Source organism: Jaculus jaculus, chromosome 2 (genome assembly GCF_020740685.1).
Source record: "Jaculus jaculus isolate mJacJac1 chromosome 2, mJacJac1.mat.Y.cur, whole genome shotgun sequence".
NCBI classification, from domain to species: domain Eukaryota; kingdom Metazoa; phylum Chordata; class Mammalia; order Rodentia; family Dipodidae; genus Jaculus; species Jaculus jaculus.
In genome coordinates this window covers 33547474-33813952 of record NC_059103.1, presented here as the reverse complement: position 1 = coordinate 33813952, position 266479 = coordinate 33547474, and the positions used below count along the sequence as shown (strand labels likewise).

The window sequence follows — 266479 nt, the reverse complement described above, 5'->3', positions numbered from 1 at the left end:
AAAAGAGAAACTTCTCTAGCCAAAAATGAGAGTAGCATTAGTATATGGGTGTAAACATTTTTAAAAGTGCTTATAGGATGTGGTTGGAGATTATAGAAAATAAAAATTAAAAAAGTTAAATATAGCTCTGCCCCTCCTGTGCCTTGTGGGCCGGGCAGCCATTTTGGGAAGAGCTTTGTTATGGTTGTGGGCTAGTCACCTCTGCGGTCGAAGAAGCTGTGGACACGTCCTCCTTGGTCGTAGCCCTTCCGCTTCTGGATTGGTAGATTCAAGCGAGTGGCTTTCTTGATTAATGATGGCTATGGGTCCAAATTAAAAAGTGATTTCTCTACCAAAGCAATAGAAGATTCTTCATACGATCTCTGGAAGCTCATTTCGGTTTTCGGGAAGAACAAGTTGAATACAGAAAACTAAGAAGAACACCTCATTTTGAAATTCTTTGTCTCCTTGACTCCTATATTTGCTACTTGCTATAATATTGCTCTGAATTTACAAATAGTAAAGACCAAAGAAATAGAGTATATGTTTAGGAGCATTATACCAAGAAATTTGCCTCGAAAGCTGCTATTCTTTGGCGGGAAAAATTTATTGGTTTCCTGTCAGACTTTTTTTAAAAAAGAGATTTCTTATGTCCTTAGAATTTGAGCATTAAATACATGTAACCATACACTGCTTTCAGCAGGTGTGTGAAGAACAGGATTTTTGTTTTAAGGGCTTTGTCATGTGGAGGTTTTACCGTCGGAGTTGACTACTCAGATCTTCTGTAGTGCTATACTACTACGTATTTGATCTATTGCCTTTATGACATTTTTGCCCATACCTGAGACCATCTGTCTCTCTAGCTATGACCTTGTTATGATCAGTGTTTGCGCTCACAGTGCAAATGTCATACATCACCTATTTAAGCAAAATCATAGTGCTATTACTCAAGGAAGTTGGATGAGGTGAACTTAGATACAGCTTTTTACCCTTTCCCCCCTTTTTAAATGTAACAAATACTTTTTATGTTCCCCTTCCCCCTCCCCCCCTCCCCTTCCCCCTTTCGGAAACATGTCAGGAACTAGGTAGTTTAGAGTGAGCAATTGAAAGGATCAAGAGAGTGAGCCACACAGAGCTGGCTGTTTTGTGATTCATCTAAAGGCGTGTTGCTGGTCTGGCTGCTATTTTCGTAAGAAAACCACGTGGAAGATCCAGCTGGCCTATTCAAGGAGTTTGGGAAACAGGACCACAGAGGTGACATTCTGGGATCCTGGCCATGAGGTTGGATGCCTCATCTTGCTGAAAAGAGACACTGGACCTAAATGGCGCAGCATGCCTTTGTTCCTGCTTGGCTACATTTCTCAACACCACAGTCAGCTAAGTCTCCTACAACCACCTTTGAAAAACACGGAGAGCACCTATCCCATGGAGAAGGTAGATTTGGAATAAGCCGTCGTCGACATAATTCCTCTGATGGCTTTTTTTTTTTTTTAATTTTTATTAACATTTTCCATGATTATAAAATATATCCCATGGTAATTCCCTCCCTCCCCACCCCCACACTTTCCAGTTTGAAATTCCATTCTCAATCATATTACCTCCCCATTACAAACATTGTAATTACATATATACAATATCAACCTATTAAGTATCCTCCTCCCTTCCTTTCTCCACCCTTTATGTCTCCTTTTCAACTTACTGGCCTCTGCTACTAAGTATTTTCATTCTCACGCAGAAGCCCAGTCATCTGTAGCTAGGATCCCCATATGAGAGAGAACACGTGGCGCTTGGCTTTCTGGGCCTGGGTTACCTGACTTAGTATAATACTTTCCAGGTCCATCCATTTTTCTGCAAATTTCATAACTTCATTTTTCTTTACCGCTGAGTAGAACTCCATTGTATAAATGTACCACATCTGATGGCCTTTTTAACAATGGACCTCTACGGACTACAGGAGATTCTTGGCACCAACCCTCCCTGTTCCGCCATGATTTTTAAAGTACACACAGAACATGTGGGCGATGCACACGTGGGAGCTGGCAGCGCAGAGACACAGGGAGGAGACACTGGTCTGCCTGACAGCTTCTGTACCAGCCCTCGGGACACACCCCGTGCTCAAGCAGTCATTGTCAGTGACAACGTGGCCATTGAAGTTATAATTGTATTAAGTAAGGCTACTAATTTGGATGTTTTATTTTTGGCTGCTCAGGTAACGTTAGCCCTTAACCAAGCATATGTGGTTTTTTTTTGTTTTTGTTTTTGTTTTTCTTTTTTTGGGTACAGCTGTAAAATATTTAGATATAGGAAATGTTGTTATTCTTGCAGCCTTGATATTCAGGGTGGATTGTAAAATATAAATTTTTGTGAGATTTCAAAGATTAAGATTATTTTGATAACATTATTTACAGATTTAAAAGATGTGGCTATCACAAGTCTGTTGAGGGCAAAAACTACTGCATAAAATAACTAACTTGGAATAAATATTTTGCATCAGTTTGAAAAAATAAGTTAAATATACACACATACACACACACACACACACACACACACACACACACACACTTGCACTTGCTTACAGGGCAGTTTGGTGGGCATAATATACATATTTAGCCAAACAACAGCAGGTGTTGCTTTGCAATGGCTCATGACCTCCCCAGCCATAGACTTTTGACTAGGTTTTCATTACCAGGTATGTATTCCCTCCCATGGAGTGGACCTCCAGTCCAATTAGAGAGTGGTTGGCTTCCCCCATCACAGACATGCCACGATTGCACCAGTTTAGTCTGGCTTGCTGTTTATCACTGCGGATGTCTTCTCTCTCCCATAGGTCTACATGCAGCATAGCGGTCCTTCTGACAACTTGTCCACAGGGAGGAGGCGTCCAGCTCAGCTCCAGCTTGATTTCTCATTAACCTGCAGCCCAAACACGTGGAGTCTTTAGCAGTAGAGTCTTAGAGCCTTGTCAATGGGCTGTATTGTTTTGACCTCCCCAGATTATTTATTTATTTGGAGATAGAGAGAAAGAAGAGAGAGAAAGGGAGAGAATGTGTGTGTCAGGGCCTCTAGCCACTGCAAACAAACTTCAGATACATATGCCACTTTGTGCATCTGGCTTTACATGGGTACTGGGGGAAATTGAACCCAGGTCCTTAGGTTTTTCAAGCAAATGCCTTAACTGCTGAGTCATCTCTCCCATCCCTCCCCTGGTTTTTTTTTTTTTCTTTCTTCAAGGTAAGGTCTTGCTCTAACCCATGCTGACCTAGAATTCACTATATAGTCTCAGGCTTGCTTACAACACACAGTGATCCTTCTACCTAGGCCTCCTGAATGTTGAGGTTAAAGGCATGCACCACCACACCTGGCCCTTCCCAGATTTTTTTTTTTGTTTTGAGAGAGATAAGGGAGAGAGAGAGAGAGAGAGAGAGAGAGAGAGAGAGAGGGAGAGAGAATGGGTGTCCAGGGCCTCTAGCCACTGCAAATGAACTCCAGAAGTGTGTGCACCCCCTTATGCATCTCACTTACGTGGCTTAGCACTTTAACTGCTAAGCCACCTTGCCAGCCCTATTTTTGTTTTTGTTTTTAATATTTTTTATTTTTATTTATTTGAAAGAGAGAAAGAAGGAGGCAGATAGAGAGAATGGGCATACCAGGGCCTCTAACTGCTGCAGATGAACTCCAGATGTGTGCGCCATCTTATACATCTGGCTTACATAGGTCCTGGGGAATTGAACCTGGGCCCTTTGGCTTTGCAGGTAAGAGCCTTAACCACTAAGTCATTTCTCCAGCCCCAGCCCTGTTTTTTTTAAAAAATATTTTATTTATGGGCTGGAGAGATGGCTTAGCGGATAAGCGCTCGCCTGTGAAGCCTAAGGACCCCGGTTCGAGGCTCGGTTCCCCAGGTCCCACGTTAGCCAGATGCACAAGGGGGTGCACGCGTCTGGAGTTCGTTTGCAGTGGCTGGAAGCCCTGGCGCGCCCATTCTCTCTCTCTCCCTCTATCTGTCTTTCTCTCTGTGTCTGTTGCTCTCAAATAAATAAATAAATAAATAAATAATGAACAAAAAATATTTAAAAAAATATTTTATTTATTAGAGAGAGAAAGAAAGAAAGAAGCAGATGGAGATAGTCCTGCCAGGACCTCTAGCTGCTGCAAACAAACTTCAGATGCATGTGCCATGCATGTATCTGGCTTTATGTGGGTACTGGGGAACTGAACCTAGGTCCTTTGATTCTGCAGACAAGTGCCTTAACTGCTAAGCCATCACTCCATCCCTGTTTTGTTTTGTTTGGTTCTTGTAATTTTTTTATGAGAGGGAGCAGGAGAATTGGCATGCCAGACCTCCAGCCACTACAATTGAACTCCAGACATGTACACCACCTTGAGCTTGCACCACCTTGTACTTCTGGCTTACATGGGACCTGGAGACCTGAACCTGGGTCCTTAGGCTTTGCAGGAAAGCACTTTAACTGCTAAGCCATCTCTCCAGCTCTGTTGTGGTTTTATGAAGCAAGATCTCACCCTAGTTCAGGCTGAACTGGAACTCACTTTGTAGTCCCAGGCTGGCCTCAAACTGATCCTTCTACCTCAGCCTCCTAGGAGCTGGGATTAAAGATGTGTACCACAATGCCAGGCTCCATAATTTTTAAAAAATATTTTATATGTTTGTTTATTTGAGAGGGTTAGAGAAAGAGTATGGGTGCACCAGGGCCTCCAGCCACTGCAAACAAACTCCACACATATGTACCACCTTGTGCATCTGACTTATGTGGGTCCTGGGGAACTGAACCTGGGTCCTTTGGCTTAATAGGAAAATGCCTTAACCACTAAGCCATCTCCCCAGCCCTCCCATAACTTAAATTTTTTTGTTATTTTTGTTTATTTATTTGAGAGTGACAGAGAGAGGAAGAGGCAGAGAGAGAGAGAGAGAGAGAGAGAGAGAGAGAGAGAATGGGCGTGCCAGGGCCTCCAGCCACTGCAAATGAACTCCAGACATGTACGCCCCCTTGTGCATCTGGCTAACGTGTGTCCTGGGGAACTGAGCCTCGAACCAGGGTCCTTAGGCTTCACAGGCAAGTGCTTAACCGCTAAGCCATCTCTCCAGCCCATCCCATAACTTTTTGATGTTTGTGTGTGTGTGGCTTCTAGAGTGTGTCGTATGCCCCTAGTGCACACATGGGCAAAGGCCAAAAGAGGACACTGAGTGTCCTATAGCTCTTCAGCCATATTTTCCTGAGACCAAATCTCTCACCAAACCTGAAGCTCAGGCCATTTTGCAGGTCCTCCCTGAAAGTACCTCTCTGCCCCTGACCACAGTCATCAGTGGAAGTGCAGTCTGGTGCCACAAGCCTGTGCACTTGTGGGCATCCCGTCAGCCACTGAGATCCTGATGTCTTCTCCTTTCCAGACACCCTACCATTGGCCAGTGAGTGTAAAGAGAGGAAATGAAGTGGAGACATTCTCCTCCATCCCATTGCAGGTCCACTCCTCCATACCGATGACAAGAAACGGGTGTAGGCATATGGTGAATCTGGCAAAAAAGCATGCAGAAATCCAGCACAACATATCATTAAAATTTATAGCTTCTAAGCTGGGCATGGTGGCGCACGCCTTTAATCCCAGCACTCAGGAGGCAGAAGTAGGAGGCTCTCCAAGAGTTCAAGGCCACCCTGAGACTACATAGTGAATTTCAGGACATCCTGAGCTAGAGTGAGACCCTACCTCAACTCCCCCCACCAAATTAAAGCCACTAGGGCTGAAGAGACAACTTAGCACTTAAGGTGGTTGTCTGTAAAGCCCAAGGACCCATGTTCGATCTCTCCAGGTCCCACATAAGCCAGACACACAAAAGTGAGGCAAGCACAAGGTCACACATGCCCACTAGGTGGCATAAGTGTCTGCATCTGGAGTTTGATTGCAGTGCTAAGGCCCTGGCATTCCAATTCTCTCTCCCTCTCTTTAAAAAATGAAAAAAAAAAAAAACTTCTAGAAAACAGACCCCTTAAAATAGCATTTCAAAAATCTATTAGGGCCTAGAGAGATGACTTGGAGGTTAAGGTACTTGCCAGCAAAGACAAAGGAACCAGGTTTGGTTCCCCAGGATCCACATAAGCCAGATGCACAAGGTAGCACATGTGTCTGGAGTTTGTTTGCAACTTTTAAAGGCCCTGGTGCACCCATTCTTTCTTTCTGTGTCTGACTTTTTCAAATAAATAAAGAAAACTTTTAAAAAATTAGAAGAGCCACTCCAGGATACCTTTTTGTTTTGTTTTGTTTTGTTTGCGAGGTCAGATTTCACTCTAGTCCAGGCTGGCCTGGAATTCACTGTGTAGTCTCAGAGTGGTCTTGAACTCAAAGTGATCCTCCTACCTCTGCCTCCTGAGTGCTGGGATCAGAGGCATGCACCACCATGCCTGGCTCAGGATACCTTTAAGAGCAGAATAAACTAAGGGTAGTTGTAATCCAGGCACTTGGAAATCTGAGGCAGAAGGATTGCCAGGAGTTCTAGGCCAGTCTGGTTTACATAGAGAGACTGTCCCAGAACAAAACTAAAACACAAGGAAACGCAGCCAACACAGCTTTCTCCAGGCTGAGTTGTGTGTGTGAAAGGTGTGCACATGTGTGAAGATGCATGTCAGGTGGGCTCCTTAGTTCTCTGAGAATAGGACTCTCACTGAACTTGAAGCTCATGACAGTTTTAGGTTAGAGTGGCCGACAATGACCTCAGTGACCCTCCAGTCTGCCCTGCTCCCCTCATGGAAATGGCCATAGGCATGTGGCCCTGCCTGGTATCTATCTATCTATCTTTCTTTCTTTCTTTCTTTCTTTCTTTCTTTCTTTCTTTCTTTCTTTCTTTCTTTCTTCCTTTCTTTCTTCCTTCCTTTCTTTTTTTTTTCTTCTGAGGCAGAGTCTGGCTCTGTAGCCACAGGCCAGCTTTGAACTCAAGATGATCATACCACCTCAGCCTCCCACTGCTGGAACTAAAGGGGCTTTTAACTGGTGTTGTTTTTCCAAGACAAGGGCTCAGTATGTAGCCCAGGCTACCCTCAGCAAGCTCTCTTACCCGCTAGGCCTTCTCCTCAATCCCTCATTTTTAGTTTTAATCTGTGTGTGTACATATAGTGTGTTGTGTTTGTGTGAGAGTATGTGTTAGTGTGGTGCATGCAAAAGTGTACACAAATGTGCACATCCCATGCACACACACGGAGCTCCTTCCCCATCCTCAGAGTTGGCCTTACACGTGTACGTGGACTTGACCGGTCTTGTATGTGGATGCGAGGCCTGAAATCTCCTCCTCATGCTTGCACTCTTACCCACTGAGCCACACCTCCAGCCTCGGGGTTTTTTGTTTGTTTGCTTTTGTTCTTTTGAGGCAAGGTCAATAGACTGGCCTTTCTTTTGTTGTTGTTAATGCTACAGAGTGAGAGCAAGAGAGAGAGAGAGAGGGAGAGGGAGAGGGAGAGAGAATTGGTGTACCAGAGGCTCCAGCCACTGTAATCAAACTCCAGATGCATCTGTGCGCATGTGCACGACCTTGCCCTTGCAGCACCTTGTGCATCTGGCTTCTGTGGGATCTGGAGAGTTAAATATGGGTCCTTAGGCTTCACAGGCAAGTGTCTTCACTGCTAAGCCATCTTTCCAGCCTTTGTTTGGTTTTGGTTTTGGTTTTTCAAGGTGGTGTCTCACGCTAGCCCAGGCTGACCTGGAATTCACTATGTAGTCTCAGGGTGGCCTCGAACTCACTGCGATCCTCCTGCCTCTGCCTCTGCCTCCTGAGTGCTGGGATTAGGGGCGTGCGCCAAGGATCTCTGATAGCTGGGTGTGGTGTCTTTAGTCGTCCCAGCACTCGGGAGGCAGAGCTAGAGCAAAACCCTACCTCAAAAAACAAAAGAAAAGAAAAAAGAAAAAGAAAGAGATTCTTGGGGGGGGGGTGGTACCCACGGGGTTCCAGGCAGCATAAGTGACTGCTGGGTGACAGTGACACGTAGAGGGGCTTCTGCTCTTGTTGGCACACGGACCTTTTGTGAGCAAAGAGGTACACATCTACCATTTCAGCACTTAGGAGCTGTGGGGAGGAGTTTCAGGCCAGCCTGACCAACGAGACTCTGTCTCAAAACAAAAAGGGGGCTGGAGTGATGGCTCAGTGATTATGGTACTTGACTACAATGCCTAACAAGCCAGGTTCAGTTCTCCAGTACACACGTAAAGCCAGATGCACAAAGTGGCACATACGTCTAGAGTTCATTTGCAGTGGCTAGAGGCCCTGATGCACCCATTCTCTCTCCTTGCAAATAAATAAACATTAAAAACTAAAATAAAAAGGGTGGCTCAGAGGCAAAAGAAGCTAGTACAAAAAGCAACATCTGGGCCGGTGAGATGACTGAGTGATTAAGGCATTTGCCAACAAAGTCAAAGGACTCAGGTTTGAGTCCCCAGTACCCACATAAAACCAGATGCACAAGGTGGTGCATTTATCTGGAGTTCATTTTCAGTGACTAGAGTCCCTGGCACACTCATTCTCTATCTGCCTGTCACTCGCCTCTCTCTCTCTCTCTCTCTCTCTCAAATAAATAAGTAAATAAAAAGTTTTAATATTTTATTTGAGAGAGAGAGAATGGACATGATAGGGCCTCTAGCCACTGTAAGCGAACTCCAGATGCATATGCTGTCTTGCTATCTGGCTTTTCATGGCTACTAGGGAAGCGAATTCTGGTCCTTAGTCTTTGCAGGCAATGGTCTAACTGCTGAGTCATCTCTCCAGCCCAAATAAAATTTATTTTTATTTTTGTTTTTTTAATTTCAAATTTTTATTAACAACTTACATGATTATAAAAAATATCCCATATTCCCTCCCCCCACTTATTTTTGTTTTTATTTATTTATTATTTGAGAGTGGGGCAGATAGTGAGAAATTTGGTGCACCAGGGCCTCTAGCCACTGCAAACCAAATCCAGGCGCATGCACCACCTTGTTCATGGGGCTTACGTGGGTACTGGGAATTGAACTTGGGTCCTTTGGCTTTGCAGGCAAGCACCTTAACCACTAAGCAATCTTTCCAGCCCAAATAAAATATTTTTTTTTTGTTTTTGGTTTTTCAAGGTAGGGTCTCACTCTAGCCCAGGCTGACCTGGAATTCACTATGGAGTCTCAGGCTGGCCTCGAACAACACCAGTTAAAAGCCCCTTTAGTTCCAGCAGTGGGAGGCTGAGGTGGTATGATCATCTTGAGTTCAAAGCTGGCCTGTGGCTACAGAGCCAGACTCTGCCTCAGAAGAAAAAAAAAAAAAGGAAGAAAGAAAGAAAGGAAGAAACAAAGAAACAAAGATAGATAGATGCCAGGCAGGGCCACATGCCTATGGCCATTTCCATGAGGGGAGCAGGGCAGACTGGAGGGTCACTGAGGTCATTGTCGGCCACTCTAACCTAAAACTGTCATGAGCTTCAAGTTCAGTGAGAGTCCTATTCTCAGAGAACTAAGGAGCCCATTTCTTCCCATGATTCAAGTGGGGAGGTGCACTTTTGAGTTCTGTGCAGGGTGCATATGAAGGTAGATGATTATGTGGAGGAGGAAAGAGTGACTAACAGAGATTATTGCTTTTCATAGCGAGTCTAATTAAACGACAAGGTTGTCATCATGGAAAAAAAATTATAAGGGGGGATGGAGAGATGGTTTAGTGGTTAAGCGCTTGCCTGTAAAGCCTAAGGACCCCGTTCGAGGCTCAATTTTCCCAGGTCTCACGTAAGCCAGATACACAAGGTGGAACGAACATGCATCTGGAGTTTGTTTGCAGTGGTTGGAGACCCTGGCATACCTGTTCTCTCTCTATATCCATCTCTTTCTCTCTTTGTCACACTCAAATAAATAAATTAATTAATTTAAAAAATTACAAGAGGGGGCTGGAGAAGTGGCTTAGTGGCTAAGTCTCTTGCCTGTGAGGCCTAAGGACCCAGGTTCAATTCCCTAGTACCCACATAAGCCAGACACATGTGGTAATGCATGCATCTGGAGTTCATTTGCAGTGGCTAGATGTCCTGGTGTACCCACTGTGTCTCTATCTGCCTCTCTCTCTCTCTCTCTCTCTCTCTCTCAAATAAATAAATAAAAATAAACACTGGGCATAGTGGCACACACCTTTAGTCTCAGCACTTGGGAAACAGAGGTAGGAGGATTGCCATAAGTTTGAGGCCATCATGAGACTACATAGTGAATTCCAAGTCAGCTTGGCCTAGAGCGAGACCTACCTCAAAAAAACAAAAAAAAAAAAAAAAAAAGGACTGGAGATGGGTTAATGGTTAAGGTGTTTGCAAAGCCAAAGGATCCAGTATGGATTCCCCAAGACCCACATAAGCCAGATGCACAAGATGGCACATGTGCCTGGAGTTCATTTGCAGCTACTGAAGGCCCCACACGCCCATTCTCTTTCTCTCTCTCTCTCTCTCTCCTCTTGTCTCTCACACACATAAATAAAAACAATAAAATAAAACAATATGAGTTAGGCATGATGGTGCAACCTTTCATTCCAGTACTTGGGAGGCAGAGGTAGGAGGATTGCCCATTCTCATTCTCTCTCTCTCTCCTTGGAAATAAATATTTTTTTTCACAATTTTTATTAACATTTTCCATGATTATAAAAAATATCCCATGGTAATACCCTCCCTTCCCCCTGCACTTTCGCCTTTGAAATTCCATTCTCCATCATATCACCTCCCCATCTCAATCATTCTACTTACATATATATAATACCAACCTATTAAGTACCCTCCTCCCTTCCTTTCTCTTCCCTTTATATCTCCTTTTTAACTTACTGGCCTCTGCTACTAAGTATTTTCCTTCTCACGCAGAAGCCCAATCATCTGTAGCTAGGATCCACATATGAGGGAGAACATGTGGCAATTGGCTTTCTGGGCCTGGGTTACCTCACTTAGTATAATCCTTTCCAGATCCATCCATTTTTCTGCAAATTTCATAACTTCATTTTTCTTTACCACTGAGTAGAACTCCATTGTATAAATGTGCCACATCTTCATTATCCACTCATCAGTTGAGGGACATCTAGGCTGGTTCCATTTCCAGCTATTATAAATTGAGCAGCAATAAACATGGTTGAGCACGTATTTCTAAGGAAATGAGATGAGTCCTTAGGATATATGCCTAGGAGTGCTATAGCTGGGTCATATGGTAGATCAATCTTTAGCTGTTTTAGGAACCTCCACACTGATTTCCACAATGGCTGGACCAGATTGCATTCCCACCAGCAGTGTAGAAGGGTTCCTCTTTTTCCACATCCCTGCCAACATTTATGATCACTTGTTTTTATAATGGTAGCTGTGATAGTTAAGGTGTTGTCAACTTGATCTGTTTAGTAATCCACAGGCTGCTTCTAGGAAGGATCAACTAAAGGAGGAGGTCTTTCCCCCAGGTTGAGCCCTTCCCCCAGAGTGGGTGGCCCGCTCAGAGAGGGACTTGATATAAGGAAGCTCTGGGTAGAAGAGTTCCCTTTTTCCTTCCTTCCTTCCACTTGGCTGCGGGAGCTGCTCCCTACCTTCTAGCGTGGATTGAAGACCAGTGTGGACTAAAGACCAACATCAACTGAAGACCCACGTGGATCGAAACCCAGCGGCTCCTCAGGAAGCCTCCAGGCTTTCGGGCTCCTCAGGAGGCCTCCAGGTTTTCCGGCACCATCTGCAGTGCCGGTCGGGACTGCTGAGGCATCTGGCCACGTGGACTGAGCAGCTACCAGGTTCGGTGATTCTCAGGCCTGCAACTGCTATTGGACTACTGTAAGCTAATCCAATAAATTCCCTTTATAAAATAATTCATTCTAGTAATTCTGTTCCTCTAGAGAACCCTGACTAATACAGATTTTGGTACCAGGAGTGGTTCTAGAGAAACAGAATTGTAAGGATGGATTTCTTTAATGGGCTTAGTGCTATCTGGGGTTGGTTCTCCAATTTCAGTGCTACCAAAGGCCCTACTGGTGATAAGGAGAGTGCCTGTACTGGAAATAAAGAGGGCACTAATAATCCATGGTGTGAACTTTTTAAAGAACTCCATGAGATAGATGTATTTGGTGACCCTGACTCATGTCTTGTGAGGAGCAAGGAATTTAGTGACTCTGTATTTAAAACATTTGAATATTTGTGGAAAAGTAAGACCAATGATGAGGCTGGTTGGTTGCTTTTAGCATCTCTAGACAAAGTACTGAGGGAACAGCAGAAGCTCAAAAAGGAAAATTCCAAGCTTAAGACCCACGTACATGATCTCAAGGTTTCTAAAGGTGCCCTGGAGGAGAGTCTCCTCTCTAGCCAGAACAGGGCTCAAATTGCAGAAAACCAAACCCAAGCTCTCATTGTGAGATTAGCTAACTTGCAACATAAGCTTAAATCCCAGCCTCACCAACTATCAGAAGTTAAAGTGAGGGCACTGATTGGAAAAGAGTGGGATCCTGTGACTTGGGATGGTGATGTGTGGGAAGACCCTGAAGAACCTGGGGACATTGAAGTGTTAGATTCTGAAGAAGATGTTTTGGATGAAAATATGACCTGCCCTCCCTTAGCACCAGTTGTATCCCCACCCCCACATCCTGAAGGATTATCCTCCCCACCCTTGCCTGGGGGAATTCATCCCTCTTTGTCTGAGGAATCAGCAGAAAATGCTGGTGATTCTCAGTTCCCACCCATCTTTGCCTCTAGGCCTATAACCAGAGGAAAGGCTAGGCAGGCTCCTAAAGGTGAGATAGAAAGTGTGACACAGGAGGAGGTGAGGTACACTCCTAAAGAACTTCAGGAGTTTTCTAACTTGTACAGGCAGAAGCATGGGGAATATGTGTGGGAATGGATTTTAAGGGTGTGGGATGATGGGGGAAGGAACATAAGATTAGATCAGGCTGAATTTACTGAAATGGGCCCATTGAGCAGAGATTTTAGATTTAATAATGCAGCTCGTGCAGTTGGAAGGGGTGCCAAGAGTTTATTTGATTGGTTGACTGAAGTATGGCTCCAAAGATGGCCTACTGTGAATGAGCTTGAGCTGCCTGATATCCCTTGGCTTAATGTCGATGAAGGGATTAAAAAGCTCAGAGAACTTGGAATGCTGGAGTGGATTTGCCATGTAAACTCATCTTTGCCCCCACAATGGGAGCGACCAGAAGATGTGCCCTTCACTAAGACCATAAGAAACAGATTTGTGAGGGGAGCGCCAGCATACTTAAAGTCCTCTATCATTGCTCTTTTATGTAAAGAAGACCTCACAGTGGGAGCTGCAGTTGCTGCATTAGGTGATTTAGATGCAATGGGCATAACTGGATCTCGGGGTAACAAGGGCCAAGTGGCAGCGCTGAATCGCCAAAGGCGGGGTGAACGTGTTTTTCATAATAGACAGCATAGGCAAAATTATGCACATAAAGGTATGACTCGTATGGACCTTTGGCGTTGGCTGATTAATCATGGTGTTCCCAGAAGTCAAATAGATAAGAAGCCTACTGAGTTTCTTCTTGATCTGTATAAGCAGAAAAGTTCCACAGCAAGGGGACATAAAGCCACTTTGAATTATAGCAACAGAGAATCAAGGCCTCTTAATCAGTTTCCAGACTTGAGCCAGTTTACAGATCCTGAGCCCCTTGATTGAAGGGTTGGCCGGGTTCCCTCGGGGAAGGACCCCCCTACAATTGCCAAAAGTTTCAATATTAAACTTACACCTATCCTTCCTCAGAGGGACCTGAGGCCTTTTGCTAGGGTAACTGTACACTGGGGGAAAGGAAATAATCAGACCTTTCGGGGCCTACTGGACACTGGCTCTGAATTGACATTGATTCCAGGAGACCCCAAAAAGCACCATGGCCCTTCAGTTAAAGTAGGTGCTTACGGAGGTCAGGTGATCAATGGAGTTTTGGCGAATGTTAGACTGACAGTGGGTCCACTGGGTCCCTGAACGCATCCTGTGGTTATTTCCCCAGTCCCAGAATGCATAATTGGGATAGACATACTTAGCAGTTGGCAGAACCCCCACATTGGTTCCCTGACTTGTGGAGTAAGGGCTATTATGGTTGGAAAGGCCAAATGGAAGCCATTGAGGCTCCCACCACCAGGGAAAATAGTGAATCAAAAACAATATCGCATCCCTGGAGGGATTTCGGAAATTAGTGCCACTATAAAGGACTTGAAGGATGCAGGGGTGGTGGTTCCCACCACATCTCCCTTTAACTCTCCTATTTGGCCTGTTCAGAAGACAGATGGATCCTGGAGAATGACAGTGGATTATCGGAAACTTAATCAGGTGGTGACTCCAATTGCAGCTGCTGTACCAGATGTGGTTTCTTTACTTGAGCAGATTAACACATCTCCTGGTACCTGGTATGCAGCTATTGATCTTGCAAATGCTTTCTTCTCCATACCTGTCCATAAGGACCACCAGAAGCAATTTGCCTTCAGCTGGCAAGGTCAGCAGTACACCTTTACTGTTTTACCTCAAGGTTATATTAACTCTCCAGCCCTGTGTCATAGCTTAGTTCGCAGGGACCTTGATCGCCTGTCCCTTCCACAGGGTGTCACATTGGTCCATTATATTGATGACATAATGCTAATTGGATCAAATGAGCAGGAGGTGGCAACCACTCTGGAGTTGCTGGTACAGCATATGCGCATCAGGGGATGGGAAATAAATCCATCCAAAATTCAAGGACCTTCCACCTCAGTGAAATTTCTAGGAGTTCAGTGGTGTGGGGCATGCAGGGATATTCCTTCTAAGGTGAAGGACAAGTTGTTGCATTTGGCCCCTCCTACCACTAAGAAAGAAGCACAACGTCTAGTGGGCCTATTTGGATTTTGGAGACAGCACATTCCTCACTTGGGTGTCTTACTCCGTCCCATATACCAAGTGACTCGGAAAGCTTCTAGTTTTCATTGGGGCCCAGAACAAGAGAAGGCTCTTCAACAGGTGCAGGCTGCTGTGCAGGCTGCTCTACCCCTTGGGCCATATGATCCAGCAGACCCGATGGTACTTGAGGTTTCAGTGGCAGACAGGGACGCTGTTTGGAGCCTTTGGCAGGCCCCCATAGGTGAATCACAGCGGAGGCCCTTGGGATTTTGGAGCAAGGCCCTGCCATCATCTGCAGACAATTATTCTCCCTTTGAGAGACAGCTCTTGGCCTGCTATTGGGCCTTAGTGGAAACTGAACGTTTGACAATGGGCCATCAAGTTACTATGCGACCCGAGCTGCCCATTATGAGCTGGGTGTTGTCTGACCCACCAGGCCATAAAGTTGGACGTGCACAGCAGCAGTCCATCATCAAGTGGAAGTGGTATATACGTGATCGGGCTCGAGCAGGCCCTGAAGGTACGAGTAAGTTACATGAGGAAGTTGCCCAAATGCCTATGGTTGCTACTCCTGTTGCAATGCCTTCTGTCCCCAAGCATGCACCTATGGCATCATGGGGCGTGCCCTATGATCAACTGACTGAGGAGGAGAGATCTAGGGCATGGTTTACAGATGGTTCAGCACGTTATGTCGGCACTGCCCAGAAGTGGACAGCTGCAGCATTACAGCCCCTTTCTGGGACAACTCTGAAGGACTGTGGTGAAGGGAAGTCTTCACAATGGGCAGAACTTCGGGCAGTGCATATGGTTGTGCATTTTGCTTGGAAGAAAAAATGGCCAGATGTGCGGTTATACACTGACTCATGGGCTGTGGCCAATGGTTTGGCTGGATGGTCTGGGACTTGGAAGGAGCACAGTTGGAAAATTGGTGAAAAGGACATTTGGGGAAGGTGTATGTGGATAGACCTCTCTGAATGGGCAAAGGATATAAGGATACTTGTGTCCCATGTCAGTGCTCATCAGAAGGTGACCTCGCTGGAGGATGACTTTAATAATCAAGTGGACAAGCTGACCCGTTCTGTGGATAGTGGTCAACCTCCTTCCTCAGCCACCCCTGTCATTGCCCAATGGGCCCATGAACAAAGTGGCCATGGTGGCAGAGATGCAGGCTATGCATGGGCCCAACAACATGGACTTCCACTAACTAAGGCTGACCTGGCTACGGCTACTGCTGAGTGCCAAATTTGCCAACAGCAGAGGCCAACTCTGAGCCCCCGATATGGTAGTATTCCTCGGGGTGACCAGCCAGCAACCTGGTGGCAGGTTGACTACATTGGACCTCTTCCATCATGGAAAGGGCAGCGTTTCGTCCTTACTGGAATAGACACTTATTCTGGGTATGCATTTGCCTTTCCTGCACGTAGCGCTTCTGCCAAAACTACCATCCGTGGGCTTACAGAATGCCTTATCCACCATCATGGCATTCCACACAGCATTGCTTCTGACCAAGGAACTCACTTCACCGCCAAGGAAGTACGGCAGTGGGCTCATGATCATGGAATTCACTGGTCTTACCATGTGCCCCACCATCCTGAAGCAGCTGGCTTGATAGAACGGTGGAACGGCCTTTTGAAGAAACAGCTACAGCGCCAACTGGGTGGCAACAGCTTGGAGGGCTGGGGGAGTGTCCTCCAGCAGGCTGTATATGCTCAGAATCAGCGTCCTATATATGGTACTGTTTCTCCTATAGCCCGGATTCACGGGTCCAGGAATCAAGGGGTGGAAATGGGAATGGTCCCACTTGCCATCACCCCAAGTGACCCATTAGCTAGATTTTTGCTTCCTGTTCCCGCAACCTTACGCTCTGCTGGACTACAAGTCTTGGTCCCAGAGGGGGGAGTGCTTTTGCCAGGAGACACAAAGAACATTCTATTGAACTGGAAGCTAAGACTTCCCCCTGGTCACTTTGGGCTCCTAGTGCCCTTCAGTGAACAGGCTGAGAAAGGAGTTACAGTGATTGCAGGGGTGATTGATCCAGATTACCAGGGGGAAATTGGGCTGCTCCTCCACAATGGCGGTAAGGAAGAGTATGCCTGAAGTGCAGGAGATCCTTTAGGGCGTCTGTTAGTGTTACCATGTCCTGTTGTCAAAGTCAATGGACGACTGCAACAACCCAATAGATCCTTCAGGAATGAAGGTATGGGTTACCCCTCCAGGTAAAGAACCAAGACCTGCTGAGGTGCTTGCTGAAGGTGGAGGGAATACAGAATGGGTAGTAGAAGAAGGCAGTTACAAATATCAGCTAAGGCCATGTGATCAGTTACAGAAACGAGGACTGTGATTGCAATGTTTCTGTCCTGCCTTGATAACAGAGTGTTATATCTACACCAATATTAAGATTGTATCATTAGCTAAACTGTTGAATTTATATTAGACCCATTGTATTAGAGACTAAGCTTGTGTTGGGGGGAAGATTTTGCGGTTCCGGTTGTACGTGTGATAGTTATGCGATGTTAGGCGGAATTATGAGCTTGTTACTGTTTTCATTTGGAAATTAAGTATGATGTAAGGAGACATGATTTGATGCCAAGTTGACAAGGGGTGGACTTGTGATAGTTAAGGTGTTGTCAACTTGATCTGTTTAGTAATCCACAGGCTGCTTCTAGGAAGGATCAACTAAAGGAGGAGGTCTTTCCCCCAGGTTGAGCCCTTCCCCCAGAGTGGGTGGCCCGCTCAGAGAGGGACTTGATATAAGGAAGCTCTGGGTAGAAGAGTTCCCTTTTTTCCTTCCTTCCTTCCACTTGGCTGCCGGAGCTGTTCCCTACCTTCTAGTGTGGATTGAAGACCAGTGCGGACTAAAGACCAACATCAACTGAAGACCCACGTGGATCGAAACCCAGCGGCTCCTCAGGAAGCCTCCAGGCTTTCCGGCACCATCTGCAGTGCCGGTCGGGACTGCTGAGGCATCTGGCCACGTGGACTGAGCAGCTACCAGGTTCGGTGATTCTCAGGCCTGCAACTGCTATTGGACTACTGTAAGCTAATCCAATAAATTCCCTTTATAAAATAATTCATTCTAGTAATTCTGTTCCTCTAGAGAACCCTGACTAATACAGTAGCCAATCTGATAGGAGTGAGATGGAATCTCAATGTAGTTTTAATCTGCATTTCCCTGATGACTAATGATGTAGGACACTTTTTTAGATGCTTATATGCCATTCGTATTTTTTCCTTTGAGAATGCTCTATTTAGCTCCATAGCCCATTTTTTGATTGGCTTGTTTGATTCCTTATTATTTAACTTTTTGAGTTCTTTGTATATCCTAGATATTAATCCTCTATCAGATATATAGTTGGTGAAGATATATTCCCATTCTGTAGGTTGCCTCTTTGCTTTATTCACAGTGTCCTTTGCAGTGCAAAAATCTTTGTAATTTCATGAGGTCCCAGTGATTATTCTGTGGTTTTATTGCCTGAGCAGTTGGGGTTGTATTCAGAAAGTCTTTGCCAAGACCAATATGTTGAAGGGTTTCCCCTACTTTTTCCTCTAGCAGTTTCAGAGTTTCAGGTCTAATGTTAAGGTCTTTAATCCATTTGGACTTAATTCTTGTGCATGGAGAGAGAGAAGAATCTATTTTCATCCTTCTGCAGATATTTATCCAGTTTTCAAACACCATTTGCTGAAGAGGCTGTCTTTTCTCCAATGAGTATTTTTGGCATTTTTATCGAATATCAGGTGGCTATAGCTACCTAGACTTACATCTGGGTCCTCTATTCTGTTCCACTGATCTACATGTCTGTTTTTGTGCTAGTAACACGCTGTTTTTGTTACTATGGCTCTGTAGTATCGGTTAAAGTCAGGTATGGTGATACCACCAGCCTTATTTTTGTTGCTCAGTATTATTAATATTAAATTAGTTCAATTTTCCTGAATTTGTTAAGATTTGCTTTGTGTCCTAATATATGGTCTATTTTAGAGAATGTTCCATGTGCTGCTGAAAAGAATGTATATTCTGCAGCTTTTGGATGAAATGTCCTGTATATATCTGTTAGGTCCATTCCTTCTATGACCTCATTTAGTTCAGATGCCTCTCTGTTTATTTTTTCCTGGGGTGATCTGTCAATTGATGAGAGTGGGGTGTTGAAGTCACCCACTACAACTGTGTTTGGTGTTATCTGTGACCTTAGTTCTAATAGTGTTTGATGAATTTGGGAGCCCCCATGTTAGTTGCATATATGTTTAGGATTGTAATGTCCTCCTGTTGGAGTGTGCCCTTAATACAGTGGCCTTCCGTATCTTTCTTGACTAACGTTGGACTGAAGTCTACCTTGTCAGATATTAAGATAGCAACCCCTGCTTGTTTTCTAGGCCCATTTGCTTGAAACACCGTTTTCCAACCTTTAACCCTAAGATGTCTCTCCTTTGTAGAAAGGTGAGTTTCTTGGAGACAACAAATTATAGGATCCTGCTTTTTTTTTTTTTTTTTTTTAAACAAGAAGTGCCGCGATGGTTAGGAAGCACGGCTTTTTTTTTTTAATTTTTTTTTTAAAATTTATTTATTTGAGAGTGACAGACACAGAGAGAAAGACAGATAGAGGGAGAGAGAGAGAGTGGGCGCGCCAGGGCTTCCAGCCACTGCAAACGAACTCCAGACGCGTGTGCCCCCTTGTGCATCTGGCTAACGTGGGACCTGGAGAACCAAGCCTCGAACCGGGGTCCTTAGGCTTCACAGGCAAGCGCTTAACCGCTAAGCCATCTCTCCAGCCCAGGATCCTGCTTTTTAACCCAGTCTGCAAACCTATGTCTTTTGGTTGGGGCATTGAGGCTATTGATATTAAGAGATATTATTGAAAGGTGTGTATTTATGTTGCCATTTTTTTGTGTGTGGTTCTGGTTCTACTTTTGCTCTCTTGTGTTAACTAGTATTTGAGTATTGCTTGTTTTTTCTAGTTTCCTTATATGTGTGCTTTTCCTTTTCTTCAGCATGGAGCATTCTATCAAGTATTTTCTGTAGGGCTAGTTTTGTCTTCAAATATTCCTTTAACCTGCTTTTGTCATAGAATGTCCTTATTTCTCCGTCTATTTGAATGGATAGCTTTGCAGGATAAAGTAACCTTGGTTGACAGTTGTTATCTTTCAGAGCTTGGAATATATCACTCCAAGCCCTTCTGGCTTTTAATGTTTGTGTTGAATAATCTGCTGTAATCCTGATGTGCTTGCCTTTGTAGGTAACTTGATTTTTCTCTCTAACTGCTTTCAATATTTTTTCTTTGGCTTGTGTGTTTGGAAGTTTGATTATAATATGGCGAGGAGAGGTTCTTTTGAGGTTTTGTCTGGCTGGGGTTCTAAAGGCTTCCTGTATCTGCATTGGCACCTCTTTCCCACTTTGGGGGAAGTTTTCTTCTATGATTTTGTTGAAGACGCCTACTATGCCTTTGGAGTGGAATTCTTCTCCTTCTACTATGCCCTGAATTCTTATATTTGATCTTTTCATAGGGTCTTGAATATCTTGAAATTCCCACTCATACTTTTCTATAAGTTTGTCTTTCTCTTTGTTGGACTGTATTAGACCTGCCACCTGGTCTTCTAGCTTAGATATTCTGTCCTCTCCTTCATCCATTCTACTGGTGAGATTTTCTACAGAGTTTTTTATTTCATTAACTGTGTTCTTCATTGCTAGTAATTCTGCCTGGTTTTTCTTTATTATTTCTATTTCCTTATTTATGTCTTGTATTGCCTTCTTTATTTCATTAAATTGGTATCCTGCATCTTCTTTGATTTCTTCTTTGATTCCTTTGATTTGTTCTTTGAACTCTTTGAACATATTTATAATCATTCTTTTGAAATCTTTCTCAGACATTTCCTCTAACACGTTCTCACTGGAGGTCATTTCTGATGCATTAATACTTTTTGGTGGATTTATATTGTCTTGGTTTTTAGTGTTTCTTGTGTTGTAATGTATATATTTTTTGCATCTTGGATTAAGTTAATGCTTGGATTTTCTAGCCAGCTGGGTATTCTTAGCTGTATCAATTGATTTGATGTTATATATTTTCAGGGTAGGAGCTTAAGGTGCTATGTGTGGCTCTTAAGACTCTCAGAGTATCTACAAAGGTGTTCTTAGGGGTTGAGTTTCCCTGCTATGGGAGTACTCAAGTAGGCTGAGTGGAATAAAATACAGGGAGATTCTAAAATTTAACTAAACACTGTACACATTCAATCAAAATCAGCCCCGAGTATGTATGCAAGAGTAGTTATTATAACGACCAGATCGTCTATCAACAAAGAGGTTAAGATTTCTGGTCTGTTGAGGGATCCAAGTCAGCTTGTGACCAAGTGAGACCCTTCCCTGGTGCAACCCCAGTTACCTTGGATGATTTTTGGTCTCAGTCAAATTGCTGCCTGGGTCGTCGGGCTGCTGTTCTGATTTCTGGAGCTGGGCACTGGCTTTTCCTGTGGGGCAAACCAAGCCTGGCAACTGTGGCCCTGCAGATCAGCACACCCACTGCTGGAACTGCTGCTGCTAAAGGTGCCACTGCTGGATCTGTTGCCGCTGCTGCTAAAAGTGCCGCTGCTGGGTCTGTCACCACTGCTGCTGAAGCTGCTGCTGCTGGGTCCACCACTGCTGCTGCTGCCACTGAAGCTGCTGCTGCTGGATCTGCCACTGCTGCCACTACTGGATCTGCTACTGCTGGGGCTGCTGTTACCTGTGCTGGAGCCGCTAATGTTGCTGTGGGACTCTGCTCCTGTTTGCGCCCCCTATCAGCCCAAGTTGGTGTGGCCGGGTCCTGGGACCCTGCTCTGTTCACAGGAGCTGGGCTCAGGTGGTGGGGGAGGGGAGGGAGCCGCAGCTGCTCTGGTTCTCTCGCTGCTCCACGCGTTCTTCTACCTCATGTTCTGCTCCTCCGTTGCTCACTGCCGCTCTCCCTTCACGTTTCCTGAGTTGCGGAGAGCGCGGTGTGAGGGGAAGCGCCCGCACCTGGCTTTTCCTGCGGCTGGAGCCGAGTCTGGCGGCTTTCTGGTGCGCCGTCGCCGTGGCGGTTGGCGGAGCTGCCGGGGCTGCTTTTGCCGGCCTGTGCAGGCTCTGGATGCTCTGGATCTCTTCTACTTCTCTGCTGCCGTTTCAATTTCCTATACACCTCACTTTTTAGTAAAAGTGTGTATTTTGCTGAGGTTTTTTGGGTCTTTTTCCCCCCTAGGCTGCTTTGGCATGGTACCTACACCGCCATCTTAACCGGAAGTCTCTGGAAATAAATATTTTTAAAGAGTTAATAAAGTGCTTGCTGCACAAGCATGAGACCTGGGTTTGGATCCTCAGCACTTAAAAAACAAAAAACGCAGGCACGGTGGTGCAAGCCTACCATCCTGCATGGGGAGGAAGTGGCAGGAGGGCCTGACTCAATGGTTAGCTAGTCTAGCTGAAGCGATGAGCTCCACATTCAATGTGAGACCCCACATCAAAAATAAGGTCAAGGTAGGAGGATCGCCATGAGTTCGAGGCCACCTGAGACTACATAGTGAATTCCAGGTCAGACTGAGCTAGAGTGAGACCCTACCTCGAAAAATCAAAAAAAAAAAAAAAAAAAAAGAAAGAAAGAAAGAAAAAAGAAAAGTGGAGCTGGGCGTTGTGGCACGTGCCTTTAATCCCAGAATTCAGGAGGTAAAGGTAGGAGAATTGTGAGTTCAAGGCCACCCTGAGACTGTGACAAGAGCCTAAGCTGGAGAAGGACATAAGTGACATCCTGTTGTGAACTTATACAAGAAGTTCAGCTTAACTGGTACCTTAGAATACGGCCTCCCCTCCACTTGAACTTGATGCTTGGCCTGCTTTAACACAATGGATCACCACAAGACAAAATAGCTTTCTCGCTGTTGCTAAATGCAATCTTTAGCTTCTGTATCACCTGCTGCTTGCTTGCACTTTCAGGAGAGGGAAAATGCAGGGAAGGGGGAGTCCTGGAAAAGCTTCTGTTTCTTCTAAAATCAACAGAAATTTACTCAGTTTTGACAGACTGTGATTACTGAACTTCTGCATGGTAAAACTGAGATGTGCAGTCGTATGGATCTCTCCTAGAAAAGGAGGCCTGAGGTACAGCCGGCCACCGCACTCATGCTCCTGAGTCCTGGAGGTGGTCACCGTCTGGCTAATGAAGATTCCTTTCCCAAGACTTGGTGTCCATGTGGTCTTCCCTGGGGTCCTCACCGTAACAAGACTACATAGTGAATTCCAGGTCAGCCTGGGCTAGGGTGAGACCCTACCTCAAAATAAATAATCAGATGGAGAAATACACCCAACATCAACTTCTGGCCTCCACAGGTATCTGAACATATACACACCACACACAGGCACACCAAACACATACACAAGGAAAAAATAAAAATAAATAAATAGTGTCTCTTACTTGCTCCTTCACTGCTCTGTTTTTCATTCTTTTTTTTTTCATTTTTTATCATGAGGTCTTATTCTAGCCCAGCCTTCTGCTATTTTTTTCACTTTCCTTTATTTTTATTTATTTATTTATAAGCTGTAAATGAATTCCAGATTCATGCATCACTTTGTGCATCTGGCTTCATGTGGGTACTGGATAATCAAATCCAGGCTCGCAGGCTTTGAAAGCAAGTGTCTTAACTGCTGAGCCATTTCTCTCCAGCTCTTTCTTTACTTCCTCCTTCCTTTCCTTCCTCTTTCTCTTCTCCATCCTTCCCTTCTTTCCTTTCTCTATCTCTCCTTTCTTTCTCTCTTTCTGTCCATGGCTGACCTGAAACTTACTCCAACACAGACCAGCCTCAAACTCACAGTGACCTTCCTACCAATTACTGCCATGCATCACCACTTCCAGTGATCCTCCTCTTCCTCCCCGGTGCTGGGATTAAGGGCCTGTGCCAACACATGGCTTAATTTTCTTTTTGACATTATTCTTTTTGTTTGTTTGCTTTTGTTTTTTTGAGGTAGGGTCTCACTCTGTAGCCCAGGCCGACCTGGAATTCACTATGTACTCTTGTTATGGTGAGGACCCCCAGGGGAGACCACAGGGACACCAAGTCCTACCATTTCATGCATCTGGCTTTACATGGGTACAGGGGAATTGAACCTGGGTCCTTAGGCTTTGCAGTTAAGAGCCTTAACTGCTGAGCCATCTCTCCAGCTCCTGATGACTTTTTTTTTTTTTAACTTTTTGGGAGAGACAGAGAGAATGGGTGCGCCAGGGCCTCTAGCCACTACAAGCGAACTCCAGATGCATGCACCACCATGTCCATCTGGCTTACACGGATTGTGGATTCTGGGGAATTGAGGCTAGGTCCTTTAGCTTTGCTGGCAAGTACAGCCATCTCCTCAGCCCCTTCCACCTGTTTTGAGGCAGGGCCTCTTGCTGAGATTCTCCTGTCTCCTCCTCCCATCCAGCAGTAGGAGTCCTGGGATTGTAGACGCTCGCTACGGCGTCCAGCTTTGTGGAGGTGCCGGAGACCCCAACGCAGGTGGTCAAACGTGCCCAGCAAGCACTTTTACAAACCACTGAGCCACCTCCCCAAGCCCAGTCACCCTCTTCATGTCAGCCTCTGAAACCCTGCAGAAACGTGCCTTCCGCCTGCGGCAGACGGAAGGATGTTTTTTCCCTCCTACAACCAACACTGAGTGATTAAAATAGCACAGCTGCGGAACTCGCGAGGCTTTGACAAGAAAGGACAATTTAACTGCAAAGTTGGGGCTGGATTGATTTAGTAGCTAAGAGATCGTTCTAGAACGCCCCTGAAAAACGCTAGGCGGCGCTACGCCCACAGAATAAAAGCGTAGAGTACCTGGCGCTTGTCCCGGCTGCTTTCTTCGGAGTAAAGCTCTCCTCTGAGCAGTCCTACCTCTGAGAAGGTGCCTGGTGGCGCACGCCTTGAACCCCAGCTCTCAGGAGGCAGAGGTAGGAGGATGGCTGTGAGTTCGAGTACACCCTGAGACTCTGTAGTGAATTCCAGGTCAGCCTAGAAGGTGTGGGAGTCAACATTATCTTCAATACACCTTTTGTGTGCTGTACTAGGGAGGTGGGGGCTAGGTGTGCACCCTGAGTGAGAGCTGCCCTGAGCTATGTCCTCAGCCCTGAAACAACTGTTGGCACCCACAGACTCTGTAGTAGCCCAGCTCTCCACTGAGGGGCATGGACAAGCAGTGACATCTCAGGAGAAACGAGCAGCAAGCACACCCGATGTACTTCCTTCCTTTTCTTTCCCTTAAAAAAAAAATATTGTTTTTACTTATTTGAGAGAGAGAGAGTGGAAAGAGAGAGAATGAGCACCAGAGCCTCCAGCCACTGAAAACAAACTCCAGATGCAAGCACCACCTTGTGCATCTGGTTCATACGGGTAGTGGGGAATCGAACCTGGGTCCTTTTGCTTTGCTGGCAAATGCCTTAATCACTAAACCATCACTCCAGTCCCCACTTTTTTTTTTGGAAAGGAAGAGATCAAATTATCATTATTTGCAGATATGATTCTATGCATAAGGGACCCTAAAGACTACCAGCAAACTATTAGAATTGATATAGCAGTGTAGCAGGATACAAAATAAACACACAGAAATCAGTAGCCTTCCTATATGCTAACTACAAACACAGAGGATGAAATCAGAGAATCACTCCCATTCACAAATGCATCAAAAAAGTAAAGTACCTCAGAATAAACCTAACCAAGCAAGTGAAGGATCTTGAAACTTGAAACACTTAAAACTTTAAAACACTCAAGACAGAAATTGCACAACACAATAAGAAATAGAAAGACATCCTTTGTTTTTGGATTGGAAGAATCAATATTGTGAAAATGTCAATCTTACCAACATCAATGAATGCATTTAATGCAATTCCCATCAAAATTTCAATGGCATTCTTCATGAAAATAGAAAAAAAAATCCAAAAATTCATTTGGAAGAACAAAAAAATCTTCAATATCTAAAACAATACTGAGCAACAAAAATAAGGATGGTGGTATCACCATACCTGATTTTAACCTATACTACAGAGCCATAGTAACAAAAACAGCATGGTACTGGCACAAAAGCAGACATGTAGATCAATGGAACAGGATAGAGGACCCAGATGTAAGTCCGGGTAGCTACAAACCTGATTTTCAACAAAAATGCCAAAAATACTCACTGGAGAAAAGACAGCCTCTTCAACAAATGGTCCTGGGAAAACTGGGTATGTATCTGTATAATGATGAATATAGATCCTTATCTCTCTCCCTGCACAAGAATTAAGTTGAAATGGATCAAAGACCTTAATATCAGACCTGAAGCTCTGAAATTGCTAGAGGAAAAGTGGGGGAAACCCGTCAACATATTGGTCTTGGCAAAGACTTTCTGAATATAACCCCAGTTGCTCAGGAAATAAAACCATGGATCAACTGCTGGGACCTCATGAAATTACAAAGCAAAAAGACACTGAATAGAACAAAGAGGCAACCTACAGAATGGGAGAAAATCTTTACTATCTGATAGAGGATTAATATCTATAATATATAAAGAACTCAAAAAATTAAATAAGAAAGCGAACAACCCAATTAAAAAATGGGCTATGGAACCAAATAGAGAGTTTTTAAGAGAAGAAATACAGCCAGGTGTGGTGGTGCATGCTTTTAATCACAGCACTTGGGACACAGAGGTAGGAGTATCGCCATGAGTTCAAGACCACCCTGAGACTACATAGTGAATTCCAGGTCAGCCTGACCTAGAGGGAAACCCTACCTCAAAAAAAAAAAAAAGAAAAAAAAAAAAGAAAAAAAGAAATACAGATGGCATATAAACATCTAAAAAAATGTTCTTCATCCCTAACCTTCAGGGAAACGCAAATTAAAACTACACTGAGATTCCATACCACTCCTGTCAGAATGGCTACCATTATGAAAAAAAATGGCCATAAATGCTGATGAGGATGCAGAAAAAGAGGAACCCTTTTACACTATTGGTGGAATGCAATCTGGTCCAGCCATTGTGGAAATCAGTGTGGAGGTTCCTAAGACAGCTAAAGATTGATCTACCATATGACCCAGCTATAGCACTCCTAGACATATATCCTAAGGACTCATCTCATTTCCTTAGAAGTACGTGCTCAACCATGTTTATTGCTGCTCAATTTATAATAGCTGGGAAATGGAACCAGCCTAGATGTCCCTCAACTGATGAGTGGATAATGAAGATGTGGCACATTTATACAATGGAGTTCTATTCAGAGGTAAAGAAAAATGAAATTATGAAATTTGCAGGAAAATGGGTGGATCTGGAAAGGATTATACTAAGTGAGGTGACCCAGGCCCAGAAAGCCAAGTGCCACATTTTCTCTCTCATATGTAATTCTCTGATTGGATTTCTCTGTGATTTGGAATAAAACTCAGTAACAGAGGCCAGTAAGCTAGAAAGAGGATATAATGGGAATAGAAAGGGAGGGAGGGGGGACTTAATAGGGTCGTATTGCATATATGTAAGTAGAAGAACAGATTAATGGGGGTGGAAAGGCCTAAGTGAGGTCAGGGGAAGAGATTGAGTACAGGATAGGTCGGGGGAGGGCTAATCAAAATCTAAGAGGGTATGAATAAGTCATATGGAAACCTACTGTTTTGAACAATGGAACACACAGGAGACATAGATTTTTACTAGAAAATTTTCAGTGCCAAGGATGGTGTTGCAGTCCGGTGCGCATTGCTGTTAGAAATCACCCAACCAAGAGCAGCTTCTGGGAAAAAGAGATTTATTTTGGCTTAAAGGCTCGAGGGGAAGCTCCACGATGGCAGGGGAAAAACAATGGCATGAGCAGAGGGTGGACATCACCCCCTGGCCAACATAAGGTGGGACACAGCAACAGGAGGGTGTGCCAAACACTGGCAAGGGGAAACTGGCTTTAATACCCATAAGCCCGCCCCCAACAATACACTCCCTCCAGGAGGCATTAATTCCCAAATATCCATCAGCTGGGAACCTAGCATTCAGAACACCTAAGTTTATGGGGGACACCTGAATCAAACCACCACAGATGGGATACCTTCCAGTGAGTTGTTGACCAGGGAAGTCCCTGATGCCCCCAAAACATTACAGGCCATTGCTGAGGCTCTTGGTGTCCCACCAGGAATAGATGGTAAGACCCTACTACTGAAGACTTCACATACTCTGGCTGCAAAATCATTGAGAAATCCTGCTGGAACTGAGCTGATAACCTCCTCCATGTAGACCAGCTGACAGAAAGCTGGAAAAAGCCACGCTGCATGCCCCGTTCAATGGGAGAGAGAGAAATCACCAGTGGAGATACTCAACAGTGGACACTGCAAGCCCAAAAATTGGACAGCCAGGCCAAATGAGCCAACTGGTGGAATAGTGGCATGTTTGTTATGGGGGAAACTACTCTCTAATTGGACTGGAGGCCTGATCCATAGGAGGGAATACATGCCTGATACTGAAAACCTACAACAGGGGTAGTCATGAGCCCTAGGAGTATAACATACTGCTGTCTGGATAAATGTATATACTATGCTCACCAAAGTGCCTGGAAAGCACTTCTTTTAATGTTTACACTCATATATTAATGCTACTCTCACTTTTGGCTAAAGAAGCTTCTCTTTTCACATGGTATTGACCTTAGGATGACCCAGAAGGCAGCTTGGTACTGAGAAGAAGTGACAGAGTGCTCAGCCCTGAAATATCTCTATTAGACCTTCTAAGGCTCAAGGTCCATTGCAGAAGAGGTGGCAGAAAGAATGTAAGAGCCAATGGAAGGATAGAGCTCCTTACAACATGCTCCTTCCAGACGTAAAAAGTCCTGGATATCCATGACCTCACAGTGCCTGACACGACCTACAAGAGACCATCATAATAGCAGTAAAAGATCGTGACATCAAAATTAAAGAGAGACTGGCCAGGTGTGATGGCGCACCCAGCAGGCAGAAGTAAGGGGATCCTAGTGAATTTGAGGTCAGCCTGAGAATATGGAGTGAATTCCAGGTCAGCCTGTGCTAGAGCAAGACAATACCACAAAAAAACAACAAAAAAAGAGAGAGAGGGCTGGAGAGATGGCTTAGCGGTTAAGCGCTTGCCTATGAAGCCTAAGGACCCCGGTTCAAGGCTCGGTTCCCCAGGTTCCACGTTAGCCAGATGCACAAGGGGGTGCACGTGTCTGGAGTTTGTTTGCAGAGGCTGGAATCCCTGGTGCGCCCATTCTCTCTCTCTCCCTCTATCTGTCTTTCTCTCTGTGTCTGTTGCTCTCAAATAAATAAATAAAAAATTAAAAAAAAAAAGAGAGAGAGAGACTGATTGAGAGGGGGAGGGGATATGATGGGGAGTGGAGTTTCAAAGGGGAAAGTGGGGGAAGGGAGGGAATTACCATGGGATATTGTTTATAATTATGAAAATTGTCAATAAAATAAAATAAAGCTCAGTGTTTAAAGGAACTTGCTTTCAAAGCCTGATGGCTTCGGTTCAGTTCCCTAGTGCAAACATAAACCAAGACACACAAAGTGGTACCTACATCCAGAGTTCCTTTGCAGCGGCAAGAGGCCTGGTGTGCCCATACTCATTCTCTCTCTCTCTCTCTCTCCCTCCTCTTTCTCTCTCCTCTTGCAAATAAATACGTTTTTAGATTCTAGTTTTTCAAAGTAAGGTCTCACTGTAGCCCAGGCTGAACTGGAATTCACTATGCAGTCTCAGGGTGGCCTTGAACTCACTGCTATCCTCCTACTTCTGCCTCCTGAGTGCTGTGATTCAAGGCTTGCACCACCACACCAGCAATAGAAAATATTTTTTAACAGGCTGGAAAGATGTCTTAACAGTTGCCGGCAAAATCTAAGGATGCAGATTAGATTCCCCAGTATCCACCTAAACCAGATGCACAAGGTGGTGCATGTGTCTGGAGTCTGTTTGCAGTGGCTGGAGGCCCTGGCACACCCATCATCTCTCTATATCTGCCTCTTTCTCTCTCTCTCAAGTAAATAAATAAATAATAAATAAATAAATACACGAAATATATTTTTAAAAAAGTTAATATGACCTGGCGTGGTGGCGCACGCCTTTAACCCCAGCACTCGTGAGGCAGAGGTTGGAGGATCATTGTGAGTTCAAGGCCACCCTGAGACTACATAGTGAATTCCAGATTAGCCTGGGCCAGAGTGAGACCCTACCTCAAGAAAACAAACAAACAAAAGTGGTAATACTAAAGCCAGGCATAGGTGGAATGCATGTTTAATCCCAGCATTTGGGAGACAGAGGTTGGAGTAATGCAGGATTTTGGAGTTCAGGAGGTGTCCCCCAGATTTATGAAACAAAATTCTGGGTCCTGTCCATTTTTTTTTTGTTTTTTTGTTTTGTTTTTTGAGGTAGGGTCTCACTCTAGCCCAGGCTGACCTGGAATTCCCTATGGAGTCTCAGGGTGGCCTCAAACTCACGGCAATCCTCCTACCTCTGCCTCCCAAGTGCTGGGATTAAAGGCGTGCGCCACCACACCCGGCTCTGTCCTATTTTTAAAAAAAAATATTTATTCATTTTTTAAAAATTATCTGAGGTAGAGAAAGAATCAGATAGAGATACAAAGGGAGAGAAAGAGAATGGACATACCAAGGCCTCAAGTCACTGCAAACAAACTGCAGATGCATGTGCCACCTTGTGCATGTGGCTTATGTGGGTACTGGGGAATCGAAACTAAGTCCTTTGGCTTTGCTGGCTAAGCCATCTCTCCAGCCCCCTCCTGTCCTATTTTTAACAAAGAGTTGATAAAAATGGACTTAAGGATAAATTGTGAATTATTAAGTTTATTTGGGGAGAAATCATAAATTGTGGGGTTTTTTTAAAGCAACTGGGATCTAGGAAGAAGGCTTCAGCAGTCGCAAGCACGTGGGTAGCAGGAGGCACGCCCTCTGGTGGAGGGCGCAGTATACTTCATGAGGCTCATTTAAGAGAAACGGTTTTGGGGAGACTGGAGGGGATGACAAGCACATGGGAGGCAGAACTAGGAGCTTGTTGGGGAGGGTTAGAAGGAGCACACATAGCATCGCCTTGTGCTTCCCCATGGAAGGAAGTTAAGAGGGCAGACAGAGGTTTAAGAAAGAATAGCAAGCCGGGCGTGGTGGCGCAGGCCTTTAATTAATCCCAGCCCTCGGGAGACAGAGGTAGGAGGATCGTCGTGAGTTCGAGGCCACCCTGAGACTACAGAGTTAATTCCAGGTCAGCCTGGGCTAGAGTGAGACCCTACCTCGAAAAAACAAAACAAAACAAAAAAAAAAGAATAGCAGAAAATATCAAAGCAGAGACCAAGAAATTCAGGCGAGCCGGGCGTGGTGGCACACACCTTTAATCCCAGCATTTGGGAGGCAGAGATAGGAGGATTGCCATGAGTTCTAGGCCACCCTGAGATTACATAGTGAATTCCAGGTCAGCCTGGACTAGAGCGAAACCCTACCTCAAAAAAAAAAAAAGAAAAAAGAAATTCGGACGAGAAATGAGTAGTAAAGACAGTTGTATCCATGGTTACCCCAAGTTTAGAGAAATTACACAGCTAACAGGCCCAGTTAGAGAAGCACACATGTGGTAGATCTAGAGTGTAAGGAAAATAGGTGGTAGACTCAGAGATCAGAGGAAAATCGTGTAATTAAAGTGAGAAGTTACCCCGAAGTATAAAGCAGAGGCAAGCAGAAAATTACCTAAGCCAAGAAACAACTCTCTGCTCTCTGCGCCCCCCCCCCAGCCAGGCTGGGTGTGTCGGAGCAGAGAGCCCCGGAGCCCAGCAAGGGGATGGATGCAGAGAGAGCCAAGAAAGGTTGGGAACAGCCTTTATAGTTGACTGAAATGTATTCCTTTGTCATATTCAGGTATGCAAAGGGAAAGAGCTGACTGGTTTGTAGATTTGCAGGGACAGGCTGTGGGCCAGCCCACCTGGGGAGGGAAGGCCTTAGCACCTGCTGTGGTCAGCAAGGGGTGCTGCAGCTATTGTGGCTGAGTCTCCATCAGAGTATCTTTCATACCAAGGAGGGTTGGCATCTCCTGGTTCACTTAGCATTCTGTTCCTAACTGTCTTAAAAAAAACAACAACAACAACAAAAAAAAACCTAGCTTTCTTCTATTTCTCCTTCAGGAGGATGGCTGTGAGCTTGAGGGCAGCCTGAGAGTACAGAGTGAATTCCAGGTCAGCCTGGGCCAGAGCGAGACCCAACCTCAAAAACAAACCAATAAGCAAACAACCAAGTTCAATCCACAGCCTGTGGTCCTGCTTGCAGGTGGTTAAATCTTTAAGAGGTAGAGCCTAGTGGGAGGAGGCTAGGTCATTGGGATATTGGAACCTCGCCCCTTCTGGTCTCTTTCTTTGCTTCCTGGCTACCTTGACGTGAACAGCTGGGTGGCACCATGATCCTCCGCCTCCTCACAGGCCCAAGAGCAGCAGGACTGCCTGGATGGAAACTTCTGAAACCATGAACTAGAATTAATATCTCTCTCTCTCTCTCTCTCTCTCTCTCAAAGTATGGTCTCACTCTAGCCCAGGCTGACTTGGAACTCACTTTTAGCCCCAGGCTGGCCTCAAACTCACAGCAAACTAACCTCCTACCTCTGCCTCCTGAGTGCTGGGATTAAAGGTATGTGCCACTATACCCAGCTTCCACATCTCTCTCTCTTTTATTTTCATTCTCCCCACCTTCATTTCTCTTTTTGTTTTGTTTTGTTTTTCAAGGTAGGGTCTTACTCTTGCTCAGCCTGCCCTCCAATTCACTATGTAGTCTCAGGGTGGCCTTGAACTCTAAGATCCTCCGGCCTCTGCTTCCCAAGTGCTGGGATTAAAGGTGTGCACCACCATGCCCAGCTCCCGTTTCTCTTTTTAAGTGGATTGTCTCAGGTGTTTTGTCACAGTGAGCAAAAACTGGCTTACAGGAATTAAGAGCTCAAATTGTGCATCAGACACTGTCCTAAGTCCATTCTTATGTGTCAGTTTATTTACTCTCAAATGGGCACCATGAGCCAGGTGTGATGGTACATGCCTATCATACCAGCACTTGAGAGGTGGAGGCAGGAGGATCAGAAGTCCAAGGTCATCCTTGACGAGATAGGGAATTTGAAGCCAGCCTGGGCTACATGAGACCCTGTCTCAAAACAAGCAAAAAAAGGGGGGTACCATCATTACTATCATTATTCCCATTTAACGATAAAGAAGCTGAGTTCACCAATTAGGCTAAACTGGCTGACCAAAGAGCCCCAGAATCCTCCCGTCTCTGCTCCAGCACTGGGATTGCAGGCAACCTGCCACAGTCAGCATTTTAGGTGGACACTAGGTGTTGGAGTTACTTTCTCATTTCTGGGACAAAACAACTGACCAGAAGTGGCTGATGGGAGGAGAGGATTTATTCTGATTTACAGTCTCTATAGGAAGCTTTATGATGGCAGGGGGAAATGGTAGAGCAGAGGCGAGACATCACCTCTTCCATAGCACGTGGACCACAGAGCAGAAGAGTGAGCTGGACGAACACAGGCAAGCCTGCGGCTAATAAACTCAAAGTCCACTCCCAGTGACATACCTCCTCCAGCAAGACTTCACCTCCCAAATTGCTATCAGCAGGGAACCAAGCATTCAAAACCCATGAGTTTGCGGTGGGTGGGGGGGAACCCCGGTTCAAGATTCAAGCCAGCACGCTTGAATCCACCTCAAGCCTTCATGCTTGTGAGGTAAGCCTTTTAGGGACTGAGTCATCTCCCCTGCCCCAGGCATGCTTGGGAAGGTCTCTTTGCCCTCTCAGCTAAGTGCACCTGCTGAGCCTAGCAGGGAGGGTGACAGGAATCAGGATGACATCTTAGACCAAACAAGTGAGAGCTCATCTGAGAAAATAAACATAAAACCGAGTTCTGACCTAAAACTTGGCCACATCCTCAGGGGTCAAGGAGAACCATTCCGCCCAGCACAGGAATTTTCCATGGCCCTGTGTCATTTGGATTGTTTGCTGTGGTTCTCTTGAAGAGATGTGGGAAGGGTCGGAGCCCTTAGTACCATGCCAGCTGCCGAAACAACCTGGAATCCTCCCCCCACATCCGGGCTGATCCACGGGCACCACTGCTAGTATAAAGATGGGGTCAGATGGAGGCTGTAGCTCAGCTGGTAGAGCACTTGCCTACCATGCACAAAGCCCTGAGTGCAGCCGGGTGTGGTGGCACATGCCTTTAATCCTTAATCTCAGCACTAGAGAGGCAGAGGTAGGAGGATGACCGTAAATTTGAGGCCACCCTGAGACTACATAGTGAATTCCAGGTCAGCCTGGGCTAGAATGAGACTCTACCTCAAAAAAAAAAAGAAAAAGAAAGAAAGGAAGAGAGAAAGAAAGAGAGAGAGAAGGAAAGAAAGAAAGAAAGAAAGGAAGGAAGGAAGGAAGGAAGGAAGGAAGGAAGGAAGGAAGGAAGGAAGGAAGGAAGAAAGAAAGAAAGAGGGAAAAAAGCCCTGAGTTTGGGCCAAGGAGCTGACTCAGTGGTTAAAGACTCTTGCTTGGGCTACTCTGTCTCAAAATAAAAATAGAGCTGAGTGTGGTGGCGCACGCCTTTAATCCCAGCACTCAGGAGGCAGTGGTAGGACCACTGTGAGCTGAAGGCCAGCCTGGAACTACAAAGTGAGTTCTAGAACAGCCTGGGCTAGAGTGAGACCCTACCTCAAAAAATAAAATAAAATAAAGTGGAGTCACTGACTCATGCTTGCTATCTCAGCACTTTGGAGGTTAAGGCAGGAGGATCACTACCAGTTTGAAGCCAGCCCAGGTTACAGAGAGAGACTTTGTCTCAGAAAAACAAAATCAAGCTGGGCATGGTGGCGCACACCTTTAATCCCAGCACTCGGGAGGCAGAGGTAGGAGGATCTCCGAGAGTTCAAGGCCACCCTGAGACTACATAGAGAATTCCAGGTCAGCCTGAGCCAGAGTGAGACCCTACCTCGAAAAACCAAAAAAAAAAAAAAAAAAAAAAGAAGAAGAAAAAAGAAAAACAAAATCAGTGGTACACGTCTTTAGTGTAAGCACTTGGGAGGCTGAGGTAGGAGGATCGCTGTAAGTTCAAGGCCAGTTTGGGGCTACAGGGTGAGTTCCAGGTCAGTCTGGGCTAACATGAAATCTTGCCTTGAAAAAAGCAAAAGGAAAACAAAACCAGTACTGGGACTTGAATTCAATTCCTAGCACCCATGTAAAATGCCAGGCATGGTGGTTCACTTATAATCCAGCCTGGGAAGGTGGAGGCAGATCCCTGGGACTTGCTAGCCATTCAATTTAGCCTAATTGGTGTGCTCCGAGGCAATGAGAAACCCTGTCTCAAAAAAGATGGACAGCACCTGAGAAACACCACCAGAGGCTGCCCTCTGGTTTCCACACACTTATGTACTCACATGCATATGAACTCATACACACAAAAAATACTTGAAAAAAAATGGACTCACTTATGTCAAACCCTAACAAAAGGAAGCCAGGAGCTCATGAAGGAACCCTCATGAAGGAATGCCTATGTCATAGAGAACCTGTCTGATTATTCCTGGGCTGTGGGTGTGGCTCAGCAGTACAGCATCTGTCTAGAATCCACCAGTGACCTCAGCTCTGGAGAAAATGACTCTCCTTCCCCCAGCAACCACTAACTGCCAATCATTCCTCAGGAAGAGGTGGGGCTTCATGAGCCCCTGTGCCATCCAGAAGGGATGGTGCCTGGCCCCATCTTGTGCAGACCTTAAGCAGGTGCCCTCAGCCCCTGTGAGGCCATGAGAGCAACAGCTCAGTCATGTCTAGAGGGCAGTTCCATGGCTCTCCTCTGTATGCCCTGGCTCCCACATGCCTCCCGCCCCCTCTCCACAGTGTCCCCTGGGCCTAGGAGATATTCAATTTAGCACTGAACATTCAACAGTCACTTTTTCTCAGCATTTTAACTTTTGAGTCTCCTCAGTAATTGCCATCCACTGTAAAAAGAATCTTCTTTGACCAAAGCTAAGAGTACCAGTGATGTATGGGCATAAATATCAATTTGGGGGGGGGGGGTGAGGTAGGGTCTCGCTGTGGCCCTGGCCGAACTGGAATTCACTGTGTAGTCTCAGGCTGGCCTTGAACTCACAGCGATCCTCCCACCTCTGCCTCCTGAGTGCTGGGATTGGGTATGGTAGCACCTGTCATAAATGTAAGTATTTAGAAGGCGTTGTTTGGGTTTTGTGAGACAGGGTCTTACTCTGTAGCCCAGGCTGGACTTGAACTCTTAATCCTTCTGCCTCAGTTTCCTGAGATGACAGGCATGCACCACCACACCCACTGGAGCTGTCTCACCTGAGGTTGTTTTTATGGCTAAGCATTGGCTGACCTGACAACCATCCTATATGACATACAGCACCACACCAGGGTGACAGAAAGGCCAGGGCTCACATCCAGCCTCACAGCCAATTAGCTGCGTAGCAAAAGGTGTGCGGCTTGCCGTCTCCCTGCCTCAGTTTCTGCTTCTGCAGAGTAGAATGCTAACAGGACCTTCCTCGTGTTCTTGACCTCAGGTTATGTACCTCACAAAGACCTCCCTGCGGCCGTGGCATTTAGGGACTGCTGAGCAAACAATGACAATCATGATGATCAATGCCACTGAGGGCCAAGCCCTGGGCATGCAGGCCTCCCTGTGGTTGCCAGGGGGCACACCTGTGATGAACACCCTGATTGCTGGTCACTCTGATTCTAATCCAGCCCAGGCACAATTGTTTGCCCTGTGCCTCAAGCCTGCTCCTCAGCTCAGAGCTCTGGGCTCCTCCAGCCTTCCTGCCCCATGCCTTCTTTTGCCCAAGTCTGTACTCTCCTTGGCCTCTCTCTTTCCCTGGCTCCCACCCTCCTCTGAAGGTCCCTGGATCTGCCTAGATCTTCATCCAACCAAAGTTCAGGGCCCAGAGCCACCTCTACCTGCTTGCAACCGACAGGTAAGAACAATTCACTATGATGAGGACAGGCTTGGGTGTCAGGCAGATTAAAGTTTAATCTTGGTTCTGCTATGTGACCTCAGGCAGATTTCTTGCCCCTTCTGGGCCTAAGGTTCTTCACTCACTAGGGAAATAAAAGTGGCCAATGCCATCACCACCATCACCGTCACCACCATTTTCTTCACCACATATCCATCACCACCACCATCATCATCCCCATCATCCCCACCACCACCATCATTATTATTATATTTGTTTCTGGTTCTCCCTTTTTATTTATGTTTTCATGTGTATGTGGTATGTGTGCATGTGTGTGTGTTCACACATGGGTGTGTATATGCATATGTGTGTACAGGTGTGGGTGGAGGCCAGATTTGATGCCGAGTGTCTTCCTTGATCTATAGCACCTTATTAAGGCAAGATCTCTCACTTAAACCTGGAGCTCCCAGATTCAGATAATCTCACTAGGCAGCTTGCCTCTGGGGTCCCCACTCGCTGCCTCTGGGAGCACTGGGCTGACAAGTGGGCCACTGTGCTTCCACTACGTGGGTGCTAGGCGTCCAGACTCCAGTCTCTCTAGTCTTCACGTTTCATGGCAACAGTTTTATCTGCTGAGTCATCTCCCTAGTCTTGTTTCATTTTGTTATGTAATTTTTTAATGAAAGAAAATGAGAAAATTGGTGTTCCAGGGCCTCTAACCACTGCAATCAAACTCCAGATCTGTGTACCACCTTGCATGCATGTGCTACCTTGACCCCTGGCATCACCTTGTGCGTCTGGCTTACGTGGGACCTGGAAAGTTGAACATGGGTCTTTAGGCTTCTCAGGCAAGTGCCTTAACCACTAAGCCATCTCTCCAGCCATGATGTTCTTTTTGAGATACGGTCTCATGTAGTCCAGGTTGCCTTAAATTCATTATGTTGCTATATAGACTTGCATGCCTTTAAAAAAATTATTTATTTATTTATTTATTTATTTATTTATTTATTTATTTATTTGATACAGGGAGAGAGAATGAACGTTCCAGGGTCTCCAGCCTCTGTAAATGAACTCCAGACACATGCATCACCTTGTGCATCTGGCTTTTTGTAAGTACTGGGGAATCAAACCTGGGTCCTTTGGTGGCTTTGCTGGCAAAGACCTTAACCTCTAAGCCCTAGCCTTGCACTCTTTAAAAAAAATATTATTTCGAGAGAGAGTGAGGAAAAGGCAGAGAAGGAGAGAGAATTGGAAGGCCTTCAGCTGCTGGGAATGAACTCCAGACGCATGCGCCCACTGTGTGCATGTGTGACATTGCATGCTTGCATCACTGCGTCTGGCTTATATGAAATCTGGAGATTCAAACAGGAGTTCTTAGGCTTCACAGGCAAGGCCCTTAACCACTAAGCCATCTCTCCAGACCTGTCCCAGTGGAAAGGCATGCTCCTATCTGCATGTCCTGAACATTGTGATTATAGATGTGAGCCGCCATGACCAGTGTCACAGACCGGTTTGCATTGCTGGTAGAAATCACGCAACCAAGAGCAGCTTCTGGGCAAAAGAGATTTATTTTGGCTTACAGGCTCAAGAGGAAGATCCACTATGGCAAGGGAAAACGATGGCATGAGCAGAGGGTGGACATCACCCCCTGGCCAACAGAAGGTGGACCACAGCAACAGGAGGGTGTGCCAAACACTGGCATGAGGAAACTGGCTATAACACCCATAAGCCTGCCCCCAACAATACACTCCCTCCAGAAGTTGTTAATTCCCAAATCTCCATCAGCTGGGAACATAGCATTCAGAACACCTAAGTTTATGGGGGACACCTGAATCAAACCACCACAATCAGCTTGCCAGTGCTACTATTAAATATAATCACTGATACTAGTTAGATACAAGAATTTTTTTAGATGTGATAAAGATAAAGTGACCACAGGGTGGGCCTGAATTGAGACCTTTTACTGATTGACCAATATAGACAGAAATAGCTCTTTTTCCCTGTGTAGTAAAACTGATGTAAGAAAAAAATTAGGCTGGGCATGGTGGCACACACCTTTAATCCTGGCATTTGGGAGGGAGAGGTAGGGGGATAGATGTGAGTTTGAGGCCACCCTGAAATTACGTATGAATTTCAGGTCAGCCTGAGCTAGAGCTAGACCCTACCTCGAAAAACCAAAATAAAATAAAATAAAATAAAAAAGGGCTGGAGAGATGGCTTAGTGGTTAAGGTGCTTGCCTGTAAAGCCTAAGGACTCATGTTCAACTCTCCAGATCCCACATAAGCCAAATACACAAGGTGACATATATATTCACCACTGAGCTGGGCACGGTGCCCCATGCCTGTAATCCCAGAACTCTTGAAGTCGAGACAGGAAGATTGTGAGTTGGAAGTCAGCCTGGACTACAGTGTGAGGATCTGACTCAAAAATGGGGGGGGGGTGCTGGAGAGATGGCTTAACAGTTAAGCACTTGCCTGTGAAGCCTAAGGACCCCAGTTTGAAGCTTGATTCCCCAGGACCCATGTAAGCCAGATGCACAAGGTGATGCATGCATCTGGAGTTCATTTGCAGTGTCTGGAGGCCCTAGTGTGCCCATTCTCTCTCTCTCTCTCTACCTCTTTTTCTCTCTGTCTGTCCCTCTCAAATAAATAAATAAAAATAAACAAAAAAATTTTTTTAAAGACTAAAAAGAGATTGGCTCCTGGGGAGAATATTCTAGGAGCCTCTCTGGGGTTGAAGTTAGTGGAGGAAGGACTCTCTTTCAAGCCTCACAAGTGGGTTTGTGAGGAAGAAACCAGAGGCAAGCGTGCCCAGTTGGTGTGGAGTTGATTATCCATGGCCTTCTTTGTGCACCACAGGTGCTCAGGGGCAAAAACACACAGTTGTGTCCTGTGCCCAAAGAAGTAAGGGAAAAGAAGTTAAAGCCTGGGTTCTGCCTGCCCAGGGACAATGGCAGCCCCTGCACACACTCTGTTATGGACTGAATGTTTTTGTCTCCCAAGTCCCAGTGGGAAGGCATTTGGAGGAGGGCAGGTCCTTATGGTAGTTTGAATGTGTGCCCCCTTAGGCTCAGGTGCTTTATTAAAGCTTGTAACTGGGGTCTCCAGTTGCCGGGCTGGAGGAGGTGTTACTGGGGGAAGACCTGAATTCCAGCCCAAAAGTATGCGGAGAGATTTGAGCTCCGTGGGGTCCGGCTTGCTCCGGGTTTTGTGCGCTCGCTGCTTTTTGGTGTCGCTGGCTGCTGGTCTCTCTCTGTTTGGGTTCATAAATGGGAGCCAGCTTCTTCTGCCATTATTATTTTTTTTAACCTGAAAAAAATAAAAGAAGATGAATAAAAAACAGAACATTTTCAACTATTGCACAGTAGCATAAGGCCGTATGAGGTCACAGGAGGCTACCATTTGCAAGCCACAAGGCAAACCCTCACAAGGAGCCAAGTTAATACACTTTTATTTTTATTAGAGATAGAGAGAATGGGTGCACCAGAGTCTCCAGCCATGGCAAACAAACTCCAGATGCATGTACCACTTTGTGTATCTGGCTTTACATCAGAACTGGAAGATTGAACCTGGGCCATCCAGCTTTGCAAGCAAGTGCCTTAACCACTGATCCATCTCTCCATCTCCTTTTTGTTTATTTTTCCCCTTCCTCTTTCCTTCCTTCCTTTCTTTTTTTTTTTTTTTTTTTTTTTTTTTTTTTTTTTTTTTTTTTTGGTTTTTCAAGTTAGAGTCACACTCTAGCTCAGGCTGATCTTGAATTCACTGTGTAGTCTCAGGGTAGCCTTGAACTCATTTAGATCCTCCTACCTCTGCCTCCCAAGTCCTGGGGTTAAAGGTGTGTGTCACCATGCCCAGCTTTTTTTTTTTTTAATTTTATTTATTTATTTGAGAGTGACAGACACAGAGAGAAAGACAGATAGAGGGAGAGAGAGAGAATGGGCGCTTCCAGCCTCTGCAAACGAACTCCAGACGCGTGCGCCCCCTTGTACATCTCATGCCCAGTTTTTTGTTTGTTTGTTTGTTTGAGGTATGGTTTTACTCTAGCCCAAGTTAGCCTGGAATTCACTATGTAGTCTCAGGATACCTTGAACTCACAGCCATCCTCCTACCTCTGCCTCCCAAGTGTTGAGATTAAAGGTGTGCACCACCATGTCCAGCCCCTTTTTGTTTTTTGCAGAGGTAGGATCTCACTCTAGCCCAGACTAACCTGGAACTCACTATGTAGTCTTTGTTTGTTTGTTTGTTTTTTGGTTTATTTATTTATTTGAGAGCAACACAGAGAGAGAGAAAGAGGCAGAGAGAGAGAAAGGAATGGGCGTGCCAGGGCTTCCAGCCACTGCAAACGAACTCCAGATGCATGTGCCCCCTTGTGCATCTGGCTAACGTGGGTCCTGGGAAATCGAGCCTCGAACTGGGGTCCTTAGGCTTCACAGGCAAGCGCTTAACCACTAAGCCATCTCTCCAGCCCACTATGTAGTCTTAGGCTGGTCTTGAACTCACAACAATCCTCCTACCTCTGGCTCCCAAGTGCTGAGTGAAAGCCATGTGCCACCTTGCCTAGCTCCTTTTTTTTTTTTTCAAGATAGGGTCTCACTCTAGCTTGGGCTGACCTGGAATTCACTCTGTAATCTCAGGGTGGCCTTGAACTCATGGTGATCCTCCTACCTCTGCCTCCCAAGTGCTGAGATTAAAGGCATGCTCCTTTTTATTTTGATGCATGATCTCAATCAATTGCCCAAGTTGGCCTTGAACTTTTATCCTCCTGCCTCTACCTCCCAAGTAGATGGGATAACAGACATGAGGGTTGTACAGATTTCCACATATGTCCAGTTTCATGGCACCTTCAGTACCCTGAAGAAACCACAACAGCGTCATCACCCCCAAACTCCCCAGTTCTCACCTGGTGATCAGGCTGAGCATCAGTGATCAGTGTACCCTACCACACTATGTTTTTGGGGTTTTTTTTTGTTTTTTTGAGGCAGGATCTCACTCTGGCTCAGGCTGACCTGGAATTAACTATGTAGTCTCAGGGTGACCTCAAACTCACAGCAATTCTCCTACCTCTGCCTCCCGAGTGCTGAGATTAAAGGTGTGCACCACCACACCCAGCTACTATTTTTTTATATAGATAGATAGATGTCTACATCTATCTCTACATATTTTTTTGAAAGAGAGAGAGACAGTGAGTGAGAAAAAGAGAATGTATACACCAGGGTCTCTACACACTGCAAATGAACTCCAGATACATGCACAACTTTGTGCATCTGGCTTATATGGATCCTGGGGAATTGAACCTGGGTACTTAGGCTTTAAAGGCAAGTACCTTATAACTGCTAAGCCATCTCTCCAGTCCCATGGACAAGTTTATTTATTTTCTTTGGTTTATTGAGGTAGGGTCTCACTCTAGCCTAGGCTGACCTAAAAAGTTCACTATGTAGTCTCAAAGTAGCCTTGAACTCACTGCGATCCTTCTACCTCTGTCTCCCTAGTGCTGGGATTAAAGGTGTGCACCACCATGTCTGGCTCCCATGGACAGGTTTTTATGTGAATTCATTTTTAATGTTTTATTTATTTATTTATTTATTTGAAAAAGAGGCAAATAGAGAGGAAGAAATGGGCATGCCAGAGCATCTAGCCACTTTGTGCACATCTGACTTATGTGGGTCCTGGGGAATCAAACCGGGGTCCTTAGGCTTCATAGGGAAGTGCCTTAACCACTAAGCGATCGCTCCAGCCCTTTTCTGTGAAGTGTGTGTGTGTGTGTGGGGGGGGGACAGACTGATCTTCCTGCCTCCATCTCCTGAGTGTTGGGATTTCAAGCATGTGTCACCTCCACATCCCGCTTTGTGTGTGTGTAGATATGCACATGTGTGTGCAGATGTGAACGCCCTCTGCACAGATGCAAACACGAGAGACAGACAGTAGGTGTCCTTCTCTATCACTTTTTTGCCTTATTTCCCTGACACAGTCTCTCACTGAACCTGGAGCCTCTGCTCTTTTTTTCTGGTTAGACTAGTTAACCAGCAAGCCTGAGCGATTCTCCTGCCTCAGCACTGGGGTTACAGGAGAGAATGACCACATTCAGCTTTTTGTGCTGTGTTTTTCGAGGTAGGGACTCAATATAGCCCAGGCTGACCTGGAACGAGCTATGTAGCTCAGCTGGCCTGGCACTCACAGAGATCCTCCTGCCTCTGCCTCCTGAATGCTGGGGTAAAGGTGTATGCCACCACGCCTGGCTCATATCCAGCTTTTTTGTTTGTTTTGTTTTTTGAGGTAGGGTCTCATTCCAGCTCAGGCTGACCTGGAATTCACTGTGTAGTCTCAGGATGGCCTTGAACTCATGGTGACCCTCCTGCCTCTGCTTCCTGAGTGCTGGGATTAAAGGTGTGCGCCACCACGCCAGGCTTGTACCCAGATTTATGTGGGTTGTGGGGATTGAACTCAGGTCGTTACGCTTGTACGGTGAACACTCCTACCAACTGGCTCATCTCCCAGCTTCTCCTATTTCTTTTTTTTTTTTTTCCTTCAAGGTAGAGTTTCACTCTAGCCTAAGAAAGAAAAAAACAGGAAGAGAGAGGGAGAGACATAAAGAAAGAGTGTGAATAGGTGCACCAGGCACCAGGGCCTCCAACTGCCAAAAGGAACTCTAGACACATGTGCCACTTTGTGCACACAGCCCCATGTGGGTACTGGGAAATGGAACCCTGGGCATTACACTTTATAGGCAAGCACTTTAACCACTGAGCTATCTCTCCAGCCCCTTCTTCTTTTTTTGGGGGGGTGTATATTTTTTATTTATTTTTATTTTTTATTTTTTTTTAGTGGTGTATTTTTTGTTTGTTTGTTTAGGTTTGGTTTGGTTTTGGCTTTTCGATGTAAGGTCTCACTCTAGTTCAGGCTGACTTGGAATTCACTCTAGTCTCAGGCTGGCCTCGAACTCAGTGATCCACTTACTTCAGCCTCCCAAGTGCTTGGATTAAAAATGTGTGCTAACGGGCTGGAGAGATGGCTTGGCGGTTAAGTGCTTGCCTGTGAAGCCTAAGGACCCCGGTTCGAGGCTCGGTTCCCCAGGTCCCACGTTAGCCAGATGCACAAGGGGGCGCACACATCTGGAGTTCGTTTACAGAGGCTGGAAGCCCTTGCATGCCCATTCTCTCTCTCTCCCTCTATCTGTCTTTCTCTCTGTGTCTGTTGCTCTCAAATAAATAAATAAAATTAAAAAAAAAATGTGTGCTACCACACACAGCTCCTCTCTTTTTTTTTTTTTTGTTGTTGTTGTTCTTGTTTTTCAAGGTAGGGTCTCACTCTAGCTCAGGCTGACCTGGAATTCACTATGTAATCTCAGGGTGCCCTCAAACTCACAGCAATCCACCTACCTCTACCTCCCAAGTGCTGGGATTAAAGGCGTGTGCCACCATGCCGGGTCTCTCATTTTTTTTTTTTTAATGGAGGGTCTTACTCTAGCTCAGGCTGGCCTCAGACTTACAGTGATCTTCCTACATCAACTTCCCAAATGCTCATATCAAAGGTGTGAGCTGACTTCTGGTTAAGATGGCAGCATAGGAACCACGCCAAAGCAGCTTAGGGGAGAAAAAGCCAAAGAAAACCCAGCAAAATACACACTTTTACTAAAAAGTGAGGTGTACAAGAAATTAAAATGGCAACAGAGAAGTAGGAGAGATCCAGAGCCCGCACAAGCAGGCCAAAGAGGCTCCGGCAGCAGCGGCACCGGCTCCACCAGCAGAAGAGGTGGTGGAAGCCGCGGCTCCGGCAGCAACAGCAGCGGCTCTAGCACTGGCAACAGTGGCTCCAGCAGCAGCAGCAGATCTAGCAGCAGCAGCTTCAGCAGCAGCAGCAGCAGCGGTGGCTATAGAAGCAGTGGATCCAGCAGTGGCAGCTTCAACAGCAGCAGCGGCGGACCCAGCAGTGGTGGTGCCGATCTGCAGGGCCACAGTTGCCAGGCTGTTTGCCCCACAGGAAAAGCCAGTGCCCAGCTCCAGAAAACAGGACAGCAGTCCAGTGACCCAGCCAGCCTACTTGACTGAGACCAAAATCATCCAAAAAGGATTGCACCAGGGAAGGGTCTCACTTGGTCACAAGCTGACTTGGAACCCTCAACAGACCAGAAATCTTAACCTCTTTGTTGATAGGATGTTATAATACCTACCCTTGCATAAATACTCGGTGCTATTTTTGATTGAATATGTACAGTGTTTAGTTAAATTTTAGAATCTACCTGTATTTTGTTCCACTCCGCCTACTTTAATATTCCCATAGTAGGCAAACTCAACCCCTAGGAACACTAATCCAGATACTGTGAGAGTGTTAAAGAGACACACCTAACATCTTAATCTCCTACCTGGAAGATATATAACATCAGAACAATTGATACAGCTAAAAATACCCAGCTAACTAGAAAATCCAAACATTAACTTAAGCCAAGATGCAAAAAAAATATACATTATAATACAAGAAACACCAAAAATAAAGACAATATAAATCCACCAAAAAGTATTAATGCATCAAAAATGACCTCCAGTGAGAATGTGTTAGAGGAAATACATGAGAAAGATGTCCAAAAAATGATTGTAAATATGTTCAAAGAGGTCAAAGAACAAATCAAAGGAATCAAAGAAGAAATCAAAGAGGAAATGAAAGGAATCAAAGAGGAAATTAGACGCAGGACACCAACTTAATGAAATAAAGAAGGAAATACAAGACATAAATAAGGAAATAGAAATAAAGAAAAACCAGTCATAATCACTAGCAATGAAGAACACAGTTAATGAAATAACTCTGTAGAAAATCTCACCAGGAGAATGGATGAAGGAGAGGACTGAATATCTAAGCTAGAAGACCAGGTGGCAAATCTAATACAGTCCAACAAGAGAAAGACAAACTAATAGACAAGTATGAATGGGAATTTCAAGATATTCGAGACCCTATGAAAAGATCAAACATAAGAATTCAGGGCCTAGCAGAAGGAAAAGAATCTCACCCAAGGCATAGTAGGCATCCTCAACAAAATCATACAAGAAAACTTCCCCCAAATTGGGAAACAGGTGCCAATGCAGATACAGGAAGCCTTTAAAACACCAGCCAGACAAAACCTGGAAAGAACCTCTCCTTGCCATATTATAATCAAACTTCCAAACACACAAACCAAAGAAAAAATATTGAAAGCAGTTAGAGAGAAAAATCAAGTTACCTGCAAAGGCAAGCCCATCAGGATTATAGCAGATTACTCAACACAAACTTTAAAAGACAGAAGGGCTTGGAGTGATGTATTCCAAATTCTGAAAGATAACAACTATCAACCAAGGTTACTTTATCCTGCAAAGCTATCCATTCAAATAGATGGAGAAATAAGGACATTCCATGACAAAAGCAGGCTAAAGGCATATTTGAAGACAAACCAGCTCTACAGAAAATACTTGAAAAAAATCCTCCATGCCGAAAAGAAGGAAAAGCACACATATAAAGAACCTGGAAAAAACAAGCAATACTCAAATACTAGTTAACACAAGAAAGCAAAGGTAGAACTGGAACCACAAAAAAATGGCAAACATAAATACACACCTTTCAATAATATCTCTTAATATCAATGGCCTCAATGCCCAAACCAAAAGACATAGATTTGCAGACTGGGTTAAAAAGCAGGATCCTACGATTTGTTGTCTCCAAGAAACTCACCTTTCTAAAAAGGATGGACATTATCTTAGGGTGAAAGGTTGGAAAACGGTGTTTCAAGCAAATGGGCTTAGCAAACAAGCAGGGGTTGCTATCCTAATATCTGTCAAGGTAGACTTCAGTCCAACATTAGTTAAGAAAGATAAGGAAGGCCACTGTATATTGATTAAAGGAACACTCCAACAGGAGGACATTACAATCCTAAACATATATGCACCTAACATGGGGGCTCCTAACTTCATCAAATAAATACTATTAGAAGTAAGGTCACAGATAACACCAAACACAGTTGTAGTGGGTGACTTCAACAGCCCATTCTCATCAATTGACAGGTCATCCCAACAAAAAATAAACAGAGAGGCATCTGGACTAAATGAGGTCATAGAAGGAATGGACATAACAGATATATACAGGACATTTCATCCAAAAGCTGCAGAAGATACATTCTTTTTCAGCAGCACATGGAACATTCTCTAAAATAGACCATATATTAGGACACAAAGCAAATCTTAACAAATTCAGGAAAATTGAAATAATTCCTTGCATTCTATCTGACCATAATGGAATCAAGCTACAAATCAATAGCAAGAAAGGCTATCGGGCATACACAAAAATCATGGAAACTAAACAATACACTACTAAATGATGAATGGGTCAATGAAGAAATCAAGAAGGAGATCAAAAAATTTATAGAGTCAAACGATAATGAGAACACAACATACCCAAATCTCTGGGACACAATGAAGGCAGTTCTAAGTGGTAAATTTATACTTTTAAGTGCCTATATTAAGAAATTAGAAGCCAGGCGTGGTGGTGCATGCCTTTAATCCCAGCACTCGGGAGGCAGATTTAGGAGGATTGCCATGAGTTCAAAACCACCCTGAGGGCTGGAGAGATGGCTTAGCAGTTAAGCGCTTGCCTGTGAAGCCTAAGGACTCTGGTTCAAGGCTCGGTTCCCCAGGTCCCACGTTAGCCAGATGCATAAGGGGGCGCATGCGTCTGGAGTTCGTTTGCAGAGGCTGGAAGCCCTGGTGTGCCCATTCCCTCTCTCTCCCTCTATCTGTCTTTCTCTCTGTGTCTGTCACTCTCAAATAAATAAATAAATAAATAAATAATTTTTTAAAAAATGACAAAGCCACCCTGAGATGACAGAGTTAATTCCAGGTCAGCCTGGACCAGAGTGAGACCCTACCTTGAAAAGCCAAAAAAAAAAAATTAGAAAGGTCACAAGTAAATGACCTAATGGTTCAACTTAAAGCCTTAGGAAAAGAAGAACAAGGCAAACCAAAAATCAGAAGATGGGAAGAAATAATAAAGATTAGGGCAGAAATTAATGAAATAAAAACAAAAAAAATCTAAAAATTAATGAAACAAAGGGTTAGTTCTTTGAAAGGATAAACAAGATTGATAAACCTTTAGCAAATCTGACCAAAAGAAAGAGAGAAGAGACACAAATTAATAAAATTAGAGATGGAAAAGGTAACATCACAACAGATGCCAGAGAAATTTAAAAAATCATAGGCACATACTATAAAAACATATACTCCACAAAGTATGAAAATCTGAAAGAAATGGATGGTTTCCTTGATTTATATGACCTACCTAAATTAAATCAAGATTTGATTAATCACTTAAATAGACCTATAACAAGCATGGAGTTCTGAACAGTTATCAAAAATCTCCCAACTAAAAAAAGCCCAGGCCCAGATGGATTCACTGCTGAATTTTACCAGACCTTCAAGGTAGAGATAACACCACTGCTTCTTAAGCTTTTCCATAAAATAGAAAAAGAAGGGACTCTACCAAACTCCTTCTATGAAGCCAGTATCACCCTGATACTAAAACCAGGCAAAGATAGAACAAAAAAAGAAAATTATAGACCAATCTCCCTCATGAACATAGATGCAAAAATTCTCAACAAAATATTGGTAAACAGAATACAAGAATATATCAGAAAGATCATTCACCCTGACCAAGTAGGCTTTATCCCAGAGATATAGGGATGGTTCAACATATGCAAATCTATAAATGTAATACATTATAGAAATGGATTGAAGGACAAAAATCACATGATCGTCTCATTAGATGCAGAGAAAGCATTTGAAAAATCCAACATCCCTTCATGATAAACATCCTACAGAGACTGGGAATAGAAGAAACATATCTCAGTATAATAAAGGCTATTTATGACAAGCCTACAGCCAACATATTACTAAATGGGGAAAAACTGGAAGCTTTTCCACTAAAATCAGGAACAAGACAAGGGTGTCCACTGTCCCCACTTTTATTTAATATAGTTCTGGAAGTCTTAGCCACAGCAATAAGGCAAGAGACACACATAAAAGGGATACAAATTGGAAAGGAAGAGATCAAGTTATTATTTGCAGATGACATGATTCTATATATAAAGGACCCTAAAGACTCTACTAGGAAACTGTTAGAGCTGATAAAAACCTATAGCCAGGTAGCAAGATACAAAATAAATACACAGAATTCAGTAGCCTTCATATATGCTAACAACAAACACACAGAGGATGAAATCAGAGAATCACTCCCATTCACAATTGCATCAAAAAAAAAAATAAAGTACCTTGGAATAAACCTAAACAAGGAAGTAAAGGCTCTCTACAATGAGAACTTTAAAACACTCAAGAGAGAAATTGCAGAAGACACTAGGAAGTGCAAAAACATCCCTTGTTCCTGGATTGGAAGAATCAATATTGTGAAAATGGCAATCTTACCAAAAGCAATCTACACATTTAATGCAATCCCCATCGAAATTCCAAAGGCATTCTTCATGGAAATAGAAAAAACAATCCAAAAATTCATTTGGAATCACAAAAAACCTCGAATATCTAAAATAGTACTGAGCAACAAAAATAAGGCTGGTGGTATCACCATACCTGATTTTAACCTATACTATAGAGCCAGCCATAGTAACAAAAAGAGCGTGGTACTGGCACAAAAGCAGACATGTAGATCAATGGAACAGAATAGAGGACCCAGATGTAAGTCCAGGTAATCTATAGCTACCTGATATTTGATAAAAATGCCAAAAATACTTATGGAGAAAAGACAGCCTCTTCAGCAAATGGTGTTGGGAAAACTGGATATGTATCTGTAGAAGGATGAAAATAGATTCTTCTCTCTCTCCATGCACAAGAATTAAGTCCAAATGGATTAAAGACCTTAACATTAGACCTGAAACTCTGAAACTGCTAGAGGAAAAAGTAGGGGAAACCCTTCAACATATTGGTCTTGGCAAAGACTTTCTGAATACAACCCCAATTGCTCAGGCAATAAGACCACAGATTAACCACTGTGACCTCATGAAATTACAGAGATTTTGCACTGCAAAGGACACTGTGAATAAAGCAAAGAAGCAACCTACAGAATGTGAAAATAAATCTTCGCCAGCTGGTAGAGGATTAATATCTAGGATATACAAAGAGCTCAAAAAGTTAAATAATAAGGAATCAAACAAGCCAATCAAAAAATGGGCTATGGAGCTAAATAGAGAGTTCTCAAAGGGAGAAATACGAATGGCATATAAGCATCTAACAAAATGTTCTACGTCACTAGTCATCAGGGAAATGCAGATTAAAACTACATTGAGATTCCCTCTCACTCCTGTCAGATTGGCCACCATCATGAAAACAAATGATCATAAATGTTGGTGGGGTTGTGGAAAAAGGGGAACCCTTCTACACTGTTGGTGGGAATGCAAACTGGTCCAGCCATTGTGGAAATCAGTGTGGAGGTTCCTAAAACAGCTATATGACCCAGCTATAGCACTCCTAGGCATATATCCTAAGGACTCATCTCATTTCCTTAGAAGTACATGCTTAACTATGTTTATTTCTGCTCAATTTATAATAGCTGGGAAATGGAACCAGTCTAGATGTCCCTCAACTGATGAGCAGATAATGAAGATATGGCATATTTATGCAATGGATTTCTACTCAGCGGTAAAGAAAAATGAAGTTAAGAAATTTGAAGAAAAATGGATGGACCTGGAAAGTATTATACTAAGTGAGGTAACCCAGGCCCAGAAAGCCAAGCGCCACATGTTCTCTCTCATATGTGGATCCTAGCTACAGATGATTGGGCTTCTGCATGAGAAGGAAAAAACTCAGTAGCAGAGGCCAGTGATATAAAGGAGACATAAAGGGAAGGGAGGAGGGTACTTAATAGGTTGGTATTATATATATGTAAGTAGAATGATTGAGATGGGGAGGGGATATGATGGAGAATGGAATGTCATAGGGGAAAGTGGGGGGAATGGAGGGTGTTACCATGGTATTACCAGAAAGGTATGAGCCACCTTGCCTGGCTACATTTTTTGAGATTTTGCAATTTATTAAAATCATACAACTAGTTAATATCAGAGACCCAAGATTTCCTGACCCCTTTGCATTCCACTACCTCCTGTTTATTTGTTATGGAAAGAATAAGGGAGAGGTTTTTTGGCTACATTTTTTTTTTTTTTTTTTTTTTTACAAAAAGGAAAATCTCAATCTCAGTGGCTGGTGAAAAGATGCAATTTTTCTCTTCCAAGTTCATGGACACAGCAGATAATTAGAAAACCCAAGAATCATATCCCCAAGACCCATGTAAGCCAGATGCACAAGGTGGCACATGCATCTAGAGTTCATTTACAGTGGCTAAAAGCCCTGGCATACTCATTCTTTCTATCTACCACTTTTTCCTTCTCTCAAATAAATAAAAGAATAAATAAAGAAAGGAAGAAAGAAAAGAAAAAAAAAAAAAAGAAAACCCAAGAATCAAATCAACTCAAGATACAAAAATTTCTGTGTAATAATACAAGAAACACAAAAATTCAAGACAATACTGTCCCACCCAAAACTATAATTCATCAGAAATGACCCCCAGTTTTAGATGAAATGCCTGACAAAGATTTTTAAGAAATGATTATGTCTATACTCGAAGAAAACAAACTCCTGAAGGAGAACATAGGAAATCAACTTAATGAAATAAGGAGGTTATTACAAGACCTGAGTAAGGAAATAGAAATAATGAAAAAAATAGCAATTAAAAATATTAGAAATGAAAAACAGAGTAAGTCAAATAGAAAACTCTGTAGAAAGTCTCACCAATAGAATGGATGAAGGAAAGGACAGAATATCTAAACTAGAAGACTAAGTGGCAGATCTAATACAGTCCAACAAAGAGAAAGAAAAAATAATAGGAAGGCATGAATGGGAATTTCAAGATATTTAGGACACTATGAAGAGATCAAACATAAGAATTCAGGGCATGGTAGGAGAATTTCACTCCAAAGGCATAATTTCAACAAACTCATAGAAGAAAATTTCCCCCAAGTAGGGAAAGTAATGCCAATGCAGATACAGGAAGCCTATAGAATGCCAAACAGACAAAATCTGGAAAGAACCTCTCACCATCATATTATAAACTACAAGACACACAAAGCAAAGAAAATATAATGAAAACAGTAAGACAGAAAAACCAAGTCACATACTAAGGCATGCCTATCAAGATAACACAAGGGCTTGGAATGATGTATTCCAAGTTCTGAAAGATAACAACTGTCATCCAAGATTACTTTATCCTTCAAAGCTATCCATCTAAGTAGATGGAGAAATAAGGACATTCCACAACAAAAGAAGGCTAAAAGAATATATGAAGACAAAACCAGCTCTACAGAAAATAGTTGAAAGGATCCTCCATGAGAAAGAGAAAGAAAAGCACACACATAAGGAACATAGAAAAATCAAAATATAAGAGGGAAGCCAGTTGTGGTGTAGCACACCTTTAATCCCAGTGCTATGGAGGCAGAGGTAGGAGGATCTCTGTGAGTTCAAGGCCACCCTGAGACTCTGTAGTGAATTCCAGGTCAGCCTGGGCTAGAGTAAAATCCTACCTTGGAAAAACAAAAAAAGAAATCTAAGAAGGCATGAATAAGTCACATAGAAACAATTGTTTTAGACAATGGCACATCCAGAACACAAAGATTGTTACTGGAAATTTTTCAGTGCCAGGGATAGGATATCTTCGAGTGAGTTGTTGGTCTGGGAGGTCCCTGATGCTCCCAAAACATTATAGGCCATTGCCAAGGCCCTTGGTTTCCCACCAGGAATAGATGGTAAGACCCTATTGTCGAAGACCAGCTGACAGAAAGCTGGAAAATGCTACACTGCATTCAGCTCCATGGGAGAGAGAAAAATCACCATTGGAGCCAGGCATGGTAGCATATGCCTTTAAACCCAGCACTTGGGAGGCAGAGATAGGAGGATTGCCATGAGTTCGAGGCCACCCTGAGACTATACAGAAAATTCCAAGTCAGCCTGGGCTACAGTGAAACCCTACCTTAAACAAAAAAAAAAAAAAAGCAGTGACCTTGGGGAAAAAAATCACCAGTGGAGATAAGTGGATACTGCAAGCCTTAAATTTGGCCAGCCAGGTCAAATAAGCCAACAGATGCAATAATGTCATGTCTGTTATGGAGGAAACCAACCACCCTCTAACTGGACTGGAGGTCCACTCCACAGGAGGGGATACATGCCTGGTACTGAAAACCCATGATGGGGAAAGTCATGAGCCCTAGGGGTATAATATCTGATGGTATCTGGCTAAATGTATATACTATGCTCACCAAACTGCCCAGTAAACACTCCTCTTAATGTCCATACCCATATATTAATGCTACTCTCACTTTGATTAGAGAAGCTTCTCTTTTCAGATGGTGGTGACCTCTGGGATGACTTAAAAGGCATCATAGTGCTGAGCAGAAGTGATAGAGGAGTGCTCATCACTGAAACATCTCTATCACACCTTCCAAGGCTCAGCATCCATTGCAGAAGAGGTGGCAGATAAAATGTAAAAGCCAAGCTTGGCATGGTGATGCATACCTTTAATCCTGGCACTTGGGAGGCAGAGGTAGGTGGATTACCATGAGTTTGAGGCCACCCTAAGACTACATAGCAAATTCCAGGTCAGCCTGGGTAGAGCAAGATCCTACCTTGAAAAACCGAAGGAAAAAAAAAAAAAAAAGAAGAATGTAAAAGCTAAAAGAAGTACTGACTGCTTACCACACACTCTTCCAGACAAAATGCCCTGGATAGCCATGACCTCTCAGTGCCTGACGCTACCTAAAGACCATCATAATAGGAGGAAAAGATGATGACAACAAAATAAAAGAGAGACTGATTGAAAGGGGGAGGGGGTATGATAGAGAGTGGAGTTACAAAGGGGAAAGTGGGAGGGAGGGGATTATCATGGGTTATTGTCTACAATTATGGAAGTTAATAAAAATAATTTTAAAAAAAAGAAGAAGAAAGCTAAGCTGGGAGTGGTGGCACATGCCTTTAATCCCAGCACTCAGGAGGCAGAAGTAGGAAGATCACTGTGAGTTCAAGGCCATATTGAGAATGCATAGTGAATTCCAGGTCAGCTTGAGCTAGAGTGAGACCCTACCTCAAAAAAAAAAACAAAAAAAAGAAAGCTGGTTGTGGTGGTGCATGACGATAGGATATTGCCAAAGAGGCACTGGCATGAAGATTAGGAGTTTGAGGTCAGCCCGAGCTATACATTTAAAATAAATAAATAAATAAAAATCAATAAGAAGCGAGGCATACAGAGTGGTGCATGCTTTTAATCTCAGCACGTAGGAGGCAGAGGTAGGAGGACTGCTGTGAGTTTGAGGAAACCCTGAGACTCCATAGTGAATTCCAGGTCAACCTGGGCTAGAGTGAGAGCCTACCTAAAAAGGAAAGAAAAGAAGACAGCTTGGACTGGTGGCACAGGCTATAACCCCAGCTATTCCACAGGCTGGTGAAGAAGAATAGAAATGTTAAGGTCGTCCTGAGCTACCTGAGTGGGTCCAAAGCCATCTTGGGCAACTTAGTAATACCTTGTCTCAAAATAAAAATTAGGACTGAGAGATGGCTTAGCGGTTAAGCACTTGCTGTGAAGCCTAAGGACCCCGGTTCAAGGCTCGATTCCCCAGGACCCACGTTAGCCGGATGCACAAGGGGGGCACACGTGTCTGGAGTTCGTTTGCAGTGGCTGGAGGCCCTGGCGCGCCCATTCTCTCTCTCTCTCTCTCTCTCTCTCTCTGCCTCTTCCTCTCTCTGTCTGTCGCTCTCAAATAAATAAATAAATAAATAAAAAATGGAAAAAACATTTAAAGGAGGACTAGAGAGATGGCTTAGCAGTTATGGTTCTTACCTGCAAAGCCTAAGAACCCATGTTTGACTCTCCAGGTTCCAGGTACACCAGATGCACAAGGTAATGCAGGCTCACAAGGTCACACATGTGCACAGTGGCACATGCATCTGGAGTTCAATTGCAGTGGCTGGAGGCCCAAGAATGCCAATTCTCTCTCTGTCTCTGTCATTCTCATCTTGCTATCTCACATAAAAAAGAAAGAAAGAAAACTAGGTATGGGAGGAAGAGGTAGGAGAATCAAAGTGAATACCAGGCAACCCTGAGCTACATAGTGAATTCCAGGTCAGCCTGAGCTAGAGCAAGATGCTACATCAAAAAAAAAAAAAAAAAAAAGTGGGCTGGAGAGATGGCTTAGGGGTTAAGCCTAAGGACCCAGGTTCCATTCTCCAGGTCCCATGTAAGCCAGCTGCACATGATGGCACATGCATCTGGGGTTTGTTTCCAGTGTCTGGAAGCCCTGGCATGCCCATTTTCTTTCTCCTTCTCTCTCTCTCTAATAAATAAATAAATAAATAAAATAAATCTTTTTTAAAAAAAGCAAAAAAATTAAAAATAGAAAAAGTTAAATAAATAGAGGGCAAAGGTGTAGCTCAGAGGCAGAGCTCCTCTCTGGAATACAGCTTGAGGGCTGGGATGTTGCTCAGAGGTAGAACTCCTGCCTAGAATCCACAGTGAGGGCTGGGGGCTGGTTCAGGGGTAGACTCCTGCCTAGAATCCAGTGAGGACTTGGGGCATGACCCATTCATAGGGTGCTTGCCTAACTCGAGATTCTCCTAGTTTTCAGCCCTGGAGGAAGGGATGAGAGAAAAGAAAGGAAAAGGGTAGTAGTTTAGTGTTGCAGTCTGGTTTGCATTGCTGGTAAAAATCACCCAACCAAGAGCAGCTTCTGGGAAAAAGAGTTTTATTTTGGCTTACAGGCTCGAGGGGAAGCTCCACGATGGCAGGGGAAAATGATGACATGAGCAGAGGGTGGACATCACCCCCTGGCCAACATAAGGTGGACCATAGCAACAGGAGAGTGTACCAAACACTGGCAAGGGGAAACTGGCTATAAAGCCCATAAGCCCGCCCCAACAATACACTCCCTCCAGGAGGCATTAATTCCCAAATATCCATCAGCTGGGAACCTAGCATTCAGAACACCTAAGTTTATGGGGGACACCTGAATCAAACCACCACATTTAGTTTTGAACGTAAATAAATGATAACAGAACATGGTGGCACACACATGTAATCTACATACTCAGGAGGCTGAAGCAGGAGTATCGTGAATTCCAAGGTTAATCTAGTGTATAGAACCAGAACTATCCTGTACTTAAAAGGAGACTGGCGCAAGGCTGGAGAGATGGCCCAACAATGAAGGCACTTGCCTGCAAAGCCCAAGGACCTGAGTTTGATTCCTCTGTACCCATGTAAAGCCAGACGCACAAGGTGGTGCACAGATCTAGAGTTCATCTGCAGCGGCCAGAGGACCTGGTGTGCCCATTCTCTCTCTCTCTCTCACTCCATCTGCCTCTTTCTCTCACTCCCTCAAGTAAATAAGATATTTTAAAGATGAAAAGAAAGATGGGAAAGCTGGAGAGATGGCTCAGCAGTTAAGGTGCTTGCCTGCTAAGCCCAACTAGTGGGGTCTATTTTCCAGTACCCACAGAAAGCCAGGTGCACAAAGTAGCATATTCATCTGGAGTTTGTTTGCAGCAGCAAGAGGCTCTGACACACCCATATTCATTCTCTCTCTCTCTCTCTTTCTCTTTGCAAATAAATAAATAAATAAATTTTTAAAAAATAAAGAAAAGGGGGAGCCAGGCATAGTGGTGCATGCCTTTAATCCCAGCACTTGGGAGGCACAGATAGGTGGATCACTGTGAGTTCGAGGACATGCTGAGACTACATAGTGAATTCCAGGTCAGCCTAGGCCAGATAGTGAGACCCTACCTCAAAAAAAAAAAAAAAAGAAAAGAAAAGAAAAGAAAAGAAAAGAAACATAAATCTTTAAGGAGAGACAAAAGCTAGTATCCTCATCTGATCACTGCAAACTTTAAACATGTATCAAATTATCATGCCATTTAAGTATGTTCAATTATGATGTGGTACTAAACACATATAAACAACTTTTTCTGGCTTTGTGCCTATGTGTATGTGCATGTATGTGTATGTATGCATATTCATATGCATGTGGGCACATATGTATGAGGGTCTGTGTTTGGAGGCCATAGGTCAGTCTCAAGTGTCATCCTCAGGAATGCTGTCTACCTCCTTTCAGATAGGGTGTAGCAGTTACCTTCTCATTGCTGAGAAAACAACTGACCAGATTCAGTTTATGGGAGGAAAGGGTTTATTTCAGGCTTGCAGTTTCCAGAAGTTTCACCATGGTGGCAAAAGCGTGGCACAGTGGCAGCTGGGGCATTTTGTCATGTCTTCACTGGAAGCTGGAGGGAAATCCTCGGAGAGAGCCAGCTCTCCACATCCAGCGGGCTGCACTGGTCATCCTCAAGGCCAGCCCAGCAACACACCTTCTGCAGCAAGGCTCCACTCCCAAAGACTCCCTCAGCTGAGGCTCAAGTAGGAAGCTTAATCACAAGCCCCTGAGGCTGTGAGGGACATTGTACATTCAAACTACCACCCAGGACTTCTCATTAACCTGGAGCTCACCAATTAGTCTAGACTGGGAGGCCAGTGAGCCACAGGGAGCCTGTTGTCTCGCTTTCTCAGAACTGGGACTGCAGTCACAGGCAGCTGTGCATGGTTTTATGTGGGTGCTAGGGATCAAACGCGGGTCTTTATGCTTTCAAGGCTAGCACTTATGGACTGAGCCATCTCCCCAGCCCTGCTTTTATTTATTTATATGTTTTTGAGACCAAGTCTCAAAATTTGAGGCTGGTCTTAAATTTGTCATGTAGCTAAGAATGACCTTTGAACTCTTGTGTGTGCATGTTGTGTGTATGATGTGAGTGAATATGGATGGGAGCTACCTATGACATAGCACACAAGTAGAGGTGAGGTGGCTTGAAGGCAAAATGTCCCCCACAGCCTCATGTGTTTGGATTAAGCCTCATACTCCATCCCCAGCTGGTGGAGCTTTTGCATGTGGAACCTTGCTGAAGGGGATGTGTCGCTGGGGACAGGCCTTGTGATTTTATAATCCAGCCCTCTTGCCAGCAATAGGTAACTCATTCTTGTTGTTCATCCCTGCTAATGTGACAAGCTGTGACACCCCAGCTGCCTGCTCTGACAAGCTTATCTTGCTATGCTGAAACTTTCCCTTAAAACCGTGAACTGAAATAAACCCTTTCCTTCCATTAACTGCTTCTGTTTTACAGTTTTTGTTGTTGTGTTTTGTTTTGGCTTCTGTAGGTAGGGCCTCACTCTAGCCAAGGCTGACCTGGAATTCACTATGTAGTCTCAGGGTGGCCTCAAACTCATGGCGATCCTCCTACCTCTGCCTCCCAAATGCTGGATTAAAGGTGTGCCCACTTTTGTTTTAGGGGTTTTTTTTTTTGTTTGTTTGTTTTGTTTTGTTTTGTTTTTGTCTCAGCAATGAGAAGGTAACTACAACAAGAGGTTAGAAAACAACTTCAGGGTCGACCCTTGCTTTCCATATTTTCTGACACAAGGTCTCTCATGTTCACAGCTGCATTTGCCAGGCTAGCAGGCGCAGCTCATGAGCTTGCTATCTCTGCCTCCCTTCTCGTTGTAGTAGAGCTGGGGTTACAGCTACATGCCACTGTATCCAGCTTTTACAGGGGCTCTGGATCTGAACTCTAGTTGTCACAACGCTGTCACAGTGTATACATATGGCCTTTTTTTTTAACGTGAGACTCAGAGAGAGAGGAAGAGAACTGGCGCACCAGGGCCTCCCACCACTGCAACTGAACTCCAGACTCGTGCGCCTCCTCGCGCACATGTGTGACCGTGTGTGGTTGCTTCACCTTGTGCATCTGGCTTATGTGAGTTCTGGGAAGTCAAACCTGGGTCTTTGGGCTTTGCAGGCTTTAACTGCTAAGCTGTCTCTCCAACCCACATCCTTGAATTTTTTTTCCTAGTATTTTATTAAATTTCTTGAGTCACTCTAGCCTGGCCTCAAATTCACATCAATCCTCTTACCTCAACCTCCCAAGTGCTAGTATTAAAGGCAAGAGCCACCACACCTGGATAACCTTAACCATTTACCTATTATTTATTTATTTAAGAGAAGGAAGCTGGGCGTGGTGGTGCACGCCTTTAATCCCGGCACTTGGGTGGCAGAGGTAGAAGGGTCTCCATAAATTCAAGGCCACCCTGAAATTACATAGTGAATTCCAGGTCAGCCTGGGCTAGAGCGAGACCCTACCTCAAAAAAAAAAAAAAAAAAAGAGAGAGAGAGAGAGAGAGAGAGAGAGAATGAGAAAGAGGCAGAGAGAAAGAATGAGCACACCAGGGCCTCCAGCCACTGCAAACGCACTCCAGCTGTATGTGCCACCTTGTGCATCTGGCACATAGGTCCTGGGGAATCAAACCTAGGTTCATAGGCTTCCCAGGCAAGTGCTTAACCGCTAAGCCATCTCTCCAGCCCAACCTTAACCTTAAATTTTTTTTTTTTTTTAATTTATGAGGCTGGAGAGATGGCTTAGCGGTTAAGGCACTTGCCTGGGAAGCCTAAGGACCCCAGCTCAAGGCTCCATTCCCCATGACCCACGTAGGCAAGATGCACAAGGTGGCACATGCATCTGGAGTTCATTTGCAGTGTCTGGAGGTCCTGGCATGCCCATTCTCTTTCTCTATCTCTTTTTCTGTCTGTCTGTCACTCTCAAATAAATTAAAAAAATTATTTATGGGGCTGGAGAGATGGCTTAGCGGTTAAGCGCTTGCCTGTGAAGCCTAAGGACCCCGGTTCGAGGCTCGGTTCCCCAGGTCCCACGTTAGCCAGATGCACAAGGGGGTGCACACGTCTGGAGTTCGTTTGCAGAGGCTGGAAGCCCTGGCGCACCCATTCTCTCTCTCTCCCTCTAGCTGTCTTTCTCTCTGTGTCTGTCACTCTCAAATAAATAAATAAATAAATTTTAAAAAATTATTTATGTATTTATTTGATAGCAGAGAGACAAAAGTAGTATATGGGCACACCAGGGCCTTTTGCCACTGCAAACAAACTCTAGACTCATGGACCACCTGTGCATCTGGCTTTACATGTGTGCTGAGGAATTAAACTTGGGCTGTAAACTCAGGCTGGCAGGCTTTACAAGCAAGCACCTTTAACTGCTGGGCCATAGCCCCAGCCCTGTGTAGCTGCAGGCATCCTGTGCACACATGTATGGAGGCCCCTTAAGAAAGAGTCTCTCACTCACTCAGATCTCCCGTTATCACTGTCCTCCCCACCCCATCAGCAAGCAATGCTCTGGGTTCATGCCCTGTGTACTGGCGTTACAGACTGTGCATGGCCAGGCCCCAGGCCCAGCTGTTCACATGGGTTCTGCGGAATCAGACTCAAGTGGTATTAGGCCCTCTCAGAACTCCATTCTTGCATAGCAAGTACTTTTTTTTTTTTAATTTTTATTAGCATTTTCCATGATTATAAAAAAATATCCCATGCTAATTCCCTCCCTCCCCCCGCCCACACTTTCCCCTTTAAGATTCCATTCTCCATAAATAGCAAGTACTTTTATCTGCTGATCTATTTCCCCAGCCCCAACCTTGAACTTTTCATCCTCCTAAGAGCTGGGATCACAGGCATGTGCACCACACCTGACTAGCATTATATATATATATGTACATGCATTTTAACAAAAGCTGAATAGTGCGTGTAACTCAGAAACAGAGTTTGCTTAACCATTGCAAGGCCTTGGTTCCATACCCAACATTGAAAAATATAATTAAAAAATAGGCTGGGCATGGTGGTGCATACCTTTAAGCTCAGTACTCAGAAGGCTGATGTAGGGAAATCACTGTGAGTTTGAGACCAGCATGAGACTACATAATGAATTTCAAGTCAGCCTGGGCTAGAGCAAGACCCTACTTCAAAAAAGCAATAAATAAATAAATAAATAAATAACAATAGAATGAATTCCAGGGACACTGCACAAGTACTGAGACAGACAAGCATCTGTGGCTGGGTCATCTGTTCAAAGAAAAACAGGAAGCCTGTGATCTGCCCCTCTGGCCTCTCTTTGTGACTTCAACTCCCAAAGGCAAGTCTGGACACCCAAACCCACTTCAGCTTCCTTCCCATGCTCCAGAAGCAGCAGAAAAACAACCTCAAGAAGGCCCAGGTTCATGGGATTTTATGTTTTGCTGCAGGACCCTCGCTGGCCGCCCACAGCCCTGAAGGTCCAGCACTGGGGTTATCCTGAGCCCACTCACCAAGGAGTAAACTGAGGCCCAGAAAAGTCCCAGGTCATGTAGTTTGGCTTCAGTCAAGCTGGGAATACAAATTCAACAGCAACTGAAAGAATTCTCTGGTCTCGTGATTATTTCTACTCTGCAAGATACCCATTTATTCACTTACTCATTCGCTCATCCACCATTCATACATCCATTTAGTAATCGTGTGCAATTTTTCCCTTGGGAAGATGCAAAAATAGATGTCTAGGGCTGGGGAGATGGCTTAGCGGTTAAGCGCTTGCCTATGAAGCCTAAAGACCCTGGTTCGAGGCCTGATTCCCCAGGACCCACGTTAGCCAGATGCACAAGGGGGCGCACACGTCTGGAGTTCGTTTGCAGTGGCTGGAGGCCCTAGCGCACCTATTCTCTCTCTCTCTCTCTCTCTCTCTCTCTCTCTACATATATATCTGTCTCTCTCTGTCTGTCACTCTGAAATAAATAAATAAAAATAAACAAAAAATTTTTAAAAATAGATGTCTATTCACCCCAGATAGAATACCAATGGCAGGCCAAAGTAAATTACCCCCAAACCAGTTTTGGTGAACCAACGAGTTTAATGGGGTCACTTAGAGTGAGGGGTTCTTTACAGGAATGTGGCCCGCCCAAAGCAGCTTTACCACTAAGAACTTTCGTTCCAGCACATATAATGACCTCCCCATGGCTGCTCCAAGGAGCTCCCTGTGTCACACCAATGCTCTTCCCCAGCCTCGAGCTGAGGGCTTACTTACAGAGCAGCTGTACCACCAAGAAGCCTCCTTCCAGCACGGGCGACGACCTACCCATGGCTGCTTAGGTGCAGCTCCTTGTCCTTTGATCTTTTACCCTCTATATAGTCTATGTACAATGCCCTGGTGCCTCAAGATCTTGGTATCATTGCATACAGCTGGCACGGGGGGGGGGGTGCCTGAGCTCTCAGGTGAGGGTCTGATGACCTTTCTTTCTTTCTTTCTTTCTTTCTTTCTTTCTTTCTTTCTTTCTTTCTTTCTTTTTTGCTCTAGCCCAGGCTGACCGGGAATTCACTATGTAGTCTCACGGGGGCCTGAAACTCACAGCAATACTTCTACCTCTGCCTCCCAAATGCTGGGATTAAAGGCATAAGTCTCCACACCTGGCTAAAACTTTTTTTTTTTTTGAGACAGGGTCTTGCATAGCCCAGGCTCATCTCAAACTCCTGATCATCCTGCCTTTGATGACCTTTTTTATAGCCTTCCTTCTATGGAGAATGTCTCACCAGGCCCAATCTTGAGAATCTCTTGTGTTTGTTCCAGCTGTTTGTTTTTTGTTTTGTTGAGGTAGAATCTCACTCTAGCCCAGGCTGACCTGGAATTCACTATGTAGCCTCAGGGTGGGCCTGATCCCCCTACCTCTGTCTCCTGACTGCTGGGATTAAAGGTGTGCGCCACCATGCCCAGCCCAACTATTTTTGATAACACTGGCAATAGCTGTTTCCAACTGTCAATGAAGAGGAATTTGCCATACATCAAATTGCCGAACTGTATCTGAAAAGGACAAATGTTTGTATTTTATGAAGTGAGTCTGGTGTCTCTTCTCTCTCAACCACAGTCCCTTATACCTGTAACTTGATGACCTCACCTGCTCTGAACATGCTTGTTGAAGAAGTGTCGCTCCTGGGCCACACCCCATATCCAGTCTTACCAGCTTTCTCTCCCACTCACTTCCCCTGCCTGTAGGCTCAGGGAGCTGTGGGCACGTACATTTGACTCCTTAGTCCCAGGAAGCCTCCCTGCATAAAAAATTCTTACTTATTTACTTTTGGGTGTGTGTAGTGCTGGGTATGGCACACAGAGCTTCATGCATGCCAAGTGCTATGCCTCTGAGCCACACCACCAGCCTCACTGAGGATTCTAGACAGGAGCTCTACCCCTGAGCCACGCCCCCAGCACTCACTGTGGATTCTAGGCAGGAGCTCTACCCCTGAGCCACGCCCCCAGTCCTCACTGTGGATTCTAGACAGGAGCTCTATCCCTGAGCCACGCCCCCAGCCCTCACTGTGGTTCTAGACAGGAGCTCTACCCCCTGAGCCACGCCCCCAGTCCTCACTGTGGATTCTAGGCAGGAGCTCTATCCCTGAGCCACGCCCCCAGCCCTCACTGTGGATTCTAGGCAGGAGCTCTACCCCTGAGCCACGCCCCCAGCCCTCACTGTGGATTCTAGGCAGGAACTCTACCCCTGAGCCACGCCCCCAGCCCTCACTGTGGATTCTAGGCAGGAGCTCTAACCCTGAGCCACGCCCCCAGCCCTCACTGTGCGTTCTAGACAGGAGCTCTACCCCTGAGCCACACCCCCAGCCCTCACTGTGGGTTCTAGACAGGAGCTCTACCCCTGAGCCACGCCCCCAGCCCTCACTGTGGATTCTAGGCAAGAGCTCTAACCCTGAGCCACGCCCCCAGCCCTCACTGTGGATTCTAGACAGGAGCTCTACCCCTGAGCCACACCCCCAGCCCTCACTGTGGATTCTAGGCAGGAGCTCTAACCCTGAGCCATGGCCCCAGCCTCACTGTGGATTCTAGGCAGGAGCTCTACCCCTGAGCCACGCCCCCAGCCCTCACTGTTGATTCCAGGCAGGAGCTCTACCCCTGAGCCACGCCCCCAGCCCTCACTGTGGATTCCAGGCAGGAGCTCTGCCTCTGAGCCACATCCCCAGCCCTCACTGTGGATTCCAAGCAGGAGCTCTACTGCTGAGTCACACCCTTAGCCCTTTTTTGGATTTTATTTTTTGCGGTAGGGTCCCAGTCTAGCCTAGGTGGACCTGGAATTCACCGTGTTGTCTCAGGCTGGCCTCAAACTCATAGCAACTCTCCTACCTTGGCTTCCCAAGTGCTGAGATTAAAGGCATGCTCTGAACAAAAAAAAGAGAATTTTGGTAAAGATTGGGTGTCAAGGATGGTGGTGCACACCTTTAGTCCAGCACTCTTGAGGCTGGGATAGAAGGATCACCATGAGTTCAAGGCCAGCCTGAGTCTGCAGAATAAGTTCCAGGTTAGCCTGCGCTCAAGTAAGAACCTACCTTGAAGAAAACCAAAACACAGATAAATATAACAATATAAGAAGCCCAAGGTGTGTGTGGAGGTTGAGGAGATGGTTCAGTGGTTAAGAGAGTTTTCTAATGGGCTGGAGAGATAGAAGGCCTTTGCCTGTGAAGCCTAAGGACCCGGGTTTGATTCCCCAGTACCCATGTAAGCCAGATGCACAAAGCAGCACATACATCTAGAGTTTGTTCGCAGTGGCTAGAGATCCTGGTGCACTCATTCTCTCTCTCTCTCTCCCCGCCCCCCCTCTCTTCTCTGTGTGTCAAATAAATAAATAAATACTGCTTTTTGAGCAAGCATGAGAGCGTGAAAGGGCCTGGGACCACTTGAGTTTGATTTCCAGGCACTCACATCAACAGCTGCACGTGGCTATGCATACCTATAGCCCCCAGTCCTGTGGTAAGCAAAGACTGGAGAATCCCTGGGGTTCACAAAAGCCGCAGCTGCAGCTTCCAAGAGAGACATGTGGATGAGTAACAGAGGAGGACGACTGATGTTCTCTAATCTGTGTTGTTGGTAAAGTGGTGAGCATAGCTCCAACCTCCCTCGGCCTCCACATGCATGTGTTTGGGGCACACTCATCCACACACACACATGCCACACCACAGCACTACACATGCACTTGCCTAGCACATATATGCAAGGCTCCAGATTCCATCCCTAATAGTACAGAAACAACAACAACAAAAAAGTGGAAAACACACGACTCTGTGTGCAAAGATCCACAGGCAGCTGCACCAGAACAGAAAGATACAAAGATGCATTTTAATGCTGCAGTGACTCAAGTCACAGGCTGACACAGCACTGAGCAGCAAACCAGGAGCGTAGACAAGCCAGGCCAGAACGGGGCCCCAGAGAGAACGCCGTCCTGGGGACACAGTGGGTGGGAACAGTGTTCTAGCAGGAGGGCACCGCACAGGCTGCAGCATGGATGAAGGTGCGTGCATGTGTGTGTGTGTGTGTGCGTGTGTGTGTCCAATGAAATTGAAATGAATGCTTGGCTTTTTCGTGGGTGGCTGGGTAATTGAACCCAGGCCAGCAGAATTTGCAAGCAAGAAACTTCAACTGCTGAAACATCCCAGCCCCAAAAGGAAACTTTTTTTTTCCTAAGGTAGGGTCTCACTCTAGCCCAGGGTCACCTGGAATTCTCTATGTAGTGCTTTTTTTTTTTTTTTAATTATTTATTTATTTGGGAGAGGGAGAGAGACAATGAGCATGCTAGGGCTTCCAGCCGCTGCAAACAAACTCCAGATGCATGCCCCACCTTGTGCATCTGGCTTACGTGGGTCCTGGGAAATCCAGCCGAGGTCCTTTGGCTTTGCAGGCAAGCACTTTAACCGCTAAACCATCTCTGCAGCCTGGAAACTTTTTTTTTTAATCAGAGAGAGAGAGAGAGAATTGGCACACCAGGGCCTCCAGTCACTGATATCAAACTCCAGATGCCTGTGCCATCTTTCTTGGGCGCCACCGTCTTGTCTGCCATTGTCCCGTGCGCCATCATCTTGTGCGCATGTGTGCCCGTGCCCATTACATCACCTTGTGCATCTGGCTTACCTGAGACCTGGAGAGTTGAATATGACTCCCTAGGCTTCACAGGCAAGCACCTTAACCACTAAGCCATCTCTCCAGCCCAAATTTTTTGTTTTTGTTTTGATACAGCCCAGGCTGACTTGGAATGCTCTAGTAGGTAAGGCTAGCCAAGTGCTTATCTTTCTGCACCCACCTCCCCAGTGCTGCATTACAGGCCTAGGCCACCACACCCCACAGGAGATGGTCTTCAGTTTCACTCATCTTTCGGACAGACGTTGAACTTGCCTGGCCATCCCCTTGGCTAGATCCACACACGTCTCACCCTTCCCCCAGCCTTGCTAGCATTCAGCTGTCTCCCACCAGGGACTGAGGCATTGGTCTCTTTCCTGATCTACCAGCCTTATTTTCAACCCCACAATATGTTCATCTCACAACAGCCATTGGAGGCCAAAGTCCCCTCTGTTTGAGCAGCTGTGGGGTTACCCTCCAGTCCCGCCCGGCTGAGTCAGGCCTGGCAGTGCCCTGGAGAGGAACACCCTTGCCAATCAGGTCCGACAGGCACCACATTGATGCTGGGTTTCAAGCAACTTGGGGAAGCACCTTTGTTTGAAGAGATTTTTGAGTCCTAGGCTCTGTACCTATCACAGACTTCTCCAGGGAATCGGGTCTCTGGGTTTACTTCCCCTTACCAAGGAGACTTCAAGAAGAAAAACAGAAAATCAAAAGCAGGGGCTGGAGAAATGGCTTGGCAGTTAAAAGCACTTTCTTTCAAAGCCTGTTGGTCTGGGTTCGATTCCCCAGTACCCATATAAAGCCAGACGCCAAGGTGATGCATGGGTCTGGAGTTAGTTTGCAATAGCAGGGGCCCTGGTGTGCCCCACACATATTTTCTCTCCCCCCTGCCACATATCAAATAAATAAAAATTCGAAAGAAAAAGAAATAAATGAAAATCAAAATCAAGACTCAGAATTTGAGGAATTTACCTTGGGTCACACAGCCAGGTCTGAATTTGGGACCCAGATTATATTTAGAGACAAATGTGTTGGGGTTCAAGCTGCTTGGGTGCAAATCTATTTTTTTTTTTTTTTTGAAGTAGGGTCTTGCTGTAGCCCAGGCTGACCTGGAATTCACTATGGAGTCTCAGATTGGCCTTGAACTCACAGAGATCCTCCTACCTCTGCCTCCTGAGTGCTGGGATTAAAGGCATGTGCCACCACATCCAGCAAATCTATTTTTTTAAGATTTTTATTTCATTTATTTGTTATTCTTATTTGTTTATTTGTGTGTGTGTGTGTGTGTGCATGCCAGGGTCTCTTGCAGCTGTGTTTGTGTGTAGGGGGGAGGGGGCAAGTCAGGACCTCTTGTGTATGTGTGTGTGGGCATGCCAGGGCCTCTTGCAGCTGCAAATGAAACCAGATCCTTGTGCTACTATTTCTATCTGGCTTACATGGGAAGTGAACCCAGGCTGATAGGCTTTGCAAGCAAGTGCCTTTAACCACTGAGCCAGTTCCATAGGCTCTTGGGTACAATTCTTATGTCTGACATGGGTTCACTAGGCACATAAGCCACATCCTTTCTCTGAGTTTCTCTAAGGCTAAAGAAGGACCAATGTTAGCAGTGGCATATAGGAAAGGACAGGTACCAGCAGCGTGTGCAAAGGCCCTGAGGTGAGCCATGTCCTAGTGTTCAGAGAACAGGTAGATGGAGTGGAATGAATGAGAGGTGACAGAGAGAGTAGGTAAGAGCAGGGGGTGACAGAGCAGATCATGCAAGGTCACAGAGGCTATGGGAAAGACTTTGATTTTGACCCCCCCATGTGAGGTGGGAGTCAAAGAGCGTTCTACATTCAGGACTGATGTGACTCAGGTGTTCCCAAGAGCACATAGGATGGAGGCAACAGCCCAACATGCCTTTAATTCCAGTACTCAGGAAGCTGAGGTAGGAGGATCACTGTGAGTATGAGGTTAGCTTGGGGCCACAGAGTGACTTCCAGATCAGCCTGGGCTGGAGGGAGAACCTGCCTGAAAGAAAGAAAAGAACAGGGAGGGAGGGAAAGAGAGAGGAAGGAAGGAAGTGACAGGAACTAGACATGAAGCATGAGAAATTTGCCCATCTGTATGTTCCCTGCCCAGCCCAAGAGGCAAGGCAAGACAAGACAGAGACTTCAGTTCAGCAGATGTAGGGTGATACTGGGCAACTGGGCGGGCTCCAGTGTAGGGTGATGGATAGAGTTACACTTGGCATCTCCCAAGCTAAAGTGGCTGGACTGCTCTGGGCAGGTGCATGGACTACTGACACCTGTGCGTAGGTCATGTGGGGACCATGAGGCAGTCAAGTGGAATCCTAGAGGACTCACCCACCATTTAGACTACCTGTGGCTTCAAGATCTAATACAGATTCTCTAGGTAATGGGGACAAGTCACTCTGTCTCTCTGGGCCTCCGTTTATTTATCTGTAGATGGGAGATCATTCCAGCATCCATGAATGGAATAAAGAATAGCACACACAACGCCTCTGAGCCAGAGGGATGTTCTAGGCTTCATATTTTCCCTAGAGTGCTTGTGAGCACTGATGCCTGGAAGAAGGAAGGTACCTGTGCAAAGGTCTGGAGGTGGAAAGGTGTTGGTACATTCAGAGATAAACAGGGCTGGGAAAGTCTGGAAAACTGTTGGTGGGAGATGGGCAACCCCTGCCCTCAAAGCCGTTTCCTGCCCCTGTTCCAGGTTTGGCCCCGCCTCTGCTCTGCGCCCGCTCCCCCAGCCTTTTTTTTTTTTTTGGACAGGGTTTCACTCTAGTCCAGAATGAACTGGATCTGGATCTCACTCTATAGCCTAAGGTGACCACAATCTCATCTTTCTACTTCAGCCTCCCAAGTGCTGAGACTAAAGACTGATCCATCATACAAGGCAAGGGAAGTGATTAAAGACCACAAAATTAGCCAAGACATCCCAGCTTCTTCCTTCTGGTGGACAGATACTTCCCCACTGGGCCAATCATGTCACGTTGCCAGCTCCTGGCACCTCAGAGCCCAGCCAGACCCCTTCCACAGAGACCGAGGGACATAGAGCCTCTATACATACGAGCCTTTTAAAAGTCCTCCTGTCCTATAGCAGAAAACAGGGGTCCCTGGCAATATGTACACAACACAGGCCATACGCAATACATAAGTAATTTTGGTTATTAGATGTGTGAATATTGATGTTATTTTTCCAGCCAGGAGTTGGACTTTGGACAGGGCTGACCCAAATGGCGGAGGGGGCGGGGAGGGGGGGGGTAATCCCAGACTTGGGAACTGAGTGTAAGGATAACAGTCTCCATGTTTAGGGAGAGCATAAAGAGAACCCCAGACATTCGGAAGGGTCTGGCCCCCCCAGCAAGACTCCGCCCACCCATGCCCTATCTATTCTTGCCCAGCTCACCATTCATGCACCACTCCCAATATAGGCCCCGGCCCAGACCAGACCCCTCCTCCAGCCCTACCTCCTCCTGCTGCTTGCCAATCAGCGCCTGCTTCATTTAAACCCCTGCCCTCAAAGCCGGCCCCGCCCCCTAGCCCGGGCCTGCCCCCTGTTCCAGGTTTGGCCCCGCCTCTGCTCTGCGCCCGCTCCCCCAGCCAGCCCTGCCCCTGTTCTAGAATGGGGCCCTCCCCCAGAGCAATCCCCCTATAGGGTCGGTCCCTCCCCATTCCATGATTGCCCACGCCCCCATCGCCAGCCCCGACTCTGTTCTACGATTGCCCCGCCCCAGCGCCAGCCTCCGCCCCTGTTCCCGGTTTGCACACGCCCCCAGGAGCCGGCCCCGCCCCTGTGCCAGGTTTGGACACGCCCCACAGAGCCGGCCCCGCCCCTGTGCCAGGACTGGTCCCGCCCCCCAGAGCCGGCCCCGCCCCTGCTCCCGGTTTGGACACGCCCCCAGAGCTAGCCCCGCCCCTGTTTCGGGTTTTGATACGCCCCCAAGATACGGCCCCGCCCCTGCTCCCGGTTTGGACACGCCCCCAGAGCTAGCCCCGCCCCTGTTTCGGGTTTTGATACGCCCTCCAAGATACGGCCCCGCCCCTGCTCCCGGTTTGGGCACGCCCCCAGAGCCGGCCCCACCCCTGTTCCAGGTTTTGACACGCCCCCAGAGCCTGCCCCGCCCCTGTTCTAGAGTTGGCTCCGCCCCCAGACCCAGCCCCGCCCCTGGAGTAGGCCCCGCCCCATTCCATGTTTGGCCCCGCCCCTGCTCCGTGATTGACCTCGCCCCTCCGCGTCTCGGCGATAGCCCCGCCCCTATCCTGTAGTTCGCTCCGCCCATCGCCGGCCCTCCGCTGAGGCTCCGCCTCCGTCCCTGGGCTGGCGCCGCCCCGGCCGGCGGCGCAGACCGAGGAGGCGGCCTGGCTGCGGCGGCGGCGGCGGCGGCGGCGGTGGACTGGAGCCGCAGCGCGCGGGTGGCGGGACGCGGGGCGTCATGGCGGCCGCCGAGCGCCGCGCCTTTGCGCACAAGATCAACAGGTACCGCGGCCGCGGGGACCTCCGGTCGCCTCACGTGGCCCCGCCCCGGGGCGGCCCTTCCCTTCCGGCCGGTCGCCTCCCCATCCAACTCCTTGGGGTCTGCCTCCACCGGAGCTGGGGACTTGGGAGCGCGATGGCGGCCGGGGTCCTCGCTGCGCCCAGGCGCGGGGCGTGCCGGGGGGCTTCCCAGAGGAGGAGCTGGGGCCGCGCAACGTGCTCCCCAAGGACCGGGAGGGGGGCGTGTTGGGGGCCGCGGACTTTCTGTCCCTTCTTCGGGGACCCCCGAGCAAGTTTCCCATGCCCTTCTCCTCCCCCTCCAGGGTTCGGTACCCAGCTGTCTATGAAGGAGAGTGTAGCTGGGGACAGCTCCCCACCTCTCTTGGCACCAGCTGGACGCGCCTCGCGTGGATGATGGCTGGGTGAATGGACGGAGTGGGGGCTGGGGACAGAGCCAGCTGGTGGGCAGACGGGGGAGGGGAAACGCGCCAGGCGCTGGGGGATCCATTTCCGAGGCCTCTGGGAATTGTGAGAGAAAGTCTGGGAGGAGGCTGTGAGACTCCTACGCTGAACACTGCAGTCTTTGCCACTAGGCTGAGTTCATAATCTCTAGTGTCCATTCTGCTGGCGACCTGCCCTGGCCACCCTCTGGTGGAAGACACCCTGTGGGTCCCCGACCTGGTAAGAGGCCCAAGGAAAGACCCCACTCTTAGAGGTTGATAGGTGATGCAGGCAACTGAGAAGCATGATAAAGTTGATCACATGTTAGAGAAAGGTATGATGGGAACTTCTCAGACAAGGACAGGAATAGGGAGATTGAGGGCTAATTAGGTGTGTGTGAAAGGGGCGGGGGTCTGATGAACCGGGAGGTATAGTTATGCACAGGCCTGAAGGAGGTGAGGGAGAGAGACCTGTTGCCTGTAAGTAAGAGAAGAGAAGTCCAAAACCCATGGACGGAAGGAATATGAATATGGCTCAGTGGGTAAATCACTTGCTGTTTTAAGGATGAAGATCAGAGTTCAGATCCCCATCCCCTCTAAAAGCTGGGCATGGTGGCACAAGCCTGCATTCCCAGCACTGGGTGGCTAGACTTGCTGGCTAGCTAGTTTAGGTACATTAGTGAGCCCTAGATTCAGTGAGAGACCCTTTCTAAAAGAATAGGGTAGAGGGTGGCTGAGGAAGGCCTCCTTCCCGCCATGTTGATCTCTGGCCTCTTTTTAGAAAAAGTATTTATTTATTTAAAAAAATTATGAGAGAGAGAAGGGGGGAGAATGAGTGCACTGGGGCCTCTTACCATTGCAAATGAACTCCAGACATATAAGCCACTTCATGCGTCTGCCTTTGTATGGGTGCTGGGGAATTGAACCCAGGCAGGCAGGTTTCACAAGCAAGTGTCTTTAATATCTGAGCCATCTCTTAAGTCCCCAACACCTGGCCTCTGTGTTCATACGTGTACACAAATGTGCATGCATACATATCACAAGCAACAGGAAGGACGAGAGAAGACATTCTGTGGCCACAAGGGGGAAAATACAACTAAACGTTGCAGGACCCTGTGCACCACAGGAAGAACTTTGACCTCTTCTAAGGACCGTGGGAGCCATGCAGAGTTCTGAGCTGGGAGGGATGCGGCCTAGCGCCTGAGGCAGAGCAGTTGGCCAGCGTTTCTGTGTCTCTCCGTGTAGGCCTCCGTGTCTCTGAACCTGCGATATTATGTGTGCTTTGGTGCTTCAGGCGCGGCTTCTGCTCAAGTGAGAAGGATCCTAAAGCCCTAGGGTACCATGAGCAAGTGGCCAAGGCTTGCAGGGTAGCTGTCTTTCTGCATAGACCTGGACCTCAGTTCACCTGTTCATCCAGTTGTTCATTCACAAATACCAGAATTACCTGAGCATCAGGTAGCCCCCAGGCTCCTAGTCAATTAAACAGGTTCCGCTTTGTTTTGTTTTTGTTTTGTTTTTTGTTTATGTTGCGAAAAATGATCTTGGAACTCCTGATCCTCCAGAGTGCTGAGATTACAGGGGTGTGCCACCATGCCCTGTTTATGCTAGGGATGGAACCCCAGGCTTTGTGCTTGCTGCTAGGCTGCACAAACTGCCCCCAAACTCGCAATAATCCTGCTCAGTGCCTCAGCTGGAATTAAAGGAGTGTGCCACCACGCCTGCCCCATCTTTTCTTTTTCTTATGGTTTTTCGAGATAGGGTCTTGCTCTAGCTTGACCTGGAATTTACTATGTAGTCTCAGGGTGCCCTTGAACTCACAGTGATCCTCCTACCTCTGCCTCCTGAGTGCTGGGGTTAAAGACATGTGCCACCATGCCTGGCTTAATTTTAACCATTTTTGTTTAAAAAAAATTGTATTTATTTACAACAGAAACAGAGTGAGTGAGAATGCATGCACCAGAGCTTCCTGTCGCTGTAAATGAACTCCTGACACAAAATGAACTCCTGACACATGCATTACTTTGTGCATCTGGCTCTGAGTGGTCATGGCCAGCAGGCTTTCCAAGCAAACACCTTTCACTACTCATGCCATCTCCTTTACCATTTTTGTAAAATATATTTTTATTTATTTGCATGTGTGTATGGATGTGCACACCAGAGTCTCTTGCTGCTGTAAACAAGGTCAGATGCCTGTACCACTTCTTCTCTCTTTTTTTCTTTCTTTGTGTTGTGTGCACTATTTTTTATGTCTGGCTTCACGTGGGTACTGGTGAGTTGAACCCAGGCCAACAAGCGTTGCAAGCAAATGCCTTAAACCATGAGCCATCTCCCCAGCCCCATTAGTACCATTTATTACAGACAAAATGAAATTTGGACACATGAGAGGCATGTGCTTGATTATTTTTACATAAGGAACTAAATCATGGCTGAAACTTTTTTGGCTTTTTTGTGCGTGTATCTGTTTGTGTCTACATGGACACACGAACATGCTACTATGCACATGTGGAGGCCTGAGGACAACCTAAGGGGGGTGTTCTCTCACCTTCTTTGAGGCAGGGTATCTCTTGTTTTGTCACTGTGTACACCAGACCAGCTAGCCTGTGAGCTTGGGAATTCTTCTGGCTCTGCTGCTTGTTGCCAGCGTCACGATGGGATCACAGACATGTGCCACTTTGTCGTGAGTCCAGCTGTATGTGGGTGTTGGGGAAGAGTGAACTCTGGTTGACAAGCTTGCCAGCAAGCACCTTTAACGACTGAGCCACATCCCCAGCCCAGACGCAATTGAAAACCAGCTTGGGCTTCACAATGAGTTCCAGGTCAGCCTGTGCTTGAGTGAGATCCTCCTTCAAAATAACATAAAAAATAAAAATAATAAAATAAAACATTCCAGTACAATGCAGTCTATAAAGATATACCACCCTGAATGTGCCCGGTCTCATCTGAAAGATGGTGGTAGGAAGATACTAAGTCTTTGTTTTCTTTAATTAAATAATTATATTTCTACAAAACAGAAAATTCTCTATGCACAGTAGAAACATTGAAATAAATAAAACAGTAATCTTGAATCTGAGTCGAGGAGTCCAGGCGGCATTTGTTGGCATGGCATGGTGTAACAATGTGGGCAGGGCACAGTGCATGTGTGGCTAGAGCCAAGGCTACAGGGAGGTTTCATGATGTAGCATGGGTGAACTTTGCTAGAAACACCTCAAATTTGTGATACATTTCATTTTGAAATTTTTTGTTTGTTTGTTTTTTGTTTTTTTTGTTGTTGTTGTTGTTTTTCGATGTAGGGTCTCACTCTAGCCCAGGCTGACCTGGAATTCACTATGGAGTCTCAGGGTGGCCTCGAACTCATGGCAATCCTCCTACCTCTGCCTCCAGAGTGCTGGGAATAAAGGCGTGCACCACCACGCCCGGCACTTGAAATAATTTTTGTTCATGACATATTTAGAAACCTTTCTCTGTTGCCAAATTATTTGTGACCCCATGTGGTATGGAAACCCACAGCTTGGGGCTGGGAAGATGGTTCAGTGATTAAAGGTGCTTGCTACCAAAGCCTACTGTCCCACATTTGATTCCTTAGTGCCCACTTATGGCCAGATGCACAAAGTGGTGCATGTGTCTGCAGTTTGTTGCGGTGGAAGGAGGCCTTGGCATACCCATGTGCACTTGCTCGCTCGCTCCCTCCTCCCTCCTTCCTTCCCTCCTCCCTCCTTCCCCCTCTTGCAAATAAATAAATAAAAGTATTAAAATAAAAAGAAACACACATGGCTGGAGAGATGGCTTAGCGGTTAAGCGCTTGCCTGTGAAGCCTAAGGACCCCAGTGTGAGGCTCGGTTCCCCAGGTCCCACGTTAGCCAGATGCACAAGAGGGCGCACGCGTCTGGAGTTCATTTGCAATGGCTGGAGGCTCTGGCATGCCCATTCTCTCTCTGTCTGTCACTCTCAAATGAATAAATAAAAATTAAAAATTAAAAAAAAAGAAACACTCAGCTCAGGAGCTGGGAAGATGGCTCAGTGAGTAAAGTGTTTGCTGTGCAAGCCTGGGGACTTTAGTTAGAGTTCCAGAACCCATGTAAAATGCCTATAATCCCGTTTCTGAGGAGGCAAGACAGGAAGATCTCTTGGAACTAGTCTAGGAGAATCTGTGATCTCGAGATGTAGTGAGAGACCCTGTCTCAAACAATAAGGTGGTAGGTTGGAGAGATGGTTCATGGTTAAAGTGCTTGCCTGCAAGGCCAAAGGACCCAGCTTCGATTCCCCAATACCCATGTGAAGAAAGCCAGATGTGGGGCTGGAGAGATGGCTTAGTGATTATGGTGCTTGGATTGCTGTGAGTTCGAGGCCACCCTGAGACTCCATAGTGAATTCCAGGTCAGCCTGGGCTAGAGTGAGACCCTACCTCGAAAAAAAAAAGGACCCAGGTTTGATTCCCCAAGGTGTAAGCCAGATGCACAAGGGGGCACATGCATCTGGAATTTGTTTGCAGTGGCTGGAGGCCCTAGTGCACCTATTCTGTCTCCCCCTCCAAATAAATAAATAAGTAAATAAAAATATTTTTTAAAAAAAGAAAGCCAGATGTACAAGGTGGTACATGAGTCTGGAGTTTGTCTGCAGTGGCTAGAGGCCCAGGCATGCCTATTTTCCCTTTCTCTCTCTCAAATAAATAAATAAATAAATAAAATATTTTTAAAATAAGAGGAAAGGAAGCTAAGTGTGGTGGTGCACACCTTTAATGCCAACACTCAGGAGGCTGAGGTAGGAGAAATCCATTCTGGAGCTACAGAGTGAGTTCAAGGTCAGCCTGGGCTAGAATGAAACTGTCTCAGGAGAAAAAGAGTAAAAATGATTGTGAGATTGCTCAGTAGTTAAAGGTGTTTGCTTACAGAGCCTGTCAGCCTGGGTTCAATTCCTCAGTGCCCATGTAAAGCCAGATGCACAAAGTGGGGCATGTTCTGGAGTAGTTCATTTGCAATGGCAAAAGACTATGGCATACCTCCCCCTCTCTCATAAATAAATTTTTTATATATTTTTTTGAGTTAGGGATTCACTCTAGCTCAGACTGACCTGGAATTCAGTCACAGGGTGGCCTTGAACTCATGGTGATCCTCCTACCTCTACCTCCTGAGTGCTGGGATTAAAAACATGTGCCAAAATGCCCAGCTCAAAATACAGATGTTTAAAATTTTTCCTTCATTTTTATGGGGCTGGAGAAATGGCTTAGTGGCTAAGGCATTTATTTGCCTGCAAAGCCAAAGGATCCCAGTTCGATTCTCCAGGACCCATGTAAGCTAGATGCACAAGGGGCCGCATGCATCTGGAGTTCCTTCGCAGTGGCTGAAGGCCCTGGTGCACCCATTCTCTTTCTCTCTCTCTCTCTCTCTCTCTCTCTCTCTCTCTCTCTGCCTCATCCTCTCTCTCAAATAAATAAATAAAATGTTTTTAAAAAACAATTTTTTTTTTTATTTTTAGAGTGAGAGAGAGAGAGACAGAGGGAGAGAGAGAATTGGCACACCAGGGTCTCAGGCACTGCAATGGAACCTCAGACACTTGTTCCACCTAGTGGGCATGTGCGACCTTGTGCTTCCCTCACCTTTTTGCATTTGGCTTACATGGGATCTAGAGAGTCGAACATGGGTCCTTAGGCTTTGCAGGCAAGCACCTCAACCACTAAGCCATCTCTCCAGCCCTAAATAATGTATTTTTTTAATTAAAAAAAAAAAGGAAGAAAAAACTGGGCATGGTGATTAGTCTCAGCACTTAGCAGGCAGAGGTAGGGGGATTGCAGTGAGTTTGAGGCCATCCTAGGACTACAGAGTGAGTTCCAGGTCAGCCTTGACTAGAGGGAGACCCTACCTCAAAAAAAGAAAAAAAAAAAAGCTAAACAAGAAACAGAAAAAGAAACTCATAAAAAGCTGTTATCTAAGCTGGGTGTGGAGGCACACACCTTTAATCTCCCAGCATTCAGGAGGCAAAAGTAGGAAGATTGCTGTGAGTTCAAAGCTACCCTGAGACTATGTAGTGAATTGCAGGTCAGCCTAAGCTAGAGTGAAACCCTACCTAAAAAAGCAGCAGCAACAACAAAACCCCGCTCTGGTTCAAGGCTGGAGAGATGTCTTAGCAGTTAAGGCGCTTGCCCAAGGTGATGTATGCACACAAGGTGGCACATATGTCTAGAGTTTGACCGCAGTGGCTAGAGGCCCTGGCGCACCAATTCTCTTTCTCACACTCTCGCTCTCTTTCTCATAAAACTTTTTTTGTTTTGTTTTGTTTTGGTTTTGTTTTTCGAGGTAGAGTCTCACTCTAGCCCAGGCTGACCTGGAATTCACTCTGTAGTCTCAGGGTGGCCTCAAACTCACAGCAATCCTCCTACCTCTGCCTCCTAGTGCTGGGATTAAAGGCATGCGCCACCACGCTCAGCTCTCATAAAACAATTTTTTAAAAGCTGTTTTCTAGGGGTTGAGGAGATGGCTCAGTAAAGGTACTTGCTTGCAAGCCTGCTGACCTAGAGTCAGTTCCTCAGCCAACCCATAAAGCCAGATGCACAAAGTGGTGCGTGTGTCAGGAATACCATCTACTTCCTTTGAGATAGGGTCTCTCATTAGCTTGGCACACACTGATTAGACAAGGCTGCTGGCCAGTGACCCCCAGGGATCCTCTTGTCTCTACCTCACTGATAGTGGGATTACAGGCTCACACAACCAGTTTTTATTTATTTATTTGAGAGGAAGAGGCAGAAAGAGAGAGGGAGAGAATGGGCACACCAGGGCCTCCAGCCACTGCAAACGAACTCCAGATGCATGCTCCTCCCTTGTGCATCTGGCTTACATGGGTCCTGGAGAAATGGGATCCTTTGGCTTTGAGGCAAATGCCTTAACCTCTAAGCCATCTATCTATCCAGCTCCAACCAGCTTTTCTTTACATAGGTACTGGGAATCCGAGCTCAGGTCTCATGCTCACTTATCCTATTGAACAATCTCCCCAGGTGATTTGTGTTCTTGTGGTGTTGGGGTGGCACCCAAGGCATTGTCATCTTAGGCAAATGCTGCTCCTCTGAGCTATGCCCTGGCCTGTGGTAGGCAATTGTAGCAAAGGATGCTGTGTATCTACACATACAAAGGTATAATAAAAACACAAAGTAGTGCCTAACTTACACAGTCTTAGGTTCAATCAACAGCACTGCAAAATAATAATAATGATAATCGTTGCAGGTGACAGTGATATTTTAGCTCCAGTGTAATCATTTACATTTTTTAAAATATTTTATATGTGTATGTATTTTTTAAATTTTTGTTTTGTTTTGTTTTTACATCTTATTTATTTGAGAGAGAAAGAGAGAATGTGCATGCCAGGCCTCCAGCCACTGCAAACAAACTCCAGACACATGCACCACCTTGTGCATTTGGCTTTACATGCATACTGGGGAATTGAACCTGGGTCCTTAGGCTTTGCAGGCAAATGCGCTAACAGCTAAGCAATCTCTCCAGCCTTATGTATTTTATTCTTATTTATTTTTTTAATATTTTATTTATTTATTTGAGAGAGGGAGAGAGAGAGAGAGAGGAAGAGTCAGAGAGAGAGAGAATGGGTGCCATAGATACTCCAGCCACTGCAAACCACTCCAGATGCTTATACCACCTTGTGCATCTGGCTTACATGGATACTGAGAAATGGAACCTGGGTCCTTAGGCTTCACAGGCTAGTGCCTTAACTGCTAAGCAGTCTCTTCAGCACCTGCCCTTTTTCCGGGGGGGGGGGTTCAAAGTAGGGTCTCATTCTAGCCCAGGCTGACCTGGAATCCACTTTATAGTCTCAGGCTGTCCTTGAAGTCACAGTAATCCTCCTACCTCTGCCTCCTGAGTCCTGGTATTAAAGCCGTGCACCACTTTGCCCAGCCTGTTAAAAGTTTTTAAAAAATATTTCCAGGGCTGGAGAGATGATTTAGCAGTAAAGGCACTTGCTGTGTGAGTACTGGGATTAAAGGTGGTCACCACCACGCCTGCCTGGGTATGCTTTTTGGTTTTTTTTTTTTTTTTTGGTTTTTCGAGGTAGGGTCTCACTGTAGCCCAGGCTGACCTGGAATTCACTATGGAGTCTCAAGGTGGCCTCAAACTCATAGCAATCCTCCTACCTCTGCCTCTGGAGTGCTGTGATTAAAGGCATGCACCACCCACACCCGGCTTTGGGTATGCTTTTTATTGTGAAAATTTCCAAGTGTACTGGAGAATTAGAAGCAGGAGGGAATGGGCCAAACACTCAGGCACCTTGATTTTAAGAGACTGAGGTTGGGGGTGTTGCTCAATGGTAGAGTCCATGCCTAGCATGTACAAGATTCCACTACAAAAAATTATTAACAGAGAGAATGAGTATGGACATCCCAGGGCCTCTTGGTACTGCAAATGAACTCTAGACACGTGTTATTTTGTGCATCTGGTTTTATGTGAGTACTGGGGAATTGAACCAGAAGCCTTTGCAAGCAAGCACCTTTAACTTCAGCCATCTCCCCATTCCAGTGCCTGTCTTATGTAGGGCTTCAAGCATGCTAGGCAAGCACTCTGCCCTGGCAGCTTGTTTTGGTTCCTGTATTTTATATATCTTACTCTGTGTGGCTAGAGATGGAACCCAGACCTGGCACACTGCAGGCAGACATTCTGCCGCTGTCCTCAGCCCCTCGCCTCTGAACTTGTTTGCTTGCATTCTTCTGAATGTATTGCCCCAAACCGTGTATTTCACAACCTCACTGTCTTGAGTTTTCCATCTTTCCAATGTCCCCTTTCTTGTCCACCCAGGACAGTGGCTGCTGAGGTGCGGAAACAGGTGTCCCGGGAACGTAGTGGCTCGCCACATTCCAGCCGACGCTCTGGCAGCAACTTAGGAGTGAGTCTCTCCACCACAGCTAGCAGTGTGCCTCCCTCTGCTGCCCAGACCCTTTGTCTATCCCGTAGGAAAACACCGCAGATAGGCTGCTGCCATTGACAGGGAATAGGAGGGATCCTTGGCCAGATGCCAGGACATGTTCTGGGTGGCCTACTGAAGGTTCCTGCTCTCTGGACCACCCAGATGTGGCCAGAGCTGGCGGATTGGAGTGACTTCCTGTTGCCCAGGGGAAGAGGTGGGGCCATTCTTGCACTGGGGCCTCAGGAATTGTCTGTCCATTCCTCCCACCATTGGATTCTTTCCTCTGTGGACAGCAGGGTGTGATTTCCTTCCTGGAGCCCCTGGTGGGAGGGGTGTGGCCAGCCTAGTTGCTGTGGAAATTCTGAGGTCACCCTCCGCCTTCCACTGTTCCTCCTCTGCAGCTCCAGTCCCCTCCCTGGCTCCCACCGCCCTTCTATTCCAGTCTAAAGCCAACATGAGTCCACCTTACCTTACCTTACCTTGCCTTGCCATCCCACCCTGCCCTGCCCCAGCCTCCTCACCATTGGGTTCACGGCCACTTTGCTTCTATGCAGGTCCCCCTGACAGAGGTCATTGAGCCTCTGGACTTCGAGGATGTACTCCTGAGCCGGCCACCAGAGGTTGAGCCTGGTCCCCTCAGGGACTTGGTAGAATTTCCAGCTGATGATCTGGAGCTGCTGCGGCAGCCCCGAGAATGCCGGACCACAGAATCTGGGATCCCAGAGGATGGGTGGGTTCTACCCCCCACCTCCTCTCCCAAAATCCCATACTCCAAATTCAATGCCAGACTCCTGGATGCACTGTGTGACTTTGGACAAATTATTCTCCCTCTCTGAGTCTCCATATCTTTGATATTTTAAATTTTTTTTTTATTTATTTACTTGTGAGGGCAAAAAGAGAGAGAATGGGCTCCAGTCAGAGCTTCTTGCTGCTGCAAATGAACGCCAGATGCATGTACAACTTTGTGCCTCTGGTGCTTGTGGGTACTGGGAAGTCAAATCCACGTTGGCAGGCTCTGCAAGCAAGCACCTTTAACCACTAAGCCATCACCTCAGCCCTGTTTAGTTTTCTTTTTTTCTTTTTTTTTTTTTTTCCCAAAGTAAGGTCTCGCTGTAGCCCAGGCCAGCCTGGAATTCACTATGTAGTCTCCATGCCCAGCTAATAATAAAAAGAAAAATTAGTAAGAAGTAGTGATGCATACCTTTAATCTCAGCACTCAAGAGGCAGAGGTGGGAGGATCACTGTGAATTTGAGGCCAGCTTGAGACTACAGAGTGAGTTCCAGGTCAGCCTGGGCTACAGTGAGACCCTACCTTGAAAAGAAATATCACTTATTTATTATGTGTCTGTGGGTACGCCAGGGCTTCTTTCTGCTACAAAGGAACACCAGAAAATTGTGCCACCTTTTGCATCTGGCTTATGTGGGTACCTGGGGAGTTGAGCCCGGGCAGCAGGCGTGGCAAACACGTTTCTTTAATGGCTAAGACATCATGCCAGCCTCTTTTTTTTTTTGGAGATAGGGTCTCACACCAAAGCCCAACCTGGTCTTGAACTTGCAGCAATTTTTCTGCTTCAGCCTCTAAGTGCTAGGATTGGCAGTGCCATTCTCCTAGGCCATTGGGGATATTCACCTTGGGTCCTGCCTCTTTTAACCTGATTTTATTTTGCTGTAGAAAACTGGATGCCCAAGTGAGGGCTGCGGTAGAGATGTACACCGAGGATTGGGTCATCGTACAGAGAAGGTGAGGGCGGCCCAGGCCAGTCGTGGGAGGGGCCAGAGGCTGGAGAGGGCGGAGCTGCGGCTTGCAGCTGGTTCTTCTGTCTGCCCGATACCCATGCAAGGGTGGCTGGACGTCTTTCCTTAGAGCACAAGGATGGTTGACGGCCTTGCAGGTCTCACGTGGTCTCCCCTTACCGGGGAGTTCTCAGCCCTGTCACTTGCCCAGTTGCAGCCCACCATCTTCCTAGGTACCAGCACTTGAGTGCAGCATTCAGCCCCGTCACCACGGAGACTCAGCGAGAGCGACAAAAGGGCCTTGCTCGCCAGGTCTATGAGCAGGACGCTTCTGGAGATGAGAGGGCTGGCCCCGAGGACACGGTGAGGGAACCCCTGGCTGGAGTCACTGCAGGGTGGGACTCAGAAAAATGACCCAATGAATGAAGTATGTCTCATGAGTGAAAAGTTAAAGAGTAGTGTGGTGACGCACGCCTTTAATCCCAGCACTCAGGAGGCAGAGGTAGGAGGATTGCTGTGAGTTAGAGGCCACCCTGAGACTACACAATCCCAGATCAGCCTAGACTTGAGTGAGACCCAACTTCGAAAAACAAAACAAAAAAAAGTTGAGTAATAATTATGCACATTTATCGAGTGCTTAGTGTATGCTGCAGGCTTTATGCTTGTCTTCATTAATAATTGCCACCATTACATCCCACTTGACAGGTGGAGACACAAAAGTTATTACAGGGTGTTGAGCCTGTATGTTGCCATCAGCACTTATTGAACATCTACTGTGTAAAATAATCATTCTAAGCATCACTAGTGTCGCTTCCATTGTATTCTGAATAGATGGGAAACTGAGGCTTTTAGAGAGACTCGAGACCCACAGTCCCAGAGCTGAGCCAAAGCCACGTGTGTGTGACAGGAGCTGAGTGTGAGTGCTCAGGCAGGCTCCTGGACAAGCGGCGCCTCTGGTGGGAAGAACTCGCCCTCTCCTGGCAGCGCTGAGCGGAGTCCAGAGGCGGCTCTCATCGGCTCAGCCACGCATGCCCTTACCTTGGAACTAGTCCTGGGCTGGCATTTATGCTCCGTTTGGCTGGAAAGGGATACCTGTGGGATGGGATAACCTCCCCCAATGATGGTAAAAGGATGGGGGAGGTTCACTGGGACAGACTTTCCAGAATTTCTAGAGAAGTCAACTAAGCTCCCAGGTGGCCCCCCTGGGTGTAGTTGTGAAGTGGTGAGCCCCCACCCACTGCCCCTCAGGGTATCAGTCTGTAGATGAGATAGCCAAGAGCCTCAGCACAGCAGCTGTATCCAGTTGGCATTCAAATGCTGGCACCCCCCTCCGCCCCGCAGGATGACTCCCGGCGCTGCTCGGGCTCCTCGGAGGACACCCCTCGGAGCAGCGGTGCCTCGGGCATCTTCGACCTGAGGAACTTGGCTGCGGATTCGCTGCTGCCCTCGCTGCTGGAGCGGACGGCCCCGGAGGACATGGACCGGCGCAACGAGGCTCTCCGGCGGCAGAATCGAGCCCGTGCCCTGCTTGTCCTGTACCCAGCACCCGATGAGGTGGGCGCCCTGACTTACCCTCCCTGGAACTAGTGTTCAGCCACCTGTTGAAGGTCCCTGTGTGTTACCCAACGAACATTTACTGCCTGCCGCTCGCTACGCTGTGTCTTTAGCCAGTGATGTTATTGTTAGCATCATAGATCCTTACGTTTATCCCACCCGTGTTTATTGGGCACTAACTGCTTATCCTATATTTGTTTACTTGTTACTTGTCTTATGCCTATTGCAGACTTCTCTTACCATCCAAGCTTACCTATAGTTAGTCACTTTTTTATTTTATTTATTTGAGAGAGAGAGAGGCAGATAGAGAATGGGCATGCCATGGCCTCCAGCCACTGCAGGCAAACTCCAAACACGTGTGCCACCCTGTGCATCTGGCTTTATGTGGGTACTGGGGAATCAAACCCAGGTCCTTGGGCTTCACAGGCAAACCACATAACCGTTAAACCATCTCTCCAGTCCCCATTTATTCTTTTAAATTTTTTTAAAATTTATTTGAGAAAGAGAGCATTTATTGAATGCTTACATGCCAATGCTTAGTCAACCAACTTTTAGTTGGCACCTGTTGTATACTCCTGTCTTATTTTGGACCAGCATGCCTGGGTACCTGTTATATAATTGATACATGGGTATAGCCAGGTGAAGAGGAGGAAAAAAGTGTTCTGTCCTGCACTTACAAAGGCTCAGAAACAAGGAGTTTCATCAGGCTGGGGGTCAGGGTGAGCTGATCTTGGGACTAGGCATTCCGGGCCCTGGGGGACATATACTAGCTGCCTTTGTCTCGGCAGGATGAGGCTGTGGAACGCTGTAGCCGCCCAGAGCCACCCCGAGAGCATTTTGGACAGAGGATCCTAGTTAAATGCCTGTCACTCAAGTGAGTCAGCTGACCAACAGCCCCCCCACACACACAAGGTACAAGTTGTGAGAGAGTAGCCATGCCAACTGGGAGGCTACTGTGGGCTTTAGTGGGAAGGTTATGTAACTTCCCTTTTCATTTCTTCTCCTGTGTGTGTGTGTGTGTACATGTGTGTGTGCACGTGCGCATGCAGAGGCCAGAAGTTGCCTTCCATGTCTTACTTGATTGCCTTTCACCTCACTTTTTAAATTTTTTTGTTTATTTTTATTTATTTATTATAAAGTGACGAAGAAGAGAGAGAGAGAGAGAATGGGTGTGGCAGGGCCTCCAGCCACTGCAAACACCAGACACGTGCGCCCCTTGTGCATCTGGTTAATGTGGGTCCTGGGGAACCGAGCCTCGAACCAGGGTCCTTAAGCTTCACAGGCAAGCGCTTAACCGCTAAGCCATCTCCCCAGCCCTCACCTCACTTTTTGACACAAGGTCGCTCATCAAACCTGCAGCTCACTGATGCAGCTAGACTTGCTGGCCAGTGAACCCTGGAGATTCTCTCTGTCTCCACCTCCTCAGCTTGGGGATTACAGGCATTGGAGGATCCAAACTCAGGTCCACCTGCTTGTGCTGCAAGCGCTTTACGCACTGAGCATTTCCCCGCAGTCCTTTTCATACTCTGTGAGTGTACGCATGTGTGGTACATGTTTCTATGCTTGTGGGCATACGTGTAGAAGCCAGAGGTTGACATTGGGTGTCTTCCTTGATTGCTCTCTTTTTAATTAATTAATTTATTTTGAGAGAGCAAGAGGCAGAGATGGAGAAAGAGAATGGGTGCGCCAGGGCCTTCAGCCACTGCAAACAAACTCCAGACACATGCGCCCCCTATGTGACATTGCTTGTTTGTGTTACTGTGCATCTGCTATGTAGGACCTAGAGACTGGAACCTGAGTTCTTTTTTTTTTTTTTTTTTGAGGTAGGGTCTCACTCTAGTCCATGCTGACCTGGAATTCACTATGTAGTCTCAGGGTGGCCTCGAACTCACAGCGATCCTCCTACCTCTGCCTCCCAAGTGCTGGGATTAAAGGCGTGCGCCACCATGGCCAGCTAGGAACATGAGTTCTTACTTCGCAGGCAGGCTCCTTAACCACTGAGCCATCTCTCCATCCCTTGGCCACTCTCTTTATTTACTGAGGCAGGGTCTCTCATTTGAATCCAGAGCTTGCCAGTTCAGGTAACCTAGCTGGCCAGCTTGCCCCATGGTTCCCATGTCCATCTCCTGAGCCCCAGGATTACAGGTTCATGCCTCCAGCACCCACCTAGCGTTTATTTGAGTTTTCGGGATACAAGCTTGGGTCTCCACTTTACCCACTGAGCTGTCTCCTCAGCTGGGGGTCCTGAAGCATCACTTGTGCTTGTGCAGCACGCCGTGTCCACCACCATGCCCATGGTGACTCACCTAATCTTTCCCACAACTTTGTGCAGGTGGGGAAACCGAGGTACCCAATAGAAGAGGCACCATGCCTGAAATTATGGGACTTGTGAGGCCAGAATCTCTTGTCCTCCTGCTGGGACCCAGGGTGAATGGCTTGGGAAGCACAGATGTCAGCCACTGAAAGTCTCCATTGGCCAGCAGTGCCTGGGAATGGGACTGAACAGGAAGCAGATTTGGAGCCAGGCCCCTCCCTGCCCCTCCCTACCCCCTTTCCTGCCTGGACCAGAGCCGGAAAGGGAAGTTCCATTCTGGCCTGAGGCCCAGGCCCCAGAGAGTTTGGAATCTGATCTGTGGGTCATGTGGTCAGTCAGCAAACATCTGCTGAATTCCTACTGTATGTAGGGCATAGAACCATGCCTTGACCACAGAGACCTGTGTTGACAGATGCTTAGTAGGTCCTGGGCCCCAGAGGTGGCTCCTGGCTCTGCTTCAGAGGCCAGGAGATGGACATGACTGAGCCCGGCCAAGGTTATTCTTGTGACAGTTACAGGCGGGGAGGTGGCTCAGAGCACAAAGCACTGGCCGTGCCGTCCAAGTACTTGAGTTTGCGTCGCCAGACCCGCGTGAAGTCGGGACGCTGTGCTGGGTTTTGCAGTCGCAGCACACCTGCAGCGAGGAGGGAGGTGACGACAGGAGAATTTCCCAGACGCTCACAGAGCCGTGAGTGAAAAAGGCGAGGACAGCTCGGAACGTCGGCCTCTGGCACACTATGTCACTCACATCCGAACATGCACATGTCATATAAATTTAAAAAAGAATTGAGAACCTGTTTGAAGTTTTTAAGATGCTCACCTGGGCTGGGCATGGTGGCACACACCTGTAGTCTCAGCACTTGGGAAGTGGAGGCAGAGATAACAAGTTCAAAGTCATCCTTGACTTCAGTAAGAGACCAACATGAGCTACATGATACCCTGACTCACAAAAAACCAAACAGAAGGTTATAGATAGGAGGGGACTCTATACATTTCTTCCTGCTGAGGGGTGAGGACCAGGAAAAAAATACCCCTGTGTCTCAGTTTCCCTTTTTTTGTTAATTTTTTGTTTATTATTTATTTATTTATTTGAGAGCGATAGAGAGAGAGAGAGAGAGAGACAGATAGAGTCAGAGAATGGGCGCGCTAGGGCCTTCATCCACTGCAAATGAACTCTAGACGTATGCACCCTCTCGTGCATCTGGCTAATATGGGTCCTGGGGAATCGAGCCTCGATCCGGGGGCCTTGGGCTTCACAGGCAAGCGCTCAACCACCAAGCCATCTCTCCAGCCCTCAGTTTCCCTTTTTGCAAAATGGGATACATGCCTTTTCTGAAAACCCTTTAGAGGCAGTCTCATGTGACACAATCCAGGTTCCTTTCCCGTCCTCACCCCTCCTCGGGCCTCAGCAGATGGAGGGCTGGGGCTCAGTGGGTAGAGCACTTACCTATCATGCACAAAGCCTGGGTTCCGTCTGGGATGTATGAGACCCTGTCTCCAAAAAAATGTGAGGCATGTGAACTGTGACAAGTCAAGAAGCTCCTCCCCCATTTACCTGCAGATTTGAAATAGAAGTCGAGCCCATCTTTGGTATCTTGGCCTTGTATGATGTGCGTGAGAAAAAAAAGGTAGGAGTCCTTTTCTCCTCCTCCCTCTCCTCTCTTCCTCTTTGGTGGGCTGTGGGATTCCCAGAGGTGCCGGCCCCAACTGCCTCTCATATTCCCAGATTTCAGAAAACTTCTACTTCGACTTGAACTCAGACTCCATGAAGGGCCTGCTTCGGGCCCATGGCACCCACCCTGCCATCTCCACCTTGGCCCGCTCTGCCATCTTCTCCATCACCTACCCCTCTCCTGACATCTTCCTGGTTGTCAAGGTATCTGCTGGGGCCCAGCAAGGGGATGACTGCTTGTGGTCCATGGGGTCTCTGTCCCGTCATGAACTGACACACATGTCACTGTGGAAGGGAGCCCGGGAGCAAGGCCCTACCCAGCCGTGATGAGGGGGTCACGGGAGGCTTCCGTGGGAGGTGGGAACTGAGCCAAGAACAAGACCTGTGGGTGTGGTGGCTTAGGCACACACATGAGCCTGGTGTTCCAGGAGGCCAGAGAGACAATTGCGAGGTTACTAGATGTTGAAGGTTGGGGAGATTGGTGGGGTGCCTTTTTGCATGTGTGTGTGTATGTATGTATACTCGTATGCCTATGGGTGCACATGTGTGCAGGTATGCATGCCCCTGCAGCCACAGGTTGACATTGGGTGTCTTCCTTGATCACTCTCCACCTTAGTACCGAGGCAGGGCCCGTCCCCTGAACCCGGAGCTCAGCAGTTCGGTTAGTCTAGAGAGCCAGGCTGCTCTGAGGACCCCAGTCTGTCTCCATAGCACTGGGGTTATTAGTGGGCACCATGCTCACTTGGCATGTACCTGGGTGCTGGGGATTCAAATGCCAGTCCTCAGGCTTGTGTGGCGAGTGCTTTATCTACTGAGCATCTCCACAGCCACATGTTTTGTTTTGAAATGTCATCTCATGTGACCCAGACTGTCCTCAAACTCAGTGTGTAGCTGAAGATGAGTTTTAACTGTTGATTTTCCTGTCTCCACCTACAAAGTACTAGAATTACCAGTGTGCTGTGCTGGGGATGGAACCCAGGGTTTCTTGCGTGCTAGGCAAACACTACCCACTGAGTCACATCCTCAGCCCCTCCCCCCACTTTTTGAGATAGTGTCTTGCTGTGTAGCCCTGGCTGGCCTGAAGCTCCTTATGCAGACCACTTGGCTGGTCTTGTAGCACTCCTTCCTCAGTTGAAAATGTTTTTCTTTCTCTTGTTAAGTAGAAACTGTATGGACGCATCAAGTGATGGGACCATTATTTCCCTCCCCCCTGCTCCACTCCTCTGAGGGCCCTGCTCAGCGGGGAGTGAGTTGTGAGAGCAGCAGTCAGTAGTCATTGTGGAGGGGCAGTGTCTCGGATATCCCTGCACCCTGTGGCTCTTACATTCTTTCAAGCTCCTCTTCTGCAAAATTCCCTGAGCCTAGGTGGGTGAGCTTTAATGCTGCTTTCGTGTAAAACTATCGTCAGGTTCCGGATTGCTGCTTTGGTGCGTCTTGTGTGTCCTCAGTGCCGGCCTCCACCGCCCTGGCACAGGTGGTCGGGCTCCACGTGGAAGCAGCGCTCTTGCTCATCTCGCCAGCTCCTCTGCGGTTTCCCCTGGGCCCTGGCTGCTGTGCGAGATTCATCTGCTGACAGGGAGTCAGCTATCTATTCTTGTCTTGTGATAGGTTTCGGTTGTCTTTAGTTCTTGCATCTTTCTGAAACAGAAAAGATAGGTTCTCCAACAGAGAATGAAACCTGGATAGGCTAAAGGGCATAAGCATTGTTAATTTAGAGAGACTTTGATGGCCGTAGCCTCACTTTTGGCCAAACACTAATGGGAGCTTCTCATTGGAGTCCATCATATTGGTCTCCATAGGATGCTGACTTGATTCCTAGTTCTAGCTATGGGTTTCTTTCCACTGAGCAATCAGAGTGCCATGGGTTACCCACCTAGGCTGTTTGCTGCTACTACGCAGGCGTCTTGTCAGGCTGGCTGCTGTCAGATAGCAGGCCCCCTGCTTGCTCACAACGTTGCTGGCCCTTTCCCCCAGCAGCTCATGTAGCACTCACTGTCCAGCACTGTACGGGCAGACCATCTGGGAACAGGCTTCCTTCCAGATTCCAGCCAGATCTCTGGATGTCCTGTGTCAGAAGCATGTGATGTCTTCAGCAGTAGGGTCTTACCTTTTACTTCAGGCAGGTAATCAAGTGCTTTGAAAGAAGCCTGTCTTGTTTAAGGCACCTCATAGGTCTCTCCAGTGAACAGCTCAACTCAACATGGGTTACAACCAGTTTCTGGTACTGGAAGTTACAAGCCAGAGCCAAATGTTTTAGGGTTAGACTTCATCCCACCCTCGCCAGGGCCCCTTCTTACCAGACAATTCCTCCATGCTCTTATTGAGGGTTAAATCTTTTAGTCTGCTATCCAGGAGGAAGGTTTGTGTGGTACCAATTCAGTTTGGATTTGGATTTGTTTATATCTCCCCCACCGTCCTGTTCTCCTTCCCCAAACCCTTCCATTTCTCTTACCTGTCCCTCGAGTTGTCTATCAGGTATGCCTGCAACTCAAGCTATTCCAGTTTAGGAACCACAGATGAGGGAGAATATGTGGGCGTAAGCCTGGCTTGGTGGCGCACACCTTTAATCCCAGCACTTGGGGAGAGTTCCAGGCCAGCCTAGGCTAGAGGAAAATTCTATCTTGAAAAGTAAAAACTAAAAATAAAATTAAAAAAAGAATATGTGATGTCTCTCTTTCTGTACATGTGTGAATTTGCTTAGTATGATCTGTTACAAGTCCATCCATTGTCCTACGAATTTCATTATACCATATTTCCAATTTCATTGTATCATGTTTCCTTACTGCTGAGAATTCTGTTGTGTGAAGGTACCACATCTTCATTATCCATTTGTCAAACAATGGGCATCTGGATTGATTCCAGTTCTTAGCTATTATGGACTGAGCGGCTGTAAACATGGTTGAGTAAATATCTCTGCAGTGAAGAGTGGAGTTGGTAGCTCTATTTTCATTTTTTTCAGGAGTCTCCAAATTGATTTCCATGCTGGTTGTACAAGTTTGCACTCCCACCAGCAGTGAATGAAGGTTCCTCTTTCTCCACATCCTCACCAACATTTGTTGTCATTTGATTTTTTTTTTCTGGAGTAAGGTAGACTCTCATAGTGGTGTTAATTTGCATTTCCCTGATGGTTAAGGATGTTGAACATTTTCTTAGGTGAACATTAGCCATTTGTATTTCTTCCTTTGAAAATTCCCTATTCAGCTCTCTGTTCCATTTTTTGTTTGTTTGTTTGAGGTAGGGTTTCACTCTAGTCCAAGCCGACCTGGAATTCACTATGTAGTCTCAGGGTAGTCTTGAACTCACAGCAAGCTTCCTACCTCTATCTCCTGAGTGCTGGGATTATAGGTGTGCACCACCACGCCCGGCTTGATTGTTTGATTTTTTTTTTCTTTTAAAAAAAAATTTTTTTGGTTAGTTTTATTTATTTATTTGAGAGTGATAGAGAAAGAGGCAGAGAGAGAGAGAGAGAAAGAAAGAGAGAATGGGCGCGCCAGGGCCTCCAGCCACTGCAAACGAACTCCAGACCCATGCGCCCCCTTGTGCATCTGGCTAACATGGGTCCTGAAGAATCGAGCCTTGAACCGGGGTCCTTAGGCTTCACAGGCAAGCACTTAACCATCTCTCCAGCCCAGATTTTTTTTTTTTTTCGAGGTAGGGTCTCGCTCTAGCTCAGGCTGACCTGGAATTCACTGTGTAGTCTCAGCGTGGCCTCAAACTCACAGAAATCCTCATACCTCTGCCTCTCAAGTGCTGGGATTAAAGGCGTGCACCACCACACTTGGCCGATTTTTCTTTTAATTTTATTTATTTATTTATCTGAGAGAGAATGAGGCAGAGGGCATGCCAGGGCCTCCAGCCACTGCAAACAAACTCCAGGTGCATACACCCCCTTGTGCATCTGGCTTACATGGGTCCTGGAGAGTTGAACCGGGATCCTTTGGCTTTGCAGACAAGCACCTTAACTGCTAAGCCATCTTTCCAACTCTGATTTTTTTAAATATTTTTTATTTATTGAGAGAGAGAGAGAGAGAGAGAGTAAATGGGCATGCCAGGGCCTCCAGCTACTGCAAATGAACTCCAGGTGTATGTGCCACCATGTGCATCTGACTAACATGGGTTCTGGAGAGTCGAACCTGGGTCCTTAGGCTTTGCAGACAAGCACCTTAACCACTAAGCCATCTCTCCAGCCCTGATTTATTTTAATTTATTTATTTCCAAGGAGACAGAGGAAGAGACAGAGAGAATGGGTGTGCCAGGGCCTCCAGCTGCTGCAAATGATCTCCAAATGCTTGTGCCACTTTGTGCATCTAGTTTCACATGGGAACTGGGGAGTCAAACGTAGGTCATTAGGCTTTGCAGGCAAGTGCCTTAACTGCTGAGCTATCTCTCGAGCTCCATCAGCCCTGAGTTTTTTAATTACATAGGTTTTGTTTTTTTTTTTTTTTTGTTTTGTAGATTGTAGGTATTAGGCTTCTGTCAGTGGTACAGCTGGTGAAGATTTTTTTCCCATTCTATGGGTAGTCTGTTGACTCTACTTATGATGTGTTTGTCTCTACACAAACTTTTTAGTTTCATGAGATCCCACTGGTTGAGTGATTGCTTAATTTCCTGGGCTACTGGGGTATTGTTCAGGAAGTCTTTCCCCATTCCTATATTGTGGAGAGGTCCCTCTATTTTTTTTATCCAGTAGTTTAGGAGTTTCAGGTCTTACATTAAGGACTTTAATATATTTGGAGTTGATTTTTGTTTGTTTTTTGTTTTTAGAGGTAAGGTTTCACTCTAGTCCAGGCTAGCCTGAAATTCACTATGTAGTCTCAGGCTGGCCTCGAACTCATGGTGATCCTCCTACCTGTGCCTCCCAAGTGCTGGGATTAAAGGCATGTGCCACCACACCCAGCTTGAAGTTGATTTTTATGCATAATGAGAGGCGTGGGTATAGTTTCAGAATATTTTTATTTCAATTTTTTAAATTTTTATTTATTTTTGGTTTTTCAAGATAAAGTTTCACTCTAGCCCAGGCTGACCTGGAATTCACTGTGTAGTCACAGGGTGGCCTTGAACTCAGCAGTCCTCCTACCTCTGCCTCCCAAGTGCTGGGATTAAAGGCATGTGCCACCATGCCTGGCTCTAATTTTTATTTTATTTATTTATTTATTTATTTTTGGCTTTTCAAGGTCTTGCTCTAGCTCAGGCTGGCCTGGAATTCACTATGTAGTCTCAAGTTGGCCTCAAATTCTCGGCAATCCTCCTACCTCTGCGTCCCAAGTGCTGTGATTAAAGGCATGCTCCACCATGCCCAGCTAATTTTTATTTTTTAGAAATTTTTTAATTTAATTTAATTTATTTGCAAGCAGAGAGAGAGAGAGAAGGGGTACACTAGGGCCTCTACCCACTGCAAATGAGCTCCAGATGCATGTGCCACTTTATGTATCTGGCTTTATATGGGTACTAGGGAGTCACTCAGGTCCTTAGGTTTTTTTTGTTTGTTTTGGTGACTTTTTGTTTTTGTTTTAGAGGGAGAATTGGTGCACCAGGGCCTCAGCCACTGAAATTGAACTCCAGATGTTTGCGCCACCTAGTGGGCATGTGCAGCCTTGCACTTGCCCCACCTTTGTGCATCTGGCATATGTGGGATCTGGAGAGAAATTGACTAGGGGTCCTTAGGCTTCACAAGCAGGCACTTTAACCAAAGCCATCTCTTCAGCTCAGGTCATTGGGTTTTTCAGGCAAGTGCCTTAATGGCTGAGCCATCCCTCCAGCCCAAAAATGTTTCTTAAGTTGACAATCATGGGCATGTGCATGTAGCACACTCTTGTTACCCCAGTGCTCAGAAGACAGAGGTAGGAGAATTGTGAGTCTGAAGCCAGCCTTGGCCATACATTAATACTCTATATTAAAAATAAAGCCAGGTTGGGCTAGAGAGATGGCTTAGCAGTTAAGGCATTTGCTTGCAAAGCCAAAGGATCCTGATTCAATTCTCCAGGTCCCACGTAAGCCAGATGCACATACTTCTGGAGTTCATTTGCATTGGCTGGAGGCCCTGGTGTGCCGATTCTCTCTCCCTTTCTCTCTCTCTCTCTCTCTCTCTCTCTCTCTCTCTCTCTCTCTCTCTCTCTCCCTTTTCTCTCTCTCAAATAAATAAGTAAAATATATTTTAAAAATAAGTAAAGCCAGGTTAAAAAAAAAAAAGCCAGGCATGATGGTACATGCCTTTAATCCCAGCACTCAGGTGGCAGAGGTAGGAGGATCTCTGTAAGTTTGAGGCCACCCTGAGAATAGAGGGAATTCAAGGTCAGCCTGGGCCAGACTGAGACCCTACCTCAAAAACCAAAAAATAATAATAAACAAATAAATAAAATAAAGCCAGGCGTGGTGGTACATGCCTTTAATCCCAGGACTTGGGAGGCAGAGCTAGGGGGAATCACTGTGAGTTCAGGTTCAGCCTGAGAGTTCATAGTAAATTCTAGGTCATCCTGGGCTAGAGTGAGACCCTACCTCAAAAAAGCAAAAAACTAACAAAGAAACCTTCAGCTGTAGCTCAGTTGGAGAGTGTGCATGGGGTCTTAGATGTGATCCACAGCACTTGGGGAGGTAGACACAAGATGGTCAAGAGTTCAAATTCATCGTAGTGAGTTTGAATCCAACCTGGATTTCATGAGACCCTATCTCAGAAAGGGGGTGGGGCACTGGGGAGATAGCTAAGTGGTTGAAAGACCCTTACTTGCAAAGCCTGCAAGCCTAGATGCAATTCCCTTACACCCAAGTAAGTCAGAGCAAAATGTGGTAGGTACATCTGGTGATCATTTGCAAGAGATTCTGATGTACACACATAGACATGTGTAAATAAAAATTAACTTTTTGCAAGTTTGAGACTTCATTAATCAGGTCAGGAAAGATGAGCTGGCACGTTCATATGAGATTTTCTATTTCGAGAAGCCAGGTCAAATTTTCTCAAACTTTAAATTAGGTTACAATAATGAAATGATTTGAGCACTGACAAGCCCTGGTCATAATGGGGCTTCAGATGGTGGTTGTAATGGTCCTCATTTGACAGATGGAAACACTGAGAATAAAGGAGGTAAGGACCCAGGGTTGGAGTCTTAGCCTTGTGGACCAGAGTCATAGCCTCTATTTTATTTTATTTATTATTTTTTAATTACTATTATTTTTTATTATTATTTTGTTGTTGTTTTTCTAGGTAGGGTTTCACTGTAGTTCAGGCTGACGTGGGATTCACTATGTAGTCTCAGGGTGGCCTCCAACTCATGGTGAATCTCCTACCTCTGCCACCCAAGTACTGAGATTAAAGGCATGCCCCACTATGCCCGGCTCTTATTTTTTTTTAATATTTTTTATTTATGTATTTGCTTCAGAGAAGGAGAGAGTATGGGTGTACCACTGCATGCATCTGGCATTACATGGGTGCTGGTGAATGGAACCCCAGCCAGTAGGCTTTGTAAGCAAGTACCTTTAACTGCTGAGCCATCTTCCCAGCCCACAAAGCCTCTATTTAGACAAATAAAAAGAAAAAACAAGCTGGGCATAGTGGTGGACACCTTTAGTCCCAGCACTTGGGAGGCAGAGGTAGGTGGATCACCGTGAGTTTGAGGCCATCCTGAGATTACATAGTAAATTCCATGTCAGCCTGGAATAGTGTAGTGAGACCCTACCTTGAACAACCAAAAAAAAAAAAAAAAAATTCAAGCCAAGCATGTGGTGCATGCCTTTAATCCCAGTACTTTGGAGGCAAGGATAGGTGGAGTTTGAGGCCACCTGGAGGCTGCATAGTGAATTCCAGGTCAGCCTGGCCTACAGAAAGACCTAACCTCAAAAAAACAACAAAAATAAGAAAGGAAGGAAGGACGAAGGAAGGAAAAAGCAACCTGCTGTGGTGATACCTAGGAGTTTGAGGAAGGAGGATTGCCAGGTTAGAATAAATAGATGTCTCAATACTAGATAGGGCTTGGGGTGTGGTTCAGATAGAGGTAGAGCTCCTGTCTAGAATCCACAGTGAGGGCTGGGGGCGTGGCTCAGGGATAGAGCTCCTGCCTAGAATCCACAGTGAGGGCTGGGGGTGTGGCTCAGGGGTCGAGCTCCTGTCTAGAATCCACAGTGAGGCTGGGTGCATGGCTCAGGGGTAGAGCTCCTGCCTAGAATCCACAGTGAGGGCTGGGGGCGTGGCTCAGGGGTAGAGCTCCTGCCTAGAATCCACAGTGAGGGCTGGGGGCGTGGCTCAGGGGTATAATGTTTTCCTAGCCTAGTGAAGCCCTGTGTTCATCCCTAGCATAAGAGAGATTGAGATAAGGGGCAAGTGAGAGTGCGAGGGCTGCAGTGAAAATGAATATTAATATCAATAGGTACAGGTGGACTTGTAACTTGGGGTTTACGATTGTCTAAGGGCTGGAAGGAGGGAAATGTGGAGTGCTAGAACTCCATCCCAGAGACAGTGGAAGTCTTGTGAGCTGAGGTTTTGGAGCAAGAGTGCCTCAGTGGAATAGGTGTGTAGTTAGTGCCAGAGCAGTTCCTTGAATGTGTGAGGCCCTAGGTTCACCCCCAGAAATCATCGGAGTGTGTGAAGGTCAAGGAGGGTTCCCAGGATCCTCACTGGACCCTCCTGTGCCGCAGCTGGAAAAGGTGCTTCAGCAGGGAGACATCAGCGAGTGTTGTGAGCCCTACATGGTGATGAAGGAGGTGGACACGGCCAAGGTAGATACCGGGGAGCTGGGTAGGGTGGAGGGTTATGTGCTTAGCTGCACGAGGGAGGGCGCTGAGCTGGTGGGGCGCACGGGTGTCGCCCACAGAACAAAGAGAAGCTAGAGAAGCTGCGCCTGGCAGCAGAGCAGTTCTGCACCCGGCTGGGCCGCTACCGCATGCCCTTTGCCTGGACCGCGGTGCACTTGGCCAACATCGTGAGCAGCGTGGGTCAGGCCGACCGGGACTCAGACTCCGAAGGCGGTGAGGACGCGCGCCCCCTGTGGGCCAGTCGCAGTACTGCACCTGCACCTCGTTCCCTCCACCTTTCCTCAGGTCACATTCCTGTCCCCCCTGGTGTCTTTCCTAGAGCGAAGGCCCACCTGGACCGAGCGCCGCCGTCGGGTACCCCAGGATCGATCCAGTACCGGGGACGATGCCTGCAGCTTCTCTAGCTTCCGCCCAGCCACGTTAACTGTCACCAACTTTTTTAAGCAGGTGATGATGGTGTAGGAAGGAAGGGACTCTCCTCTTGCCTCTTCCCTGGGCACATTCAGGGCTTTAGCCTCCACTTAGGAGGAACCTGTCTCTTGTAGGAGGCTGAACGGCTAAGTGATGAAGACCTTTTCAAATTCCTGGCAGACATGAAGAGGCCATCTTCCCTGCTGAGGCGCCTAAGACCTGTGACAGGTTTGTGGTACACCCTCAAAACCAGGGGTGTTGATCATACAATTACTCAGCATACCCATGCTGATTGTCATCCTGAGCTGGGTATTAGGGACCCAAGCATAGAGCCATGGGGAGTAGAATGACTAGGATACTGGGCTTTTGTTCCTGAAAAATAAGAGCCACCGAAAGGAAAGGACGTGAGGGGAGAGGCAGAACCTTCGCTCTAGCCCCAAGGCGAACCTCTGACTGGCTGACTCAAAGAACAAAGCAAATCTTTTGTCCTCAGCTCAACTCAAGATTGACATCTCCCCGGCCCCAGAGAACCCACACTTCTGTCTGTCCCCTGAGCTGCTTCATATCAAGCCCTATCCGGACCCCAGGGGACGACCCACAAAGGAGATCTTAGAGTTCCCTGCCCGAGAGGTCTACACCCCTCACACCTGCTACAGGTACAGCATGTGGGGATGGCTGAGCCCAGCTGAGGTCCCCTGTTCTCTTTTTCAAATTATACACTGCCGCCCCCTCCACACATTTTTATTTATCTATGAGGAGAAAAAGAATGAGTGCTCTGGGGCCTCCTGCCACTGCAAATGAACTCCAGTTACATGTTCCACTTTGTGCATCTAGCTTTACATGGGCACTGGGGAATTGAACTCAGGCCAGCAAGCTTTGCAAGCAAGTACCTTTAACTACAAAGCCATCTTCCCAGCCCTTGGTTTTCCTTATTTTTTCTTTTATGAGAGAATTGGCATGCCAGGGCCTCCAGCCTCTGCAATTAAACTCCAGGCACATGTGCCACCTTGTACATGTGGCTTATGCAGGACCTGGAGAACTGAGCACGGGTCCCTAGGCTTCGAAGGCGAAGGCCTTAACCACTAAGCCATCTCTCTGGCCCCACCCTTGGTTTTCTTGTATGTATGTGTATGAGTCTTTGTATGTGTGTGCACATGTGTGTGTCCATGTGGAGACTTTAGGTGTCAGCATTGAGTATGGGATCCATCTTTCTTTGGGGGGGGATTTTGAGGGAAGATTGGCCTGGAATTCAATATGTAGTCTCAGGGTGGTCTTGAATTCATGGCTATCCTCCTAACTCAGCCTCCAGAGTGCTGGGATCAAAGGTGTGTACTACCACACCTGGCTTTTTTTTTTTTTTTTTTTTTTTTGGCAGTGCCTCTTGAACCCCAGGCTAGCCTAGAGGCTATGTAGTTGAGAAAGGCCTCCAACTCCTGATCCTCTTTCCAAATGCTGAGATTATTATGCTAGGGGTCAGACCTAGGACTTTCATTTTTTGAGGCAGGGTCTCACTCAAGTTCAGGCTGACCTGGAACTTACTTTGTAGTCTCAGGGTGGCCTCAAACTCGTGGCAGTCCTCCTACCTCTGCCTCGAGTACTGGGATTAAAGGCGTGCGCCACCATGCCTGGCTTGGAACTTTTATTTAGGGCTGACCTGGAACTCACTCTGTAGCCCCAGGCTGGCTTTGAACTCATAACCATCCTCCTACCTCGGCCTCCCTAGTGCTGGACCTAGGGGTGTGTGCCACCATACTCAGCAAAACCCAGGGCTTTGTGCATGCTAGGCAAGTACTCCAACTGAGCTACATTCCTAGCCCCCCTCCAATGCCTCTTTAAAACAGGGTCTCTCAGGCTGGGTGTGGTGGCACACACCTTTAATCCTAGCACTCAGGAGGCAGAGATAGGAGGATCGCCATGAGTTCAAGGCCACCCTGAGACTACATAGCGAATTCCAGGTCAGCCTAAGCTAGAGTGAGACCCTACCTTGGGAAAAAAAAAAGAAAGAAAGAAAGAAAAAAGAAACAAGGAGGAAAAAAAACAACAACAGGGTCTCTCATTGGTTTAGAGCTTACCAAATAGGCAGAGCCCCAGGGATCTGTCTGTGTCTCCCCAGCTCTGCAATTACAAGTACATGCCACCACTCCTGGCATTTTGTTGTTGTTGTTGGTTCTGGGGAGACAAACACTTTACCAACAGCCATCTCCCCAGCCCTTGTTTTGTGTTTGAGAGAGGATCTCATGTAGCCCAGGCTAGTCTCAAACTTGCTATATAGCCAAGGATGACCTTGAATATCTGATCTTCTGGTCTGTGCTTTGGGGAGCTAGGACAACAAGTTTGCGTCACCATGTCCAGTTTGTATGTTGCTGGGAATACAACGCAGAGTTTTCTGCATGCAAGGCAAGCATTGTACCCACTGAGCCATGTCCTCACCCTGAAGGTCCATGTTCTTGCAAACACACACAGACTACCAGCATAAAATGCCATTGTTGTGCTTTAATCTGGGCTGTTTGGGCATGAGGGGACATGCGATCTTCCTTCCACCCTCTGCCACAGTGCTTTGTTCTCTGCCTTCGACCTCATCTGCTTCTGCTTCTGCCTCTGCTGCATGGCCGGAAGCGGAAGGGGGGCACCTTGGCCGACCGACCCCAGTGGACAGGCAGCACTGCCCTGCGTGTGGGGACACCACGTTTGTGTAGCCATGTCCCTTGCGGTGTGACTGGTCCTTGGTGGCATCCTGGCAGCCTCAAGCCGGGAGAGCTGCTGTGTGGAGTCTGGGGAAGGAGCTTTAGCTTAGTCGAGGCTGTTTAGAGGGAAGCCCTGCCAGCACCCCAGGCACCCTCCCTCCTGCCACATCAGGCTCACCTCTCCTGGATCTGTCGCAGCCACCGTTGTTGCTCAGCCATCTCGCGCCTCTGCCTCTGCACATGGCCTGCGAGGGCCCATAGGAGGTGGCTCTGCTTGTCAGCGTGAGCCTGAGAGGTCAAAATGCAGACTTCAGCCTGGGAACTCTGGCTGACTTCCCATCCCCTTATCCCACCCAGGCCTCCCTGTTGTGTCTGTGTGACCTTCTTGGGCCTCAGTTTCCCCATTTGTAAAGCGTGTATAAGATAGGACTTACTTTATGTGGTTTGTCACACAGTTATCATTGAGCGCTGAAGATATGCCACAGAAAACTGTAAAAATCAGCATCTATTGAGCACCTACTGTGTGCACTGCTCCTGCACAGAGTGCTTAGCCTTGCTTTGCCCTTTGCAAATGGGGAAACAGAGGCATGGAAAGGGATGTGTGTTTGCTGCAGGTCATGCCAAGTAGCTGTGTAGCCAAGGGGTCACCATGGCTTAGCATTCAGAAATGGGCTGTGGCTGCCAGTCAGAGTCTCAGGGCTTGGCAATGGCTTACCTTTAATGTCTCAAATTCATGGCGGGCATGGCCTAGCCAGGTGTCTTTCAGCTGAGCTTCTAGGTGCCGCACATTGTCCTGCAGTGCCTGCTGTGCCCGGGCCACCTCCCCCAGCAGTTGGGCTGTGGCCTCTGTACTTTGCTGTAAATCATCCTCTTCCATCTGCTCAATAGACAGGAGAGTGTTAGTGAGGTCGCCGTCACCTTCAGCTGGGTTTACTGCTCCTCCTTGTTCTGGCCAACCAGGCAGTGCCACATCCTAGACATGAACTCTTCTTCATATTCCTGTGCACCCAGCACCACCCCATCTCCAGTGCCCACCTGCATCTCCGACAACCTTGTGCGAAGTTCTTGTGTTGCATCCCAGCCCTGGTTGACTTCCATTCTTAGGAGTTCCAGTGCACGGTCAAAGAGGCCCAGGTTGTTCCCAGCCTCTGTCAACCTCGCCTCTGTGGTCTTGTACACGCTGTTGAGCGTCTGACCCAACTGCAAAGCCCCATGGAAGAGCAGGGTCAGCTCCTCGTACTGTGCGGGCTCCGGGTCACCCGGGGAGGACACTGGGGCAGTGCGGGCTGCCGCTGTCAGGGCCCATAGGAGGCAGAGAGCAAGTGCAGCCATGCTGAAGGTCTGGGGTGTGGTACCAGCACTGCTGTGCTCTCCTTTTATGTCACCACACTGCTACGAGCCTCCCCCCAGTCAATGGTTAACCAGCCACCCAGCTCTCCCCTTATTGCACAAGGGTCTGGCAGGAGCTTGAAGTTGCATCAGGCAGATGTCTAAGCAGGCCACGCTGGGATCACACTGGCTGGGACTCAAGGCCAGCTGTGGGCAGCAATGGGGGAGGGGGTCACGGGGAGAAACCTGGGCCTGGGCCCTTACCATGGTGGGTGTGCGAGGATTGGAGCACCTCTCTGAGCCTCAGTTTCCCCACCTAAGCACAGGTGCTATAACAATGCCTTTTTTGAGTGCCAACAGTTTACATAGAGCTATCCCAAGCACCTTATGGGATTTGTCTTCCTCGTACCCTTCCCTAAAGCTGCCATGCAGGGGTCTCGCCTACCCTGGTTGGTAAGTGGCCTGAAACAAGTGGCAGTTGGCAGAGTCCTTACCAAGGCCACAGAGGCTAACTCCAGGATCTAGCGACCTGTGCCCCAGCTCAATGCTAACTGACTTTCCTGAATGACCTGTAAAATGAAGGTGCTGCCTGTCATCACAGGAACTTTTTGAGCACCTACTGTGTGTATTGCCCAGACCTGAGGCCCTTGGCTCTTCTCTGAAGTAGTAGTCATTGCTTTTCCCATTGTAAATGGGAACTCAGTAAGTCGTTCATGGGGTCCCATGCCTGTCACCCCAGCACTCAGGAAACTGAGGTAGGAGGATCACTGTGAATTCAAGCTCAACCTGAGTTATATAGCAAGACCCTGTCTCCAGAAAACAAGGGCTGGGTATCCCCCCGCACACCTTTTTGCTCTCACTCTCATTCTTTCATAAAAAAAAAAATTTCTTTCGAAAGAAAAGAAAAAAAGGGCTGGAGGGTAGCTCGGGTAGAGCTCTGGCCTAGCGTGTGTCAGGCCCTGGGTACCAACCTGGCACTGCAGAGGACAGTCACTGAATTACTGTGCATTGGGTACGTAAAGTGGGTCTGGGCACACGGACGGCGATACATAAGTGTTTGATGAGGTGACTGTCACCATGGTTATGGACTGTGGGTGCCATATTAAGAATGCTGAGCCGGGCAGGGCGGCTCACACCTTTAATCCCAGCACTGGAGAGGCAGAGGGAGGAGGATGATCACCGTGAGTTCAAGGCCACCCTGAAACCACATAGTGAATTCCAGGTCAGCCTGAGCTAGAGGGGGACCCTACCTCGAAAAACCAAAAAAAAAAAAAAAAAAAAAAAAAAAGCCTAATGCCCTCATGATGCAAGTGTGGAAACTGAGGCCCAGAGGGAGGTTGAGAAGGAGTTATCACTGAGAGAGGGAGGCAGCTCCAGCCTCTGACTGTCTCTATTTGAGAGACAGATCCATAACTCCAGTGGACCTAGGAGAGAAGGACCTTTTGGGCCTGGGTAAGGGCCAGGTCTAACCCTGCTACCTGGGACACAGTCGAACTCTGGCCCGCAGGGGCAGGGGATGTGGCCCAGTGGGTAGAGCGCTTCCTAGCATGCATGAAGCTCTGGATTCATCCCCAGCACTACATACACCAGACATGGTGGTGCATGCCTGTAATACCAGCACATGGAAGAGGGAGGCAAGAGGATCAGGAGTTCAAGGTCATCTTCAGAGCTACTTAGGGAATTTGAGGCCAGCCTGGGCTATAAGACCCAGTCTCAAAGAAAAGGAAAAAAAAAAGCGGTCATGTTAGTGCTCACCTTTAATCTTAGCACTCTGGAGACTGCGGTAGGAGGGTCACTGAGTTCAAGACCACCTTGAGACTACATAGTGAATTCCAGGTCAGCCTTGAAGACACAAAGGGAAAAAAAAGCTTGGGCCAAGTTTGGCCTAGCACTCCAGCTACTCATAGGCCGCCTGTACCTCTGACACCCCATTTCCCACCCTGCCCAGGAACCTGCTCTACGTGTACCCACACAGCCTCAATTTCAGCAGCCGCCAGGGCTCTGTACGGAACCTTGCCGTGAGAGTCCAGTATATGGCCGGCGAGGACCCCAGCCAGGCTCTGCCGGTCAGTGACTAAGTCCCAGGGTGGGGACAGCAGGGACGGGATAGCCTCAGGGGGTCCCTCATGTCTACTTCCCTCAGGTCATCTTTGGGAAGTCCAGCTGCAGCGAATTCACCCGTGAGGCCTTTACGCCAGTGGTCTACCATAACAAGTACATGGGGTTCAGGAGGACAATGGAAGTGTCCTGGGAGGGTCAGAGTGGCAAATGTGGGGGTGATAGAGTGGATATACAGGCCCTGGGAGGCTGAGGGCAAAGTTGAGGCCTAGAAACCAGTCTGGTGTCTGTCACATGGGATCCCAGCTCCCTAACTGATGCGTCCCCCACCTGGCCATGTCGCACCAGGTCCCCTGAATTCTATGAGGAATTCAAGCTGAGACTTCCAGCCTGTGTCACCGAGAATCATCACCTGCTTTTTACTTTCTACCATGTCAGCTGTCAGCCCCGGCCAGGCACGGCTCTGGAGACACCCGTGGGCTTTACCGTAAGCCATGTTACCCCCAAAGCCACCTCCTGTCCCCTTCCCCAGGGTCTGGGCTATTCCTGATCCACGTCTGTTCCCTCCTCAGTGGGTCCCCCTGCTGCAGCATGGTCGCCTGAGGACCGGCCCCTTCTGCCTGCCTGTGTGTGTGGACCAGCCCCCGCCCGGCTACTCTGTGCTCAGCCCCGACGTACGTACCACCCGCACTCCCACGCGCATCGTCTCCCCACCTCCGTGTGCTGGTCCTCGGCACCCTCAGGAAGGCACCCTCACTTCTGCCTGACTTCCCTCAGAACCCCTGGGGAGCCTTGTTATCTTCCATAGCTGCGTCTGTGACCCTATGCATCCTGTCACCCCACCCATGCCATGGGTTACCACACCTGTATATCCCTTTCTGTCTCCCAGTTATCCTCACCTCTCACTGCACGCCCCCCCCCCCCCAGCTCCTCCTCTCTCTCTGGTCTGTTAGAAGCCTTCCATCTGATTTTTGTCTCCCAGGATCCTCCATCACTCCCATTAAACTGCCACCAGTGACTTTCCCTTCTACCAGCTTATAAGCCCCCCAGGAGTCACAGGTGCCCCATGATGCTGTTTATGACCCATTGCTGTCTTCAAGTCATGTTCACCCCGTGAGCATGCACCCCATTTCTGATCCCCATGAGTGTGAGATTTACAGCCTTCCCGGGGCTCCCCCTTTGTCGACAGGCTTGAGCTAGGGGGCAGGATGGCCTGCTGCTCCCCCAGTCTGGGCCACACTCGGGCGACAGTGTCGCAATGACCAGGGCTATGGCCCAGTGGCCTGATCCATGGGGGAGGGTCAGCAGGCACCCACCCCAGCTCTCCCTCCCACAGGCGGCACTCCCAGGCATGCGCTGGGTGGATGGTCATAAGGGTGTGTTCAGTGTGGAGCTCACAGCTGCGTCCTCTGTACACCCCCAGGTACGAGGTGGGGTGGGAATCCAGGATTCCTGTCCTGTTCCCCTCCTGGTCACCCTGGGATTGGGCAACAGTTATGACTGGCCAAGGAGGGGTGGCCTCAGGCTCTTGGACGTGTCTTTGGTCAGCTGGGCCTGACTGAAAGGGAAATTGCTGACTAAGGTCAGGTAGCTTCAAGTCCCTTGCACTCTGCTCACGCTGTGTCTCCCCGCCCCAAGGACCCCCACTTGGATAAGTTCTTCACACTGGTGCATGTCTTGGAGGAGGGGCCCTTTCCATTCCGACTGAAGGACACGGTACTGAGCGAGGGCACTGTGGAGCAAGAGCTCCGCGCCAGCCTTGCAGCCCTGCGCCTCGCTAGCCCCGAGCCCCTCGTGGCCTTCTCTCACCATGTACTGGACACACTCATGCATCTGGTCGCACGGCCCCCCGTCATCGGTGGACAGATGGGTGAGCCGGCATAGCCATGAGCCTTGGTTTCCACAGGGAAAGGGGGTCCCTTTCACTTCCCTCACCCTGAGTTTTTTCCCATTGTTCATTTGTTTTTCTGGTCTCAGTTTGTCCTTCTTAGAAAAAGCTCCCCCTCCCCTGTGCCCTGCCCCCAGAGTAGATCCTGTAAAATTCCCTGATGATCACAGGAGACCTCAGACCCTAATCTTTGTTCCTCTGGAAGGTGAGTAGGGAGCTGAGAGGCCTTGGGCTGTGGAATTTGACCTCTGCTTTGCCCTACAGTAAACCTAGGCCGAGGGGCCTTTGAAGCAATGGCTCATATAGTCAGCCTTGTCCACCGGAACCTGGAGGCCGTCCAGGATGCCAGTGGTCACTGCCCCCTGCTGGCCTCCTACATCCACTATGCCTTTCGCCTCCCTGGTCCTGAACCTAGTCCCCCAGCTGGTGAGTGTTGGTGGAAAAATCCCTGGGAGATAGGAAAAACTGAAGAGGAAAGTGTATGCAACAAAGAGAATAGCATGTGCAAAAGTCCTGGGGTCATACACACTCATTTCACATGTTTGCCCCAGCTTCATGGTTATGGTCTCTGTCCCATGGACTGCCAGATGATTGAGCCAGTCAGCAAGTAGGTTGGAGCAGGGATTCAACTAGGCTGTCTGAATTTGAATCCCTGTGACCCTGTACAAGTGCCTTTACTTCTTTGAACCTGTTTTTCCATTTGTAAAACAGGTAATAACAGTACCCACCTTGTGGGAGTGTCAGTATTCCTAAGTGACAGTGAGCTTTGTACAATGCTTGGCATAGAGTAAGCATTCAATAAGATGGAGTTTGTGGGGCTGGGTGTATAGCTTAGTGGTAAAGCCATTACCTCCCATGCCTGAGGCTCTGGGTTTGATCCCTCCAACCAAAAAGAAAGGAAGAAAGGGAGGCAGGAAGGAAAGGAATGTAGGGGGTGAAGAAGGGAGAAAAGAAGAAAGAATAGGGAGGGAAGGAAGGAAGGAAGGAAGATGAGGAAGAAATGAAGGAAAAGGAGGGAGGGATGGAGAGAGGGAAGGTAGGTAGATTTGGGCTAGGAATGTAGCTCAGTGGTAGAGCATGTGCTTATTAACATGTGTAACACCTTGGGTTCCACCCACAACACCAGAGGAAAGGAAGGTTGGTTCCTTTTTCCCCCTTTGGTAAACATTTAAGAATGAGATGAACTGGGTGTGGTGGCTCATGCTTGTAACAGCACTCCAGAGGCTGAAGCAGGCAGATCACCATGAGCTCAAGGCCAGCCTGATCTATGGAGTAAGCTCCCCATTTCTGTGTCTTGCACACACAGAGAGAACTCTGTGTACTAGGCAGGATTCTCAGTGTTTTTCAAATCACTGTGAAGCAGTCTTCATGAGGACTGGGAACTTGGAGAAGGAAAGTGACTTCAGGGTTGCTGATTGGGAAGAGGCTGGCTATCTTCAGGTAGGTTGCAGCAGCTGGCACTGTCCCCTCTCCTCAGGGACCCCTCCAGTGAGCATACAGACTGCCACACAGGCCCATGGCTCTGGCCACCCCACCAACCTCTACCTGGCGCGCTCAAAGAGCATCAGCAGCAGCAACCCTGACCTGGCTGTGGCCCCCGGCTCTGTGGACGATGAGGTCGCCCGCATCCTAGCCAGCAAGGTAAGGCCAGGGCCCCTGAAACCGTCAGCCTCCACGGGCTTAGCTGCGAGCAGGCAGATGGAGATGGAGGATGGGAAACAAGAGGCTGCCCTCGGAAGAAGGCTTGTGTCCTCCAGGGGTTCAGGCTGTGACTGTCTCAGTCTGAGGGCTGGCTGGGCTGGACTGTGATGGATCACAGCACGGTGGGTGGGGACTGGGGCTGGTTTCATAAAGAGTGTGGTAGCAGTACATATATACAGGTTTATATACATATACTCAACGCACATATGTTCACGGGGACATACACCTATATAGCTTATGGACAAGTAAATATATATGGGTGGTTTCACATATATATCATATGTACATATATACATGACCTCATGTACCCTTTGCACATACATAGACAGGTGCATATATATGTGTGTGTGCATATATATATGTATATACATATGCTTCCTGTGTACAAACCATGTACCTTATTTACACACAGGCAAATATACACATGCCCTATGCACATATATACACAGTCATATACTTACATATTGCTTACACATGTGCACAAAGGTAAATATACACATACCCATTATACACAAATGAACATAGGCATATACCCTATACCATTCAAGCATAATGCATAAGTATATCTACCCTATGCATGTATGCATATATGAGTGCTATATACATACTCTGCATACATGTACATGGTGCATATATACACGGCCATGCCGTGTACACATATGTGCGTATACATGGCTCATGTGCACTTACATGCACAGGTGCATATAGATTATGCTCTCTGTACATGTGCTTCTTCGGGTTCATACATGCACACAGGTGTTTGAGTGAACGCACCCGAGCACACTCCCCACGCCTGTGTGGGTGCATGTGCGCAGTGCTGCTCCTGGTGTTCTGTTCCGCTCTCCTTCCCTCAGCCCAGGATGTTACTGCCTCTCTGTGTATCTCCAGGGCATCGATCGCTCACACTCCTGGGTGAATTCTGCTTACGCTCCGGGAGGCAGCAAGGCTGTGCTGAGACGGGCACTCCCTTACTGTGGGGCTGACCCCAGACAGGTGCCCTCCCTCCCTGCCCCCGCACGTGTGTGACACTCCCTCAGCATGAGCCCCTCCCACCTTCCTGGCTGTGGTGACCTAACTCAGGGGGCTGTGGGAACAATGCCAAGGCTCCAGTCAGTCTGCCTTTGTCTGGGGCTGTGGGTTCTAATAGTGGTATCCGTGGTCTTCCTCAGCAGCCTGGCCACTACCACCACATAGGCCACTGTCTGGGCTAGATGCATGGCTCCACAAAGGCCTTGGGTTCCATCCACAACACTGTCAGAAAGCAAAGTTAAAATAAAAAAGGAAATATAGAGCACAGCCTCAGCAGAGACAGAAAACATGAGAATGGAATGCAAATTATATGCAAATCCAACCACCTATTACTTCACTACCCTGCATGGCTGTTCCCCTCCTTTTAGTCCTTCTCTGCCCAGCCCTGTTCTGGGGACTTTCAGACAGCCCCGTTGGCATAAACAACCTGGTAGATGTCAAAGGCACAGCACTGGGCCTCTAGAATCCCCCATCAGAGGGATCCCTCACTTTGCCCTTTCCTGAGTATCAGGGGCTTTGCTGCAGACAGGTCTGGGCTCAAGTCTCTTTGGCTCTGGCCTTGTCTCCTGACCCAGCAATTGTCTGTCTCTCCAAGGCTCTAGGTCCTGTTTGTGGAATGAAAGGATCATTCCAAGTTTTCAGATGTAATAAAATCATCTTAAGTCGGGCATTGTGCTGCACACCTATAACCCCAGCACTGAGGAAGCAGAGGCAGGGGGATCTGAAATTCAAGGTCTACCTGCCCCAGTGCTGGGATTACAATGTGCACCCCTATGTTTGGTTTATGCAGTGGTGGGATGGAACCCAGGACTTCATGCATTCTAGGCAGACACTACTGCTGAGCTACATGCCCAGCCTCAACCTTGCACCTTTTTAACAGAGTCCTTATCAGTTTTCTGAGGAGTCGGCTGGTCTTGGACGGCTGAGAGGAGGGAGGAGGTAGTGGTAGAGTGGCCTAGAGGTTGGTCTTCATAGTACATGGACCCTCTTAAGCAAGCTGGGACCATGGAGGCTGGGGGCCACCCAGGTGCCAAGAGCTATGCCAGCTCTATCATGGGCCTTCTTTCCTGGCCAGCCTGAGCCCCACTCCCCACACCCTTTCACGATGTGGACACTGAAGTCAGTGAATTGCCAGGCAAGGCTGGAGTGAGGCCAGGCCTGGGACCCAGGGCTCTGTTCACTGTCTCCTCTCTGTGAGATCTTCCTTGTCCTCGTCTGTCAATACCTTCCCTCCTCCAACCTCACTCTCTCTACCTTGCAGTCCACTCCTCCTATTTCATTTCATGCCCTCATCCACATTTCACTTAACTCCTCTGCCACGCCAGCTTCTCTATCTGCAATGATTTCATTGCCTCATTGCCATGTCCCATCTATGCTCACCTTTCCATGGTTCCTTCATCGTGAACCTCATTCCATTATATCTCCTGAGACGGCCCACACCCATTTTTGCTTTGTGTGTTTGCATGCATGTGGGTGCACGTGAGGGCCAGAGTTCAACAGTGTCTTCCTCTCACTCTCTACCTTACTTTTATACATATATTTTATTTTCTTTTATTTTTATTTATTTATTAGAGACACAGCGAGAGAGTGAATGAATGAGAATGGGTGCTCCAGGGCCTCTAGCCACTGTAAACGAACTCCAGGTGCATGCACCACCATGTGCATCTGGCTTACGTGGGATCTGGAGAATCAAACCTTGGTCCTTAGGCAAGAGCCTTAACCACTAAGCAATCTCTGCAGCCCCTCTGCCTTACCTTTTGAGACAGGTTCTCTTGCTGAACCTAGAGTTCACAAATTTGGCTAGACAAGCTAGTTACTTAGCCTTAAAGATCGTCCTGTCCCTGCCTCTCCAGGGATATACTGCCGTGCCTGACGTTTTACATGAGTACTGGGAGTCCGAACTCAGATCCTCCCGTTTGCATGGCAAGCATTTTACCCACTGAGCCATCTCCTAGTCTGCCCTGTTTCTTTCCTTCATCTTTCTGATGCTGTGGATGGAACCCAGGGCCTTGTACATGCTGAGCCACTCCCCCAGCCCTCACTGTGGATTCTAGGCAGGAGCTCTACCCCTGAGCCACACCCCCAGCCCTCACTGTGGATTCTGAGCAGGAGCTCTACCCCTGAGCCAGGACCCCAGCCCTCGCTGTGGGTTCTAGACAGGAGCTCTACCCCTGAGCCAGGACCCCAGCCCTCACTGTGGATTCTAGGCAGGAGCTCTACTGTTCTATGAGCCCATACCCTCATATCCTTGGCCCTTATGTATATATATTTTTTAGCATTTGAGAGAGTGGGGAGGGATAATGGGCACACAAGGATCACTGCAAACAAACTCCAGATATATGTGCCACTTTGTGTATCTGGCTTTACATGGGTACTGGGTAATTGAACCCTGGTCTGGCAGGCTTTGCAAGCAAGCACCTTTAACCATTAAGCCATCTCCCCAGCCCCAGCCATTGTATTTTTAAAAATTTTTTTATTAAAAACTTCCATGATAGTAAACAATATCCCATGGTAATTCCCACCCCCCCCAACTTTCCCCTTTGAAACTCGAGTCTGCATCATATCCCCTCCCCTTCTCAATCAGTCTCTCTTTTTTAAAAAAAATTATTGACATTTTCCGTAGTTACAGATAATACCCATGGTAATTCCTTTCCACCCACTTACCCCTTTGCAACTCCATTCTTTAATTAATTTATTTTTTTATTGACAACTTCCATAATTGTAAACAATAGCCATGGTAATTCCCTCCTTCTCCCCCCACCCACTTTCCCCTTTGATATTCCACTCTCCATCATATTTCCTCCCCCTCTCAATCAGTTTCTCTTTTATTTTGATGTCATGATCTTTTCCTCCTATTATGATAGTCTTGTGTAGATAGTGTCAGGCACTGTGAGGTCATGGATACCCAGGCCATTTTGTGTCTGGAGGAGCAGGTTGTAAGGAGTCCTATCCTTCCTTTGGCTCTTATATTCCTTCTGCCACCTCTTCTGCAATGGACCCTGAGCCTTGGAAGGTGTGATAGAGATATTTCATTGATGAGCACTTCTCTGTCACTTCTTCTCAGCACCATGGTGCTTCTGAGTCATCCCAAGGTCACTGCCATCTGAAAAGTGAAGCTTCTCTAACCAAAAGTGAGAGTAGAATTAATATATGGGTATGAACATTAAAAGAAGTGCTTACTGGGCAGTTTGATGAGCATAGTATATACATTTAGCCAAGCAGCAGCAGACGTTACACACCTAGGGCTCATGACTACCCCTGTTGTAGGTTTTCAATGTCAGGGATGTATTCCCTCCCATGGAGTGGGCCTCCAGTCAAATTAGAGGGTGGTTGGTTTCCCCCATAACAGACATGCCACTATTCTACCCATTAGCTCATTTGGCCTGGCTGGCCAAATATAAGGCTTGCAGTGTCCACTGTTGGGTATCTTCACTGGTGATTTCTCTCTCTCCCATTTAACTGCATGCAGTGTTGCTTTTTCCAGCTTTCTGTCATCTGATATACATGGAAGAGGTTTTCAACTCAGTTCCAGCAGGATTTCTCAGTGACCTTGCAGCCCAAGTATGTGAAGTCTTCAGCAGTAGGGTCTTACCATCTATTCCTGGTGGGAAACCAAACAGCCTTGTATTTTTGAGATAGGGTCTTGCTATATAGCCTAGGCTGGCCTGGGATTCATCATCCTGCCTCCCCCACTCCTTCTAGTGCTGGGATAACAAATGTGTGTCATCATGCCCACCTTGCTCGTTAATTTTTTAAGTACCCTATCAGGTTGCGGCTGCCACTCCCTCTGCTCATGTTGACCCCCGCTGCTCTGCATCCTGCCACACCACCCTGACTATGTCAAGTGGTCTTACCCCATCCACATGGATCATGTGTCTTCTTCATCAGCCCTCACTGCCAACGTGGCCCAAATGAATTGCCCATTTTCTGCAGGTACAATAAAATAATTGAACTTGGTGTGGTAGTGCACACTTTTAGCTCCAGCACTCAGGAGGCTGAGGTGGGAAGATCATCATGAGTTCAAGGCCAGCCTGGACTAAGAATGATTTCCAGGTCAGCCTGGGCTAAAATGAAACCCTGCTTTAAAAGGACACCAAAAATAAGCAAAATACCAGAGACCAGGTCATTAATAAAGAAGTTTGAGCTGGACATGGTGATGCACATCTTTAATCCCAGCACTCGGGAGGCAGAGGTGGGAGGATTGCGTTGAGTTCCAGGGGCTAGAGTGAGACCCTACCTCAAAAAAAAAAAAAAAAAAAAAGTTAGTTTGATTATTGGTGTTTAAGGCTGAGCGCTCCAGAGTGTGGTACTGACATGTCAGAGACCTTTGTGCAGCACCAGTACTGGGGGTAGGGAGTCTTGTGACAGGAAGCAAGCTCGCTGAGGTCCCTCTTCCTTTCTCTTTTCTCCCTCTCCCCCTTTTCTTCCCTTCTTTTTAAAAAAAAATTTTATTTATTTGAGAGACGGGGGAGAATGGGCACACCAGGGCATCCAGCCACCGCAAATCAACTCCAGACACACACGCCCCCTTGTGCATCTGGCTCACGTGGGTCCTGGAGAATCGAACTGGGATCCTTTGGTTTTGCAGGCAAACACCTTAACCACTAAGCTATCTCTCCAGCCCTCTTCCCTTCTTTCTTTCCTTTTACACTTTCCTTCTATTCCTTTTCTTCTTCCTTTATTCTCCTTCCCTTTCTTTCCCTCCCCTCTTTCCCATTGTTTTCTTTCCTTCTCTTCCCATCTCTTTCCTTTGCTTGCCTGCCTTCCTTTCCTGCCCTCCCTTCCTCTCTCCCTCTTTCTCTTCTTCCCTTTACCCTTCCTTACCTTATTGTCAGGTCACCTTTGCCCTGAAACTGACATACATCCCCCTGCCTTGGCTCCCAGTTGTGTGCCTCTGTACTCAGCTTTCTCTGCCTTTTATAAAGCCACTAATGCCATCATAGGGCCCCACCCTCAAGACCTCACCTAGTCCCAATCACTCACAAAGGCCCCACCTCCAAATGCTATCAGTGTGACTTTGGGGGATTAAGTTTTCAACACAAGTGGGCCATAGTGAGGCACTTCTGTCATCCCCAGCACTTGGAAGGTAAAGGCAGGATCAGAAGTTCAAGGCCAGTCTCAGCTACATAGAGTTGGAGGGTAACCTAAGATAATGAGAGCCTGTCTCAGAAAAAGTTTCCACATGTGAATGAGCTTTCAGAGACGCATTCATAGCACAGCACGCATCCTTGTGCTCACGTCTTCTGTGCCGTGGTCATCCAGGTCCTTCCTGCATTCATGCCTGCTCATCTGCCTCCCGCCCTCGCCCTGCCCTGCTGCCATCACTAACTCTCCCACCATCCCACGCTTTCCACCCATCCCATCCTAGGCCATGGACAGCAACTGTGGCCGAGCCTCCTCCTACCTCGAGACCTCCTCCTCTGCCCTGCTGCCCCCCCAGCAGAGACCCACTGTACAGAAGGTAGTCAGGGGACAGGGTGGGTGACTTGATGTGTACCCTGACCCCTAACAAAGGGGTTCAAACTTCTCCCCATAGCCAGAGCTTAGCAGGGACTGGAGTCTGGGGTGTGGGCACATCACAGGGACTCCTCTGGGCTCCCGCATGCCTCCTGTTGCTATGGTCCTTAGTCCTCAGGCTGCATCCCTGCTGACAGGCTTTCCCCAGGGTGGGGGGGGTGCCTTCTTCCCCTCCATGACTGCCGGCCGTGCCCGTGCCCGTAGCTGCTTCACGAAGAGCTGGCTCTGCAGTGGGTGGTGAGCGGCAGCACCGTGCGCGAGGCAGTCCTACAGCACGCCTGGTTCTTCTTCAAGCTCATGGTGAGACCCCAAGGAAGCCCATGGCCACGCAGAGCGCAGGAGGGCGGGGCAGGAGGATCACTGTGAGATTGAGGCCAGCCTGAGCTAGGGTGAGAGACCCTGACCCAAAAAACAAACAGACAGACACCAACAACAAAAACTAAGCTGGGCATGGTGGTGCAAGCCCAGCACTGAGGAGGCAGAGGTAGGAGGATTGCTGAGTTCTGGGCCAGCCTGAGACTACATGATGAATACATTCCAGGTCAGCCTGGGCTACAGCGAGACCCTACCTTGAAAAGAGAAAAAAAAAAAGAGAGAGAGAGAGAGAGAGGTGTCTTCCCTCCCCTTCTGCAGCGCTTGCTGGCCACATTCCCAGCCCTCTTGATGAGTGCAAGAAATAACCTAGTCTCCTCAAACTGCCTCAGGCTCCACCCTGGTCTCGCCTACTGCTCAAGCTCCTCCCCTGGCTTCCACAAGGCCTGCTCACAACCCTCTGGCTCCGCTACTGGGGTCAGGACCTCTTACACCCAACCTTCCTGTTGCTAAAGTCCGACCCCTTCGAGCCCCCCTTACCCACAGCCCCTGAGGCTCTGTCCTGCCTGGGCTCAAGAAAGACCCCTTAGGTCCTCATAGGTGCAGTTAAAGCCTTGTTCTTCAGCTGCCACCACTAAGCTCAGTGCCTTGTGCCCTCTGTCTTTGCAGCCACTCGTCCCAAGTTCCTCCCCTTCAGCTCAGGACCCATATGTCCTTCCTTATTGCTAAATCCTCACCCCTCAAACCCCAGTCATGCATCAGGCTCTTCCTTCGAGCCTCACCCCCTTTGCTGCATATTAGGCTCAGGATAGTAAGTCCTCCTTCCTCCCTGCCAAATCCCCTGGTTCTTAGCACAGCTCCCTCAAGTCCCACCCATGGTTCTCAAACCTCCCTCCCACCTCCATCCCTGAAGCACCACCCTTGTCATTTGTCTTCCCCCCCCCCCCCCCAGGTAAAAAGCATGGCCTTGCACCTTCTCCTGGGCCAGCGCATGGACACTCCCCGCAAGCTGCGCTTCCCTGGGCGCTTCCTGGACGATATCGTAGCTCTGGTGGGCTCTGTGGGCCTGGAAGTCATCACCCGTGTCCACAAGGTGAGAGATTTGGGACCTCAGCGAAGGAGGTGGCCTGAAGGAGGTTATGGAACTGGCCAGATCTAAGTGACAAAGCCGCTCGGTGTCTCTTTGTTAGATTGGTTTGCTGGGTGGCTGTGTTCATTCACCATCTTTTTCTTGAACATCTGTGATATACAGTGCCCTGTTCTAAGTGTAGATACAACCATAGCAATAAATAAAGCCTTCAAATTCTTGCCCGTGTAGAGTAGTTTTAGATGGAGACCTGAAGGATGAGACAAGGAGCAATGCTTGGGGAATGTCTGAGGAAAGAAGAGAATTGCAGGCAGGAGGAATAGTGAATGCCAGGGTCCTGAGGCAGGTTGGTGCCTGGGCAGTGAAGTGAGTATGGTTAGAGTGGACCGAGGGAGGTGCTAAGGACAGGTTACAGGGCACATCCATTGACCCAGTATACAGTAAGTACGCAATGAATGGATGCTGCTCCTGAGGTCCCGATGATTATGCAGGCCCAGGATTGCCAGTTCCAATCCCCATGGGCATCAGACAAGCCACAGTAATGACAGTAGTCTTGTGAAAGCATTATTGAACACTTACTGTGTACTTCCTTTTATTTCCTACTCAGAATGGCCTCAAACTCACAACAGTCCTCCTGAGTAATAGGATTAAAGGCATGCATTCTCTCTCTTTATATATCTGCCTCTTTCTCTCTCTCTCTCAAATAAAAAATATGTTTTTAAATGGGCTGGAAAAATGGCTTAGCAGTTAAGGCACTTGCCTGCAAAGCCTAAGAACCCATGTTCAGCTCTCTAGGTCCCACGTAAGCTAGACGCACAAAGTGACACAAACACACAAGGTCACACATGCACACAAAGTGGCACACGCATCTGAAGTTCTGTCGCAATGGCTGGAGGCCCTGTCATGTCAATTCAATCTCTCTCTATCATAAAAAAAAAAAAAATATATATATATATATATATATATATATATATATATATATATATATATTGAGAAAGATGGGCTGAGGCTGGGTGTGGGAGGCAGAGGTAGGAGGATCGCCACCCTGAGACTACATAGTGAATTCCAGGTCAGTCTGAGGTAGAGTGAGACCCTACCTTGAAAAAATAAAGGGGGCGTCTGGAGAGATGGCTTAGAGATTAAGGTGCTTGCCTATGAAAGCTAAGGACCCAGGTTAAATCCCTAATACCTGTGTAAGCTATATGCACATGGTGGCACATGCATATGGAATTTGTTTGCAGTGGCTAGAGGCCCTGGCATGCCCATTCTCTCTCTCTTTTTTTTTTTTAATTTTTTTTGTTTATTTATTTATTTAAGAGTGACAGACAGAGAAAGAGGCAGATAGAGACAGACAGAGAATGGGCGCTCCAGGGCTTCCAGCCACTGCAAACGAACTCCAGATGCGTGCGCCCTCTTGTGCATCTGGCTAACGTGGGTCCTGGGGAATTGAGCCTTGAACCAGGGTCCTTAGGCTTCATAGGCAAGCGCTTAACCACTAAGCCATCTCTCCAGCCCCCATTCTCTCTCTTTATCTCTATCTGCCTTTTCTCTCTCTCTCTCAAATAAATATATAACGTTCTTTTAAAAGGTGTGCATCACCATGCCCAGCCTTACTGTGCACTGTAGATGGATTGTATTATTAAATCTTCCGAGTCACACGTGAAGTAGCATGGCTACCTCCATTTTATTGATGAGGAAACTGAGGTGGAGAATTACTGAGAAGCTTGATCTGGTGCCTGGGAAGCACTGGGAAGGAAGGAGTAGAATTAAGATTTGAGTCTAAGCCACCAGATTTGATGGGAAGTCAGAGCCTCCATTGTTCAGCTCCTGCCAAACTCAAGCTCTACAGGAATGTGTCTCCTGATTTTTAAAGGGAAGTGGCCCTTCAGGAGTTGTCTGGGAACTTTCTAGTTCTTAAAAGTGCTATACTGGCCAAGGCAGCCCTTGCATAGTCCACTGACCTCTGTGCTGGTCTGGCAGGGCTCCACCTTTGTTTCTCTGGAGCTTTCCAAGGACTGATATTCCCAGGGAAGTTCAGCTTCCCAGACTGGGAGGAAACCAACCCCAGAGCGAGGTGTAGGGAAGAATAGAGCCCTCAGTGAGACACTGGTGATGAGACACTGTCCTTTCATTCATTCACTCAACATGTGATAAGCACCAACAGTATCAGGCTCTGTGCTCAAGACTGACCCAGCTAGGCATAGTGGCACAAGTTTGTCAACCCAGCATTTGGGAGGCTGAGGCAGGAAGATCTGAGTTTCAGGCCATTCTGTGCTGGAAAGATGGCTTAGCTGTTAAAGCGCTTGCCTACAAAACCTAGTGACCCAGGTTCAAGTACCCATATAAGTCAAATGCACAAGGTGGCACGTGCATCTGGAGTTCGTTTGCAGCAGCCAGAGGCCCTGACGCACCCACTCTTTCTGTGCTGGGCAGGTTAGCGCACACCTTTAATCCCAGCACTCAGGAGGCGGAGGAAGAGGATTGCTGAGTGCTGTGCTACCCCGAGACTGCATAGTGAATTCCAGGTCAGCCTGGCCCACAGTGAGACCCTACCAACCTCCAAAAACAAATTTAAAAAGACACTAGAACAGGATATTTCAAGAGATTCCCAAATGCTGAAAAGGAACTAAAAGGAAAACCATTTTGAGTAGAGTCAATGCAAAGACCGGAGATAAGATTGGTATATCCCCAAGGCCTTGTTCTCCTGTCATTTTCTCTGCTGGCTTTTGGCTTTATGGCCTCCTAAGCTAGCTTAAGTGGCCCTGAGTTCCCTGTAGCACCAAAGAAACAAAGTACAAAATACCCCTGGATTTTTCTTTTTTAAAAAATTATTTAGTTATTTGCAAGGAGAGAGAGAAAGAGAGAGAATGGACATGCCAGGGCCTCTAGCCATGAACTCCAGACGCATGTGCCACTTAGTGAACCTGGATTTACCTAGGTAATGGGGAGTTGAATCCAGGTCGTTAGGCTCTGCAGGCAAGTGTCTTAACTGCTGAGCCACCTCTCCAGCCCACCCCAGGTTCTTGAGTCCACAAGGGGTAAAGAATGGATCTTCTTGGATTTTTTTTTAATTTTTTTTTTTAATTTTTTTACTTTATTTATTTGAGAGCAACAGACACAGAGAGAAAGACAGATAGAGGGAGAGAGAGAGAATGGGCGTGCCAGGGCTTCCAGCCTCTGCAAACGAACTCCAGATGCGTGCGCCCCCTTGTGCATCTGGCTAACGTGGGACCTGGGGAACCGAGCCTTGAACTGGGGTCCTTAGGCTTCACAGGCAAGCGCTTAACCGCTAAGCCATCTCTCCAGCCCTCTGCTTGGATTTTTATCGAAGTATTGATTTGTATTTTTGTGACTGCATGTCACAATGCACACGTGGAGGTCAGAGGATGTCAGGGTGTTTGAACCTTCTTTGAGGCAGGGTCTCTTGTTGCTGTGTACACACTGCCACACTGCAGAGAGGCTAGCCGATTCACTCTGCATTTTCCGGGCTCTGCCTACTAGGCAACAGGCATATTGGGAACGTAGATGTATATGATATCTTGCATCCAGTTTTACATGGGTGGTTGGGGAACTGAATGGACTGTCAGGCTTTGCAAGTAAACACTGAATCATCCCCCAACCCCTCTTTTATTATTTATTTATTATATATTATTGTTTTGCTTTGTTTTATTTTTTGAGGTAGGGTCTCACTCTAGCCCAGGCCGACCTGGAATTCACTATGTAGTCTCAGGATAGCCTCAAACTCATGGAGATCATGCTGTGATTAATGGAGTGCACTGAACTTGTTCTAGTGCCTTTGAACTAGCTATGAAGCTGAGGATGATCTTGAACTTCTGACCTTCTGAGTGCTGGTATTATATTTATTTATTTTTTTCTTTTTAAAAAAATATTTATTTAAGAAAGATAAAGATGGAGAGAGAGAGAGAGAATGGTTGCGCCAGGGCCTCTAGCCACTGCAAGTGAACACATATGCCACCTTGTGCATTTGGTTTTACTTGGGTCCTGGGAAATCAAATCTGGGTCCTTTGGCTTTGAAGACAAGTACCGTAATGGCTAGCCATCTCTCCAGTCCTGATTGCTTCTTGACAGGGAGAGAGTTGTCACAGCAACAAGGAAAGTCAATAATATAACAGGTATCATTGGAACTACCAGTCACTGTTCAAGCAGTCATAAAGATACTGGCTTGCATTTGATCCTATGCCCACACCTCCTTGACATCTTGCTCATCTATATGAGGTGTGGGAGGATTAGAGGGCTAAAGGGAATAATCAATTGAACCTAGTGCCCCTTTGGGGTGGGAAATGAAATCTATTCATCTCGCTTGGATTTTCAGTCCCAACCCTAACCCTCTTTTTTTAAAAAAAAATTAACAGGGCTGGAGAGATGGTTGAGTGGTTAAGCACTTGCCTGTGAAGCCCAAGGACCCCGGTTCAAGGCTCGGTTCCCCAGGTCCCACGTTAGCCAGATGCACAGGGGGCGCACGCGTCTGGAGTTCGTTTGCAGTGGCTGGCAGCCCTGGCGCGCCCATTCTCTCTATCTCTCTCTCTCTCTGCCTCTTTCTCTCTCTGTCACTCTCAAATAAATAAATAAAAATGAACAAAAAAAAATTAAAAAAAAAATTAACATTATCCCATTGTAATGCCCTCTCTCTCCCTACTTTCCCCTTTGAAACTCCATTCTCCATCGTATCCCCTCCCCCCTCAGTCAGTCTCTTTTATTTTGATGTCGTGGTCTTTTCCTCCTCTTACGATGGTCATGTGTAGGTGGTGTCGGGCACGGTGAGGTCTGGTGTTACACTGAGTTCACATGGTGCTGAGGACGGGCACTAGGGCTCTGGGCCAGGTACACTCTGACAAGCAACCGAGCGGCACCCTCCCCTTCTGTTGCTTTTAATCTTTTTTTAAATTTTATTTTATTTTATTTGGAGGAGGGGATGGGACAGACAGATAGCATGGGTATGCCAGGGACTTCAGCCACTACAAAGGAACTACAGGCGTAGGTACTACCTTGTGCATCTGGCCTGTGCCATTTTGTTGTTTTTGAAGCACATAGTATTACCTAGAACTTTTATGCTAGGGCTGTTACTGCCTCATTTACAGCTTAAGTGTTTATTAAATGATTATTGAGGATGCATCCACTAGGGTAGAGATAAATTTGCATGAATGCAACAAATGTTTTAAATATTGTATTTATTTGAGAGAGGCAAATAGAGAGAATGGGCACACCAGGTCCTCTAGCAGTGCAGATGAACTCCAGATGCATGCACCCCATTGTACATCTGTCTTATGTGGGTACTAGGCAATAGAACCTGGGTCCTTAGGCCTCACAGGCAAGCACCTTAACTGCCAAGCCATCTCGCTATTCCTCAAGTGTTTTAAACAGAACCAAAGCTTATTTCTGAGCCAAAGTGGGCTGTGGGGGCTTCTCAAGTTTGAACCTGCCCCTTGTTGACCACCATGGCGAGCACCATATGGGTTGCAAGGAATGGGAAGGTGAAAACCTGTCCTGTCCCCTTTAAGTGTTTTCCCTTATCTTATTGGCCAGGATTGAGTCACATGGCTTTACCCAGCTGCAGCGGATACTGGGAAATATAATGTGGGCCCAACTCTACAATTATTTGTTTGTTTGTTGTTATTATTTTTTGAGGCAGGATCTCGCCCTAGCCCAGGCTAACCTGGAATTCACTATGTAGTCTCAGGGTGGTCTCGAACTCACAGTGATCATCCTACCTCTGCCTCCCAAGTACTGGGATTAAAGGCATGCGCAATCATGCCTGGCTTCCAATTGTGAATTCTTGACCAAGGGAGATGGGATCGGGGTGGTGAGCTAGTCTCTACTTCAGGTAGAGAAGAAAGGTGAAGGTATTGTGAATGGAACTTGAAGAAGGTAGGGAAGATAGAGGTCAGTCAGAATGACCTGAGGTCTTCAGACCCTGTAGATGACAGTGACAAGAGCCAGGGCATTGGACAGTCATGAAGCTTGCAGAGGGGAACTTGATGAGTCTGGGGAGAGGGAGCTGTGTGGATGTGGATTGACAGGCCCCTGTACCCCCAGGATGCAGAACTGGCTGAGCGCCTCAACGCCAGCCTGGCTTTCTTCCTCAGCGACCTCCTGTCCCTAGCAGATCGGGGATTTGTTTTCAGCCTGGTGCGAGCTCACTACAAGCAGGTAGGGATGGGCATGGCCAGTGCTGGGTGGGCCTGGTGGACGACAAGGGGGGTGTGAATGTTGAGGGTAATGTGATGGGGCCTTGAGCTCTGTGCAAGGTTGATATTGGCAACTTTACCTTTTCTCTGCAGGTGGCCACTCGGCTGCAGTCGGCCCCCAACCCAGCTGCCCTGCTGACCCTGCGCATGGATTTCACCCGCATCCTGTGCAGCCATGAGCACTATGTGACCCTCAACCTCCCCTGCTGTCCCTTGTCACCCCCAGCCTCCCCATCCCCGTCCGTCTCCTCTACCACTTCCCAGGTAGGTGGCTTCCACTCCCCCTCCTCCGCTTCACACTAGCCCATCTTTTATGTGTCCCTCATTTCTGTGCGTTTCCTGGTGGGTCAGGCCTGAGCAGACTGCCCCTTCACCTCTGCGTTCTCACCTGAACCTTTGGCAGTGACCCATTCTTCTCAGCAGTATCTCTTCTTCCAACCCAAGTCTAACTCTTTTCTTACTTTTATTTATATTTATTTGTTTACTTGAGGAAGAGAGAGAGAATGGGCACACCAGGGCCTCCAGCACTGCAAACAAACTCCAGATGCATGTGCCCTCTTCTATATCTGGCTTACATGGGTCCTGGGGAATCGAACCTGGGTCCTTTGGCTTTGCAGGCAAACGCCTTAACCATTAAGCTATTTCTCTAGTCCCCCCCCCCAGTCTAATTCTTGGACTGCATTCCGTCAGCTATTGCCCAATGTTCTGGGTTTTGACCCTGTGCGCTGTCACCTCACAGATGAGCTAACTTCTCACCTCTGACCTTTCCTTAATCACATGCCCACTGTCAGCCTGCAGTGAGAGGTGTCATGATGGTATGTATTGCCTTCTGAGGGGATCTGAGAAGTGGGAAGCACCCTGATGACAGGAAGGTGGGCACCCTGTGCTGACACATTCATTAATTCATTTATTCATAACTGTAATCATTCCTGCACACCATTCACAAATAATAGTGGCCAGTAGTTGGAAGCACAGACTTGGGACTTGTGGGTCTATCCTTTTCCTTCCAGTCTTTCACCTCTGCCTCTTAATACTGTAACTTCAGTCACTTCTGAGAAGACTTTGATGGAGACCTTTCATCTCTGAACCTGGACCTCGACACCCTACTCTACCTTTGCAGAGTTCCACCTTCTCCAGCCAGGCCCCTGACCCCAAGGTGACCAGCATGTTTGAGCTGAGCGGTCTGTTCCGGCAACAGCACTTCCTGTCAGGACTCCTACTGACCGAGCTGGCTCTGGCCCTGGAACCTGAGGCTGAGGGGTGAGCACCGGTTCTCTGTGTATCCGAGGCAGGGAGGACAGGCCAGGGGCCATGTCTGCTCCAGCTGTGCACTCCGTCACCCGCAGGGCGTCCCTGTTGCACAAGAAAGCCATCAGCGCTGTTCATAGCCTGCTCTGCAGCCATGACGTGGACCCCCGCTATGCTGAGGCCACCGTGAAGGCCAGGGTGGCTGAGCTGTACCTGCCGCTGCTGTCCATCGCACGGGACACACTGCCACGGCTGCATGACTTTGCTGGTCAGAGGCTGGGAGAGGCGGGCTCAAACGACCCAGAGGCTGGACCACACAGGGTGTGGGCTAGGGACGAGGGGAGAAGAGTGCGACACCCAGTCAGCACCAAGATCAGCAGAGCATGTACCACAGGGCCTTTGTCAGGCCAGGAACATTGCTGGGACTTAGATTTCTCCCCTGTACGTCAGAACAATGAGATAGGTGAAAACGTGACATACTGTTGTGCTGACATTGTCAGCCCAAGTAAAGGAGAGGTGTCATGATCTTTATTACCTTCTGAGGGGACCTGAGGAAGGGAAGTGGGAAACACCCAGATGGGAGGAGGGTGGGCACCCTGTGTTCTTGCACTAATTCACTCATTTATTCATAACTGTAATCATTCCTGCACGCTGTGAGGAACACTATGAGACAGTGGTTGAAAGTACAGATTTGGACTGGTAGGTTGATCTCTCTCATCAGTACTGGGAAATGCTCAATTGTTCTTTGAAACTTTTTTTCTGCCTTTTTTTCCCTCTCTCTCTCCTGGGACTCCAATCACAAGTATGTTAGACCTTTCAACTGTGTAATATCTGTTTTGCTTATCTTCCCCTTTTTGTTCCCTGGGCTTCACTTGGGCAATAATCTGCTCTCTCAGTTGAGGTTTATACCATGCCTTTGGTTGACCCCATCCTTTGAGTTCTTCATTTAACATACTATATTTTTCAGTTGCAAAATGTTCATTCTTCAGCCAGGTGCAGTGGCACACCCCTTTAATCCCAGCACTCAGGAAGCTAAGGTAGGATTGCTGAGTTCGAGGCCAGCCTGGGACTATAGAGTGAGTTCTAGGTCAGCCTTGGCTAGAGTGAGTTCCTACCTGGAAAAAAAAAAAAATGGCAACAACAACAATAAAATAAGTACATGGTCCTGTCAGATTTGTCATAGATTCCAGTTTTATTTATTTTTGGTTTTTCGAGGTAGGGTCTCACTCTAGCCCAGGCTGACCTGGAATTCACTATGTAGTCCCAGGGTGACCTTGAACTCATGGTGATTCTCCTACCTCTGTCTCCTGAGTACTGGGATTAAAGGCATGTACTACCACACCCAGCTGTTATCAATTATATTTTTAAATTCTCCATCTTTGGCTCATTTTTGTCATTTTTCTCCGGTTTTGTTTTTATGTCCTCTTTGACATTGAGTCACCAATGTCTGTTTCTCTTTCTCACTTAAACATATTTTCCTGCCTTGTCACATGTCTTAAAATTTTGTTGTTGTTTTTAAGGCAGGGTTTCCTTCTAGCTCAGACTGACCTAGAATTCACTACGTAGTCTCAGGATGGCCTTGAACTCACGGTGATCCTCCTACCTTTGCTGGGATTAAAGGCGTGTGCCGCCATGCCTGGCCATCACGTAACTTTTTATTCTGCTGTAGACAGTGCATGTGAACGGACTGCAGGCTGAAGCTCCATCCCACGGCCCCAGTAAGGGTTGTCCTTTTAGCATCCAAGCAGATGCAGTGCTCACCTTACTCTAGCTGGAACTGAGCTAACTTGAGCTAGTCTAGAGCTTTTGATAAACTCAGTCTACCTCTTGCTTCAAAGTTTCTGGAGCAACTGAGTGTGGTGGCACACACCACTAAGGAGGCAGAGGCACAAGGATCTCAAGTGTGATGCCAGCCTGAGCCACATAGTGAGACTCTGCCTCAAAAAATGAATGGGCTGGGCGATGGAGAGGTGGCTTAGCAGTTAAGGCATTTGCTTGTAAAGCCAAAGGACCCAGGTTCGATTCCCCAGGACCCACATAAGCCAGATGCGTAAGGGGCACATGCATCCTGAGTTATTTGCAGTGGCTACAGACCCTGGCATGCCCATTCTCTCTCTGCCTGTATCTCTTCTCTTTCTCTCCCCTTGCAAATTAATTAATTAATTTTAAAAATGAATAGGCCAGGCATGGTGGCACATGCCTTAATCACAACACTCGGAAGGCAAAGGTAGGAAGATTTGGAGCTAGGGGCTTGAAGGCTCAATGGTAGAGAACTATCTTAGAATCCACAGTGAGGGTTGGGGGGCGTCATAGGATTGCCTTGAGTTGGAGGCTACCCTGAGACTACATAGTGAATTCCAGGTCAGCCTAGGCTAGTGGGACCCGACCTAAAACAAAACAAACAAACAAAAAAAAGAATGGGGGCTGGAGAGATGGCTTAGCAGTTAGCACTTACTTGTGAAGCCTAAATACCCCAGTTCCATGCTGGACTCCCCAGGACCCCGTTAGCCAGATGCACAAGGGGGTGCACACATCTGGAGTTCGTTTGCAGTGGCTGGAGGCCCTGGTGCGCCCATTCTCTATCTGCCTCTTTCTCTCTCTGTCTGTCACTCTCAAATAAATAAATAAATAATTTTTTAAATGCTTTTGAAAAAAAAGAACAGGCTAGGCATGGTGGCACACACCTTTGGTTCCAGAATTTGGGACACAAGAGGATCACCATGAGTTCTAGGACAGCCTGGGAGTGAGTTCCACATCAGCCTGGGCTAGAATGAGATCCTACCTCAAAAACAACCACCAAAAAAATAAATAAATAAAGATCTGGGTATGGTGAACATGCCTTGAATTCCATCACTAGGAAGACTGAGGTAGCAGGATTGCTGTGAGTTCAAGGCCAGACTGGAATACAGAATGAGTTCCAAGTCAGCCTGGGCTAGAATGAAACCCTGCCTCAGAAAACAAAAACAGGGGCCGGGTGTGGTGGCACAGGCCTGTAATCCCAGCACTTGGGAGGCAGAGGTAAGATCACCATGACTTCACCATGAGTTCCAGGCCGCCCTGAGACTACACAGTGAATTCAAGGTCATCCTGGACTAGAGTGAAACCCTACCTCGAAAAATGAAAAAAAAAATAAAGGTCTAGAGAGATGGCTTAGTGGTTAAGTAGCACATGCCTGCAAAGCCTAAGGACCCAGGTTCAATTCTCCAGGTCCCACATGGTGGTGCATGTGTCTGGAGTTCATTTGCAGTGGCTAGAAGCCTTTCTCACACACACTCTCTCCCCCTCTCTGTCTCAAATAACTATGATAAAAAAAAACAAAAAAAAAAAAAACTAACTCTACTTTTTACTCTTATCTGCTGGGAGACCCTGGACAGGTAATTTAGTCTGGTTCTGGACCGGGATGATCTGGAATTAACTCACAGCGATCCTCCTAACTCTGCCTCCCAAGGGCTGGGATTAAAGACGTGGGCCACCACGCCCAGCTGAGTTGATTTTTTAAAAAAATGTTCGCTGGGCTGGAGAGATGGCTTAGCGGTTAAGGCATTTGCCTGGAAAGCCAAAGGATCCTGGTTAGAGTTTCCAGGATAAACGTAAGCCAGATGCATAAGGGGACGCATACGTCTGGAGTCTGTTTGCAGTGGCTGGCGGCCCTGGTGTGCCCATTCTCTCTCTTGCCCTCTCTCTGCTTTTTTTTATTTCTCTTTCTCTCTCAAATAAAATAAAAATAAAGTTTAAAAAAATTGTTCTATTGGAGACGGAACCCAGGGTCTGATGAAAGTCAGGAAAGCTCTCTACCACTAGGCTACACCCCCCAGCGAGGGTAAGTACATAAGTACATTAGTACATAAGTACATTAGTACATAAGTGATGATAAGTACTAATGATACTGTAATAATGGCAGTAGTCTCACTATTACTGCTATTCTTGTCATCATCATCGCCTTGCTGCTAATGACCTTGTGGGCCAGGTCATGTTCTATCCCCAGAAGCCAAGGCCTCACAAATGCTGATAACCTCTACAACCGACCATGCCCCCAGTATTTCTTGTGGATTCTAGACAGGAGCTCTACCCCTGAGCCACGCCCCCGGCCCTCACTGTGGATTCTAGACAGGAGCTCTACCCTTGAGCCACGCCCCCAGCCCTCACTGTGGATTCTAGACAGGAGCTCTACCCCTGAGCCACGCCCCCAGCTCACTGTGGGTTCTAGACAGGAGTTCTACCCCTGAGCCACGCCCCCAGCCCTCACTGTGGATTCTAGGCAGGAGCTCTACCCCTGAGCCACGCCCCCAGCCCGCACTGTGGATTCTAGACAGGAGCTCTACCCCTGAGCCACGCCCCCAGCCCTCACTGTGGATTCTAGACGAGCTCTACCCCTGAGCCACGCCCCCAGCCCTCACTGTGGGTTCTAGACAGGAGCTCTACCCCTGAGCCACGCCCCCAGCCCTCACTGTGGATTCTAGACAGGAGCTCTACCCCTGAGCCACGCCCCCAGCCCTCACTGTGGATTCTAGACAGGAGCTCTACCCCTGAGCCACGCCCCCAGCCCTCACTGTGGATTCTAGACGAGCTCTACCCCTGAGCCATGCTTCCAGCTCCAAGTCATGTTCTAAGTGTTATAGTAATAGAATTGATTTAGCCTAGGTCTTTATTCATTTACAGGCTTTACAGTTGCATGATGAATATACCTTATTAAAATGCAAAGATATGGCTGGGCATGGTGGTGCACACCTTTAATCCCAGCACTTGGGAGGCAGAAGTGGGAGGATCACTGTGAGTTTGAGGCCATCCTGGGACTATGGAGTGAGTTCCAAGTCAACTTGGGCTAGATAGAGTGAGACTCTACCCCCACCCAAAAAAATTGCAAAGATATGAGTTCTGGGACTAGACAACCAGAGACCCCCAACATGAGCTGGGGTGATAATATCAGGAAACACTGGAAATTCAAGAAAAAGGGACACCACTTACAAAGACCTTATTCTTGTACCTTGTTGCTCCCCCAGAGGGTCCAGGTCAGCGGTCAAGATTGGCCTCCCTGCTGGACTCAGACACAGAAGGTGAAGGGGACATCGGAGGCACTATCAACCCATCTGTGGCCATGGCAATTGCTGGTGGGCCCCTGGCCCCTGGCTCCCGGAGCAGCATCTCTCAGGGACCATCAGCTGTAAGTGTGAGGTTTGTCCACTTTCCAAATGAGTAAGAGAAGTCGTCCTGAGATACGTGTTGGAGAGAATTCACCTAGTGTGGGGGAAATGATATAGATTCTGTTCCCTCTTTGGGTCCAGGCGTCTCGCTCAGGCTGTTCCCTCTCTGCTGAGTCCAGCCGGACCTTACTGGTGTGTGTGCTGTGGGTCTTGAAAAATGCAGAGCCAGCCCTCCTGCAGCGCTGGACTGCTGACCTGGCCCTGCCTCAGCTGGGACGCCTCTTGGACTTGCTCTACCTCTGCCTGGCAGCCTTTGAGTACAAGGTATGAGGGGTGATCCAGAGGCTGTGAAGGAGGCAGGCTTAATGGGTATCCAGGACCCTACAGCATCACGAGCTGGTGTGAAGGGGTGGACTGTGAGCAAGTTTCTGTGGGACTGAGAATGAAGAAATGCAGCATGCAGGCAAGTATTTAGGAATACATTATTGAGCTGAGGCTCAAGGCTGAGGCTGCCTAGAAGGCACAGTGAGGGGCTGGGCTGGGCTGTGGCTCAGCGGTAGAGCGCCTGCCTAGCCCGTGCAAGGCTCCAGCATGAAGGGAGGTAGGGGGAAAGGACAGAAGAGGAAGGCTAGACATGGTGATAGAGACTTGCAATCCCAGCACTTTCAGAGGCCAAGGTAGGAGGACTGCCATGAGTTCAAGGCCAGGCTGGACTATATGGTAAGTTCTAGGCCAGCCTGTACTATAAAGTAAGACCCTGTCTCAAAATAAAATGAAGGAAGGAAAGAAGAGGAAGAAGGGAAGGGAGGGAGAGGGAAAAAGGGGGAGGAAGGGAAGGAAGAGAAGAAAAGGAAGAAGGGAAAGAGGGAGGGAAGAAGAAAGGCCTGTGTCTTCCGGCTCAGGACGCTGGAGGTAAGAGTTGCCCAAAGCAGAGGTCTTACAGAAGAACACACTGGTCTTGAACACTAGTTCTCTGCCCTCCTAGGGAAAAAAGGCCTTTGAGCGTATCAACAGCCTCACATTCAAAAAGTCACTGGACATGAAGGCCCGGCTGGAGGAAGCCATTCTGGGCACCATTGGGGCCCGTCAAGAGATGGTGCGGCGCAGTCGGGGTGAGAAGACAGTGGGGAGCCAGCATGGTAGTGCACACCTGTCATCTCTACAACTGGAAGTAGAGGCAGGAGGATGTGGGGTTCAGGGCTAGCTTCTGCTACATACAAATTCAGGATAGCCTGAGTTATGTAAGACTCTGAGAAGCCTGGATAGCTCGGTGGGTAAAGTATTTGCCTCACAAGCATAACCACCCCTGAGTTTGTATCCCCAGAACCTATATAAGCTGCCAGGCATGGTGGCCTGTGCCTGTAACCCCAGCTCTGGGAAGGCAGAAACAAGATCCCTTGAGTCTTGCTAGGTAGCAACTTATTTAGCCAAAATTAGTGAGTTCATTTAGAGACCGAGTCTCAAAAGAGATGGAGAGCCACAGGGGAAAATAGCCAGTGTTAACCTCTGGCCTCTATGTGCACACCAGTGTGTGCACTCATGCACATAAAAATAAACTAAAAGTAAATCCCCTCCCCAAAAAGAGCCTGTCTGGAAAAACAGTCAGTGTTTCATTGCTACTCACGGGGCATCTGTTGTTCCCCACTTGTCCTCACATGCCAGCGTGTATGGCAGTGTTAGTGAGTTTACCCCATGCATGTACCGTGTAGGTGCCGCGTGCTCATGCACTACTGTATACCTATGAACGTACATTTATGTGTTGCAGAAAGGAGTCCATTTGGAAACCAGGAGAATGTTCGCTGGCGTAAAAGCGTCACACACTGGAGACAACCCTCAGAGCGTGTGGACAAGTAGGTGGTGGATGGGATTAGTCTATTTTGCTTTACCATCTGAATCAGGCCACTTTATTAAAAAAAGAGGTTTCTTGGTTTATGCCTGCTATTTCAGCACTTGGGACATGGAAGCAGCGGGCTCGGGAGTTCTGCATCATCCTTGCTTAGTGCAAGACCAGCATTAGCTACATGTAAATAATTTTGTGAAAGTAAAAGGAGGGCTGGGATATAGCTCAGTGGTAGAGTACTTGCCTTGAATGCATTAGGCCTAAGGTTCAATACTCATCACCACTAAAGAAACAAAAAACTCAAGAATTAAAGGGTCTTGAGAACTTCCTTAATCCCTTCCCTGGGTACAAAATCCCAAATCATTTAAAATGACCCAATGATGTAACACTAGACTGCACCACATTATTATTTTGTGGCGTTGGGGATCAAATCCAGAGCCTCACCAATGCTAGCAAGGTGTCGGCAGCTGAGTTATGCTGGAGCCCTGGCTGAGGATTCTAGGCAGGAGCGCTATTTCTCAACCATGCCCCAGCCCTCACTGTGGATTCTAGACAGGAGCTCTACCCCTGAGCCACGCCCCCAGCCCTCACTGTGGATTCTAGACAGGAGCTCTACCCCTGAGCCACGCCCCCAGCCCTCACTGTGGACTCTAGGCAGGAGCTCTACCCCTGAGCCACGCCCCCAGCCCTCACTGTGGACTCTAGGCAGGAGCTCTACCCCTGAGCCACGCCCCTAGCCCTCACTGTGGATTCTAGACAGGAGCTCTCCCCTGAGCCACGCCCCCAGCCCTCACTGTGGACTCTAGGCAGGAGCTCTACCCCTGAGCCACGCCCCCAGCCCTCACTGTGGATTCTAGACAGCTCTACCCCTGAGCCACACCCCCAGCCCTCACTGTGGATTCTAGACAGGAGCTCTACTGCTCAGCCATGCCTCATATCTTGTCTCCATCTCTTATTACTGTTACTGAGGACTAAGCCTCCAATCCATAAACTCTTGGGGACATAGAGACCATAGAGGTAGAAAGAAATTTTCTGGGTTCAAACCAATTTTCAGATTGCTACTTCCCCACTGACAAGCCAAGGCAGGAGAGACCAGCTGTGGCAAACCATCTGGCTCCAAGTGGCTTCACAAGAACCTGCCTCTCTTCCAGAACCAAGGATGAAATGGAACACGAAGCCCTGGTGGATGGGAACTTGGCAACAGAGGTCAGCCTGGTGGTTCTGGATACCCTGGAGATCATTGTGCAGGTAGGGTTTGACCCCATAATCACTGAGCTTCCCAACCCCATGAAAATCCAAGTTTCTAATACTTTATTCCTGACCCTTTCCCTGAAGACGGTGATGCTCTCAGAAGCTCGGGAGAGTGTCCTTGGCGCAGTGCTGAAGGTCGTATTGTACAGCCTGGGTAGTGCGCAGAGCGCCCTCTTCTTGCAGCACGGCCTGGCCACCCAGCGGGCACTGGTATCCAAGGTGAGCGCCCCTCACTCACCACAGTTCAGAGTTGTAATTATAGCAGTGTGCGTGTGTACGCATGTTCCTGTGTGTGAATGCCGGCAGGTGTGTGGCACAGCACATGCCGAGGTCAGGAGGTAACTTTGGAAGGTGGTACTTGTCCACCTTGTGTGAGGCCAAATCTCTTCTTGACCGCTGGCTGGCCTGCCGGCTTTTGGGCTATTCTGTCTACCTCCCGTCTTGCTGTCATGGACTGAGATTACAGGTGCTGGCTATGCTAGCGCACCCAGTGTATATGGGATCGGGAGTACACATTTAGGTACTCATGCTCGAGTGGCAAGTGCTCTAACTGCAGAGCCATCTTCCCAGCCCATAGCAATTTTTTTTTTTTTCCCAAGGTAGGGTCTCACTCTGGGCCAGGCTGACTTCAAACTCATAGGGATACTCCTACCTTTGCCTCCCAAGTGCTGGGATTAAAGGGGTGTACCACCATACATGGCAGCAGCTCATTTTTTGAGCATCCAGTGAGTACTGTGAAATTTCACAGCACAGAGACCTTATTTTAAAAAAAAAAAAAAGCCAGGCATGGTGGCGCACGCCTTTAATCCCAGCACTTGGGAGGCAGAGGTAGGAGGATCGCCATGAGTTCAAGGCCACCCTGAGATGACAGAGTTAATTCCAGGTTAGCCTGAACCAGAGTGAGATCCTACCTCGAAAAACAACAACAAAAAAACAAAAACATCTTTATTTATCAGAGAGAGAGAAGCAGGTAGAGAGTGAGCACGCCAAGTACTTTAGCCACTGCAAATGATTTCCAGACACATGTACCACCTTGTACATCTGGCTTTTACGTGGGTACTGGGGAATCGAACCTAGGTCCTTAGGCTTTGCAGGCAAGCACCTTAACAACTAAGCCATCTCTCCAAGCCCCCTTCAAAAAAAAAGAGTATTTTATTTTTACCTTCTTTATTTGAGAGAGAGAGAATGAGCATACCAGGGCCTTCAGCCACTTAAAACACTCCAGACACATGTACCATCTTGTACATTTGGCTTATGTGAGTCCTGGGGAATTGAACCTGGGTCTTTTGACTTTGCAGGCAAGTACCTTAACTGCTAAGCCATCTCTGCAGCCCTGAAGACTACTACTTTTTTTAAAAAAAGACACAATTGTAAAATATAATTTTATTTATTTATTTGAGACAGAGAGAAAGAGGCAGACAGAGAGTGAGTTTGGGCATGACAAGGTCTCCTGTCATTGTAAACAAATTCCAGATGCATTGGCCACTTTGTACATCTGGTTTTACATGGGTACCGAGGAATTGAACTCAGGCCATCAGGCTTTGCAAACAAGCACCTTTAATAGCTGATCCATCTTCCTGTCCCCCCCAAAAACTTCTTCGTTATCTTTTTAGAAAATTTTATTTTTAAGCCGGGCATAGTGGCGCACGCCTTTAATGCCAGCACTCAGGAAGCAGAGGTAGGAGGATTGCCGTGAGTTCAAGGCCGCCCTAAGACTCCATAGTGAATTCCAGGTCAGCCTGAGCTAGACTGAGACCCTACCTTGAAAAAACAACCAAAAATATTATTTTGGCTGGGCATGGTGGCACATGCTCTTAATCCCAGCACTCCAGAGGCAGAGGTAAGAGGATCACTGTGATTTCAAGGCCACCCTGAGAATACAGAGTAGATTCCAGGTCAGCTGGGGCTAGAGTGAGCCTCTACCTCAAAAACCCAAGTATGTATGTATGTATGTATGTATGTATGTATGTATGTATGTGTATATATATATATTTTTTATTCATTTACAAGCACAGAGAGAAGAAGGACAGACAGAATAGGCACACCAGGGCCTACAGCCACTGACCATGGACTCTGATGTGCCACCCTGTGCAACTGGTTCTATGTGGGCACTGGGGAATTGAACTCTGGCCATTAGTCTTTGCAGATACGTGCCTGAACTGCTGAGCCATCTCTCCAGCCTATTTATTGTCTTTTTGTTGCTGGGTTTTTTTTGTTTTGTATTTTGAAGTAGGGTCTCCCTCTAGTCCTAGTGTGTGGTACACATATTTAATCCCAGCACTTGGGAGGCAGAGGTAGGAGTATCGCTGTGAGTTCGAGGCCAGCCTGAGACTACACAGAGAATTCCAGATCAGCCTGGGCTAGAGGAAGACCCCACCTCATAAAAAAAATTAAGAAATAAATTAAGAAATAATGAAAATTTTAAGAAAGACAACATAGAACTGAGGTCAGAGTAGCCAAATGACCTGATGAGGGTCACACAGCAAGGACCCACGTATGTCACCGGGCAAAGGGGGGGACACAGGCAAGCCCCAGCCCACCCTCCACCTGGGAGGCTCTGGGCCTATGAGAGGAGTGGCTGAGTAGTGTTCACCTGTGTCCTGGGGGGTAGTTCCCAGAGCTGCTGTTCGAGGAGGACACAGAGCTGTGTGCTGACCTCTGCCTGAGACTTCTGCGACATTGTGGCAGCCGTGTTAGCACCATCCGCACTCACGCCAGCGCCTCGCTCTACCTCCTCATGCGCCAGAACTTCGAGATTGGCAACGTATGGGGGCATGGCAGGGGGCATGGCAATGTGTGGGGGCGTGTCAAGGGGTATGGTCTCCCTAAGGCTCAATCAGGGCTTCTGCCTGGAGATGGCATTGCCCTAAGGGAACAGAGGAGGGGAGAGGAAGAGTCAGAAGGCCTCAGGAGGCCTGGGGTGGACAGGTGGAGTGATGGGGAATGTTAATACAAGGTCCGGGAGGTAGATGATGAGGTAACACGTCAGCAGATTGAGCCGATTCCTAACGTGGAGGTTTAGAGTGACTCTGCCTCCCTTGTCCCCACAGAACTTTGCCCGTGTGAAAATGCTAGTGACCATGTCCCTGTCGTCTCTTGTGGGGACCACGCAGAACTTCAGTGAAGAGCACCTGAGACGCTCCCTGAAGACCATCCTCACCTATGCAGAGGAGGATGTGGGGCTAAGGGACAGTACCTTTGCTGAACAGGTAATGCCTTGACCCTCCCATTCATCCTGGGCCAGAGGCTCTTGTTTTTTGTTTTGCTTAGGGGATTTTTTTTTTTTTTTTTTTTTTTTTTGGTTTGGTTTTTCGAGGTAGGGTCTCACTCTAGCCCAGGTTGACCTGGAACTCACTCTATAGACCCAGCTGACTGCACAGCAAACCTCCCCTCCTGCCTCAGCCTCCCAAATGGGATTAAAGGTATGCGCCACCATGCCTAGATTTCTGTTTCTTTTTTATAAATTTGTTTGAGGGCTAGAGGATGGCTTAGAGGTTAAGACGTTTGCCTACAAAGCCAAAGGACCCCGGCCATGAACTCATAGCAATCCTCCTACCTCTGCCTCCAAAGTGCTGGGATTAAAGGTGTGTGCCACCACACCCAGCAAACAAAAAGATTTTTTTTGACACAGTATCATTCTTTGTTGTCCAGGTTTACCTCCAACTCATGGCCATCCTCCTGCCTCAAACTCCTGAGTGCTGCGACTACAGACATGCGCCACCAGGCCTGGCACATACACACCCCCTATTTTGAGACAGAGTCCTATGTTTGGCCTAGGTTGACCTGGAACTCAGTATGCAGCTCAGGCTACCCTTAAACTGGTCTTCTTTTCCCTGCTATCCAAGTTCTGGGGTTATAGTCCACCACTTCCAGCCTTCTGTTTTTCTTTTAAACTTTATTTTTATTATTTATTTGAGAGAGAGAAAGAGGCAGAGAAAGGGAGAGGATGGGCATACCAGGGCCTCCAGACGAGGCAAAGGAACTCCTAAACTAAGCCATCTCCCCCACCCCAGCCTTTTGTTTTTCTTTCCTCTTCTTCCTCCTTTGTTTTCTCACTTTTTATTTTAGACAGCATGGCCTAGAACTCACAAGTCATCCTGGATGGCCTCTAACTCATGGCAGTCATCTTGCCTGTGCCTCCCGAGTGCTGGGATTACAGGTGTGTCAACCACACCCAGCTCTTTTTGTTGCTCTTTGTTGTTGTCTTTTAAATTTATTTATTTATTTGCAAGGAGAAAGAAAGGGAGAGAGAAAATGGGTGGCCTCAAATTCATGGTGATCCTCCTATCTCTACCTCCCAAGTATTGGATTAAAAGCGTGTATCACCATGCATGGCTCTCTCTCTCTCTCTTTAATGTTTTTAAACAGTCTTACTCTCACTTAGCCTAGGATGGCTTGGAACTTTCTCTGTACCTGAGGATGACCTTGAGCTCCTGATCCTCCTGCCTCTGCCTCCTGGGTTCTGGGATGACAGAACTTTACCACCACACCCAGCTTACCTTCCTGTACTCAAGCCTTGACCCCACTACCTCACTGATCCCAGACCTCTGCTGGTTCAGGTTCAGGACCTCATGTTCAATCTGCACATGATCTTGACGGACACGGTGAAGATGAAGGAGCACCAGGAGGATCCAGAGATGCTCATCGACCTCATGTACAGGTAAGAGGAACCAGGTGGGATCTCCAGTCATGCCCTCTGAGACAGGCAGGTGAGCAGGGGTGAGAGGCCTAGAGCAGAAAGTGTACAATTAGAAAGAGGGACAGAATAGCTGGGCGTGGTAGTGCACGCCTTTAATCCTAGCACTTGGGAGGCAGATGTAGGAGGATTGCTGAGTCCAAGGCCACTATGAGACTACATAGTGAGTTCATGTTAGCCTGGGCTAGAGTGAGACCCTACTTCAAAAAACAAAAAATAATAATAATAAAAATGAAGGAAGGAAGGAAGAGGGACAGAATGGCTGTGAGATGGCTCAGTGAGTAATAATTTGCATAAACACAAGGACCTTAGTTTGATCCAGCATTCATGTAAAAAGCTAGGCCTGAGGACTGGAGAGATGGCTTAGCAGTTAAGTCATTTGTCTGCAAAGCCAAAGTACCCAGGTTCGATTCCCCAGGACCCATGTTAGCCAGATGCACAAAGGGGCACACGTGTCTGGAGTTCATTTGCAGTGGCTGGAGGCCCTGGCATGCCTATTCTCTCTCTCTCTCTTTCTCTTTCTCTCCCTCTCCCGCTCTTTCTCCCTCTTTCTGTCTGTCAAATAAATTAAAAAAAAAAAAGCTAGGCATGGCCACACATGCCTGTAACCCCATCGCTGAGAGATGTAGAGTCAGGATTCCTGAGGCTTTCTGGTCAACCTGTTAAACTGAAAAATGGAGAGTTCCAGATTCAGTGGGAGCCTCTGTCTCAAGGAAATATGGTGGAAGAGCAATAGAAGAGGACACTGGATACCTCCTTGGGCTTCCATATGTGAACACAGGGGCACGTGCATGTATATGTGCCACATATACACACACCAAAAAAAGGGAGAAAGAAAAAGGGGCACAGAGTCACATACCTAACCAGGCAGGTGAGAGTGATGGGAGCACAAAGTGAGGCAGATGAACAGGGAAGAATTGTTAGTGAAATGGACCGTTTAGAGTATGTCATCTTTCAGTTATTACAACACTCCCCAAGACAACTGACTTACAAAGAGAAAAGGCTTACTTTAGCTCCCAGTTTTGGAGATTGTAGTCCACAGTCAGTTGGCCTGATGGGTTGATTTGAGCCTGTGGTGAGGAGCCACATAAGGCAGGCACACAGCAGAGCCAAGACGCCCCTTGCCTGAGGTGTCAAAGACAGAGAAGAAGAGACCAGGAGCGCATCCTCCATGATCAGAAGACTGCTCCAGTAGTCCCAAGAAGGCCTTCACACATGGGCCTTTGGGGATACACTTAAGATCCATGCCAGGCTGGGGAGAGGGCTCCAATGGATAAAGTCCATGCTACACAGCTGTGACTGTCTCAGACCCCAGAACCTACAGAAAGCACATGCTGAAGCACTAGCATCTGTAATCTGGGGTCACCTAGAGCAAGATGGAAGGCGGAGACAGGAGAGTCCCGGAAGCTGATGGGCCAGTCACCCTGATGAACACAGCCATGAACAAGATTCTGCCTAAAACAAGGTAGAAGGCAAAGACAAAATAATAATAAAAATAATCTTTAAAAAGAGGACAAGGGCTGGGCATGGTGGTACACACCTTTAATTCCACCACTCAGGAGGCAGAGGTAGGAGGATCACAGTAAGTTAGGTCGGGGCCACCTTGAGACTGTAGTGAATTCCAGGTCAACCTTGGCTAGACAGAGACCCTACCTCGAGAAATGAAAGAAAAAAATGAGGACAGACACCCCAAAATTGTCCTCTGACCTCCATACACACTCCATGGCATAGGCACATACACATGTAACATACACCCAGATTTTTAAAAATATTTTATTTATATGAGAGAGAGAGATACAGAAATAGGCAGGTAGAAAGAGAAAATGGGCATGCCAGGGCCTCCAGCCACTGCAAACAAACTCCACATGCATGCATCCCTTTGTACATCTGGCTTATGTGGGTCCTGGGGAGTCAAACCTGGGTCCTTTGGATTTGCAGGCAAGCACCTTAACCACTAAACTATCTCTCCAGGCCCTACACTGAGATTTAAAAGATTATTCAAATTACACTGGAGCTGGAGCCACAGCTCAGGGGTAGAGCTCCTGTCTAGAATCTACAGTGAAGGCTGGGGGCGTGGCTCAGGGGTATAGCTCCTGTCTAGAATCCACAGTGAGGGCTGGGGGCGTGGCTCAGGGGTAGAGCTCCTGCCTAGAGTCCACAGTGAGGGCTGGGGAGCATAGCTTGGTGGTTCAGGTGCTTGCTCATAAAGCCTGACAGCCTGGGTTCAAGTCCTAAGTACCTATGTAAAGCTAAATGCACAATGTGACTTGTGTATCTGGAATTTCATGCCCATTCCCTCCCTCTCTTTCTTTCTCTCTGCTTGTAAATAATAAAAAAAAATATATTTTACAGTAGTTTAGGGGTGAAGGGATGGATTAGCAGTTAAGGCGCTTGCCTACAAAGCCTAACAACCAGAATTCTGTTCCCAGTACCAATGTAAAGCCAGATGAACAAAGTGATCTGGAGTTAGTTTGCACTGGAAGGAGGTCCTACCATGTCCATAATCTGTCTGCCTCTCTTTCTCTCTGTTGGCCAATAAATATATTTAAAAAAATTTTTAAATAGAATTTTTTAAAAATGTTTAAAGATAAAGGCAAAACAAGGAAAAAGTTGGGCCAAGAAAGATAAGGGTCATGGAAGGAAACAGCTACAAGTGCTGGACTGGCCAAGTGGGCAGTGAGTTGAAGGGACAGAGAAGGAGATCAGTGAGATACAGTTGAGGATGTAGGCCACTCCACCAGATGATCAGGGACAGTTAGGGAGAAGCAGGTGAGTCCCTTTGCTCACCAGATCCCATCTTTCCTGGATGCCAGAATTGCCCGGGGCTACCAGGGTTCCCCAGACCTGAGGCTGACATGGCTGCAGAACATGGCAGGAAAGCACGCGGAGCTGGGCAACCATGCAGAGGCTGCCCAGTGCATGGTGCACGCCGCCGCCCTGGTGGCTGAGTACCTCGCCCTGCTCGAGGACAGCCGCCACCTGCCTGTGGGTTGCGTGTCTTTTCAGGTAAGCAGTCACAGGGCGGCAGGCTGGGGAGGAGGAAGGCCCAAGTGGGGCCTGACACCACCTTCCACCCACCCCAGAACATCTCATCCAATGTGCTCGAAGAGTCTGCCATCTCTGATGACATCCTGTCGCCTGATGAAGAAGGCTTCTGCTCAGGGAAGCACTTCACGGAGCTGGGGTTGGTGGGATTGCTGGAACAGGCGGCAGCCTACTTCACCATGGTGAGACCTCGCCCTGCCAGGGGCTGGGAGAAGACATCACGCTGCTGACCAAACGCCTTTCTTACTAAGCTGTCGAGAAAGGAGGGTTAAGCCAGATGTGGTGGCACACATCTATGATCCTAGCACTCTCAAGGCTGAGGCAGGAGAATTGGGAGTTTGAGGCTAGGCTGGGCTTTATAGCAAGACCCTGTCCCAAGAGGAAACAGCAAGAAAAGAAAATTCACTGAGGGTGTGGGTCTGTTGGCCTAGCATGCACAAAGCTCTGGGTTTCATTCCAGTAATTCGTAAACCTGGTGTGGGTGATGCACACCTGCAATTCAAACACTGGGGAGGTAGAGGCAGGAGGATCAGGAGTTCTAGGTCATCCTTGACTACATGGCAAATTTGAGGTCAGTCTGGGATACATGAGCTTGTCAAGGAAAGGAGACAGGGAGAGAGAGAGAGAGAATATGGATGCGCCAGGGCCTCTAGCCAATGCAAACAAACTCCAAATGCATGTGTTCCCTTGTACATCTGGTTTACATGGATCTTGGGGACTGGAACCTGGGTCTTTTGGCTTTGCAGTCAAGCACCTTAACCACTAAGCCATTTCTCCAGCCCTCAATCTTTTTTTTTTTTTTTTAATTTTTTTTATTGATAACTTCTATACTTACAGACAACAAACCATGGTATTTCCCTCCCGTCCCCCACTTTCCCATTCATAATTCTGCTCTCCATCATATCCCCTCCCTTTCTCCATTAGTCTCTCTTTTAATTTGATGTCACCCTTTTCTCCTATTATGAGGGTCTTATGTGGGTATTGTTAGGCACTGCAAGGTCTTGGATATCAAGGCCAAATTCTGTCTAGACAGTTGTATGTAAGGAGTGGTACCCTTCCTTTGGCTCTTACATTCTTTCCACCATCTCTTCTGCAATGGACCCTGAGCCTTGGAGAGTGTGAGATGTTTCAGTGTTGGACACTCCTCTGTCCCTTCTTCTCAGCACTATGTTGCCTTTTGGGTAAATCCCAGTGGTCATTGCCATCTGAAAAGAGAAGCTTCTCTAACCAGAAGTGAGAGTAGCATAAGTGTGAACATTAAGTGTAGTGCTTTCAGGGAAATTTGGTGCATTTATCCAGACAAGAGCAGGCTTTATACCCCTAAGGTTCATGACCTCCCTTGCCATAAGCTTTTGATTAGGTTTTCAGTACCAGGCATGTATTCTCTCCCATAGAGTGGGCCTTCAGTCCAATTAGAGAGCAGTTGGTTTCCCCAGAGCAGACATGCCACTATTGCACGTGTTCAGTCCTTTGGCCTGTCTGGCCAAACTTGAGGTTTCCAGTGTTTTCACCACTGATGACTTTTGTCTCCCATAAGGCTGCATACAGTGCAGCTTTTTCCAGCTTTCAGTTGGCTGGGCTACAGGGAGGTTTTCTGCTTAGCACCAGCTTGATTTCTCAATGACTCTGCTGCTCAGGCATGTGAAGTCTTCAGCAATACCAAATTCTCAATCTTTTGACAAGAAAATAATATTTTTTTAAAAAAAAGCCAGGCGTGGTGATACATGCCTTTAATCATAGCACTTGGGAGGCTGAGATAGGATTGCTGTAAGTTCAAGGCCAGCCTGGAACCAGAGTGAGTTCCAGGTCAGCCTGGGCTAGAAAGAGACTCTGCCTAAAAAACAAGGCAAGTGTAGTGGCACAAGCCTTATAGTCACAGCACCTAGGAGGGATAGGTAGGAGGATCAGGAGTTTAAGGTCATTTTCTACTACATAGTTCTAGGCCAGTCTCAACTACAGGAGTCCCTGAACCACGCCCACACCACCCTCTCTTTTTCTCCCTTTTCTTTCTTTTTTTGAGGCAGGATCTCACTCTAGTCCTGGCTGACCTGAAACTCACAGCAGTCCTTTAACCTCAGCCTATGTGCTGGGATTATAGGTGTGAGCCCAACAGACCTGGCTTTTTTTCTTTTATTTATTTATTTATTACTAACAACGTCCATGATTATAAAAAAAAAAAAAAATCCCATGGTAATGCCCTCCCTCCCCCCACTTTCCCCTTTGAAACTCCTCTCTCCATCATGTCCCCTCCCCATCTCAGTCTCTCTTATACTTTGATGTCATGATCTTTTCCTCCTATTATGATGGTCTTGTGTAGGTAGTGTCAGGCATTGTGAGGTCATGAATATCCAGGCCATTTTGTGTCTGGAGGAGCACGTTGTAAGGAGTCCTACCCTTCCTTTGGCTCTTACATTCTTTTCGCCACCTCTTCCACAATAGACCCTGAGCCTTAGAAGGTATGATAAAGATATTGCAGTGCTGAGCACTCATGTCACTTCTTTCCAGCACCATGAGGCCTTCTGCATCATCTCAAGGTCACTTCCATCTGAAAAGAGAAGATTCTCTACCAAAAGTGAGAGTAGCATTAATATAAGGGTATGAATATTAAGAGAAGTGCTTCCTGAGCAGTTTGATAAGCATAGTATATTCACTTATCCAGACAGCAGCAGATGTTACATCCCTAGGGCTCATGACTACCCCTGTTTTAAGTTTTCAGTATCAGGGATGTATTCCCTCCCATGGAGCAGGCCTCCAGTCCAATTAGAGGGCAGTTGGTTTCACCATGACAGACGTGCCACTATTGTACCTGTTGGCTCATTTGGCCTGGCTGGCCAAGTATAAGGCTTGCAGTGTCCACTGTTGAGTATCTTCACTGGTGGTTTCTCTCTCTTCCATTGAACTGCATGCAGAATGTCTTCTTCCAGCTTTCTGTCAGCTGGTCTACATGGAGGTTTCAGCTCAGTTCCAGCAGGATTTCCCAGTGGTCTTGTGGCCTATTTAATTTTTTTTTAAATATGTGTGTATGTGTGCACACATGCACGTGCCACAGCACACATGTGGAGGTCAGGGGATAACTCTGGGCTTTGCTGGCAAGGGCCTTAACCACTAAGCCATCTCTCCAGTCCCTGAACGTTTCTTTGTATGATTATGTGTGTGTGTGTGTGTGCGCGCACACATGTGGATATAGGTACCTATGTGTGTGTGTGGAGATCAGGGGACAATCTTGGGGTGTCTATCCTCTCACCTTCAGACAGGGTCTGTCTTCATTTCACTGCTAGGAAGGCCGGACTAACTGGTCCATGACCTTCCAGATCCTCCTGGCTCTGGCTCTCATTGCACTATTAGATGTGTGCACTACTTGGCATGTGCCTCTGTGCGGGTCCTGGGGGTCAGAAAGTCAGCAAGTCATCTCCCAGCCCCGTGTAAGCACCGCACTCGCCACGCTATACAGGATGTTCCTGTTTGCTTCCTAGAGTGAAGGCTACTTTTGTATTTTGCTTGTTGCGATTCTTGGGCGTTTGCTTGAGGTCTCTCCTGTGCAGTGCCTGTTGTGTCCCTTCGATGTCATTCTTACCTTGTCCTTTCTTTGTTCCCCTTTGGAAGATGGCAGTTAAGTCTGGGGCCAGTTTTTCCATGGCAGTGTTACGTGTGTGCCTGCATGTGTGCCTATGCATGTGGAGGCCAGAGGAGAACTTTGGGTGCTATCCACCTTTTTTGAGTTCAGTGTCTCTAATTGTCCTGGAGCTTACCAGTTAGGCTGGACTGGCTGGCTAGCAAACCCCAGGAATCTGTTTGTCTCTACTTCCCCAGCACTGGGGTTTCAAGTGGTCAGGGTGGGCTCCCCAGGGATGATGGGTGATGAGCAAGCGCAGAGGGGAAGGTAGGGAGAGCGTGTTCTAGGCAGTATAGTGGGTCTGGGGAAACCTGAGCTCCACCCTCTTCCTACCAGGGTGGGCTCTATGAGGCAGTAAACGAGGTGTACAAGAACCTCATCCCCATCCTGGAAGCCCACAGGGACTACAAGAAACTGGCTGCGGTGCACGGCAAACTACAGGAGTCCTTCACGAAGATCATGCACCAGGTGGGTCCCGGATGCCACCTACCCCCAGCTTTAGGCCTCACTCAGACTCCTAGGTTCCTCCCAGATCCAATTCTAGGCCCTTCCAAGGCCCCACCCTAGACCCTCTCCAGGGCCCCATCCCTGTTAGACCCGCCACTATGCCTGAGCTCCTCCCAGACCCCACTCTAGGCCCCTCCCAAATCTCTCCCTAGTCTACATCTGAAGATACTTACTTAGACCCCTCCCAAACCCCTTTCTAGACCAGGCCCTTGGACCTCAGGGGTCCCCCTCCCTGATCCCAAGCTCTGTTAATCTTGCTTCCTCTTTTCCCACAGAGCTCTGGCTGGGAGGTGAGTCCAGCCACTCCTTGGACATCTGCCTTTGGGTCCTCCATGATCCCTGGTCAGCAGTGGTTGGGGACCACTAGGGGGCGCTAGAGCAGTAGTCACCCTTCTGCTTGGGCCCCAGACTCAGTGGTTGATGACGCACAACGACCCCCACACTTCCCTCCTTCCCCAGATGCCCCCCTCCCACGCCCCACATCCTAAGGGCAGCCATGAGTCACCCAGCTGGGAACTCTCCAGAGACACCCCTCCCGCAAGCAGGGCCAGCTCAAGTCACCACCACTGGGGTTACAGAAAGGGAAGGGGACGCTAATGCCTTCCCTTTTGCAGTCTGGCTTTTCCTCCATCTTTCTCATCACTGTGGCTGGCTGGCTAGCGCTCTCTCTTCTTCCCATCTCTGCATCTCCCTTAGTCACTTAGATTTTTTCTGTGTGCCCCCCCCATCCCCCTAGGATCTCTATTCATCTCTGGTTAAGGCGTTCCCCCCCCCCCCCAGTCCCGCCTCTTCCTTTCTATTTTTAGGCATCTTCTAGTTGAGGGAGAATTTTCTGGCCAAAGATGGCAGGAGCCCAGAGCCCTGGCAGGCTGGGTGGGGGCCAGTAGGGCAGGCACATCCCCGCCCTCCGGGAATGCTGGGTCTCCCTCCCCATGGGACAATCCTCAGAGGTGGCATGACCAGCAGGGGGAGGGAGGCTGGAATAGGGTCGCTCTGACCTCTCCCATGACTGTGTCTCTGCCCCACCCCAACACACCCGTCTCTGGTCCTGCCACATCTGCCCCACCCTGACCGGACCTGCCTCGGTGAGTGAATGCAGAGCTACCCTGCTTCCTTTCCCGTGTGTGGGTTCCTCCTTACAAACTTAGGGCTGGGGAGGGAGGGGAATATTCTAAAATAACAGAGCCAGAGGCACTGCCCCAGAGCACGAGGCAGCCCAGAGGGTTTCCCAGTCATTCCAGCATGGCGCCACCTGCCATGTGCCTGGTCCTTTTGAGGCACAGATGTGAGCAGTACAGAGATCAAGTGATAAGGAACAGAATAACCAAACAAGAAATGAACTCAGGAAGTGAGTTTAACCAGGAAGGTAGACAGGAGAGGAGCAGGCCAACCTGCCTGGGAGTGCATGCCTAGGGTCCCAGCTAGTCAGGAGGCCAAGGCAGGAGAATTACAAACTGGAGATGAACCTTGGGCTGGGGAGATGGCCCAGTGGTTAAAGGCACTTGCTTGTAAAGCCTGATTCTCCAGGTTCAATTCCCTAATACCCACATATAACCAGATGCACAAAATAGCACATGTGTCTGGAGTTTGTCCATTTTTCTCCCTCTTAAATAAATAAAAATAGTTTTTGAAAAAATGTGAGCCGGGCATGGTGGCGCACACTAAATTAATCCCAGCACTTGGGAGGCTAAGGTAGGAGGATTGCTGTGAGTCCGAGGCCACCCTGAGACTACGTAGTGAATTCCTGGTCAGCCTGGGCTAGAATGAGACCTTATCTTGAAAAACCAAACAACAAAAAATTATGGTGGTTGGTGCAGTGGCGCACACCTTTAATCGCAGCACTCAGGAGGCAGAGGTAGGAGGATTGCCATGAGTTCGAAGCCACCCTGAGACTACATAGCGAATTCCAAGTCAGCCTGGGCTAGACACTACCTTGAAGAAAAAAATGAGCCTTAACAACTTAGTGAGGCCATCTTAAGAAAGAAAGAAAGAAAGAAAGAAAGAAAGAGAGAGAGAGAGAGAGAGAGGTACCTACCTGTGTGGCTCAGTGGTAGAGCACCTGCCAGTCAGCCAGTGAGGGGCTGGCGGGCTGGCTTCCCGAAGAGTGCTTGCCTCGCCTGGGGGAAAGCCCTGAGTTCCACCCCTCCATACATGCACACACCCAAGCACGGCTGAGGTGTGGATCTGAACCCCAGGATTCCCAGTACCCATGGGCATGTGCACCTGACTCCATGTTCTTGAGGTCTTCACACCCCATTTGTGGGGTTCTCCTTGCCCTGTTAGCCAGGAAAACACCTGTGTCTGGGGTGAGGGCGCCTCCAGAGGCGTCTCTCAGGCGCAGTACCCCCCTCACAGCCCTAGCGTGTATTTGGGACATACTTCCGTGTGGGCTTCTACGGCCCTCGCTTCGGAGACCTGGATGAGCAGGAGTTTGTTTACAAGGAACCTTCCATCACGAAGCTAGCAGAAATATCACACCGACTAGAGGCAGGTTCTGGTGCTGGGTTTGAGAGGGTCTTGGGTACAACGGGCCACTGGACTTCCCAAGGGGCTGGAGTGGAGGATGCCTCTGCGCTGCCCTGAGTCAGCCCTCGATCCTCAGGAGTTCTACACAGAGCGCTTTGGAGACGATGTGGTGGAGATTATCAAAGACTCTAACCCTGTGGACAAGTCCAAGCTTGACCCACAGAAGGTAGGTTGGTTCCATGACCATCTCCCCACCAAGATCCTATATTCAAAAAGTTTCCAAGTACTATTCCCTAGAGACCTTCCTTAAAAGAGTATTCCTGTTTTTTGTTTACTGTGAGGCAAGCTCTCATTCTAACCCAACATGACCTGCACCCCATACTGGTACCCAGGCTGGCCACAAACTCACAGGATTGATCCTCACATTTCAACCTCCTGGTTCTTAAAGTCATAGTTCTTTGGGGGGGAAAGGGGGTTCGAGATGGGGTCTCACTCTAGCCCAGGCTGTCCTCAAACTTACAGCAATCTTCCTATCTCGGCCTCCTAAGTGCTGGGATTAAAAGGTATGTGCCACCACACCTGGCCACTTAAAATTCTACTTCTTATTTTGAGAGGTGGGTGGCCCATGCCTGTAATTCCAGCTCTCAGGAGGTAGAGGCAAGAGGATCAGGAGTTCTAGGCCATCCTCAGCTATATAACAAGTTTGAGGACCTACCTCAAAAAAAAAAAAAAAAACCTGTCTCTCTCTGCACAACAACTGCCTAGGGGGTTTCAAATCTTACTTCTCAGGTGAGTCCCTGACCCCTAGATATAGGAACCCTAGAGTCAGAGAGCCCTCCCTGCAGAGGGCCCCAAGTCCACTTTCACAAGAGATGGGGCTTCATGTATGTAAGTCAGGGCTGGGGAGTTTTCACACCTGACGCCATGCCCCAGGCCTACATCCAGATAACCTATGTGGAGCCACACTTCGACACCTACGAGCTCAAGGACCGAGTGACCTACTTCGACCGCAACTATGGCCTTCGAGCCTTCCTGTTCTGCACGCCCTTCACACCAGATGGGCGTGCACACGGGGAGCTGGCCGAGCAGCACAAGCGCAAGACGTTGCTCAGCACAGAGCACGCCTTCCCCTACATCAAGACGCGCATCCGAGTGTGCCACCGTGAGGAGGTGGAGTCCGGCCCTGAGAGGGGAGGTGGGGGACTCAGACCCAGGAAGGGAAGTGAGGGGACCTCATACCCGGGGAGATGCAACACCTCAGGGGACTACAGGTTTGAGAGGGGTGCTGGAGGTACTTAAGACCCAAGGAGGGAAATTAAGGGGACCTCAGGTGTGGGTAGGGGTGATAGGAGAACTTTGGATCCAGGGATGCGGAAGTAAGGGGAGGAGTGATGGGTGACTTCAGTCTTGGAGAAGTGGTATATGGGAATCCCACACCCAAAGAAGCCGAGGAACCCTAGATCCAGGGAGGAGTGGAATGACATTCCATAACTCAGGGAAGTGAAGGGACCAATAGCTCCAACCTCCAGATGCAAACTTCTGCCTCCATGTCTAAGGAGCCCAGGAGACCCCAACATAGAGCAGCTGAGCCAGGACCCTGCATGGTGGTAGCTAACCCAGACAGGGTAGAGCCCCTGGGGCCCTTCACATAGCTGAGGACCCTTCTGCCCTCAGTGGGCCCAAGCTCCCTTGGGCTGGCTTGGGACAGGATACCTGAAGGCCCCCCCAAAAGTCTGCTCACCCTGTAGACCGTGCTCATGCCAGTGGAGGTGGCCATTGAGGACATGCAGAAGAAGACACGGGAGCTGGCCTTTGCCACCGAGCAGGACCCTCCAGATGCCAAGATGCTACAGATGGTGCTCCAAGGCTCCGTGGGGCCCACTGTGAACCAGGCATGGTTGGCATGAGTGTGGGAGGTGCCAGCTACCACAGGTCTCCAGGTGCCATGCAGGCACCCTCATGAGTCTCTCTCATAGGGTCCCTTGGAGGTGGCGCAGGTCTTTTTGGCTGAGATCCCAGAAGATCCCAAGCTCTTCCGGCATCACAACAAACTTCGGCTCTGCTTCAAGGATTTTTGCAAGAAGTAGGCCCTTGGGCTGAGGGTGTGGTTCAGTGGGTAGGGGTGCCTACCTAGCATGCATGAGGTCCTGAGTTCAATCCTCAGTACTGCATAAACAGATATGGTGGTATAGGCCAGTAATCCCAGAATGGGGAGGCAGAGGCAGGAGGATCAGAAGTTCAAGATCCTCAGCTACATAATGAGTTGGAGGCCTACTTGGGCTGTATGAGATTCTGTCTCAAAATTTTAAAAGTGGGGCTGGAGAGATGGGCTCAGCTGTTGAAGTGCTTGCCTACAAAGCCTAAGGCACCAGGTTTGATTCCCCAGGACACACGTAAGCCAGATGCACACGGTGGTGCATGCATCTGGAGTTCATCTGCATTGGCTGGAGGCCCTATCATGTCCATCCTCTCTCTCTCTTGTAAATAAATAAAATATTTAAAACAAAATTTAAAAGTGATCTGGGCATGGTGGTACACGCCTTTAATCCCAGCACTTGGGCAGAGGTAGGATTGCCGTGAATTCGAGGCCACCCTGAGACTCCATAGTGAATTCCAGGTCAGCGTGGGCTAGAGTGCAACCCTACCTTGAAAAACCAAAAAAAAAAAAAATTAAAAAGTGGGTGCCCATCCCTTCAAAATTCCTATCAACTTGACTCCCTATTACAGCACCTCAGCTTGCTGCCCCACCTCAGAGACTCCCTCACCTCTCATCTTGCTTTTTCTACTGAGTACCAGCCCTGACAGCCTCCTTCTGAACCTCAGGTGTGAAGATGCACTTCGGAGGAATAAGGCCCTGATTGGACCTGACCAGAAGGAGTACCACCGTGAACTAGAACGCCACTACTGCCGCCTGCGAGAGGCTCTGCAGCCCTTGCTCACCCAGCGCCTGCCTCACCTGATGGCACCAAGCTCCACCAGCCTCAGGTGCCCACATTGAGCCTAGACAGGACAAGGAGACAGGCCAAGACAAACATCACATGAAGGCTGTGCTATACAGGCATAGCAATCTGGACAGACGCACTACTTTGTACAGATTTCTCAATATGTTGTCCACACAGGCAGGCCCTGGGCAGCCATGTGTCTGTCATGTTTCAACTTTTACCTTTTTTTCCCCTTAAATATATATATATATATTAATTTATTTGAAAGAGAAAGAGACAGACAGAATGAGAAAAAGAGAATAGGTGCACCAAGGCCTCCAGCCACTGCAAATCAACTCCAGACACATGTACCACCTTGTGCATCTGGCTTACATGGGTCCTGGGAAATCGAACCTGGGTCCTTGGGCTTTGCAAGCAAGCACCTTAGCCACTAAGTCATCTCTCGAACCCTTCTTTTACTTGTGTGTGTGTGCGCACACTGGGGATTGAATTCAGAGCTTCACACGCGTAAGGCAAGTGCCCTACTACCAAACCACATCCCCAACCTGCATCTATTTATCTGAGCTGTTCCCACATCTATAAAATGGGCATCATTCCCGTATCCTGTGGTATATTCTGAGAATCTGAAGCCTATGGTTAGATCATATGGATATGAAAAGAGAGATTGCAGAAGGATCCTTGGAGGAGGAGGAAGAGAAGGACAGGGGAACACCATGGACTTGAAGGCCTTTGTGTCCCTAGTAAATCACCCTCTTTTCTCCCCCAGGAACTCCTTGAACAGAGCAAGTTTCCGGAAGGCAGACTTCTGACCCCAGAAGCCACACCCCCAAGACCAGCACCCAGGCCTCACCTTCAGCTGTCTGGTCTTGTTGGGAGTCACTCCTCCTGCCCATCGCCCATGGAGTGATGCCAGTGTTCTCGGGCTGAGCTCTCCATTCCTCTGTGTGCACTGATGCTTCCTACCTTTGTAATTTAAAATGATTTTTATATGCAACCTGAGCAGCGTGGTCCCTGGGGGCTGGGTCATGTGTGTGCTAGGGCACATATCCTTCCTGCCACGTGTCAAGTACATCACAGACTTTACTGGGTACCAGGGACACTGTTGGTATAGACAATATCTGTCCTTTTTTTGGGGGGGTGGTGCGTGTGTGTGTGTGTGTGTGTGTGTGTGTGTGTGTGTACGCGCGCGCTCGTGCATACGCATAAGCCAGAGGGCAACCTTGGGTATCATCCCTAGGAACACCATCCATGGTTTTTTGTTTGTTTTTTGTTTGTTTGTTTTTAAGGTAGGGTCTCACACTAGTCCAGGCTGACCTGGGATTCACTATGTACTCTCAGGGTAGCCTCAAACACATGGCCATGCTCCTCCCTCTGCCTCCCAAATGCTGGGATTAAAGGTGTGCACCACCACACCCTGCTACTATCCATGTTTTTAAAAAGTTACTTATATACAGAGAGAGAATGAGCATGGGTGCACCAGGGCCTCCTGCCACTACAAATGAACCCCAGACACATGTACTACTTTGTGCATCCGGCTTTATGTGGGTACTGCGGAATCTAAGGCCACCAGGCTTTGTAAGCAAGCGCCTTCAACTGCTGAGCTATCTCTCCAGCTCCATCCACACTTATTTTATTTATTTATTTGAGAGAGAAAGAGGAAGATAGAGAATGGGCGCACCAGGGCCTTCAGCTGCTGCAAACAAACTACAAATGTACACACCACCTTCTGCATCTGGCTTACATGGGTCTTGGAGAATTGAACCTGGGTCCTTTGGCTTTGCAGGAAAGCACCTTAACTGCTAAGCCATCTCTCTAACCCATCACCCACGTTCATTTTTGAGCTAGGGCCTCTCCTTGAGCTAGAGTTCAAAAATGGGTTAGATTGGCTGGCCAGGGATCCCCAGGGATCTACCTGTCTCCACCTCCCAGATCTGGTGTAACAAGCATGGACCACCATGCATAATAGCGGATGTGGGTTCTGGAGATAGAACTAGGGTCATGCTTGGGAGGCAACAGCCAACTCCCCAGGCCAGAAGCTGACATTCTTTTAAGTGAAACAGACAAATAATACAAAGTGTCCACTGGGAATAGTAGTATCACTTGTGAAACCCAGGCTGCTAAGTGACTCCCAGATAGTTTGGATTTTTGAGACAGGATCTCATGTAGCCCAGGCTGGCCTCAAACTTGCTTTGTAGCTAAGTAACTTTGAACAGATCCTCCTGCTGCCAACTCCTGGATACTGGGGTGACAGAAATGTGCGCTTGGCTTCCACAAAGTTCTATACAAGCCAAAGTCCAGTTGTGGGATAGGGATGTAGCTCATAGCAGAGCGCTTACCTAGCATGCACAAGGCCCTGGGGACCATCCCATCACTTCAAGTAAGCTGTCCCATGTCTGGGACTCTATTTGGCCCATGCATAGTGTTTAGGAGTATTTTCTCAACACTACCCATTTTACTGATGGAGAAACTAAGGCGTAGCGCAGGATGAGTCTGAGGGCTGACTCCAGCCATGGCAATCTCGCGCCGCGGAAGCAGCTTCGCAGCGGTCACGCCACCGGGCACCAGGCCTGCGCTGGGCGGCTTCCAGCCCTGGGCGGTCAGGCTGGGGGAGGGGTGACCTCCCGCCGTCACCACCGCGCCCGCCCAGGCGCCCTCCCCGAGCTGGGCCCTGGCCAGCTCCGCCCGCTCCCTGGGCCCCGGCCAGCTCCGCCCGCTCCCTGGGCCCCGGCCAGCGCAGCTGCAGAGGGCGGGAGAGCGGCCGTGGTGGCGTTGGAAGGGTCCCTGCCCCGGGGATTGGTGACGGCCTGGGAGGGGGCCAGGCCCTGCCACACGCACACATACCTGCATACCAGGTGACAAGCGGGCGCCCCCCCGTTCTTCCCCCCTCCTCCGCACTAGAGGCGCCCTGGAGGCTCGGGGGGCGTGGCCGCGGTGGGCGTGGCCTGCGGGAGGCGTGGCCGTCGCCCTAGGCCGGGCAGCCGGCTGGCGGCGGCGAGGACGCACGGGCGGCGGGACGCTGGGACGGCGGCAGCCGGAGCGCGCCAGGCGAGTGGGACCCCCGAGTTGGGGCTGGGGGGGTCCAGTCCAGTTTTGGGTTCCAGTGGGAACCCCTCCTTCACTTCCAACTCCCGGGGACAATCTCGCCAGTGTCTGGGAACCGATGCGTCCAAGCTCACCTTCGGCGCCTAAACTTGGCAGACTTGGAGCGCCGCTGCCCTCATCCCCATCTTCGACCCCGGCTCTGTTCCCTCGTTCCCCGTCCACTTCACCCCTGCCTCCTGTCCCGAAGCTCTTCCTCCCCTCTGCCCTTCTCTCCGTTTCAGTCCTCATCCGTATCTCGATCCACCACCACCACCACCACCACCCCCCACCTCCCTGCTCGGTCCCTCATCGCCCTGCTCCGGGGCCGGCCAGGCTCCCCAGGCGGCGGGAAAGCGTCCGGCCGTCCGGTTGGTCTGGGCCTCGGCCTGCCCGCTGGGCTGGTGTAGGGAACAGCAGCTGTTAGCCATTAGCAGAAGACCCCGCAGGCCCCGCCCCCTTCATGCATGGGGCGGGGTCCTCCTGGTCCCCTAATTTGGGGCGGAGAAAGGAATTAGGGAAGCCTCAGAAATATTCTGACTGATGGGGAGGTACTTGGGATAAATCCTGTTCCCTTCTCTGAGGAGAGCCACCTGGAACTTCCCTAGTGACTTGGGGTACACTTCATTTTCTCCTCAGGACCCTGGAAGGATAGGATCTGAGCCCTTCCTATCTCATTCACCCCCACACACCTCTTTGCTCTAACCTCCACCTTGCCCAGGACCTCTACTATGAATGCAGGGCAGTACCCAAGTGGAGACAATTAGTCTTCAATCTCCATGTTTGGAAATGGGTAAAAGGATATGGATTCTGGGTGAAAGCTGCCGTGCACAGGTTTAACCCCATACCCAAGTGAACCTGGGGCAAGTTCCTACACCCAAAGGTAAACCAGAATGCTGACTTTCTAACTCTTGAGGTTGTCATGCTAATTTAAGAGATGGTATTTGCCAGGTATTGTGGCTCATGACTATAATCCCAGCACTCAGGAGATCTGAGGTAGGACGATCGCTGTGAGCTCAAGGCCAGCCTGGACTAGAGAATGAGTTCCAAATCAGTTTAGGCTAGAGTGAACCCCTACTTCTGAAAAGCAAGCAACTCCCCTCCCCCCAACGTACACAACTGCAGCCTGCAATCCCAGCACTCAGAGGCCAAGACAGGAGGATTGTGAGTTCAAGGTGAGCCTGGGCTATATAGCAAGATCTTGTCTCAGAAACACCACCACAGCGAGGGAATGTAGCTCAGCTGATAGGTATTCCCAGCACTCAGGAGAGACAGAGGCAGGAGGGTCACATCCAAGATTATCCTTGGCTACATAGGGAACCAGGCAGACCTAGGCTACATGAGATCATCTCCAAAACAACAACAACAAAAAAAAAAAATCACATACACAAAACTTTGTTGTTGTTGTTTTTATTTATTTATTCATTTATTTGTGAGACAGAATGGGCATGCCAGGGCCTCTTGCCATGCAAACACTTTAGGTGCATGCTCTACTTTGTTCATCTGGCTTTACATGTATACTAGGAAATCAAAGCAAGACTGGCAGGCTTTCCAAGCAAGCACCTTTAATTGCTGAGCCACCCGTCCAGCCCAAAAGTTATTATTAGTCTTATTTCCTCTATCTCCAACACCCTCTTGCCCAGGCTATCCCAGTACTGCTCACTGCGTCTGGCTGTCCTCAGAATACAGTCTGGATCGACTTTCTGTTATTCTGGGGAATGAGACTGCAGACAGATACAGAACCAAATGTCTTGTTTCCTATAGTTGGTCACTGCATTCCAGGTGTGGAAAAGATAGTGAAGCAAGGACAGAGACTGGGAGCAAGACATGGAGGGAGGCAGAGAGAAAAAAGAGAGAGGAGGAGAGAGGATATATGGAGAGATGTTCAGGGAGACATCAAGACCGAGGTCAAGTTCAGCAGCCTGGAGCCCCACCCCTGCCTGATCCCATCCTCCCAAGTACCCATTACCTTGACACGCACAGGCCGGAAAGGGTCCACTCTGCTGGTGACATGGACAGAGGTGTCTGCAGCAGGGTGGCTGGAGGCTAGATAACAGAAAGGACTGACCCTGGCCAGCTTTCAAAACTAAGGCCATGTTAGTGAGAGGCCTTGATTGTCCTTCCCTTTTACAGCCTGCAGGCAGCCCCCCTCTTACTTCCTCCCCTCCACCCCCATGACTTCCCGGACCTCCACCCCAGCTCTCTATCCCTGCTGCGCCCCTAGCCAGGACGCATCCTGGGGGGGCAGGAAGTTCTGTATAGCTGGCAGTGAAACTGTTTATTTTTAGAGAAAATTGTTTCCATAAAGGAGAAAGGCTACTGGTAACTAACTTGTTGCCTCCCCACTTTCCCTTCCTCTACCTACCTCCCACTTTCTGTCTCCTTCTGCCACCCTTTGTCTGTGTGGGTCCTTTGATCCCCACTGGAGGGATCCCCCTTAGCGCTCCAGCCCCTACCCATCTTCATTCTCCCTCTCCCTGTGGCCTGCTCTGGGCCTGAGCTGAGGGGAGGGGGTACAGGAAGGGTGGGACTGCCGGGTTGGGGCCCCCTGCCCCAGGGCCATGTGAAGGCAGGGCTCTGGGAACAGCTGGAGCCTGTCCAGAGGCTGGACAGATGTGTACGCAGGCGAGGAGCTTTGGTTTCTTTGTTCTAGGCCTTTCTGCAGCCAAGCTTCATGTGAGTGTGTAAGAGGGTCCCAAATCTGGGTGGGGGCGGCTGTGCGGGTGGGGTGGGGTGGAAACATCTTCTCCCCTTTCCCACTACAGCCTCTTGACCCCGGACTCCCTCAACCCCTCTGCGCAGATCAGGATCAGACAGTGCTGCAAGCAGTCTGGCTTACAGTCCGGAGCAACCCCTGAGGAGCAGTGTCTGCAGAGAAGAGGATGGCCCAGGTCCTGCATGTGCCCGCCCCGTTCCCAGGTTAGGGGCAAGACCACAGGATGGGAAGAGGGCTCTGCCCAAGAGGGTCTAAGGGGGGAGGACAGACCTACTCTGAGGGGGGAGGCCAGCCCTGCTGTGAGGGTCTACATGAGTAGGGCAGCTCTCCTGTGGTGTTCTGAGCTGAAGAGGACAGCCCTGCCCTTGGGTCAGTTAGTGACAGGGCCCTGCTCTGTGTTAAAGAACAGAGACTGTGGACCTACTTGTGCACTGGGTGGGCTCCACTCTTAGGGAGTAACCCCTACTGTTTCTGAGGACCAGCCTGCACATAGAAAATTGGACAGTATTTGGAGGTTCTGACTTTCTCCCACCCCAGGCACTCCAGGCCCAGCTTCTCCTCCAGCCTTCCCCTCCAAGGACCCTGACCCTCCATACTCAGTGGAGACACCGTATGGCTACCGCCTGGACTTGGACTTCCTCAAGTATGTGGATGACATTGAGAAAGGCCACACGCTGCGCAGGGTGGCTGTGCAGCGCCGGCCACGCCTGGGCTCATTGCCGCGGGGCGCAGGCTCCTGGTGGACATCTACCGAGTCACTGTGCTCCAATGCCAGTGGGGACAGTCGCCACTCGGCCTACTCCTACTGTGGCCGGGGCTTCTACCCACAATATGGCGCACTGGAGACCCGTGGTGGCTTCAACCCACGAGTGGAGCGCACATTGCTAGACGCCCGGAGACGACTGGAGGATCAGGCGGCCATGCCATCAGGCCTGGGCTCCCTGACACCCAGTGCCGCGGGCTCCACCAGCTCCCTGGCTGGTGTGGGCCTGCCACCCCCAACGCCACGCAGCTCAGGCCTGTCCACACCTGTGGCACCCAGCGCCGGGCACTTGGCCCACGTGCGGGAGCAGATGGCAGGTGCCCTGAGAAAGCTGCGTCAGCTGGAGGAACAGGTCAAGCTGATCCCCGTGCTCCAGGTGAAGTTGTCAGTGCTCCAGGAAGAAAAACGACAGCTCACTGTGCAGCTGAAGAGCCAGAAGTTCCTCGGTCACCCCGCGGGGGTCCGTGGCCGCAGCGAGCTCTGTCTGGACATCCCCGAGCCCCCCGAAGACCCAACGGCGCTGGAGACCCGCAGCGTGGGCACCTGGGTCCGCGAGCGGGACTTGGGCATCCCCGATGGCGAGGCGGCCCTTGCGGCTAAAGTCGCAGTGCTGGAGACGCAGCTCAAGAAGGCGCTGCAGGAGCTGCAGGCGGCACAGGCCCGCCAGGCTGAGCTCCAGCCTCAGGCCTGGCCACCTCCGGACACCCCGCTTCGCGTGGACACCGTAAGGGTGGTGGAGGGCCCGCGGGAAGTAGAGGTGGCCGCCAGCACTGTGGCCGGAGCCCCCGCGCAGCGAGCCCAGAACCTGGAGCCCTATGGAGCCGGTCTGAGGGCCCTGGCAGCCTCGGGGGCTCCAGAGAGCCCCACGGTGTTCCGCAGCCTCGAAGTGGTGGAGTCAATGTGCCCGCTGCCCACGGCCAGCACCGGCAACATCCACGTGGTCAAAAAGATTAGCATCACAGAGCGAAACTGTGAGGGGCCCACAGGTGAGTGAACCCAGCGGGAGAGAGTAAGAAGGGGTCTTCCTTTTCTCCTGGTCTTGCCCCGGACAGATCACCTAAGCTCTTGCTTTTTCTTTATCCCCTCTCCTCCAAAATGGGGGGAATTAAGCCGAGCTACAGGGATCATGCAGAGAAATTGGGTGTCCAGCATATTGCTTTACATATGGTATTGTATAAATACCAAAAAAGGGTTATTTTGAAAGAGGGTCCCCAAGATTGTTGGTTCACTAGCAAAATCCCTGCTAGATTGAAGAATTAGCAGGAATCAGTCCTCAGGTTAATGTAACCCATAGAAAGGGAATGTATTGTTTGTAGAACTGAGGGACATCTGTAGGTGTCACCAGGAAACTAATGAACTGTCTGTCCTGACTACTCTGGAGGCTTCTCTCTCAGCTGGGTGAAAGCATTTGGCTCTCTCTTCCTTAGAATCTGGAATTAAGGGGCCTCTGTGGACAGGGAGCACCACTAAAATTCCCAGGAGTGGCTCTTGTTGGAAGAGCAGTCACTGCCTTCCCTGTCTAACCCTGGGCCCTGAGGATAGAGGAGCCCCACCTAAGCCTTGTGGCTTTGAGGAGAGGAAGTACCGAGTCCTCATGCCAGGACGAGATACAGATTGTCAGCTGCCCGGGGAGAAGCTGCCTGACGAATGATAAGAACAGTGACAGCTGCTCTGAGCTGGGCATGGACCAGATGCTGCCAAATGCTGGGTTAAGTGTTTTATTAGCCTGAGGGGGTGCTGGATAAAGTGGACTGGGCAGCTGGGTGACCCAGGTTCCAATACCACTCCTTGTTGTAGGGCCCTGGGTGAACCACATCATATCTCTGGGCCTCAGCTTCCCTCTTGGTGAAGTAGTCTCATACTAGTGTGACCCTCTAGAACCCTTGCCAAGGAATACACACAGTAGACCTTGGGTTTTGATTTTTTTTAAGATGGGATCTCATTAGCCCAGGCTAGCTTCAAACTCACTATGTAGCTGAAGATGGCTTTGAACTCCTGATAGATATGTCAATATTCTTGTCTGTTTTTTTGTTGTTGTTGTTTAACCTTTATTTTTATTTTTTAAATATTTTATTTATTTGTATTTGTATTATTGTAAACAGCGAGAGATAGAAACAGACAGAATGGGTGTGCTAGGGCCTTCACCTGGGCAAATGAACTCCAGATACATACATCACTTTGTGCATCTGGCTTTACATGGGTACTGGGGAATCAAACCAGAGTTGTTAGGCTTTGCAGGCAAGCACCTTAACCACTGAGCCATCTCTTCAGCCTCTATTATTATTATTATTATTATTATTATTTTGGTGTGTGTGTGTGTAAGCACATGTATATGGGAATGGGTACACCTGTATGTGCACTTACAGAGACCAGATGTTGGGTGTCCGATATCGCTCTTCCTGTTTATTTACCTGAGACAGTCTCTTACTGAACCTGGAGCTCATGATCTATGATCCCCAGTGATCTTCCTGTCTGCACCACCCCTCCTCAGTGCTGGGGTCACAAGCATGCTTCTCTATGCTTGGTATTTTACTTGGGTGCTAGGATCAAACTCGGGTCCTCCTGCTTGCACAGCAAGCGTTATTACTCACGAGCCACCCCCCAGCTCCCTGTTGTTCTTTTATTTTCTCTTTCTCCCGCTCTCCCTCCCCTACTCTTTCTTTTCATGTGTGTGAGGGGGTGGTGGTTAAGATAGGGTCTCGCTATATAGTATAGACTAACTAGACACTCTGTCTTTGAGATAGGGTCTCATGTGGTCCAGGCTGGCCTTGACCTCCTGATCCTCCTGGCTCAGCCTCCTGAGAAGCAGGGATTTACAGGGATTTGCCATCACATGGGTTTCCACTCTGTTCATAACTAGGGAAGCTGAGGCTTGGTGAGGGAATTCACGTCACCAGAATGCACACCCAGCCCCAGTGTGACCTCAGTTCTCACTGTAGACTATAGTGTCAAGTTGGTCAGAGTCCTCCTGGCAGCCACTGGGCACAGGCTGTAGGGCAAGGACCCAGCTGTGTTTTCTTGCTTCCCTATTGTTCCTGGACCACTGTGGAAAGCACCCCTGTGTTCTGTGTCCTTCCAAACACCCAGCCCCGGGTTCTGGCCACCCCCTGCCAAAGGCGCGCCCAGCCCAGCTTTGGAATCTCTGAGAGGCACTCTCCATTCCAGACATGCCTCCCAGGGCAGTCGTGGGTCCTCCTGCCTGAAAGACGTACAGACAGAGCCACAAGCACCCCCTGGAGAAGCTGCTGTCCCTGACTTCTTCCTCATGTGACACGGCACTCTCTGCTGCCAGCTCCTGCCTCTCTCTCGCCTGAGTAGAACTGCAGTGTGTTCATTCCTTTCAGTATCATCCCATCCAACAGATGCGTACACTGTGCAGATGAGGTTAAGGTGCCTACTATGTGCTGGACTCCTGAAGGCACTGGGAACACAGGAGACAGTCAAACATAGACCTGCTGTAATAAATATATAGGAGAAGCAAACAGGACAAAAAAAAAAAAAAAACAAAAACAGTGCAGAAACATCAATACAGTGATCAAGTGTCCAAAGCAAATTGGTTAGGAACATAGGCGAGGGTTAAGACAATTGCATGGGGTGGTGGCCTGGGTTCAGATTCGAGTTTCCCTGTGCTCTGCCTTTGAATCCTTGACAATGCTGTTTAAATTAGGAATCCTGACAGCAAGCTGTCACTAGATTAACATAAGCCTATCCATCTCTCCAACCCTATATTTTTTTAAAATTTTTATTTATTTGAGAGATAGAATGGGCACTCCAGGTCTTTCAGCCACTGCAAACAAACTCCAAATGCTTGTGCCACCTTGTGCAGCTGGCTTATGTGGGTCCCAGGGAATCAAACCTTTGGCTTTGCAGGCAAGCGCTTTAACTGCTAAGCCATCTCTTCAGCCCAGCCAGCCCTGTATTTTAAAGAATGTATTTATTTATTTTTTGAGGTATGATCTTGCTCTAGGCAAGGCTTACCCAGAATTCTCTATGTAGTGTCAGGGTGGCTTTGAACTCACAGAGACTACTTCTTGCCTCCCAAGTTCTCAGATTAAAGGTGAGCACCACCACAGCTGGCTTTCATTTTATTTGTTTATTCTTTTTCAGGTAGGGTCTCACTCTAGCCCAGGCTGACCTGGAATTCACTAGATAGTCTCAGGCTGGCCTCAAACTCACAGGGATCCTCCTACCTCTGCCTCTCGAGTGCTGGGATTAAAGGCGTGCGCCATCACAGTTAGTTTATGTGGTGCTGGGGATCAAACTCAGGCCTTCATGCCTACTAAGCAGCAGGTATTCTACCCACTGAGCCGCATTTCCAGTCTCTCTTTTTGTTTTTGTTTTTGTTTTATAGGATAAGTTCTTGCTATATAGCTTTGGCTGGCCCTGAACTCACTATATAGCCAAGAATGAGTTTGAACATCTGATCCTTCTGTGTCTGTTTCCTAAGCGCCACCATGCCTGGCCAAAATGTTTGGCTTTATGAAAGTGGAGTCTCACTATGCTGCCTGGGCTGGCCTCTAAGCTGTCTTCCTGCCTCGCCCTCAGGCTAGCTAGGACCCTACAACTCCACACCCAGCATTCTCACCCCCGTTAATATCATCCCTTGTACTCCACCTTCCAGAGGCTTATTTAGATATTTGGTGTCCTGGAAAAATATGCCCGCTGAGGGTTTCGTTTCCTTAAATGGTATTGTGTTTCAGAAAAACAAAAATCCCTTTCTGTTTCTTACTTTTTCCACTTCACTTTTTTAAATTTTTTTGTGGTGCTGGGGATGGAACCTAGGACACCCTGCAGGCTAGACAAGCACCACATCACTGAGCCATAGCCTTTCTTTCTTTCTTTTTTTTTTTTTTCAATTTCTTTACTATGTTTTATTACTGAATAGCTTACTGGTTACCTTAGTCATCTACAAGAATGTAAGGATAGGTTCTTGTTTGTAAAGCTCATACAGCCCAGGTTCAATTCCTCAACACAGATAGTGGCACAAGCATGCGGTGTGTGTTTGTACCACTAAGAGGCCCTGGCTCTCTCATACACCACCCGCACACAAATAACTAAAGTGTGCATTTATCTGGAGGCACCAGGCCTTGCTGCACCCATTCTCATTCTCTCACTGCTGGCAAATAAATAAACGAAAACTAAGAAGCAGGGCTAGAGAGATGGCTTAGTGGTAAAGGCTCTTGCCTACAAAGCCAAAGGACCAGGTTTGACTCCCCAGGACCCACATAAGCCAGATGCACAAGGGAGACATGCATCTGGAGTTCGCTTGCAGTGGCTGAAGGCCTGACACACCCATTCTCTCTCTCTTTCTTTCTGCCTATTTCTGTATCTCTCACTCAAATAAATAAATAAAAATAAAATACTAAAAAAAAAAATTAAGAAGCAGAGGTAGCTGGGTGTGGTGGCACACGCCTTTGATCCCAACACTCGGGAGGCAGAGGTTGGAGGAATGCCATAAGTTCAAGGCCACCCTGAGATTACTTAGTGAGTTCCAGGTCAGCCTGAACTAGAGTAAGACCCTACCTTGAAAAAGCAGCAGCAGCAGCAGCAGCAGAGGTAGGAGGATCACTGAGTTTGAGGCCAGCCTGGGACTACAGTGTGAGTTCCTGGTGAGCCTGGGCTATGGTGAGACCCTGCCATGAAAAGAAGCAAAAGTAAGAAGCAGCCAGGCTTAGCGGTTCCTGCATCTAATTCCAAGAGGCTGAGGCAGGATGGTCCCATTGTGTTGGAGGCAAGCCTGGGCTGCAGAGTGAGCCTGTCAACCCTACACACCACAGCAGAGATAGAAAGTTCTCAGTGTGAGACTCACCGAAGATCTGTTCAAGTCTCAGGTCTGAATCTTGTGCCGTAGAACCGATATTTGCAACACGCTGCCTGTGGGTAAATGTCATTCTGCTGCCTCTTTGAGTGGCCAGTGGGAGTCAGAATGTGGCGGTGGCGAGCTGTGAGTAGTGGCGAATTCCTTCAGCCCCAGCACTTGGGAAGCCAAGATAGGGTGGCCGTGAGCTCGAGGCCACCCTAAGACGACAGAGGGAATTCCAGGTCAGCCTGGGCTACAGTGAGGCCTTGCCTTGAAAAAAAGAAAAAAGAGAGAGAGAGAGAGTAAGGTAGACACACAGCTTAGTGGTAACGTGCTTGCCTAGCCTGCACAAGGAATGCCTTGATCCTCTACATGACAAAAGAAAAGAGAGAGAGAAATCCAAGAAGAGGGAAGGGAGCACTTGGACTTTAGATTCTAAGCATTCTTCCCTAGCATTTGATTGAGTATCTTTTCTTCCCGTTTGATGTGAGGTAGCTTAATTAGGACCTTTGTGACAGTGGGACTGAGGACATTACAAGGTTAGACACGGCTCAGAGATCTGAGCTCCTGGTGGAGGCAGGATTCTGACGTAGGTGCACATCTGAAAACCAGTGTGATGCTGTGCACTTTCTTCATGTAGGTCAAGAGACCCTATGTTCAAGGCATCCTGGCCCTCAACCCCTGTGCGCCACTTGGGAGCTCCTCCAGACGCAGCAGGCCCACCAGAGGCTGCAGTGAAAGGGCAGCCCAGAGCCCATTTATTCAATTTTTGCTTTTCCTTCCTTTATTTGCTTTATTTATTTTTAGTTTTTTGACGTAGGCTTTCACTCTAGTCGCAGGGTGACTTCAAACTCATGGCACTCCTCCTACCTCTGCCTCCTAAGAGCTGGGATTAAAGGCATGTGCCACCATGCCTGGCTTTGTTTTTATTTTATTTTATTTTACTTTATTTTTGGTTTTTTAGAGGTAGGGTTTCACTCTAGCTCAGGATTACCTGAAATTCACTATGTAGTCAGGGTGGCCACAAACTCGTGGTGACCCTCTGCCTCCTGAGTGCTGGGATTAAAGGCGTGTGCCATCATGCCCAGCTGGGTTTTTATTTTACTTAATTGAGAAAGAGAAAGAAGGAAGTAGATACAGGGAGAGAATGGGTATGCCCGGGCCTCTGACCACCACAAATGAACTCCAATGCATGTGCTACCTTGTGCATCTGGCTTATTTGAGTCCTGGGGAATTGAACCTAGGTACTTTTTTTTTTTTTTTTTCTTCCAGGTAGGGTTTCACTCTACAAGCTAACCTGGAATTCACTATGTAGTCTCAAGGTGGCCTTGAACTCACAGCGATCCTCCTACCTCTGCCTCCTGAGTGATGGGATTAAAGGCGTGCGCCACCACACCTGGCTTGAACTAGGTTCTGTGGCTTTGCTGGCAAGCGCCTTAACTGCTAAGCCTTCTGTCCAGCCTCCCTTTTTTTATATTTTATTTTTATTTGTTTATGCAAGAGAGAATGGGCACACTAGGGCCTCTAGCCACTGCAAACAAAGTCCAGATGCATGTGCCACCATGTACATCTGGCTTATGTGGGTACTGGGGAATCGAACCTGGGTCCTTAGGCCTCACAGACAAGTGACTTACCCAATAAGCCATCCCTCCAACCCTTTTTTGTTGTTAATGGTTTCGAGGTCTCATTCTAACCCAAGCTGACCTGGAACTCACTCTGTAGTCCCAGGCTGGCCTTCAACTCACAATTTTCCTAACTCTGTCTCCTGAGGCCTGGGATTAAAGGCGTGGGCCACCATGCTTATCTTTTAGAAAAAAAAAAAATTTAAGTATTATTTATTTATTTGAGAGAAAGAATATGGGAACCCCAGGAACTTCAGACATTAGTGCCACTTCGTGTGTCTGCTTTACTCAGGTACTTGGAAATCAAACCCATGTTGGCAGGCTTTGCAAGCAAGTGCCCCCCCCCTTTTTTTTTTTCCAAGGTAGGGTTTCACTCTAGCTCAGGCTCTCCTGGAATTCACTATGTAGTCTCAGGGTGGCTTTGAACTCATGACAATCCTCCTACCTCTGCCTCCCAAGTGCTAGGATTAAAGGCATGCGCCACTACGCCTGGCTATAAATTGGTTTTTCAAGGTAGGGTCTCACTCTAGCCTAGGCTGAGCTGGAATTCACTCTGAATTCTCAGAGTGGCCTCAAACTCACAGCAGTCCTCCTACCTCTGCCTCCCGAGTGCTGGGATTAAAGGCGTGTGCCACCACGCCCAGCTCCGGCTATAAAAAATTTTTAATTTGCTTATTTGGTCTGGAGGGATGACTTAGTGGTTAAGATGCTTGCTGTGAAGCCTAAGGACCCATATTAGCCAGATGCACAAAGTGGCGCATACATCTGGAGTTTGTTTGCAGTGGCTGGATGCCCTGGTGTGCCCATTCTCTCTCTCTCTCTCTCTCTCTCTCTCTCTGCCTCTCTCTATATACATATTAAATAGATAAATAAGATTTGTTTAAAATATTTGTTTATTTAGGAAAGAGAGAAGGGAAAATGTGCACATCTGGGCCTCTTGCCACTGCAAATGAACTCCAAACACATGTACTTTGTGCATTTGGCTTTACATGGATACTAGGGAATCAAACCTGGACCAGCAGGCTGTGTAAACAGCACCTTTAACCACTGAGTCATCACCTCAGCCCTCCGTTTTCACTGTGCATTTTTGCTTTGCTGTTCTTTGCTGCACTCACTAGGCGCTCCTAGGAAATGCTCCTCCATCTCTGCCTCCCATCATCCTTATTGCCAGCAGACCGCTAGTGCTGGGATCGCAGAAGCCTGCTAAGGCCTCTGGCTTTAAAAAAAAAAAAAAGTTACTTATTTTTTTTATGAGTGAAAGAGGCAGAGAGAGAGAGAGAGAGAATGGGAACTCCAGGGCCACCAGCCACTGCAAATGAACGCCAGATGCATGTGCCTTGGCTTATGTGGGTCCTGGAGAATCGAACCAGGGTCCTTTGGCTTTGTAGGCAAACACCTTAACCACTAAACCATGTCTCCAGCCTGGGCCTCTGGCTTTTTACATGAGGTCTGTGATTCAACTCAGGTACTCGAGCCTGAGCAGCAAGTGCTTTATCCACTGAACCATCTCCCTATATACTTAAATCACCGTATCTTTCCTATTTGTAATGTGTTTGGAATACTTTGGGGGTGTTAGTGTATGTGGGCATCTCCACCACACCCATATCTGTGAGTGCAGGTGCCAGCATGGCGTGGCATACATGTGGAGGTCAGGTGCTAGTCCTCGCCTTCCGCCTTGTTTGAAGCACAGCCTTTTGTTGTTTACCATGATGATTGCCAGGTTAGCTGGCCCTTGAGCTTGTGGACCATGCTTCTGTCTCCACCGCCCTTCTGGCCACAGGCAGGTACCTGCTACAGCTTCCAGCTCTGTGTGACAGGCTTGTTTTATCCTTTTGCTTTAACTGCAAGTGCATTTATACACTGAGCCATCTCCCCAGCGCCCTGCTTTCTTTCTTTCTTTCTTTGATTGCTTGCTTGTTGATTTTTCGAGGTGGGGTCTCACTGTAGCCAAGGCTGACCTGGAATTCACTCTGTAGTCTCAAGGTGGCCTTGAACTCATGGTGATCCTCCTACCTCTGCTTCCCTAGTGCTGGGATTAAAGGCATGTGCCACCACATAAAGATAGTCTCCCTAGCTCAGCAGTAGAGTCCTTGCCTAGGACTCAAAAGACCCTGGGTTCCATTCCTAGTGCCTCAAAAAAAAGAGGGGCTGGAGAGATGGCTTAGTGGTTAAGGCATTTGCTGGCAAAGCCAAAGGACTCAGGTTCAATTCCCCAGGACCCACATAATCCAAGATGCACAAGGTGATGTAAGAATCTGGAGTTGGTTTGCAGTGGCTGGAGGCTCTGGGCACCCATTCTCATTCTCTGTCTTTCTGCCTCTTTCTCTCTCAAATAAATAAATAAATAAATACCCACAAAACAAGCATGAGACCTTATCTAAAAACAAAAAGAGGGTGGGGGGAGAACAGTCGTTAAGAGACGGGGTCATGCTGTGTTTGCTTAGGCTGGTCTTCAACTCCTGGCCTAGCATCATGGACTCCAGGTACATTCCTGATCTCTATCCAAGCTCATAATAAGCATTTTTTATTTTATTTAAGACACAGTTTCATTTAGCCCAGGCTGGCCTCAAACTCACTATGTATGTAGCTGGGGATGGCCTTCACTTCCAAGTGCTGGCATGACAGGTGTGGGCTACCGCCTCTGTTCCGTGCAGTACTGGGGATTGAACCTAGGGCTTTGTTAACGCTAGGCATGCACTCTACCCACTGAGCTATATCCTCAGCCCTTACAATAAACTTCGGTTCTTCCAAATAAGTTTGCTTTCAGTTTATCCCATTTTCCAATAAAGTGACAATTACAAATCCAGCCATATGTCTGCATCTGAAGGAATCCATTCCAGGACCCCTGAGAATGCTCAAGTCTTTCCATAAAATGTAGAGTTGAAAAAATAACATGAAACATATTGCTGGAAGTGGTGGTGCATACTGTAACCGCAGCACTGGGAAGGTGGAGGCAGGGAGGAGCAAGAGTTCAAATTCATTCTCAGCCTCAGAGCCAGTTTAAGGCCATCCTGGCAAACATGAGACCCTATCTCAAAACAATGTAGAGTCCTGTATAGTGATTCACACATATAATCCCAGCACTCAAGACTGAAGTGGGAGGATTGCCATGAGTTCAAAGCCTGCCTGGCTACAGATTAAGTTTCAGGTCAGCATGAACTATAAGCAAGACCCTGCCTCAAGCAAACAAATTACTGTGGTAATGTTTGCATAGAACCCACACACATAGTCCTATAGACTAAATCATCTCTTCTTTTTTAAAAAATTTTTTAACAGCTTTCATAATTGCAAACAATATCCCATAGTAATTCCCTCCCTCCCCCTGCTTTCCCCTTTGCAAATTTTTTTGTTCATTTTTATTTATTCATTTGAGAGTGACACAGAGAGAGGCAGAGAAAGAGAGAGAATGGGCACTCCAGGGCCTCCAGCCACTGCAATCGAACTCCAGACGCATGCGCCCCCTTGTCCATCTGGCTAACGTGGGTCCTGGGGAATCAAGCCTCGAACCGGGGTCCTTACACTTCACAGGGAAGCACTTAGCCGCTAAGCTGCTTTCCCCTTTAAAATTCCACTCTCCATCATATCCCCTCCCCCTCTCAATCAGTCTTTTTTATTTTGATGTTATGATCTTTTCCTCCTCTTATGATGGTCTTGTGTAGGTAGTGTCAGATACTGTGAGGTCATGGATATCCAGGCCATTTTGTGTCTGGAGGAGCACGTTGTAAGGAGTCCTACCCTTCCTTTGGCTCTTACATTCTTTCCGCCACCTCTTTCGCAATGGACTCTGAGCCTTGGGAGGTGTGATTGAGATATGTCAGTGCTGAGCACTCCTCTGTCACTTCTTTCCAGCACCATGGTGCCTTCTGAGTCATTCCAAGCTCACTGCCATCTGAAAAGAGAAAGTTCTCTAATGAAAAAGTGAAAGTAGCAGTAATATATGGGTATTAAGAGAAGTGCTTACTGGGAAGTTTGGTGAGCATAGTATATACATTTAGCCAGACATCAGCAGATGTTACACCCCAAGGGCTCATGACTACCCCTGTTGTAGGTTTTCAGTATCAGGGATGTATTCCCTCCCATGGAGTGGGCCTCCAGTCCAATTAGAGGGCAGTTGGTTTCCACCATGACAGATGTGCCACTGTTGCACCCGTTGTCTCATTTCACCTGGCTAGCCATCAGTGTAGTTTTAATCTGCATTTCCCTGATGACTAGGGATGCAAAACATCTTTTTTTATTTATGTTTATATGTCATCTGTATTTCTTTTGAGAATTCTCTATTTAATTCCATGGCCTATTTTTTAATTGGGTTGTTTGATTTCTTATTATCTAGTTTTTTGAGTTCTTTGTATGTCCTAGATATTAATCCTCTATCAGATGTATAGCTGGCAAAGATTTTCTCCCATTCTGTAGGTTGCCTCTTTGCCATACAGAAGCTTTGTAATTTCATGAAGTCCCAGCGGGTGATTCATGGTTTTATTTCCTAAGCAACTGGGGTTATATTCAGAAAGTCTTTGCCAAGACCAATATGTTGAAGGGTTTCCCCTACTTTTTCATCTAGCAATTTCAGAGTTTCAGGTCGGATATTAAGGTCTTTGATCCACTCAGACTTAACTCTTGCTTAAGGATTTTATTTTTATTCATTTATTTATTAGAGACAGAGGGGAGAGAGAATGAGTATGTCAGGGCCTCTAGCCACTGCAAACAGACTCCAGATGCATGTGCCACCATTGTGTATCTGGCTGACGTGGGACCTGGAGAATTGAACCTGGGTCCTTAGGTTTCACAGGTAAGCACCTTAACTGCTAAGCCATCTCTCCAGCCCTCATCTCTTGATGACATATGACACCTAATACAACGTGAGTGCTTTGGAAATAGTCACTGTAGCAAGGTGTGGTGACACACACCTTTAATCCTAGCACTCAGGAAGTTGAGGTAGGAGAATGGAAGTGAGTTCCAGGCCAGCCTGGGATAGAGTGAGACCCTACTTCAAAAACAGCAATAAGGACTGGGCATGGTGCATACCTTTAATATCAGCACTCAGGAGGCAGAGGTAGGAGGATCACAGTGAGTTCAAGGCCACCCTGAGATTACATAGTGAATTCTGGGTCAGCCTAGGCTACAGTGAGAACCTTCCTTGAAAAAAAAACAACAACAAAGGCTGTGGGGATGGCTTAGCAGTTAAGACGTTTGCTTGTAAAGTCAAAGGACCTAGTTTTGAATCCCCAGGACCCACGTAAACCAGATTTACAAGGTGGCACATGTGTGTGGAGTTCGTTTGCAGTGGCTGGAGGCCCTGATGTACTCATTCTCTCTCTGTCTCTCTCTCCTCTCCCTCTCTAATAAGTAAATAAAAATTAAAAAAAAAAAAAAAACAATTAAGCTGGGTTTGATGGCACACACCTTTAATCCTCGCACTAGGGAGACTGAGGAAGCAGGCCATGAGTTCAAGGCCACCCAGATACTACAGACCCTACCTTGAAAAACAACAAAAAGAAACAGTTTACATGTTTGATGCAGACACAGCTTTTTTTTTCCCCAGTACATTTTTTAAAAATATTTTAGTTATTTGCAAGCAGAGAGAAAGAGTATGTGTGTATATGTGGACGCACTAGGGCCTCTAAGCACTGTAAACAGACTCCAGAGGCATGTGCCGTTTTGTGCATCAGGCTTACATAGGTACTGGGGAATTGAACCCAGGTCGTTAGGCTTTGCATAGAGGCGCCTTAACTGTGGTGCAGCTCCAGCCGTACTATTTTTAACCTGAAATTGGTTGACTTTGTGAACTCAGAACCTTCAGAGCAGGGAGCCATCTGTGTTTGGTATCTGTTGTTATTTTAACATTTCAGTACTCCTCTAACTAGAAGAAGCCATTTAAACCTGATTTTGTGTTGTTCTTTCCCTCTCTTTTTCTTTCTCCTTTTGTTTCTCCCTCCTTCCTTTCTTCCTCTCAGCAGGATTTCATTTGTAATCAAGACTGTCCACTAACTCATGATCCGCTTGCCTCAGTTCCCAAGTGCTGGGGTTACAAGGCATGCACCATCTTGTTAGGCTTTGTCTCAGTGTGTTCTTTTTACAAGGAGACAGAGAGAATGAGAACAGCTGCACCAGGGCTTCCAGCTGCTGCAACCACACTCCAGGTGCACACATCACTCTGTCCATCTGGCTTTACATGGGTACTGGGAAATTGAACCTGAGTCATTAGGCTTTACAGGCAAGTGCCTTAACCACTGACCCATCTCTCCAGTCCCTTGTTTTTGTGAGTAGATTTCATGTAGCCCAGACTGACCTTAAACACCCTATATAGCTGAGGATAGCTTTGAACTTGTTTTTTTGTTTTTTTCTTTTCTTTGTTTATTTTTATTTATTTATTTGAGAGTGACAGGGAGAGAAAAAGGCAGAGAGAGAGAATGGGTGCACCAGGGCCTCGAGCCACTGCAAACAAAGGCCAGACACATGTGCCACCTCGTGTATCTGGCTTATGTGGGTCCTGGGAATGGAGCCTCGAACTGGGGTCCTTAGGCTTCACAAGCAAGCACTTAATTGCTAAGCCATCTCTCCAGCCCTAGCTTTGAACTCTTGATCCTACTGCCTCCACCTCCCAGGCTGAGATGACAGGCATGCGCCACCACATCCAGCTTTTGAAAGCTGGACTTGCTTTTCTTTTTACATTTTAGAAAAAATTGATTTACATAAGCAGGGGGTAGTGGTGCACTCCTTTAATCCCAGCACTCAGGAGGCAAAGGTTTGAGGATCACCTTGAGTTCAAGGCCAACCTGAGGCTACATAGTGAATTCCAGGTCAACCTGGGCTAGAGTGAGACCCTACCTCAAGAAAAAGGGGGGGTGGGTTGCTGGAGAGATGGCTTAGCAGTTAAGGCATTTGCTTGCAAAAACAAAGTACCCTGGCTCAATTTCCCAAGACCCACATAAGCCAGGTACACAACAGGGTGCATGCATCTGGAGTTCGTTTGAAGTAGCTGGAGGCCCTGGAGCACCCATTTTCTCTCTGTCTCTCTGTGTGTGTGTGTGTGTGTGTGTGTGTGTGTGTGTGTGTGTCTGTCTGTCTGTTTCTTTCCCTCACTCACTGTCTCAAATGAATAATATTTTTTAGATTTTTTGTTTATTTTTATTTATTTATTTGAGAGCAACAGACAGAGAGAAATAGGCAGATAGAGAGAGAATGGGCATGCCAGGGCCTCCAGCCACTGCAAACGAACTCCAGATGTGTGTGTCCCTTGTGCATCTGGCTAATGGGTCCTGGAGAATCGAGCCTTGAACCGAGGCCCTTAGGCTTCACAGGCAAGTGCTTAACTGCAAAGCCATCTCTCCAGCCCAATAAAAATATTTTTGACAAAAAAATTGCTTTATGTATGTGTGTACAACAGGGTCTCTTGCACTGTAAATAAGCACCAGGTGCACATGCCATTTTGTGTCTGGCTTTACATAGGCACTAGGGAATTAAGCTTTGCAAGCAAGTGACTTTAACTGCTGAGCTGTTTTCCCAGCCTGTTTTGTTTATTTTTTTACCCCAAGGTAGGATCTTACTCTAGCCCATGCTGACCTGGAATTCACAATGATCCTCCTACCTCTGCCTCCTGAGTGCTGGGATTAAAGGTGTGTGTCACCACTCTTGGCTTTGGTTTTTGAGAGTGTCTCTTGTAGCCCATGCAGGCCTTGAACTCACAATGTAGTCTAGAATGGCTTTAAACTCCTGACCCTCCTGGCTACCGAATCTCTGGAGTGCTGGGATTCAGAGATGTGGTTCCACGCCCAGGAATTTGTTCATGCTAGGCAAGCACTCTGCCAAGTGTGCCTCTGTCCCCAGCACCCATTACATTAAAGTCTTGTCCTGTCACCTGCTACTCCCTCCCCTTCTTGCTGGAGTTTGTGACTCTGGAGACCTCCCCTGAGTGAAATTACACAGCATCTGTCTCTGTGTGACTGCCTTCTTTCTCTAAACATTACATTTTCTTAGTTTTTCTGCAAAAAAAAATTCAATCAGGCACCCTAAGGCAGGCATGATAGCACATGTTTGTTATCCCAACATTCAGGAGCCTGAGACAGGAGGATCACAAGTCTGAGGCCAGCGTGGGTTACCCTATCCGAAAACTAAATCATCATCATCTTTTTTTTTTTTTTTTTGAGGTAGGTCTTACTCTAGCCCAGGCTGACCTGGAATTTACTCTGTAGTCTCAGACTAGTCTTGAACTCAGAACTATCCTTCTACCTCAGCCTCCAGAGTGCTGAGATTAAGATTTGCATCACATGCCTGGCAGCATAATCTTTTTCAGATCCATTCATTTTCCTGCAAATTCACAATTTCATTTTTCTTTACAGCTGAATAAAAGTCCATTGTGTAAATATACCACTCTTCATTATGCATTCATCAGTTCAAGGGTATCTAGGCTGGTTCCATTTCCAAGATGTTGTGTATAGAGCAGCAATAAACATGGATGTGAAGTATCTCTGTAGTAATGAGTGGATAAAAATTTTTTAAGTCTGAGGACTAGAGCTGCACTTGCTTGCATGGCCTGCCAGCCCAGGTTTGATTCCCCAGTACCCACAGAGCTAGATACACAAAGTGGTGAGTGCATCTGGAATTCGTTTGCAGTGGCAAAAGGACCTGGAGGGCTGGAGAGATGGCTTTGTGTGAAGGTACTTTTCTGTGAAGCCTAAGGACCCAGGTTCAATTCCCCAGGACCCATGTAAACCAGATGCACAAGGTGGCGCATGTGTCTGGAGGTCCTGGCACACCTATTCTCTCTCCCTGTGCCTCTTTCTCTCTCTCAAATAAATAAAAAAATATTTTTTTTAAAAAAGACCTTAGCGCATTCTCACTCTCTCTCTCTGTGCTTGCAAATAAAAATCTAAGGAGTTATTTTAGCATGCGTGAAGCCCTGGTTTTAATCCCACCCCAGCACACCACAAACTGTGCCTGGTGGTGCATACTTGTAATGCAGAGCTCAGTATGTGGAGCTAGGAAGATCAGGAGTTCAGGGTCATCCTCAGCTACATAGAAAGTTGGAGGCCAATCTGGACTACTTGAGACCCTGTCAAAAAAAGAGGGGGACCGGGTGTGGTGGCGCACGCCTTTAATCCCAGCACTCGGGAGGCAGAGGTAGGAGGATCACCGTGAGTTCAAGGCCCCCCTGAGACTACATAGTGAATTCCAGGTTAGCCTGAGCCAGAGTGAGACCCTACCTTGAAAAACCAAAAAAAAAAAAAAAAAAAAAGAGGGGGGACTGGGTGTGGTATGCACGCCTTTAATCCCAGTGTTCCAGAGGCAGATGTAGGAGTATTGCTGTGAGTTCGAGGCCACCCAGAGATTACATAGTGAATTCTTGCTCAGCCTGGGATAGAGCGAGACCTTACCTTGAAAAACAAAAAAAAAAAAAAAAAAAAAGAAAGGAATGGGCCAGGGAGATGGCTCAGCCCATTAAGAACACTTATTGCAGCCAGGCATGGTGGCGCATGCCTTTAATCCCAGCACTCGGGAGGCAGAGGTAGGAGGATTGCCATGAGTTCGAGAGACTCCATAGTGAATTTCAGGTCAGCCTGGGCTAGAGTGAGACCCTACCTCGAAAAACCAAAAAAAAAAAGAGCACTTTGCACAAACATGAGGGCCTGAGGTCAATTTCTAGCATGCATGTAAGAGAAAGCCACGCACGGCTGTGCACGCCACAACCCCAAGACTGAGTGGGGCAGGGACAGAAGGATTACTGGGGCTTGATGGTCAGCCAGTCCAAACAACAGGAAGTTCCAGGTTCAGAGAGGGAGTTCTGCAAGAAAATAAGGCAAAAGAGCGATAGAGGAAACTGCACAGCTTTGGCCTCTGTGTGCATACACATCTGCCACATTTGCGCACATATGTGCAAACCACACACACTAAAAAAGGAAGGAAGGGTCTGGGATGGCTGATGGTTAAAGGTGCTTGCTTGCAAAGCTGGCCCAGGTTCAATTCCCCAGTACCCACATAAAGCCAGAGGTACAAAGTGTGCATGTGTCTGGAGTCCATTTGCAGAGGCAAGAGGCCCTAGAGTCTCCATAGGCTCTCTATCTCCTCACAAGTAAATAAATAATATTAAAAATTAAAGGAAGGGATGCTGGGCATGGTGGCACACGCCTTTAATCCCAGCACTCGGGAGGCAGAGCTAGGAGGATCGCTGTGAGTTCAAGGCCACCCTGAGACTACAGAGTGAATTCCAGGTCAGCCTGGGCTAGAGCAAGACCCTATGCCAAAAAAAGCAAAATTAAGTAAGTAAGTAAAATAAGGGCCAGACATGGTGGTGCATGCCTCTAATCCCAGCACTCACGAGGCAGAGGTAGGAGGATCGCCATGAGTTGAAGGCTATCCTGAGTCAACATAGTGAATTCCAGGTCAGCCTGAGCTACAGTGAGACCTACCTTAAAAAAAAAAATAAAAACAAAAAAAAACCTGGGGGTCTGGAGAGATGGCTTAGTGGTTAAGCACTTGCCAGTGAAGTCTAAGGACCCCGGTTCGAGGCTCAGTTCCCCAGTACCCACGTAAGCCAGATGCACAAGATGGCACATGCATCTGGAGTTCGTTTGAATGTCTGGAAGCCCTGATGCACCCATTCTGTCTCTCTCTGTCACTCTGAAATAAATAAATAAATACAAAAAAAAAAAAAAAACTCGGCTGGAGAGATGGCTTAGCAGTTAAGGCACTTGGCCTGCAAAGTCAAAGGACCCAAGTTCAAGTCCCCAGGACTCAGGTAAGCCAGATGCACATGGTGGCACATGCATCTGAAGTTCATTTGCAGTGGCTAGAGGCCCTAGCATGCTCATTCTCTCTCTCTCTCTCCCTCAAACAAAATAAAGTTTAAAAAACACTGATTAGATAGCCAGGTGTGGTAGTGCACGCCTTTAATCCCAGCACTCAGTGGGGTAGAGGTAAGAGGATCTCTGACTTTGAGGCCAGCCTGAGACTATATGGTGAGTTCCAGGTCAGCCTGGGCTACAGTGAGACCCTTCCTTGAAAAATCAAAAAAGAAAAAGAAAAAGAAAAAGAAAAAGAAAGAAAGAAAGAAAGAAAGAAAGAAAGAAAGAAAGAAAGAAAGAAAAACTGTGATAAGGGCTGGAGAAGTGGCTGAGCACTTAAAGGCACTTGTTTGCAAAGCCTACTGCTCTGGGTTCTATGCCTCAGTACCCACATAAAGACAGATGCCCAAAATGGCACGTCTCTGCAGTTCATTTGCAGTGGCAAGAAGCCCTGGCATGCCTGTGTGCTCACATGTGTTCTCTTTCTCATTTGTTCTCGCTCTCCTCCCTCCTCCCGGGTCAAATAAATAAGTAGCCAGACATGGTGGTACACACCTTTAATCCCCACACTCGGGAAGCAGAAGTAGGAAGGTCACCATGAGTTCAAAGCCACTCTGACTATATAGTGAATTCCCGGTCAGCCTGGGTTAAAATGAAACCCTACCTCGAAAAACCAAAAAAATAAAATAAGTAAATAAGCGAATTAAAAAAAAATTTAAAACTGTGATAAAATATAAACAGGATAAAATTTCCATTTTTATCCATGTTTTTTTGTTTGTTGAGATAGGGTTTCACTCTAGCCCAGGCTGACCAGGAATTCACTATGTAGTCTCAAAGTGGCTTCAAACTCACGGCAATCCTCCTACCTCTGCCTCTTGAGTGCTGGAATTAAGGGCAGTAGAGTCATAATTTTTGTATATATATGGTGTTGGTGATAGAAACCACCCTAGGCTAGGCTAGGCTAGGCTAGGCTAAGCTAAGCCATGCCCATAGCCCTTCACTGTGAATTCTAGGCCAGTACTCTAGTACTGAGCTTTTCAAGCTAGGGTCTTGCTGTAGCCCAGGCTGACCTGGAATTATTTACCGTGTAGTGTCAGGAGGATCACCGTGATACTACAGAGTGAATTCCAGGTCAGCCTGGGCTACAGCAAGACCCTACCTCATAAAACAAAAGAAAACAAAAAATAATAATAATATTGCTAGGCATGGTGGTGCATGCTATTAATCCCAACAGCACTCAGGAGTCAGAGGTAGGAGGATCACTGTGAGTTCTCAAGCAGGCTGGAGCTACAAACTTCTGTGAGTCAAAGGTCAGCCTGGGCTAGAATGAGATCCTACCTCAAAAAAAGAGGGGGGGGGGCTGCAGGGATTGCTTAGAGGTTAAGCACTTGCCTACACAGCCAAAGGACCCAAGTTCAATTCACTAGGACCCATATAAGCCAGATGCACAAGATGGCACATGTGTCTGGAGTTTGTTTGCAGAGGCTGGAGGCCCTGGCATGTCCCATTCTCTCTCCTCTCTCTGTCTCAAATAAATAGATAAAAATAAAATATTTTTTAAAAAGATACTAGACACGGTGGCACACTCCTTTAATCCCAACACTTGGAAGGCAGAGGTAGGAGAATCACCATGAGTTTGAGGCCAGCCTAAGACTACATAGTGAATTCCAGATTAGCTGAGGCTAAAGCAGGACCCCACCTCGAAAAACTAAAAATAGATAAATAAATAAATAAATAAGAAAGAAAAATAATAAGCCAAGTGTGGTGACACATGCCTTTAATCCAAGCACTTGGGAGGCAGAGGTAGAAAAATCAAAGTAAGACTGCACAGTGAATTCCAAGTCATCCTGGGCTAGAGCAATTGAAAACCAATAATAATAATAAATAATAAGCCAAGCATGGTAGCTCACAACTTTAATCCTAACACTCAGGAGGCTAAAATAGGAGGGTCTTCGTGAGCTTGAGGATAGCTGAGGCAACAGAGTAATTTTCAGTTCAGCGTAGGCTAAAGGGAAACCTTGATTTAAAACAAGATGATTTGCTAGGCATGGTGGTGCACACCTTTAATCCCAGCACTTTAAGGCAGAGGTAGGAGGATTGCTATGAGTTCAAGGCAACCCTGAGACTATATAGTGAATTCCAGGTCAGCCTGGGCTAGAGTGAGATCCTGCCTCGAAAAACAAAACAACAAAAAATGAAGATCCTACCTCAGTGAGAGGAAGAAAGAGAGAATATGGGTGTTCTAGAGCCTCTTGCCATTACAAACAATACTTTGTGCATCTGGCTTGATGTGGGTACTGGGGAATCAAACCCCAGGCTGGGCGAGCTATGCAAGCTGTGTCTTTAACCACTAAGCCATTTCCCCATCTGCCTGCCCCTCCCATGAGTTTACTGGTCTCACTCAAGGAGAATGGACAAGGGGTTAGTTAGAGCAGCATGCAAGACCCCAAAGCAGCTGCATCACCAGAAAGTGTCCCCCAGCATAGATGGCGACCTCCCGCTGCATAGATGGGGTCCTCCTCCTCCTTCACTCTGTACACTCTTAACACCTCCCGAGACCAGGAGACCACAGCCAACTAGGAAGAATTCCGTGCAGGTAGCAGGAAGGCATGAGGGAGGGGCCAAGATCTCAGGTGAGGGTCTCTCGCAAGTCATCGTAGCTGTTTCTGGTGAAAATGGTTGTTAGAAGTTAGCACGCAATGCCCATTCCATGTCTCTGCAGGTCCCCCAGCTTCTCCAGAGCCATCCTCGTCCCTCTTAGGACCTACAGGAGCCTCTCTGACACACTCTGAGGACACTGGCCAGGTGGCCGCCCAAGATGCCACCCACAGAGAAGCCACCAAACCAGCAGCCTCGCAGGAGCTAGAGGAAGCCGGGGGGACAGGTGAGCAGTTACTGCCACCCAAGGGAATGGAACCCCAAGATCCTCGGTGTGTGTTATGGATTGAGGGACACTCATACCACATTCACCATTGTCCCTTCTAGGCAGAGCCCCCGTGGGTGTACGATCCATCATGAAGCGGAAAGATGAGCCCACGGACCCCACAGTCCACCGGAGGAGCCTCCAGTTTGTGGGAGTCAATGGCGGGTGAGAGAACTGAGCCCTCAGTTTCTATGTTCCCCATGTTGCAGTACAAGGGGCGGAACTCAGGGCTTCAGACTTGCTCTACTGCTGAGCTGCATCTCCGTCCAAGCCCTTCATTGCTAAGTCATTGAAGAAAGCACACTGGGGGGGGGGGGGGGGCTGGGGAGATGTCTTAAGGAATAAAACAAGTGCTTGCTATGTGAACCTGAGGACCTCAGTTCAGATTCCAAGCACCCACCTAAATGCTGGGTTGGTATGGCAGTCTGTAATACCTGTGCTTAGGAGGCAGAGACAGAGGGATCCCTGGGACAAGCTGGCTAGCTAGACAAGCTGAATTAATAAATTCTGGGTTTAAGTAAAAGACCCTGCCTCAGCTGGATGTGGTGGTGCACGCCTTTCATCCCAGCACTTGGGAGGCAGAGGTAGGAGGATCATTGTGAGTTCGAGGCCACCCTGAGACTACAGAGTGAATTCCAGGTCAGCCTGGGCTAGAGTGAGACCCTACCTTAGGGGGAAAAAAAAAAAAAAGGACTCTGCCTCAATAAATAAGGCAGAGAGCCATTGAAGAATACACCTGATGTCAACCTCTGGCCTCCAGCTGGGCATGGTGATTCACACCTATAATCCCAGGACTCAGGAGGCTGAGGTAGAGGGATGGCCTGTGAGTTTAAGGCCAGTCTGGGCTTCAGAGGGAGTTTCAGGTCAGACAGGTTGAAGCTACAGTACCTCAAAAAAAAAAAAATTTTTTTTTAAGCCCAGTCTGGAGAGATGTTGTAGCAGTTAAGGCACTGACCTGCAAAGTCTAAGGACCCAGGTTCAACTCCCCAGGACCCACATATGTGGGATGCACATGGTGACACATGTGTCTAGAGTTTATTCACACTGGCTGGAGGCCCTGGCGCTTGCTCGCTCTCTCTCTCTCTCAGTAAGTAAAAATACATAAAATAAATAAAAAACCCTCTGACCTCCACACGTATGCATACACACATGTACGCACACCTACACACACATGTGCCCTCTCACACAAGCATACACACACACACAGACAGACACACACACCACAGAAAGCACAATAGGCAGATGAGGAACCTTAGGCAATGCCTTGTGCCAGGGCTCACGCAGCAGCTCAGGATCCTGCTCTGAGCTTCAGACCATGTTATTCTCCTGAAAGTGACAGTCACCTCCCTGCCCTGACGGAGCTCTCAGTCCAGTGGACAGTAGGAGCCGAGGGAAAGTTCCAGCATGGTGCGGTTGCAGTGATGATGGGGCCTCTTGGGCACATAGCACAGAGGGGCCTCAGAGCTGGCACTGATGGTCCCCAACCAGTCCCAGGAGGAAGGGACACATGATGCAGGAGACATAAGGAAGTGGCGAGGTGAAGGGAGGGCTGCTGTGTGGCAGACAGAGGATGCAACCTGGGTAATGGCTGAGCGACCAGAAGGAGGAGAGGACAGAAGTGGGAAGCAGAGGAAACCGGCATTTTTTAGAGGTCCCCAATGCGGAACTCAAAAACTTCACCTTGTATGCTCTAAGCGAAGCTCTCCGGAAGCTGAGGCAGGAGGGTAGCCTGGTCTACAGAGTAGGCCTGTGTCTCAGAAAGAGAGGGGAGGCCTCGTTCAGAAAGCCTGTGAGGTGGGGACAGGCCCCCCCCCCGTCCTGTGTACCCCCAGTCGTAGCTGAAGTTTAACGGACACCAACTGTGTGCCAGGTGCCGTGAGCGGAATCCCTGTAGTCCTTTGGATAGCACATTTCGCTCATCCCTGCCGTCGGCATGTCTGTCCGCCACAGTTACGAGTCCTCTTCGGAAGACTCCAGCACAGCAGAGAACTTCTCAGACGACGACAGCACCGAGAACGAAGCCCCAGAACCAGCGGCCAGAGGGCAGCGTGTGGCCGTGGGCCCTCAGCTCCGGCCTCCGGGGCCAGCAGGGCCCCACACCAGCCAGCAAGACCGCCAGCTCCCAGCAGAGTCTCAGCAAGTGCCCACTTCCGAGGGGGCATCAGGAACCAACTCAGAGGAGGAAATCCGGTTAGTTTTCTGAGTGGTAGAGTCAGGCAGGTGGGCGAGACTCCTACCGTTCAAACCCTTCTTACCAGTCATTCCCACTATAGTCTGACTGGTGAGCACCTTCTCTTTCTGAGCATCTTACATTCTAGAGGTGTTCGTTTTCTTCTTGTGTGTGTGTTGTTTATGAGACAGGGTCTCATATAGCCCAGGCTGACCTTGAACTAACTATGTAGCCAAGGTTGACCCCCAACTTCTTTTTTTTTTGTTTTGTCTTTCTTTCTTTCTTTCTTTCTTTTCTTTTTTTTTTTTTTGTTGTTGTTTTCGAGGTAGGGTCTCACTCTAGCCCAGGCTGACGTGGAATTCACTCTGTAGTCTCAGAGTGGCCTCTCAGCAACCCTGCTACCTCTGCCTCCCAAGTGCTGGGATTAAAGGCGTGCACCACCACTCCTGGCTTCTTTTTACTTTTTATTTTGACTATCACTAAATTGCCTGGGTTGGCCTTGAATGCACTCTCTGTGCCAAGAAGGCCTTGAATTTGAGATCCTTCTCCTTCAGACTCCCAAGTAGCAGGAATTCCAGGTAAATGCCACGAGACTAGCGATAAATTTGCTTTTGTCTGTTCTTGGCAGGATGGAGCTGAGCCCTGACCTCATATCAGCTTGTTTGTCCCTGGAGAAGTACCTGGACAACCCCAACGCCCTCACAGAGCGTGAGCTGGTACAGTGGGGCCCTGTACCCCAGGGGTCCCTCCATTCCCTCCTCCTTGTACTTGCCCAGGGAAGATCTAGACACCCAAGGGTGGGCTTAGGAGTAGATGGACTTGAGTCATGAGACTTGAGACTTGGAGGGAGGTCCACAGTACCTGAGGGCCCAGCCTGGCCTTTGGTCCCTCTTAGTTTTAGGGGTCTAGGAGGCGTCCATACTACAATTTTATTTGTTTGGAGACAGTTTCATGTAGCCCAGGCTTACCTTGAACTTGCTATGTAGCTGAGGCTAACTTTGAACTCCTGATCCTTGGCCTCAGCCTCCCAAGGGCTGGGATCATAGTGTGCACCGCTACCAGCAGTGAGCATCAGTTGCTTGGGGAGGAATGTGCCCTTTTGGTCCTGGGTCTTTGTGCACAAGTGGAGGGAGTGCCCGTGCTCACTCCCCACTCCTGCCTGCTTGTCTCACGTGCAGAAAGTGGCCTACACCACCGTGCTTCAGGAGTGGCTGCGCCTGGCCTGCCGCAGCGACGCACACCCTGAGCTTGTGCGGCGCCACCTGGTCACGTTCCGGGCCATGTCCGCGCGGCTGCTGGACTATGTGGTCAACATCGCCGACAGCAATGGTAACACAGCACTACACTACTCCGTGTCACATGCCAACTTCCCTGTGGTGCAGCAGCTGCTGGACAGTGGTGAGTCTGGTGTGCAGAACAGCTAATGCACCCAGCTTGATGGTCTGAGAGGGAGGCACTGCCCTCCTTGTCTAATGGAAGATGTTCCCCTCATTGTCTGGAACTGTAGCTCTGTCTAATGGAGGACATAGGTAGCACCCTTCCAGTGTGGTGGGGTGACATTGTGCTCTCCTGGTCTGACGGAGGAGGTGCCACTCTCCTTGTCTCATGAATGAATGAATGCAACCCACTCAGCCTGATGGGGGATGTTTTGCCTTCCTAGTGTCATGAAGGAATGTAGTCCACCTAGACAGATGGAGGAGGTACTGCCCCACCTAATCTAATGGAGGAGACTCTTCCATCCTAGTCTGTGGGAGGAAGGTGTGTCCTTCCAGGGTAGTGGGGAGACCCAGCCCTCTCCTTCAGCAGTATAACAGAAACAAAACAGGCCAGGCTTGGTGGTGCACGCCTTTAATCCCAGCACTTGGGAGGTAAAGGTAGGAGGATCACAATGAGTTCAAGGCCACCCTGAGACTACAGAGTGAATTCCAGGTCAGCCTAGACTAGACCGAGATCCTATTTCCAAACAAACAAACAAACAAAAGTGTTACCGCTCTTTTAGAATTTGTCTAGCAGATTTTCTGGCATGTCCTGGAAAACCCTTAAAAAAAAAAGCAAAAAGGCAGATAGGATGTCATAGTGCTCCCTTGTTTCCTGAGCACGCCTGTGTGGTGGGTAGTTGGTATCATGTTTCTGAGGCACTTGGTAAGGGGAGGCCTGGGGCTTGGAGAGGGCGGAAGGGCCCTGCCCTGCCCTGGTATATGGAGAAGACACAGCTTCCTAGTCTGATTCAGGATGTAGGACACCTGGGCCAGTTGACAGGCTGAATTCCAGATTCACAGGGGGCTTCTCCCATTCTCAGCCCCACATGTGCATGCACTGTCAGTCAGAGGCCCCTCATCTAACACAGTGGGGGACACAATACTCAGCGCTCAGTGTGTGTGGAACAAAGCTTCCAGCCCAGCTGCAGAGGCATGCCTGGTCAAGGGCTCACAGTGCCTTGTTGGCGGCCCCTCCACGCCCCTATGCAGGTGTCTGCCGGGTGGACAAGCAGAACCGCGCTGGCTACAGCCCCGTCATGCTCACTGCCCTGGCTGCTCTGAAGACCCAAGATGACATCGAGACTGTGATACAGCTCTTCCGGCTTGGGGACGTCAATGCCAAAGCCAGCCAGGTACAGAACTTCTGGCTGCTGCAGACCTAGGGCATTCTCCCCCTTTATTAAGTCCATAGGGTAGGCCAGATTCCATTATGAATCCATTCCTTGCCCGTGGGGACAGTCGCCATAACATAGATGGGGAAAGTGAGGTTTGGAGAAGCAGCATCATTTCTTCAAGGTCAAAGTCAAGGAGCTGGAATTTAAAACACGTGGTCTAGGGCTGGAGAGATGGCTTAGCAGTTAAGCGCTTGCCTGTGAAGCCTAAGGACCCCGGTTCGAGGCTCAGTTCCCCAGGTCCCACGTTAGCCAGATGCACAAGGGGGCACACGCGTCTGGAGTTCGTTTGCAGAGGCTGGAAGCCCTGGCACGCCCATTCTCTCTCTCTCCCTCTATCTGTCTTTCTCTCTGTGTCTGTCACTCTCAAATAAAATAAATAAATAAATAATAAAAATAAAACACATGGTCTAGCTTCAGACTGCTGTGAGTGACCTGCCTCTGGCATGGGTCTTTAATTCATTTATCCCTCCATTCATTTATATTTGAGACAAGACTCATGAAGCCCAGACTGGCCTCCAGTTGACTGTGTAACCAAGAATGATCTTGAACTTCTGATCTTCCTGCCTGTACCTCCCAAATGCTGAGATTACAGCATGTACCAACATACCCAGTTTGTGGGATTCTGGGGATGGAACCCAAGATTCCATGCATGCCAGGCAAGTACTCTCCACTGAGCTACATACCTAGTCCTTTATTTCTATTATTATTATTATTATTTTGTTTGTTTGTTTTGTGAGGTAAGGACTCACTGTATCCCAGGCTGACCTGGAATTCACTATGGAGTCTCAGGGTGGCCTCGAACTCATGGCGATCCTCCTACCTCTGCCTCTCGAGTGCTGGGATTAAAGGCGTGCGGCACCATGCTCCGCCTAGTCCTTTATTTCTGAGAAAGGGTCTCATTGTGCATACCAGACTGGCCTGGAACATGCTGTGTAGCTTAGGCTGGTCTGGAACTCTCACTTATGAAATCTTGAAGCACTGGGAGTACAGAGATGAGCTAGCCTGGTGAGCTTTATGTTTTTAGTTTTTGGTGCTGGGCATTGAACCTGTAGTCTACACACGCTAGCCAAGCGCTCTACTGCAGAGCCATGCCCCTAGCCCTCTTTGTTGTTGTTGTTTTTTTTTAAGTTTTATTTATTTATTTGTATATATGTGTGAGGAGAGGGGTACACTAAGGCTTCTTGCCACTGCAGACAAACTTGAGATTGGGTTAGGGTTGCACCACTTTTTGTGTTAAGCTTACATGGGCGGTTTGGGAATTGAATGCAGGCTGGCAGGCTTCACAAGCAAATGCCTTTAGCCACTTAGCCATCTTCCCAGCCCAATTCTTTTATTTTCTGTTGAGACAGAGTGATTCACCTGCCTCAGCCTTCCAAGTAACTGTCATGATAGGCTCTTATCACTGGGCTGAATTTTTTCTTATGTGTGTCTGTATTTTTGTATCTCTGATGTGCACATGTATGTGTGCATGATCCTACGTGTGCGAGCATGCATTGCTCATGTTTGCATGTGGAGGCCAGCAGTCCTAGATCTTGAGTTGCTCTACAGTTTGTTTGTTTGATTCCCCCCCCCCCCACATCAGGGGCTGGAGAGATGACATTTTTTTTTAGCCCAGTCTGATCTCTCTCTCTCTCCTTGCAAATAAATAATAAAATAACAACAATGGGCTAGAGAGATGGCTTAGAGGTTAAGGTACTTGCCTTCAAAGCCAAAGGACCTAGAGTCAATTCCCCAGTTCCCACATAAAGCCAGATACACAGTGGCACATGTGCCTGGAGTTCATTTGCTGTGGCTGGAGGACCTCATGTGACCATTCTCTGTCTGTCTCTTTCTCTCAAATAATAATAAAAAAATAAATAAATAAAATCCAGGCATGGTGGCGCACACCTTTAATCCCAGCACTCAGAGGCAGAGGTAGGAGGAGCACCATAAGTTCAAGGCCAGCCTGAGACTACATAGTAAATTCCAGGTCAGCCTGGGCTAGAGTAAGACCATACCTCAAAAAAAAAAAAAAAAAAAAAAGAGAGAGAGAGAAAGAAAGAGAAGGGGCTGAAGTGATGGCTTAGTGGTTAAGGCATTTGCCTGCAAAACTAAAGGACCCAGGTTTGATTCCCCAGGACCCACATTAGCCAGATGCACAAGGGAGAGTATGCACCTAGAGTTCATTTGCAGTGGCTAGAGGCCCTGGCATGCCCATCCTCTCCCTCTTCATCTCCCTCTCTCTCTCTCTCTCTCTCTGTCAAATAAATAAATAAATAAATAAATAATTTTTCAAAAAGAGAGAAAGGGTTAAAAAAAATAAAATAAGTCAAGCACAGTGGCTCACGCCTTTAATGCCAGCACTTGGGAGTCAGAGGTAGGAGGATCGCCATGAGTTCAAAGCTACCCTGAGGCTAAATAGTGAATTCCAGGTCAGTCTGAGCTACAGCAAGATTCTACCTTGAAAAACCAAAATAAATAAATAAGATCACCTTTTTTCTTCAGTTGGGGTGAAAGTCATAGCACACAAGACTAACCCTTAGAAGAGAGCTCTGTAGTGACAACTGGTATTTAGGTAATGTTGCACAAGCACACCCATGAAACCCCGCACCCATCATCAGTCTAGCCTTGCTCTTCCTCTACGTTAGCATCCTAGTGGCAATCACCAGCCTGCCTGCCTTTCTTTCTTCCCTCCCTCCCTCCCTCCCTCCCTCCCTTCCTTCCTTCCTTTCTTTCTTTTTTTGGTTGATTACAGTGGCCTCCCACCACTGTTAACACTGTAGTCAACATCAGACACGTGCACCACCTAGTGGGCATGTGCAACATTGTACATGCATCACCTTGTGCATCTGGCTTACATGGGATCTGGGGAGTGAAACATGGGTCCTTAGGCTTCAAAGGCACACACCTGAACAACTAAGCCACCTCTCCAGCCAGCCTACTTTCTAGCTCTGTCAGGTGACCTGCTCTGGGCATTTCCTATCTGAGGACTCAGCCAACTCTTAGTCAGGAATGTTCAGAAAAACTCCCAGACTCAGAAGGGTGTGACAAGATCAGGAATTCCTGGCCAGCCTAGACTACATAGCAAGACACTGTCTCAAAAAGAAAAGAAGCCAGGCATGGTGGCACACACCTTTAATCCCAGCACTCAGGAGGCAGGGGTAGGAGGATCACAGTGAGTTCAAGGCCAGTCTGAGACCACAGGGTAACTTCCAGGTCATCCTGGGCCAAAGTGAGACCCTATCTCAAAAAAACAAAAGAAAAGAAAAATGTGGATCTGGGTATGTTGCTCAATGGGTAGAGTGTCTACCTAGTGCGTGTGAAGCCCTGGGTTCCCAACACTGCATAGACAGGGTGCATCCCTGTCATCCCAGCACTCAGGACGTAGAGGCAGGAGAATCAGAAGTTCTTTGTTATCTTCAGCTACATAGGAAGTTTGAGGGCAGCCTGGGCTGTCTGAAACACTGTGTCCAATAAAGGGGGGGGGGGGGAACGGCTGGAGAGATGGCTTAGCAGTTAAGGCACTTGCCTACAAAGCCAAAGAACCCAGGTTCAATTCCCCAGAACCCATGTAAGCCAGATAAACAAGGTGGAGTATGTGTCATTTGCAGTGGCTGGAGGCCCTAACACTTCTATTTTCTCTCTCTCAAATTAAATAAAAATTTAAAATATATTTAAAGAACAACAGCCAGTCATCTTTGATCCCAGCACTTGGGAGGCAGAGGTATACTCATCACTGTGAGTTCAAATTTTAATTCTAGCCTGGGGATAGACTGAGACCCTTCCTAAAAAAATAAAGTAAATTAAAAAGGTGGGGCTGGAGAGATGACTTGGCAGTTAAGGCACTTCCCTGCAAAGCCTCAAGTCCCAGGTTCAATTCCCCAGTACTCATGGAAGCCAGGTGCACAAGGTGATAGATGCATCTGGAGGTCGTTTGCATTGCATTGGCTGGAGACCCTGGTACGCCCATTCTCCCTCTGTCCCTCTCCCTCTCCCTCTGTCTCTTTCTCTCTCTATAATAAATAAAAATTTTCAAATGTGTTAGGAGAGTAAGTTTTTACATTTGTTTACACCTGTGAGTTGAGAACCTGTAGTATATGGGCAAATGAGTAAATGGACCTAGGAAAGCCCTTCTGAAGAGATGCTTAAGGAAAGGGGAGGAGGAACCAGCAACTGCAAAAGGTCTAGTGGTTGAGAAGGGTTGTTTGACTGTAGCCAAGTAGAACTGCGTGTCAGTGGGAGCCATGGAAGGTTCTGGAGCAGAAGTGTCATACCACTGGCACTATGTGGACCATCATCCTGTTTCTCTTCCAACCTAGGCAGGACAGACAGCCCTGATGCTGGCGGTCAGTCATGGGCGGGTGGACGTGGTCAAAGCCCTGTTGGCCTGCGAGGCGGATGTCAATGTGCAAGATGAAGACGGCTCCACAGCCCTCATGTGTGCGTGTGAACATGGGCATAAGGAGATCACAGGGCTCCTGCTGGCCGTGCCCAGCTGTGACATCTCACTTACAGACCGGGTAGGTCCCTGCCCAGGTGTGCCCTGGGGGGGTGGGATATGGTGCAGGACATCAGTGAGCACAACCACGGGTTCTTTACAGGATGGGAGCACAGCGCTCATGGTGGCCTTGGACGCGGGACAGAGTGAAATCGCATCCATGCTGTACTCCCGCATGAATATCAAATGCTCGGTGAGTCCCCAGCAGAGGCAGGAGGGTGGGACTTGGGAGGAGGTACAGTGTTGGCTAAGAGTGCATCAAAGTAGGGTATGGTGTTGCATACCTTAAATCCCAACAGTTGGGAAGCAGAGATAGGACGATCGCTGTGAGTTCAAGGCCAGCCTGAGACGACATGGTGAATTCCAGGTCAACTAGGGCTAGCACGAGATCCTACCTCAAAAAAACAAAAGTACACCAAAGAGGGCTGGTGAGATGGCTTAGCAATTACAGTGGCTTGCTTACCAAGCCTGACAGCACAGGTTCCGTTTCCCAGCACCTGTGTTTAAAGAGAGAGAGAGGCTGAGGAGGTGGCTCAGTGGATAAAGCACTTGCTACTCAAGCCTGAGTACCAGGGTTCAGACCAGACCGTATGTGAAGCTTGAAGCTGTGGCTTGCTTGTGTAGTGCCAGCCCACCTACAGTGAGACAGGAGGTGGAGAAAGAATGATTTCTAGAAGCTTGGAGCCAGCCAGCTTGGAGAACAGTGTGAATGGTGGAATACCCTGCCTTAAGGAAGGTGGAGGCAAAGATGACAGTTGTCTTCTCAACCCCACCCATGCTCCTTGGCATACGTGTGACAGTGCTTACATGTGTGAACACACACACACACACACTTGCATGCTCAAACATATACACAACAAAAATAAAGAAGTGCATGCCCAGGTGTGGTGGCACATGCCTTTAATCCCAGCACTCAGGAGGCAGAGGTAGGAGGATCACCATGAGTTCGAGGCCACCCTGAGACTACAGAGTGAATTCCAGATCAGCCTAGACTACAGTGAGACCCTACCTCAAAAAAAAAAAGGAAAGGAAATAAAGAAAGCAGGCATGATGGTGCATATTTGTAATCTCCATCACCTGAAGTGGAGGCAAGAGGATAAGGAGAGCAACGGCAGCTCAGCCTCAGCTATATAGCACGTGGTGAGTGGACCATGTCTTCAGTGCTTCAGTGCAGGGTGAGGCATGAAGTGAGGGGATGAGGATGAGACTTGCATGACAGTATTCAAGCCCAAGGCTATCCAAGCGCATGCTCCCAGTAACCATTGACTCGGGAGGAGAGGGAGGAGGATTGCCATGAGTTTTGAGGCTACCCTGATACTACAGAGTGAATTCCAATTCAGCCTGGTCTAGGGCAAGACCCTACCTTGGAAAATAAAATAAAATAAGGGCTGGAGAGATAGCTTAGTAGTTAAGGCATTTGCCTATGAAGCTAAAGGACCCAGGTTCAATTCCCCAGGACCTCCATAAGCCAGATGTATAAGGGACATATGTGTCTAGAGTTCGTTTGCAGTGGCTAGAGGCCCTGGCATGTCCATTCTCTCTCTGTCTGTCTTCTCTCTATCTCTCTGCTTGTAAATAAATAAATAAAATAAAATAATAAAAATATTTTAAAATATTAAAAAATAAATAAAAAGACATCTGGAACATTGCTCAGCAGTTAGAGCTCCTGCCTAGAATCCACAGTGACTGCTGGCATTAAAGGCATGCACCATCATACTTGGCTAAATTTTATTTTATTTTTAATATTTTATGTATTTATTTTAGAGAAAGAGGCAGATAGAAAGAATGAGCATGCCAGAACCTCTAGCCATTGCAAACAAACTCCAGATACATGTGCCACCTTGTGCATCTGGCTTTATGTAGGTACTGGGGAATCAAACCTGGGTCCTTTGGCTTTGCTGGCAAGCACCCACTGAGCCATCTCTCCAGCCCCCAAATTTAAATTTTTAATGTTTTTATTTTATTTATTTGCAAGCAGAGTCAAAATGAGAGAGAGAATAGATGCATCAGAGCCTCCAACCACTACAAAGGAACTTCAGATGCATGCACCTGTTTGTGCATCTGGCTATACATGGGTACTGGGGAATTGAACCCCAGTTCAGGCCATCAGGTTTAAGACTCTAACTGCTGAGCCATCTCTCCAACCTCAAATTTATTTTTATTTTTTATTTTTTTCCTTTCTTTAATTTTAGACAGAGTGAGTGCACAGGAGAGAGAGAACTGGCATCCTTTAGCCACTGAAATTGAACTCCAAATGCTTGCACCACCTAGTGGGCATGTGTGACCTTGCACGTGCTTCACCTTTGTGCATCTGGCTTACCTGGGATCTGGAGAGTCAAACATGAGTCCTTAGGCTTCTCAGGCAAGCCCCTTAACCACTAAGCAATCTCTCCAGCCCAAATTTTTTTTAAAAGATGAGCCAGGGCTCAGGAGATGATTTAGTGGCTAAAGATTTGCAAAGCCTATTGGCCTAGGTTCAATTCCCCAGCACCCATGTAAAGCCAAACACAAAGAATGGCCCAAGTGTCTAGCATTCATTAGCAGTGACCATTAGACCTAGTATACACACAGGTGTATACACACATATATCACGTACGCATACACACTCACATAAATTCAAAATATCATTTATTTATTTATGAGCAGAAAGAGAAATAGGTGTGTCAGGGCCTTCAGCCACTGCAAATGAACTCCAGATATACGCACCACTTTGTTCATCTGGCTTTACATGAGTACTGGGAAATCAAACCTGAGCCAGCAGACTTGTAGGCAAGTACCTTTAACTGTTGAGCCATTTCCCTAGTCCATAAAAAAGAATTTTTAAATTATTTACTTATTTGCATGTATGTATATGGGCATGTCAAGATTTCCTGCCAGCTTCTGCAAATGAGCACCAGAAGGTGGGACCACTTTTTGCATTGGGCTTTATGTGAATAGCTAGAGAATTGGCCCCTCACCAGTCAGCAGACTTTGCAAGAAAGTGTCTTTAACCACTGAGCCATCTTCTCAGCCCCAACTTTGTTTTGTTTTGTTGAGGTGGGGTTTCACTCTAGCTCAGGCTGACCTGGAATTTACTATATGGAATTTACTATATAATCTCAGGGTGACCTCGAACTCACGGTGATCTTCCTACTCTGCCTCCTAAGTGCTGGGATTAAAGGTGTGCACCACCATACCCAGCTTTTTTTTTTTTTTTTAATAAAAAGGTGAACTGGGATGGAGAAGATGGCTTAGTGGTTATGGCATTTGCCTGCAAAGCCAAAGGACCCTGGTTCAATTCTCCAGAACCCATGTAAGCCAGATTCACAAGGTGGCACATGCATCTGGAGTTTTTGCAGTGACAAGAGGACCTGGCATGCCCATATTCTCTCTCCCTCCCTCCCTCCCTCTCTCTCTCTTTCTCTCTCAAATAAATAAGTAAAATTTGGAAACAATAAAGATGAACTAGCAGAGCATGGTGGTGCACACCTTTAATCCATCACTCTAGAGGCAGAGGAAGGAGGATTGCTGTGAGCTCAAGGCCAGCCTGGAACTATAAAGTGAGACTCTACCTGGGGGAGGAGGGAAGAACAACAAAAAAGAGACGAACTGTCATAGCCTTCCTACTGTGTACCTGTGGTCCTGTCCTTGAGACTCATGGGTACAGCCTCTAATCCATCCTTGTCTACCTAGACCACAAGCTTCTACCTTGATCCTCCAGTGTCTGCCCTCACTCTCCCCCTACAGCCCTCCAAGGCTCCCAGACACTTTGGAGAAAAGTCAGAGTGTTCTCCAAAGGCCGTCATAACCGTCTTCACCTCCCCACTGCCTTTCCTGTGGCCGCTGAGGCCTTTGCACTTGCTGTTGCCCCCACCCCATCTGGGTTGCCCTTCTCCTCACTGGCTCCTTCATGTTGTCCAGGGTTAGCTCAGAGATCTTTTACTTCCTTGTCTCAGTTTTCATCCCCTTCAGGCCCCTAGTCCTGACAAGATGGCAGTCCCCCCATATCTTGCAGGCCAGGGACCATACTGCCCCTTGTTTATTACTGGGTCCACCAGACTCCCGCCTTGGAGGTGTCTCACAAGAATCTGCCTCTTCTTACAGTTTGCCCCAATGTCAGATGACGAGAGTCCTGCTTCATCCTCTGCAGAAGAATAGTCCAGAAGGCCAGAGGTGCCTCCCGTGGAGCCCAGCCAGCCCCAGAACAGAAGCAAGCCATTCCTTGTCCCCCGCCTCCTCCCTGTCCCCTCTTCTCTGATCTCCTCCAACCTAACCCCCTCAAAGCCCAGATCTCTGAGGCAAATGTACTTTCCCTCTGCTTCCCTGGGGGTTCCCCAACATCTGTGAGACTCCAGCTACAAAGAAGCCTCTGGCACCCAAGTTCAAAGCCACTGCAGCAGAGACTGAAGCTAAATTCTCATCCAACTTGGCGCCAGTGGCTGACGCTGGGGTGTGGGTTTTTATAAAGAACACAGAACAGTCAGCAGGCAGTTATGGGCGGAGGAGGGTGAGAGGGAAAAATATTGTATTTTTGAATCATTGTTGGGGGAGGGGCGGGATCCTGTTGCGCCTTGCCAAGTTTGAAAGTCACTGGAAATCCATATTCTTTTCTTCATCCTGAATGTTAGTACACACAGGTCATGTCCCAAGTGGCTCTGCCCACCGCCCTTCATCACCCATGTTTGTCTGGTATATAATGGGGTTTTTGTACACTGCCCATCCCCATGCGTTTTTCTTGGGGGGCTTTTTTCTGATTGCTTCACAAAACAGCATTTAAGTTGAGGGAGCTTGGGACCCTGCCACCTGTGCCCAGTAGGACTTTCCTCCCAGCCTCAGACCCTCACAGCAGGACTGTCCTTCCTCTCAGCCCCTCCAGGGCGTCTGTGACTTGCAAGTGACCTGCACCAGAGGAAAGGGTGCAGACAGTCGTCCCTCCCCACTGAGAGGACTTGGCACATGTTAGCTTTCCTAGAAAATCCTACAGACCAACAGAGAAAAAGGCCTGTTCTCAGGGTGGCTCCCGCATCCAGAGCCCAGAACTGCGGTTAACAGGGCCTTGCTTTTCCTCCCAGAGCTGCGGAATTTCTCTCCTAAAAGGAAAGTAAACAGGGTTTGTGATATTGGCCAAGCACAGGGCAAGCTTCAAAAACACATCTGCACAAAATTAAAAGTTGGCTGGCCTGGAGAATTCCCAGTGCTCTCTTAAAGAGACAGGCTTTGCTGAACACTAAACAAAGGCCAGCTGGGTTTTTATTATTTAATTTTTTTTTTTTTTTCCTAAATCCAAGAGCGCTGCTGACTCCATAGACAGGCTGGCAACTTCTTTCTTAGCCTAATTTGTTTTTGTTCCAAGAATCTCAACAATTTTTTCTTACTTCCTTTTGTGAGAGAGGAGGAAAAGGGAAAGGTTCCTAAACGTGCCTTGTGTAGGAAAGGAAGTCCTGGATCCAACATATCTCCTACTCTGTCTCATCCAGGACTCAGTTCGACCTCCTGGCCCTTGAAACCAAACCTTGTCAGACAGGTAAGGCTCTGGGGATCTCACAGGTTTATGAAATAAAAGTGCTGGAGTGGCTTCTAGAGAGAAGTGAGTTGGTTGGTTTGATAGGGTCTTGTCTTGATTCTTATTGAAGGGGAACGTCTAAGATGTAAAGGCTTGAGTGGCCCCAGACAGTAGGGTGGAAGGATGCGTAGGTGGGTGGATGGACACACGGAGAGTGAGTGAGTGGGCGGAGGATGATGGATGCGTGCATGTAGGGAATGCACATGTATGCACATCAATTAGAAAACAACCTAAGCTGACGGGAGACAACGACTGGTATCTTTCGGAAGGCCATAGCGTTGGGAAGCCTTGAACTGTGGTTCAGAAGTTGTAGTTTAAAGTCAATTGCGGTGAGCGTACCTTTAATCCCAGCTCTGGGGGAGACTGAGGTAGGTGGATGGCTGTGTGTTCAAGGCCAGCCTGGGCTACGCAGTACGTTCTGCCTGAGCTAGGGTGAGACCATAACCCAAACAAACAAAAAAAGTGCCTTTACCTTCAGCCCTGGAGTCAGCACATAGGTTTATTCTATGCTTCTGGAAACATCTGTTTACTCTCCATCCCCAAATTGTGACTTCTGGGTTAAATCCAAGTCTGAGCTATCACTGTTTTTGTTGTTTTTTTTTTCCATCTGGGTCGCTAGTCCCTAATCTCCTCTACATGTATCCTCATGAGCTTTACCGTCACTTTCTGACCACGGTACGTCCATAAAGACAGTATTACATGGAAATGAAGTATTCTTTTATTGTAATCATTTTGTAGAAGGTAAAGGGATTTAATAAAGCTACAAATAATGTCAGTGCTTCTGTGTCCTATTTTGTCTGGCTGTGCTAGTGTGAGTGCTGCCAGGGGAAACCCAGACCTTGTTCAAGCTAGGCAGGCATACCACTGAGCTACACCCCCCACACACACACTCCATCATTGCATTGTTTGAGTCCTGTTTTCTTTTTGTTTTTTTCAAGGTAGGGTCTCACTCTAGCCTAGGCTGACCTGGAATTCACTCTGTAGTCTCAGGGTGGCCTTGAACTCCCAGTGATCCTCCTACCTCTGCCTCCTGAGTGCTGGGATTAAAGGTGTGAGTCACCACACCCAGCTTATATATATAATGGTTCAAAGTGGGTTTTTTTAAATTTATTAACAACTTCCATGATTGTAAACAATATCCCATGTTAATGCCCTCCCTCCCTCCCCCACTTTCCCCTTTGAAACTCCATTCTCCGTCATATCCCCTCACCCTCTCAATCAGTCTCTCTCTTATTTTGATGTCATGTTCTTTTCCTCCTCTTATGGTCTTGTGTAGGTGGTGTCATACACTATGAGGTCATGGATATCCACACTCCATCACTGCACTATTTAAGATTTTAAAAAATAGATCTAGGCCAAGTGTGACAGCACATGCCTTTAATCCCAGCACTTGGGAGGCAGACGTAGGAGGATCACTGTGAGTTTGAGGCCACCCTGAGACTACATAGTGAATTCCAAGTCAGTCAGGACTAGAGGGAGACTATACCTCGAAAAAAACAGATCTGTGAAGAGGGCTAGAGAAATGGATTAGTGGTTATGGTACTTGCCTGTGAGGCCTAAGGACCCAGGTTCAACTCCCGAGAGTCCAAATAAGCCGGACACACAAGGTGATACATGCATACAAGGTGACTCTTGTACATAAATTGGCACACACATCTGGAGTTTGAGGGTAGTGGCTAAGGCCCTAGCACATCAATTCTCTCTTGTGCTCTCATAAAAAATTGGACCGATCAAACTGTCCAGTAAGCACTTCTCTTAATATTCATACCCTCATATTAATGCTACTCTCACTTTGGGTAGAGAATCTTCCATTTTCAGATGGCAGTGACCTTGGGACGACTCAGAAGACATCATAGTGCTGGAAAGAAGTGACTAGAGTACCGAGTAACATCTCGATCACACCTTCCAAGGCTCAGGGTCTAATGGAGAAGAGGTGGCGGAAAGAATGTAAGAGCCAAAGGAAGGGTAGGACTCCTTACAACGTGCTCCCTCCAGACAAAAAATGGCCTAGATATCCATGACCTCATAGTGCCTGACACTACCTACACAAGACCATCATAAGAGGAGGGAAAGATCATGACATCAAAATAAAAGAGAGACTTATTGAGATGGAGAGGGGATATGATGGAGAATGGAATTTCAAAGGGGAAAAGGGGGGAGGGAGGGTATTACCATGGGATATTTTTTATACTCATGGAAAACGTTAATAAAAATTGAGAAAAAAATTGGGCTGAGCTGGGTGTGGTGGGACATGCCTTTAATCCCAGCACTTGGGAGGCAGAGGTAGGAGGATCATTGTGAGTTAGAGGCCACCCTGAGACTACATAGTGAATTCAGGTCAGCCTGGGCCAGAGTGAGACCCTACCTCAAAAAAAACAAACAAACAAACAAACAGGGCTGGAGAGATGGCTTAGCGGTTAAGCACTTGCCGGTGAAGCCTAAAGACCCCGGTTCGAGGCTCGGTTCCCCAGGTCCCACGTTAGCCAGATGCACAAGAGGGCGCACACGTCTGGAGTTCGTTTGCAGAGGCTGGAAGCCCTGGCGCGCCCATTCTGTCTCTCTCCCTCTATCTGTCTTTCTCTCTGTGTCTGTCGCTCTCAAATAGATAAATAAATAAATAAAAGTACTTAAAAAAAAATTTTGGCTGGAGGGATGGCCTAGCAGTTAAGGCATTTGTCTGCAAAGCCAAAGGACCCAGGTTCAATTCCCCAAGACCCACATAAGCCAGATGCATGAGGGGTACATGCATCTGGAGTTCGTTTGCGCTGGCTGGAGACCTTGCGTGCCCATTCTCTCTCTCTCCTCTTTCTCTCAAACAAATAAGTAATTTTTTTTAAATCTAAAATTTGTAACACTTTTATCTCTATACATTTAGGATAAGAGATTCACACCTGGTATCCCAAACTTTTTGTTTGTTTGTTTGTTTTTTTGAGGTAGGGTCTCATTTTTACACAGGCTAACCTGGAATTCACTACAGTCTCAGGGTGGCCTCGAACTCATGGTGATTTACCTCTGCCTCCCAAGTGCTGGGATTAAAGGCATGTGCTACCACACCTGGCTCAAACTTTATTTTTTATTGTTTTAAATGCATCCTTTTTTGCACGTACTATATACAAAATGGACAGAGGCATAAAACAGATCAGGAAGTACATTCTCTTGTTCCCAAGCAGCCTGCCAGCCCTTCCTCCCAGTGGTAAAATGATCTGCTAGCTGGTTTAAATTCTCAAAACACTTCCTTTGTTTTTCCCCTAAGCTGTTCAGCCAGAAGGCAGATAATGGGTGGCTTTCAGAGGTTTTTGGTAGTCCCAGGAATTGATGCAAAGAAGTATATTTCTAAGCAGATGTTGGCTCTCGTCAGTTTCCCAAGGATTTGTGAGCCAAGAAGGGGCCATTGGGATATAAAAAATTTGTTTCTGGGCTGGAAAGGTGGCTTAGCAGTTAAGGTGCCTGCCTGCAAAGCCTAAAGACCCGGGTTTGATTCTTCAGTACCCACATACAGTCAGATACACAAAGTGGTACATGTATCTGGGGTTCCTTTGCAGTGTCTGGAAGCCCTTGTGTACACATTCTGTCTCTATCTTTCTGTGCTTACAAATAAATTTTAAAAATTTAAATTTTTAAAATATTTATTTATTTGAGAGAGAGATGATTGATAATAGATAAATAGATGATGGATGGATGATGGATGGGTGGATGGTTGTATAGATGGATAGAATGGGCACACTAGGGCCTCCAACCACTGCAAACAAACTCCAGAAGCATGCACCACCTTGTGCATCTAGCTTATGTGGGTCCTGCAGAGTCGGACCTGGGTCCTTTGGCTTTGCAGGCAAATGCCTTAACCACTAACCCAACCCACCTCTCCAGCCTTTTTTTTTTTTTTTTTTTTGAGATAGGGTCTCACTCTAGCCCAGACTAACCTGGAAATCACTATGTAGTCTCAGGGTGGCCTTGAACTCACAGTGATCCTCCTACCCCTGCCTCCCAAGTGCTGGGATTAAAGATGTGTGTCATCCCAGTAAGCTAGAAAGGAGATATAAGGGAATATAAAGGAAGGGAGGGGAGTACTTAATAGGATGGTATTGTATATATGTAAGTAGAAAAATAGATTAATGGAGGTGAAAAGGCCTAAGTGAAGTCAGGGGAAGAGATTGAGTAAAGGAAAGGTGGAGGGAGGGCTAATCAAAATCTAAGAGGATATAAATAAATCATATGGAAACCCACTTTTTTGGACAAAGGAACACTCAGGAGCCATAGATTGTTACTAGAAAATTTTCAGTGCCAGGGACGGGATACCTTCCAGTGAGTGAGTTGTTGGCCAGGGAGGTTCCTGATGCCTCCAAAGCATTACAGGCCATTGCAGAGGCCCTTGGTTTCCCACCAGGAACAGATGGTGTGGCGGTTTGAATAGAATAGATGGCCCCCCAAAATATTCAGTTGTTTATTTGTTTGTAGTTTGCATTCTGCAGCCACCTGGCTGGAAGCATTGTCACTGGGTGGATCTTTAGGTGTGGTGGTGGGTTTCAGGTTTCAATCTAAAGATATGCAAAGTGTGCCTAGCTGGAGTTCCTAAAGTGTGCTGTGGCTTTTGACCTTTAGGCTTCCTTCTCTCTCTCTCTCTCTCTCTCTCTCTCTCTCTCTCTCTCTCTCTCTCTCTCTCTCTGCTTGGGCTTGTGAAGGCAGGCCAGCTTCTTCTGCCATTATGGAACTTACCCTGGATCTGTAAGCTTCATTAAATCCCTTCCTCCATAACTGCCTGGTCTGGAAGTTCATCTCAGCGAACCTGAAGCTGTCTGCTACAGATGGTAAGACCCTATTGCTGAGACTCCACATACTTGGGCTGCAAGGCCACTTAGAAATCCTGCTGGAACTGAGATGATAACCTCCTCCATGTAGACCAGCTGACAGAAAGCTGGAAGAAACCATTCTGCATGCAGTTCAATGCAAGAGAGAAAAATCATCAGTGAAGATACTCAACAATGGATGCTGCAAGCCTTATATTTGGCCAGCCAGGCCAAATGAGCCAACAGGTGCAATAGTGGAATGTCTGTCATGGTGAAAGCCAGCTGCCCTCTAATTGGACTGGAGGCCCACTCCATGGGAGAGAATACATCCCTGATACTGAAAACCTACCTACAAAAGGGGTAGTCATGAGCCCTAGGGTGTAATGTCTGCTGCTGTCTGCCTAAATGTATGTACTATGCTCATCAAACAGCCCAGTAAGCACTTCTTTTAATGTTAATGCCCTTATATTAATACTACTCTCACTTTGGGTAGAAAATCTTCCCTTTTCAGATGGCAGTAACCTTGGGACGACTCAGAAGATATCATAGTGCTGGAAAGAAGTGACCAGAGTGTTCAGCACTGCTATATCTCTATCACACCTTTCAAGGCTCAGGGTCTAATGCAGAAGAGGTGGCGGAAAGAATGTAAGAGCCACAGGGTGGCCTCAAACTCATAGCGATCCTCCCACCTCTGCCTCCCAAGTGCTGGGATTAAAGGCATGCACCACCACACCTGGCTTATTGAACCTGGGTCCTTAGGCTTCACAAGCAGTGCCTTAACCACTAAGCTATCTCTTTAGCTCCTTATTTTCTTTTTTAAAGTATTTTTATTTGAGAGAGGGGGACATAAAGAAATGAAGAGAGAGAGTGGTGGGGGGAAGAGAGTATGGGTACATCAGGACCTCCTGCTACTGAAAACGAACCCCAGATACATGTGTCATTTTGTGCATCTGGCTTTGCATGTGTATTAAGGAATTGTGGATATTGGGGAATTGAACCTAGGTTATTAGACTTTGCAAGCAAGTGCCTTAACTATTTAGCAATCTCTCTAGTTCCTACCCTCCTTTCCCAGGTATATTTTTGTTTTGTTTTGTTTTTCAAGGTAGAGTCTCACTCAAGCCCAGGCTGAACTGGAATTCACCATGTAGTCTTAGTCTGGCCTGGAACCCATGGCAATCCTCCTACCTCTGCCTCGCAAGTGCTGGGATTAAAGGTGTATACCACACTAGGCTCCAGGTATTTTTCATTAAGGCTAAGCTTTCTACTTAAGTCTCCAGCAGCCTGCTGGAGGAGGTTGTCACTGGAGGCTGATCCTGGGGTCCAGCCCTAAAGTGTGTTTAGGGACAGGTCTTAATTCCAGCCCAATGATGTGGGGAAGGCAGCTTGAGCTCTGGCTGTTTGTCTTTGTGGTGCTGGCTGTTGGTGATCTCTCTCTGCTTGGATCTATAAAAGGGAGCCAGCTTCTTCTGCCATGGATGGTGCTCCCATGGACTCTGTATGCCTGAAATAAATCCTTTCTTCCCATAAAAAAAAAAAAAGAATGTAAGAGCCAAAGGAAGGGTAGTACTCCTTACAACATGCTCCCTCCAGACAAAAAAATGGCCTGGATATCCATGACCTCATAGTGCCTGACACTACCTACATAAGACCATCGTAAGAGGAGGGAAAGATCATGACATCAAAATAAAAGAAAGACTTATTGAAATGGGGAGTAGATATGATGGAGTATGGAATTTCAAAGGGGAAAAGGGGGGAGGGAGGGTATTACCATGGGATATTTTTTATAATCATGGAAAATGTTTTAAAAATTGAGAAAAAATTAAATTAAATTTTTAAAAAGGCATCATGGAGCTGAGAAGAAGTGACAGGGAAGTGCTCAGTAGTGCAATATCTATCACACCTTCCAAGGCTAAGGGTCCATTGAGGAAGAGGTGATGGAAAGAATGTAAGAGCCAAAGGAAGGGTAAGACTCCTTACAACATGCTCCTCCAGACACAAAATGGCCTGGATATCCATGACCTCACAGTGCCTGACACTACCTACACAAGACCATCATAATAGGAGGAAATGATGATGACATGAAAGTGAAAGAGAGACTGATTGAAAGGTGGAGGAGATATGATGGAGAGTGGAGTTTCAAAGGGGAAAGTGGGGAGAGGGAGGAATTACCATGGGATATCATTTACAATCATGGAAGTTGTTAATTATAAAAATAAAAAAACAAACAAATAACAGTTGTTGAAAAGGAGATCAGTTAGTAGAGTGCTTGTCTAGTGTGCACAAGTCCAGGGTTTGATTTCCAGAACTGTATAAACCAGGCCTGGTAGCATAAGACTGTAATTTCGGCTCTCAGGTCCCTATCCTACTTCCATGCTTTTTTTTTTTTTTGAGGTAGGGTCTCACTGTCCAGCTCAGGCAGACCTGGAACTCACTATGTAGTCTTAGAGTGGCCTCTAACTCTTAGTGGTCCACTTACCTCTGCCTTCCCAGTGCTGGGATTAAAGCGTGTGCCACCACACCCAGTTGGGTTTTTTGTTGTTGTTGTTTGTTTGTTTGTTTGTTTTTTACCACTGAGTTTAAGTCAGGGTTACTTGCATGATCATAGGTAGGAGGCACTTTACTGAAGAATGGCAACCCACCTGTTGCAGTTGCCTTTTTGTTTCTGGCATAAAGCATCAGGCCAAAAGCAGCTAAGGGAGGAAAGTTGTTTATTTTAACTTACAGTCTTGAGGGGAAGCTCCATAATGGCAAGAGAAAGAAGGTAGAGCGGAGGCTGGACAGCACCTTGCCACAGCAGGTGGCAAACAGCAGCAGGAGAGTGAGCTAAACTCTAGCAAAGGGAGCTGGCTGTAACATCCCTAAGTCTGCCTCTAATAAGACATCTACAGGAAGGCTCCACCTCCCAAATTGCCATTCAAAACACATGAGTTTATAAGGGGATACCCAATTCAAACCACCACACCTCCATACCTGTGGGAGGTACGGGGTCTCATGGATCCTCCTTCAGCCATGATGAAATATCGATAGGCTCAATCATGTGCAGGAAACCACATGTGGTGGTTGAGTGTAGCAGCCTCGATGCATCCAGAAGACAGCCTTCCACAGCCTCACTTCCCATCACCCTGCTCCTACATTCTTTCCATCCCCTCTTTTTTGAGGTTCTCTGAGCCTTGGAGGGTGTGTTTTAGATTTCTTTTTTTTTTTTTTTTTTCAGATTCTGCCAATCTTTTATTACATCATAAAAGCAACATTAGGCACTAAATCTTTCAAAATATGTTCTGACCGACTTTCTGAAATTAAAAACTGCATAACCACATCTGTAAGATTTTAATGAACAAAAAAGTTAAATATAAACTTTTATATGCAAAATAGATTATTGTAAAACTGGCAACCTCAGAGCCAAGTACTAAATCTTCCTCCACTGATGTCTGTGTGAGTGGGATGAGGACATGTTAATGAATAAAAATTTAATATCAACTTAATAAATAGAAAAAAAAAAACTTTGAGAGAAACTAGCTTTAAATTGAGGAACATCTTTTGAAATAAACACCTCAGGCCAACCCTGCAGTTCTGAAGTTTTTACTCAAACAGACCTGGACGAAAATGAACATTTACTTCTGGTTACTTGGAATCCAGCTTCGGAAGTAGCCAAGTCATCTCAGTTCCAGAAAGGGAAGAGGACCACGACACCGTTCTGAGGATGCATGGGCAGCCAGTGTCTCTAGATCACATTTCCATGACATTGTGCCAATGCTGATAGTGTCACACTTCCATCGAAAGGCAACCGGGCCTCAACACAGCACTGTCAGGTCAAGCCTCAAAAGAGGAGAGTCCTAACTTCAAGCCAGAGACGCTCACAAACACTGCCTTCTCTCTCTTGCTGATGCCCCTCTGGGTCTCCAGCAGGAAATGGCAGTCTGGTTAACATCCCATTCAGAAATAAATAACTCAAGTCATTTAGAGTTAATTATAAAAGAGCAGTGGAAAAAGGTCACTGCTCAATGTTTGCAAAGGTGTTTTAGATTTCTGACTCATGCATGTTTCTCTAAGTGTAGCCTTGACTTCAAAGATTACTATATACCCATTAGAATGGTCAAAATCCAGAACTGTTGGGAACATCAAATACTAGCAGGAACTGTCATTCCCTGCTGGTGGAAATGCTAGATGGGATAGCAATGCAGGGACACTGTTTGGTGATTTCTTCCAAAACTAAATAAATGTAGTTTTACCATGTCATAAAAAAAAAGGTGTGTGCCACCTTGCCCATCCTACTTTTTCTTTCTTTTTTGCATTTTTAATGTTTATTATTATTATAATTAACATATTTATACATTACATGTTGGTATCCTCTTTTCCCTTGTCCCTGCCCCCATTCCACTGGGTGTTCCTCAGTAGAGTTGCAGGTATTCCCCATGGGGTTGTGATTTATGCATTGTGGGAGCAGTAGTCAGTTATTTCAGAGGGACTTTTTCTTTTTAAAAAAGATATTTTATTTGCATTTATTTATTAGAGAGAAGGAGAGAGAGAAAGGGAAGAAGAGAATGGACACACCAGGGCCTCTGCCACTGCAAAGGAACTCCAGACACATGTGCATCTGGCTTATACGGGTTGTGGGGAAATGAACCTAGGTCCTTAGTCTTCACAAGCAAATGCCTAAACCTCTAAACAATCTCTCATCTTCAGCCCTTACATTTTCTTTTAATGCCAAGGACAGAACTCGGCCTGGTACATACCAGGCAAGAGCTCTACCACCAAACCACCCCCCAATCCCTCACTGTGGATTCTAGGCAAGGCCCTTACTGCCAAGCCACACCTCCAGCCCCATTAACTATTATTAAATAACCATTTCAGTGGCATCTGGCATATTCTTATTATTGTGCAATCCACTGTCCCCACCTTGCAAAACTGAAACTCTGTCCCCATTGAACACTAACCTTGTTTCCCAGTTCCAGCTGCTGGCACCCACCATTATGAATTAGGTTTTTTTTCTTCTCTGAGACAGGGTCTCATGTAGCCTAGGCTGGCCTCCAACTCACTTATGTAGCAGAGTATGACCTTAAACTTTTGATCTTCCTGCCTTATAGGCATGCCCTGTCACAAATGGCTGAATCTGTCATTATGAATCTGAGTGATATAGTGACATCCTATCAGTTGAATTATACAGTTTTTTTAAAATATTTTATTTATTTCCTTGAGAGAGAGAGACAGGGAGAGAGAATGGGCATGCCAGGCCTCTAGCCACTGCAAACCAACTCCAGATGCATGTTCCACCAAGTGCATCTGGCATTATGTGAATTTAGGGACAACAACCTGAGTCCTTTGGCTTTGCTGGCAGGTGCCTTAACCACTGAGCAATCTCTCCAGCCCCAGTCTTTTTTTTCTTTTTTCTTTTTCTTTTTCTTTTTTTCTGGTTTCTGAGGTAAGGTCTCACTTTAGCCCAGGCTGATCTGGAATTCACTATGTGGTCTTCTACCTCTGCCTCCTAAGTGCTGGGATTAAAGGCGTGTGCCATCACGCCTGACTCTCTCTCTCCTTTAATTTAAATTTATTTATTTATTTGTAAGAAGAGAGAGAGATAGAAGAGAGACAGACTGAGAGAGAATGGGCACACCAGGGTCTCTAGCCACTGAAAACGAACTCCAGATGCATGTGCCCCTTGTGCATCTGGCTTACATGGGTCCTGGGGAATCGAACCTGGGTCCTTTGGCTTCACAGGCAAACACCTTAACCGCTAAGCCATCTCTCTAGCCCTTGGGTTTTTGTTTGTTTGTTTGTTTGTTTTGCTTTGTTTTGTTTTTCTTATTTTTCGAGGTAGGGTCTCACTCTAGCTCAAACTGACCTGGAATTCACTATGTAGTCTCAGTGTGTCCTCAAACTCACGGCTATCCTCCTACTTCTGGAAAGAGAGAGAGAGGAGAGCGAAAGAGAAAGAGAAGAGAGAGAGGATAGAGAGAATGGGCATGCCAGGGCCTCCAATCACTGCAAATGAACTCTAGACACATGCACCACCTTGTGCATCTGGGTCCTGGGGAATCAAAACTGAGTTTGTTTGTTTGCTTGTTTGTTTTGCTTTTTCGAGGTAGGGTCTTACTCTCTAGTCCAGGCAGACCTGGAACTCACTATGTAGTCTCAGGGTGTCCTTGAACTCACGGCGATCCACCTACCTCTGCTCCCCCCCAACACCTCCAATGCTGGGATTAAAGTCATGCGCCATCACGCCCAGCAATGGTTTTGGTTTTTGAGGTAGAGTCTCACTCACCTCAGGCTGACCTGGAATTCACTATGAGAATCGAACCAGGGTCATTTGGCTTCGTAGGCAAACACCTTATCCCTTAACTACTAAGCCATATCTCTAGCCCCTTTTTTTGTTTTTTTTGAGATAGGGTCTTACTCTAGCTCAGGCTCCCCTGGAATTCACTATGGAGTCTCAGGCTGGCCTCAAACTCACAGCAGTTTTCCTACCTCTTCAGAGTACTGGGATTAAAGGCATGTGCCACCAAGTCCAGCCAACTTTTTATTTATTTATTTATTTGCTTATTTATTTTTTAAGGTAGGGTCTCCTTCTAACCCAGGCTGACCTGGAATTTACTGTGTAGTCTCAGGTAGACTCAAACTAGCGATCCTTCTAACCTTGGCCTCCCACATCCAGGCTGATCTGAAACTCATAGCTAAAGATGATCTTGAGCTACCACCACCTCTCAAATGCTGGCATGAGAGGCCACAACATGAGGTTTATGCAGGATCGACCCCAGGGCTTAGAGCATGGCAGGCAAGAGGCCTCTACTCACTGGGCTATGTTCTTGGCCCCACGGCTCTAATTCTTTTAAGGATTCTTTACTATTTTCTGGAATAGTTGCACTGCTTTTGATCTCCAGCGACCGCACAAGGCTTTCGCTTCTCATATTCCCATCAGAAAAGTATTTTCTGGGTCTTTTGGGAGTTTGTCCATCCTTTTGGAGAGAAGCCATGGCCATGACTGTGAGGTAGCTCACCCTTTGCTCTTAAATGGGAGGTGGGTAGCCATTCTGGCAGGGGCCTTTATATCTGTCAGGCTCCAGTGTCACAATCCTTATCTCCTAACTGTCCTCACTGATAAGAGAAAGCTATCTTTAGCTTCAGGGTCTAGAAAGAAATGTTAAGAGCCTGCCAAGGTCATGGGTAAAAGCTGCTGCACAGCCAGAAACTGAACCCCAGGTCTTTTTTCCCCCCTTCAGTGCTGAAACTCAGGCCACGTGCCCAGTCTGCGGGTGTTCGAGCGCTGGGCTGCACCCAGCCCAGAACCAACGTCTTCTCACCCCATTCTTTCACCCTGTGCAGTTATGCAATTCACTGAATTTAAACCCAGAGTAAGCGAGTCCCTTGCCAGAGGTGCCAAATGCTGACAGAACAATCTCAGCACTGGGAGCTCAGCCTAGGCTCTGAAAAGCCCATGTCAGAACCAGACAGTGATGTTTCTGTGGGGATTCAATAAGATTGTACTGAAAAACGATGGGAGAAAGCTATCTTTTCAGGCAGTTTCAATTAGAGTTTGAGGCTCAAAGAGAACCATGAGATGCCACCCCACACGCCACCACAGAAATGGAACTTGTGTCTGATGGAGGCTGATCTACAGCACCTCCTGCTGCCCAGGCTAGCATGCTACCTAGACAGAAAACTCTGGATCCGCCCTCAATTTACCAACCAATAAGGTCTTCCCCTTGCCTATCAAAGCTCCTGTAAAAGACTGCTCAGCTTAGCTTTGTTTCTCTGTTAGGCCTGCCTACTGCCCTTTCTTGGGGCCACAAGGATACACATGAGTCTAGCTTCCCCCTCACCCAGCCTGGCTTGGTGCCAAGGAAGAACATAAAACTGTTTCTTGGTTTGGATGGCCTTTCTGTTTGTCTCTGCTTTATAGTTTTGGATAACTTCTCTTTTTTATTACAATCAAGACTTTCCTCTGGTTTTTGAATCTACAATGTGTGGGTTCTTCCCAACTTTCCTTACACAAGCTCCTAGATTCTGCTTCCCACGTGTCAGTAGCTTTACTCTACTCCGTCTTGAAAAGCCCCAGTTTCAGGATGGCGAGATGGCTCAGCGGTTGAGGCACTTTGCCAGCAAAACCAAAGGACCCAGGTTTGATTCTCCCGTACCCACATAAGCCAGATGCACAAGGTGGCACATGCATCTGGTGGCACATGCATCTGGAGTTTGTTTGCAGTGGCTGGAGGCCCTGGTGCACCCATTCTCTCTCAAACAAATAATTTTTTTTTTTTTTTTTTTTTTTTTGGTGTTTTGAGGTAGGGTCTCACTCTAGCCCAGGCTGACCTGGGATTCACTATGGAGTCTCAGGATGGCCTTGAACTCATAGCGATCCTCCTACCTCTGCCTCCCGAGTGTTGGGATTAAAGGCGTGTACCACCACGCCCAACCAAATAAATAATTTTTTTAAAAGCCTCAGTTTCTCTTAAATCCACATGCTTGTAGTTCTACTCCACTTTTTCTCCCCCAAAATTCAGTTTCTCTTAAACCTTTTATAAACTATGCAGTGTTTCCAAATGAGTGTGTTTCCTAAACCCAACAATTTGTGATTGCTTCCTTAAATAAACCCCACAATTTGTGAATTCCCCTCAATAAATTGTTTTTTGTTGTTGTTTTTTAATTTTTTACTTATTTGAAAGTAAATAGGCAGAGAGAGAGAGAGAGAAAGAGAGGGAGGGAGAGAAAATGGGCGCACCAGGGCCTCCAGCCACTGCAAACGAACTCCAGACGCATGCGCCCCCCTTGTGCATCTGGCTAACGTGGGTCCTGGAGAATTGAGCCTCAAACCAGGGTCCTTAGGCTTCACAGGCAAGCGCTTAACTGCTAAGCCAGTTCTTCAGCCCTGTTTTTTTTTTTTTAAGACATGGTTTCATTATGACCTAGAATTCAATATGTAGTCTATGCTTGCCTTGAATTTACAGTAATACCCTTGTCTGGGCCTCTGAGTAGCTGGCATTTCAGGCCACCATTCCTGGTGCTTTGTTTTAATTGTTTTAAAATATATTTTATTTATTTATTTATTTGAGTGAGAGAGAAAGAGTCAGAGAGAGAGAGAACGAATGGGCATGCCAGGGCCTCCAGCCACTGCAAACAAACTACAGATGTGTGCGCCCCCTTGTGTATCTGGCTTATGTAGGGCCTGGAGAGTCAAACCAGGATCTTTCGGCTTTGCAGGCAAACGCCTTAACCCCTAAGCCATCTCTCCAGCCCAATTTTTGTTTTTGTATGTGCTGTGCTGAGGATCAGTCTAGGACCTCCTGAATACTAGGTTCATGCTCTACCAACTGAGCTATAGATCCAGGCCCAACCTTTTAGAAAATCTATTTATTTATTTTATTTGAGAGAGAGAGAAAGAGAAAGAAGCAGACAGTAAGAGAGTGAGTATGGTGTGCCAGGTCCTCCTGCCACCGCAAATGAACTCCAGATGCATGCACTACCCTGAGCATCTGGCTCTACATAGGTACAGGGGAAATGAATCTGGGCCATGAGGCTTTGCAAACAAGCGCCCTTAGCCACTGAGCCATCCCAACTTTTTTTCATTTTATTATTATTTATTTTATTTCAGACACACAGAGAGAGGCAGATAAGAGAGTATGGGCTCACCAGGGCCTTCAGCTGCTGTAAATAAACTCCAGACACATGTGCCCCCTTGCACATCTGGCTTACGTAGGTCCTGGAGAATCAAACCTGGGTCCTTAGACTTTGCAGGCAAATGCCTTATCCACTAAGCCATCTTGCCAGCTTCCCCCCCCCCAACATTTTTTTGTATTTTTTTTTTAATGACAGAGAGAGAATGAGAAAAAGAGATGGTGCACCAGGGCCTCCAGCCACTTCAATTGAACTACAGATGTGTGTACGACCTTGTGCATCTGGCTTTACATGGGACCCGGAGAGGTAGGAGGATCACTGTGAGTTTAAGGCCCACCTGGTCAACTGAATGAGTTCGAGCCTGCCTCGTGCTCCAGAGTGATTCCAGGTCAGCCTGGGTTAGAGCGAGACCCTGCCTCGAAAAAGCCAAAAATAATAACAATAAATGAGCAGTGCACCGCTTCTAACAGGCCTTGCATACAGCAGCTGCTGCGCGCCGCGCATGCGCACCAGGGAGCCTGCCCGCCCGCCCCACTCCCTGATTGGCTAGCGGAGATGACTGACAGGTCTTCGTGCGCCGCCGCACCAGCCTACACGCGACGAACGTCCCTAATTTTGGCTTGTTTGCTGGGTTGGATTTCCGAGGTAGGGGCTGTCTGTGGCGCAGGCTGGCCTGGAGTCACTGTGCAGGCTCAGGGTGGCCTCGGAGAGCGGCCCCAGTCTCGAGACGCGCCCTCTGCGCGCTGCTTGGTCGCTCTGCCCAACCGACTGAGGGCCTATCCGGTCGCCGGGCCCTCGGGAAGGGGGCGTGCCCGCGGGCGCACAAGTTTGCGCGGGCTGCCGTGGACATGGCGGCCTTCCGCGACATGGAGGAGGTGAGCCTCGGGCTGCTGAGCCTGCTGGGAGCGAACCGCGCCGAGGCGCAGCAGCGGCGGCTGCTCGGGCGCCACGAGCGGCTGCTGGAGCGGCTGCTGGAGACGCAGGACGCCGCCGAGCTGCGGCTGCGAGGTGAGGGCGGGCGGGCGCGGAGCACGCGGCCCGGGCGGGCTCCGGACCCTCCGCCAGCGCCGCCCAGACGAGCGCTCTGAGGCTTGACCTCACTCGAGTCCTCCTTGTCCTTTGTTGGGACCAGCCCACGTCTTCCTCTTAGACTGTTCGGAGGTGCTGGGCGAGCCCCTCTGGGAGGCAGCCACGGGGAGCAAGACGTTTGGGGGCCTGACAGGGCTACTGGGGAGGCAGGACATCAGAAAAAGGCCGTGTGCCCAGTGGTGATGGGCCAGTGGGTTAAAGTAAAATGTGTCAGTATGTCTGGTGACGTATGGGGGGTCAGATGAGTGAGGGTCGCTTATGAATGTTGTAAGCAAGACCTTGTAGATGGGCTGGAGAGATGGCCCAGAGGTGCTTGCCTGCAAACCCTAACGATTCCCAGGACCCGCGGGTAAGCCAGATGCACAAAGTGGCACGTACTTTGCAGGGGCTGGAGGCCCTGGTGCACCCGTTCTCTCTGTCTGTCTCTCTCAAATAAAGAAGATAAAATGCGAAAAGAAAATCCTTTTTAAAGAAACACCTGTGTGTGGGGGGTATTACCATGGGATATTTTTTATAATTATGGAAAATGTTAATAAAAATTGAGAAAATAAATAAATATATAAATATCCCATAAAAAAGAAACACCTGGAGTAGAGGGAGGAAAGGATATAATTTGAAAAGTGATATATGAGCCAGGCATGGTGGTGCACATCTGTAATCCAAGCACTTGAGGATTGGAAACAGGGGGATCGGGGACTCATGTTCATCTTCCCTACCTAGAGAGTTCCAAGCTGGGTATGGTGGCGCACGCCTTTAATCCCAGCACTCGAGAGGTAGAGGTAGGAGGATCACCATGAGTTCGAGGCTACCAAAGACTACATAGTGAATTCCAGGTCATCCTGAGCTAGAGTGAGACTCTACCTCAAAAAAAAAAAAGAAAGAAAGAAAAGAAAGAGAGTGAGTGAGTTCCAGGCCAAACTGGGCTACATGAGACTGCTTCAGCCGGGGGGGGGGGGGGGGGGGGGGGGGGGGTGCACGCCTTTAATCCCAGCACTCGAGAGGCAGAGGTAGGAGGATCGCCATGAGTTCGAGGCCACCCTGAGACTCCATAGTGAATTCCAGGTCAGCCTGGGCTAGAGTGAGACCCTACCTCGAAAAAACCAAAATAAATAAATAAATAAGAAAGAAAATTAGCCTATAATGGGGGCCTGGAGATTGGGGTGTAATCCACTTAGATCCCTAGCACCAGAAACAAGCGTGTGAAAACTAAAGGGCTTTGCCCTAAGGATACTAGGGAGTTGTGGCAGGTACTTGAACTGGGAGTTACTCTGCATCTGTCCTCCGATACAGCCGCTGGAGATGGCACAGGGTGCACTGGCAAATGGATCTGGGGAGAAATCCAAACAGGGAGTCACTGTGGCTGTGGGGGACATGAAGCTCCACATACCACAGACAAGGATCAGAGCTAGACAAGAGGGGACTTTGCTTGCATGGTTAATTGGTTGTGGAAACTGAGTACTAGGCCTCCAGCTATAGGAGTTTTTTTCTTTGGGAGGTCATGTGTATATGTTTATGCAATTATACTTGTATGTGCATGTGCACACGTGAGTGTGCATGTGTCATTCTTTACCCTCTTTTCTTGGAAATAGGGTGTCACTCTAGCCCATGTTGATCTGGAATTTACTCTCTAGTCTCAGGGTGGCCTCGAACTCATGGTGATCCTCCTATCTCTGCCTCTGTGCTGGGATTAAAGACGTGATTCACTGTAAGACAGATGCACAAGGTGGTGCATGCATCTGGAATTTGTTTGCAGGGCCTGGAGGCTCTGGTGCGCCGTTTCTCCCTCCCTCCCCCCCCATAAATAAATAAAAATAAAATATTAAAGGCTTGGGTCACCACACCTGGCTTTCTATCTACCTTTTTAAAATATTTTGTTTATAGGAGAGAGAGGTGCACCAGAGCCTTCAGCCACTACAAGTGAACTCCAGACACCTGTGTCACCTTGTGTATCTGGCTTTACATGGGTACTGGGGAATTGAACTTGGGTGCTTAGGCTTTGTAGGCAAGCACCTTAGCCACTGAGCCATCTATCCAGCCCATCTACCTTTTTTTGAGACAGAGGCTATCATTGGTATGGAGCCCATCACTGGGCTTGACTGACTGGCCAGTAAGTTCCAGCGATCTGCTTGCCTCTACCTTCTTAGCTCTGGGGTTACAAACACATACCATCACATCTGTCATCTGTGGATTCTGGTGTTTGAACTTGAGTTCTCGTACTTGCAAGGCAAGTCCTTGATCCACTGAGCTGTCTTTAATTTTTTTTGTTGTTGTTGTTTGTTTGTTTTCGAGGTAGGGTCTCACTCTAGCCCAGGCTGACCTGGAATTCACTACGTAGTCTTAGGGTGGCCTCGAACTCACGGCAATCCTCCTACCTCTGCCTCCCGAATGCTGGGATTAAAAGCGTGCACCACCATGCCTGGCTGTAATTTTTTTTTGAGTCAATTTCTTGTTATATAGCTTTTGCTGGCCTGGAGCTCACTTTGTAGACCACACTGGACTTGTGATTTTCTTGCCTCTTCAGTGCTGGGATTATTGGGCAGCTATTTTCTTGTTTTTATTTTTTTAATATTTTATTTTTATTTATTTGAGAGAGAAAGAGGCAGAAAGAGTGTGGGAGGGGATGGGTGCACCAGGGCCTCCAGCCATTGCAAGCGCACTCCAGACACATGTGCCACTTTATGCATCTATCTTATGTGGGTCCTGGAGAATTGAATCTGGGTCCTTTGGCATTATAGGCAAACGCTTTAACCTCTAAGCCATCTCTCCAGCCACTGCCGCCTTCTCCTCTTCCTCCTTCTTCTTTTTTTAGTGTTTTTGAGACAGGGTCTCACTCTAGCTAAGGCTGACCTAGAACTCACTATAGCTCAGGCTGGCCTTCAACTCACAGCAATCCTCCTACTTCAAATGCTGGGACTAAAGGTATGTACCACCACACCTGTCTACATGCTATTCTTTTTTTAAATATTTTATTTAGTTTTATTTATTTATTAGAAAGGCAGGCAGAGAGAGAATGGGCATGCCAGGGTCTCCAGCAGCTGCAAATGAACTCCAGATGCTTGTGTCACATTGCACATCTGGCTTATGTGGGTCCTGGGGAATCAAACCTCGGTCCTTTGGCTTTGCAGGCAAGTGTCTTAACCACTAAGACATCTCTCCAGCCGTAAGTGCTATTCTTACTACAATTGGTACACATGTGCAGTCCCAGCAGTCAGAAGATAGAGGCAGGATTGCAAGTTCCAGGCCAGCCTAGGCAACATAATGAGACATAATTACCAAAGCAAAAGACCAGAATCAACTCTCAACAAACAAGTGAGCTAACAAACAGGCCAAGTTTCAGAGAAGCCCCTGACTTTAGTATTTTTGGTATATTTATTTTTGTTTTGACACAGAGTGTTGCCATTTAACCCAGGCTGGTCTGGTTCTTCTACTTGATAACAGGTGTGTGCCACCACCCTCAGCAATTTGTGTATATTTAAGTGTGTTTTGGCAAAATAGGAATACTTCCAGCTGGGTCTCTCTGGTAGGTGCTTGGAAACAGGTGCAGAGTAGAGCAGAGGTGGCATGTCCCCCTGCTCTGAGCCCAACTGTCAGAAAGACAGACCCAAGGGAACCTGCTTCTGTTCTACAGAGACCCTGGCTGCAGAGGAAGAGGTGGCCCAAAGCCTTCTTGAACTGAAGGAATGCACACGTTTGGCGGGCACTGAGCTGCAGCAGCTGGAGGCTGAGCTCCGGAAGGCCAGCGAGGAAGACAGTTGTCTGCAGGCTAGCCTCTGATATCCTTTACCTCACTCCACAAACTCTCTTGAAAACACACTTGGGTGGGGTTGAGGGCATGGCTTAGGGGTAGAACTCCTGCCTAGAATCCACAGTGAGGCTGGGGGCGTGGCTCAGGGGTGGAGCTCCTGTCTAGAATCCACAGTGAGGACTGGTGTGTGGCTCAGCTGCAAAATGCCACCTTGTATGCCCAACACTCTAGCTTTCATTCCCAGTTATAAGAAAAAAATGTGATTGGTACTTGATGCCCTAGGCCTCATGGTATATGGCAGGTTGACAGCCCTTGCTACCTCCCTCCCTCCAGGGTCAGGATCCTTAACTGTCCTGTTGCACTCAGCTCACCGCAGAGCTGCAGGAGCTCAAGGAGATGGAGGCAGCCCTCCAGAGACAGGAGAAGGAAGTTGATGAGGACACCACAGTCACCATCCCTTCTGCTGTGTAGGTTCTACAAGTGTGGGTGGAGCTCTGCCTGTTGGCTTATGCTGTGGCCCTTGGCAGTGCTGGAGTGACTTTTTCTCTCTCCTTCTATTTTCCACCCTTGTCCAGGTATGTGGCCCAACTTTATCACCAAATTAGTAAAATAGAATGGGATTATGAATGCGAGCCAGGGATGATCAAAGGCAGTATCCTTTTTGTTTGGAAGTCAGTAGGGATATTAAATGACACAGCATCTGTGAACAACAGTGTAGTGGGTCCTCTGGAGTTAAACTAGATTGAGCCCTGGATTGACCAATTCCACTTCTGGTAAGAATTGAGGGGCTCAGTGGCTAAAGGAACTTCCTTGGGAACCCTGATGGCCCATGTTCAATCCCTCAGTAAAGCCAGATGCACAACGGGATACATGCATGTGGAACTTGTTTGCAGTGTCAAGAGGCCCTGGCATACCCATCCTCACTCTTGCTCTGTTTGCCTCAAATAAATAAATATAAATATTAAAATAAATATTTTTTTAATTGAAAAGGTTTTAAACTTTTTTGGGGGGGAGGGGGGTTTCAAGGTAGAGTCTCACTCTAGCCCAGGCTAGAATGAGAATTGGAATTCACTATGTAGTCTCAGGGTGGCCCTGAACTCACAGCAATCGTCCTACCTTTGCCTCCCCAATGCTGGGATTAAAGGTGTGCGCCACCATGCTCAGCTTTTCTTATTTTTTTCTAAATATTTTATTATTTTTATTTATTTACTTGAGAACAACAGACACAGAGAGAGAAAGAGGCAGATAGAGATATAATGGGCATGCCAGGGCCTCCAGCCACTACAAACAAACTCCAGATGCGTGCACCCCCTTGTGTATTTGGTTAACATGGGTCCTGAGAATTAAACCTTGAACCAGGGTCCTTAGGCTTCACAGGCAAGCACTTAACCACTAAGCCATCTCTCTAGCCCAATTTTTCTTATATTTTTTGTTTGTTTGTTTGTTTGTTCAAGGTAGGGTTTCACTCTAGCTCAGGCTTTCCTGGAATTCACTATGTAATCTCAGAGTGGCCTCAAACTCATGGTGATCCTCCTACTTCTGCCTCCCGAGTGCTGGGTTAAAGGCGTGTGCCACCATGCCTGGCAACTTTTCTTATTTTTAATAGCTTATTTCTCTATTGAGAGAGAGGCAGATAGAGATAATAGCATGCCAGGACCTCCAGCTACTGCAAACATATTCCAGACACGTGTGCCACCTTGTGCATCTGGGATTACATGCATACTGGCAAATTGAACCTGGGTCCTTCAGCTTTGCTGGCAAGTGCCTTAACCACTAAGCCATCACTCCAGCCCTAAAACAGGGTTTTGAAGAGATGTGATATATCATGTTCATAAAGGTAATATTCACACTAGCTAAAAGGTAGAAGTTGCTGGGCGTGGTGGCACACGCCTTTAATCCCAGCACTTGGGAGGCAGAGGTAGAAGGATCGCTGTGAGTTCAAGGCCACCCTGAGACTACATAATGAATTATTCCAGGGTAGCCTGGACTAGAGTGAGATCCGACCTCGAAAAACCAAAAAAAAATCTTTTTAATTGTTTATTTGCAAGCATAAAGAGACAGATAAAAAGAAAGAGATTGGGCACACCAGGGCCTCTAGCCAGTGCAAGTGAACTAGATGCATGTGCCACCTTGTGCATCTGGCTTTACATGGGTACTGCTGAATTGAACCCAGGCTTTGCAGGCAGTTGTGTTGATACTGAGCAATCTTTCCAGCCTCCCCCTCCACAAAAGGAACTTTTTTAAGTTAAAAAAAAATTTTAGCCCAGCATGATGATACATACTTATAATCCTAGCACTCTGGAGGTTGAGGCAGGATGATCACCATGAGTTCAAGGCCAGCCTGGGCTATAGAGTGAATTCCAGGTCAACCTAGGCTAGAGTGAAACCCTGCCTCAAGAAGGGTGAGAAGGTGTACTGGGAAGATGGCTCAGTAGTTGGAGATGTTTGTTTGCAAAGTCTGCTGGCCCAGGTTCACTTCCCAAGCCACCCACATAAAGCCAGGTGTGGCATAAATATATGGCGTTAGTTTGCAGCAGCAAGAGGCCTTGGCACAGCCATATGCACACGTGCAAATAAATATTTTAAAAATGTTTATTTCCCAGGCGTGGTGGCACATGAGACCCTACCTTGAAAAAACAAAACAAAACAAAATAATTTGAGGGAAAGAGCAAATGGCTACACCTGGGCCTCTGAGCTGCTGCAGACATGCTCCACGTTGTGCATCTGGTTTACGTGGGTACTGGGGAATCGAACCAGGGTCTTAGGCTTTGCAAGTAAGTGCCTTTAACCATTCAGCCATCTCTCCAACCCAAATAATATTTTTGTTTTGTTTTGTTTTTTGTTCTTTTGAGATAGAGTCTCGTTCTAGCCCAGGCTAACCTGGAATTCACTGTGTCATCTCATGCTATCCTTGAACTCATAGCAATCCTCCTACCTCTGCTTCCCGAGTGCTGGGATTAAAGGCATGCGCCACTATGCCCAGCAATTTATTTATTTATTTTTAACTTTTTTGGTTCATTTTTATTTATTTATTTGAGAGTGACAGAGAGAGAGAGAGAGAGGCAGACAGACACAGAGAGAGTGGGTGTGCCAGGGCTTCCAGCCACTGCAAATGAACTCCAGATGCGTGCACCCCCTTGTGCATCTGGCTAACGTGGGTCCTGGGGAATCAAGCCTCAAACCGGGGTCCTTAGGCTTCACAGGCAAGTGCTTAACTGCTAAGCCATTTCTCCAACCCTCAATTTTTTTTTAAATAAACTGGTATGGTGGCATGCACCGTTAATCCCAGCACTCTGGAGGCAGAGGTAGGAGGATTGCTGTGAGTTTGAGGCCACCCTGAGATGACACAATGAATTCCAGGTCAGTGTGGGCTATAGTGAGACCTTACCTCAAAAAAAAATTTTTTTTTAATAAAGAAATTAGAAAAAAATGAAAGTATCCTGTCCCCTGAGGCTATGGGAAAGGCTGTGTATCCTTTTTCCTTGCATTAAACCCACAGTCCACCATGGGCCCACTGTGGCCCAGCCCATCCACCTGGACAGCACCCAGCTGTCCAAGAAGTTCATCAGCGATTACCTCTGGAGCCTGGTGGATACTGCCTGGTAGCTGGAGCATCACAGACAGCACCTTGCCTGGGGATTGTGGGCTGGGGAGCCCAGTGGTGGGTCAGTTTGAAATTAAATGTTTATCATGGAAATTGCTAATTAAAAAAATAAAAAGATTCAAAAAATAAAGAAATTAAATGTTTATTTGTGAATGTATGTAAATGAGGCTTTCTGTTTTTCCTTTCTGGGGGAAATCCTTTTGGATATTTATTTTGTTGTAAAACAGTCTGAACCCAGAAATCACTATGTAGCTGAGGCTGGCCTGGATCTACTGGAGTTGCAGGTATAAGCCACCACACAGAGCTCTTTTTTGTTTTGTTTTTCTGTAAATGGTTTTTTGTTTTTTCTTTCTTTGTTTATTGAGAGAGCAAGAGAGAATGAGCCTTCGGCCTCTGCAAAGAGACATGTACTACCTTGTACATCTGGCTTATTTGGGTCCTGGGGAATCAATTGAGCCTGGGTCTTTTGACTTTACAGGTGAGCGTCTTAACCAGTAAGCCATCTCTCCAGCCCTAAATGAGTTTTATTCAGTCTTTATCTCTTGATTTTTTTCCTCTTGGACCCTGAAATGGCATTGACTAGATATCCATTCAGAGTTGACCTAATCCCACCCAGCTGCTGCTCAAATATGTTAAGCTCACTTACAAATGACGAGTGTAGGATGATGCAGTGTGGTAACTTGATAATATTTTTTTATATTTTCTTTTTTTTGTTGGTTTTTCAAAGTAGGGTCTCATTTTAGCCCAGGCTGACCTGGAATTCACTATGGAGCCTCAGGGTGGCCTTGAACTCACAGCGATTCTCCTACCTCTGCCTCTCGAGTGCTGGGATTAAAGGCGTGTGCCACCCGGCTTTTTTAATAATAATATTTTCTATTGATTTAATGTGTGGGGAATGAAGTCCAGGGCCTAATACATGGTAGGGAAGGGTTCTGTTGAGCCACGCCCCCAGCCCTCACTGTGGATGCTAGGCAGGTGCTCCACCCCTGAGCCAGGTTCCCAGCCCTCACTGAATTCTAGGTAGGAGCTGAGCCACCCTCAGGAAGGTTGGTGGTTCCTTACTTTATTTTTTTCCTGAGGTAGGGCCTCACTCTAGCCCAGGCTGACCTGGAACTCACTATTTAGTCGCAGGGTGCCTCAAAAGTCCTAGCTCTACTTCCCAGGTGCTGGAATTAAAAGCATTGTCCAGCATACCCAGCTGGTGAGGTCCTTTCAGAAGCCTGGAATGGGAGAACATCCTTGTCTGTATCAGCTTCCCAAGAGCAAATGACAAGCCAGAGCCAAGTTTCCCCACCAGCTCTTTTTCTGGGTGTTGACACTACGATATTGAGCACCACCCCTGGCCTCCACCCACTAGATGCCAGTAGGGCCCTAATGCTCCATGGAGGTAAAAGAAAGTGAGGGCCATTTGTGGGTGACCTTAGGGGAAGACCACCCAAGGCCAGTGTCTTCAAGCCCATCACCAGCCCATGGACAGTGGCTGAGTCACTGCTGTGCATCTGGTGGCTTTTCATGCTAATATGGGACACTACTGCTAAATAGCTCCTCCACATGCCTGCCTGTGCGGTTGTTGAAGAACCCACAGCCCAAATAAAACCACATCTGGCCTTTGAAAGCTGACCTGTAGACCTCTGAATGCCTAGGAGAGAAAGGCTCAGGCTGGGACACTCAAGATCGAAAGACTCAGACAAGGTTAATCTCTGGTTCAGGCCCTGAGCCCCCTAGGAAAGGAACAGCCTTGCATTGTTCTGGGAGGGGTCCTACTGCTGCTCCTCAAAAATCCCAAGTCCTCAGTAGCATGATCTCCATTCAGAAAGATATGCCTTCAGAGAGGCAGCACCCTTCTCTCCCCTCATCACTGGGCATACCTAGAGACTGACCTCAGAAGGGAGACTGGCAGAGGGCCCTGGAGAGGCCCTAGCTATGCATGCCTGGGCCTTGAGTCAGCTGCCCAGGACAGCCTCAGGCCACAGCCTCCAGTTTAAACTGGAGCTTTAAAGCCCTGCCCCCACTCTGGTATTTTCCTTCTCTGAGAACTGCTCTGTGGACCGTTACTCCAATGCAGGCGGCCAAAGCCAGGCATGGTGGTGCATGGCTTTAATCCCTGCACTAGGGAGGAAGAGTAGGAAGATCGCTGTGAGTTGGAGGCCACCCTGAGACTACATAGTGAATTCCAGGTCAGCCTGGACTAAAGTAAGACTCTACCTCGAAAAGCCAAAAAAAAAAAAAATAATGAGGGGCCTGGAGAGGCTTCAGGAATGGCTCCAGGGCTAAGGCGTTTGCCTGCAAAGCCTGCGGGCCTGAGTTTGATTACCCAGTACACACCTAAAGCAAGATGCATAATTTGGTACATGCATCTCTGGTTCATTTACACTGGCATGCCCTCTCATTCTCTACCTCTTTCTCATCTCAAATTAATAAATTAAAAAAAAAAAGGGAATGAGGAATCAAGTCAACTGTTAGGACTGGAGCTCAGCCATTCACACATGCCCTAAGGCCAGCATCTGGAGCCATAAAGCTGGGTGTCCCCTGTGGCACACAATGTCTTTTAACCTCCTCAGGTTTCACCTGAGCTCCCTAGGCAGGAGCTCTAACTCTGAGCCACGCCCCCAGTCCTCACTGGGGATTCTAGGCAGGAGCTCTACCCCTGAGCCACGCCCCCAGCCCTCACTGTGGATTCCAGACAGGAGCTCTACCCCTGAGCCATGCCCCCGGCCCTCACTGGATTCTAGACAGGAGCTCTACCCCCGAGCCACGCCCCCGGCCCTCACTGGATTCTAGACAGGAGCTCTACCCCCGAGCCACGCCCCCGGCCCTCACTGGATTCTAGGCAGGAGCTCTACCCCCGAGCCACGCCCCCAGCCCTCACTGTGGATTCTAGGCAGGAGCTCTACCCCTGAGCCACGCCCCCAGCCCTCACTGGGGATTCTAGGCAGGAGCTCTACCCCTGAGCCACGCCCTCAGTCTCAGCTCAGGCCTCCCCTGTTGTGTTAGGTATGCTAACCCCGCCCCCCCCCAGTTAGGGTTTCACTCTAGCTCAGGCCTGACCTGGAATTCACTATGTAGTCTCAGGGTGGCCTCAAACTCACAGTGATCCACCTACCTTTGCCTCCTGAGTGCTGAGATTAGAGTATGCCACCACGCCCAGCTGTGTATGGACAGGGTGCTTCTCCCTGGTGGAAGCAAGTCCACTGTGTCTGGCAACACAGCACCCAGCAAATGAGGAAATTAAGCCCAGAGGTGTCAAGCAATTTGTCTCAGGTTTCTGCACCTGGTTGGTGGCAAACCCTGGGGTTTATAACCGGAACCATTTGGATAGATTAAGAGCTTTTAAACACAGCTAGGAATGAGATCATTTCACTTGGTAATAAATAAACTGAAATAATATACTATGGAAGATAGGGCTCTGTTGGGGGTCTGGAAGGGAGATGTCATTCAAGTGCAGATCTGAGTCCTCAGGGAACAATGATGTGGAGACAGGCAATCAGAGAAGTAACAAGAATCAATTGCAGGGCTGGAGAGGACTCAGTGGTCAAGACACTTGTCTGCAAAGCCTAAGTCAGGTTCAACTCCCCACAAAGTGGCGCATAAAGCTAGAGTCTGCAGTGGCTGAAGGCCCTGGTGTGCCATTCTCATTGGCTCTCTTCTATCCCTGATTGCAAATAAAGTAAAATAAAATAAATCACGTGCAGAGCTGGGCATGATGGCCCTAGCAGCCTGGGCCAGAGTGAGGCCCTACTTGGAGAAACAGAAGAGCAAGAGCCAGCAAGGAAAGAAGATGGCTCCCTTCGAGTGCACCTTGATCCCTGGGTGCCTGCAGTCCACAGTTCCCAGAAGGGGCGCAAAGTTGAAGCCTAAGTAAAGGAAACCTGACCTCTTTTTTTTGGGGGGGGGGGTAGAGCCTCACTTTCTAGTCCAAGCTGACCTGGAATTCACGATGTAGTCTCAGGACCTTTGAACTCACAGCGTCCTCCTACCTCTGCCTTCCAAGTGCTGGGATTAAAGGCGTGTGCCACTGTGCCCAGCTGGACCTGTCCTCTTGATGTAGTTCACAGTGCAGTGGATTGGACCATTAGGGGCTCTCCCCAAATTCTTCCCACACCTTCCAAGAGGCAGCTAGGCCTGAGGGAAGAGCAAGACTTGGGAGGAGGAAACTCAATCTCCCAGGGCAGGAAGCCACATAGAACCCTCAACTGCCAGGAGGGGAGCTGGGCCAGGCAGGAAGCCTGGGAGCTTCCCTCCGGAGGCTGTGGGGGGATGGTGGGGCCTGGGGGCTCACATACACACACGACTTCAGCTGCTTTCTGCCATCATGGAAAATCCCTGTTTAGCCTGTTGAGGGGGAGCTTATTCTGAATGTGGGGGGCAGCTGCAGAGCAGTACACACTCCTGCTTGCCTCCAGCCTTCCTCCCACAGACCTGGACTTTAGACCCCTAAAGTACTCACCACACAACTGTGGATCGGGATACTATGGGCAGGAAGAAACCCCAGCCTGGGAGCTGGGAGGCACTAGGGTGAGGCGAGAAGTCATAGGGAATGTCTCCGCATTTGGGACATTGCTGGGTTTGGGCAGGGAAACCACACCCCTTCCTAACAACACACCTGGCCACTTGTCTTCAGTCTGGGACTCCTACTTTCACTGAGCTGTCCGCACACCTCACCCACATAGTGGAACAAGTCTCTCCTAGTGATCACTTACCACTCCCTCTTTGTGATCACATTCTACTCATTTTTGTTCTTGGATATATTTGGAATGGGAAGTTGGGAGTGGGTGGCTCTGGAGAGAGGTAAAAGCACTCACTACCAAACATGAGGACCTTAGTTCAATTCCTAGCACCCACATAAAAATCCATATGTCAAGCTGGGTGTGGTGGCGCACACCTTTAATCCCAGCACTCGGGAGGCAGAGGTAGGATCACTGTGAGTTCAAGGCCACCCTGAGACTACATAGTGAATTCCAGATCAGCTTGAGCTAGACTGAGACCCTACCTTGAAAAATCAAAAGAAAAAACAATCCATATGTCAGACTGGAGAGATGGCTTACTTAGTCTTAAGACACTTGCCTGCAAAGCCAAAGGACCCAGGTTTGATTCCCCAGGACCCACAAAAGCCAGGTGCACAAAGTGGCATGTACACCTGGAGTTCGTTTGCAGCAGCCAGAGGCCCTGGTGTGTATCTGCCTCTTTCTCTTTCTCACAAATAAATAAAAACAATAAAAACAAAAATCCAGATGTAGCAGCACATGCTAATAACTCCAGTGCTGAGGGAGGCAGAGACAGGAGAATTTGAAAAAACAGCAGCTCTAGGTTCAGTGAGAGATTCTGTATCAAGGAAAAAAATACAGAAGAGGACCCCTGACATTCTCCTTTGGCCTTTGCACATGTGCACAAGGAGCATGTGCATATAACACACACATATATACATCCAGGATGAGCGGCAAGGCCATCCAGTCTGAACTGGTTTTGAGTGCATGTGCAGTAAGTGAAACTGCCCTCAAGTGAACTTTTAGGGAAAGCCTTCTATTTATCTATGCCTGTACATAACTGAGTATCTGTATGATTAAAATCAGATGCATCATTGGAAGGGACATGGATGGTATAACTCAAGTGTGTCAATCAAACTAGAGAATCAGGGCTGGAGAGATGGCTTAGTGGTTAAGGCACTTGCTTGTGAAGCATAAGGGCCCATGTTTGACTCTCCAGGATCCATGTAAGCCAGACGCACAGGTGATGCAAGCATACAAGGTCACATATGAGCACAAGATGGCACACAAGTCTGGAGTTTGCAGTGGCTGGAGGCCCTGGCACACCAATTCTCTTTCTCTCCTAAGGGAAAAAAATATATAAGGGGCTCTAGAGGTGATTTAATGGTTAAGGCACTTGCCTACGAAGTCTAAGGACCCAGGTTTGACTCCTCAGAACTCATGTAAGCCTGATGCACAAGGTGACACATGCACAAGGTTGCACCTCCTTTTTTTTTTTTTTTTTGGTTTTTCGAGGTAGGGTCTCACTCTAGCCCCGGCTGACCTGGAATTCACTATGGAGTCTCAGGGTGGCCTTGAACTCACAGTGATCCTCCTACCTCTGCCTCCAGAGTGCTAGGATTAAAGGCGTGAGCCACCACGCCCGGCTAGGTTGCACCTCTTGCCAGAAGCTCCTTCTCATGGACTAGAAAGCAGCGTGCAGTGACCCAGGGCCCTTGAGTATGTTCTCACTCAGGTGGCTACTGTCTTTCCTAGCGTACTGCTGCTTGGCTCTTTTTGTAACTTTAAAAAAAAATTTTTTTTGTTCATTTTTTTTTTATTTATTTAAGTATGACAGAGAGAGAGAGAGAATGGGTGTGCCAGGGCTTCCAGCCACTGCTAACAAACTCCAGACGTGTGCGCCCCCTTGTGCATCTGGCTAACGTGGGTCCTGGGGAATCAAGCCTCGAACCAGGGTCCTTAGGCTTCACAGGCAAGCACTTAACTGCTAAGCCATCTCTCCAGCCCTCTTTTTGTAACTTTTCATTGACAACTTCTATAGATATAGACAAACATGCTGGGTGAGGTGCTTCACGCCTTTAATCCCAGCACTTGGGAGGCAAAGGTTGGAGGATCACTGTGATTTTGAGGCCACCCTGGAACTTCAGAATGAGTGCTAATCAGCCTGGACTAGAGTGAGACCCTACCTCAAAAAACATATGTAGGGCTGGAGAGATGACTTAGTGGGTAAGGAGCTTGCCTGCAAAGCCAAAGGACCCAGGTTCAATTCCCCAGAATACATGGAAGTCAGATGAACAAGGTGGAACATGTGTTTGGAGTTCATTTGCAGTGGCTGGAGGCCCTAGCATGCCCATTCTCTGTCTCTATTTGCTTTCTTCTTAAAAAAAAAAAATTAAAGATCTATTTTTATTTATTTATTAGAGACAGAGAGAGAGAATAGGTGCACCAGGGCCTCTAGCCAGTGCAAATGAACTCCAGACGCATGCACCACCATGTGCATCTGGTTTATGTGGGACTTGGAGAATTGAACCTGGGTCCTTGGGCTTTGCAGTTTTCTCTAGCCCCTCAAATTTTTTTTTTAATAAAAGCATATGGTGTGTGTGTGTGTGTTTAGAGGGCAATTTGGTGATCATAATATATCCATTTTGCCTGACAACAGTAGTGGTTTCCCCCCTTAGGGGCCATGACCTCCTCAGCCATAGGCTCTTGACTAGGTTATCAGTATCAGGGATGAATTTCCTCCCATGAAGTGGGCTTCAAATCCAATGAGGGAGTAGTTGGTGTCCCCCAAAACAGACATGCCACCATTGCACCAGCTGACACATTTGGCCAGCTATAGAACTTGCAGGGTCCATTGCTTGTGAAGAGCACTAATGGCCTTTCTCCTCTCAGAGGCTGCATAGACAGCTAGTCACCAGGGAGGGTTCCAGCTCAGCTCCGGCATGGTTTCTCAGTGACCTGAAGTTTGCTGCTCATTTATTTACCTATTTATTTATTTATTTGTTTGTTTATTTATTTATTTTTTGATTTTTCGGGTAGGGTCTCACTCTAGCCCAGGCTGACCTGGAATTCACTATGGAGTCTCAGGGTGGCCTAGAACTCACGGCAATCCTCCTACCTCTGCCTCCCGAGTGCTGGGATTAAAGGCGTGCGCCACCACACCCGGCTTTGCTCCTTTATTTTTTGTGTGTTTCTTTTTCCAACAAGGCACCAGGAGCTCGGAAACACCTAGAGACCACTGCAATTGGGGATGTCAGGCTCGGGGAAGCAGTTTCCTATTGGCACCCCTATCCTGGCCAGAGCTGTGAGTCCACAGGGAAGGGGCAGACAAGATCCCATCCTGGGCCAGCTAGCATCTATTTGGTAACATGCAGACCGTTTGCCGGCTCCACATTCTAAGCCAGCGATCTGCAGGCAGTGACTCTGAGCTTCCCCTTTCCCTTCTGTTAGGCAGGTACTCTACCACTGAGTTACCACAGTTCCTCCGTACATGCTGGTAGTAACTCAGATTTTTGGTGTTTTGTGTATGTACGGTGTGGTGTGGATCCCTATATACTCATCACTGAGGCAGAAGCAGAATGTCAGTGTCCCACTCCATTGCTCTGAGAGAGAGAGAGAGAGAGAGAGAGAGGTAGAGAGAGAGAATGGGTGTGCCAGGACCTCCACCACTGCAATCGAACTCCATATGCATGTGCCTCATTGTGCATCTGGCTTGTGTGGATACTGGGGATTCGAACCAGGGTCCTTTAGCTTTGTAGGCATCTTCTCCCTCCAGCCCTCTTTTTTTTTTTTTTTTTTTTTTTGGGTAGGGTCTTGTTTACCCCAGGCAGACCTCAGTGTGGCTTTAAACTCATGGCAGTCTTCCTACCTCTGCCTCCCAAGTGCTGGAACTAAAGGTGTGCACCAGCAGAGAGAGAATGGATGCATCAGGGCCTCTAAGCTGCTGCAAATGAACTCCAGATATATGTACTACCTTGTGCATCTGGCTTACTTGGGTCCTGGGGAATCAAACCTGGGTCCTTTGGCTTTGCAGGCAAACACCTTAACTGCTAAGCCATCTCTCCAGCCCTGTTTTGTTTATTTTTATTTATTTATTTGAAAGAGAGCGGCAAATAGGGCAAATGGGCACACCAGGGCCTCCAGCAGCTGCAAACTCCAGACGCGTGTGTTGCCGTGTGCATCTGGAGTCTTCTTGTCATTAGACTGGCTGACCAGGAAGCCCAGCAACCTTCCTGTCTCCACCCACTCCACCTTCAGTGCTAAGGTTTCAGGCCTGTGTGCCATGCTGCCTTTTTACTCTTTTCTGTTTATTTGTTTCTTTGTTTTTCCAAAGTAGGGTCTCACTGTAGTCCAGGCTGATCTGGAACCCACTGTACAGCCCCAAGCTGGCCTTGAACTCACAGTAATCCTCCTACCTCCTACCCATGTAAAGCCAGATGCACAAAGTGGCACATGCGTCTGAAGCCTGTTTGCAGTGACTAGAGAGAGAGCAGGCACGCCAGGAGCTCTGGCAGCTGCAACACACTCCAAATATATGCACCACTGTGCATCCACCTTTACATGGTGTGTTGGTTAAGCTTTGTGTCAGCTTGGTCTGCTTAGGAATCCACAGACATTCCTCATGAGTGGGTCTCTGAGGTTGCTTCCAGGAAGGATTAATTAAAGGAGGAACTCCTTCCTCCAGGATAAGCCCTTCCCCCAGAGTGGGCAGGCCCTCTCAGAAGGGAGGGCTTTATCTAAGAAAGCTCTGGGAAGGAAAGTATTCTCTCCTCCCACCTCTCCCACCTGGCTGCCGGTGCTGCTTGCTGCTTTCCAGCGTGGACTGAAGAGCAGTGTCTCTCCAGGAAGCCTCCAGGCCGTCAGAGCCAGGTTGGGACAGCTGAGGCATACAGTCTCCTGGACTGAGCAGCTAGCGGGTTCCTTGACTCTCAGGCCTTCAACCTGCTATTGTTGGACTGCCATAAGCTAATTCAATAAAATCCTTTTTAATACAATTTATTCTATCGGTTCTGTTTCTCTAGAGAACCCTGACTAATACACATGGGTACTGGAGACTTGAACCTGGGCCCAAAGGCTTTGCAAAGAAGTGCCTTTAACTACTGAGCCATCTTTCCATCCCCAATAAATATATAATTTAAGCCGGGCGTGGTGGCACACGCCTTTAATCCCAGCACTCGGGAGGCAGAGGTAGGAGGATCGCCGAGAGTTCGAGGCCACCCTGAGACTACATAGTGAATTCCAGGTCAGCCTGAGCCAGAGTGAGACCCTACCTCGAAAAACAAAAAACAAAAACAAAACAAACAAAATATATATATATATATATAAAATTTAAGATATTTTAAAAGACGGCAGGCTGGAGACATGGCCCAGCAGCTAAGGCACTTATCTGCAAAGCCTAGGGACCAGGGTTTGATTCTCCAGTGCTTGAAACCAGATGCACAGTTCTGCATGCATTTGGAGTTCATTTGCAGTGGCTGGAGGTCCTGGTGGTGCAGGATTTGGGGGCTCAGGAGGGGGTCCCCCAAAATTTATGAGCCCTAAGTTTTGTGTTCTGCCCTACCTTTAAAAGAATTAATAAAGAGAGACTCAAGAAGGATAAGTTATGAATTATTAAGTTTATTTAGGGGGATATTACAAATTGTGGGGTCTATTTAAAGGAGAAATCACAGAACATGGGATTTAGAAAACACACACTCATGTGGAAACATTGCATAGTTTATGATGTTCTCTTGGGAGAAATTGAGGTTTTGGGGAAAAACTGGAGTAGAATGACAAGCATGTAGAGGATGGAACTTAGATGAATATGTAGGAAGATTCAGAAAGAACAGATGTGGCATCTGCCATGTGCTTTCCTGAGGAGGGAAAGTATCAAAGCAGAGAGCACGAAATTCAGGCGAAATGAGTAATGAAAAGAGCTACATTCATGGGTACCCTGAGTTTAAGGAAATTACATAGGTAGCAGGCCTACAGTTGGTGAAAGCACCCATGTGGTAGATCAGAGATCAGAGGAAAATCATACAAATAATCAAAGAGAGAAGTTACCCCAAACTATAAAGCAGAGGCAAGCAGAAAAATCATCCCGACCAAGAAACTGTACTCTGCTCTCCCACCCCCAGGGGTAGGAGCCAGACTTACCTATGACCACGCAGAGATGAGAGGGAGCCCGGAGAGGATCCTAGAGCAGGGGTCACACCAGAAGAGATGAAGGGGTTGAAAGGCCACAGCCCTTATATCATCAGAATCAGGTATGCAAAGGAGGATCCAATTGGTTAGTACATTTGGAGGATGGATCCGAGGGCCAGCCCACCCAGGTAGCTCTCTAGACTGTGGGCAGCAGGAAGCACTGTAGATCAGTTTCAGTGAGACATGAGTCCCATTTCTGCCAGTAGGTTCTTGTGCCAGTGCAAGGTGACATGGGCTGGCATCTCCTAGTCCTCTGGGCCTCAATCCCTAGCTGAAACTGCCTAAAAGGAGCTAGCTTTCTCCTAACCTTCTTCACTGGTAAACCCATTCTCTCTCTTCTCTCTAGTTTTCTGTGTTTGCAAATAAATACCTTTTAAAAAGGACTGGAGCCAGGCATTGTGGTGCACACCATTATTCCCAGCACTCAGGAGGCAGAGGTAGGAGGATCACCGTGAATTCTCAGCCACCCTGAGACTACATAATGAATTCCAGGTTAGCCTGGGCAAGACCCTACCCTGAAAAATCAAAACAAAACAAAAAGGACTGGAGAGATGGTTTAGCAGGTATGGTACTTGCCTGAGAAGCCTTAGGACCCAGGTTCCATTCCCACATAAACCAGATATGCAAGGGGGCGCATGCATGGGGGGCAGAGGTAGGAGGACCTCCAAAAGTTCATTTGCAGTGGCTGGAGGCCCTGGTGCACCCATTCTCTCTCTCTTTCCCTTTCTCTCAAATAAATAATATATATATAGTTTGTTTTTAGAGGTAGGGTCTCACTCTAGCCCAGGCTGACCTGGAATTCACTATGGAGTCTCAGGGTGGCCTTGAACTCATGGCGATCCTCCTACCTCTGCCTCCCGAGTGCTGGGATTAAAGGCGTGTGCCACCACACCCGGCTCAAATAAATAATATTTTTTAAAAAACTTAAAAAATAAAAAAGAGTGAAGGTCTCACATAGCCCAGGATGATCTTGAATCCCTAAACCTCTTATCTCCATCTCCCAAACACTGGGACTTCAGGCCTGTTCCACCATGCCCAGCTTTCCCCTGCTGTACCTGAGACACTTTTCAATATAGCCCAAGCTGGCCTGGAAATTGCAAACCTCCTGCCTCAGTATCCTGAGTGATGGAATTACTACCCTTGACCTAGTAGTAACATTTCTTTTTTCTTCTTGGAGATAGGCACTCATGTAAGGAGGGAGAGAGAGAGAGTCCAGACTAGTCTCAACCTGGTTTTAACCCTTCATCCTCCTGCCTTCGACTTCTTAGTGCTGGGACGACTGGCAGGTGTGACTACCCCTGCACTGCAGTGATTTTGTCAGCAGAAAACAGACACCACCTTATCAGAAGCTTCCAGCCCCCTTGGCCTGCCTGGTACCTCATGCCTCACCCTAGCCTTGTTCTGGGCTGCTCCTGCCCAGAAGGCTTAGCTCCGCCCATCCTGCCCCTGAGACACCCCGAAACCCTTCTGGGTTCTATTTCAGGCCATTTATCCAAGTTCAGTTATCCTGTTTACCACACGGGTGAGCAGCAATTCATCCAGTCGAGCAATTAATTATTGAAGGCCTGTGTGCGGCAGGCCCCGTGTCCCCAAGCTGCCTGCTTGGCTTTCCCTCCCAGAGGCAGTTTGGCTTGGTCCCAAAACAAAGCGCCGAAAGGAAGGAAGGAAGTGCCACCCTGTGGACGAAAAGAGAGCTAAATGGCTGGGTGTGTGCCTGGCGTCTGCGTGGGTCTCCGTGTGTCCCGCCGGCACCGAGAGCCCACCCGACTGCGACAGAGGTTAGCAATGGATTGTTTCATTGAAAGAAACCAAGGTGCCCAGCACACAAGGCCACCAGGTAGAGCAAGGATCTGAACCCCACAGTCACTTATTTCTCAGGCTTGGTTAAAACTTTCTCCTAGCAAGCTGCAGTGATGGCCAGCACTCAAGAGCCTGAGGCAGAATGATTGCTGTGAGGTCAAGGGTAGCCTGGGCTAGCGTGAGATCCTGCCTAACAAAAATCATTTGCGCCAGGCGTGGCGGCGCCCGCCTTTAATCCCTGCATTTGGAAGGCAGAGGTAGGAGGACCTCCGAGAGTTCCCTGAGACTACATAGTGGATTCCAGGACAGCCTGAGCTAGAGTGAGACCTACCTAGAAAACAAAAGGAAAAAAGAAACTGTTGTGCCAGACATGGTAGTGCACACCTTTAATCCCAGCACTGGGGAGGCAGAGGTAGGAAGATCACTGTATGTTCGAGGCCAGCCTGAGACTACATAGTGAATTCCAGGTCCGCCTGTGCTATAGTGTGAGAAACTACCTCGAAAAAAAAAAAAAAAGCATGTGCTTACTGAGTTTGGCCAATGGGAGGCACAGGTGGGAGATGGCAAACGATCTATCAGAGGCAAAGGGCCTGTGCTTGCTTGCTTGCTTTTTTTTCTTTTTTTTTTTTTTTTTTGTTTTTTGAAGTAGGGTTTCACTCTAGCCCAGGCTGTCCTGGAATTCATTATATGTTCTCAGGGTGGCCTCGAACTCATGGCAATACTCTTACTTCTGCCTCCCGAGTGCTGGGGGCCCTGTGCTTTCTTGCCCCTCCTCCCCTGAACAAGAGTTCCTGAAGTTTCTCTTTCACTTTCTCTTTTTCTCTCTCTCTTTCTCTCCTCTTCCCCTCTCCTTTTGTGTGCATTTTATTTATTTATTCATTTATTTTGATTGACATGACAATTTAGATATTTTACAGTGGGGTTATTAATGGAAATTTAAGATTTTTGACTAGGCTTAAATTCTCCCTAACGTTCATAAAACTTTAATATTCATGAAACTGTATAGGCCATCAAGTGTATGTATCTCTAAAAGGCCACCAAGTATCTGAAAGTGTCACGTTAAAGAAACAGTGGGTGCCATTCCGGTGGTGTAACTGTGGAGTTGATAATTGGCCCACAAAGAATGCTGAATTTCTGCTGCACATGCTCAACTGTGCAGAGAGTGGTGTTCAACTTCAGGGTTCAGATGTGCATTCTCTGGGCAGTGAGCATACCCAGGTGAAGAGAGCACCCAAGGGCTCCTGGCTGTGTGAGCTCCTGAGCTCCCCACCATGCTGAGATAGATGATCTTCACTGACCAGCTTGACCTGAAACTCGCTCTGTAGCCCCGGGCAATCCTCCTACTTCACCTCCAGAGCACTGTAAGTAAAGGCATGTGTTCCTACACAAGGCCTGATTTTTGTTTTAATTTAAGCAAATTTTTACTCTAATTTTAAAAAATTCATGTATTTGAGAGAGAGGAAGAAAGAAAGACAGAGAGAATGGGTGCACCAGGGCCTCCAGCTGCTGCAAAGGGATGCCAGACACATGTGCCGTCTTGTGCATCTGGCTTATGTGGGTCTTGGGGAATCAAACCTGGGTCCTTTGGCTTTGCAGGTAATTGCCTTAACCACTGAACTATCCCGTCAGCCTTTATTTTTGTTTTTGTTTTACTTTTTAAAATATATTTAATTTATTTATTTACTTTAGAGAGAGAAAGAGGCAGAGAGAGAGAGAGAGGGAGAGAGAATGAGCACACCAGGGCCTCTAGCCACGGCAAACGAACTCCAGACACATGAGCCACCTTGTGCATCTGGCTTATGTGGGTCCTGGAGAGTCGAACAAGGATCCTTTGGCTTTGCAGGCAGATGCCTTAACTGCTAAGCCATCCCTCCAGCCCTCCCTTCCCTTTTAAGGCTGAGGATTCTCAAGTTCGGATTGGAGGACATGATGCTCACCAGTGCATGGACATAGGGATTGCTTCCATCTTGTGTCTGTTGTGAATGGTGATGTGTAAATGGTTGAAATCATACGTTCTTTGGGTTATTTTCTAGATCACATGCTAATTTTTCCCCTGAGGAATCCCCATACTGTTTTAATAGTGTTTGCATCATTTCACATTACCAAGAGCACAAGGGTTTCAAATTAATTTTTTGCTGTTTTGGCAACATCCTGAATGTGAGGTGACAGTCTCATTGTGATTCTGCAATGCTGGGAATAAAACCCAGGGCTTTATTCATATTAGAATGACACTCTGCCACTGAGCTACATCTCAGATCTCCTTTTATTTATTTATTTATTGTTTTGTTTTTTTTTTAAAGGTGGGGTTTTGCTGTTACCCAGGCTGACCTGGAACTCACTGTGTAGTCTCAGGGTGGCCTCAAACTCATGGCAATCCTCCTGCTTCTGCCTCCCAAGTGCTGGAATTAAAGGCATGCACCACCATGCACAGCTTAAATTAAATAAAGATTTTTTTTAAGGGGGTGCAGTGTAGTAACCATGCCAAAGCAGCCTGAGAGGAGAAATAAGCAGAAAAAGGCAATACAATCCTCTAACAAAAAGTGGAAGTGGGGCTGGGTACACGACTTTAATCCCAGCACTCGGGAGGTACCGGTAGGAGGATTGCCTTGAGTTCGAGGCCACCCTAAGACTACATAGTGAATTTTCAGGTCAGCCTGAGCTAGAGTGAGACCCTACTTCGAAAAACCAAAGTAAATGAATAAATAAATAAAGGTAAAAGTATAAGGACTTATCAACCACAGCAGAGAAACAGGAGAGTCCCAGAGCTTCCGGCAACCACAGAAGCAATCAGCATCTCCTCCTGCCCCAGCACTGGTCTTGGTCCCAGTCCTGGTCTCTGGGAAGAGCTGTGAGCCTGAGTCACAGGAGCAGAACCCAGGTTGGGTACTGTCCACTCACACCAGCCTCCTTGCAGTCAAAAACCTGACGGAAGTTGGGCGTGGTGACACACGCCTTTGATCCCAGTACTCGGGAGGCAGAGGTAGGAGGATCACTGAGAGTTCAAGGCCACCCTGAGACTCCAGAGTAAATTCCAGGTCAGCCTGAGCTAGAGTGAGACTCTACCTCAAAAAACTAAAAAGCAAACAAACAAACAAAAAAAAAAACTGAAGAAGACAATAGCAGAGGCCAGCTGAGCAGCTGCTGAGGAAGAGGACCGCAGGGACCCGCTGTGCAGCTCTGGTACTGAAAGGCCCAAGAATTCAGAAGCCCAGAAATACTATCACGCTCCAAAGGGAGCTTAAGCGGGCCCCTGCATACCTCAAACTCCAGGCTTTACTCTCTGTCGGAAGCAAGTAAAGAATCCCTCTTCTTGACAGCCTCTTCAGCAAATGGTGTTTTGAAAACGATATATATCTGCAGAAGGATGAAAATAGATTCTTCTCTCTCGCCATGCACAAGAATTAAGTCCAAATGGATTAAAGACCTTAACATCAGACTGGAAACTCTGAAACTGCTAGAGGAAAAAGTAGGGGAAACCCTTCAACATATTGGTCTTGGCAAAGACTTTCTGAATACAACCCCAATTGCTCAGGCAATAAAACCACAGATTAACCACTGGGACCTAATGAAATTACAAAGATTTTGCACTGCCTCCAGAGTGCTGGGATTAAAGGCTTGTGCCATCACACCTAATTATTTTTTTTTCAATACTTTATTTTATTTATTTATTTGAGAAACAGAGGGGAAGAGAGAAAGAGGCAGACAGAGAGAATGGGCATGTCAGGGCCATCAGCCACTGCAAACAAACTCCAGACACATGTGCCACCTTGTACATCTGGTTTATGTGGGTCCTGGGGAGTCCAACCTGGATGCCCTAACTGCTAAGAAAGAGGCAGAGAGAGAGAATGGGTAAACCAGGGCCTAGAGCCACTACAAACGAACTCCAGTTGCATCTGCCACTTTGCACATTTGGCTTATGTGAGTATTGGGGAATTGAACCTGGATCTTTAGACATCGCAGGCCTTAACCACTAAGCCATCTCTCCAGCCCAGCTTTGCCATTCTTTTTTTTTTTTTTCTAGGTAGGGTCTCACTCTAGCCCAGGCTGACCTGGAATTCACTATGTAGTCTCAAGGTGGCCTCAAACTCACTGCAATCCTCCTACCTCTTCCCTCTTCCTCCCGAGTGCTGGGATTAAAGGTGTGCGCCACCACACCCAGCTTGCCATTCTTAAATAAACTGTATTTTGAGATTTTTCTTTGTTGCTTTCTGATTTATAGTTCCTTTGACTTTTTCTTCTGTCATTCTTGGGGGCAGGGACTCACTCAGTCCCAGGTTTACCTAGAATTCACTCTTTTTTCTCAGGATGGTCTTGAACTCATGGCAATCCTCCTACCTCTGCCTCCTGAGTGCTGGGATTAAAGGCATGGGCTACCATACCCAGCAATCCGTGCTGGTTTTGATTGAGTGCGTATATTGCTCAGTTGAATTTTAGAATTAGTCCCTATTTTGCTCTACTCAGCCTACTAGAATACTTGCATAGCAGGCAAACCCAACACTTAAGAGTCCCTTCTGCTGTTTACTTTAGGAGTAAGAGCCACATCTGGTACCTTAAACTCATATCCTGAAGACATATAAAGTCAGATTTACATGTCTAAGAATATTGAAGATAATTAGAAAACCTAAGCATCAAATTAACCCAGGATGCAAAATCTTCTACAAGAAACACACACACACACACAAATTAAGACAATATAACTTCACCTAAAATCATAAATCCATCAAAAATGACTGCCAGTGAGAATGATTTAGATGAAATGCCCTACAAAGATTCGAAAGAATGATTATAGTATGTTCAAAGAAATCAAAGGAGGGCTGGAGAGATGGCTTAGCGGTTAAGCGCTTGCCTGTGAAGCCTAAGGACCCCAGTTCGAGGCTCGGTTCCCCAGGACCCATGTTAGCCAGATGCACAAGGGGGCACACGTGTCTGGAGTTCGTTTGCAGTGACTGGAAGCCCTGGCGTGCCATTTCTCAATCATTCTCTCTGTCTCTTTCTCTCTCTCTGTCACTCTCAAATAAATTAATAAAAAATGAACAAAAAAAAATTAAAAAAAAAAAAGAAATTTCAAAGGAATAATAAAAAAAAAAACCTCCTGAAGGAGAACAAAGGAAACCAACTTAATGAAATAAGGAGCATGTGGTGGTTTGATTCATAAACATAGGTGTTCTGAATGCTGGGTTCCCAGCTAATGGAGATTTGGAAATTAACACCTCCAGGAGGCAGTGTATTGTTGGGGGCAGGCTTATGGTGTTATAGCCAGTTTCCCCATGCCAGTGTTTGACACACTCTCCTGTTGCTATGGTCCACCTTATGTTGGCCAGGGGATAATGTCCACCCTCTGCTCATGCCATCATTTTCCCTGCCATCATGGAGCTTCCCCTCGAGCCTGTAAGCCAAAATAACCCCCCCTTTTTTTTTCCACCCCACAAGCTGCTCTTGGTTAGGTGATTTCTGTCAGCAATGCAAACCCTGACTGTAACAGTAAAGTGGTACCAAGGAGTGGGGTTGCTGCTAGATACCCAATGTGTGGTTTTGGCCTTTCTGGAGCTGATTTTCAAGAGCAATGTGGAAAGATTTGAAACCTTGGCCTAAGAGACACCTTGCAGTGCTGTATACAACTGGATGGACTGTTCTGGTTAGAGTTGAAAGAATTGAATGCAGTAAGAACTATAGACTTTGAGGTTTGGTTTATGAGGATGAGGAAGAGCTTTGCTTGGACGGAGCTAGCAGTTTGTGTGAGAAGCTGTGCAGGGCTGCTTTGTGTAGAAATGAACTGGAGTGAGCAGAGGGATATGGCACAGAGAGAAAAATCTCTGGGTGAACTTCTGCTCATTCAGCTGCAAATTGAGAGATAACAACTATTGATATTGAGCCAGCTGACCTGTACTGGGGCAACAGGAAGAATGTAGACTATTTTGAAGGGGCCTGAGTGCTCAAGGAGTGTCCTGTTCTTCAAAGTCTGCTTTATTTCCCCCCCACCCCCATTAACAAATTGGCACCCTACCTGGTATTGTGGAGTATAAGAAATGCAGGAAAGAGAGGGCCATTGAGTTTACAACACAGTCTTGTGTTTTGGAAATGGCCATGGGCAGTGTGGAGCAGGTTTGCTGGTTGCCTGCATGGAGACCCAATGGAGCCATGAAGATGAGCTGTGAATTGCAGTGGAGACCCAGTGGAGATGCCGGGACCATGAGATGGCTGCCGAGGAGCTGCCGGCCCCGGTGAAGTTTCCCAGGACTGTGAGTAGCCTAGCTGGAGGGTCAGAATTGGAATGCCAGAGACTTGTTGCTGGTTAGAATTATCAGACTTGGAGATTTGTCACTGACTAGAGTTGTTGGACTTGAAGCTACAGAGTTTGATGTTTGTTTTGCTCTGATTGTTTTAAATCTTGTATTGGCTGAATATTTCTTTGCTATGCCCAGTGCCATCTTTTGCAGTGTGAATGTTTATTCTGTGCCTTATGGGTTTTTTGTGGGGGGGGGAGGATTTTTGGTATTATGGCTCAGTTAAAATATCTTGGATTATGGGGATGTTTGAATATCATTGGGATTGATAAAGACTATGGGAACTTTTTAAATATTTTTTTAATTTTATTTATTTATTTATTTGAGAGTGACAGACACAGAAAGACAGATAGAGGAAGAGAGAGAGAATGGGTGCGCCAGGGCTTCCAGCCTCTGCAAACGAACTCCAGACGCGTGCGCCCCCTTGTGCATCTGGCTAAGGTGGGACCTGGGGAACCGAGCCTCGAACCGGGATCCTTCAGCTTCACAGGCAAGCGCTTAACCACTAAGCCATCTCTCTAGCCCCTATGGGAACTTTTAAAGATGGACTGAATGCATTGTATTTTACATCATCTATGGATATCAGTTTATGGGAGCCAGGTGCAGAATGTGGTGGTTTGATTCAGGTGTCCCCCATAAACTTAGGTGTTCTGAATGCTGGATTCTCCAGCTGATGGAGATGTGGGAATTAACACCTCCTGCAAGCAGTGTATTGTTGGCGGCGGGCTTATGAGTGATATAGCCAGTTTCCCCTTGCCAGTGTTTGACACATTCTCCTGTTGCTATGGTCCACCTTATGTTGGCCAGGGGGTGATATCCACCCTCTGCTCATGACATCATTTTCCCTGCCATCATGGAGCTTTCCCCTCAAGCCTGTAAGCCAAAATAAACCTCTTTTTTTTTCCCCCACAAGCTGCTCTTGGTTAGGTGATTTCTGCCAGCATTGTGAACCTGACTACAACAGAGGTCAATACAAGCTATGAGTAAGGAAATAGAAATACTGAAGAAAAAACAATCAGAAATACTAGAAATGAAAAACACAGTAAGCCAAAAAAAAAAAAAAATCTGTACAAGCTGGGTGTGGTGGCACACATCTTTAATCCTAGCACTCAGGAGGCAGAAGTAGGAGGATTGCTGTGAGTTCAAGGCCAGCCTGAGACTACAGAATTAATTCTAGGTCAGCTTGGGCTATAGCAAGACCCTACCTCAAAGAAACAAATTCTGTAGAAAGTCTCACCAATAGAATGGATGGAGAGAACAGAATATTTAAACTAAAAGACCAAGTGGCAGATCTAATACACTTCAACAAAGAGAAAGACAAGCTAATAGGAAGGCATGGATGGGAATTTCAAGATATTTAGGACACTATGAATAGATCAAACATAAGAATTCAGGGCAGGGCTGAAACAATGGTTTAGAAGTTAAGGCAAAGCCAAAGGACCCAGGTTTGATTCCCCAGGACAGATGTACAAGGTGGCGATGTATCTGGAATTTGTTTGCAGCAGCTGGAGGACCTGATGTACCCATTCGCTTTCTCTGTATCTGCCTTTTTCACTCACTCTCTGTCTCATAAATAAATCAGTTAATATGCTAAAAATTTTAAGAGAAAAATTCATGGCATAGTAGAAAGAGAAGAATTTCACTCCAAAGGCATAGTAGGTATTTTTAACAAACTCATGGAAGAAAATTTCCCATAACTAGGGAAAGAGATGCCAGTACAGATTCAGACAAAGAACCTCTCCTTGCCATATTACGATGAAACTACTAAACACACAAACCAAAGAAAGGAGTAAGAGAGAAACATCAAGTTACTTAAAAAGGCAAACCCATCAGGATCACAGCAGATTACTCAACACAAACTTAAAAAGCCACAAGGGCCTGGAATGATGTATCCCAAGTTCTGAAAGAGAACAATTGTCAATCAAGACTACTTTATCCAGCAAAGCTATCTATCTAAATTGATGGAGAAATAAGGACATTCCACAACAAAAACAGACTAAAGGAATATATGACCATTAATCCAGCTCTATAGAAAATACTTGAAGGGATCCTCCACGCTGAAGAGAAAGCAAAGCACACATATGAGGAAACATGAAAAATAAACCATACTCAAATAATAGTTAATACAAAAGACTAAAGGGAAAACAAGAAGCACTACAAAAAAAAAATAGAATGGTGAGAATAAATATATACCTTTCAATTATAATTCAATATCAGTGGCCTCAATACCCCAACCAAAAGACATAGGCTTGCAGACTGGATTCTGTTTGCTGCCTCTCTCCATAAAAGACACGATCTTAAGGTGAAAGGATGGAAAATGGCATTTTAAGCACATGGGCCTAGCAAACAAGCAGGTATTGCTATCCTAATATCTGACAGGATAGAATTCAAACCAGCCTTAATTATGAAAGATAAAGAAGGTCCCTATGGTGGTTTGATTAAGGTGCCCCCATAAATTTAGGTGTTTTGAATGCTAGGTCCCAACTGATGGAGATTTGGGAATTAACACCTCCTGGAGGCAGTGTATTGTCAGGGGAGGGCTTATGTGTATTATAGCCAGTTTCCCTGTGGTGGTTTGATTCAGGTGTCCCCCATAAACTTAGGTGTTCTGAATACTTGGTTCCCAGCTGATGGAGATTTGGGAATTATTGCTTCCTGGAGGTGGTGTATTGTTGGGGGTGGGCTTATGAGTGTTATAGCCAGTGTCCCCTTGCTAGTGTTTGGCACACTCTCCTGTTACTGTTGTCCACCTTATGTGGGCCAGGGGTGATGTCCATCCTCTGCTCATGCCATCATTTTCCCCTGCCATTGTGGAGCTTCCCTTCAAGCCTGTAAGCCAAAAGAAACCTTTTTCCCAGAAGCTGCTCTTGGTTGGGTGATTTCTACCAGCAATGTGAACCTGATTGCAACATAAAATGGTACTGAGGAGTGGGATTGCTGCTAGACACCTGACTGTGTGGCTTTGGCCTTTTGGAGCTGGTTTTCAAGAGGAATGTGGAAGGATTTGAACCCTTGGTCTAAGAGATGCCTTGCAGTGCTGTAAGTACAGCTTGATGGACTATTCTGTTCAGAGTTGAAAGACCTGAATGCAGTAAGAACTATGGACTGTGACGTTTGGCTTGTAAGGGTGAGAATGAGCTTTAATTTATTTAGTTATTTGAGAGAGAGAGGGGAGAGATGGGCACACCAGGGTGTCTAGCCACTGGAAACAAACTCCAGACACATGTGCCCCCTTGTCCATCTGGCTTTATGTGGGTCCTGGTGAATCAAACCCACAGAGTCCTTAGGCTTTGCAGGCAAATGCCTTAACTGCTAAGCCATTTCCCCAGCCTTTAAACATGGTTTTGTGTTTTGGAAATGGCCATGGGCAGTGTGAAGCAGGTTTGCTAGTTGCCTGCATGGAGATTTGATGGAGCCATGAGGATGTGGCTTGCAGTGGAGACCCAGTGGAGATGCCAGGACCATGAGATGGCTGCCAAGGAGCTGCCGGCCCTGGTGAGGTTTTCCAGGACTGTGAGTAGCCTAGCTGGAGGGGCAGAATTGGAACTCCAGAGACTTGTTGCTGGTTATAATGATCAGACTTGGAGATTTGTCACTGACTAGAGTTGTTGGACTTGGAGATACAGAGTTTGATGTTTGCCCTGGTTGTTTTAAATCTTGTATTGGCTAAATGTTTCTTTGCTATGCCTAATGCCATCTTTTGCAGAGTGAATGTTTATTCTGTGCCATTATAGTTTTTGGTATCATGGCTCAATTAAAAGATCTTAGATTATGGGGATGTTTGAACATCATTGGGAATTCATAAAAATTATGGGAACTTTTAAAGTTGGATGAATGAATTGTATTTTATATCATGTATGGTTATCCATTTATGGGGGCAGGGGCAGAATGTGATGGTTTGATTCAGGTGTCCCCTATAAACTTAGGTATTCTGAATGCTAGGTTCCCAGCTGATAGAGATTTGGGAATTAACGTCTCCTGGAGGGAGTGTATTGTTGGGGGCGGGCTTATGGGTATTATAACCAGTTTCCCCCTGACAGTGTTTGGCCCACTCTCCTACTGCTGTTGTCCACCTGATGTTGGCGAGGGGGTGATGTCCACCCTCTGCTCATGTCATTTACCCTGCCATCATGGAGCTTCCCTCAAGTCTACAAGCTAAAATAAATCTTTGTTCCCACAAGCTGCTCTTGGTTAGGTGATTTCTGCCAGCAATTGGAAGCTGACTGCAATCGTCACTTTATATTGATTAAAGGAACAATTCAGCTGGGTGTGGTGGCACACACCTTTAATCCCAGCACTTGGGAGGCAGAGGTAGGATGACTGCTGTGAGTTCAAGGCTATCCTGAGACTACAAAGTGAATTCCAGGTCAGCCTGAGCTACAGTGAGACCCTACCTTGAAAAATCAAAATAAATAAATAAAGTAACAATTTAACTCAAGGACATTACCATCCTAAACATATGCACCTAACATGGGGGGGTCCCAATTTTATCAACCAAACACTATTAGAACTACGGTCACAGAAAATACCAAACATTGTAGTGGGTGACTTCAACACTCCACTCTCATCAATTGACAGGCCATCCTGGCAAAAAATAAACAAAGACATCTGGACTAAATGAAGTCATAGAACAAATGGACCTAACATATCTATAGAACATTTCACCCAATTCTACAGAATACTTTCTTTTCAGTAGCAAATGGAACATTCTGTAAAATAGACCATGTATTAGAACACAAAGCAAATCTTAAAAAATACAGGAAAATTTAAATAATTCTTTGTACTCTAACTGATCACAATGGTATCAAAGTACAAATCAATAGCAAGAAAAGCTATAGAGCACACACAAGTCATGGAAACTGAAAAATACATCGCATGGACCAGTGAGAGAACTAGAGCCACCATTGACAGCCACCCCCAAACCACCACCCCTGCAAGTGCCAGCAAGCAGCAGAGACCAACTGAGGGAGCTCACAGCACCCAGCACCAGCGACCAGAGCAGCGATCCAGCAACACAGCCAGCCTACTTGAACCCACAGTGCACCAAAGAGGGACCCAAGAAGGAGCACAACATAAATGAGATCAAAATCATCCCAAAAAGTAACCAGGATTACACTAGGTCAGTACCCACCTAATAAACCTGGTGTATAGGCCTGGACCAGAAGTGCTAATTGCACGTTCCATATCAGGATAAATTATATGTTAAATCTGATGGATGGTCAGATTTGCCATTCTTTTTTTTCTTTTTCATCTTTACTTCAAAATAGCATTTTTATTATATAAAAATGTAAAAATCCAGCAAAACCAGAAATATGGATATATTTTCCTGGGCTTTCACATTTGTTGATTTTTATTCGCATCACATTTTCAATACAATTTACAACCTCATCCCCATTTTCAGTCTGATTATACAAATGCAAAGTGGCGGAAAGGTCTGGAATAAATACATCAAGAGGAAGCAGGAGAAAGCAAAGCTGTGAGGCGAGGCTCCATGCGCAGCTTCTATGAGGGCCGAGTGGCTGAAGTAGCAGGGCGGGAGGAAGGGGAGCAGGGCAGCTTGCAGCTCGCGCGCTCAGTCATCCTTGTCTTTCGCTCCGTGTTTGAGGATGCGCGTGAACTCGATGTAGTTGAAATTCCCCTTTTTGTCGATGGGAGCTTCTCTGTACAGCTCATCCACCTCCTCGTCGGTAAAGCGGTCGCCCATGGTGGTCAGCAGCTCCCTCAGGTAATCCTCCTGGATGGTGCCAGTTGCTTCTTCATCAAAGCAGGCGAAAGCATTGTGGATGACGTCCTCAGGGTCTGTGCCATTTAACTTCTCACCAAACATGGTGAGGAACATGGTGAAGTTGATGGGCCCCGGGGCCTCATTCATCATGGCATCCAGGTATGCATCAGTGGGATTCTTCCCTAGTGAGGCAAGCCTATCGTGCAGGTCTTCCTTGTTGATGAAGCCATCTCTGTTCTGGTCGATCATGTTGAAGGCCTCTTTGAACTCTTGGATCTGGGTCTGGTCAAACATGGCAAACACGTTGGACGTGGTGCGCTGCGGGCGCTTCTTGGTGGTCTTGGTCTTTGCTTTTTTGCTCGACATGGTGGCTGTTTAATTCTGAGATTTGCGGTTCTTAAATAAGCTATATTTTGGACTTGTTATTTGTTTCATCTTGATTTCTACTGGCTTTGTTTCCTCTTCTGTTATACATTAGGGAAGGGTCTCACTTGGTCACAAGCTGACTTGGAACCCTCAACAGACCAGAAATCTTAACCTTCTTGTTGTCAGGATTAAGGCATTTTCAATAAAATCATAGAAGAAAACTTCCCCCAAATTGGGAAGAGGTGCCAGTGCAGATACAGGAATCCTTTAGAACACCAACCAGACAAAACCTGAAAAGAACCTCTCCCTGCCATATTATAATCAAACTACCAAACACACAAACCAAAGAAATAATATTGAAAGCAGTTAGAGAGAAAAATCAAGTTACCTACAAAGGCAAGCCCATCAGGATCACAATAGATTACTCAACACAAACTTTAAAAGCCAAAAGGGCTTAGAGTGATGTATCCCAAGTTCTGAAAGATAACAACTGCCAACCAAGGTTACTTTATCCTGCAAAGCTATCCATTCAAATAGACGGAGAAATAAGGACATTCCATGTCAAAAGCAGACTAAAGGAGTATTTGAAGACAAAACTAGTTCTACAGAAAATACTTGAAAGAATCCTCCATGCTGAAAAGAATGGAAAACACATATATAAGGAAGCTGGAAAAAAAATAAACCATGTTCAAATACTAGTTAACACAAGAGAGCAAAGGTAAAACCGGAAGATGGCAAAAATAAACACATACCTTTCAATAATATCTGTTAATATCAGCAGCCGCAATGCCCCAACCAAAAGGCATAGGTTTGCAGACTGGGTTAAAAAGCAGGGTCCTAGGCCGAGCATGGTGGCACATGCCTTTAATGCCAGTACTTGGGAGACAGAGGTAGGAGGATTGCATGAGTTCAAGGCCACCCTGAGACTACATAGTGAATTCCAGGTCAGCCTGAGCGAGTGTGAGATGCTACCTCAAAAAAAACTAAAAAAAAAAAAAAAAAAAGCAGGATCCTTCAATTTGTTGCCTCCAAGTAGCCCACCTTTCTACAAAGGATGGGCACTATCTTAGGGTGAAAGGTCAGAAAATGGTGTTTCAAGAAAATGGGCCTAGAAAACAAGCAGGAGTTGCTATCCTAGTATCTGACAAGGTAGAGTTCAGTCCAACATTAGTTATGAAAAATAAGGAAGGTCACTTTATATTGATTAAGGGCACACTCCAACAGGAGGACATTACAATCCTAAACATATATGCACTAACATGGGGGCTCCCAACTTCATCAAACAAATGGTATTAGAACTAAGGTCACAGATAACACCAAACACAGTGTTAGTGGGTGACTTCAACACCCCACTCTCATCAATTGACAGATCATCCCGGGATAAAATAAACACAGAGGCATCTGGATTAAATGAGGTCATAGAAGAAATGGACCTAACAGATATATACAGGACATTTCATCCAAATGCTGCAGAATATACATTCATTTCAGTAGCCCATGGAACATTCTCTAAAATAGACCATATATTAACACACAAAGCAAATCTTAACAACAGGAAAATTGAAATAATTCCTCGCATTCTATCTGACCACAATAGAGCATACACAAAATCATGGAAACTAAACAATACACTACTAAATGATGAATGGGTCAATGAAAAAATCAAGAAGGAAATTAAAAAATTCAGAATCAGGGCTGGAGACATGGCTTAGCGGTTAAGTGCTTGCCTATGAAGCCTAAGGACCCCGGTTCGAGGCTTGGTTCCCCAGGACCCATGTTAGCCAGATGCACAAGGGGGTGCACACATCTGGAGTTCGTTTGCAGTGGCTGGAGGCCCTGGCACGCCCATTCTTGCTTTCTCTTTCTCTATCTGCCTCTTTCTCTCTCTGTCTGTTGCTCTCAAATAAATAAATAAAAACAACAACAACAAAAAAAAAAATTCAGAGTCAAATGATAATGAGAACACAACATACCAAAATCTCTGGGACACAATGAAGGCAGTCCTAAGAGGTAAATTTATAGCTTTAAGTGCCTATATTAAGAAATTAGAAGCTGGGCATGGTGACACATGCCTTTAATCCGAGCGCTCAGGAGGCAGAGGTAGGAGGATCGCCATGAGTTTGAGGCCACCCTGAGACTCCATAGTGAATTCCAGGTCAGCCTGGGCTAGAGTTAAACCCTACCTCAAAAAAAAAAAAAAAAAAAATTAGAAAGGTCACAAGTAAATGACCTAATGCTTCACCTTAAAGCCTTGGGAAAACAAGAACAAGGCAAACCAAAAACCAGTAGACAAGAAGAAATAATAAAGATTAGGACAGAAATTAATTAAATAGAAACCAAGAAAATAATCCAAAGAATCAATGAAACAAAGAGTTGGTTCTTTGAAAGGATAAACAAGGTTAATAAACCCTTAGCAAATCAGACCAAAAGAAAGAGAGAAGAGACACAAATTAATAAAATTAGTGATGAAAAAGGCAACATCACAACAGATACCAGAGAAATTCAAAAAGTCACAGGTACATACTATAAAAAGATATACTCCACCAAGTATGAACATCTGAAAGAAATGGATGATCCTTGATTTATATGACCTACCTAAATTAAATCAAGATGAGATTAATCACTTAAATAGACCTATAACAAGTACAGAGATCCAAGCAGTTATCAAAAATCTCTCAACTGGGCTGGAGAGATGGCTTAGCGGTTAAGCGCTTGCCTGTGAAGCCTAAGGACCCCGGTTCGAGGCTCGGTTCCCCAGGTCCCACATTAGCCAGATGCACAAGGGGGCGCACGTGTCTGGAGTTCGTTTGCAGAGGCTGGAAGCCCTGGCGCGCCCATTCTCTCTCTCTCCCTCTATCTGTCTTTCTCTCTGTGTCTGTCTCTCTCAAATAAATAAATAAATAAATAAATAAATAAATAAAATTTTAAAAAAAATCTCTCAACTAAAAAAATCCCAGGCCCAGATGGATTCACTGCCAAATTTTACCAGACCTTCAGGGGAGAACTAACACCATTGCTTCTTAAGCTTTTCCATAAAAAAGAAGGAAGCTGGGGAGGGTGGGTATTACCATGGGATTTTTTTATAATCATGGAAAATGTTAATAAAAATTGTGAAAAGAAAAGAAAAAAAAGAAGGAAGCCTACCAAACTCCTTCTATGAAGGCAGCATCACCTTGATACCAAAACCAGGCAGAGATAGAACAAAAAAAGAAAATTAAAAACCAGTCTTTCTCATGAACATAGATGCAAAAATTCTCAACAAAATATTGGCAAACATGGGCTGGAGAGATGGCTTAGTGGTTAAGCACTTGCCTGTGAAGCCTAAGGACCCCGGTTCGAGGCTCAGTTCCCCAGGTCCCACCTTAGCCAGATGCACAAGGGGGTGCACGCGTCTGGAGTTCGTTTGCAGAGGCTGGAAGCCCTGGCACGCCCATTCTCTCTCTCTCCCTCTATCTGTCTTTCTCTCTATGTCTATTGCCCTCAAATAAATAAATAAATAAATAAAATTTAAAAATATATATATTGGCAAACAGAATAAAAGAATATATCAGAAAGATCATTCACCCTGACCAAGTAGGCTTTATCCCAGAGATACAGGGATGATTCAATATACACAAATCAATAAATGTAATACATGATATAAAGGCACTAAAGGACAAAATCACATGGTTGTCTCATTAGATGCAGAAAAAGCATTTGACAAAATCCAACAACCCTTCATGATAAAAAGTCCTACAGAGACTGGGAATAGAAGGAACATATCTCAATATGAGAAAAGCTATTTATAACAAGCCTACAGCCAACATATTACTAAATGGGGAAAAATGGGAAGCTTACACTAAAATCAGGAACAAGACAAGGGTATCCACTGTCCCCACTTTTATTTTATATAGTACTAGAAGTCTTAGCCATAGCAACAAGGCAAGAGATGCACATAAAAGGGATACAAATTGGAAAGGAAACAATCAAGTTATCATTATTTACTGATGACATGATTCTATATATAAAGGACCATAAAGACTCTACGAGCAAACTGTTAGAGCTGATAAACACCTACAGCCATGTCACAGGATACAAAATAAATACACAGAAATCAGTAGTTTTCCTATATGCTAATAACAAACACACAGAGGATGAAATCAGAGAATCATTCCCATTCATAATTGCATCAAAGAAAATAAAGTACCTTGGAATAAACATAACCAAAGAAGTAAAGGATCTCTACAATAAAAACTTTAAAACACTCAAGCAATAAATTGCAGAAGACACTAGGAAATAGAAAAACATCCCTTGTTCCTGGTTTGGAAGAATCAATATTGTGAAAATGGCAATCTTACCGAAAGCAATCTACACATTTAATGCAATCCCTATCAAAATTCCAATGGCATTATTCACAGAAATAGAAAAAAAACTATCCAAAACTTCATTTGGAATCACAAAAAACCTTGAATATCTAAAATAATGCTGAGAAACAAAAATAAGACTGGTGGTATCACCATATCTGGTTTTAGCCTATACTACAGAGCCATATGTTGCAGTCCGGTTTGCATTGCTGGTAGAAATCACCCAACCAAGAGTAGCTTCTGGGAAAAAGAGGTTTATTTTGGCTTACAGGCTCGAGGGGAAGCTTCACGATGGCAGGGGAAAACGATGGCATGAGCAGAGGGTGGACATCACCCCCTGGCCAACATAAGATGGACCACAGCAACAGGAGGGTGTGCCAAACACTGGCATGGGGAAACTGGCTATAAAGCCCATAAGCCCGCTCCCAACAATACACTCCCTCCAGGAGGCATTAATTCCCAAATCTCCATCAGCTGGGAACCTAGCATTCAGAACACCTAAGTTTATGGGGGACACCTGAATCAAACCACCACATTCCGCCCCTGGCCCCCATAAACTGATATCCATACATGATGTAAAATATAATGCATTCACTCTGACTTTAAAAGTCCCCATAGTTTTTATCAATTCCAATGATGTTCATACATCCCCATAGCTCAAGATATTTTAACTGAGCCTTAATACCAAAAAATAACCTCAAAAAACCCATAATGGCACAGAATAAATATTCACACTGCAAAAGATGACATTGGGCAGAGCAAAGAAACATTCAACCAATACAAGATTTAAAACATCCAGGGCAAACATCAAACTCTGTAGCTTCAAGTCCAGCAACTCTAGCCAGTGACAAATCTTCAAGTCCGATAATTCTAACCAGCAACAAGTCTCTGGCATTCCAATTCCGCCCCTCCAGCTAGGCTACTCACAGTCCTGGGAAACTTCATCGGGGCCGGCAGCTCCTTGGCAGCCATCTCGTGGTCCCGGCATCTCCCCTGGGTCTCCACTGCAATCCACGGTTCATCCTCATGGCCCCATGGGGTCTCTATGCAGGCAACCAGCAAACCTGCTTCACACTGCCCATGGCCATTTCCAAAACACAAGACCATGTTGCAAACTCAATGACCCTCTTTCCAGCATTTCTTATACTCCACAATACCAGGTAGGGTGCCAATTTGTTAATCCAGGGGGGAATAAAGCAGACTTTGAAGAACAGGACACTCCTTGAGCACTCAGGCCCTTTCAAAAGAGTCTACATTCTTCTTGTTGCCCCAGCACAGGTCAGCTAACCCGTCTCAAAGGTTGTAATCTTTCAGTTGCAGCTGAACGGGCAATAGTTCATCCAAAGATTTTTCTTTCTGTGCCATATTCCTCTGCTCACACCAGTTCATTTCTACGCAAAGCAACCCTGCACAACTTCTCAGGACACAGGCATAAGAGCAAGTTTCTCACACAAACTGCTAGCCCAGTCCAGGCAAAGGCTCTTTCTCACCCTCATAAGCCAAACCTCAGAGTCCATAGTTCTTACTGCCTTCAGGTCTTTCAGCTCTGACCAGGATAGACCATCAAGCTGTACTTACAGCACTGCAAGGAATCTCTTAGGCCAAGGTTTCAACTTCCTCCCACATTCCTCTTGAAAATCAGCTCCAAAAGGCCAAAGCCACATAGTCAGGTGTCTAGCAGCAACCCCACTTCTGGTACCACTTTACTGTTGCAGTCCGGTTTGCATTGCTGATAGAAATCACCCAACCAAGAGTAGCTTCTGGGAAAAAGAGGTTTATTTTGGCTTACAGGCTCGAGGGGAAGCTTCACGATGGCAGGGGAAAACGATGGCATGAGCAGAGGGTGGACATCACCCCCTGGCCAACATAAGATGGACCACAGCAACAGGAGGGTGTGCCAAACACTGGCATGGGGAAACTGGCTATAAAGCCCATAAGCCCGCTCCCAACAATACACTCCCTCCAGGAGGCGTTAATTCCCAAATCTCCATCAGCTGGGAACCTAGCATTCAGAACACCTAAGTTTATGGGGGACACCTGAATCAAACCACCACACCATAGTAATAAAAACAGCATAGTACTGGCACAAAAGCAGACATGTAGATCAATGGAACAGAATAGAGGACCCAGATGTAAGTCCAGGTAGCTATAGCCACCTGATATTTGATAAAAATTCCAAAAATACTCATTGGAGAAAAGACAGCCTCTTCAGCAAATGGTGCTGGGAAAATTGGATATGTATCTATAAAGGATGAAAATAGATTTTTCTCTCTCTCCATGGACACAAATTAAGTCCAAATTGATTAAAGACCTGAATCTCTGAAAGTGCTAGAGGAAAAAGTAGAGGAAACCCTTCAACATATTGGCCTTGGTAAAGACTTTCTGAATATAACCCCAATTGCTTAGGAAATAAAACCACAGATTAACTGCTGGGACCTCATGAAATTACAAGGATTTTGCACTGCAAAGGACACTGTGAATAAAGCACAGAGGCAACCTCCAGAATGGGAAAAATATCTTTGCCACCTATACATCTCATAGAGGATTAATATCTAGGATATATAAAGAACTAAAAAAAATTAAATAATAAGAAATCAAACAAGCCAATTAAAAAATGGGCTATGGAACTAAATAGAGAGTTCTCAAAAGAAGAAATATGGATGTCATATAAGCATCTGAAAAAATGTTCTACATCCCTAGTCATCAGGGAAATGCAGATTAAAACTATGTTGAGATTCCATCTCATTCCTGTCAGACTGACTACCATTATGAAAACAAATGAACATAAATAATGGCAAGAATGTGGGAAGAGGAACTCTTCTACACTGTTGGTGGGAATGCAATATGGCCCAGCCATTGTGGAAATCAGTGTGGAGGTTCCTAAGAGAGCTAAAAATTGATCTACCAAATGACCCAGCTATAGCACTCCTAAGCATATATCGTAAGAACTCATCTCATTACCTTAGAGATACTTGCTCAACCATGTTTATTGCTGATGAATTCACAATAGCTGGGAAATGGAACCAGCCTAGATGTCCTTCAACTGTTGAGTGGATAATGAAGATATGGCACATTTATACAATGGAGTTCTACTCAGCCCTAAGGAAAACTGAAGTTAGGAAATGGATGGATCTGAAAGGATTATACTAAGGGAGGTAAGCCAGGCCCAGAAAGCCAAGCACGACATGTTCTCCCTCATATGTGGATCCTAGCTACAGATGACTGGACGTCTGTGTGAGTAGGAAGAAAACTCAGTAGCAAAGGCCAGTAAACTAGAAAAGAAATATAAAGGGAAGAGAATGGAAGGGAGGGGATATATATATATATGTAGAATAATAGATTAATGGGGGTGAAAAGACCCAAAGTGAGGTCAGGGGAAGAGATTAGTAAAGGAAAGGTGGTGGAAGGGCTAATCAAAATCTAAGAGGATATGAATAAATCATATGGAATCCTACTTTTTTGGATGGAGAACTCAGGAGCCATAGATTGTTGCTAGAAAATTTTCAGTGCCAGGGATGGGATACCTTCCAGTGAGTTGTTGTCCCTGATGTCCCCAAAACATTATAGGCCATTGCCAAGGCCCTGTGTTTCCCACCAGGAATAAATGGTAAGACCCTATTTCTGAAGGCTCCACATGCTTGGGCCACTGAGAAATCCTACTGGTGCTGAGCTGATAACCTCCTCCATGTAGACTAGCTGACAGAAAGCTGGAAGAAGCCATTCTGCATGCAGTTAAATGGGGGAAAGAGAAATCACCAGTGAAGATACTCAACAGGAGACACTGCAAGCCTTATATTTGGCCAGCCAGGCCAAATGAGCCAACAGGTACAATAGTGGCACATCTGTTATGGGGGAAACCAACTGCCTTCTAATTGGACTAGAGGCACACTCCATGGGAGGGAATATATCCCTGATACTGAAAACTTAAAACAAGGGTAGTCATGAGCCCTAGGGTTGTAACGTCTGCTGTTGTCTGGCTAAATGTATATAGTATGCTTATCAAACTGCCCAGTAAGCACTTCTGTTAATGTTCACACCCTTATATTAATGCTACTCTCACTTTTGGTAGAGACTCTTTTCTTTTCATATGACATTGATCTTGGAACAACTCAGAAGTTATCATGGTGATGGAAAGAAATGACCGCAGTGCTCAGTACTGTAATGTTGGGCCTTGAGAGGCCCAGATGTGAGGCCTAGTGGAACTTCTTGAGCCTTGCTAAAGTTTGGCGGACTGCCTCCAGCCATCTATGACTCAGCAGGGGCCAAATGGCCTCTGGCCTGCTACTTCTGCACAGGAAATTAGAGTTAGAACCAATCATCTCAGAGGTCACGGTATGCTATTGGCCCTTACATCTCACCCCATCCTAAAATCCCCACCTTTGTTTTCAACATTATATAAACAACTGCCTGTAACAATAAAGTGAGTTCCTGCTTTGACAAGACTCCTGGCTCCGTGGTTTTGTTCCTGGCTGTTGACACCCACCCTCCTTCTCAACCCCTTGGGAGGAACCCACAGGCCTGGTCCTCCCCCAGCACTACCTGCCGGGGGAGCCCGGCATCTGGTGCCCAACATGGGGCAACGGGAACCCGGCAGACTAATGCCCCATGAGAGGCATTCGTTGAGGAGGTCAATTGGCGTGCGGGTGAGTGTACCCTCATAAGTTATGAGGCAGTCTTCATATTTAATGTGCTAAACTTTGCTTCTATAACCCGTACTTGCTTGTCAACATCTCTTCATTCTCTTTCTCTTTCCTTTCACTTTCTGTTCGCAGACAAGCTGCATCGGCGGCTTTTGTACAGCATGTTTACCGATCTTTTGGATCCTTGTGTTTGTGTTGTACTCGTGTGTCTGTGGGTTGCTATTGCCCTAATTTTATGGACATTTCTCTCTTGACTTTATAATATGGGAAAGGCTACCTCTAAATCCAATCCTGCCTTAGAATCTCTCAGTGCACTCCTAAAGAGTAGAGAGCTTAATTTAACTGATAATCAGGCTCGACAGAACTGGGATTGCCTTCTTAAGCTGCCGCCATGGCTGCCAGAAGGAAATCTCTTTGATTGGGACACTTGGGATAGGGTAGAGGCCCTTGTTTGTCAGGCACATGTGGAGAAGGGTCAAATACTCCCTTTAGGGGTCCTCCCTACAATCTTGCAACCAAACATAAACAAAAGACAGAGGAAAAAGATAGTATACAGCCTGATCTGGCTACTCCTCCTAGAGATACAGCTTTAAAAACCCCAGAAAAGGGTACATATTTATACCCCTCACTCGATCCCTTTGAGAGTGCCTCCTGGCTTTCTGAAAGACCTCTTGCACCACCTCCATTGACTGACCCTTTCTGGATCCCCTTGGTCCCTCCTTCATATTTGGCAGCCAAGCCATTAGAAAATAAAGCTCCTTTTTTATTTCCCATCAATTTAAATTGTGGAGGCAATCGCCCTGCTGCCTGGTATCCGTGGGAAGCTCAGGACAGTAAGGAGCTTAAAAAGGTGGTCTCAGAGGATGCACCTAACTCTCCTTGGGCTGAGACCCTGTTACAGGTGCCTGCCCATCAACCTTGTTCAACCCAAGATTGGAAAAATCTAGTCAGGGCTGTCTTGTTGGGTCCCCTACACATTAAGTGGTGTGCCTTTTTAAAAGATGAGTGCCGTACACAGACAGAACAAAACCAAAGTCAACAGCCCCCTGTGCCGATAACTTTTGGGATGCTCTCTGGTATCTCTGATCAATATGCTACAGGCACTCAACAGGTGGCTATACCGACCAGGTCAGGGCACTGGGCTTGGCAGCATGGAAAAAGCTTGATGAGGGACCTTCTGAATCCCCGCCCCCCATGGGTATTACTCAGAAACCATCTGAGGACTTGGCTACATTCATAGATAGGGTGGAAAAAAGTCTCCAAAGAAAATTTCCCCCAGGGGCATTACGGGATCAGCTTACTAGAATGTTGGTCTGAGAAGGGATGACGGCTGATCACCGTCTCGCCTGTGTGGGTCTCAAGGACAACTCCATGAGTAGATGGATTGTAGACACCAAGGACGTTGGCACTATCTCCCATCAGGCTAGGGCCATGGCTGCCACCCTTCAGGAAAATAAACAGAGAGATTTGGCCACTACAATCAGCGCATTACAGTTAAACCCTAAAAAAATCAACATGATACAGGTACGGGGACAAGGGCCATTTAAAAAGGAGTGCCCCAACAAGACAAAGCCTCCCCCACCCTCTAGGGGGATGACCAACGCCCCTCACACCCACTGCCCTAAATGCAAAAAGGGGTCTCATTGGGCTAGGGAGTATCGGTCAAAGTTTGACATACAGGGAAAGCCTTTAAACTTCTCCTGGGGCTCCCCCCAGCCCCATTAAAGAAGGGGAAAGAGACCATCAAAGCCCATTGGACCATCCCTCTGGTCCCCATCCTTAGACCCAAAATTATTTTAAATATTGGCAATAAAAGATTCAAACTTCTCTTTGACACTGGAGTGGACTGAATGGTCCTGAGAAAGGAGGAAGTGGCCCCCTCCTGGCAGCTTGTGCCTGGCCCTCCCCTGCTGGAAGTTGGTGGACAGCCCACCTCCTGGGAGACTGACACATGGCCCCCTTGGACTGACCCAGGTGGGGACAGGGGAGAAGTCTGCCCTCTCATGGTGACTGGGCTCACTGCTAACTTACTGAGGCAAGACATCCTTGGAGATGCCGAGGCTTTCATCACTACTGACCATAAGGCCTTTTATAATGATTTGTTAGATAAAAAAGAATATCAACAATAGTTTGAGGAAGGGAGGGAATGTCATCCCAATTATAGAGATGACCCTTACTTTGAGCAACTCAGATAAAAGTACTCCAATGAACACCCCCAATTCCAAGGGCCACTGGCCAGCCCCCCCCCCATTTAAAATCCAGTGGAGACTGGGGGATCCTATATGGGTTGAGCAGTGTCTTCTCCCTTCTTCTAAGTTACACCAACTCTACATACTTATTGATCAACAGTTGGAGGCCAGACATATCCATCCCTCCACTAGTCCCTGGAACTCTCCTGTCTTTGTCATAAAAAAAGCCTAATGGGTCCTAGAGATTTTTACATGATTTAAGGAAGATCAATGAACACATGATCCCCTTTGGAATCCCCCAATGGAGACTCCCATGGATCCCAGCTATTCCCAATATATACCATATTACTATCATTGATATTAAAGATTGCTTCTTCTCTATCCCTCTCCATCCAGGAGACATGGAAAAATTTGCATTCTCTGTACCCACTGTTAATTTTTGTGGCCCAGATAGGAGATTTGAGTGGACTGTCTTACCTCAGGGCATGGATAACAGCCCACCCATTTGTCAACATTACCTGTCATCCATTTTCTCTTCTCTTATCAATCTCCCCAATACCCTGTTTTATATTTACATGGATATATTATTCTTGGGTGCCTAGATTCCTCCACACTCCAGGACCTTACCCACCAATGTCTAACTGTCCTTCATACTCACAGCTTTAAAGTAGTTCCTGAGAAAGTTCAAACTGTGCCTCCCTTTAAGGTCTTGGGCTCTATCCTTACCCTAGATACAGTTTTACTTGTTAAACCACAACTTTATATTCAGGATTCTTATACCTTGCACCAACTCCAGAAGCTCTTGGGAGAAATTAACTGGATGAGGCCCTGGATACCTATAACCACTGAGGAATTATCCCCCTTATTCGACCTACTAAGGGGCCTTAATCTTTCGTCCCAAGTAACCCTAATACCTGGGCAGAGACAAGTCCTCCATAGAGTCCAGGAGGCCATAGATAACTCTAATCTCAAGTGATTCAACCCTGATCTCCCTCTTTCCCTCTACCTTTTCCCTGGGGAGACCCTGACCACTGCCCTGTTGGCTCAAAAGGGCGAGCCTATTCAGTGGACTCACCTCTCAATCGGTGGTGCTCCTAGGATCTATTCTTTAAGTAACCAAGTAGCTGATTGCATCATTAAAGGAAGGGAAACTGCCATTAGACTCTTTGGTATTGAGCCTCATTCCAGTATTACCCCGTATAAGATAACTGATTTCACATGGCTCCAAAGAAATAATGTAAGGGTCTTTATGGCACTTGAAGGGTTCCTGGGTACCATCGACTGCCATTGTAGCCCTCATAAGTAAATAAGCTCTTTTTCCAGGTTGGAGTGGAGACCCCCCCCCCAGGCTTTTCCTACCTCAACCCAACCCTGACTTCCTCATTGCCTTTACAGATGGGGGATTCCTGGGGGCTTCCCTGGTTGTGTATCCCCCCTTTAAATTGGGGGTCAAACCTAAACCCATCAAGTCTATCTCTCAGGAAATAGAAGGATCAGCACAGTACAAAGAGTTTTTGCAGTTGTTCTGGCTCTACATACTATTCAGGAGCCATTCACCTTATTTTCTAACAGCCTCTATGTGGTAAACCTACTGCCTATTCTTATTAAATCTCACATTAGACTTGATTTCAACCCTATATCCCTCTTAATGATCCAGGCTCGTGCCCTACTCAAACAAAGAGTCCACCCTATCTTCATACAACATCTTCGAGGCCATCAAAATTTACCAGGTTTCCTGTCTGAAGGAAACAGCTTGGCCGATCAACTGGCCTCTGCGGCTCACTGTCACACTGTCTCAGAGGCTATCCAATTTCATTCCCTAACCCACACCAACTGGAGAGGCCTTAAATGAAGATTCCCCCAAATACCAAATAAAAATCTTAAAAAGATTATTAGGATATGCAAGTCTTGCCAACCCTTCCTCCACGTTCCCCCCCTCCAAACTTCTGAGAGTAACCCTTGGGGCCTTTGCCCCAACCATCTTTGGCAAATAGATGTTACTCATTATTCCCCCTTTGGAAAACTTAAATATATCTTTTTATCAGTTGATACTTTCTCCCATGCCTGTTGGACATCTGCACATGCCAGGGAGCAATCTAAACATGCCATTAGTCATATGCTTCAATGTTTTGCCACTCTCAGGCTGCCTGATCAAGTAAAAACAGATAATGGCCCCTGTTTTGTAAGTCAAAACTTTACAAGTTTCCTCCAGACGTGGCAACTTACACATGCCACAGACATTCCATATAACCCTCGAGGTCAAGCTGTCATTAAAAGATATAACCAAACACTTAAATCACAATTACAAAAACAAAAGGGGAAATCACTAGCCCCCCCCCACCCATGATCAGCTAAAGAAAGCATTATTCACCTTAAATATTTTAAATTTTTCTAGAAATGAAAAAAATGTCTCCATTTCAAAAACATTGGTCATCCTCTGTCACATACAGCTTGATCAAGGTCAAATGGAGAGACCTATTGACTGGGGCCTGGAGAGGACCAGACCCACTCCTCACAGCAGGGAGAGGGTTTGAATGTGTCTTCCCTCAAGATGAAAAAAGACCCATTTGGATACCAGAGAGGGACCTCAAATATTTACCCCAACAAGGGGACACTGATAAACACCCCTCCAGGGAGTGTCCCACCCCTGAGGACTGTTCCTAAAATGGTCTTCACCCTGCTAAACCAAACAATTCCCTTCCTTGCAGAGGATTGCTGGCTTTGCCTCCGATCTGGGCCTTCCCGGCTGCTTGCAATAATCACCAGTGATAAAACTACAGTTGCCCATATGACTCTACTTGTTGGGTTAGGAATATCAGTGACATAAAAGCCGTGTCCAACACTATCCTTGATCTCCAACAACAGCTAGATTCCCTGGCTGAGGTAGTCTTACAAAGCAGGAGGGGACTAGACCTATTAATGGCTGAAAAGGGAGGCATATGCTTGTTTTTACAGGAAAAATGCTGTTTCTATGCCAATAGATTGGGAATCATTCAGGACAAGATCAAAAGGCTTCAAGAGGACCTGGAGAAGAAACAGTGGGACCTTCAAGACAACCCACTGTGGATAGGCTTACATGGCTTCTTACCCTACCTTCTCCCTATACTCAGGCCCCTCTTTCTCCTTCTTATCTTCACTGTCGGGCTTTGTGTAAGTAACAAAATTACACAATTCATTCACCAGCAACTAGAGGCAATAAAAATTCATGAGGTTGAGATACATTAACACAGGCTGGCAATTCAGGAATTAAGTTCCTCAAATGACCCACTGCCACCTCCTCTGCCCTCCATGTGTCCAATGATGGGTAAGATCTCAGACTGACTGAGACAACCTAAAACAGGCCATGGGGTGGGTTCTCAGTGAGCTAAACACCTGGTACCCAGTGACAGGTAAGATCCCCAGAGGGGGACAACCTAAGACAGGGGCCATGGTAACTAATGCTCTTACAAAAACAAAAGGGGGAAATGTTGGGCCTTGAGAGGCCCGGACGTAAAGCCTAGTGGAACTTCCTGAGTCTAGCTAAAGTTTGACAAACTGCCTCTGGCCAGCTATGACTCAGCAGGGCACCAAATGGCCTCTGGCCTGCTAATTCCACACAGGAAGTTAGAGTTAGAACCAATCATCTCAGAGGTTGCAGAATGCTATTGGCCCTTACATCTCACCCCATCCTAAAATCCCCCGCCTTCATTCTCAACATTATATGAACAACTGCCTGTAACAATAAGGTGAGTTTCTGCTTCCATAAGACTCCCGGCTAGGTGGTGTGTTCCTGGCTGTCAACACCCACCCTCCTCCTCAACCCCTTGGGAGGAACCAGCAGGCCTGGTCCCCCTTCAGCATTACCTGCCAGGGGGAGCGCAGCACTGCAGTATCTCTATCACACCTTCCAAGGCTCAGGGTCTAATGCAGAAGAGGTGGCAGAAAGAAGAACTTTGGGATGACTCAGAAGGCATTATGGTGCTGGAAAGAAGTGACAGGAGTATTCAGCACTGCAATATCTCTATCACACCTTCCAAGGCTCAGGGTCTATTGTGGAAGAGGTGGTGGAAAGAATGTAAGAGCCAAAGGAAAGGTAAGACTCCTTACAATGTGCTCCCCCCAGACACAAAATGGCCTGGATATCCATGACCTCCCAGTGCCTGACATTACCTACACAAGACCATCATAAGAGGAGGAAAAGATGGTGACATCAAAATAAAAGAAAGACTGATTGAGATGGGGAGGGGATATGATGGAGAATGGAGTTTCAAAGGGGTAAGTGGGGGGAGGGAGGGTATTACCATGGGGTATTTTTTATAATCATGGAAGTTGTTAATAAAAATATAATAAATTAAATTCAATTAAATTAAATTTAAAAAGATACTCATCAGTGGACACTGCAAGCCTTATATTTGGCCACTCAGGCTAAATGAGCCAACGGGTGCAATAGTAGTACATCTGTCATGGTGGAAACCAACTAGCCTCTAATTGGACTGGAGGCCCGCTCCATGGGAAGGAATATATCCTTGACACTAAAAACTTAAAACAGAAGTAGTCATGAGCCCTAGGGGTGTAATGTCTGCTGCTGTCTGGCTAAATGTATATACTATGCTCATCAAACTGCCCAGTAAGCATTTCTGTTAATGTTCATAACCTTATATTAATGCTACTCTCACTTTTGGTACAGAATCTTTTCTTTTCAGATGGCAGTGACCTTGGGACAACTCAGAAGGCATCATGGTGCTGGAAAGAAGTGACCGGAGTGCTCAGTACTGTAATATCTCTATCACACATTCTAAGGCTCAGAGTCTAATGTGGAAGAGGTGGCAGAAAGAATGTAAGAGCCAAAGGAAGGGTAGGACTCCTTACAACGTGCTCCCCCAGACAAAAAATGGCCTGGGTATCCATGAATTCACAGTGCTTGACACTGCCTACACAAGACCATCATAATAGAGGAAAAAATGATGACATCAAAATCGAGACTGATGGAGAATGGAGTTTCAAAGGGGAAAGTGGGGGGGGGGGAGGGAGGATATTACCATGGGATAGTTTTTTTTTTTTTTTATTTCAAAGATTTATTGAGGAAAAATGTGGAAAAGCCCCATAGCATCAGGGTAAGCAAGCTTAGGATTTCAGCTAGCATCCAAAGAAGATAAAGAAGGGGTGGGGCGGGGCGGGGAGGAATTGGTTATGCTTTCTGAATTAAAACTCAAAAACAAGCAAACATGAACACACTGCATAGTGAGGGGCTGTGAGCAACTGTTCCAAGGGAGGGGTATCATGTTATCTCACTACTCCACTAACTGCTCCTCACACCTCCTTAGCATGTCCTTAGATTAGGAGTGGTCTCAACCAGGTGAATGATTGACAAACTGCACTCTTTCCCATGGGATAGTTTTTATAATCATGGAAGTTGTTAATAAAAAATAAATTTGAAAAAAGTAAAAGAAATTAGGAAGATCGCAGCTGGGTGTGGTGGCACACATCTTTAATCCTCACACTTGAGAGGCAGAGGTAGGAGGATCACCATGAGTTCAAGGCCACCCTGAGACTACATAGTGAATTCCAGATCAGCCTGACCTAGAGTGAGACCCTACCTCAAAAAAACAAAAAAGAAATTAGAAAGATCATAAGTAAACAACTTAATGTTTCACCTTAAAGTCTTGGAAAAAGAAGAACAAGAAAAACACAAAATCAGTAGATGGGAAGAAATATAAAGATTTGGAGCCCCCCACCAAAAAATATCCAAAAGCCAGTTGTGGTGATGCATGCTTTTAATCCCAGCACTCGGGGCAGAGGTAGTAAGAGCGAAGTGAGTTCAAGGCCACCCTGAAACTACCTAGTGAGTTCCAGATCATCCTGAGCTAGAGTGAGACCCTACCTTGAAAATAAAAAGATTCAGGCAGAAATTAATGAAATAGAAACCAAAAAAAAAAAAAAAAAAAAAAAAGAAACAATCAAAGAGTTGGTTTTGTGAAAGGATAAACAAAATTGATAAGTCCTTAGTAAATCTGTCCAAAAGAGAGGGGCTGCCGGAGAGATTGCTTAGTGGTTAAGGCACTTGCCTGCAAAGCCAAAGGACTCAGGTTTAATTCCCCAGGACCTACATAAGACAGATGCACAAGGTGGCACATGCATCTGGAGTTCATTTGTGTAGTTGCTGGAAGTCCAGGTGCACTCATTCTCTCTCTATCTATCTACCCCTCTCTCTCTCAAATAAATAAAAAAAAGTAAAATATTTAAAGTAAAAATTTAAAGCAGAAAGAGACACAAATAAATAAAATAATAAAATTTGAGATGAAAAAGGCACAATTACAACAGATACCAAAGAAATTCAGATAACTGAAGAATTTACTTTTTTTTTTTTAAGACAAAATCATTTTATTTCACAGAGTAGTTATGATTCAGGTGAAATACCAGAGCTCAGTTTAAAGGACAAGTAGAGTTCTCAACACTATGAAAGTGAAAAGAAAGGCAATTTTTTTAACCAAAGGGAGTATTTACATGAGAGGAACATATTTCCCATGTTCTTGAGGAAAAATAAAGTTCAAGAATGTCCTTAGCTGGACTACTCACCACATCTGTGTTTCAGGGAGGAAGGGATCATAGGGAGTGAAGAATTTACTTTAAGAATATATACTCCACTGTTTGAAAATCTGCAAGAAATTGATGATTTCCTAGATTTATATGACCTACCAAAATTAAATCGGGCTGGAGAGATGGCTTAGCGGTTAAGCGCTTGCCTGTGAAGCCTAAGGACCCCAGTTCGAGGCTCGGTTCCCCAGGCCCCACGTTAGCCAGATGCACAAGGGGGCGCACGCATCTAGAGTTCGTTTGCAGAGGCTGGAGGCCCTGGCGCGCCCATTCTCTCTCTCTCCCTCTATCTGTCTTTCTCTCTGTCTGTCGCTCTCAAATAAATAAATAAATAAATAAAATTAAATCAATGTGAGATAAATCATTTAAACAGACCTTTAACCAGCATGGAGATCAAAGCAGTTATAAAAACATCTCCTTGGGCTGGGTGTGGTGGCACACACCTTTAATCCCAGTACTTGAGAGGCAGAGGAAGGAGGATTGACATGAGTTCAAGGCCACCCTGAGACAACATAGTGAATTCTAGGTTATCCTGGGCTGGAGCGAGAGCCTACCTTGAAAAACCAAAATAAATACATAAATAAATAAATAAATATCTCACAACTAAAACAAGTCCAGGCCCAGATGGATTCAGAGGTGAATTTTCATAGAACAACTAACACCAATGCTTTTCAAACTTTTCCATAAAATATAAAAGGAAGGAACACTATCAAATTCCTTCTACAAAGCCAGGATTGCCCTGATACCAAAACCAAAGACAGAACAGAAAAAGAAAGTTACAGGGCTGGAGAGATGGCTTAGCGGTTAAGCGCTTGCCTGTGAAGCCTAAGGACCCCAGTTCGAGGCTCGGTTCCCCAGGTCCCACGTTAGCCAGATGCACAAGGGGGCGCACGCGTCTGGAGTTCGTTTGCAGAGGCTGGAAGCCCTGGTGCGCCCATTCTCTCTCTCTCCCTCTATCTGTCTTTCTCTCTGTGTCTGTCGCTCTCAAATAAATTAAAAAAAAAAAAAAAAAAAAACAACTCCTGAATCTATTGGGTCAGCATGGTGGCCTTTAATCCCAGCACTTGGGAGGCAGAAGTAGGAGGATTGCCCAGAGTTCAAGGCCACCGTGAGACTACACAGTGAATTCCAGGTCAGCCTGGGCTAGAGTGAGACCCTACCTTGAAAAACCAAAAAAAAAAAAAAAGAAAAAAGAAAAAGAAAGTTACAGACCAATCTCCCTCATGAACACAGATGCAAAAATTTTCAAAAGCTAAAAATTTAGGGGCAGGAGAGATGGCTTAGTTGTTAAAGCATTTTCTTGCAAAATCAAAGGACCCAGGTTCAATTCCCCAGGACCCACATAAGCCAGATGCCCAAGGTGCCACGTCTACAGTGGCTGAAGCCCCTGGTGTGCCCCCTTACTATCTCTCTCTGAAATCAATAAAATAAAATTTAAAAAATTAAAATTGGGCTGGAGAGATAGCTTAGCAGCTAAGCACTTGTCTGTGAACCCGAAGGACCCCAGTTTGAGGTTCAATTCCCCAGGACCCACGTTAGCCAGATGCACAATGGGGCACACGCATCTGGAGTTTTTTGCAGTGGCTGGAAGCCCTGGCGTGCCCATTCTTTCTCTGTCTCTCTCTGTCTCTCTGCCTCTTTCTCTCTCTGTCACTCTCAAATAAATAAGAATAAACAAAAAAAATTTAATTAAAATTTTAAAAATTCTCAACAAAATATTGGCTAACATGCCAGGTGTGGTGGTGCACGCCACTAACCCCAGCACTTGGGAGGCAGAGGTAGGAGAATCACAGAGAGTTTGAAGCCATGATGAAACTACATAGTGAATTCCAGCCGGGCATGGTGGCGCACGTCTTTAATCCCAGCACTCGGGAGGCAGAGGTAGGAGGATCACCATGAGTTCAAGGCCACCCTGAGACTACATAGTTAATTCCAGGTCAGCCTGGACCAGGGTGAGACCCTACTTTGAAAAACAAAAACATTCTGCGTGAGAATGAAAATACTTAGTAGCAGAGGCCAGTAAGTTAAAAAGGAGACATAAAGAGAAGAGAAAGGAAGGGAGGAGGATACTTAATAGGTTGATATTGTATATATGTAATTACAATGATTGTAATGAGGAGGTAATATGATGGAGAATGGAATTTCAAATGGGAAAGAGTGGGGGTGGGAAGGGAGGGAATTACCATGGGATATATTTTATAATCATGGAAAATGTTAATAAAATTAAAAAAAATAAAAATAAAAAATAAAGAAAGAATGAAAAACAAAAACAAACAAACAAGAAACAAAAACAAACAACAAATATGTATATATACATGCAGGCTAACAGAATACAAGAATATATCAAAAAGATCACTCATCCATCCAAGTAGGCTTTATTCCAGAGATGAAGGAGTAGTTCAACATAGGCAAATTTATAAATATAATATACCATATAAATGGACTTACCCTTAATCCCAGCACTTGGCAGACAGAGTTAGGAGGGTCACCATGGGTTCAATGCCACCCTGAGGCTTCATAGTGAATTCCAGGTTATCCTGGGCTAGACTGAGACCCTACCTTAAAAATCTTAAAAAAATATATATATCAAAAAGGGCCAGGCAGCACGTTGTACACCTTTGACCATAGTACTGGGGAGGCAGAGGTAGGAGGATTGCCATGAGTTTGAGGTCAGCCTGGGACTACAGAGTGAGTTCCAGGTCAGCCTGGGCTATAAGGTGAGACCCTACCTCAAAACAACTGAATCAAAAACTAAAAACTGTGGACTGGAGAAATGGCTTTGCAGTTAAGTTGCTTGCCTGCAAAGCCAAAAGGCTTAGGTTCGATTCACCAGGACCCATGTAAGCCAGATGCACAAGGTGTCGCATGCATCTGGAGTTTGTTTGCAGTGGCTGGAAGCCCTGGCGCGCCCATTCTCTTTCCCTCTCTCAAATAAATAAATAAAATATTTTTTTAAAAAAAGGCCGGGCGTGGTGGTGCACGCCTTTAATCCCAGCACTCAGGATGCAGAGGTAGGATGATCACCATGAGTTCGAGGCCACCCTGAGACCCTATAGTGAATTCTAGGTTAGCCTGTGCTAGAGTGAGACCCTACCTCGACAAAAAATAAATAAATAAATATAAAAAAAATTAAAAAGGGGCCTGCAAAGGTGGCTAAGGGCTTTTATCTGAAAAGCTGGGTTCAATTCCCAAGCCAAACACAAAAAGTGGTACAAGCCAGGGGTGGTGGGCTTTCAATCCCAGCACTTGGTAGGCAGAGGAAGGAGGATCTCAGATTAAGGGTTAATAGCCTTCCCTGAAAACTAGAGGAACTGAAGAGTTAATAACTAATCTTAAACTTAAAAGGCCATAAAGAATGGAGACATCCAGTCCTCTTTCTTCAACTCTGCTAGAGAGCCTATTCTGAGCAAATAACTTTGATGCCTTATCTGCTTCCCTTGGACCCTGCAGCTGATTCAGTCTGTTTGCCGTGGAATCCTCCTTATAAGTTTGAACCCAGCCTGGCTCAGTGCTTCAGCCTCATCCCATGGGCAGGCTGCTGCCCCTCGCTGTACCTCTCAATCAACAGTCTATGGAGACCAAGTCTGGTGTTCTTTCTTGCTTTTCTCCTATACTTTCCTTACATTTTGGTGCGGTGACTCGGATCCCTCGGGGCCCTTCAGGCCACACACCCTCCCCTTTTCTTTTCTTTCCTCTCCCCACCTCCCTCCCAGTGTGTCTCTCCTTCAGGGGCACACTTACCAAGCTCACTATTTGGACTAACTGGTCACCGGTCTGACCTCTGGTCTTTTGTGGCTTTTGTCTATGTGAGAGGCACAAGTTTCGGCCTCGTGGCTCACGGAGCTTTATTGGAGCTCTGTGTAAGCCCAGCTTGACGCCTGGCCGCTGTGTCCAGCTCTTTTCCCTCTAACTCTGATCCTCAGATTGCTTGGGCTTGGTGGCTCGTCTGTGAAGACTGAGGAATTCTGGCCAGAGCTACTCCTGGTGAATGCCCAAAATCCCTGTCTGAGCTCAACTATATCTCTGACAGCCCTTTATGTAATCCACTGGGTCATCTCTCTCTCTTCTCCCTCCCCTCTCCCTGTGGACTTTTGAATGCCAGACAAGAGGCCTCTCACCATGTGATCCGCTACCTTCACACCCTCATCACATTACAACCTTCAGGACAAGGTATTTTCTCTCAGTCTGTGGTGAAGGCGTCCCACCTCAGACCTTAGAAACTCCATGAGTTTCTCACTTTTCGGTTCATGGACAATTGAAGATTCTAGGAGACTCCCATGTATCATTCCACTGGACACCCCAAGCATAGTGAGTGTGAGACACTTCCTCCTAATCTTTGGGTTGCATTTGCCCTCCCTAAGCCTGGGAGATATACCTGGTGGCAGCAATGGCCATTCTAGTCCTTGTCCTCCAAAATGGACTCTAAATTTTTTGTTCCAAAGACACTTCAAGTGGGGCGTGGTGGTGCATGCCTTTAATCCAAGCAGTTGGGATGCAAAGGTAAGATCACTGTGAGTTCAAGGCCATAAAACTACATAGTGAATTCCAGGTCATCCTCGGCTAGAATGAGATCCTACCTCATAAAACAACAATAAAAACAACAACAACAAAAACCAAAAGATATTGGCATGTCTCAAGGCTCATTTGAAGGAGGTTAAATTTCCTGAGCTCCTGCCTGCCAAATTACTCCAACTGTCTATCTAAATTTGGTCACAATATTCTCTAAACAATGGCCAATGCTGGCCTGAACTTGGTATTTCGGATTTTAACATTTTCCCTGGATACCCACCCTATCTTTCTCCTTTTCATCATGATAAATTGCTTAAAAATTCCAACTCCCCTGGGCTCTCAAAACTCCCAGATGGTTGAAACAGATCTCCAATAGATGGATGGAATAATTCACCTGCCCTGCCTCCAAACTCAGAGAGGCCATTTGCCATACCCACTTCATTTTAGCTCTAAGAGGGGATGAGTAAGCCTCCATCTGTCTGTCTTCTTAAGGTACCTAGGAAGACAGACCTGGATTCCTTGTCTTGTGCTTGGAGGACTGTCCTGAAAGCCTCTAGTCAAAATGCCTGCTTGCGCTGGGCGTGGTGGCGCATGCCTTTAAATCCCAGCATTCGGGAGGCAGAGGTAGGATTACCGTGAGTTCGAGGCCACTCTCAGACTACATAGTGAATTCCAGATCAGCCAGGACCAGAGTGAGACCCTACCTCGAAAACAAACAAACAAAAAAATGCCCGCTTGCCTTCTAAACTCCCTGTCCTTCTCCAGGAGAAGGTTTCCGACCTCTGTCTTCAGATCTGATCGTCAGACAGATGCCCTGACACTTCTCACCCCTCTATGGGTTCCCAAATTCCCCAAACTCCACTGTCCTACTTGCTGGGTTGTCTCCTGACCCATCTTAAAACTCTTGGCCTAGGGGGGCATGGTGGCACATGCCTTTAATCCCAGCACAGGCAGAGGTAGGAGGATTGCCGTGAGTTTGAGGCCACCCTGAGACTCTATAGTGAATCCCAGGTCAGCCTGGGCTACAGTGAGACCCTACCTTGAACGCCCCCCACCAAAAAAAGGACACATAAAGCCTAAAAGCCTCATGTTTTACTGCAACATGGTTTAGCCACAAAAGAAAGTGGTCAATGATTCCCTCTGGCTGTAAATGACACACTTGGCTTCCAATTTCTTAAAAATCTTGATAACTTCATAAACTGGATTGGCAACTGGCTCTATTCTTCTATCCCTGATCTCTTCTCTGTCAGTTCTGCTCTCTGACCCAGGCCCTCCTAGGGAAACAATCTTCCTTCCACCCCAATAAACAGTTCCTATTAGTGACCCACCCTTCCTTAGACCAAGATGACCACAAGCCCTCCTTTACTGTGCCTCTACAAATGACAATCTCTGTCTAATCCTAAAGTGCAGTTGTTTGCTTAACTGGTTTCTTTTCAAAGTACAGCTATAAAACTGGCCTTTGAGAACGGCCTCCAGCCCACTCTCCAGATTCCACAGACTTCCTTGTGCCTCTTTTTCTGCCTTGAAGTTTCTAACACGATTTGCTTTCCCAGAGAAATCTGCCTGTGATCAACAGCCACGTGGTGAGACGGGGACTCTGTTCTCTCCTGTGTGGAACTTCCTTTACCCGTCATAAACAGTGGTCACATAGATTGTTATTAATGGCTCCAGGTAGAATCATTAGGACCTGCTCATCAACTCCATGCCTTCCCAGAGGGCATGCAGGCCTCTCTCACATGTTAGAGTTTCCAAATAAAAAGTAAAACTAAAATCTTCAGAAAAAAAAGTCGCTGTGTGTTTCATGTTCTTTGTCATGTCTAATGCTGGCCAGCCATGTTATGTCATGTATTCTATGTTTTATGTAGTCTGTCTTTATGTATAATTAAATTCATGGTCACTAATTGTTTCAATGATTATGGTCATTAAGCATTCTGATGCTTATAGATATATTTTAAAGTAACATTAAATTACTAAAACTGGGTTTATGATATATTTCTGATTTTATGTTTGTTCATGCATACTACAAAATTCTGGGGTTTGACCCTGCCTCTAACAATGCCTTCTGAATATTTATGACTTAAATCTTTACAGAACTGATTTATTTGTGTTTACTGACAAAACACAAACATATTGATATGTTTCACTTATATTTATAAATATTAAGATATGGTATACAAGGCCAGGTGTGGTGGCACACGCCTTTAATTCCAGCACTTGGGAGGCAGAGATAGGAGAATCACCATGAATTCAAGGCCACCCTGAAACTACATAGTGAGTTCCAGGTCAGCCTGGGCTAGAATGAGACCCTACCTCAAAAAACAAACAAAAAAAAAAAAAAAGAAGGAAAGAAAGACAAAAGTTGGTATACATACTTTCTCTTGAATGAAATTATTGAAGATGTTATTATATTTCTAATGTTCCTAGTCTATATGAGTCTGGATGGAGTATAATCAATGTATCTATGAATCAATGTATCTGTGTGGATGCACCTAAGACTTTCAGTGAAACAATAGATATTGCACTTCCCTCTTCTGAAACTGCTGCAAGGAGGATTCCTTTATAATAGCTAATAACAAAAACTTCTGAAATAAAAAAATTCTCTAACAATTTACTACTAAAGTTAAATAAATAGGAACTGACTCTGGGCCTGGCCCTTTTGGACTACCTTATCTCAAAAGACAGCAATTTGCCGGACATGGTGGTGCATGCCTTTAATCCCAGCACTGGGGAGGCAGAGGTAGAAGGATCTCCATGAGTTTGAGGCCAGCCTGAGACTACATGGTGAATTCCAGGTCAGCCTGAGCTAGAATGAGACCCTATTTTGGCAGGGGGGGAAGGAGAAGAAGGAGAAGGAGAGGGAGAGGGAGAAGGAGAAGAAGGAAGAAGAAGGAGGAAGAGGTGGAGGAGGAAGAAGAAGGAGGAGGAGGAGGAGGAAGAAGGAAGAAGAAGAAAAAAGAAAGAAGAAGAAGAGGAAGGAAGAAGGAGGAGGAGGAGGAGGAAGAGAAGAAGAAGAGGAAGGAGAGGAGAAAGAAAGAAAGCAACTTAGTTGACAGAAAGGAATGTCTTAACCCTCAGAGACCATACATCTCTTTCCTCTATAAGCACAGGAAAATTCAAACAGAGGATTGTTAACGATGTGAAACTCTGGCACAGTCAGTGTTTGGGAACTCTGTACATGAAGCTTTCGCTAAAGCTCTCTCTCTCTCTCTCTCTCTCTCTCTCTCTCTCTGAAGTAAATTCTGCCTAAAAGTGCGTCTTCAGTTAAAGTGTTTTCAGTTAAAAACCTCCTCCATGTAGACCAGCTGAAAGCTGGAAAAAGCCACACTGCATGCAATCAAATGGGAGAGAGAGAAATCACCAGTGAAGATATTCAACAGTGGACACTGCAAGCCTTATATTTGGCCAGCTAGGCCAAATGAGCCAACAGGTGTAATAGTGGCACGTCTGTCATGGTGGAAGCCAGCTGCCCTCTAATTGGACTGGAGGCCCACTCCATGGGGGGGAATACATCCCTGATACTGAAAACCTACAACAGGGGTAATCATGAGCCCTAGGGATGTAACATCTGCTGCTGTCTGGCTAAATGTATATACTATGCTCACTTCTCTTAATGTTCATATCCATATATTAATGCTACTCTCACTTTTGTTTAGAGAACTTTCTCTCTTCAGATGGCAGTGACCTTGGGATGACTCAGAAGGTACCATGGTGCTGAGAAGAAGTGACAGAGGAGTACCCAGCACTGCAATATCTCTATCCCACTTTCCAAGGCTCAGTGTCCATTGTGGAAGAGGTGGTGGAAAGAATGTAAGAGCCAAAGGAAGAGTAGGACTCCTTACAACGTGCTCCCCCCAGACACAAAATGGCCTGGATATCCATGACCTCACAGTGCCTGACACTACCTACCCAAGACCATCATAACAGGTGGAAAAGATCATGACATCAAAATAAAAGAGAGACTGATTGAGAGGAGGAGAGTATATGATGGAGAGTGGTGTTTCAAAGGAGAAAGTGGGGGGAGTGAGGGAATTACCATGGGATATTGTTTACAGTTATGGAAGTTGTCAAAAAAATGTAAAATCAAAGCTGGGCATGGTGGGGCACGCCTTTAATTCCAGCACTTGGAAGGGAGTAGTTTTTGTACTGTTTCAAGACCATAATTTGTTTTACAGCTTCTGACCCGTACTGAAAATCATCTTGTGTATCTTCTTACAAGATTGATATAAATAAACCGGGCATGGTGGCACATGCCTTTAATCCCAGCACTCAGGAGGCAGAGGTAGGAGGATGGCCATGAGTTCAAGGCCACCCTGAGACTACAGAGTTAATTCCAGGTCAGCCTGGACCAGAGTGAGATCCTACCTCAAAAAAACAAAAAACAACAACAAAAAGATTGATATAAATGACCCTCTAGACCTTTACAGTTCTACCAGATCACCTCAGAGGACCCAATAGCAGACTAACCCTGTCTATCTGGTCACCTTTTTTGATGGTTCTCCAAGGCCTAAATGTCAACAGGAGTAGAACCACCCCCCTTTCACCATCCCACTTCAGCTTGAAAGACTTGAATCCACTATCCATCTTCCAAATACTTGGGGTCTCTTTCCACTGACATTAGACTTGGAGGTCATTAGAATACAGACCCAATTTCCTTTGTCCCTGGTGACATTAAAGAAAACTTCCTCCTGATTCTAAACAAAGACATAAAGTATACAATCTGTGCTGATAGATTAAAAGGGTTGTAAAAATATCTCTGATTAAGATAACTAAGTTATATCCAAATGCTTAGCTTGTATGTTTTCCATTTGATAAAGCCTGCATTTTGTTGCATAAACACCTGTTTACAATAGGTTTATAACAATAGGTCATAAAAGTTTTATTTGTTTGCTATGAACTTATTCCAAAAAAAAAAAAAAAACCACAAAAAACTGGACCTAACTATGTAAAATTTATTGTGCTTGAGAAATTAATCAAACTAAACTTTCAGGCTAACATACCTCCATTAGTTCCTCTAAAGCTAAGTCAGACCTTTTGATCTCTGGACTGAGTAAGAAAAAACTATAAGCTTTCTATAATAAGAATTTACAAAAACCTTTAAACCTGATAACTAAGCTTCAAAAGTTGTTAATTTCTTTTTTTTTTTTTTTCGAGGTAGGGTCTCACTCTGGACCAGGCTGACCTGGAATTAATTCTGTAGTCTCAGGGTGGCGTTGAACTCATGGCGATCCTCCTACCTCTCTCTGCCTTCCGAGAGCTGGGATTAAAGGCGTGCGTCACCACGCCCGGCAAAAGTCATTAAATCCTTTAAAATTTTTTTTTGTTTATTTTATTTATTTATTTGAGAGCTACAGACAGAGAGAGAGAGGGACAGAGAGAGAATGAATGGGCACACCAGGGCTTCCAACCACTGCAAACGAACTCCAGACACACGTGCCCACTTGTGCATCTGGCTAACGTGGGTTCTGGGGAATTGAGCCTTGAACTGGGGTCCTTAGGCTTCACAGGCAGGTGCTTAACCGCTAAGCCATCTCTCCAGCCCTTCAATTCTATTCTTTTATACTTCCTATCTTACCTAAGCCAAATCTTTATATTTCCAAAAATTCCAACTAGCTCCCCATCCAAGTTAACAATTCTTTCTTTCTTACATACAGCACCCGTCTTCTTACCTACTGCCTATGTCATTATTTTTCAACTTTATATAGAATACTCACGTCACCTGTAAATGTCATGTCACATGTAAGAAAATTCATATATAGGGGCTGGAGAGATGGCTTAGCGGTTAAACGCTTGCCTGTGAAGCCTAAGGACCCCGGTTCAAGGCTCGGTTCCCCAGGTCCCACGTTAGCCAGATGCACAAGGGGGCGCACGCATCTGGAGTTCGTTTGCAGAGGCTGGAAGCCCTGGCGCGCCCATTCTCTCTCTCTCCCTCTATCTGTTTTTCTCTCTGTGTCTGTCGCTCTCAAATAAATAAATAAATAATTTAATTCATATATAGATATTAACCAGATCATAATGGATAATTGATTTAATATGATCTAGGAGTTTTTTTTTCCTAATGGCTCAGATAAGTATCGGATTAAAGGTGAGCGCCACCATGCCTGGCTGGATTAGCTTTTTAAATGGCCAATAATATTATTTTTTTACATGTGATTTGGCATCTCTGTGACCAACTAGAAAATCTATTGTTTCAAGTTAAAAAAAAAAAAATCTCATGGCTCTTCAAGTTAAACCTATCCTGACACTGACATGTACTTTATTCCTCTGATTATGATAATGTTCACCCTTGCTGTGGTCTTTGCTGAGTATTCAATACTCACATGCCTCAGTGAATTCCTCCAAAACAGAATACATGACTTCACTTTACAGCGAGTCACTGAATTCTTCATGGCCACTGAATATCAGCACCTGAACAGCCAACCTCCACAGGACTGCAGAGGACACCTTGAGAGATCTATTGCCTGCTCCCAGCCGGAAGTAGTCTAAGAGAGCTCTTCACCCCAACTCCTGCCCACATAGTCCTCCCCTAAATGACCCATTCATCCCTAGTTCTCCCCAATCTTCTTTTTTTATATTTTAAAATATATTTTATGTATTTGAGAAAGAGAGAGATAGAGAGAGAATGAGCACACCAAGGCTTCCAGCCACTGCAAACGAAGTCCAGATGCATGCACCACCTTGTGCATCTGGCTTACCTGGGTCCTGGGGAATCGAACCGGGATCCTTTGGTTTTGCAAGCAAACACCTTTGCCACTAAGCCATCCCTCCCCAATCTTTTTTATCCTTCCAGAGTCTGGACTAAGAGTTAATAGCCTTCCCTGAAACTACAGGGAACTAAAGAGTTAATAACTAATCTTAAGCTTAGAAGGCTGTAAAGAATGAAGACATTCACTCCTCCCTAGTCAACTCTGCTAAAGAGCCTATTCTATTCTGAGCAAATAACTTTGGTGCCTTATCTGCTTCCCTTGGACCTGCAGCTGATTCAGTCTGTTTGCCTTGGAATCCTCCTTATAAGTTTGAACCCAGCCTGGCTCAGTGCTTCAGCCTCATCCCATGGGCAGGCTGCTGCCCCTCGCTGTACCTCTCAATCAACAGCCTGTCTGTCGAGACCAAGTCCGGTGTTCTCTTTTGCTTTTCTCTTACTTTCCTTACATCACTGAGTTTGAGGCCACCCTGAGACTATATAGTGAATTCCAGGTCAGTCTGGAGTAGAACAAGACTCTACCTCGAAAAATAAAACAAACAACAAAAAGTGTATGAGTTAGTCACATGGCTCATTTAAGAAATTTAATCAATCACAGTAAGACATTCAGGCTATAAAAACATCTACACAGTGGTTTAAAAAGTGGTATTCAACCCCCAAAAGCGACTCACACACAACACTGTCCTGAAAGGCACCACACAGTCCAATCTGTGCGAATAATCTTTGTCCAGGAAGATGAGGCATCTCACCAACCCTTAGCCCCGTGTGGAGCCCCTAAAAACGTCATTAACAATTACAGCAACCAGAAGTTGCAGAAATAAATAAAATTTACATATGTATATATATATATGTATATATATATATATATATACATGTGATAACAGTTTCAACAACTACACAAAGTGCAAACAACAGAGTGCTTCAAGCTGCACTGAGCTACATGCTTAGGAAAACCAGTCATAGCATCCTAGAGCGCGGAGCATGTTTTCCCATTGTGAACAGTGGGGATTCAAGGGATGC

The 266479-nt window shown here is 47.0% G+C and overlaps 5 protein-coding genes and 1 non-coding gene across 13 annotated transcripts; 4 read left to right on the top strand and 2 right to left on the bottom strand.

Moving 5' to 3' along the window:
• Nucleotides 1-69937: 69937 nt before the first annotated feature.
• Nucleotides 69938-147307, top strand: Dock6 (dedicator of cytokinesis 6). Of its 3 annotated transcripts, XM_004667471.3 has the most exons (50): nucleotides 69938-69991; nucleotides 79218-79305; nucleotides 79881-80056; nucleotides 80999-81067; nucleotides 81294-81423; nucleotides 82402-82614; nucleotides 83403-83488; nucleotides 86490-86556; nucleotides 86655-86804; nucleotides 95226-95306; nucleotides 95402-95555; nucleotides 95662-95789; nucleotides 95888-95981; nucleotides 96247-96409; nucleotides 101715-101832; nucleotides 101910-101980; nucleotides 102173-102311; nucleotides 102397-102498; nucleotides 103161-103247; nucleotides 103463-103694; nucleotides 103977-104138; nucleotides 105190-105353; nucleotides 106302-106406; nucleotides 111811-111903; nucleotides 112164-112259; nucleotides 113224-113364; nucleotides 119413-119526; nucleotides 119658-119828; nucleotides 120685-120824; nucleotides 120911-121080; nucleotides 125813-125973; nucleotides 126095-126277; nucleotides 126939-127065; nucleotides 127719-127803; nucleotides 128945-129041; nucleotides 129129-129263; nucleotides 131656-131808; nucleotides 132095-132253; nucleotides 133604-133704; nucleotides 136554-136746; nucleotides 136824-136967; nucleotides 140735-140866; nucleotides 141181-141195; nucleotides 143267-143392; nucleotides 143508-143597; nucleotides 144305-144541; nucleotides 145120-145263; nucleotides 145348-145454; nucleotides 146195-146356; nucleotides 147080-147307. In XM_004667471.3, exons 1-50 carry the CDS (start codon nucleotides 69948-69950, stop codon nucleotides 147120-147122), a joined length of 6342 nt encoding a protein of 2113 aa, XP_004667528.2. In that variant the 5' UTR covers nucleotides 69938-69947; the 3' UTR covers nucleotides 147123-147307. The 3 variants fall into 3 exon arrangements, with proteins under 3 accessions (XP_004667528.2, XP_044998627.1, XP_004667529.2); XM_045142692.1 differs by lacking the exon at nucleotides 106302-106406; XM_004667472.3 differs by lacking the exon at nucleotides 111811-111903.
• Nucleotides 98256-99769, bottom strand: Angptl8 (angiopoietin like 8). The gene is made up of 4 exons (XM_004667470.2): nucleotides 99473-99769; nucleotides 99153-99314; nucleotides 98616-98725; nucleotides 98256-98524 (listed from the first exon to the last, which is right to left on the bottom strand). Exons 1-4 carry the CDS (start codon nucleotides 99767-99769, stop codon nucleotides 98497-98499), a joined length of 597 nt encoding a protein of 198 aa, XP_004667527.2. The 3' UTR covers nucleotides 98256-98496.
• A 1998-nt stretch (nucleotides 147308-149305) lies between the features above and the next one.
• On the top strand, nucleotides 149306-208052 carry Kank2 (KN motif and ankyrin repeat domains 2). 6 transcript variants are annotated; one of them, XR_006635720.1, is made up of 13 exons: nucleotides 151918-152067; nucleotides 152157-152310; nucleotides 152645-153856; nucleotides 173793-173954; nucleotides 174056-174158; nucleotides 175944-176183; nucleotides 176792-176879; nucleotides 177342-177561; nucleotides 178632-178774; nucleotides 183115-183315; nucleotides 183397-183486; nucleotides 187377-188796; nucleotides 207943-208052. XR_006635720.1 is itself a non-coding variant. In XM_004667469.2 (12 exons), the coding sequence occupies exons 2-12, from the start codon at nucleotides 152274-152276 to the stop codon at nucleotides 187428-187430; spliced, it is 2550 nt and encodes an 849-aa protein (XP_004667526.2). In that variant the 5' UTR covers nucleotides 149306-149358; nucleotides 152194-152273; the 3' UTR covers nucleotides 187431-189610. The 6 variants fall into 6 exon arrangements, 4 of the variants coding, with proteins under 4 accessions (XP_004667526.2, XP_044998714.1, XP_044998713.1 ...); XR_006635721.1 differs by lacking the exon at nucleotides 207943-208052 and adding an exon at nucleotides 203424-203474; XM_004667469.2 differs by lacking the exons at nucleotides 151918-152067; nucleotides 207943-208052 and adding an exon at nucleotides 149306-149358 and having other exon boundaries at nucleotides 152194-152310; nucleotides 187377-189610.
• Nucleotides 178143-178204, top strand: LOC123459100. The gene has a single exon (XR_006636016.1). It is a non-coding gene; the product is annotated as a U7 small nuclear RNA (small nuclear RNA).
• Spc24 (SPC24 component of NDC80 kinetochore complex) lies at nucleotides 203809-211826 on the top strand. The gene is made up of 5 exons (XM_004667426.2): nucleotides 203809-204233; nucleotides 207943-208087; nucleotides 208422-208526; nucleotides 208635-208711; nucleotides 211559-211826. The coding sequence occupies exons 1-5, from the start codon at nucleotides 204074-204076 to the stop codon at nucleotides 211663-211665; spliced, it is 594 nt and encodes a 197-aa protein (XP_004667483.1). The 5' UTR covers nucleotides 203809-204073; the 3' UTR covers nucleotides 211666-211826.
• A 23905-nt stretch (nucleotides 211827-235731) lies between these two features.
• Nucleotides 235732-236517, bottom strand: LOC101598515 (myosin regulatory light chain 12B-like). Its single transcript, XM_004667466.3, has one exon. It carries the CDS (start codon nucleotides 236503-236505, stop codon nucleotides 235987-235989), a length of 519 nt encoding a protein of 172 aa, XP_004667523.2. The 5' UTR covers nucleotides 236506-236517; the 3' UTR covers nucleotides 235732-235986.
• Between the last annotated feature and the right edge of the window lie 29962 nt (nucleotides 236518-266479).

What these genes read in the sequence shown, in the direction of transcription:
- Dock6 (XM_004667471.3), top strand. Translation starts at nt 69,948, where the DNA reads ATGGCGGCCGCCGAGCGCCGCGCCTTTGCGCACAAGATCAACAG. An exon ending in CGTCCTCTGTACACCCCCAG is followed by an intron (nt 103,248 to 103,462) that starts GTACGAGGTGGG and finishes CCCCGCCCCAAG; the next exon opens with GACCCCCACTTGGATAAGTT. An exon ending in ACAGTACCTTTGCTGAACAG is followed by an intron (nt 132,254 to 133,603) that starts GTAATGCCTTGA and finishes CTGCTGGTTCAG; the next exon opens with GTTCAGGACCTCATGTTCAA.
- Angptl8 (XM_004667470.2), bottom strand. Translation starts at nt 99,769, where the DNA reads ATGGCTGCACTTGCTCTCTGCCTCCTATGGGCCCTGACAGCGGCAGCC. An exon ending in CAAGGTTGTCGGAGATGCAG is followed by an intron (nt 99,315 to 99,472) that starts GTGGGCACTGGA and finishes TCTATTGAGCAG; the next exon opens with ATGGAAGAGGATGATTTACA. An exon ending in CTGCGACAGATCCAGGAGAG is followed by an intron (nt 98,525 to 98,615) that starts GTGAGCCTGATG and finishes CTCCTTCCCCAG; the next exon opens with ACTCCACACAGCAGCTCTCC.
- Kank2 (XM_004667469.2), top strand. Translation starts at nt 152,274, where the DNA reads ATGGCCCAGGTCCTGCATGTGCCCGCCCCGTTCCCAG. An exon ending in AAACTGTGAGGGGCCCACAG is followed by an intron (nt 153,857 to 173,792) that starts GTGAGTGAACCC and finishes ATGTCTCTGCAG; the next exon opens with GTCCCCCAGCTTCTCCAGAG. An exon ending in TCAATGCCAAAGCCAGCCAG is followed by an intron (nt 178,775 to 183,114) that starts GTACAGAACTTC and finishes CTTCCAACCTAG; the next exon opens with GCAGGACAGACAGCCCTGAT.
- Spc24 (XM_004667426.2), top strand. Translation starts at nt 204,074, where the DNA reads ATGGCGGCCTTCCGCGACATGGAGGAGGTGAGCCTCGGGCTGCTGAGC. An exon ending in TGTCTGCAGGCTAGCCTCTG is followed by an intron (nt 208,088 to 208,421) that starts ATATCCTTTACC and finishes GTCCTGTTGCAC; the next exon opens with TCAGCTCACCGCAGAGCTGC. An exon ending in GCCAGGGATGATCAAAGGCA is followed by an intron (nt 208,712 to 211,558) that starts GTATCCTTTTTG and finishes TTAAACCCACAG; the next exon opens with TCCACCATGGGCCCACTGTG.
- LOC101598515 (XM_004667466.3), bottom strand. Translation starts at nt 236,505, where the DNA reads ATGTCGAGCAAAAAAGCAAAGACCAAGACCACCAAGAAGCGCCCGCAG.